The sequence below is a fragment of the Labeo rohita genome, chromosome 8 (assembly GCF_022985175.1).
Source record: "Labeo rohita strain BAU-BD-2019 chromosome 8, IGBB_LRoh.1.0, whole genome shotgun sequence".
In the NCBI taxonomy this organism is placed as follows: domain Eukaryota; kingdom Metazoa; phylum Chordata; class Actinopteri; order Cypriniformes; family Cyprinidae; genus Labeo; species Labeo rohita.
The window spans coordinates 1112939-1325357 of NC_066876.1; the positions used below are offsets into that span (position 1 = coordinate 1112939).

Consider the following 212419-nt stretch of genomic DNA (forward strand, 5'->3'; position numbering starts at 1 on the left):
CCTGTAACACAAGAAAACACAGAAACAGCAGACCAGCATAGACAATTTTAGACTTCTGTTGATCATATAGTGGTTTTAAGTCTGGTGATCGCATAGCGGTTTTAAGTCTGGTTGATCGTATAGTGGTTTCGTATAGTATTTGGGCCCTGAGGCCTGTTGCACTTTGGTTCTTTCCTGGGCTCCTCACTGGTCAGTGTGTGTCTTAGTCTGTCCCTGTAATTGGTTTGCAAACTTTATTGCGCAACATCTTCATCCTTCAATGACACATCAGTCATAGCAAATACCATTAACTCATAAAGGATGGGTGAGTGACTGGAGTGTGTTGTAGTATAGCTTTGAAGGCTGTGAGTGTACTTAACTGGCGTTCTCTCAATGGAAGGGAGTGACAGTCACCTTCCTGTAGTTTTATTTACAAAGAATATTTCATCTTGTACAGTACTGGGGAAATTAAGCACTCACAGCCCTAACAGTTAACACCTGAGCAAGGTGCTCCAACAGTTCGGCGAAGTGGGGAGGGGCTGCTTCAGAGTGGTAAGTAGACTGATTAACAGCTGAGTAAAGCTGTTCACTTCTCCTAATGTCTTTTTGCTTTTCCTACACTCTTTCATCCAGTGTCCAGGTTTACTACAGTAATGACAACTGCCCTCCCTCTTAGGACATTTACGTTTCTGTTGGTTCTTTGTGTTGACCTGAAAGGATGCTGCCGCAATCTTTACTCTGGCTTTACCATCAGAGTCTCTTTCCCATGAAGCGAAACAGTCTAGGTTACTTCTGAGAGTTCTGTTAGACCAAGCTAAATCTAGGAATGGTAATGCTTTTCTGTACTCCGCTACAAGGCCATCTGACCAGATGCGGACTAAGGGTCCCTTGTCATCTAGCACACTTTCAGGATCATCAACTATTCCACTGTAAGTTACAGCTGTCTGACAAAACCTTTCAGTGTATTCACTCAGTCTCGTCTTTACTTTGCACACAGCTAGTGATTCTGGACCAGTCTAGTTTGGGTCTAGATGATATTCTTTAGAGTTTTTTTACTGGCATGTTGTAGTTCAGAAGTAACAGCAGACTCAAAACAGTTGAATTTAGATTCAGTTAGAATTTGTGACATCAGCTATGTGACTTCTGATAACGACATGTCATAGAGGCGCATTTTACTGATCAATGCTCCTCTAAATTCAGAAAAACTTGTGCGTGCTGAGGGTAAGCTCTGGTATAGTATCTCTATATCTTTAGGTCCTAGCGCTTTGGCAACAGTTTGTACTTGGACAACAGAAGAGTTTGGAGGAACACTTTCAATTCCCTCAATGCCCTGACATCTTCTCCTAGCACCACATACATTTACTGAATCTGTAGGCACATCAGTTACAGATTGGATTGTTTCAAAAAAAGTTTGTAAGTCAGGATAATTGTTATCAGGCTGTTTTGATGCGGTTCAATTTCCTAGTCAGAGAGGAACACTAGCACAGAGTTCTTTGTTCTGTTCCTCTAGCTCTGAGTTACGCTGAGACTGTTGTGTAACTATGGAACAGCGGTTCCCAATCCCCAAGGAATCCATGAAAATGAAACCAAGACACACTAAGACTGAGGTCAAGCCAAAGTGAAGAAGGAGCCCATCTGAGCTGAAGAAGATTCAAATGCATTGCGTATGCTACTGGTCTCAAACAGGGAAGGATGAGACACAGTAAACTGTAAGAAATGATGAACCAAAAACAGATTACAATCTGTAGCGTTCTGGCACTTTCTTTAATGACTTTGAGCTTTGGCCAGAACGTAAATTGATCATCACTTTAGTGTAGTGCACCACCTACAGGCATCTTAAAGAACACACCTAAATTCATGTAACACAAGAACACATTTTCAGAGTCTCTTAAAGAATACAACTGAAGAAGAGGAAACAAATAAAATAAAAAAATATATGTTTTGGGGTGCCCATTATCATAATAGTTTTATCTTTCACTTTTATTTTCAGTCTGTAACACTCTCCTATACTTTTTTTTGATGACTCCTGGCATCAATACTAAGCCAGTCTATCCTCTCTCAGTCATCTAACAAGTCCAGATAGATACTGGTTGCCACCAAGGAACTGCATTAACTACTGGGTAAGTCATTGGAGCTCTCGGAATTATGTAAGTCTGGACCGCATTTAAATGACTTTGACTGTAAGTTGGTTGACCTAGAATGTCGTAAGTCAGTATTTCATTTGGCTTTGCTTGTCTGTTGGATCTTCTTACGGTTTCTTGTTCCTCTTTATCAACACTCTCACACTGTTCATTTTGCTTTACAAGTAATGCTTGGCTTGACGGCAGCAATTCTTCTGGACACTGGCCGACAATATCCTCTTCCAAAACCTGCTCCTCACCTTCTCTTCTGCCTTCCTGTATTGTAACACGTTCTGACAATGGTGTTGCAGAAGGATAGTGTTACGGAGGCTGGACGAGAAATGAATGGTCGAGATGAGTACCCTTGTAGCGTGACGGAAAACTCAAACGCGGAAGTGCACGAGTGAGCAGGTAAATCACGCAGTTGGTCTGAGAACGCTCCGATAAGGAGTAAAGATTTCCACCAAGAAATCCGCGTTCTCACACGCACACAGACAGGTAAATAAGCGGTCCGAAGAGCAGAGAGTTTACTCACGTGAGTTGAAGCGATGAAGGGACCTTACGTGGAGTCGAGCATGAACTCAGTGTCTGGTGCTAAACAACACCTGCTTCCTGCTTAAATACCTGCATGAAGTTACTTCCGGGTCCTCGTGACCTCACGTGATCTGGTACGTGTGACAGTACCCCCCCCTCCAGGACCGGCACCAGACGGTCCCGGGGTGGAGGATACCCGATGACGGTAGTCCTGGATGAGAGTGGGATCCAGGATGAACCGCCCGGGAACCCAAGAACGCTCCTACAGACCGTTGCCCTCCCAATCGACAAGGTATTGGGTGCCACGGCCACGGGTTCGCGAGTCAAGGATCCGCCGGACGGTGTACGCAGGACCACCGTCGATGATCCGGACCGGAGGAGGGGCAGTGACCTGGGGAGACAGAGGGGAGAAGAAGACATGTTTAAGTTGGGATTGGTGGAATACAGGATGGATCCGGAGGGAAGCAGGCAGCTGGAGCCGGAAGGTGACAGGGTTTAGCCGGTGGGTGATCTTGTAGGGTCCGATGAAGCGTGCAGTGAGCTTTTTGGAGTCTGTCTTCAAATTGATGTTGCGGGTGGAACCGCAGGCACCGGCGGACCAACTGTTGGGCGGACGGGACGTCAACCTCCGGTTCTTGATGTTCGAACACCGGAGGTTGGTACCCGTAGCATACCTCGAAAGGGCTTAGGTTGGTGGCCGAAGATGTATGTAAGTTATTCGATAGTTCAGCCCAAACGAGGTAGCGAGCCCAAGAGCGCTGATGTTCACCCGCAAAGAATCGAAGGAAGCGCTCCAGTTGTTGGTTGGCCCGCTCCGTCTGGCCGTTAGTCTGAGGGTGGAAACCGGATGATAGACTGGAGGTGGTGCCGACCAGACGGCAGAAGGCCTGCCAGAACTTGACCGTGAACTGGGGCCCTCTGTCCGAGACGATGTCCTTGGGAAACCCATGCAAGCGGACTACGTGCTCGATTATAAGCTCCGCGGTGGTCTTAGCAGAGGGGAGTCCGGTGAGAGCCACCAGGTGCACAGCCTTCGAGAAGCGATCCACAATGGTCAGGATGGTGTTCTTGCCTTGAGATTCAGGGAGTCCAGTGACGAAATCGCCCGAGATGTGACTCCAGGGGCGTTTGGGGATGGGGAGGGGCTGCAGCTCGCCGGTGGATGGTGAGTTGGTGGTTTTGGAGCGAGCGCAGATGGTACATGCCTGGACGTACTCCTGTACGTCTCTCCTCAACGTCCTCCACCAAAACGCCCTGTCGATGAAGGAGGTGGTCCTCTGGACCCCCTGATGTCCTGCCAAAGTGGAATCGTGGCCCCACTGGAGAACTTCTCTGCGTAGATGGTCGGGCACAAAGAGTCGTCCAGTGGGTGTTTCCGGTGGAGGGGGTTCCTGACTGTGACTCTGGCGGACTCTCTCCTCTAACCCCCACTGGAGAGGAGCCATGATGATGTGAGGAGGCAGGACAGGCGCGGGCTCCGAGGTGGTGGCATCACGTTGGTGTTGGCGGGAGATGGCGTCCGCTTTAGCATTCTTCGAACCGGGCCGGTAGGAGAGGTGGAAGTTAAAGTGTTCGAAGAATAATGCCCACCGCGCCTGCCTGGGGTTAAGCTGTTTGGTCTGGTGGATGACGGTGAGGTTCTGGTGATCGGTCCAGACGGTGAATGGGTCGCTGCCGCCCTGGAGCCAGTGACGCCACTCTTCCAGAGCCCACTTGATGGCCAACAGTTCACGGTCCCCTACCCCGTAACGCTGCTGAGTGGGATTGAATTTTCTCGAGAAAAAACTACAGGGGTGTAGTTTCTCGTCTGGACCGCGTTGTGAGAGGACCGCTCCTACGCCCACATCGGAAGCGTCCACTTCGACAACGAAAGGTTTAGCCGGGTTGGGATGGATGAGGTGAACAGGAGGCATAGTTTCTTGAAGGCTTGGATGGCTTCTGGGGTGAGTTGGAAATCTCCAAGAGAAGGTTTGGTGAGAGTAGTCAGAGGAGCTGCAGTTGCGCTGAAGCCCTGGATAAATCGCCGGTAGAAATTGGCGAACCCCAGAAAAAGTTGCAGCTGTTTGAGCGACGTAGGTAGGGGCCACGAGCGCACAGCCTCCAGCTTCTGGGGATCCATGGCCACACCCTGAGAAGATATTACGAAACCAAGGAATGTGGTGGTGTGCTGGTGAAAGGCACATTTCTCCAACTTGCAGTACAACTGGTGGGCCAGCAACCTCCGGAGCACTGCTCGGACATGCTGGGTGTGTTCCTCGAGCGTCTTCGAGTATACGAGGATATCGTCCAAATAAGCATAGCACCACCTACCCAGCATGTCCCGGAGAACGTCGTTGATGAACTGTTGAAATACGGAAGGACTGTTGCACAGACCAAACGGCATAACCAGGGTCTCGTAGTGACCAGTGGGGGTTATGAAGGCCGTCTTCCACTCATCACCCTCCCTGATGCGGAGGGTGATGAGTGGAAGTTGTATGCGCTCCGTAAGTCCAGCTTCGTGAAGAAGCGGGCACCAGAGAGGGCGTCCAGGGCGGTGTTGGTAAGAGGGAGTGGATGACGGTTCTTGATTGTGATCTGGTTGAGTCCCCAGTAGTCAACACATGGACGGAGACCCCCGTCCTTCTTCTTCACGAAGAAGAAGCCCGCGGCTGCCGGGGAGCTGGAAGGAGGGATAGTGCCGGCCCGGAGTCCTTCAGCCACGTACTCCTCCATCGCCTGGTGTTCAGTGGCCGACAGGGAGTACAGATGGCCGTGGGGAGGTACCGCGCCCGGCACGAGATCAATAGCAAGATCGTAGGGGCGGTGAGGTGGTAGGCGAGCGGCACGTCTCTTACTAAAGACCTCGGCCAGATCACGGTACGGAACGGGGATCTCCTCCAGCTTGACATCGGGGACCTCGGACTCCCCTGAACACGTCCCAGCCTTCGCCTGGAGACAGAGCTCCTGACAGGTCGCCCCCCAGTGGACAATTCTGTTGGTGGTCCAGGAGATGAAGGGATCGTGCATAATGAGCCATGGGTGCCCCAGGATGATCGGCGGTGACGTGATCTTGGTGATGAAGAAATGGATCTTTTCAGAGTGATTGTCGATTAGGAGATGAAGCTCTTTGGTGCATTGAGTGACGGGACTGAAGTTGAGAGGGCGACCGTCGATGGCTGTGATGTTTAAAGGCTGGGATAACACCTCAGTCTCAATCCCCAATTGGGCAGCATAAGCCTGATCGATAAAATTCCCAGCCACACCTGAGTCAACAAATGCGGTGGTCACAATCCGTCGGTGGCCCATGAGGATTGACACCTGAAGGAGCAGCCGGGAATCAGCGGGATAGGATTTGATGGTAGCGGAACCAGATGAAGACCTCCCCCTCTTCACCTGGTCTGGCCGTTTCCCAGACGCAAAGGGCAGATTGCACAGTGGTGATCTGGGGAGGCGCAATAGGCACATAGACCTTCGCGGTAGCGTCTAGCCCTTTCCGCTGCCGTCAGAGAGGTGCGCCCTATCTGCATGGGTTCCCCGGCTCCTGATGAGTGGGCCTCTGGAGCGGCCGGTGGAGGAGGAGATGGCGCAGCGACAGCATGGGTGAAGGGTTGATCCAGATGGCAGTGACGGAGGGTGGAGCCTGTGGAGAGATGAGAAAAACGTTTAGATGTGTGACCCATGCGTTGATCCACCCGGAGGGAGAGCTGGATCATGCCCTCCAGGGTGGCCGGCAGCTCACGCACAGCCAGTTCGTCTTTCAGACAGGTGGACAGTCCTTCGTAGAAGGCTGTGCGGAGCGCCGCGTCACTCCACTGTGTTTGAACGGCGAGTGTGCGGAAATCCATTGTGTACTTGCTGACGCTGCGCTCGCCCTGCCTCAGGTGGTATAGACGGGAATCCACCTCCACCTGGCTCTCAGGGTGTTGGAAGGCGGCCCTGAGCTGGGTGGTGAACTCGGGATATGAGTGCGCAGCGATCCCGTCAGCTTTCAGGACCGCCGCAGCCCACTCAGCTGCCTGCCCGGTGAGAAGGGAGATGAGGAGAGCGATCCTGCTGCGGTCGGAGGAATAACGTGCTGGCTGGAACTCAAACAACAGTGAAAGGTTAGTGAGAAATACATCACACCGGGTTCCGGACCCATCCCATTTGTCCGGAAGTGCGATCTTAGGTTGAAGGGTGGGACGGACTGGTTCTGCGGGGGTAATCTGTGCAGCAGCCAGGTCATCATAGTCCGATTGCAGGGCGGTGAGGTCGGACTGGAGAACCCCGCACTCCGCCCGAAGACCCGCGGTTTCGCCGTGAAGCGCGTTGACCTCCGCCTGAAGCCCCACCAACTCCTGCCTCAGACTAATGATTTCCCCAGACTGGTGCTGGATCACACCCCACAGTGGCTCCAGATCCGCCGGGACCATTTCGGGACCAGACATTCTGTCACGGAGGCTGGACGAGAAATGAATGGTCGAGATGAGTCCCCTTGTAGCGTGACAGAAAACTCAAACGCGGAAGTGCATGAGTGAGCAGGTAAATCACGCAGTTGGTCTGAGAACGCTCCGATAAGGAGTAAAGATTTCCACCAAGAAATCCGCGTTCTCACACACACACAGACAGGTAAATAAGCGGTCCGAAGAGCAGAGAGTTTACTCACGTGAGTTGAAGCGATGAAGGGACCTGACGTGGAGTCGAGCATGAACTCAATGTCTGGTGCTAAACAACACCTGCTTCCTGCGTGAAGTTACTTCCGGGTCCTCGTGACCTCACGTGATCTGGTACGCGTGACAGATAGAACTCTCTTGCGATTGGCCTTAATTGAGATCTCTTTTCAGTCTGGGACTTTTGTGATAGGTTAACATTGCCTTGATTGTCTATAGTCACTGGTAAATAGGGATAGTACCATTTTTCCTCCTCCTGATCCACACTCAGCTCTGTTTCTGTCCTCTTTTTTTCTTGTCTTTTCCTTACAGGTACCTTTGGAGTGTGATCTTCAATGGGTAAGTCATTAACTGGTAGTAAAAGGTTTCTGTGTAATACTCGAATTGCCTTTTTACCAATTTCAGGCTGAATTCGATACACAGGCCCCGTCTTGGATTCTCTCCACCAATCTGTGCACTGTTTTTTCCCAGTATGGACGGAGCTTCCCTGGACCCCCTCTCTCAGACAGATTCCGTACTAGGACCCGACCTGGAGAGGTACTCCTTTCACCTTTCTGTCATAGTGTTTTTTTCCTTTCGCAGATGATTTTTGGCTATTTTCAGATGCAATTTTATAAGCTTCTTGCATTCTGCATGCCCATTTCTGCACAAACGTCACATGGCTTTCTGTCTCTTTTTCCGGTTTTAGGTTGAACATCAGGTCAATTGGCAACCTGGGAGGTCTTCCATACAGCAGAAAGAACGGTGAGTATCCAGTAGCTTCATGTCTGGTGCAGTTATACACATGAACCAGATGTGGAAGGTGTTCTTTCCAGTCAGCCTTTTTCTCTTTCTCCAGAATACGAAGCATCTGCAACAAGGTACGGTCTAGTCTTTCAACGGGGTTACCCCGTGGGTGGGAAGGGGTAGTCCATGAATGAGAGATCCCAGCCAGTTGTTGCAGTGTCTGGTGATTTTCAAATTCCCGTCCTTGATCGTGGTGTAATCTCTCTGGATATCCGAAGCGTGGTATAAAATCCTGAAAAATCTTCTCTGCTGCCATTTTCCCTGATTTATTCTTGGTTGGGTATGCTTGTGCAAAGCATGTGAAATGATCCACAAGAACAAGTATGTATTCATACCCGCCTTTGCTTTGCTCTAAGTGTAAATAATCGATGGAGACCAACTCAAAGGGTGAACTTGTGGTAATCGAACCCATAGGTGCTCTCTCAGGAACATTTGGACGCTTCTGTTTGATACAGTTGAACTTTCTGATCACATATTCTTCAATTTCATTCTGCATAAAGGGCCAATAAAATCTATCATGTGCTAAATGGATGACCTTGTCAGTGCCAATGTGACCCATGTTGTCGTGGAGGTTCTTCAAGACCATCGGCTTCAGCTTTTCAGGTAGGACCAGCTGTTTTCGATTGCCAGAGTGTCGGTACAGAATTCCTTCCTCCACTATTAACTTGTTCCATTCTTGTACCAGACGCCTGGTTCCTCTGGTCACGGTTTTCTTTTCTTTGTTGTTTGGGGTCCAGTTATTTTCCTTAAGCTTGATCACCTCCTTAATACACTCATTGTCCTGTTGCAAAGCTCTGACATCCTCCTGAGCCTTTAGAGATACCATCTACCCTTCCAGCATTTCCTTCTCGACATCACATGCAGAGCGAAAAGTCAGTGAGGCCACCCACAGTACCTCTTCTTCAACAACAGCCTTGCTCCCTTGCCACTTCGCTGACACCACCTCGAATGGCACAGCTTCAGTGTAATCACTCAGGTGGTCTGTGAGGTTAAAAGGATATCGTGAAAGTGTATCTGCATCTGAGTTCTGTTTTCCTGGTCTGTACTTAACATCAAAGTGGAAATCGGACAACTCACCGACCCAGCGATGATGTATAGCGTTTAATCTGGCAGTACTCAAAACATAAGTTAATGGATTGTTGTCCGTGTACAGCGTAAATTTCGGGGCATAATACAAGTAATCTCTGAATTTGTCACAGATCGCCCACTTGAGAGCTAGAAACTCAAGTTTACCAGAATTTAAATGGTAATTGCGCTCTGCTGGGGTCAATGTTCTTGAGCCAAATCCAATAACACGAAGTTTACCTGCTTGTCGCTGGTAAAGTACAGCACCTAAGCCCTCATTAGATGCATCGGTGTGTAACACGAACGGTAGGTCAAAATCAGGGTATGCCAGGATTGGAGGACTGGTAAGCATCTCAATGAATTTTGACAGAACAGCCCGATGTTCAGTTGTCCACTGAATAGGAGTTCTCGATGGCATTTGTGCTTTGGTCCCCTTTCGTGTCTTCTGTCTACCTTGGCTGGTCTTTGCTGCTTTCAGAACAGTCTCTTCCTTGGGGTTCTGCAGGAGCTCGTACAGTGGCTTCACTAACCTTGAGAAATCCTGGATGAAGGATCTGTAGTAACTTAAGAACCCTAAGAGAGTTCTAACTTCCCCCACTGTTTTTGGTTTCTTGTTTTTTTTTAGCTGCAGTACAGCCTCGAGGTCCTTTGGGTCAATCTCAATGCCTTGTCCAGACACCATCCTCCCTAGGTATCTGATCTGCCTTTTGAAAAGTTCACATTTCTTCGGTCGGAGTTTGATGCCATACTCCCGCATTCTACAAAGCACTTGTCTAAAGTCATCGACATGCTCGTGAAAGGTTTTTGAGTAGCAGAGCACATCATCAAGGTATGGAGAACAACATTTGTCCCTAATATCCTCTAGAACACCTTCCATGCACCTTTGGAAGGCTGCTGGAGCGTTTGTCAACCCAAATGGGATACACTTCCACTCATAGAGCCCCCAGGGGGTGCTAAAAGCAGTCATGTGTCTACAGTCCTCATCCACAAATCCTTGATGATAAGCACTACCCTGGTCAAGAATTGAGAACCATGTGAATCCTCCAAGGCTGTCCAGCAAATCTTGTATTCTTGGTAGTGGATGTCCATCGGGAATAGTCTTCCGATTCAACTCTCTAAAGTCGACACATAGCCGTAAAGCTACTGTCCTTCTTCTGGACGCAGACAACTGGTGATGAGAATGCTGAGGAGGATTTCTTTATCCAGCCACGGTCAAGGAGATTTTGGACATACTCTTTAACTTCCTTGTACAGGGGCTTAGGGATTGAATTGTACCATTTCTGAACTGGAGTATCATCTTTCAGATTTATCTTCAATTTCAGATTTGGGATACACCCTATATCTCCATCATCGTGAGCGAAAACATCGGATTCGTCATATAGCAGTTGTCTCACTATCTCCTGCTCTTGTTCTGAAAGGTGTTCTAAATCAGCAGGTGGGTGCCACTTTACTGTTTTGTTGGCAGGTAACTGACTTGTATCATCTACCTGGCTCAAGTGATTTACACGAACGACTGGCTGTTTTCTCTTCCAGCAGGAGTGAGGGGTAGGATTTCAGATACTGAAGTGATGGTACCCAAAACTGTCCTTGCAGGGAGGTAAATGTCATGTCGAGTGAATTCATAATAGGAATCTTTACAATTTTACAGACACCTTTTGGCACATCTACCACAGTAGGAAATATTTCGAGACCATCTTGGACTGGACATTCTGGGAGAGGTTCAAATGGCATGACTCCTCCTTCAGGCCAACCTCTAACTCTGCACTTGACTTCGCAAAGTTCACCTATTTTAATCTTGAGTCCTTTCTTCCCTACTTTTACCACACGACTGTCCGATATTTCCTCAGGATCTGTTAATTGAACGACTACATTGACAATTTTGTTAGCTATACTCTGTCTTACATTCATAGCTTCACTCAGCAGAATGGTCAGAATTTCAGTGCTGTTTGGCTGGTTACTGTTTACTCCGATTAATTCTTCAATGACATTAAATCCAAGAAGTGGACTGTCATTACAGCAGGTGCTTACCAGCATTGGTACATGAATGGCAAGGTCTTCATGTCTATGACTTTTAAGTTGAAGAAGTACTTCAATCCATCCAACAAATGGAATGACAGAGCCATTGGCAGCAGTAATGTGAAGCTGAGTGTTGGAAAGTAAGTCTTCTGTAGGCTTAATGGGCACATTCGGGAGGAACTTTTCTACCCATGTCAATCCTACCATGCTTACTTGAGCCCCCATGTCCAACAGCATTTCAGTAAGAACACCATTTAACCAACAGGACAGCATACATTTTCTGCCAATCAGTTGTGCTGCTCGCTGTTTTGATGACTGACGCTTTGTCCAACTTGAATTTGCTGTATTGTGAGTGGGCGGACAGTTTACCTTAACATGGGACGGACCATTTGAAGTGGTCACTGGTTGTCCCGCACCAGTGACCGTCTCCCGTTTCCCACCTTTGTTTCCTTCTTTAGGCAACCAACTGCTCTGTGTCCTGCCTGGCCGCAGCGGAAGCAATGGCAGCAGTCCTGATTTCCTAGCTGGATGCAGTCCTCACATCTGCGCTTGCTTTCAGGTTTGTCTGGAACTTTAACACTTGTTAATGGTACAGCAGTTTGGCTTTGAACAGTAGCAATAGGACTCAGCATCTTTTCAAGATTTTTAGTGAAAGCAGAGACCTGAGCTGTCAGTTCCATTAAAGCAGTACGATTTGCTCTAACTTCTCCTTCAACTCTCCTTTGAAATGTCTCATAGCCTGTTTCACTGTCCTGTTGTGATTGGGTAGAATTAACAGTCAAGAGCTTGTTTATGTACCGTGTTTAGACGCTTCTGTCTCTCTGTTTCTTCATTCGCTGATTTAGTGACCTGCTCTAAGATAAAGTCATCAGTCACTGTTAAGTCAGAGATGTAAGGTTTAATGTCCAGTCTGATATTACAGTTTTTCTCATTAAGCCCCTGATACAGTATGGAGAAAAACACCCTGCATCAGTCTTTTGTCATAGTTAAACTCTGATCCACCATGTTGTGAAGTGGACAGAACTTTCTGTTTTAACCCCAGTAGTCTATAGACAAATTGTTGTGGGGTTTCTTTGTCTTTCTGCTTAGCAGTGCTAAGCTCCTGAAACAGTTCAGTACTGCTTCGTTCTCTCATATGTGACTTCAAGAACCGTTTCAGTTCTGCAACTGTGAGATCATCTTTGTTAGTCAACATGTCTTTAAAGTTACCTGGTTTGATCATTCTTAACACTGTGCGTATGATTTCAGATTCAGAGAATTTTTCTTTCACACCCTCATCAATTTGTTTACATACACTGCTGTAACTCATGTCTGAACCAGAATCTGAAATTACACCACCATGCATTTTGAATTCTCGACGGGGCAATAATGCAGCAACATCACTCAGTCTGACCAACCCAGAAGCTTGTTCTGCTACTGATGACCCACCATTAACCTCTTTGTCATTGATTGCAGTGTCCATGTCCAGTTGACTTCCTGTGCTGGATTTAAGTTCATCAATCTTGTCTCTGATGGTAAGCAAACAAGACATACCTTCATCTTCAAGCTTTTTCAGCTGATCACTTTTCAGGTAGTCCACGATGAATTCAAAGCGTTCAGGTTCATTGGTACCAGTCACTTCCGGAATGGCTTTGTCTCCTTCATCTTTCAGTGACGAAGTGAGTCTATACAGCTGTTCTTCACTGAGCAGATGAAGCTGTCTTTGGATGTCCCATAGCAAAGCACAAAGAGGAGCGGAAGACGCCATCTCACCAGGACCCCTGAAGACTTGCACTCACAAGGTGGACAAAACTAATAGCATTCCTCGTAGCTCAATCCAGAAGGTCACACGGGTTCCGCTCGTCATCAGTCGCGACACTGATACCAAGATCCTGATCCCAGACGAGCCCCCAAAATGTTACCGTCTCAAACAGGGAAGGATGAGACACAGTAAACTGTAAGAAATGATGAACCAAACACAGATTACAGTCTGTAGCAGCCTGGCGCTTTCTTTAATGACTTTGACCTTTGGCCAGAACGTAAATTGATCATCACTTTAGTGTAGTGCACCACCTACAGGCATCTTAAAGAACACACCTAAATTCATGTAACACAAGAACATATTTTCAGAGTCTCTTAAAGAATACAACTGAAGAAGAGGAAACAAATAAAATAAAAAAATATATATGTTTTGGGGTGCCCATTATCATAATAGTTTTATCTTTCACTTTTATTTTCAGTCTGTAACACGTAGACTTTTGACACATGACAGTTTGTGATAACTGATATGTACTGAATTGAAGATAACACATCAAGCATGCGTGTCAAAAGTATATTTTCACAAACTGCCTGTATGTTATCAAAGTTCTAAGAAGTTTCAAGCAAAAGCCCACAAGGACACACCATCAACACCTCAATCCCAAGAAAGTTGATTTTATTCCACCACCCAGGCTCAGATCTTGTTTGCCATCTAGACACCCTCCAAGCATCACTGAAAGACCCACGGAAAAAAATATGTCCTCCTCTTAATCTCAACTGATCAGCTATTCCAGTTGTTCCTGGACTTGGTTTTTCGTAAATCCACCTTTGACATTCTCCCCCATGGGATTTGGGAATGGAAGCTACTGTTAATAGGAAACTTTTTATTTTTGTTTTTGTTTTTTTTTGTTTGTTTTGTTGTTTCCCCCTACAGATAGACAAAATTTTATCTGAATTTATTTGGAATAAAAAAAATCCTATATTACAGAAATATAGAAAGACATTCTTCAGCAACACGGTTCCCATGACGAGCTAACCACCTCCCGTTATGACAGTGTTTGGGGTCGTTGCTCATGAATTGCACATAAGTAGATCAGGTTTTATATAATTTTCATATTTCGCAACTCTTTATGCTAGATGTCTTGTTTTAATTAAATGAAAAGACAAAATCCTCTAGCTTTAAACACTACAGTAATGATCTAGGTACATATTTTCTACTCTACAAATTCTATACTATCTGCTACATTAATAATTCCATAGGTTCACTATTTATTTCACCAACAGGGGCATCTCGGCATCTGAGGAAAAATGGACAGTAATGGACAGCCCACTGTATCCTATGTTCCTGTGTTTGTCCATGATCAGATCACACTAATGCTGAAGAGCCAGAGAAAGTCAGATATATCAAAATGTCTTTGTATTTATACAGAAAAAGTGAGAGTGTATGAGTGGGAGATTTGGGTTAAATCTGTAGTTGGCAGTTTTTTAGTAAGATGAGAAGAGCAGAACGTACACTAATCCTGAATGTCATCTGAATGTCATCTTACAATTGGGGTCTTATACTCAAGCCTGATAAAACTACATGCACATATCCTGACTGTCTCCACATTGGCTCCATTATGGAGAGCTGGAAGGCCAGAAAAGCTTCTGGGAATGATCAAGATTTGCTTAATCCTGCAGACTGACCCACTCCATTACACATTCCCATGAGCCCTGGAAACACAAAATGGCACCATTAACACAACTCGATGAAACTCAACTCAGCATAAATGAGTACACCCCCTCTGAACAAATACAAATGTTTGTTTGTTTGTTCATTCATTCATTCATTCTAGTAGTTCATATGTCCTCCATAACTTTAAGTATTCTGCTCTGACTGTTCTTGGCATTGAGTACACAAGTTCATGACAAATTATCACATCTATGCTGTTTAACTCTTGGAGGAAGATCTCCTTACATGTCCTGATCTTTAATGGGGAGTGTTTCCCAACTTGTTTCTGTAAAATTCGGCACAGGTACTCAAGAGTATTTATATTATAAGTCTATATATTGTAAATATGGGCCTTGGAAAAGGATAAATGAATTTATTGTGCTTTAACTACGATAGGTAGTCACAGTGTGGACAACAACCATGCATGTTGCATCCTACTGTGTGAGATGAAAAAGTCACTTTTTTCATAGCTTTTGTTAGCTCTAAGTTGCTTGGTATTACGTCTGCTCTCTTTCTGAAAAAAAAAGAAAAAATCCTTCATCATGAAATGAAAGCTTCAAGTGAAGGTTTGATTATTTCAGCAACATTGTCATATGTCAGTTGTTTTTGATATTCTGTTATTTTTCCTATTTTCCTATTTCCTATTTATTTTTGATTTATTATTATTATTTTTTTTTCTGTGCAAGAAATAACTCTCGAGACGATTCTTTCCCAAGCGGTACAATTGTTGTCAGCACTGTGTTTGATTCAGTGGGCTATGTGACACTTTAAATTGTCAAGAAAGTACTTGTCAAGAAATTACTCTTTAAATATTTGGGTTCAGAATACTCACCTGTTAGTAGCTTAGTCATATTTTGTAGCTTTTAAGAAGGTATACTCATTTTTTGCAATGCAAAAATTGTATCACTTTGAAAAAAAAATCTTATTTTACGGAATGATTTTAACATGCCTCTTTGGTAATTGATGAACTCAATTTGCTGGAACATTTTGTCCCCAAAGAACTCTAATGTGTCTTTTAAGTATTAATAAGAATAATTAAGTAAGAATAATTGCTGAATTTGTTAAGTTTCACATGGGGTGTACTCATTAATGCTTCTTGAGTTCTGTAACTGTAACTGTAACACGAGAACTAAATTAAATGCATCTCAATTCAACTGAAAGCAAAGAAACACAGAATGGAAATTCAGTTCACAACACAATGTTGTATTTAGAAATCTCCCATAGAATTGGAATTACTCTCATATTAAATATATATTAAATTCATAACTACACCCTTAATACACACATGTACACAGCTTTTGTTCTTGCTACCTGTTTGTATGTGTGCTCTGGAATCAGAGTGAGGTGAAGTAATGCCTAACTTTGCATGTCTAAAAAAAAGGAAGCTCTGAAAAAGAAAGAAATAAAAGCCCCTCTAATCCACTCACACACAGAGAGAGAGAGAGAGAAAAAGAGGTGTTCACTTCCTCCTCTATTGACTAAAATGCACAGGTCACAACATGAAGTGAAGGGCATTTTCTAACAGAAGGTAAGGGAGGCAGTGCCTCATGAAAGATAATCAGCAGTGAAAATTAACAACAGTACAAAGACAAAATTAAACGACTGTAATGAAATTTGTGATCAAATAGCGATCATTAACTTTATCGACAGTAAACAGTGGATAAAGTTTTAGAGATAGACATGTTGCTCCTCTAAGCTTACTTTGTTCTGACTAAGATCCTTAGATGTTGAGTGAATGTAAGGGTGGAACCGTAAGTTGGAGGCAAGGCATTGTCATAACACATAGCACTTTTTTTTTCTTGTAGAAAGTGTAAAGGTGTCACAGGATATGGTTTAAACATCAAATGAAAAAAAAAAAAAAAAAAAAAAAACTTAATTTACAGTGGGGAGAAAAAGAGAGGGGACTACACTGCTGCAAAGTGAAAAAACAATAATGGATTTATTTTATAAGCAATTAGAACCTGAAAAATAACAAGGTCTCTCTCTCTCTCTCATTTCCAAACATTCATTTTGCCATTAATTGTAATAATCTAGTGAGATTTTTGTTTGCACAGGCAGTCTGACAACATCCAGTGCTCCACACAGACATCTGATTTCACCATCATCCAGTCTGTCTCTGGAATGACATGAAGAAACAGAAAAACTGAAACAAAGTAAATCCAGAAGAACTGTTTCAATATCTCCAAGATGTTTCAAATAACCTACCTGCAAAGCTACCTGAAAAACTCTGCACAAGTGCACATAGGGCAAAAGCTACTTTAAATGCAAAGGATGGTCACATCAAATGCAGATTTATTTTAGTTAATAGAAGTTCATTGATAATCTATTTATGACGTTGTTTTTGACAGCGTCCTCATTTTATGTGCCTAACTGTCTAAAAATTTTAACAGTACTGTAGCTTTGTAGGTGTAGGTCTCTTAAAGCAACTTGGAGATGTTGCCACAGTTCTTCTGGATTTAGCCTGTCTCCGTTTTTTCTGTTTCTTAAAACAGACTGGATTGAATGATGGAGAGATCAGATCTCTGTTTGCACAAGGAGTCTGACAACAGCCTGTGCTCCATACAAAAATTTCACTGGATTATTATAATTAATGGCAAAATGAATGTTTAGAAATGTAAACTGATATTTCCTACTGACACACTACAGCAAAAGACCGACTTTAACTGACTTTAAACCATTTTTTAGCTGATGAAAATACTAGTGGCCTAAGACTTTTGCACAGTACTGTATGTATGAAGAGTTCAGATGCAAAACCAGCTAAAAGCCATCTCGGTCAAAAATGAGATAATGATACTGAGTGAATGCTCTCGACACATATTATACGTCCATCAAATACTTTAACTTCAAACTCGCTAAATTCCAGCCTCAGCCCAAACAGAAGTACAAGTACTTACATAGAAACCTATACAAGTGGCCAGAAAGACAACAGTTTGGATCACTGTAGATAACGGCTCTAAAATTAGACATTTTGGAGTAAATGTCACTAATAGCTGAATGCAATATTAGGGATGTTTAGTACAGCTGTATCTTCACATTCAAGACAAAAGAGTATTTTCGAGCTTGTAAGATTTATACAGTGTTTGTTTGTTTGTTTTGTTTTTACAAATGGTTGCTTTTAGACTATTGTTACTGGCAACACTTTTCACAGTGTGATCTTGCAAGACAGTAAACACACTACCACAAACAAATATAGCAATAAATACTTTATTTCACACAGGGGTACTACAAGAGACACGTTGATTGAAGCCATAAAAGGGCCGCACATGTCTAGTCATTATACTGTACCTTAGATATATGTTTGTTTTTTGTTTTTTTTTTTGTTTTTTTTAATACCTTACCTCAGTGTTTCCCAACCCTGTTCCTAGAGACACAGCAACAGTACACATTCTCCCTTATCTGATCCATCTATTTTTGGTCATGAAATCCTTACTAACAGGCTAAAGAGTTGAATTATATTTGTTTAATTAGGAACAGCTGGGAAACACCTTACCATTTAACAAATCATATAGCTGCCCAGACCTTTGCATTCAACTTTAAATAAAGGGGTTAAAAATGTACTCACCCTCAGGCCATCTAAGATGCAGATGAGCTTGTTTGGATCCACTTTCTATTTAGTGCCTTTAACTACTATGTACTGACATTTAAAATAATCATTTAAAACAATGCACGCATTGTGTACATTCATGTATTTACATTGCACTTCTATTTAAAATACCTCTAATTACATACAGTTACCGTAATATTTGTAGTTACATGTAGAATTACACTGTTGACCTCACCCCTACACCTTAACCCACCCTTAAAACTAATCTAAACCTAATTCTCCCACCTGTACGGCTTACCCGTATTAAGTTGTTAATAGCAGCAAATGTGACTTGCAATATAACATGAACACAATAGGTACATTGTAGCAAACGATGCATCAGTTTGTGCGTTTTGTTTCTTCACCGGAACAGATTTAGAGAAAGAAGTAAGTGAGTGCAAACTGCTGATAAATCATCACAGTAATCTACCAGTTATCCATACAACTCCAGCCCATCAATAAACATTCTAAAATAAAATAAATAAACCAATCACTTGTGAATTATTGTTATGTTTTTATCAGCTGTTTAGACTCTCATTCTGACGGCACCCATTCACTGCAGAGGATCCATTGGTGAGCAAGTGATGGAATGACACATTTCTACAAATCTGTTCTGATGAAGAAACAAACTCATATACAGCTTGGAGAGCCTGAGGGTGAGCACATTTTCAGACAAATTTCATGTTTAGGCAAGCTACTGCTTTAAACACATAGGCTTACGAAAAGCAAAGACAATTAAACTTCAAAACGCTTAACAGTACATTAAACTGGGGGTCCGTGCAAGGCACTGCATAATTTGCATTCAATGTGTGTCAAAGAAACACAGTGCCATCAAAGCCTTTAGTCAAACCCTGCTTTTCACGAGCAGAGAATGGTGCAGCAGTGTGCTCAGTGTTCCTCAGTCCAGTGTGGAGAGTTCACCGCAATAACCGCACATACAGCACTTGCCTAGCTGACGAAGATGATGGCAGCTCTGGAGGCAGCCCTCTCCTTCCCCTGTTGATTTGGATGCCCCATTGTGTTCAGGTACACCCCTTCTTTCCAAATTCTCTAAGGCATCGATAAACTCAGCTAGCACTTAAGGAGGTCTCCACTTGGTCACTCCCTGTTAAGCATGGGTCCAGTGTTTCTGCTCCGTCCTACACCTGGGATACCCCAGGTTCTAAACGTAAATAGAAAAAGGTTTATTGTAAGTTTATTGCAATACACAACATTTTAGTCAAGTGCATTGAAGAGACAAGGGGCTTGGCTCCTCTTGTGAGGGAAACTACTTTCTTTCAGCACAGATTTACTAAACACGGCAACTAAGAGTGAGACCACAATCCCATAAAGCGCAGATGGGAGTGGAAAGTTCTGCGGGTGATCTACTAACAATGTGCAAATGAAAGACAGATGTAGCCAGATCATTTCCATAATGACTAACGCAATCTACTGTACCAAAATGATAATCATGTGCTATTAATCTACTAACAACACAGGCGCAAAATGGGTTAAAAGGATAGTTCACTTAAACATGAACATTTTATTATCATTTACTCGCCCTGATGTCATTTCAAACCTGTATGACTGTTTGACTTTCAGCTGTTTACCACAAAAGAAGATGTTTTGAAGAATGTTGGTAACCAAAAAGTGGCTATGAGCTATTGACTTACAGTAAGACTGCAATAGACATCAACTGTTTGGTTACCCACATTCTTCAAAACATCTTTTGGGTTCAGTAGAAAAAAGAACCTTATACAGGTTTGGAACTACTTGCGGGTGAGTAAATTATGATAGCCTTTTCATTTTAGAGTCTATCCCTTTAAGAGATATTTTCAAAGGTGTTACATTTCCACAAGGAACAAAACTTTGATACAATAATTAAAGCTGATTAGTTTGAACTTTACATGCCAACATTTACTTTTTACCAAATATTACTTTCTCACCAATTTTGTGATGCCTTGTAAAAAATATTAGCACCAGCTTTATTTGTATATTACTTTTCTTAAGGAATAACAGATGGTATAATCAGCGTATTCATGCTATGGGATTCATGAAAATGGGATTCATTAAAATTCATTAAAAATCATTGGAAAGAAGGAGTTTTTTGTTTGTTTGTTTTTCTTAACAATTGTCTCTTTACTTCACTTATCAAGTTACTCTGTTACAGATTAGTTTGGGAACATACTTATTTCCCAAAATACATTAACTTATAACAAAAAAAGTGGCAGATGATAAGAACATTTATTAGAATGTGCATTTATTTTATACTAAGTATAGTTCAAGTCTACACAGTAAAATCCCCAGTGTTGAATCAACACTGCTCAGAGTGTATTTGGTCCCACTCCAAATGGTGTTAAAGTAACACTGACGCAGAGTTAAAGTTAATGAGACAAGTAAGTCATTAATTAAGTGCTGATTGAGTATTAGTGATGAACACCTGCTGTTAAGCAGAATCACTGAAGAAAAAAAACACTAGAACTATAAGTGACTTTAGCCAGAGCCTTAGATGAAATCAACTGAATAGAAGAAAACATTAAATCTGATTTTTTTTTCCACAAACAGCATCACCAACTTCACTTATTATTAACCAGTCTGAACATATTCTGTCAGATGTCTGCAGAAGATCTTATTGAGAATTAACAGAGGTTCAAATGTTGATGTTTTACTGGTCAAAAAATGATACCACCTTCATGGGGGTTAGTGTTTGCTGTAATTGGACTCTTTATTCTTTTAAAACTTATTAGTTTCCGAACAGTTGCAACAATGTTTCACTGGAAGTACTTGCACATTGCTGAATCAATTGCTTGATATACGCTTTCTGTTTATAAAGCTGACTGAGAGTCATTTACATCATTTGAAAGCAAAGCCAAACAAAACAAGTTTTAAACATATGGCCCCTTAATACTAAAATAATTATGAGTTTTACCTCAAGCTTTTAGACATTAACATTTATTCTATGATCCACAACAGTGGTGACAATAAATATTCATACTGCAGAGCATGATGGGAGTTTTGTACTATGGTGTTACCCAGCATGCATTGCAGTGTGAAGCATTTTGATGATTGTCACCATTTTTGAGATTACTAACATTTGTGATTCTTGATGTCTCTGGGTGTCTGTTTAATACAGTGAGCAATAAAATATATAAGTGCACAGATTTGAAAATGTTCATGAAAATTGATTAAATGCTAAATATTTAAAGTGTGCTTAAAGTATACTTGTAATAGTTCCACTTTAGCACAATCAAATATATTTAAATATATTTTAAGCACTACATTCATACAATTAAAATGCATTAAACACAGGATTAGTTGTTCCAAATTAGCAGACTTTAAATATACAAGTTTAGTATACTAAAAGTACAACTGCAAGGTATTTTTATTAAGTAAATAATATGTAAATGTATTTGTAGTATACTTAGCATGATATAAATGTATTTTAAATACATTTTAGTATATTTCCCCACTAGGGGATGCATATTATTATGTCAAACACATTATTTTATATGTTACAAATTAAACTTTTATAATGCTTTTATAATCCATCTCTAATGTTTGCTTCTAGTAGGACATGGACAAACCACTTATCCTTTGTCCATGGTGCAGACATATGGCAGTCAGAGTGCTTGTCTGTGTGTGGGAGACTGTGTGCTGTGTCAACCCTGAGAACACCACCATCATAGACTGATATTAGACAGACAGCCCAGATATTTGCTTTATTTATAGCAGTTCATTGGAATATATGGAGTTGTAAGTAATTTCAGACAATCAGAGGAAAAACTAGTCTAGATAAAGCATCACTTACCTTTCAGTGCAAGACCAGTTTCTGTTTTGTCATGCCCATATGCCATCCTCATCATCCTAAAACAAACACACATCACATCACTATAAAATGACAAAGTTCCCCACTCAAGTTATTGAATGATTTCTTTATGGACCCCACTTTGTGCACAAGAGTATTGCCAGAAACAGCCACAACAAAGCGCAGAATTCTACAAAGTTCTTTAAAATGACATTCCACGGCATGGAGTTAAGAGCTGTTTTCACTGGAATTGTTGGAATGAACATGTTTGTTAGAAGGGATTGAACACATACGTTTTGTCATATAGTACACATGATTTACAGTGACCTGCTCTGGTGGGGGGGAGACCAGTTCACGCTGCTGTCCATGATGTGAATGATGGGAATACTGTGGATGAACGTATCCATCTTCATTGTGTTCTGCCATGTGCTTCATCCTACTGTGTGCCTGATGGACAATGTACATATATTAAGTCCGTTATCTGTATAGCATTTCAGCTCTCACATAATTAAACACTACTGAACCATATGTCTGAAAGCCAGACAGAGCGGCATGCTAAACACTCAGTATAAAAGTTTAATGATCATATAATAGGAATATAATGAGAATAAAGAGTTTATATGAACAAAAGTTTATTGTGCTTTGGATACAGTAGTTAGCTCCAGTGTGGACAACAACCATGCATTTCACTTCTGCATGTTGCTGTTGCTGTTGCTGTTGTGTTTATTTTGTTGTGTTTTATTGCAAGAATACCTCCCTGCCTCACACACCTGTTCCTACTGTGGGGGCAGATTCCACTTCACTTGGAGTAACTTTGGCAATCATTCTGTCATGTAATTGCAACAAGATAAAAATTAATCAAACTACATGAGAACTTTCATTTAAAAATTAATAAATCAATAAAAACTGTAAAACTGCAAAACAGTGTTGAGTTCCGGTCCTGTTAGAGGACTGCTTTGAGGTGTGCCTACCAGCACCTGCTTTTCTCTCGTTTGGTAACAAACCTCTACAGCACAGTACAGTCTACAGTACTGAATCCTGCACTTGGGTCTAATAAGCAAAAGAGTCCCACAAATAAACAGACGATAAAATATAATTTGGTACTGTGGTGCTTCCTAAACCCAGAATGAAATATTTCAAACATTCTGTTAGACTCTAAAAATTTTAGACAGGTTAACAACAACCTGAGTGAAAAGTGTGTTAGAATAATATCAGCACATAGTTGGTTTTAATTGCTTACGTTTATGAAAAGAGGATAGGGGAAGTGGCTCACGTTCACAAATCATAATTTGAGTGGCCAATAAGCTGTCCAATATCACTTATTTTTAACTCAGAAAACATTCACACACTATAGCTGGAGCATCAAATTGAACAGCAACACAGGGATTTACTGCATTTACTGCTGTGTGAGGAGTTTATAGTGACAAAAAGAATTCTAGGTCTAAGGCAGTTTATAGCTATGATGTCCAAAAAGTATTCCACAAGGAACAATCCTTTTTTCAGCAACAGGGGGATCTTCTTGTCATCAAGCTGGTACTTGAGAAGTAGTGCTACTGGATCACTGGTTCACTTGATTTTTTTATATTTCTGTCAACTTTCACTTTTACTTGAAATGTATACATTTACACTGATACATCTCCCCAAAGCATATTCTTTATTTACTAAAAACATAAAGTCGGAAGAACACAGATTGCAGGAAAGCAGGTTTGATGAATTAGTGGTCTGGTGCTTGCCAGTTAGGCTCCTAAAAAACACCTTTGCTCATGTGCAAACAAGTGCTCACACAGCTGCAGATGATTTCATTTTCCACTCAAGTCGAGGCTGGGGTGTGCGATATACAGTATATCGTCTGCAATAATATGGTAAATGTTGCTTTAATGATGTGCGATCTGACATTATCGAGTATATACAAAAACACACTATATGATTTAGTCTAGTAAAATGCATTTAGAATCATCAAAATTCAAGCCATTTTAAATTGTATGCAGCAAAAATTTCTGTATGTCTTTTATATTTATATAATTTATTATAGTTAATCTATATCACATGAAGAGTGCATTTTTTTCTCGGTTTTTTTTTCTATATTACATGAAGAGTGCTGTTTGATTTAGTGACTCATTCATTAACACAGTCAAATGCTTCATTCCTGAATGAATCTGTTTAATTTCACATTTTAAAGGGGTCATCAGATGCCCATTGTCCTCAAGTTGATATGATTCTTAATGACTTAATGAAAAGTCTATAATACACTTTGCTTAAAAATTCTCAATTGTAGTGTAAAACAACACCCTTTTTACCAAAATCAGCTCTGCAAAAATCATTCCATTCTGATGGATTGTTCCTTTAAATGGTAATGAGCTCTGCTCGCCTCGCCCCTCTCTTCTCTCTATGGTGACGAGCCTGTTTACTTTAGCCGCATTAGCACGTTATTAAGAAAGGTTATTGCAGAGATTTCATTAAAAAAACTTATACTCATTTATGCTGTAGGTGAAGCTGGATCACGAATCATTTGCACGAACATAGACAGATATATGTAGATCGGGTGGCGCATTCCCTTCACAAACAAATGTAATCTACTGCATCTTCAGCGGCTCAGACCACTATGTTCCTTATTACATCCAGCAACACAACACCTCAATCACTCAATCTGAGATTTTCTTGTCTAACCTACATCTCTGCTCCGGCATCGAAACAATGGGATTTAGGGCGGGTCTGAGGTAAGGCGCTCATGTCCATCAACTGTAATGGGAGCCACACCGACAGGCATCTGAGAATGGCTCGATTTGAAAAAGGGGATATTGTTTTTACAAATTAATTAAAAACCACTGCATTAGGGAAGCCCCATTTCCCCTCAGGAGGTCCAGGAAGCTATTACATCAATGCAAAATGGGAAATCCCCAGGCCCTGATGGGTTTACAACTGAATTATAAAGCATATTCTAATTTACTAGTCCCATTCTTAGTGAGGATGTATAATGATTCCTTTCAAAAAGGTAAACTGTCTGCGACTTTGTACTCTGCTTCCATATCCTTGCTTTTGAAAAAGGACAAGGACCCCACATCCTGCAGTAACTATTGACCAATTCCTCTGCTAAACGTAGATTGTAAGATTTTAGCCAAAGTTCTTTCTCTTCGCCTTCAAAATGTAATGCCATCTATAATTTCTTTAGATCAAACTGGCTTTACATCGAGAAGACATTCTTTTTTGTAATACTAGAAGATTACTTAACATCATTTTCTCTCCTTCATCCACTACCCCTGAAGTTGTAATTTCATTGGATGCAGAGAAAGCGTTTGATAGGGTGGAGTGGGAATACCTGTTCTTTGCATTAGGTAAATTTGGATTTGACCCTAATTTCATTTCTTGGATTTGACTTCTTTATGCTTTCCCATCTGCCTCAGTGCATACCAGTGGTGTTCGTTCGGTACCCTTTTTGCTCCAACGGGGGACACATCAAGGGTGTCCACTTTCACCCTTGTTATTTAATGTAGCTACTGAACCTTTAGCCATCTGGCTTCGTATTGTCCAAAGCCGGGTCCATAAACTTTCTCTTTACACGGATGATTTGTTATTGTATGTCTCTGACCATTTAGATTCTCTCCCTCCTATACTACATATTCTGGACCAGTTTGGACGCCTTTCAGGGTATAAGTAAAATTTTCAAAAAAGTGAGTTATTTTCCATAAATCAAATGGCTAATTCTCTTCATTCCCCTTTAAGTTAGCTTTGGATGGGTTTAAATATCTGGGCATATTTATAACCAATTCATTTAAAGAATTTTATACCAATTTGGACAAATGTAAATTAGATTTTGCTCCTTGGCGCTCCCTCTCCTTATCTTTAATAGGTCAAGTGAAACTGATTAAAATGATTATCTTGCCAAAATTCTTGTACCTTTTTCAGCATATCACAGTCTGTATTAATAAATCCTTCTTTACTAATTTAGACCAGCAACTGAATGGGTTCCTTTGGAGTAATAAGTCAGCTCGTATCAGAAAATCAGTTCTCCAGCTTCCCAAATCTGAAGGGGGCTTAGCACTTCCAAACTTTCGATATTACTTCTGGGCTTGTAATATTACTAAATTACTCTATTGGGTCAGCCTTAGGTGTTGTGCCACTAGCCCACCCTGGTTACACATAGAGATATCTTCTTCTCATTCCTTAATTCCCAAAATCTGTTCTCAGCTTCCTCCTGAGCTTCAAAAAAGTTCGAGCAATCCAGTAGTTATTAACACGATTAAGATTTGGCTTCAATTCAGGAAACAATTTGGTTTACACAAAGCCTCGATTTACATGCCAATTTTAAATAATCACTTATTTTCCCCATCCCTTTCAGACCATGTCTTCAATATTTGGGCAAGTAAGGGTCTCTGTACTTTGAATTTAATTGATAAGGAAGAGAAAGAAGAGAAAATTTTTTTTTCATACAGGGTGTTCAATCTTCCTAATAGTCATCTTTTTCGTTTTTTTTTTCAAGTAAGGCACTTTATTAAAAAGTTATTTTCCCATTTTCACAATCGACCCCCTGAATCAGAATTTGACTCAGTTCTCACCCTTGACCCTGTTCAAGAACGGCTGATATCGGCCATCTATTGTAAAATAATCACCCTAACTCCATCTCCAGTTGATTTTCTTAAGTAAACCTGGGAGCAGGATTTGGGCATTGACATATCTGAAGAACAGTGGAAGAACATTCTTGGTTTAATTCATTCTTTGTCTATCTGTGCTAGGCATACTTTAATACAATGTAAAATGCTTCATAGAACTCACTTCACTAACACTAAACTGGCTAAAATATTTCCTAACAGAAGTGATGAGTGCAACAGATGCAAACAATCTCCAGCTGATCATCTTCATATGTTGTGGTCTTGCCCGAGTCTGATGGACTATTGGTCAGACATTTTTAGCACACTTTCACAGGCCCTCAACACCACCATTGCCCCTAATGCATTGACTGTTTTGTCTGGCCTTCTCCTAGCTTCAGTTGTGTCACCCACAGTGCGTCATGGCCTTTACCACTTTGTTAGCTAGGTGTGCCATCCTCCTTAAATGGAAACATGCCTCTCCCCCTCGCAATACCTCGTGGATACACAAGGTATTGCAGTGCATCCACCTTGGGAAAATCAAATACTCTTCCAAAGGATCATTGAGATCATTTTGTAAAATATGGAGCCCTGTACTGGGCACTATTGGGAATGTAAATGTAACATCTGGATCTTCTCTTTAGAGACTTAGTAGGGGACCATTTGACTAGACCTTAATTTTATTTATTTATGTATGTATTTATTTGATTTGTGTGTGGCCTTTGGGAAGGGTTGCGGGTGGGGTTTTGTTGCTGTTGATTTGTCTTGTTTCTCGTTTTTTCTCATCAGACATCCTGTTTCATTTTGTAACTGAGGAAATACACTTTATATGTCTGCAAAACTTAATAAAACCACTGCATGTATTTTTATCATTATAGGGTAGATGTGTACATACACTGCCAACACACATTAATGTTCAAACGACATGTAAAAGTGAACTTCCGATGACCTCTTTAACTACTTGTTCATGTTTTAAATCATTTCACATATCAATATTCAACATTTTACATTTAAAACAAAGCATTATTTATGCATTTGTATCTGCAGGTTAAAGGCATCCATGTCCCCTCTGAGCTACATTAAATTGTGTAAATACATTTAAAAGCCACTTCAGATGCAGATTCCAGAACTGTTTTCGGATGAACTGCCTCATGTTTAGAAAGAGTTTAAACTGAACACAATTTTGCTTCTCAAAGTATGTATAAACATTATTATTTGCTCCTTTTCCATTTTGCATTTACTTGTACTTTTACTTCCAATACTTAAGTATGTTTAATATATATAAAAAATACTTTTCATACTTAAGGACAACAAATATCACATACTTTAAAACTTTTACTGAAGTAATATTCTAAATGGTGACTTTAACTTCTACCAAACTAATTTTCTGGTAAGATATCTGTACTTTTACTTAAGTGTGGCTTTCAGGTACTTCATCCACCACTGTCTGTGAGGCATGCTTCTGACGCATCACCGCTCTACCAACAACTCCTGAACTCCCTTTACTCCTCCCTTCCATTCATCCAGGTATCAACCAGAGCTCCTCACTTATCTGTACAAATCTGTACCATGTCCAAATCTCTCAGGCACCTCTCAGTTGCTTTCTCCAAGACTCAGCACCCAAAAGGACAACTTATTGGAAAACAGCCAGGAAAGCCAGGACAACATATTTCAGCCACTGGAAACACCTGAGCCACAGCCTCACTCACCAGACACATTATCCCTCTCTCCAGCATCTCCACTTCTAAGCTTATCAGGGAAAATGCAGGAACTGGTATATGCTGGGACCAAACTCTCTCACTTTTTTGCTGCAAGCCCCCAGTGATCAACTAAAAAACGGCGAGCCCCACAACCAACGAAGCCGGTGGGCCCAGTTCGCTCCCCTCCTCCTGCAAGAGCTCTGCGGGGGCCCAAACCCTCCACCATATGCTGTAGGTGAACCAAAAACAACTGATAGCAGCTCTCGTTGATATGTGTCAGGTCCCTGCTATGATAGCTGCAACATTTACAAATGTTTACAGAACAAGCGGGAACCCAGTGTGCCTGTAGCTTTCCCTATTTCTGTTTTATCACATGATAGAAAGTTTAAGGCCTTCTCAAGCCGTACAGCTGACCCATCTAATCTGCTGCTTGTTATGCGTCAAAAAAAGATTTGCTGTGGGGACAAAAAGTTAGCAGTTTAAACATTCGCTCACTAAAAAATAAATCATCCACAGGTGTGTATGTGTACATGGCTGTGAGACAAAATAGTTTAGCTTAACTGTATTTTTTAACATATAACTTTTGCCTTTAGGTATTAAAAACACCTCTTAGAGAGAGCAGGGGGTTAAATTAACATCTTCATTCAAGCTGCTTTGTTCTTCCTCATTTTTTCCCAAGTGTGAACAATCATAAATCCCTTAGTTGCTTGCTTCGCCACATAGTAGTACAGATCTTCACATACATGAAATGGAACATTTCCTCTCCATATTCATTCACAGAACAGTATACACTTAATGCCTGCTGTTTGTGACAACAATGTATATAAGTATACCCATTAAGGTCTTCCGCTGTAGGGCCAGAGTCCTGCTGAGTTTAGCTCTGACTATACACCCCTGAACAAGCTCTGATCCCAACAGCCTATCACATCTTTGGATCAGAATAGTACCATTTTGCTAATCCCTCCTGTTCAGGAAGGATTAAAAGTACTTGTCTCTAAAATCTGTCTGTAAAACTCTGAAGAAAAAGAAAGACAAGAAGCTTGAAATCAAAGAAACTGAACTAAAAAAAAAGAAGTTTTAAAATAAGTTAAGTTTAGCCCCCGCAAACAAATTTCCATATCTTTCGCATGTTACAGACTATAAGGACCTTCTTGGTGCTTCAGTATTTGACCATTCCCGAGCAATTCATCTGAAGTGAAGTGAAGTGAAATTAAGTGTGGCCAAGTATGGTGTCCCATACTCAAAATATGTGCTCTGCGTTTAACCAATCCAAGTGTACACACTAAGTGGTGAAAACGCACACTGTGAACACACACCCGGAGCAACAGACAGCCATTTTTGTTGCAACACAGCACATCAAAGCAGCAGAAGATGTTGCTGGCATTGGACTCATCACTTGATTAAGCCAAATGTAAACATTTGTATTCACTTGCATTTATCAATGTTACACACTTTATTTCTGTTACGTTTTTTATTGTGTTTTGGTGCTGGTTTCATTTTCAGTTACTTGCCTCTCTTTGGTTTCAGTGTTGCCTTTGTCCTGTGTTCCCATTCCTTATTTGTTGCTATGGTGATGCATTGTGTTAGTGTTAGGTCACACTTGTTGTTTTGGTTTGTTAGCATGTGTATTTAAGTCCTGTCTGGTGTTGTTTGTGCATGCACACTGTTACGTTGGCCTTCTTTGGTTTGGATTATTCTACTTATGATGGATTATTTTATTTTAATTGGTTTAATAAAGTTATTGTGCTATTCATAAGATAATCTCATCCTTGTCTTCTTTGTGGGCTTGTATCTGTGACAACTTCCTGAAACACTGTGGTATTCACTTCAGAGTTTTATTACTTGTTACTTGTCTATTTTTTATTTCAAAATTTCATTTTATTACACTTGTGTCTTCCTTGTGTTGATAATACAATGACCCTCCTTAATTGTTATTTTGGTAACACTTATATAATAGTATAGGGAACAATTCTTACTATTAACTAGTTACTTATTAGCATGCCTATTATTAACATATTGGCTGTTTATTTGTACTTCTAAAGCACCTATTCTGCATGACCATATTCTACATCTCTAATCCTACCCAATACCTGAACTTAACAACTACTGTACTAACTATTAATAAGCAGCAAATTGAGAGTTTATTGAGGCAAATGCTGTATTTAATGGTTTATTAATAGCAACAACTGGACCTTAAAATAAAGTGTGACCATTATTTTATTGATGAAGTGAAATATTTAGCTGGTACCCCAAGGTAAAAGGGGGAGGGGTCATTTGGCACTTTCACAACGTATGACCAAACTCACAACATTAATTTGGTGCCAGCTGTGAGAACCACTACATATACATGCTTGAATTGACATACTTGAAATAATATTTTTAGGCAAATCATAAGGAACCCATCAAAGTCTCTCTTAAAAATAATCTCTTAATTGTTTTTTAGTTTTTTTTTTAGTTTTTAGTTTAAGTTTTTAGCTTTTTTTGTCTGATTTCAGCTGATGGAAACATATAATCAATAATAACATTTAATGGTTCTTTTAAAAGAAATTCTATTGATCAATATAATTAAACATTTCCAATTAGCAATAGTTTTATCTCATTCATCTCATTCATCCTGGTGTTCTTGAGGCAGTAATGCTTGTATGTGTCTGTAAATGTGTGTTTTTGCCTATTTCTGGTTGTTGTGTAATATTGACAGAGACTATTCTTTAACCCTGCATGTGTGTACAATAGTGACAGTACAATTGTTACACAATTATACAATAATTATATGTGTCCACAACAGCTCTCGTCTGTGCATCTTTTTCTCACTGAAGAACTATTGACTCATGGGGAGTGTTAAACAGATAATGGCTACTTCCCTGAAATTCCTTCCCTCATTCCCAACTGTTTACAAGTCATCTGTTTGGCCTAGAGACAACATTCCTCAAAAGCTTGCTCAGTCTTGGTTTCTAATAGCTTAGCATAATGTTAGTTACTGTTAATGTTGGTTACGGGCACTGTTTATTACTAAAGCTTTATTAAACCTGAGTACAACGTACTTGAATACAATGAGTCAATGCAATACTGGAATGTAACTCTCTCAATTCCAGATGGAAAGTGCTGTCAAACACTGTGTCCTAACCATGCACAGTTTCTAGCCTAACCAACCATGAAAGTAACAATTCAATGACGTGTGTCCTGCACAAATTGCAAAGTCATTTGACCAAAACTGTACTCAACATCAAACATAGACAAGGAAAGAGTGATTGAGAAACAGATTGTGGAATTATGGAAATACAAGGTACATGCCGTGTTATTAGTTTTATGCTTTCATCTATGCATTATGTTGTGAGTGTAAGTAAGCACTGATATACACACTGATTGGCTTTACATTGAAAGCATACAACCACATGGAGAAAAACATTAACTGACCTGCTGTTTTTGGTGATTGATAAACCTCTCTTTCTCTCTCCTTAGGGTCATCACATCCTCCGGTGTCGACATGTTTCTCATGGGAGAAAGTTCTAGTAGATTGATGCAGCCATCTTTTTCACTGACAGCAGCCAGCAGAGCCTGTTGTCTGGTGGGAAGGTAAGAGAAGGGGGGTGGTTACGACCTACGGTAAGTCATTAGTAAATCATTACTTAAACAGAAGCAGACACAAAAACAGAATACAGTAAACACACATGCACACATAATGAGGGCACAGCAGGAGGACATACTTAGCCGTTTCGGTGATAACTCACAATCTCCTGCTCTTTTCCTGTGATCAGAAGAATTTAGGCCATATGGGGCACAATTTTGCCCAAAAGGTCAGACAGGGATTCTTAACAAACTGCTGCCTAATTATTAGACTACTCAAAAAAAAAAAAAAAAAAACTCTCTCTTACACAAACTATATTTTGACACATCCGCAACCACCATAAAAACCATGAAGCCATTTTGTCTGTGATTATGCAAGGAGTAAACGTGTCCATACTTGTTTCTGGAGCGCCACTGTCCTGCAGAGTTTAGCTCTAATGGTAATTGAGGACAGGTCTTCAGACTCACTAGAAACTTCCAGAAACTTGTGTTAAAGCCGAATGGATCTCTGCAGGATGTTGGCCCTCCAGGAGCATGATTGGATACCCCTAGTGTAATACATTGTTTCCTTCACGTTTTCTGCCTTTCCGCCTTAATTTTGTAAGATACTGTTAATATTAGTTTCTTACTTATTACGTATATTTGTTCACATGGTATAGTTTTGCCAAATCTGCCTATTATAGTGCATTTTAAGGGGCTTGTTTTGGAAGCACTATTTACTACCCAACGCACAATAACTGCAATAACTTATTAGACCAGGTTGCTTTTTAAAATATCTGGACTCTAATAATAAGGAAACATGTCCAGAAGAGATTGGAAGGAAAGCGGCACATGTATGCAGACTGAACAGCAGCTACTGTCAATTTCAATTGGTCTGGAGTTATTTAAACACAATACACACCCTAACTGTGTTGTTATTTTACTCTAGCCCGGTACAGACTGAGACATGTCAGCATTGCTTAGCTTTTCATACTCGCCATACACGCTTGTTTCTTTAGTATAATAAAAATGTTACCTGCAATTTGAGAGACCACATATCACATCAAAGGAATTTATTGTCAGCTGGTTCCACTGTATGGATCAATGGCTTATTGTTTGGAGCATTCCAAGAACATACTAATAAAAAAGGTTGTTTTTTTTTTTTGCATCCATAAACTATCTCAAAGCATTTAACTGTCATGAATCTTTTCCCTGTCATTCCTCTCACTTGCCACCAGAAGTCTCCATCTCCTTTTCCTACCGGACTCCATTTTCCATCATCAAATATCTAGGAACTAATTACAGACTCACATGTTTCCCATCAGGTGGATTATTTAAGTTGCACCCTCACATACACACATTGCAAAGTATTGTTTGTCTGTAGCTACAGTTCTAAGCCTTCTCTTGTCTCTGTGGTTTCCTTGTTTTGCGATGCATTGCCTGTGTCTTGACCTTCGACTGTTTTCCTTGTATCTCAGATCATTTGCCACCTGCACTGACCATTTGCTGTTTTTGGAATACTTTTTTGCCTTGCCCTTATTGATGCAGTTCCTGTGCAGTACCCTTCCTGTGTTTATCTATGCTGTTGTCTAATAAAGCCTCCAGATGGATCTCCAACTCTGTTGTCATGCTCCATGCTACAGAATACTTTGCTACACTTAGATCCAGCAGCTTTTATGGAGCTGTCCATACCAGTTATGGATCCAGTTGACCAACTACTACTTATTCGACATGGAGACTTATTTATTGGAGAGTAAGTTCACCACTTTTGTGAGTTGTTTTATCTAGTACCCTTTGATGAAATTGCTTTAAAAGACATTTTTCGTTTTGGATTAAATGAGTGCGAAATCTTGGTTACCTGGAGGGGAGTTTAAATGCACTTTGAGAGAATTTACGGACTATGCTTATTTGCTATGCGGTTCTACTTTCACTGTGGAAGAAGCAGAGGACTGTGTTAAAAGCAGAGCTTGGCCCATCTCAGATTACTATTTTGTTTATCTTAACTCCAATATTCTCAGCACTTCCAATTCCAGTGGCTGCCACACCAGAGCCTCTTCCCATCATGGCCATTATTCGAGAGTTTTGTCACGACATGGCCACCATTCCAGAATCTCGTAACTTCAGCCCAGAGCTACTTCCCAAGATGGCCACCAGCTCACAGTCTCTTCACAAGATAGTCACCAGTCTAGAGCCTCTTCACAAGATGGCCACCACACCAGAGCCTGATCTAGAGCTGTTCCAGTCTATGAGTCTGATCCAAAGCCTGTTCCAGTCTGTAAGTCCACTCCAGCTCCTCCCGAGGTGGTGGCTTACGCTGCAAACCTCCCAAGTCAGCGGCATCCACTTCAGCTCCTTTCAGAGCAGTGGCAATCACTTCTGAACTCTGTTTGTTCTTTAATGACCAAGGATGTTGTCTCTGAACTCTCTGCCTGTCCTGTCACAGTCAAGGAGGCCGTCTCTGAGCTCTTTGCCTGTCCTGTCATGGCCAAGGAGGCCATTCCTGAACTCCTATCACGCCCAACGATGCCTTCTTTGGACTGTCTGCCTGGGATCTTTAGTCCCATCTGCTTAGCTGTGGTGGTCATCTGCTTTGCCATGGGGATCTTTAGTTCCATCAGCTCGGCTGTGGTGGTCAGCTGCTCTGCCGTGGGAATCTTGAGTCCCATCTGCTCTGCTGTGGTGGTCATCAGCTCCACCGTAGGGATCTTTAGTCCCATCAGCTTTGCTGTGGTGGTCTTCTGCTCCATCATAGAGGTCTTCAGTCCCATCTGCTCTGCTGTGGTGCTCTTCAGCTCGGCCTGCTCTGCCCTAGTGGTCTTCAGTTCTGCCTCGGTGGTCTTCTGCTCTACCGGCTCTGTCTCCAGGTCCTTCATTTCCACATGGACCTGGCCCTCCATCCACTCCTCCCGTTCCGCCTCTGCTACAGCACCCTCCTGGACTGTGTTTCTGGAGCATCTGGAAGCCTCTCCTTTGAGGGGGTTCTGTAATTAATCCAGACCCTGTCATTCCTCCCACTTGCCACCAGAAGGTACCCACCACCTAGGAACTAATTACAAACTCACCTGTTTCCCATGAGGAGGATTAAGTCGCACCCTCACATTAAGTATTGTTTGTCTGTAGCTACAATTCTAAGTCTTCTCTTTTCTTAGTAGTTTTTCTTGTTTTGCCTTGCATTGCCTGTGTCTCGACGTTGGACTGTTTTCCTCGTATCTCTTATCATTTGCCGCCTGCCTCAACCATTTCCTGTTTTTGTATATTTTTGTATATAATATTCTTTTGTCTTGCCCTTATTGATGTTGTTTGCTGGTGTTTTTTTAGATGCTCTTGTCTAATAAAGCCTGCAGATGGATCTCCAACTCTGTTGTCATGCTCATTGTTACATTAACCCTCAGGGCCTCTTCATTTTAGGGTCACAATTGGTACCTTTGTGATCAAAAGTGACCAAATCCTTAAAACTTTTTCCCTAACCCTTTAACATAACCCTTTTAATTCTTGGGAAACAGTAAAAGCCCATTTACACCAAGAACAACAACAATAATAATAATAATAATAATTCATAATTCATAATTCCTTACATTTATATAGCGATTTCTGGGCACTCAAAGCACTTTACATAGAAGGGGGTGTTGTATATTTTATGGCATTGCCTTTATTTCACTACAGCTCCCAGAATGCACTGTAATGTTGCTTTCGGAAATGTTCCGGTTAGAGAGACTGTATATGAAAAACTGAGTAAAGAGTCTGTTCCGTTAAAATCACTGTGTGTGTCATCGTATCGTTTATACAGCGTGCATTCTCCTGAAGATATAATAAAGTGGTGACTAGGATTCAGACACTCCCACGTGCGTTATGAAAATGCGGATTGACGGTGATACGAAAAAAGATAGAAGCTGACTGAAGTGACTGAATTAATTGTTAATGACTGAACACTGAACAAAATGGCATCAGTTTTCATTTGATGAAAGCAGTGAGCAGTGGAGTTCTTATATAGAACAGTACTTTGTGGCAGCAAATACTATTGCTCAAGAGAAAGTTGTACCCACCTTTTTAAGTGTGATGGGTCCAAAGACATTCACTCTACTGCGTAATCTCTTACAACCAGAGAAACCGGGAGAGAAAATGTATGAGCAAATAGTAAGCACTCTCAAAGCACATTTTTCTCCAAAGCATTAGTAAATGCAGAGTGATATCGGTTTCACCGACGAAATCAGCTAGAAGGAGAAACTGTGACAATGTTTGTGGCAGTGCTAAAAAAAATAGCTGAACATTGCGAATTTGGTGATACACTGAATGACACACTTCAGGACAGATTAGTATGTGGACTTCGCTGTGAGGGCATACAGAAAGACTGCTAACTGAGAGCAACCTGACACTACAAATAGCAATTAAGCTGAGTGTGTCTATGGAATTGGCTGCTAAGGAAGCTCAGAAACTGAGCTCAAATAGTAAAGTGTATAAAATGGAGACTGAAAAACAAACTGAAAATAAAGGCCCATGTTTCCATTGTGGCAAGACTGGCCACTCGGCTGTCACATGCTGGTATAAGGACATGGAGTGCCACAGCTGTAAGAAAAAGGACACATAGAGCGTGCATGTAAAAATAAAATAGGAAAAAGAAAAATGCAACAGAAAACACTATTCAGAAGGAAACAAAAGAAACAAGTATTCGCAGTTGACCAAGAAAACAAAAGGGGTACAGACACATCTGATGATGAATTTCCTTTGCATGTGCTCACTGTCGCAGGGGGAACCAAAGCATACAAAGTCACTGCGCTGCTAGGACAGCCAGTGAAGATGGAGATTGACACTGGTGTTGCGGTGTCACTCGTGTCAGATGTGGTATACAGCGAAATACTGAATCACCTGCCACTCAAACCAACTGATGTGACCCTTAAAACTTACACTGGTGAATCAGTGACCATGAAAGGCCTCATCCAGGTAACAGTTGAACTAAACAAACAAATGAAAAAGCTGCCATTGTATGTGGTTCTGGGTGATTATCCCTCACTGATGGGACGTTCCTGCCTGGAGCAACTGTAAGGGGACTGGCAAGCCACACACATGATGACATCTAAAACACTGGATTTAGAGGGTGTCCTTCGAAAACACAGTGAAGTTTTTTAAAAGGAGTTAGGCAGCATGGAAGGGTTTCAATGTGAAATTGACTGTTGAGCCGGAATGCCAGCCGAAATATTTAAAGGCACGACCCCTGCCATATGCACTTATGCGCTTAATTATTATGAGCGCTTTATTCCAAACATTGCTACCCTGCTGAAACCTCAGCACAAATTGTTGTGTCATTAAAACAGTTGGAGGTGGACCACTGAATGTCAGGAGACATTCAAAAGAGCGAAAGAAACTCTGTTAATGTCAAAAGCCCTCACTCATTTTGACCCTGCCCTTCTGATTTAGCTGGTCTGCGATGCTTCCCCATATGGTGTGGGAGCTGTTTTGTCCCACATCATGCTGAATAGTCAAGAGAAGCCAATCGCATATACTTTGAGGAGTCTGAGCAAAGCCAAAAACAAACTATGCTCAGATTGAACACAAAGCATTGAGCATTGTGATTGGAGTGCGCAAGTTTTACCAGTATATTTTCGGAAGGAAGTTCATGCTGCTGACTGATCATCACCCGCTTAACTGCGATTTTTGGCCCTTACCATGGCATCCCTCTTTTGCTGCTAGTAGGATGCAGAGATGGGTTTTGCTATTATCGGCTCACACCAATGACATCAAGTACGGGAGGTCAGAATTGCATGGAAATGCGGACGGACTGTCCAGGCTGCCTCTCGCTGACCAAGTAAAAGAGGCAAAAGTGGCTGACATTTTCTACTTCAGTCAAGTGGAAAGGGCTCCAGTAACAGCTGCGCAAGTGCACAAGGGCACGCGAAATGACCTTGTCTTGTCCAAGGTCATGGTGAGAATGATGACTTATTGCTCAAACCATACACCACTCACCGTCATGAACTTTCAGTGCAGTCAGGTTGTTTGTTGTGGGGAAGGAGAGTGATCATTCCACCAGCTCTGTGCAAACCAGTGCTGAAACAGTTGCATGCGGGACACTGTGGAATGGTCCGCATGAAAGACATTGCCAGGAGTTATTTCTGGTGGCCAGGAGTGAACGGGCAAATTGAAGAAAAGGTAAGAACATGTACACCATGTCAAAGCATACGCAATGTACCACAACTGGCACTGCTGCACCCATGGGAGAAACTGTGGCACCACATTTATGCTTCTTTGCAGGCCCAGTTGAAAACAAAATGCTGTTGGTTGTCATTGATGCACACAGTAAGTGGCCTGAATTGGCTATCATTAAATCTATCTCAGCTGACAAGACATTTGAGAAGTTGGGAGAAATTTTCAGTAGATTTGGACCACCAGTGCAGTTTGTCTCAGACAATGGACCCCAATTTATATCACATGAGATGGCCACATTTCTACTAGCAAATGGGGTGCAACATATCAAGTCATCACCCTACCATCGTGCAACAAATGGGCTAGCAGAAAGGTTCATTCAGACCATAAAACGTCCCAGGTTACGTATGTAACCATGGTTCCCCGAGGGAACGAGACGCTGCGTCAAACGCTTGGGGAACGCCTCCAGCGTGAGCACGCTCTGAATCACATGTGTAATCAGTCCAATAGAGAAGCGAGACGTCATAGGCGGGTGACGTCACGGACCAGGAAGCTTAAAAGCACGTGCGCCGGAGCCGGCATTCAGCTTAAATAAGAAGCGAAGTGCTAGCAGGGATGCAGGAAGTAGGGCCTGAGACGCAGCGTCTCGTTCCCTCGGGGAACCATGGTTACATACGTAACCTGGGACGTTCCCCTTCAGGAACTCGAGCTGCGTCAAACGCTTGGGGAACGCTATACCCACGCCGCCCTAGTTACAAGTCCCTGCCTAGTGTGTGTGCTAGGACAGGAGAACAGAGGAGCCAGGAGTGACTCGCAGGTCTAGATCATAAAATCTGACAAAGGTAAGGGGCGAGGACCATCCCGCAGCGTTGCAGATGTCCTGCATAGGGACACCAGAAATAAAGGCTTTAGAGGCAGAAATGCCTCGAGTAGAGTGGGCCTTAACCCCCAATGGAGAGGGAAGGCCCGAAGACTCATAAGAAAGAGTGATGGCATCCACGATCCAGCGGCTAAGGGTTTGCTTAGAAGCAGGGAGGCCCCTTTTAGGGGGGCCGAAACAGACGAACAATTGTTCTGAATTTCTCCACAGGGCAGATCTGTGAACGTATGTGTCCAGTGCTCGAACTGGACACATACAGTTAAGCTTTTGCTGGTCCGAATCCCGAAAAGGGGGGACAAAAGGCCTGAAGCACAACGGGCCGTGGTGGTCAGAGGGAACCTTCGGTACGTACCCTGGTCTAGGGTACAGAAAAACTTTGCCATGCCAGGGGCAAAGTCCAAATGTGAAGGGGCCACAGAAAGGGCCTGAAGATCTCCTACTCTCTTTAGCGAAGATAAAGCTAAAAGAAGAACTGTCTTAATTGACAATAAATGGTCAGAGGACTCTTCGATAGGCTCAAAGGGGGGCCCACAAAGAGCCTCTAGCACCACGGCGAGGTCCCAAGTAGGGACCCGAGGTTGTACAGGAGGCCTCAGCCTCAGCGCACCGCGGAGGAAACGTACGACAAGGGGATCCTTGCCCACTGAAGTGCCACCGAGAGGGGCGTGGTAGGCCGCAATAGCCGCCACGTAAACCTTTAGGGTGGAGTGGGCTAATCCTGTGGAGAACCGATCCTGCAAAAATTCCAGCACTGTACCGACTGGGCAGTTAACTGGGTCTTGCTGGTGGTCTCCACACCATGAAGTGAAAAGTTTCCACTTCAGGGCGTACAATTTCCTCGTGGAGGGAGCTCTGGATTGGAGGATGGTCTCAACAACCTCAGTTGAGAGACCGGAAGCTATGAGGCGTGCCCCCTCAGGGGCCACACCCATAACTTCCACAACTCCGGGCGAGGGTGGAAGATGGTGCCTCCCGCTTGCGAGAGGAGATCCCTCCTGACGGGAATCTCCCATGGAGAGCCGTCGAGGAGGGAAATTAGGTCCGAGAACCATGCTCGGGCCGGCCAGTACGGGGCTACTAATAGAAGACGGACCCCGTCCCGGCGCACCCTCTCCAGAACTCCTGGGAGCAGAGCGATCGGGGAAAAGCGTACAGACGAAGCCTCGGCCACGTCTGTACCATGGCATCCAGCCCCAGTGGAGCTGGATGAGACAGAGAGAACCAGTGGGGACATTGCGCATTCTGCTGAGTCGCGAAGAGGTCCACCTGAGCCTGGCCAAAAACTCTCCAAATCTGCTTCACTACCTCGGGGTGAAGCATCCATTCCCCGGGCCTCGGCCCCTGCCTCGACAGGATGTCTGCTCCCGTATTGAGATGCCCAGGAATGTAAACTGCTTTCAGTGAGAGGAGTTTGTCCTGGGACCACACAAGGATCTGGTGCGCCAGCTTGTACAAGGGGCGCGAACGCAGACCTCCCTGGTGGTTGATATAATAGACCACCGCTATGTTGTCGGTGCGCACCAACACATGGCGGCCTATTAGGTCTGGGAGAAAGTGTTTCAGAGCTCGAAACACGGCCAGCATCTCCAGGCAGTTGATGTGCCAGGAGAGATGCCGACCGCTCCACAGACCGCGGGCTGGGTGGCCACTCATGACATCCGTCGCTAGCGTTACGCGGCGACCAGGAGCTCCTAACACCGGGCCCTGAGACAGGAACCAAGGTTTCTTCCACATATCTAAAGCACGTAGGGCTCGCCGCGTGACTTTGATCATGCGGAACGGGTTTCCCCTCGGGAGAACCCCTTGGTCCTGAGCCACCACTGTAGGGGTCTCATGTACAGCAGGCCAAAAGGTATCACGTTGGACGCAGCTGCCATCAGACCCAGCAGTCGCTGGAACTGCTTTACAGTGAGTGACCGGCCTTCTTTCACTCTCTTGACTGTCGTGAGGATCGACTCGATCCGAGCAGGTGACAAACGTGCCTGCATCGTGGTCGAATCCCACACCACGCCCAGATAAGTGGTCCTCTGTAATGGAGACAGCACACTTTTCTTGGCGTTCAGTCTCAACCCCAGCTCTTTCATATGGGCGAGAACAACATCTCGATGTTGAACCGCCATGTGCTCTGATTGAGCCATAATCAACCAATCGTCGATGTAATTGAGTATGCGGATGCCCCGGAGTCGCAGCGGAGCCAGAGCAGCATCCACACACTTCGTAAAAGTGCGGGGGGAGAGTGCTAGGCCGAACGGAAGAACCCGATATTGGTATGCTTCGCCCCTGAAAGCAAACCTTAGGAACTTCCTGTGTTGAGGAAGGATGGAGACATGAAAATAAGCGTCTTTCAGATCTATTGTCACAAACCAGTCCTCGGACCTGATTTGTGACACAACTTGACTGACTGTCAACATTTTGAACTTCAGCCGCATGACTGAGCGGTTCAAATGTCTTAGATCTAAAATAGGACGCAGACCCCCATCCTTCTTCGGAACGATGAAGTATCGGCTGTAGAACCCGGATTCTCTGTCCTGAGGAGGAACCACCTCGATGGCCTCCTTCCTGAGGAGAGATACTACTTCTTGTTCCATTACCAGACCCTGCTCGGGGCCCACCACAGTAGGGAAGACCCCGTTGAAAGGAGGAGGCGGAGCACCGAACTGAATGCGATAACCCCGCTCTACAGTATGCAGGACCCATGCAGATACATTTGGCAGTAGTTTCCACGCTGCCAGATAATCTACTAAGGGAACCAGCCTCTCGAGACTGGTCTCTGGATGTTTCTGAACTGCTAGATCGGTGCCCTGTAGCGGCGCACCGGCAGGAACTAACCGAACTAACTGTTCTAGAGACCCCCGCAGGGGTGGCGAGCCCCCAGCTCCGCTACGTTGCCGGGCGGAAGAGACTGGGGGAGCTCGTCGGAGACATTGGTCTCCTGAGGGCACTGAGGAGAGACGGACACCGTGGAATGCGGTGCTACCCGCCTCTCCCCAGCAGGGGCTGCCCTCAGCGGTCCTGCACGAATGTCAGGACCGCTTCGCCGAGGACCTCTTCGCCTGAAGCACAACCCTCAGGTCGGGCTTCGGCTTAGAAGTCCCCGGCTTAGAGCGTCGCTGATCTCGGTCCCGCTGCGGAGGAGCACGAGAGGCGACGCTCTGCTTCTGACTCGCCCTGTGCGAGGAGCTGGCACTCGGCTGGGGCTGCTCCCGCCCAGCAACCCCAAGAGCTAGAACGCGACGAGGGAGGAACCGCTGAAACGCCTCCGCTTGTTTACGGGCCTCCTGGTATCTGTCGACGACGGAATTGACGGCGTCGCCGAACAGGCCAGAAGGCGCAAGCGGGGCGTCTAGAAGGAAGACCCTGTCCTTCTCCTTCATGTCAGACAGGGTCAACCATAGATGTCTCTCCGCCGCCACCATAGCTGCCATGGACCTGCCGATGGCACGGGCGGTCTCTTTGGTGGCGCGGAGAGACAAGTCAGCGGCTCTCCTTAGCTCAGAGATGTTATCCTTGCTAATTTCGTCGCACTCATCTAGCTCTTTTAGCAGATCAGCCTGGTATGCCTGCAACACCGCCATGGTGTGCAGACAAGAACCAGCCTGACCTGCTGCCGAGTACCCCTTACCCACTAGCACTGATGTTGTACGCAACGGCTTAGTGGGTAAGACCGGAGCCTTTAGAGACGAAGACGCCTCGGGAGACAGATAGCTTGCAAGCGTCTGTTCTACCCGAGGGATCGCTCTATAACCGCGCTCTGTTGTCCCCGCCACACTCCCATAGTAATCAGAGGCGGGGACAAAGAGACGGGCCGAGAATGGTTTAACCCACGATCTCGACACCTCGGTGTGGAGATCGGGGAAAAACGGCAGGCTCCGGTGTGAAGGAGGCGGCCGATTACGCAGGAAGCGTTCATCTAACTTACTTCGCTGCGGTTCGGCTTGTTTCTCGGCGGGCCAATCGATATTTAATTTAGCTACCGCACGAGTAACCACCTCCAAAAGCTCCTCGTATTGGGGCGAGTGTGGGGCCACCGCAACGCTTTCATGTTCAACCTCCTCAGAGGAAGAAATGAGAAGCGTTGAGGCTGTTCCCTGGGTGGAAGGAACCGCAGAACGGGCTTCCGATCCCTGAGAACGGGCCCCGGATCTACTAGGTGAGGAGGGAGATAGGGGTTCACCCGTCTCCATTCCCTCTAGTAGATCCAGCTGCGAACCCCACGAGTGCAGCTGCCGCTCCGCCTCGGCGGAAGCGGGGCCAGACCCGCGAGGAACGCTGGTGAAGGCTCCCTCCGCAAAGAGAGCCTTCCGGGAGCGGAGAGCACGCAGGGGAAGCCGCTCCAAATGCGGGCAGTCGGCCCCCTCGAGAGCCGACTCTGCGTGATCCGCTCCCAAGCAAACCACGCACAAGCTGTGTGTATCCCCGCTCGAAATAAAACGCGAGCAGGGAGGAACACACGGCTTGTAACTTGGATTGCTCTTATGTTTTATTTTCCTACACACTTTGGACATCGTGTCTCAAATAAAAGTGGTACACTGGCACCAAAAACAGACACGTGAAAACACACACCATACACAGAGCGCTTCACTGAATAAATGAAGCTGAATGCCGGCTCCGGCGCACGTGCTTTTAAGCTTCCTGGTCCGTGACGTCACCCGCCTATGACGTCTCGCTTCTCTATTGGACTGATTACACATGTGATTCAGAGCGTGCTCACGCTGGAGGCGTTCCCCAAGCGTTTGACGCAGCTCGAGTTCCTGAAGGGGAACATGCTTTGAAAGCTTTGATTGGACAAGGCACATTTCATCAATGCCTTCATATAACTTCTTGCTGTGCTATCGCAGTACTCCGCATGCAACTACCAAAGTGTCAACAGCTTATTTGTTGTTCAATCGAGAGCTCAGAACAAGTTTTGAGCTACTTAAACCAGCAACACTCAAAGAAACTGTCCTACAACAACAAAAGAATCAGGTACAGCGACGGACACTCTGAGCCAAAGACAGAACCTTCTCGACAGGCTCATCAGTGCTGGCCCGAAACTATGGCAGCGGTCCGAAATGGGTTCCAGCTACTGTGGAGTCCCAGACGGGTCCCGTGTCCTACAAGGTTAAAACTGCTGGAAACCTTCTATGGAGGAGACATACTGATCAACTGCTGAGTGGAGCCAGTACATTCACTAACCTTCCTGAAGGTACAGATGTCACTGATCAAGAAGATTTAAGCTCACCAGCTTCTGTGACCATCACCACCGAGCCTACAAAAAAAAACAAATTCCCCATCTCCTAAGGAACTGTCATCACCTGTTGTTTCGTCAGATAATGAGAACCTAGGAGGTCGCCGATATCCAGTAAGGGAGTGGCGTCCACCTCAGCATTTCTTGGAGGCTTAAAAAAAAAAAAAATCTGTTGACAGAATGTTAAAGTGAACTGAATTCATACCTTCATTCTGCATGTGCTAGTCAACTGTTAATTTGTGTTAACCTTATAAATAAGAGGGGAGGAAATGTTGTATTTTTTGTGGTGTTGCTTTATTTCACTACAACTCCCAGAATGCACTGTAATGTTGCTTCCGGAAGTGTTCCGGTTAGACTGTATATAAAAAACTGAGTAAAGAGGCTGTTCTGTCAAAATCACTGTGTGTGTCATCGTATCCTTCATACAGCGTTTATTCTCCCGAAGATGTAATAGGGGGAATCTCCTCAACCACCACCAGTGCGCAGCATCCACCTAGATCATGCGACGGCAGCCATATTGCAACAGAATGCCCACCACACACCAGCTTATTGGTGGAGAGGAGACAGAGTGATGAAGTCAATCAGAATTAGAATCAGCTCTCCAGGACTAGATCTGCCTGTCCCTGTTTAAAATAATCTGCTATGGTCAATCTAGAATTACAGTATTACAATTACAGTCAGAATCCGCTGAATTGTTTGATCAGAACCTGATATGTTAAAGCAGTAGTTCACCAAAGCACATTCCAACAAGTTAAGAATAAAAGTGCATTTTGTAGATACACAGTTTATGTTGCTGCAGTAAGAGCAAACACAGAGGATCACTTAAGTGAAGTGAAGTGAGCATGCCAGAGAAAATATATGTGCATATGTATGTATATATGTATGTACATACACAAAATGTGCAGTACAGCCATTACCCAGGACCAGGATTGAAAAAAACGGGTGTAGTGTGCAGTGTACAATGCTTGTGAACCAATAAACATAATAAATGCCATGTGAGACTAATTCCTGCATTCCTGCTTTCCCATGTCATTTTGTAAAATGCCAGAAAAACAGATTACAGATTACACAGATAAAGAGAGAGAGTGTGTGTCTAGCCATTATGCTAAAAGTAAATAACTGTGCATGAAGCTGTGTGTGTGTATATCTGGTTTTCCATATATTATGGGGACCAAACGTCCCCACAAGGATAGTAATACCAGTATATTTTGACCTTGTAGGAACTTCTGTGTGTGTGTACTTGTTCTTGCTACATTGTGGGGACCAAATGTCCCCACAAGGATAGTAAAACCTGAAATTTTTGGCCTGCGGTCCCCACAATGTAAAAAAATGCTTAAAAATAGTAAATGATGTTTATCTGAAAATGTAACGATGCAAACATGTTTTCTGTAAGGGGAAGGTTTAGGTTTAGGGTTAGGGTTGGGTTAGGGGATAGACAATATCGTTTGGTCAGTATAAAAACTATAGAAGTCTATGGAAAGTCCCCACAACTCACAAAAACAAACGTGTGTGTGTGTGAGAGAGAGAGTGTGTTTGTCTCAATAAGGAAACAATCTTGAAAAACTAAAAATGCAGAATGTTTGTCACTAATTTATCACTAATAATGTCACTATTAACTGTTGCCATAATAAAGTCCTAATTTGATAAGATAGTTGTTAATATAAATAGATAGATTAAATTTGTATAAATGCTTTAATCTCCTCTAGACGTTCTTGTTGTTTTGTGTATAATAGCTTGATAGTATAAATGTGTGTACTGTAACAACGTGTTTGGGTGGCAAGCGTGCCAAACTCTGACATGCCTCTGCACGATTGTAATGTTTGTGATGCTACAGTTTGTCATTTAAGTACACAAGGGTTTATAAACATGTTTGATGTGTGGTTTTCTGACACCTCAGCTGTGCCCATGACTGCACAGAAGTCATGTCTCTCCGTGAGAATGAACAATCAGAGTGAGTCCCCTCCCTGTATCTAATATACACATGACACACACACACAACCATTGTCTCTTCACACGTCTAACTCAACCGTGGTAAGCCCAAAATGCCACTCATTCAGAAACACACGCCCCAGCACCTATACACTCAGTACAGACACACACAATATGACGTAGAAAGTGTTACGAGAGACAAAAACACCTGCACGCAAGCCTTTGATGTGCACAGATCTGCACTTTGAGGCTTGTAAATTAATTACTCCTGTATGTAGAAGAAATGTTGAACAAATGATTTTACACATTTCTAACATATATTTACCAAAATTAAAGTGTTGTCTTTTGATATTGTCACATATCCAGATATAGGCACTCAACTAAACTACTGAAAAAGCATTTTCCCATGAGTTTCCTGTACATTTCCATAAAAGTACATATTCCTCCATCTTATAATTTCTGTCTGCCCACGCAGTTTATTCCACCTCAGGCAAAATGTGAAAAGGTAAGTGGCAAGTCAGTCTGCATTTACACTCCAAGACTTAATGTTACTCCCATTATAATAAGAAAAAAAAGGATTTGTGAATGTGCAGAACTCAGTGAGCTCACACAGAATAAAAAACTCAATGGATTCTGACTAACTTATGGTGCCATCATGTCACTTGGAGCTGTTCACATCCTCAGACTTGGAATAATGTGTGTCTATGGAAATAATGCCAGAATTAATGTGTTTGAGTAATCAACAGACAAAACGCTAGTTACATAGTTAACTGTGGTTTTATTAATTCTGAACAACTGCCAGAGGCTGTGCTTAATTTAATAATACAACTCTCTAGTCCATTCAAAGTGACAAATAGCACTGGCAGTCATCCGGAATTTACAGGACCACAATAACCTACATAACTAGCATTCTGTTTCATTCCTTCTGACTGCCAAAAGGCAGTGCTTAAGCACTAGCTGATGACTTCTACCAACATAGACGTGAGGAATGGGGAAAAAAAAAGTAAAAACTGCTCCTGAAAACCTTTTAAACTTATAGCACAATGCCAGAATCATCTGGCAACTAACATAACCATAACTCACTAAAAGACAATGCATGTTACTTGATAACTTGCTTAGTATAAACAGTGGTCAGGAGAAAAGCAGTTTTCAAAGACACTCAAATTCTGAGTTTACAAGTTGTAATTATGAGATGTGCAAGGGCGTGGACATATTTACAGATTTACAGAAGGTAACAGAAGGTAAGAATTCACAGAATATTTACAGAAGGTAAGAATTCACTTTTACACACTTTGATTGGCCACAAGGTGTTCACAAAAATACCCACGGCAGTTTTTGAAATCAGCTGTCTATCAAATTTATTTCTACCATTTAGAAGAAAGAAAAAATTAAAGTTTGCGTTCATACTCACTTTAACTGCAGGATCTCTGTTAGCTGTTTACTGTGATCAGCTCGTATCCTGCTCAGCTCATTGTCACGTTCAGACAGATTATTCTGCACAGACGACAACCGTTGTCTTGTGGCGTCTAACTCTTTTCTGGTTTTTTCTAGAGCTGCCGTCAAATCGTCCAACTAGGAGAGTAAAATTATATAAACAAAAGATTGTTTATCATGCAGTATCCATGGATATCCTTTCTATCTTCCATTTTGTCTTTAAAAGGGTCATCGGATGCCCAAGTTGATATGATTCTTTAGGGTCTTAATGAAAAGTCTATAATATACTTTGGTTAAAAATTCTCAATGGTAGTGTAAAACAACACCCTTTTTACCTTGCCAAAATCAGCTCTTCAAAATTATTTGTGTTCTGGTCGAGGCTGCTTTAAATGTTAATGAGCTCTGATCGCCCCACCCCTCTCTTCTCTCTGTAGAGTGACAAGCCTGTTTACTTTAGCCCTTTTAGCCGCACTTCTCCTGTAAGTGAAGCTGGATCACAAATGATTAGCGCGAACATAGACGGATAAATGTAGATCTGGAGGTGCATTCCCTTCACAAACAAACGTAATCCACTGCATCTTCAGCGGCTCAGATGTCAGGAGTAAATGACGAACACTATGTTCATTATTACATCCAGCAACACAACACCTCAATCACTCAATCTGAGATATTCTTGTCTAATTTGCATCCCTACTCCGGCATTGAAACAATGGAGGTTACTGGACTGTTACAGCTGATTTAAGGCGGGTCTGAGGTAAGACGCTCATGTCAGTCAACTATTGTGGGAGCAGTGTGATGCCACACCAACAGGCATCTGAGAATGGCTCGATTTGGAAAAGGGGATACTATTTTTACAGATTAATTAAAAACCACTGCATGGATTTTTTTTATTATTATAGGGTAGATGTGTACATACACTGCCAACACTCATTAATGTTCAAACAACATGAAAAAGTGAACTTTGCATCCGATGACCCCTTTAAATCCTAAATCATAATTACAAACACAGTCTGATTAAACTAATAACACACAAACAACTGTACTTTTTAAAAGTTTATTCAAGACATTAAATGATCAGTGTAGGCTGTAAAATCTATTCATTTAATATAAAAAGTAAACTATCGTGCTACAACTTCTCCAAAACTTTATTAGATGGGACTGGAAGTGCCCCTAAAATAAAGGCACACAAAACTTAGTCACTGACAAGAAAGACTGGTCAGTGTGAACAATGCTTTGATACAAAAAGAAATTCACAAACTTGGAAAATGCCTGTCCTACCTGTCTTGAAGTATTGGGAATCAATTCTCCAGCTTGGCCTGGATTCACAGACTGCTTTTGGTTCTGCTCCTTACCTTTCCTATAACACAGATATTTGAATGATTGCATTGAAAGGTGTTCTCCATCACATTACAAGTGCTCTTTGGCAGAGTGCTTAAGTGAGCAATTAGAATGTTGTGTAGGTCTGACTATTCATGTGTGTCACTGCAACTACAAGTACATTTGGGGGGTCAGGTGTCTACTTTTCCAGATAAAGGTGCAGCTGATTATGCATAGATCAACTGTGTAATCAATCTTGTATTCATATTTTAGCCACAAAATTTTTAAGATATTTTCAGAAATTACCTTTATGAATATGAATAATATTGGTGCCTTTTGCATTAGTATATTGACAACAGAGTTTTCTCACTGAAAGCCATGGGCAACAATGGGTGATATCAGTAAACAGAAACAGATGCTTTTGTAGTCTGTACAGTAACATGCAATGCTGTTGGACAAGTGACAAAAGTGAATGCTTTGTGAGTGAGAATGGCTTGGAAGCGCTGTTTGTATTCACTCTGTTTGCTCTGTTTTGTTGCTTTGGTGTGTGTGTGTGTGTGTGTGTGTGTATATATATATATATATATAGTGGGCATATACTTCTCCAGCTCAACGATTTTTTTGTCCTGCTCCAGACGTTCAGACTGCACCTCCCGCAAAAGAGCCAGCAATCTCTGGATTTCAGCATTAGACTTCTCCACTTCCTCTTTATGACAGACAGCTTCTGTTTGGAGAACCTGCAGTCGCTCTGACAGCTCAGGGTTCCAGCGAGCAACATGTTCAGCCTCACACGCCTTCACTCAAGCCAAAAAAAAAACAAAAAACACAAGGTTGATACTTATATCATGGTAAATATATACATGTGTACTAAAAACCACCATATTCAGGAACTGTAAACTGTTAAACATTGTGCTTATGCCTGACACTACAGGCTGTGGTCTTACACTGGTTTAAATCAAATAGATTCCTTAATGGCACTTAAAGTGAGTTTTCACAAGAAGATTAAAATGTCCCATCCCATCCCAAGAAAGGAGAAGAAATATTCTGAACAATGTCAGAGGGTCAGTAAAGCATGATGTTTCGATCAAGCCAAAGCCAATATGAGAAATGAGAGGCTGGTAAAAATTCAAGATAATTTTTTAAACCGGTAATGTAATTCTCATATTAATTGTCCTTCTCAGGATGACAATGAATCTGCTTATAGAGAAGAGTTGAATATGTGGCTTTGAAAATTTGATTCCAATTAGATTTTTACAGATGCATTTCAGTCTGGATGCTCAAATCACATTTTAAATTCACAACAATAATCAAGTCACCATAATTTTTATAGCGCTTTTTACAGTAAATATTGTGTCAATGTCAATGTCAATGTCAAAAGCAGCTAATGTCAATAATCCAAGAGTACAATAGTAAACACTCAGTTTTCAGTTAAAGTCAGTTCATCATTGATTCAATTCCAGCTCAGTTCAATTCAAATAGTATCTGTGCAATCAAATTGATGATAATGTTAAAACCAGTGATAAAAACGGCAGAAGACACCGCTACTGCATGGGCCGCGTCTTGACGCACTTCTTCGGAGAGGGAAATGGTGAACCGCTACCTTTGCTAAATCAGTTTTGAAAGTCTCATCACATACAGGCATCGTACTTTCCAAAAGCAACCCAAGCACATAAGTTGGTTATGTCTGGACACACAAATCTGATCTGATCACTTGCAATTAATAATGCAGACAGTCTGCCTGAAAAGATCTGATTTGAGTAAAAAAAAAACATTTGGCCGCAGTCTGGTTTTTTAACCCCGATTTACGGCTGCTGACAGTTCTCTTTCAAACAATCACTCGGTATCTCACTATGGGGAACACTTCAGATATGATAAACTGTGGAAGCACCAATTACACCCCATCTGTCCGAAGGGCAGACCAATCACAGCCCATTAGCAGGCCCACCCCCTCCCTATATATATCACTGTGATCCCAGAAACTGTATTCTTGATCTCTTCCCCATGGAGACTTTCACACTGTCACAGAATGCCGACCAAGATTTTGGAAAGAAGGCTTCAGGTGGCTGCATCTTCTGTGATCTCTCTGGCGAAGAACTTACACTGCTTTTCGACCAACAGCTGTTAGCGGAAGGCAGCGTGGTGAAGAGAGAAGGGTGAAGAGAGATGATGCGGAGGTGTTAGCTCGCCTTCTCAGTGATGAACTGGATGATGAGGAAGATAACACTATCCTGTCTGAAGCCCAAACGTATATGCCCATGAACATGCAGTGGCAACTTAGTGTCAACTGTGGTGGACTGCGACTTAGTTGAGTTTTGCAAGTGTATGGCAGCTAAGCTTAACATTACTTTGCCAGTAAATCCAGATCCCTTCTCGCCTTCACCTGGTGCAACAACTGCTTGCCACTTTGCCAGCATGTGTAGCAGAGAAGAAATGATCCTGATCTCTCATCATGTGCACATCTGTGGCCATTCAATTTCTCTTACCATTGCAGGTGAGAGGTCGCTCTGGCTCTTTCAGTGGGAGAAACAGAGAGCACCAGTTTTCTGTGATTTTCTGTTCCCCCACCTGCAAAAAAAGAGGATGTGGTGTTTGGACAAAAAGTTGATTCCAAATTGTGTGGCCAGTTCTGCTTCCCCTCAACACACAATGTTCAGTGCACCACAAGTTCAAGTGCCAAAACCTTAGTCACCAGAAGGATGTGGTCTGATAAGTTCTAGCAGATGTTCTCAAAGGCTAGCACATGTTCTCAAAGGAGACACAAATGTCTCAGGATATCTGCTTATCTGAACAACAATCTGATATGCACTCCTTCACGAAGTGTGTGATGCAGGACACACAGATGCTAACACATCTCATCTCATGAATCTGGGATTCAGAATCAACTATGCCCAGAGCCGCTGATTCCATCTCAGGAGACAAGAGTACAGTAGGGCCGCTGTAGGTAAAGTGTCCCCTAGATTTCTTTCTCAAGGTGGAACACCTTCAGGTGTGGATGCGCTAGCACGTGCGTGGCCAAACGTGTTGCTTTACGCATTCCCAACACTAGTCTTATTTTACCCATCCTAGACAGTGTAGGAGAAAACAGGATACCCTATATTACCTTCTGGTAGCCTTTTGTTGGCCATGGAGGCTGTGGCTAGCAGAGATTGTTCAGCTCCTTCAGGAAGAGCCATACCCATGGCACAGGGACCTGCTGTCACAAGTGGATATTTTACCCCCACCCAAGAGTGGGTCACTATGGGTCTGGCCCGTGAAGGGTCGAATTTCAATGTCCTAAGGCTTCCGCAGAACATTTTAAACACTATCAGAGTGCTAGAGTCATATCGATGTGCTCATAATATGATCTCGAATGGTGTGTGTTTGAGGACTAGTGCACTCATAAGGGACTTATTCATTTTCAGTGGTCGCTGAGTGAACAGAACTGTTTTTTGCAGAGCATAATGGACAACAGGACATTCTATGACCACAGCAGCGCATTCGCCGAACGCAGAGGGTTGATTCCCGGTGTGCTTCCCGGCTAGGTATAGCTACCTCTTGGGCATTTTTTATGGGGAGTTCAGAGGGAGATACAGAGTGAGGTATCTCACCAAGCCTCCCTACTCACATTACATGGAGGAAGAGCATGCTTAGAATGCTGTTTCAGGAATCACATCTACATATATAGAGGGAGATAGTGGGTACCTGAGAATGAGCTGCCATTCAGACAGACATGATGTAATCGGTGCTTCCACAGTCAATGACGTGAAAATCACCAATAAATACCCACAATCATGTAGTGTGTGTTATCAAAGAAGCAGTCTGAAGGTGCTGATGAGTCACTGATGCCTAAGTCGTACCTGAGTGCTGCAATGTGAAATGTGTTTTGACTGAAAATTATTGCCATTGATGCCATTAAACCAATGAGAGAACATGATACAGAGAAAGGGTAAGTTCAGGGGGTGATAAAGTCATAGATCTACAAAACATCAGCACGCAAGGCCTTTGCAAGCAACCATCTCTCCTTCACATTGTTCTATTATATTTCTAACAGGAAAAAATCCAGTCTTAAGCAAGAACTCCAGTCTCATGCGTGATCTCACGTTATTTTTATGTATCAGTTCTTGCATGTGTTTGGATGTGAAATGTAGTTTGTAGACCAGACAGAGTTGTCAGCAGTTCTCCCTGTTGAAAAGTGTGGTGTGCACACAACAGCAACTAAATCAAGGGCGTTTCCTCTGAGGCAAGGGAGGCAGTGTCTCCTCAAAAAATTGGATGAGAAAATTATCGATATTACAAAAATAAAACAATGCAAATCTTTACTAAATATGACATTAAAAGTGTTAAAGTCACTCGTTTTTATAAAGTAACACTGTTCAACAATCTCAGTCCATTAACTTTTAAGAGAGACCCCACAGCATGCCGTGACTTTTCTGGGGGGGTAATTGAAAATGAATGGGGGCAAGTCAAATGAAAAGAGGAAATGTAACAAGTAACAAGGAATTGTAACAAGAAATTCTTTCAGAATAAGGAGCACAGTTACTCATCCAAGTGCTTGTAATTTCAAGACTGGACTACTGTAATGCCCTACTGGCAGGCCCTCCAAACAGCGCAGCTTAGCTTCTACATATAAACCAGAAAACAGCAGCACGTCTAGTCTTCAATCAGTGAAAGAGAACCCATCTCACACCCTCCTGATCACACTCCACTGTCTCCCAGTTGTGGCCAGAATCAAATGTAATTTTTTTTAATGTTGGCTTTCAGGACCACCACTGGAACAGCTCCTCCCTACCTCAGTTCACTGCTACAAACTTATGCTCCGGTCACTGAATAAGTGACGCTCTGTTGTTCCTTCACAACGAGAAAAAATATCTAACAGCATAGTATCATATACATATCATAGCATATACAGTAAATAAATCAATAAATCCAAAAATTTGTAAAAACAAAATGAAGGCACAGCGGGTGGAAACGTGCAGATTAAGGGGTGGTAATATTATAATAACATCCCCTTACCATGTCACCGGGGGGAGCGAAATCTGATGCGCTTGCTTTTTCATATGCTTGCAGAATAGGCTTACCAAAAACTGGGTTACTGGGTTGTCCTTCTCACATTTTCTGGCTTGGTAGATGCACCGGGGACCAGAGTATGTGAGCGGAGTGGAGCGACAACAATTTCCCCTCCGCGCTCCGTGCATTTTATAACCGCTCCGCGCATTTTATAACCGCTCCGCTCCAGCTCCGCTCCGGGTTCACCGTTTCCCGCTCCCGCTCCACTCCTCGCTCACTGATACCAGAAACACCGCTCCGCCTTCGCTCCGCGTCTAAACTATATCAGTATGTTTGAAATACCACAGTTCTGTTCATAACGTATATTAAAAGAAGAAAATAACAGAAATAAAACGAAAGTGTAGTTTTAAAGTGGCTTATTGGAACACTAGTGCGCAAACTTTTTTCCTCATGCCAAGCTAACATTGTTGTCAGTCAGCATTAAAAGGTATAATTGCTGCTTTTTGCAGTGCAAATGTTTGTGATAAAAAAAAAAAATAATAATAATAATAACAATACGTTTCGTCAGTTATTTTACGTACAGATCGCTGCATTTCTTATAGATTTCTTCTCATTCGAAATCGGATATTATTGACAGAGCAATTGCGTGAATAAGTGTTGTACTTGTTTAAAACACGCTTTCACTTGAAAATATTAAATATCTTGAAAGAACAAACTAATTCATTGAAAACTATAACTTTATGCTCGTCCATTGACGTCATCCTAGTTTTCACATTCTTTCTGATTTGAGTTATCCATCTCTATCAAGCTAGCTAAATAGGCTATGTTTAACACATGAATTCTTGCTATATATTCAGTTATATTTTGGGTCGTTGTCATGAATTGTACTCGTGATGGAGCGGTAGTGGAGCGCTCTTGGAGCGAGTAAAAACCACAACGCTCCGACTTTTAAAATTTCCGCTCCTCACTCTATTAAAAATCACACCGCTCCACTCCGCGCTCTGCTCCCACTCCACTCCGCTCACATACTCTGCCGGGGACCCGATTATAGCACTTAAACATGGAAAAAGTCAGATTTTCGTGATATGTCACAGTAATTCAAGTTCTTTTAGGGGTTATAAGGAAAAATGCCACAAAACTCGTCAGCGCATTTGTTGACCACAGAGGGTTAAAATAATGCACTTATAAATTTCTTCTCTGCATTTCTCCTCTTATCTAGCTTGGTTTCTAATCTTGTTAGCGTTGTGTATTACAACTGTTGTTGACTCTTTGACAAGTTGCTTTGTTCCTCTTTTGTACGTTGCTTTGGATAAAAGCGTCTGCTAATTATATAAATGTATTACTACATTGTAAGACTTACCTAGTAATTTTTTTACCTAGTGATTTTTTTTAAACATGATCTTACTCATAACTGTGACAGAACAATAAATGCCAGTACAGTAAATATGCAAAGGCCTGTGGGCTATAGCAGATTATTTTCATTGGATTTTGTTAATCAGTGCTTCAAGCATACTGATACTGTTATTAAAGCTGTAAAGTCTCAGGATTGTTTACGACTGCTTCTCTTGGGAAACTGCCACTACACGTGGCACCATGTCAAAAAACAAGAAGGTATAATTTTCCTTGATCGATGTCTGTATGCTCAAAAGAACATAAAAGAAAACATTCTCATAAACTTTGATTGCCTAACAGATTGTCCCTGCATGATGAACAATAAGGACAGATTGTGCAAAGGGAGGATGAGGACATCTATAAAGTATATTTACTGTCTATCCCTCTTTCACTCTCTGTCTTTCAAAGACTATTGGAATTGAGTATTACTGAAGCAATGCTAAGAATTACTCAAGGTAATATTAAGCGCACAAAGGAACTTTGTCTATTAGAACCCAGTGCACCAAAGCATTTATGTAACTCAGGCCCAAACGGAAATGTATATGATTTCGTATATATATTACTTGAGATTACTTTTTGCAAGCTCTTTCTTTCATGAATGGTTGCAGCAATGTTCCAGTTGTGAATTAAGTTTTCTAATTTAAGTCTGAATAAAAATCAATAAATAATTATCCTAATAAATAACTATTTGCAGCAAATAAATAAATAAATATTACAGTACAGTACAGGCCATATCCTTTTAAACAGCAATTTAAACTGAATTTTATTATGAGGAGAGTCTGATGAGATCTTTGAATCTTCTTACATTGTTTCTTACCTGACAGTCACAGTCTCACTGATGGGCCATTAGGGGAGGGTCTTTTGTCTCTCAGGTGTGAATCACTAAATATTCAATGGCCATTGTCACTCCCTCGCATATTCCCTTTCGATCACAAAACACGTCTTAGAAACTGTAAATAAGTATATTGTTTTTTTGATGTGATGTTTTTTGAGATGTTCACATCATTTTGTAGAAAAAACTCTACCACAGAGCTAGCCTACCACATCCATTTCTCAAAAGTCTTGTGAACAAATGTTCTGTATGTGTTTCTTGATCTTATTTCAGTGACTTAAAAAAAATTGATTTTCACTAACCACGCATAAACGTTGTTTTCTCAAAAACACAAACATGTACATTCATGTTGCTTACATATTATTGTAGCCCAGTTTGTGCTGATTACAATGTAATTAGACTTCAGCCATTAATATGTTTTTAAGATACTGAAAAAAGCACCAATGTCAATGGCAAACCTTCTCTGGGGCCCCAAAACACCCTCAGACCCCAGAGGGTTACATTATAATAATTCAGACTGTATGCCCCTGGTTTTACCTTTGTCACAGTCCACCTGAATTCTGTGTTTCTCAGGACTTTTACATTGAAGTATTTTTTTGTTCCTGTTGGTATACTGTATGTGTTCACATTTACTGTGTTTAGTTCATCCTCCTCTTAGTTTGCAAAGTTATTTTGTTTCCATGGTTTCTGTTTATTTGCTTGTTTTCTCTTTGTATTTATAGCCTTGGTTGCCTGTTTTATTTAGTGTGATTTACATTTACAATTTACCTCACTTGCACATTATTTAGTGTGATTTACAGAGCTTTTGCATTTACAGTTTCCACTGGATTCTTTTAGCTGCTGAATTTATGATAAACATGCTGTGGTTGACATTTCGAGAGCTGCTGAGAAATGAGCCTGCTGTGAAGTTTTGGAACCTGAGAAAGTTTAGGTGTCCTATGACATTTCTACTCACATACCTCTTTCTCTGAGAGACGCTCTTGTAGGCTGGCAAGCTGGCTTTTCAGTTCCTTATTTTCATTCTTATACATTTCTGCCTCTTCTATCTGTTGCAGAGAAAGCATTGGTTAGTCATTTTTATACAGTATATATTGTTTTGTTTTGTTCTTTGATCCACTTTTGGTTAAGAACAAAGAAGGCAGCAGTTAAGAATGGTGCTCCATTCCTCCAAGTTTGTGGTGGTTTGAAATGTGGAATTGTTTAAATTACAGCTACATTTACACTACAATGATGTACTGAAAACCGTAACATTTTGCCTTTGCGTTTTTGAAAGGAGTACAGATGACAACATTGTCAAAACAATGCCCATTCACACGGATGCTGTATTATGCCTATAGTCTGAACATGAAACACGTTTGCATGGAGAAGATAACCGTATCATTTTCAGGTCCCCAAAATGCTTTTGTCTTGTAAATAACAAAACGCATTAAAAGCTTTCTGTTATAAGTTGAAAACTGTGTTAAGTAAACAGCCCCTCAGTCTAAATGATTGTTTTTTGAGTAGCCATTTCTGCAGTTCTATAGTCAGTAAATAATCTGGGCTTTGTGGAGTCAACTTTTAAATAAATATACTTCAAAATAATGTTCATACTGTATGTTACGTCAGCAAGGTTTATATTTCTTTATTTCTTTATTTATGAATGAATGAATGGATGGATGGATGGCTATTACTGGAAATAAAACTGAAATGTTTCCACATTACTTTGTTGGAAATAAGACAATATAATAATTATGATAATAATAACAAAAAGAAATAAAACTAAACTAACTAAACTAGATTATATTTACACTAAGTGAAAATAGCAGTATTTTTAGTGATATGCTGTTTACAGTAAGTGCAAATAGCTACAGATTCTATTTACACTATGTTAAAATAGCATTTTTTTTGCTTATTGCAAATAGTGGCAATTATTTGCACCTCAGTATTGTAGTACATTATAATAACATATTGAGTGTAAATTACTATTTTAGTACAAATTATTAAATGGATTCCACCTTACTGGGACAATAAAAGCCTTCCCTACACCTATACCCTAACCCTACCCGATACTTTATTTTCAACTTTTTGATTTTATTTCCTTCATTTTTGTTGAAAATAAATAATGCCTTTCCGATGTGATATAAGATATGAAAAGGGAGGAAAAGAAGTTTGGCAAAAGGTGGTTTGAAACTTGGGTCGATTGCGTCACAAAGATTACACCATCTATGACATTCGAGCTGATGTTTGACAATCGTTCTTTGTAGTGTTGACTACTACTACTTTTTTAATTAATTAATTTATTTATTTATTTAATTTAAGTATTTGTTTGTTTGTTTGTTTGTTTTCTTTTTTCTTTCTTTCTTTCTTTATTTATTTGGAAATAGCACTGCCAGCTACCATTTATCTCGTGGAATGGGTCCAATCCTGTCCAATCCTGCTCCTGCAAATTTAGCTTCAACCCTAATTAAACACACCTGAACTAATAAAAGTCTTTCAGATCACTAGAACCTTACAGGTAGGTGTGTCTGCCTTATGGTGTCTGATGTTTCATGATGTTACAACTGACAGTAAATTAATGAGCACACCGATGTTCTTTCTTGTGCTCTCACATATGTTCAGCACCTTCTCAGAGAGAGCCTCTTCCAGTGTAATGAGAGCTGTGTCCGTGTTGCTGGAGTCGGCTTGCAGGGACGTCATTCTGTCCCCCAAACTGTCCAGCTGTTTGTCTTTGTCTTTTAACTGTTCCTGCAGGTTCTCAACCTGAGAGACACAGGGAGAAATAATCACTGTTAAGAACTCAGCACCTGTGCTGAGTAAATTTGTGGCTAAATATATGAAATCAATATGCACAGTACCATTCAATGCCAAATAAGGAAAAAAAAAAAAACTAACTAATAATAATAATGCATTTTCAGAAGTACATCACTGTAAGTACAGCTTTAGCACAGAGTTTGTATGTTTTCTGCAACTTACAATTGATCATCTTCCTTAATGATGTTAACCCACTATTTAATAGAGCATGCAACCCTCTGAAATCCAACACAGGTGACAATATTTCGTTTTTTTTTTTATTTTTTATTCACCCGTTTTATCCTGCTGCAATAAAACAAATCTTTCTCATTTTGAACATACTGCAGTGAAAGACAAACCACATTCATGTTCCCTTACTCTACCCTGGCCTCCATTTCAATCATTAACCCATAATATATTACCAAAAAGCTACAAAAACCATTTGGAAGAGCAGGATTAACTCCCTGTAATAGTGTGACGTCATCCCAGAATTCAGGTTCCCCCAAATGGTTAGCAGCCTCTAGTGGCCAATGGCCCTAACATATCCTGCATTTCCTGAAAGGTTCAAAACCGCCAGCTCACATCACTCTTACCAACATACCCTAAACCTGATTACTCATAATTCATTCCAAAAACACAGTTCAGTCAGGAGTAAGTTTAGTATGCTCACAGAGATGACATGAAGACATTCTCAACAGAGCACCAAATCCAGGAGTCACCATGGAAATGGACACTAAGAAGAAGCAAGACATTAATGCTTTTGTTTAATTTAATTTTTGACTAATACAGTAATATGCAATTTCGAAGACAAAGAGTAGGAGGTGAAAGAGGAAGAGGAGGAGAAGAAGGAGGAGGACAACCACAACAACATGGTAGAGAAATAGGAAGGGCAAGGGCAAGAAAACAAGCAGTCTTATATATTTTAGTTGATGCGTGCCAGGATTTTACCCCCGCTGCCTGTCCAGGGCCAATTTAGTCTGTGATGTTGAGGAGGTTCTTTGGCCCGTCCCAGACCAAAGACAGGATGCTGGGGCAGAATAATTGTTTTTGTTGTTGTTTGCTGTTTTGTGCTGTACTCTACAGTACAATAAATTAAGGATTAAAACACTTGCAAATGCATACATTTGTTGTGTTCATCATGTGCATTTTTTTCCCCAAGCAACACTTATTACCAGTTTTCGTATTACTGTTTTGAATTGATCTCATCAGTGTGTAAAACTGTTGTAGTGCGTGTGTTTTTGAGGGTTTGTGTGTCATGTCTGAGAGCAAAGTTTGTTTTTTTCAGTGAGATTGAGTTGTTTTGAGTGGAGAGCTTCATTTTGACTTGAATATAGTAAGTTCGGGGAATTGAGTTAGAAGTTACGGATTTGTGTTTAGAGTTTTGCAAAAGCAAGGCATAATTTCAAGAAATGTGTTTAAGCAATTGAGAAAAACTGTAATATTTATTTGTTTGTTTGTTTGGCTGTTTTGCTTCCACATTTGTTGTAAGTTGAGATGTCATACATATTTTTTATTATAAAACTTTCTGAATGCTTACTGAAAAAAATATTTTGTTGGTTCAACAAGAAATTGTAATTCATGTGGTAACATCTAAAATAACTGGTTTTGTTGAAATGAAATAAATGATTACTGATTATATCTGAATTATATCTGAATTCAACCATCCTGAAAAAAAACAAGTTTTATTAAAGCATAACAGTCAGTAGATGTAACCTGATTTCTCCATTTAGGTAAAATTGTCACCATTGTTGAGATTCATGTGCTGATTCTTGATCTTTGTGTGAGTCAAAAAGACACAGCGCAAAACACTTCCCATATGATAAAAGACCAAAATTGCAATATCTGATTGTCATGACATCATGAGACTAACAGCAAACATTCCCAGACATCAGACTCCTGATATGACCTGTGATTCTGACTATTACATGATGACTAGATCAATGAGTAACCAAGATCTGATCAGAGTTTCTCTCACAACTGTTGCAATAACAAATGTTCCTTAGAAATACATAGTTGCAGCAATCAGAGAAAAACTGAGGTTAAGTATTGAAGAATCAAGAGCCCAGTTAAATCAAACGCTTATCTCTACAATGGCGACTTCAAACTTTATTTTCAACATCAACATCTAAACCTCAATTCTCAATAAGAAGTTTAGTATGAAAGAAAAAAAGTCAGACTGGATTGTAATAAGTGTGAGAGAGAGAGATGTTGGTGATTTTTTAACTATTTTTTTTTACAGTGGTCTGAAGAGTAGCGCTGTCCATTGTGATTTTCACTTTGCTGCAACTTAAAATATATAATCATTTCAAATCATAATTTCTCATTGAACCAACATTCAGTAATTATCATGGAGCAGGTGTGCATGTTTTGAATGTGTTTGTTCTTGTCACTGTGATGGATTTAAGTTGAAATAACATTCTCTCATTTTATGTTACATAATCTTGATTGAACTAGGCTATAACAATAAAATTAGAATGATAGGTAGTATCAGATCAAAGCAACAACTGCACAGGTTCACGTTTTACAGTGCAGATCCATGATGTGTAAAAGTAAAATAAACCACTTTATATTACAATAGTGCTTTATAATTTCATATATATATATATATATATATATATATATATATATATATATATATATAACGATATAATATTGTGCAAAAGTTTTGGCAGATATGGTTTGTCAGATAGTGTCAGATAAGGTTTGCATGCAAGTTACACTTTAGCAGTGTCATGCAGGAGGAGCATGTAAAGAGCAAGAATATGCATTTGACCGTAAGATACTAATAGAAGACAACGAGTCAAATCAAGTAGTGAAAAACAAATACATCTCATGTACAAAAAGAGCCTATAACGTGTGTGTGTGTGTGTGTGTGTGTATATATGCATTGCTCTTATTAAGAAAAATGTATTTCACCTAAAGATATTTATAGTCAAAGAGCTTGATCATGTTTGAGAAACAATATATTAATGTAGAAACTGCAATTTATGTTCAAAATGATCAGGGATGCTAATGGAATTTGCTCGTGAAGATTGAGTGACTAAACAATTCTATGAATGAGATGTGCAAATTACGCCTGTGCTACTGATCATTATTGCTGCTTGCAGAGTTAAAAACAGTCATCAGTGCCAAGCATGAGCAATATAGTGTGAGAATGTGTTATGGATAAAGTGTTATATACATTTTTTAACCCACTAGATGCCACATAAACTACTGACAACATTTCTCCCATATTCCAAATAAACATATTGTCATTTAGAGCATTTATTTGCAGAAAATGGCAAGATGCAATGTTTTCAGACTCTGGGTTGAGACTGATGTTTTAGCTTGGGAGTTGGGAGAACAGAAATCAGTATTTGGTGGAATAACTCTGACTTTCAATCACAGCTTTCATGCATCTTGACATGCTCTCCACCAGTCTTTCACATTGCTGTTGGATGACTTCATGCCACTCTTGGTGCAAAAATTCAAGCAACTTGGCTTTTTTTTGATGGCTTGTGACCATCCATCTTCCTCAGCACATTTACATGCTCTTTACATAAATGGTATTGACCTTTTTTTTTTTTTTTTGATCTCCTTCTTAGTTGCGGGGTAATCTCATGTGTGCTATTTGTGCAGCAGCAGCGCATCTTTCATGTTCACAACAGCATGCCTGTAAATGTACTGGCAGTAGTAAGTCTCGGTACTTCCTATTGCAACAGCAGCAGCGTAGCAGATCTATTCCACCAAAACCAATTACTTTAGCGCTGCCATATTCATTACCATGATGAACTATTTTGTGAGTTGTCTTTTTAGATTACTATAAGGGAAGAGCATTGGAATTTCACTTCCCTTGCACTTCCCTTCACATCCTTGCAGCTCTTTGTCTAATGTATTCAGATCAAACATTCTTGAAGTTCTGTCTTATATGTGTCAACTCCCAGCTAAGGTCTGATGCAAATTTACATGTGAATTTGGTAGTAATTGAGAGCGTCTGTGGGACTGGGAGTGCATAGTTGCATTTGCGTGTGTTTAAACACAAGCCTTTTTCTGCGGGGCTCTAAACTGAGAGCATTTTTGTTCTAAATTGAGATTGTTTGGCTCCAATTATGTATGCAGATTTACCACTGAAACAGCCGAAGGAGTCAAGATTATGACCGGTCTAAGCTGCCCCAATTTGTACCACATCCTCTTGAAATCACATTCAGAAATGTGCGTTATTGAAATCGCTCTACAAATGAAAGGCAGTGAAAGCAATTTATAGCAACAAAACAACTGGGAATTTCTGGCAACCAGAGTGACAAAGATTATTGGCTATCAACTTTATGTAAATGAGAAGCAACATGTTGTCATCATTTACATAACATTAATGCATTTGTCAGATCATTGTATCCAAATGTACAGTGCATGCATTGTATGTCCATTCCTTGGGAATCCATGATCTTGGTGTTGTAAATGTCATGCACTAGTTAAGCTATACAGTAACCCTTTTAAATTTGAGAGGCTTGAAACCTATTTTAAATAAACATAATTGTTTTTACCAAGTTCAGGATTGATACTAGGTACTAGACTTGATTTAGAAAGTTGTATGAAAGAGACTAACTAAACTACTTTTCTGGTCAAGAGCAAGCAGTAGGCGGCCCACTCATGTAAGTCAACCTACATCCTCTGACTAAGGTCAGAATGGCGAATTTGTGATTGTGAAATCTGTGACACCGGCCGTCTTGAGACTCTGTATGACATCAGGTCCGTAATGAGCAGATAACTGAAAGTATGGGATATACAAAATAATGAAATATCTAAATTAATACATAACCAATATTTGTGATTAGTCTAAATTTAATGATCACTTGAAACCTTAAACAGATTAAACACAAAGCTATAATCAAATTTATATTGAATCCTCATAATTTAGATCAACTTTACAGAAGAGCAGATAAACACCTACACGCAGTATACCTTCAGCCATGCTGTTGGATTCCACCTTTGGGCTAATGGGTAATCCTTACAATATCAATTTACATAATGAATTAATGAATTTGTCTCCTAAACTGGCAATGGACAGAGAACAAGCAGAGAATATACCTTTTTTACAGTGAGCGTGTTGTATATCCGGCTCCGATTTGTAGCGTAAAGGAATTTCCACCTGCATTTAGAATAATCCTCTGTGGTGTGGAAATATTAGTTTATTTTACAACTTCAATTTAATGTAATTGTTGAGGACTGAGGATTGAATCATAAAGTGCATGCATGAAGTATGTAAGCATAATTGTTTAATGAAATACCTTTTATTTAATCATCTAAAACAGTCTTTGGTTGTAATTATTATTTTAAACTTTGGATAATTGAAAAGCTCTTTAATGTGATATGCTGTTTGCATTGTTTTCTTGCAGTAATAAAATAAGGTGCTCAGACTCTGAACTATCGCCCATACACATATAGTATGGCTTGCAGGCTCCCTTTTAAGTCACAAAATATACATCAGATTAGCATGAAACCATCTTCCTTGGTTTCACAATAATGCTAACAATAAAAATGTTACACCAGAAAACACACATCAAAATTACAGAATAACTTGCTACTCAGCAGTTCCCTGTGAGCCAACGATGACTTCAGCACTGGAACATTTTGCACTCATAAATTTATTAACTAAATTAAACTTGAATGCTCATCTGTGTTCCCTCGAATGTCCAATCCCTGGCATGCAAAATATTGGATGGGTAATAAACCTAGCAATAAAGCAATTCTTGTGTCTTCCATATGATAAATTTAGAGCATTGACAGTGTTACCAATAATAACTGCAGCACAGTGTAGATGTGATCTTTCATGACAGTTGAATCTATAAAGATCCTGTGTCTGGATTGCTGTTCCCCTCCTGACCAGAGCCTTGAGCTCTCAATGCCATGCTCGCTCCAGGCCTGCAGGTAGCACTTACACCCTGAGCTCTGTGCTCTGCTCTCCTGCAGATGGCGTCAATGCCCCAAACCCTGCTAAATGCCCTGTTCATTAGCCTCGATTCCATTCTCCTGTTTGTTCCCTCCTCCCTTTGTGTTCAGTCTTTGGGCAGTGACCAGCTCTTCAGTGAAGTCTGTACCTTATTGTGTGCGTCTGTGTCTATGTATATGTTTGTGTTTAATTTCTGTTCTCTGTTTTGTGGAAACTCAGCTTTCTTAGTTTAGTTGTAGTTTTAAATACAACCTGCTCCACTGTAAAAATAATTAATAATAATCAATAAATAATAAAATAAAATAAAATAAAATAAAAAAGCAAAGAGCAGTTGATTTGATGATAAAAGTTAGATAACCATGCACATCGCTTTAAAGAGGTCACTCTATCTATGTCAAACAAGTGCTGTGGCAAGTCACTCACTCGCAGAAGCACAAACCTTTGTGTCAGGTTTTTATGCTGTAAAGCTAAATATAACACTAAAACTGTGTGTATTAAAACTGTAACTTGTCTGACTGATGTGAGATTCACCAATTAGAGAGGTCCTCGAGCCACCTATGATGATAGCTCTCAGGATAAACTTTTAGCATGTTAATGAATATGGCATGTTTTATGTTTGGTCTGACTGGTGTATGAAACATACTGCCAAGGCGCACAGACATACCACAATGAATAATAATGAATAAATGCAACACTGGTAATGCATCTGTTTTGGACCAAAACAACAGGTTGAACCAAAAACATGCCTTACTTTGTTAAATAACTCTCACTCACCACCCACTCCAAACTCGTTGCTCAAATCTAGCCCTGGACCCATCGCAAAGACCTGCCCCCCTTAGTTACTGTTGCTATGTCTGACACTCTTGGGTGCTCTCACAGCACGCATCATGTTCTAACGCAGTGAAAAACATATCGCAGAGCAAAGAGAACACTGACAATGTGCTGACAGACAAGACAGAGCAGGTTACCTCTGGTATGAAACAAAGCCTCATCTTTCAAATGTTGGCATTTTTTAAATTCAAACAATAAATACCATTTTGTGGCTCTTTAATGTGTCGTTACAGATCGCTGTAGCACCTCAGTTCAAGCAGCATGTAAACCAATCATCTCTTCCTTTGTACTACTTATAGCATTATAGCACAAAATAAACATGAATATACATCAGAAGGTGTCTTGTTTCTAGTCGTGGCCTAATAGTTAAAGAGTTGGACTTCTGAGTCTTAGGTCTGGCAGGGATTGTAGGTTGGGGGAGTGAATAACCAGCACTCTCTCCACCCTCCATACCACGACTGCGGTGAGACCCTTGAGCAAGGCACCAACCCCCCAATTGCTCGGGCACTGCAGCAATATGGCTACCCACTGCTCTGAGTGTGTGTGTGTGTGTGTGTGTGTGTGTGTGTGTGTGTGTGTGTGTGTGTGTGTGTGTGTGTGTGTGTGTGTGTGTGTGTGTGCGCACTTGGATGGGAGAAATGCAGAGCACAAATTCCACGTGTTGGTCACCTTGGCCACAAGTCACCTTCTTTCCTTTCCTTATACACATCAATACACACCATGTTTCAAATTCAAGTCCACCGATATGAATCTACTCTCCTGTAGATTCATTTCAAATTTATCTGGTGTACCTTTTTCTGCAGGATGTTGATCTTCTTCTCCTTGACCTCCAACATGTCCTTCAGATCACATATCTCACTATTAAGTGTTCCCTTCTCTTCTATGAGATCCTGGGTCTGTTTGATCTTCTTGTTTAGGAATGACTCTCTCTCCTCCAGACGTAGACGCAGAGCATCCACCTGACAACAAACAGTACTTTAGAGGAAATTTAAACCTAACAATGATAATCTTTAAAGTGAAATATTATGTTTCAAGATTATTTATTTATTTATTTATAATTCTTTTTTTCCCCCAGCAGACTTGGGACCACTCAAAGAATTTTTCTGACACAGCTGTCAGAACTGTGTGTCTTTCAAGGCATGATCTTTTATTTTAGGTCATCATTTCTTTACGACTGAAGAAAGAAAGACATGAACATCTTGGATGACAAGGGGGTGAGTACATTATACGTGAATCATTGTTTTGAAAGTGGACTTCTCCTTTAAACAAATGTTCATCGAATGCCGAAAAACGCTAGTTTAATGACTTTTCCTGTCAGAGTTATGATTCAAAAGGGTCTCAGAAATTCCTGCACACCTGTTTAACAGGTAAATTATTTAGTAATATAGTGTTGTTGATAACTATTTCTGACTACATCATTTAGGATGTTTATTGCTAATTTTGAAAAGACACATAGTTCCAATATATAGTCAGGGGATGCAGGTTACAGCATTTCAGGCTATTAAAAATGCAGTGAGAATGTGAGAACTAAGGGTTAGGTTACTCTACATCTGAGAGGTACACCATTCAGTTATAAACTGTGTCTTTGCGCATAGCTGCTTCACTGTGATGTGAACAACAAACACAGCAAAAATGGCTTATTTCACATTATGGCACTTTGCCCTCAACCCCACTTTCAGACTCAATGTTCTTTCTTATTCAATTATAGAATTATAGAATTTTTCACTAATTTATCTGATGTAAACGCAGAAAATCACACTCCATTTTTCCATTGGTGCATTGAGTGGTGCATGTGAGCTGTAATGATGATATTCAGCTAAAATGCAAGCTGAAGGTTTTGATATCAAAATAACAAGAACATCACAGTCAAATGCTGCTATTTATGGATGTGAAAAGTGTGACAGATGAATGTACACTTATGTTTTATGGAAATACTTGCCTCTGTCTGAAGGATATTAGCTCTGTGTTCTTTTGCTATGAGAGATTCCTTCAGGACGTCTATGTGCTGTTTGCTGTCTGAGTTTTGATTGCTGAGTGTGTCAAGCTTAGTTTGCAGTGCCATTGACTCTGACTCTTTTTTTACTACTTCCTGTTTCAGCAGATCAATCTGAGACAGAGACAGATAAACAGTTAACAATGATTAACATGTTAAGACAATGAGGAAAAAAAACATAATATATAACATGGAAAACATTTAAAACAAAACAAAAAAACTAATATACTAGAGAGATGAAACCGTGACATGTTGCCTTCTTGTCTCATCCTTCATATCAGCAAATAATATTACAGTATGTGGAATCTGTTAGTTTAGATTTGTTTCTGAAAGTAATATAAACAACAGCGTTTCATGATCAGATTTTTTAACAATAAATTCATTTAACAGTGATCATATTATTCAGTGATTAGATTTATTGTATTTTGTTATTAACTAGCAAATGCATTCAGTTCCAAGCTATCAACAAATATAAGTACAAGCTAATAAGTTACTGTATATCATAAACGGCAAGTCAAGTCACATTTATACAATAGAGTTCGTTTCAGAGGAGTAGCGGGACCAGTTTTCTTCTGACATAAATGAACAACCATAATGTGATACAGTTGAGATAAATCATGCCAGCAATAGGTGGAAAGAGGAGGTCGGTCCAGAAAGTTGAAAAATGAAAGTTTAGCCAACAGTAGACGACTTGCTTGCTGAACAATTGTAGGTAGCAACTTAATAGCCAGAAAACTTTTAAGCCAGAAACCTTTCAGTTGATTGATGATCAACTGACTTTCTCAGACCACATTGCTAAAACTGCCTGGTCCTGCAGATGAGCTTTATTCAACATCAAGAAGATCAGGCCCTTTCTTTTGGAACATGCTTCACAACTCCTTCTTGTTCTGTCCAGGCTGGACTATTGCAATGCTCATTTGGCAGGTCTTCCAGCCAGTTCTATCAAACCTTTACAATTAATCCAGAACGTGGCTGCACGATTAATTTTTAATGAGCTGAAAAGAACGCATGTCACACCTCTCTTCATCAGTTTGCACTGGCTACCAATAGCTGCTCGCATAAAATTCAAGGCATTAATGTTTGCCTACAAAACCACCACTGGCTCTGCACCCCCTTTACCTAAATTCATTACTTCAGACTTATGTGCCCTCTAGAAGCTTGTGTTCTGCAAGTGAACGGTGCATTATTGTACCATCCCAAAGAGACACAAAATCACTTTTATGGACTTTCACATTAAATGTACCGTCTGGTGGAATGACCTGGCCAACTCAATCCGAGCAGTCCTTAGCCATCTTCAAAAATCGGCTACAAACACATCTCTTCCATCTTTATTTGACTCTCTCACTCTAGCACTCTCTATTCTAATTCGATTCTCTTAAAAAAAAAAACTCTATTCATTTACTTACTGCTTGTTTTCTATAAAATAATAATAATAATAATAATAATAATAATAAAAATTAACACTTGCTTCTCTGTTCTTTTTGTAAGGCCTAACACTAGCTTGCTTTTTAATTTTCTATTCTATCTGTTTTCTTTTTATTTATTATATAATAAAAAAAAAACTTGGCTATGTGTACTGCGTTAGGCTAACTGACACTTGTCATAGCACTTACATGTTATTACTCTTTTGTTGATTTTTGTTGCTTCCATTGTCCTCTTTTGTAAGCATCTGCTAAATGTCTAAATGTAAATATGTGTTAGGCAATCCCGCTCAAGTTCTGGTTTTTGCCAAATGCTGGCACTGTCCTCATTGATACTGCAGTGCACAGTGCCCCCATCAGCTTTTGTGTTTTTCCCAGTTCCAGAAAGTCCACTGCATAAGTAAGTATAAAGAATCATAGAAATAATCTTAATTTGCACTGTCTAACTGCATTGTCTGGAACCAGCAAAAGAGGATGGAGCAACCTTAAAGCTGTATGTTGCTGTGATTCCAAAATGTTGCAGAAGCAGTTTGTGGTTAGTAGTTTCTGCTGGTACAAAACTGTGACATTCTATTTCTTAACTGTAATTTTAACCACACCCATTTGCCTGAACAGATGTTCAACATCTGCATTTGAGTGTGGCAAACAGCAAGTGTAGCTTTTCAGAGGAAAATAGTTTATACAGAAGAGCTGTTGTTGTTTTTTAGTGCAAAGCTATGTATTTTCAGTTGAGCCTCACCTAAAAATTTGTTTCTCCACTGAGAAACAATTTTGTCATTTGCTTGTAAATGGTACCTCAGTGTCTTTGTTAATTTCAGTGCTGCTTTTATTGTGCTTTAGCATTTCTTGTATACTTCAGGACATCTATTTTTGCCATAGGGTTGACAAAGTTTTTAAGGGGTCTGTTTCATCTCCCTCAAATGACTTTCCTGCAACTTGTATGTTTAAATTGACTCCAAGAAATTCAGGTTTAGACATAGTCAGAATTGTACATGTCATGGAGCACATATAACAGTGCTCACTGGCCTTGGTCAGCTCAAAGTGGAGTTGTTGTTCTTCACACTGACCCAGTACGAGTTACCACAGTCTCAATTGATAATCAATGTTTGACACAAACTGTGGTGATCTGCAGAGGTTTCTGACCACAAGTAATCCTGGCATACACTGCTTTCTACTACACACCAAAAACAGATAATAATGACAAAATGAAAATCAAAAAAAGTAACTGGTCAGAGAGTACTTACATAAATGTATTTAGCAGACGCTTTTATCCAATGTGCTTAGGGTAGTTGTTAGGGCAGCCTAATGTTTAGAGAGTCAGAACTGTAACTCAAAGTTCTTGGGTTTGATTCTCAGTTCCGGGCAAGGATTGTAGGTGGGTGAAATGAATGAACAGCACTCTTTTCCACCTTCAGTATCCACAACTGAGGTGCAAGGCACTGAAACCCTGAATGCTTTATGGGTGCCGCAGCAAAACTAACTTGGATAGGGCAATTGCAGAGCACTATGGACTATACCATACGTGGCCTACATGTCACCTCACTTTTATTTTTGGTGTTGCTACTGCGATGCTCTACTGTTTGAGCCACAGGAATCATTTGTGTATGCATTTTTGCACTTTACTATGTGATTTGACTTGTTTGTAGAATTGAATCTGAATGAATCTGAAGCAGTATCTGAAATCCTTCATTTACTGTTCTATACATTACTGCACTAATATAGTCCACTGAATAAGTGAATAAAAACAAGTGAGTGAATTCAGAAACTGAGTGCATCTTTTAGTGAAACACGGTCATTAATTCAATGTGACGCTTGCAAAGGAGTGGGTATTCTCTAGCAGCAAGTCATACATTGGTTGTGCACTCATTATTAAGGTGCATTAAGGGAGTGAATGAGTGAACAAGTCCACTTGATTATCTCCAGTGTGGTTTAGTCACTACAAGCGGCTGTCCCCTCAAATAGTGCCATATATAAGGGTATGGGGGTAATTTCAGACATAGCCCATCTTTGTACTACATATGACAAAGGACATTTTAGGACCTGTTTAGTGATCACCTCAGTTTGCTCAGCTCCAAAGCTGCTTGTTGTACAATACAGGCTGACAAAACACTACTAGTACTAATCATCCACCCATCCCTCCATCGGTCTTTCTGTGCAGAGAGTCCATTCTTACCTTGTTTTTCATGAACTTTGAGTGGTTCTTATAGACTTCCATCTGTTTGAAGTCTTCACCCCGGCCATCTGTGTGCAAAAAGCCATTTGTCTTCATCGTTTGGATCTCGTCCTCCAGGTCTCGAATATTCCGTTCCAGTGATGCAATTTTGGTGTCCTGTGTGATGTTAAGAAGGTTAAAAAGATCTTTTAAACAAACAGATGATTGTTAACTTAATATATTTGGTAACACTTTAGAATCGGGAGCACTTACTCACTATTAACTACGACTTTTCCCTCAATAAATTCCTAATTTGCTGCTTATTAATAGTTAGTAAGGTAATTGTTAAGTTTAGTTATTGGGTAGGATTAGGGATATAGAATGTAGTATAAGGCATTAATATGTGCTTAATTAGTACTAATAAGTGGCTAATATTCTAGTAATATGCATGCTAACACACAACTATTTAAGAAACCGTCTGTAAGGCCTTAAATCTTTCACCTTGAAGACTTTATCTATTATCATCATCATCACACAAAGCCATCACTGAAAGTTTGTCTTGACAAACTTTGTAGTTCTGCATACTACTGCAAATTAAATTTTTAGTTTGTGGATAGGAATTTTAAAGGTAGATAAAAAGAAACTGAGATAAAAAAGATAAAAAGAAACTGCACTTCAAATGTAAAATTCTAAAATTAAAAACTTTTCAGATGTACAAAAGCGAGGCCAAATGTCAAGCTTATGGGTTCCACAGCACGTAGTAGATGTTATCTGTATATATGATGGTTTTGACCAATCACAAAGCTATTACAATTCCTTGGCACAGTATAGGTCACAAGATTAAATAAGGTTACATTCTTTTTCAATTTCTTTTTGAAGCTTTTTGTCCCACCTTAAAATAAAAAAAAAATCAGTGTTTGGAATCTATTTTATAAAACGTCATGTCTATAAAAGCCTGTTCACACCAGCACAATATTGTTTATTTTCCTTTTTGGCATGAAAATTTGGTCTTATTTCTACATGTGATTAGTCTATTCAAACCAACTAAAAAAAAAAAAAGCCAGACAGGCTGATTGAAAATGCAAATTAGGTGGTACACAAACAGAAACTTTCTGTTTCTGGCAACCTCAGACACTATTCACTATACAAGTTGTAGTTTTATGCTACAACCAGGTGCATGACCAAAAGCACAAATCATATAGGTTGTCTGGCTAAGGAGATTAGAATGTGGGTTTACAACACATCATTTATGCTGTCTTTTTTTACATATTTTTTTTTTTGTTGTTGTTGTTATTGTTGTATTACAAATAAAAAAAAACAATAACAAAGCAAAAAAATTTCACATTAACAACAGCATAAGAATGTTTGTGGTGGTTCGAGCAGACACATTAACATTGCGTCATTAAAATGTTTATCACACAGAATTTTACATTTACAAATTTACAGTATTACATTAAAATACAATTTCACTAAGATACAATATAATCTTGTTAGGGTTGCCCAAACACTTTAAACCCGGATAAGTTGAATTTACTTAAAAAAATTGAGGAAACTGGTTGCCCTAAAAAAATTAAGTAATGTAAAGTTTATTTAACTTAAAATGTTTTGTAATATGAATTACAAAGGTCAGTTCATTTAACTTAAAATGTTTTGTAACAATTTCATTTGCAATTATTGTAACTATTATATTTAAGTTAAATATACCAATTTTTCTAACTTAAATCGACACTGTAAAAAAAATTAAACGCAAAAAAACAGTGAAATGCATGGCAGCACAGGGTGCCAAACATTTACCATTAATGGAAATAATGGTTAAAGACCATTGTATAAGCATATGTGGTTGTTGTCTGAGTTTTGTGGGTTACCATTGTGCTGAAGAGTAGAGCGTAAGCTTTAGTCCTGGAGAAGACAGTCAAATGTTGGTGTTTTGTTATATGTCATTTTGTAGTGATAGTTACGATAGTTTTTTCATGTGTTCCATTGCTTGTTAGTGGTAACTGCAAAAAAACTTTCATGATGATAATCTGGATAATAAATGTACAATAACAATTTTAAAAAAGAAAAAAAAAGAAACATTTGAGAAAATTTTGCATGTTTGACTTTAATTTTGCAGTTTTTGTTTGGAAGCTGCTTCTGCCAGTCACTGACTGTTTTTTAAAAAAACGGTCTTTAACCATTATTTCCATTAATGGTAAATGTTTGGCACCCTGTGCTGCCATGCATTTCACTGTTTTTTTGCGTTTAATTTTTTTACAGTGTAGATTTAAGTTAGAAAAATTGGTATATTTAACTTAAATATAATAGTTACAATAATTGCAAATGAAATTGTTACAAAACATTTTAAGTTAAATGAACTGACCTTTGTAATTCATATTACAAAACATTTTAAGTTAAATAAACTGACCTTTGTAATTCATATTACAAAACATTTTAAGTTAAATAAACTTTACATTACTTAATTTTTTTAAGGGCAACCAGTTTCCTCAATTTTTTAAAGTAGATTCAACTTATCCGGGTTTAGAGTGAAGTTAATGTATGATTAATTGCACATGTATAACACCTGCTCATTAGTCAGTGGTGAATGGTGAAATTGCATTACTAATTATTCATTTTATTTCGTTCTCTTGGAACTGAATGCATTAACTAAAAAACAAAATGTGTGATTAATCACAGTCACACATTTTGATTTACAACCCCAGACACACAGAGCCATTGGAACTGTCATGTGATGTCCTCATAGAATGGTGCCATGAACTTATTACAGGGACAATCCTCTTGCAGTACCCTGGTATTAAAGAAATCTTCCGGTTTCAATGTAACTTAAGCTCCATCCACAAAATGCTGTTGTTTACAACAGTTTATCATCACTTTATGAAAATCCTTAAAAATGCTTTACTAGAGGTACAATAGGATAAGTGTATGAAAGGGATTAAAAGAAATGTGCAGCTCATATTTTTTCTAAGCACTTAAGTTAATTCTTCAGTAAACAGGATGAGTGTTATTGAACTGTTCGGTTGTCTAAATCGTTTTTATCAGAAGGACTATTTTTCAAGGTGAGTGAACTTCTGTTTATGCGTTCATGATTTAAATCCTGTGACTAGCCAGTGCCTTTCTAGTATTCTAGCATGTATTGTGTTAAATTTACTGTTCTCACATCACTTGCCTTGTCCCAGTTTCTTCTATGTTTTGTTTTGTTTTGTTTTTTGTTTTTACAGCTGGTCAACCATTCCACAGGAAAAATGGCCCTGTCATCCCTATAGCAGTCCAAACTAGATCTCTTATTACATAATGTTCTGAACAAGAAATGTAAATGACAATCATTTTGAAAAGATGAAAATGTTTTATACACAAATGCATAGCAGATGTGTATAAATGTATGACGTATGATTCTATACAGGGTTATGTGTGTACTGTACCTTCCATATGAAATCAGGCTCATAACACAAAGCTGGTGATGTTCTCTGAAACACATGATATAATGTATATATCAGCACATTTTAATTTCATGAGAATGCATATAAAAGACATCAAATTACATCCACATGGATAATCACAAAAAGATGCTGCTTACCCACACACACAAATACAGTAAAAACCTCAGCATTTACAATAAGAGCAGAATGTTAGCAAGCAGTTCAGCTGCAGGAATAATGAACCAAGTGATTTACAGATCAGTGTCATGACTGATGCATGTTATCCGTATGTACACACACACACAGAGAGAGAGAGAGAGAGAGAGAGCTCTTCCTCCTGAAGGGCTTTGTGTGTCTAGACAGTGCCTAATGGAGCCTCCCATTAGATGACACTAGTATCCTGTTCAAAATTCCAAAAAATGTAAGACCATAGTGGAGCAAACTGTGCAATATAGGGGATTTTCCAGTTATCATTGCAGTCCAGATGACTGGATGCGATCTGTTTGTGTGCTCACAGAGTGAGTCTCAATCAGCTTTCTGGTTCCCTAGGTTGTGAATCAGTATATCTTCTACACAAATTCAGATTCTTGTAAAGACCCTGCCTCAGTGCAAACTGGGACAATGATGACCTTGTATAAAATGTTATCTTTCTGACATTATTTTTAATGGTATTTATTTAACAATACATTATAAAGAATACATTTTGCAAGTCCCTGCAACATTTCAGCTATAAATTAATTCTAAACGTTAGCTGGATTATATTCACTCCCTGTCTAGCATTGTGTGTTTATGCTAATATATATAATTAAATAACAATTGTTCTTTTCAAAACTTCTGTAGTATGTTATAATGTGCAGTTGGCTTGTGTGATTTATGTTCCACGCTTCAGAAAAGGTGATGTGTTTCATCAATACTCCCTGGTTTTTGTGGTACTTCATGGGATTTTTTAGGAAGCATTCAGTTCATTTGAAAGATTTTGTGATTGAGCCCATCCTTAAAGGGACCATGAACTGCCTTTTTCTGTAAAGGGGTAAAGTTTTTTTTTGTTTGTTTGTTTGTTTTTTTCTCCCACAATTTAGAAATAAATGGTTGTTTCCACCCTTTGACCTTCTGGTTTGAACACTTGTTTTCAAGGGGTGTGTCTTATTTTAGGGTTCATTGGAAAGGCCCACTGCTATGAGTGAGTGCTATGATTGAGTATTATAGTGTACATGTGGAAATATTGTTGAAATATGTTTATGTTGCTGAAATTAACTTAATCATGGAGGATTACGAAGGTTGATTTTAACAGTGTTTTGTTTTTGTTTTTTTGTTTTTATTTTTTTTTTCTGGGCTGAACTGAATTGATTGGGGTTATTCTGATAAGAACTACTGGCAGGTTTTTTGCCTTCCCCATCACAGCATTTTTGGTGTCCCCTAGTGGTCACTACTAGACTCTGTCTGCAGACAACTGACATTCCTTTACTCAATCCATTTTTGTCTTGTGAGCTTTCTGTTGGATTGAATTTCATTGTGTATGAACTCCTGGCAAGTTTCCTGGATTGGATCAGCACGTTCTTTACTAATTAAAGAGACTCTTTTAAGATATATTGCTTAGAAAGAAGCGTAAACAAAAATGCATTACAATCAACTCAAATGTGACCTTTTAGAGTTAATATTAAGATTTTAATTCCTTTAAATAAAATCCATCATTTTTTCACAACTGCTTTTATTGTGTGGCTATTGCCATTTCAAAACTACCCACTTAAAAAAAAAAAGAAAAGCTGGACCTTGTTCCATGGGGTATCCGGGTATTTTGCATGCTATTAACTAAATGGCAATCTATACACATTACATCCTTGTATGATCTGACATAAGTTTGTATTTTTCAGAATCAGTGTTAAAGATCTCACCTTCACGCTGATGACGGTGTTCAGCACTTTAGTCTGGGTGGCATCTGTTAGCTGGTTTCTCCTGTGTAACTCCTGTGGAGGAACTCGATAGAAACAGGGATGTCGACTCATCATTCTCGCATGCCAGCGCAGTGCCTCTGTGTCTTCCTATCGCTTTCTTACACTGTCCAGAAGATGACGTCCTCTTATGCTCATTTTAACCAGCTGCTCTTTCTAGAACAGTATTTAATTCCTTTTTGTGATGTTTTGACAGCTAAGCTACGTGTAAACGTCTGTTCTTCCCTTCCCTCTTCCTAGGTTTTCTTCTACATGTTTTAGTTGTGCTACAGGTCTCTGTCTCTATCTATTATTCATTTCATTTTCTATTGCTTTTTAACTGTATGGCTTTCTTCGTCTAAAATGTGATCTCTCTCATAATGACACAGCAGGCTGGTAAACACGCCCTCAGGCAGCCATTGTCAATAATTCATGTGAGGTGTTTTCCCCGCAGCAAGAAGATCTGTCAGCAAACCCTTACCTACAGACCTGTATTCTTTGCTTTGGTCTGTGAGACATCACAGATAAGCGCAAAAGACGCAATGAATAAGACTGATTTTGCAGCCAAAATGTCAACAGGATCTGCAGCACAGTAGGCTGTGCTCCAGTCGTTCTTTTTTTGCACCATTTCTCTTTGCACACAGTCAGTCCACTCCACTCAGTCAAGTTGCTCAACATATAAATCAGCTATTATATGAAGAAAATCATACAATCATTCTAGAGACAGGCTTCAGGACAAAAACATTTTTATTTTTTTATTTTTTTATTTTTGCCATTGGATGATGTAGTCCAAGCATCTAGCAGCATATGACCTGATACCAGTCAATTTCTGAGCCCCTTGCTGTGACGTGACACAAAGTGCATGGTGTTGAAAAGCTTCAGGTAATTACCTCTTTTACAAACAGTTGAGGAATTATGAGGCTTCTGTGCTTCGTAAAGTGTAGCCATTACTAATATCAAGCACACAAAGAACAGTGATTAAATAGTGTTTTATATTTGAACAGTACCCTCATTAGCTGCTAAGTCCCCCTAAGATTGGACTCCGAGAATCGTCGCCCCATCACGTAAATATATTTACCAAATATAGACAGTCATGTGAAAAAGTTAGGACACCCTATTGAACTTCATGGATTTCTGTTTCAGGTCCTTGGCAGGTCTTAAAATTTGGAAAATAAATCCTCAGATAAATATCACATGACATATCACACAGTGTCATTATTTATTTAACAAAAATAAAGCCAAGAGGGAAAGGCCATGTGTGACAAAGTTAGGACACCCTATAATTCAACTGCCTGTAGATCCACAGGCAGATTTTAGCAGCAATAACTTGAAGCATTCATTTTGGTATGAGGTGTTTGTGCTGATATGCTCTTTAGGTTTTCACTGTGCATTATGGCCAAACATCTCCACTTCGGTCTCGTCTGTTCAAAGGACATTCATCTAGAAGACTTGTGTTTTGTTCAGATGCAACTTTGCAGACCTAAACTGTGTTGCAATGTTGTTGTTTTTTTTTTTTTGGTTTTTTTTTTTAAGATAGAAGAGGCTTTCTTCTGCCAAGCCTTCCAAACATGCTGTTTTTGTCCCATATTTTTCTAATGGTATTAGAAAAAATGATAAAGTTCATAACTTTATCATTTAAGATGTTAACTGAGGCCTGTAGAGTCTGAGGTGTACTTCTTGAGCTTTACATGGTCTGATCATGGGGTGAATTGTCTGGGAAGTCCACTCCTGGAAGGAGAGGTATCTGTTTTAAATGTCTTCCCCTTGTGAATAAACGTCAAATTGTCTGGAAATGGCCGTATTACTCTTCTCAGATTGATGGCACCAACAGTTGTTTCTCTAAGATGATTCCTGATGTCTTACCTCCTTGGCATTGTGTTAACACACACCTGCTCAGACTTGCTGATGATCAGTTAATCAAAGGTATTTGACTGTTATTTACCCTCTTAATTCCAGTGTGAACAGTAAGGGTGTCCTAACTTTGTCACACATGGCTTTTCCATTTTGGCTTAATTTTTGTGCAGTAAATAATGGCACTGTGCAGTTTGTCATGTGTTGTTGTTCATCTGAGGTTATATTTTCTAAATGTCCTAACTTTTTCACATGACTGTATATACCACATTTTTTAAAGATTTAGTGATTTATTATTTATTATAGAAAAGAATGTACAAAAAAAAACAACAAAAAACAGCCGTTTATGTGACAATTGTTTTAAACTGACTTAAATTAAAAGTTATATTTTAATGTTATATAATTGTTAATAAATAACAACAATAGGCCTATTACTGTAAAGCTCATTTTATTTTTAAAAAATCCATTGAACAGAGGTATCAGTATCGGTATCAATACGAAAGATACTTGCTCTAATTACTTATAACATTGATACTCATCACTTAAACAATAACAAATGTTTTTTTTTTTTTTTTTTTTTTTTTAAACATTAAATACTGTTTTTTGGTTGTTATTTCTACATTGTTTTAGAGATTCAGTGTGACAAAGTATGGTAGATTACAAACGTTAAGTGTGATTAATTACAGTAAATTACAGAACTCTGTGCCATAAACACTTCAATGAATAGGTTACATGCTGCTTAAAACAGTGTCTGTATGTACAAGAAAGTAAGTAAAAGAAATTTCAAGACAAGACTATATAATTAAAATACCAATACAATGGGGTGTTCAGTTTTATTTTGTTATCAGTTTTATTTTGATAAACATGATACAATATAAGTCAGAAAAAAATGTTTAGTATTTTTAAGAAATTGCATTTTTTCTGTCTCAAGTCAGACAAAATTTCTAGCAGACCTGTTCTGTGCAGCGCCACATAAAGTCACACCTGTTACCTTGCTAAAGGAAATGCTTAATCATGTGGGATGTTAAAGTATTCCAGCAATCACAATACATTTTTTTTTTTTACAAATTTTCAGTCTTGTGACTTCTCTGCTGACATTTTTGGTAACCACTACATAATAACCTTTACATTTTTCAATTAATAAAAGTCAAGATTTATCATTAAGGGTAGTTTATACTCTATGTAATATTACTGAAAAGTTAAAAGTATTTTTCTGTCCACTATAGCGGATAACACAATGCCATTTCAGGCCAGTTTAGCCCCTGGCAACAACCACTACTCAGGACACACTAGTAGGAAACAACAAGATATGTTTAACTTCGATTTACAGTGGTGTCCATTAAGATTAACAGAGCTTGTTCCTTTGTGACTTTACTGTCTTTAGAGAACAACAAGTTGCTTTGATGTGTGATCTGTACAGTGAAATACAATAGATATAATAAATAAAGGTCCAAATAATTTACACAAAAAGATTTTAAATCATTTCCATTCATGTAAAGGAATAATACGCTCCGCAACCACATATTACAAATATTACAAAATATTACTGACATCTGAACAAACTGTGAATCCTCCTTAACAAAGGCACATCGTCAAATATTGCTGCTGATTTACAGTACTGAAAATCTTAAACAAATTAAACAATAATAAACCTTGACAATGTGTATATTAGCATTAATGTCAAACTTGAAATATAGATGTAGTTTGATTCAAGAAAGGAACTATATTAAACTATTATTACAACAACAAAATTCTAATTCATCTATTACTATTTATTTTTTAGAGGCTTTCTTGTAACTGAGTTGCTAAGCTCTAGAAACTGCAGTGCTATTTTTTGACGTAATTGCATGAATCTGAAAGCGTACAAATGCTTAAAATTCTGAAGAATGTGTGCTATGTGGTCCAACAGGTGCATTAGTTCCTCATACAAAAACTGTACATTTACTGCCAATTGTCATTTCCCCGATTTTCCCTTTTTCTACAACGGATGTTTAGATGTTCATAGTTGGTATGTACACAAATTGACAGTCCATATTTTTTTTGTCTTTTAGCTGTGTTTCTACCTTCTAGCATATCATTGTCAATCACTGAGTTTGCCAGAGAGCATTAAGATTTCTGTATTTCAACATCTTTGAATATTTTCAATACTTCCAATGGCCCATACTAAGATCATACATTCTCACTAACAAACAAAAACCTGAAACAGCATAAAATGTAACATTCTCATTACACTTCAGCCTCCTTAGAAGAAACTCTCTGTGACATTCTTGTTGTAGGCTTTAACATTATCAGAGACAAGAGCAACACGTAAGTTGTTCCAGAAGAGTGGCTGCACTCGTGGGTTATTGGGCCAGGACAGAACAGATTTTTTGCAGATCCGTTTTCTCATCTGAAGGTATTTGAATTTGGGGAAGAGAACGTCCAGCAAAACAAGAACTGTAACATCCACTTTCTCATCTAAAAGGCGCTGCTGAACGAGGAGGAAAGCCTGTCGGATGACCCCACTTTCATGAGAACAGCCACTAGGGCTAGTCAGTACAAACACAGTCTTTCTGCTGTTGTAAACAGCCTTGTGGAGATTCTCTATGCACGATACTCCAGGCAACCAGTCGCGTTCCTCTAGACAAAGTCGAAAGCGCCATCTCCCTCTGTTCTCCAGTCTCACAACCATCTCCTTGTAGATCCAATCCCTGACTGCCTTGTTACTCGTATCAAAGACCACAAACGCATCATACTGGTTGTCTGTCATGTTGCCGCCATCGGCTGGAGTGTGTCCCTTGTGTCCAGTCCATAAAATCTGTATGCAGTACCACAGGTCCCAACCATACAGATGCTTCAAAAGGGGAATGCTGGTTGCTGCCAAAGTCAACAATAAAGTACAGAGGAACGCAACGCTCCCAAATATCTCCTGGCATGAGTGAAGGTCTATCGAGAGGACGTTCACACCAGCCAGTGACTCTGGATAAGCACAGTGAACCTCTGTGGTGAGATGTGGGATATCCAAATCGGTTTCTCTGAGAAATCTGGCGAATCCAGAGATAACACAACTACAAGTAAAAGGATTGGCATGCAGCACGAGTTTGCAGGAGGACTTATTTTTATTCTGCCCAGCAGGACAGAAAGTGTAACCTTTATGGAACGCCAAGGGAAGAGACTGCACATCAAGGATCTTCAGCTGGTTGTGGTTAAGCATTAGGTTTTTAAGGTTTATTGCCTGACTAAGGAAAGCCTTTGGGATTGCAACTAGTCGATTGTGACTTAGGTCCAGGCTTACGAGACGGAGCTCAAAATGCATGCTAGGTAGGAACGAAAGCATGTTTGAACTAAGGTTCAGGTGGCAGAGCTGTTTGAGAACTGAGATGTTGCCCCAAGGGAAATAGGTCAGCATGTTGGAGTCCACTCGGAGCACCTGGAGGCTCGGAGGCAAGTTTACGATTACCTCTGGGGGAAATGATCTGAGCTGATTTTCAGAAACGTCTAATTGCGTAAGGTTTGTAAGACCCTGAAAGAAATGTAGGTATTGGTCACGCCTAGAGTCCCACATTATGTCCAAACGATTTCCAGAGAAATCAAGATACTTCAGAGAGGTACTTGTAAGAATGTTAGAGATTCTGAGACCAATGTGATTGTTTGCTAGACTCAGTACTGTAAGTGATGTTAAGTGTGAAAGGAATGTGAAGCTATGTCCCATACCCTTCATTACAAAGTGGAATTCGTTGTTGCTGAGGTCGAGAGCTTTCAGCGTGCCACTTATCTCCTGGAAGGCCTTGTCAGAGTACAGGTCAATGCGATTGTGAGCCATATTAAGGTAGGTTAATTTGCTTAGATGTGTAAACTGCCGGCCATTTAAAGTTTGACTTATATAGTTGTAGGACAGATCTATGCATACCACTTTTTCCATGCCTCTAAAAGTACTTGCATTCAGCCATGGGATGCTGTTCTGAGAGAGGTCAAAAAGCAGGTTTTTCGAGCAGATCTGCTTTTTGAAATGCCAAATAGAATAATAAAAAGGACAGTAATCTTCTTCAGAGGCCTGCATAGTGCTCAGCCCTGAGCTCAGTAGGGGGACTTTTTGAGCTTGCAAGTTGAGCTGTCCATCATCACGTTTTCCAAGGGTTTGGTAGCTGCGTGGTATGGCTTCAGAATTGCAGGTTGAAAAGCATGAACTAAAAGCAAGCATGTTTTGGGAAAGGCCCACCCTCCTTAATGTTCTCAGCTGGCTTATAGCATCAATGCTAACAGAGCAGATGAAGTTCATGCGTAGCTCCAGGGACTCGAGTCTTGGCAGTTTGACCAGAGGTGCAAGGCTGTGGTTTGACAGTACTTTGAAGAATAATCCACTTATGTACAACTCTCGCAGAGCCACCATCTTCTCAATGGACGGTGACAGAATCAATTCAGGAAAGGATTTCTGGGGTTCATAGTTATAAAGAAGACTGAGGGACACAACATTCTGGAGTTCTTCATAAAAGGTGCCGTTCTGGATGGCGTAGGCTAAAAAGTTGTCGGACAGATCTAACTCTTGGAGCTTGCGGAGTCGTGCGAAGAGATGCTGAGGAAGCATATGCAGTGAATTGCCTCGCAGACTTAGACTAATTAGAGAGTCCCTCTGATCCAAAAATGCATCCTGGTGCAGATTCAGAGATTGGTTGTTTGGGCATGGGAAACAGGGCTCGGAAGCATGGTCACACCTTTGGCAATTCCACCCTAGGTTAAGGTGTCGCAGATGTTTCATGTTCAAAAAGGACTCCTTATTGATATGCGTGATCTTGTTCTCCCCCAAGTCTAGACTTTCTAGCGAAAGTGGAAGGTGTGGGGGAACAGTGGTCACGTTGTTGTAACTAAGCGTAAGATTCAAAAGCTCAGGGAGATCTTGAAACACATTTGCGTCAATAAAGTAAGACTGATAACATGGGTTGGCGTAGAAGCAATTCTTGCTTAGTAGTAGTTGTTTTAGTAGTGGTGTACCTAGAGGTGTGACAATATTAAAGATATTATTAAATTCCAGTCCCAGAACCTCAAGCTGCTTTGGAAGAGGAGGTATGGTTTTCAGGCTGTTCCCTGCTAACTGGAGGGAAGTCAGGTTTTTAAGTCCACTAAATGCATCAGGGTCAATTTTCAGGCTGCAAGAAGGCCATCTCTGTTCCTTAAGACGATCCGGTAAGCAGTTCCACATCAAGCTGAGATGCCTGAGATTGGGTAATCCAGAAAATGCAGCACCTTTGATGTGGTGAATGTGGTTTTCATTTAAGTTGAGTGATATAACCGAGAGGGATATGAATTTAGGGATGTTGGCAAGACGTCTGTGCCGACAGTCCACATTTATGTGTCCGTCCTTGGTAGTGTGAATTTCACATGGATAGAACTCAGCATGTAAAGTTGCAAAAAGATGAAACTGATTCAATATGAGAACCAGATACACCATTTGTCCAAACATGGCCTAGAGACAAAATAACAAGAACTTTAGGATAACAAACAAATAAATAGCTATGCAAGTTAAATGGCATTTACTTTACTTTAATATGCTATATTCACTAACCTTTGAGAACTAAAGGGTACAGTACATGGGCTGGAGAGTTAGTCAAAAGTATATAACATCATAAAATCATGTACACGTTTAAGCATTATATTGCACAGTCTGCAAATAACCTCAATATTTTAATATTTATTTTATTACACAGGATTTCGTAGTATTGAATATGTCATGCTGTAAATAATTTGCTACATTCCCCCATCATTTCAAACATATTTAAAACACAGAATATCACTTACCAAAGATTTCCAGTCCACAATGCTATGTATCTTTCACATTCACAAAGGAAAGCAATGAAACTAAATCAAATGCCAGGTCTAGGTATTTATATTAACAATGTGCACTATTTCATGGAAGTGAAAGAAAAGTCTGCAGTAACTGAAAGTCAATCACCCACACACACAGAGATGGGGAACAGATGTTCAGAATTGGTTGGATGTGATAAAACGTACTAATAGCTATTCTTGGTTAAAGAATAGTTACTGAGAAAAATGGATGAAATGAAAGACTGAGTTGAGTGGATAACACTGGGCTCTCAGGGCTATAGCCCGAACTATATTTTTTCTCTCTGAATTGGACGCACTGAATTGGATTTGTTTGTTTGTTGGCTTCCCCTTTTATTGTATGATCACAGCATTTCAGTTGTAGAGACAGGATTCTGCTAGTAATCACTGTGTGATACTGATATTGATGGAACAGACGTCAATACCACATTTTAGAACTAAAAAATGTGGTTACACTTTATTTTGATAGTCCACTTTAGACATTCTACTAACCATAAGTAACTTTGCAACTACATGTCAACTAATTCTCATTCATTTGCAACTACATTTCTGCTAACTCTCAGAGCAGACTGTTAGGTTTAGTAGAATACGTTTATAAGAGTGTTAGAAGATATTAAGCAGACAGTCTACTAATACTCTAATGACTAGTTGACATGCAGTTGCAAAGTTACTTACTGTTAGTAGATTGTCTAAAGTGGACTATCAAAATAAAGTGTTACCAAAAATGTAATGTTGAATTATATGGTCTTAACCTCCAGCCCTGCTGGTTTCCTGTCACAAGTTTGAAATCAGCTTGAAAGAAAGTTACTTGCTTAAGCCTTACAGAAAGTCACATTTTATTGAAAAGAATGCAGTAAGTCATTTAGTACATATCCCAGAATGTAACCATATTACAAAAAGCAGAGGACCATCAGAAAATGAAGTAGCTACACTGAACGTGTAGCACGATAAACATTTTGGCACAAATATAATTTGCCAGTAACTGAAATCAAAACCATTACTGACAACAGTGAGAAGTCTTTTCAGATGCCATTTAGAGTAAATTCCATTTCAGTAAATAATACATTAACTTCTTCATATATCACACACTAGGCCTTTGAACCACTTCAAGTGCTTTTCATATCAGTATATCACAGAGACACAGCTTTGGGCTCAGTTTCCCTTTGTGATCAGAAGGGAAAGCACCAAGCTAATGCCTCCGTATGACAATGACAAAGCTGATGAAAGAAACGCTAAAATCGCTTTAATAAAGTGTAATAAAAGCTAGTTATGATTTATGTAGAGGAAGTGATACTACAGAGAAAGATGTTGGATAATCCAGAGAGCAGCATTCATGAACCCATCCGATTCTGCGTCAACTTTGGACAAAGAGTGATTATTGCCTGGGTACCACAACAATCTGTGGACACACAAATACACTAATGAACCAATGACCAAGAGAAGAGAAATGTTTCACAGAAGAAACCACATCTATACAGTGGCAGTGTCATTGTACTTACCTTGTTGGTACCTTCAATGCCTTTAGGGCTCTGTAGTATTCAATACCCTGCTTACTGGGGACACGCTTGTCATCTTCCCCCACTGTCAGAAGTACTGGAGTTTTAACCTGAGGAACAAACACAACCATGCATGTTATAAGCTGAGCACTTATGACAGTAAAAATAAAGGCATAAACAAATAAATAATGCATCAGAACAGCATCTACTTACCTTGCTGACATGTTTTATGGGTGACTTGTTTAACATCTGCTCGAGAATAGCAGGTTCAAGATGAATGTCTGTGTTATATTCAAATCCAGCTTCCACCATACACCTGAACACAAACACACCCAAAATCATCAGCCATCACAAACATCTACAGGCGAAGTTCTATATTTAGAATTTTAAAAAGCATTTTTTGCATAATATTACATTTTTAGGGCGTACCCTCAAAAAAAATGTATTGCAAAATATTTATATATATTTATATTTAAATTATGTATTTATACAGTGTTATAGTATTAATCATCACTTTGATTTGTGATGTGAAATATCACCACTTCAACAGAAACATGGTTGAAACTATTTATCTGTGAAACTGTCTTCAAAATTTGGAATTCAGTAATTCAGTAATTCAGTATTGTATCCACTAGATGTGAAGGTTAATGTCACATTACCAGTCGGGAATGTCTGTGCTGCCGACCATGGAGGCCAGATTTGTGACAGGATTTCTTGCCACACAGGCTTTGTAAAACTCAGGATATTGTCCAATCAGATGACAAACCAGGAATCCACCATGAGAGCCTCCAATCACAGCGATCTTCTGCTGGTCAAAGTGACTATGCTTCAAAACACTGTCTACTGCGAACTGTTCAGAGGTAAACAAACAGCACATTTAGAATTAGGTATACTGCATTGAAAGTATAAATCACAAAACATACGCCACAAATTCCAGAAGAGCCTTTTCAGATCTTTGCAAATATGAAAAATCCCACAACCAATATAAATGTACTTCCAAACATCACAAGTAGTATCTTAGCATGTATTTGTAAATATTTAAAAGGCTCTGAAAGATTTTAGGTATTTGGATACACTGATGATGAGAAAGTAACAGCTCAGTAAGTAGTAGTGCTTACCTGCACATCTTTAACATCCTGTGTACCAATGTTTCCTGGTAAGGAGTAGATGTTATCCTGGCCAAAACCAAGTGACCCTCTGTAGTTCACTACAACAGGAAAGACACATGATAAACCTGATATACAGACTGGGGTGGGGTGGGGGTTGTTCCCTAATCACTATGATCACTTCTGATTAATTCAAGTGATTCTGACCCTAACATTAGCCTAGTACTTGGTCTTAAATGGGTAGTTCGTCCCAAAATGAATGTTCAGTCATTTACTCAGCCACGTCATTCGAAACCGATAAAACTTACTTTTTTCCACCAAGTAACATGAGTGTTGTATGCACTTTGGCTTTTGACAACAAAAGCACTATAAAGTATCACATATGAGGACCATATGACTTAAAGCAACATAATCCTTTAAAATAACACACAAACTGGGCACTACTACTACTCCTTCTCTCACTAACTCGCCAATATGAGCTAGAGAGCGGAAATCATTGTCACGGAAAAATGACTTCAATTTCATTAGGTTTAATACACATTTCATATTTAAAATAGAGTAAAATAAATCTTAAGGACCATTTGCACCAAGGACAATAACTCTATTAGGTTCTAACTGAAACCTTTCATATCTAACAATTTTCAGAACCAAAGCTCCAAAACTAGTCCTACACCCAAAACATCTAAAGATTAAATATCAGCATTGGAGTGTGTGTGTGTCTGTGCGTTTTTCCCCCACACAAAATATATATTATTATAAATTTCAAGTGAAATGTTTTGTCATAGAGAGACTATATAAAATCTAAACAATGTGTCTGATGGACAGATTGAGGTGTGTTGAGTAAAGCTGTAACTGTTTCTCACCAAGCAGGACGCCGAAGCCCATCTTACACAGAACTGCTGTGGACAAGAGCCACTCTGACACCAGCACCGAATGAGGGCCGCCTGACAGACACACAGAGTGAAAACAGAGATCAGCAAAACAAGATGCTGACCTCGTAAGTATTTGTTTTATAATTTTTTTTACATTGTAATTAAGGATACTAAAGAACAGACCGTGTGGCATGACAATGAGAGGTAGTTTGCTTCCTGATGTCACTTCCTTTGGTGTCAATAGAATAGCACTGAAGTCCAAACCAGCTAATGAAGAACAAAAAGTTATTTTTTTTCATGCAAAATGACAGATGTTCTCATTTTATAACATACAGATACACTGTAAAGTGCAAAATGAGAACAAACACAACGGTTCCAGGACCCTGAGTTTGACCACATGTACAGCACTTCAGTAGTGCTGATATTTAGTCCAACATCACTAAGGAGGTTTTGTTGGGACAACTGTTCAGCTTTATTTGGAAGCAATTTCATATGGCATAAGAAAAGTAACTTGCAACACAGTTTCCGAAATGCAATAACACAGTCCTGTTGGACTACATATCAGCACATACAGGCACTGTCACTCAGATCTTACGGTATTTGCTGTTGTTCTCCTCAGGTGGTGGGCTGAAGTTTAAAATCTGCCAGCTGATATCCGCCTGAGGCGGAGTCTCCTCCAGCGTGACCCATGCCATCTTGCTTTCAGAACCCTTTGCTGGCAGAAAACCAACGCGCTGCAGAACAGATCATTAAATTAGAATTCCTTTATTATTACCTGACAACCAAAACATGCAGGGAATAACTAATGTTGCTTAAAAAAAAAAAAAAAAGCATTGTTACCAATAAAATTGTACAATTTTAACAGCAGTACGAGAAATACTGACACAATGGGGAACACAAGACTGACTGACATTTATTTATTTTTACTTTTTATTTATTTATTTATTTATTTATTTATTTCAAATGCTCACATGCATAAACACTGGAATACTCTACGTGGTTTTTGCCCCAGTTTTTCCGTGATTTACAGTCTGGAGAAGTCAACGACATGTTCAACAGCAAATCTGCTGTGGTATCGAAACAGGTACAGAGAATGTGTGTGAGAATACCAGGTCTGGAGGGCAGTTTGGTGAAGAGCAGCTGACCACCATAAGATCTCTATGGATATTCAGCAAACTCCAGCTTCCCTCCTCTGATTCTACAGCAGCACAAAGTACAGACAGATTACAGACATATAGTACAGTGCAGTACACTAGTGTATTATATGAGACGATGAAGAGAGCGCGCTCTACATACGGGAGGTGAGAGACGTGACTTCGCCAGTTGAAGTATCAACAATCAACAAATCCTGTAATATAAGAGTGACAGAAAATGATTAACTGTTCAAGAAATCAAGAACATATTTACAAAAGCAAAGTCAGTTCAGATACAGATCTAGAAACACACACTCACATCCCAAAATAGGTACAATGAACAGATATAGAAACAGAAGGGGAATTCCCTATTAGATGACTACTGCATGACTACTGGGGATTTTATTTTCATACTGCAGACTGAACTGTAATGTTTAAGGTCTTTTTGGGCCGGATAAGTAATATTATATAGCAATTGGCGTAGGCTACCACACTGCTTTTCAGGCACATGAACTAACACAAAATATATTTCTGTACGTAATTATGCAGTTAAATATTATTAGAATTACGGATAAAGAAACTTTAAAATGCATCTTGCTCAGAGGGACCCTACAACTTTATGTCCATTCATTATTTGCAGTGCACATGCCACCAAATAATTGCAATAAAGTTTGTGATTTGTTGCTATTAAAAAAAACTATGTTTTAGCTTTCAAATTCTGTCAGATTTATCACAAAATAGAAGCTATAAATTTAGTTTTGACACTATTTAATGTGGTGTTCACTGTTGCACTTCAGTTCAAGCTGCACGTGAACGGATCATCTTGTCTTCTATGCTACTAGGTACTAGTATAGCAAAACATAAACATGAATGAACATCAGATGCTGAAAGAAACAGAACAACTTACTGAAATGAATCATGTTACATGTAATCACTCAATCAGTGTTTCAACCGCAGAAAGGCATCGGTAAAACTTGTGAACAATGTCACATAACATCACATTTACCTCAGAAGAGTCATTCATTGTACATAAAGTACAATGAAACTTTCATATATTCTAAATTCATTTCATGTAAAGTAAAACATTTCAAAAGTTTTTTGTTTTAATTTTGATGATTATAGCTTATAGCTCATGAAAGTCAAAAATCCAGTATCTCAAAATATTACTATTACTACTACACTATTGAACCTTCAGCTCATCTTTATATGGTTGGATCAACTGTTTCTCATCTTTCTCTTGAAAATATCCCATATATTCCATATGGGGTTCAGGTCAGGCATGTTGGCTGGCCAGTAATATCATGGTCAGCAAACCACTTGAAAGTGGTTTTGCACTGTGGGCAGGTGCTAAAGTCCTGCTGGAAAAGGAAATCGGCATCTCCATAAAACTTGTCAGCAGATGGAAAGGAAAGGACGTGACGTGTGGCCATGTATGGTGACCCATTTAACCCATCCAAGTGCACACACACAGTAGTGAACACACACACACACACGCCGTGAGCACACACCCGGAGCAGAGGGCAGCCATATTGCTTTTGGGGATTCGGTGCCTTGCTCCTCAGTCGTGGTATTGAGGTATTGAGAGTGGAGAAAGCGCTGGTTATTCACTCCCCCCACCTTCAATCCCTGCCAAACCTGGGACTTGAACCCGCAACCTTTCAGTTACAAGCTTGACTCCCTAACCTTTAGACCACGGCTGCCTCTAAAGTAAAGTGCTTCTGGTAGACGGCTGAATTGACTTTGGACTTGATAAAACACAGTGGACCAACACCAGCAGACGTCACAACACCCCAAATCATCACTGACTTCAGAAACGTCACACTGGACTTCAAGCAGCTTGGATTCTTTGCCTCTCCAGTCTTCCTCCAGACTCTGGGATCATGATTTCAACATGAAATGCAAAATTTACTTTTATCTGAAAAGAGGACTTTGGACCACTGAGCAACAGTCCAGTTCATTTTCTTCTTAGTCCAGGTAAGATGCTTCTGACGTTGCTTCTGTTTCAGAAGTGGCTTGGCAGCCCTTTTCCTGAAGACGTCTGAGCGTGGTGACTCTTGATGCACTGATTCCAGCTTTATTGTACTCCTTGTGAATCTCTCCCAAGTGTTAAATTGGCTTTGCTTGCAGTCATCACTGTTGCTTTTCCTACCCAATTTCTTCCTTCCAGTCAACTTTGCATTTAATATTCTTTAAAACAGCACTCTGTAAACAGCCACCCCATTCAGTAATGACCTTAGTGACCTTAGTAATGGTGTCAGTGATTGTCTCCTGGACCACTGCCATGTCATCAGTCTTCCCCATTAGTGCGGTTTCAAAGAACAAGAGATGCCCGGAATTTATACTGTAGGGAAGGACATTTAATGAAACTCAAATGTAAATACTCTAATATTTTGAGATACTGGATTTTTGGTTTTCATAAGCTGTACACTCTAATCATCAGAATTAAAACAAAAAAAAAACTTTTGAAATGTTGAAAATTAACTTTTTCACAATATTCAAATTTTTTGAGATGCACCTGTATGTAGAGAATTTGTGAAAAGTGCAGAGTGATACAATTACAAACAGTAAAACGGCTGTTGGACTCTTAATATTGTACTCTTATTAGCCAATCAGATTCGAGGACTAGAAAGAACTGTTGTAAAAAAGTATACATCACATGTTCTCAATTCTGCCCAGCTGTGTGTCAATGGAAACCATGATTATAAATGCAGCTCTAGTATGAGAGAGGTGTTTCAGTACCTTACGGCATCTCTGGGGACAGGAAATAAGCACGCGCTGACTATCAGCTGACCAGCAGCGGGGAGAAAGCATTGAGCTGTAGATCCCAGTAAAACCATCTGACACACACAGACACACACACACACACACACACACATTTGATGAACATAGAAATAAATGAAACAGGTCAGAGATATGTATCTGAATTACACTTTTATAATTTCTTTACTATCCAATAAATAAATAAAAAAATAGCATGACTTTATGCACATACCTTCTCTGGGTCTCTGCACCACATCAACCACAACACTTGTCTGCTTGGTGTACCAGTCATACTGCAACCAAACCACAACAATACACAGATTAGGGATGGCTCGATACCATAATTCTGGCTTCGGTACAGTACCAGAATGTAATACCTCGGTATCGACACTAAATCGATAACATAGGTGACAAATAACCAGCCTCAAAAGGTAAGTGAATTGAAATAAAATGATTGTACTAAATAATAATAAAATAATAATAATATTAATAAAATAAGATTTTATTTTTATATCAAACTGTAACAAAAACCTACAGGCAAATGTTGCTTTATTTTAAAGTGTTATTCTAACAGTCAAAGTAATATTCAAAATCAGATTTCAGACTCAGATAGCCAAAGAAATAGCATTAATTACAAATCTCACTCTCTCGTTGTTTCCTTCATATCTTTGATACTAAAATTAATATAGCAGCTATTACAGCTCTGCATAATCTGGGCCTAAATTCATTGTATTCTAAACAATTATTTGTCAATCAATTGTTGAAGCTATTAAGGTGTGTTGGCCCAAAAATCCTTTAAAAACCTGGGCCAAGTTTAACCCAGTAACCAGGCATCACACCTGGCAAAGGGGGATGTCTGACTTTGACATGTATGCATTGCCATTATTATGTAATCAAAATGAAAATTATTATTGCTGCTCTTCAATGATAATGTCAACTTACTTTAATGTATTTGCACCAAAAAATGATAAGGATTCATGCTGATATCGTCCAAAACCACACTTAGCCAGGGGTGTTTTCAAACTTTTGGAGGGCAGTGTATTACATGACCAAAACTTCACTGATTCTATGGTGTCACACACGCACGTCTGAGCTTTCGTTGTTACTGTATCACATCTTATGTATGTGCATTGATCAGTTGTGAATAAAATTAAAAATTAAATCTGAATTTATGAATGATGAATAATCCATTTACTTGTCGATCTCTTAATTCTCCAAAAAGATCAGAATGAGCAAGCGACAAATCGCAAAATTTCATGTGTTGCCTCCTGTGGCACCCAATTAATTATAGCAACGCTTGCATACAGGTGCAGTAAGATCAGTTAGTTCACCTTTATCATCTGTTTTGTATGCAAAGTAATGGCATATTTCACTTCTGCTGTTCTCTTTATTTATTCATTTTGGACGCATTGATAGAGGTTCATCTGTTTAATACATCATGTTCTGTTGTCACATTTACCGGCTGTGCAACAATTTGGGAAGCACTGCCACCTACAGGTGCACTTCACAACAGCAGCGTATGAAATACCGAATTAAGCAAAATTATGATAACGTACCGTTTGAAATATAATCAATACGCTATTTTTCCAGTACTGGTATACCACGCATCCCTAACACAAATTTAAGTTACTTACATTTGATTACTTTGATTAGTGTCAAATCACTTAGACTATAAATACTAACTGCACCTCCAACTAAAGTTGCTTTTGAAATGGCCAATTTGTGCACTCATTGACTATTTCTAATATAGTGAGGGGGTAATGAGACCAAAATCATAATAAGGTCTGTTTAAATAATGAATGGTGAGAAAATATGTTTTAAACATGAAACATTCTGGTTATTAAAATATTAAGTAAATGAAATCTAAACTTGCCACCTATAAGAATTGGCCACACAAAAAATACATACCATGCAAAGACGGCTGCACTGCAGGTGTGGACCGAAGATGCCACACTCCAGATAAACAATACGGCAGTGGTCAGGACTTAGCCGAGGAGAGCAGACAGCACTGGAGTTAGATGATAACTGTTCTGAGGTGAGAGCATAGATAAAATTCAAGTGAAAGAAAAAAAAACAAAAAACAAACACATTTATGAAAACAAAAAACATTTGCTTTTAAGAGGTTCTGATAGAATCATGTAATTCTAAAATTCTGAGCTTAACAAGACGCTGCACCATTTGCTGGCACCTGGAGTGACAATCTCTGAAACCCATAGAGAATCATAGTAACTCACTGACAGCTGGTGTTTAAGCTCTGTCCCTAAGGTGTGAGTCTCAACATGCAAATAACTGGAGCACAGCACCATTTCATCCAGGTTTTCTAATGAATTGCATAAATAAACATCTACTGGCAACAAGAAAATAATACAGTAGTAAAACTAAAATCCATTCAGCTTTGCACATATATCCTGGGAAGCAAAATTTGAAATATCCATGCTACAGAGCCTAGCAAACCATATGAAAGTGACTACAATGAAAACGAACACTGAAAAGGACTCACAGGCCATAATAAAACTATGTGCCACAAAGGCACAGTGTATTTCTCTTTTGTCACATAAAAAAATTACACAGCAGCATTTTCTATTAGGGGTGTATGAAATTATTGATACACGTGTGTATCGATAATACTGTATCGATTCTCAAAAACGGAATATTTAAAGAAAAAAAAAAATCATACAAGATTCATGACAGTTGCTTTGTTTTGAGCTTATATCCTGACCGCTAGATTGCAGTTTTCTTATCTCTGAACTTAAACGGTGACAGGAAATACTAGCATAAGGGCACGCCGCTAATGTTAGCATTAATGGAGGATGAAAGAATAGTTCCTGCTCCCGCCTCAGTGTAAAGTGTGCCGTCATTTCGGCTTTTGAGGTATAGTTTGCTCCACGACGCAGCAAGCAGCGGAAACGCTGCCACCTGCTGCTTTCTCTCGTGGTGGGGCTGTTTTGTGCAGTTGAGGCGGTGCTCGGCAATTCCACGCGTAATTACATAATTACAAACTAAAAATCTTTCAAAATCCAAAACTTGGATTTGTTCTCAGAACAGAAAGGTTCTTAGAGTGTCTAATATCTGTATTTATATTATTGGTTTACAATTCTTTTGTTTTCTTTATGAATCCTGTAAGCACTATATTTTTTATTGATATTAAGCAGATGTATCTCTTAAGTTCAGATCAAAATGATCTGACATGGTTACAACTGTAAATTTAAATTGTAAAGCAGGGTCTTAAAATATATATGTTTTTTTTTTTTATAAAAGCTTACATTTCATCAATTTAATAACTAAAGAATCTTGCAAGCACTTTATTTTCCCCCTTTACTCGTACTGCACAAAAAGTGATTCAATAACACTGAATGGTTTGCATATGTTGGTGTGTTCTTAATTACAGTTTTCCTAAAATGATGTCCTATTCATAAAATAAGAAATATCCCAATACATCGCCTTTTTTACAATATCGCAACGTATCGCAACATATCGTATCGTAACCCCTTTATCGTGATGCGTATTGTATCGCCAGATTCTTGGTAATACACAGCCCTATTTTCTATACAGAATGTCTTTGAGATGGAAAAATGCATAAAAACACACATCTTACCACATTTACCACTAGCCAGATCCACATAAAACAGAGATGACCTGCAGAAATGGCATTGCTGTTAGCATGCAGACAATCATTCCAGTCTTAAAACAGAAAAATTTGATTTGGTTTGAAGTTGTTTTTTTTTTCCATCAGACAGATATTTCCCATTACTTACCTTCTGTTGGCACAGTATTTGAGCCCCAGTCTGAATGGCTCGTGCCACCAACCCACAAACACAAGCCCTGTGTCACTGGGTGACCAGAATGCCTGTGGACAAGAGTTGGGGTTTGTGTTATTCATCTTGCATTGATATTTTTAATAGGAACTTTAAGCTTACAATAAAGGGTCCGTTTTCATTTTTATCCGCTTTTATCTGTCCTTTTCAGAGAAAAAATGAATGCTCATCCTGTATTTAGAATAATGTGCTTCATTTTAACCTCAGCTCTGGGACTCATGGGTCAATTCCAAGCATTCGTAACTGTTAGATTAGACATATTGTGAGTCTATACCAGTGCTGCTTTAAATTAGATTAATTATTAAATGAAACTCAGAGAGGGATTTACCATGATTTACCAAACTCAAATACTGCACTGTAAAATGTTCTAAAAAGTAAAAAAGTGGACTATCCTATCCTTCTTATATTGGCAGCAGGTGGTGGACAAGCAGGTGGCAGACTTAACTTGGACACAGTTTACGGTTTATACGCATCCTGCTGAACACGAGTGCTGCTGCTTCAGTGTGACTATGATTTTGTTGTCCTTTTAGCCTTAATATCAACGTTTACAGATGTTTACAGGTGAAATCAATATAAAATGTCAAAATAACCACAATATCATTTTCACCAAAATGATACTGTGCCACCTTATTTAAAACAAATGTTCCAAACACAAACACAGAGAGCATACCTGTCCTGGGGAGATGTTAGTGGGTATTCCTTCCAGCACAGTGATGTTACTGCCTTCGATGTCCAGCACACAGAGCACTGGGCTGCTTTTATTCACAAGTGCTTCGCCCCAGTCTTCATAATACTCAAACTGCTGCCCCTGTCACAGACACAAAAACACACACAGTCATTCCCAACACAAATCGAACTGAAATTATTACCCAAACTAAAGTGAAAACAAACATGTACCAGGACTGTTTCCTCCTTCTTGTCTGTCTTGATGGTCTCCTCTTCATCAGCGAGCAAACCCGTCTCAGGCCCCTACAGTTTAATGGAACATGAGGTCAGATGAAGAACACGTTCATAGAATAAATCATTAGCATGTGTGTTTTGTGTAATAATCTGCGTTTGTGACCTGAAAATATGACTCAGTCTTGGGTCGTTTCTTCTCGGCAACATATAGGAGGTGAGTCTCTGAATGAGACCAGACCAAACAGCCAAACTGATCTGAGAACAGAGAACACACAAGCTCTGATTATCAAGACGATCAGACTCTGTCTGCTTCTGATCCTGGTCACTATGTGACATTTCACAGACTGTCTCTTGTCTTCCTCCGATATGCAAGTCTATATATTATTGAAGGCCACATTCACACAGCAGCAGAATAAGACTGTCAGACTGTTTCTCAATTTCAAGATTGCAAAGAATGCACTTGCGCTCTCGTGGAGTCTTGCCAGGCTTCCTTGAAAGAACAAACTCGGAAGGACGCGTCTTTATGAGATCTGAGATGTGCTGTGTTCTTGCTGCTTAACTGACAGTCCCAGAAGATTATAAGAAGCGAGACAGCGGTACGCAATGCACAATAAAATCACAAACAAATGCCATAACGTTTAAAAAACATTTATTTCATTTTATTATAGACAATATTTTCCTATTATTTCATAGCTTTTTACCATATGTATTTGTGAAAATGATTAGGCTATGTATAATGTTACATATTCTTTCTAATATACCACTAAAAAGTACAACAGGCTTTCTCACTTCATTAAAATAATGCAAAACAAAACAAGAAATGTTTACTTTTACAAGCCGTCACGTATTTGCGAGCTTGCGGCGGTAATCTCTCAAGCGAAAATGAGAAGTCTGAAGCTTAGAGGCTCTGTACGTCATCCACCTGCAGCGTCTTCTGGGATTTCTAACGGTTTGATTCTCTCAAGTCTGCATTCGATGCATCCTCGATTTCAAGAACACATCCGGGCACTTTCACGTGTCCTCTGCACTTGTGTTCTTGAGCACTGGAATTGAACTTCGGCGGATAATGATGACTTAGTGTGAGAAAACGAGGACACTGAATACAGTTACATTACCACACAAGAGTATGATTCTAGAACAAGTTATGCAAAAGTATCAGCTTTCAAGTTGCTTAACCTGTTGGTGGCACTGTAGGCACATTCAGCAAAATTATGGAGCCAAACATTGGCCTTTTTTAATGAAACTGGCAGACAAAGCATGGTCCAGATAAAGCCTCACTTCCTGTTTAGAGTCTACATTGATGTTTATGTCAGTTGTATGGAAAAATCAAAAATCTCCAGTCATTTTTTATGTGGATGGGTTCAGCAGTGTATTGTGCCAATTTTTGTAAGAATTTTGTAAGATAAAATAATCAGAAATTTATTTGAAAATTTATTTGAAAAACTGAAACAAGTGACAAGGAAAAAAAAGTATTACAGCTGCCACAGACGTATAAAACAGTATAAAACAGCCTTTTATGTTACCTGCCATCAACTAACAACAGCAAAGAAGCTAGAGGCAATCAGCTATTTAAAAATTCATGTTTTGTTTCTCATTGTTCGACTTTCCACATAATGTATCAAACTCCACATGTCCTTATCGGTAATTGTAATCGTGTGGCTCCACATGAATAAATTAGAGTAGTGCATGAGAAAGCCTGTCAAATTCGAATGTTCAAAATGGACTGAGATGTATTGATGTTACGTTTAACAAAAACACTGAAGCAGAGCATATCAGAGCATAACACATTTCCGCTTAAGTGTGTAATCTATGACATCCAAAGCTTTATTCGGCTGAGAACCATATGACTGATCAGCACTGTTCAGCTGCAGAATAACATGTGAAGTAAGCAGCTGTAATGGGACAAAGCCATGTGGTACAGTAGGTGCTATTGATTCTTTGACCACCATATGGCCACAACACAGACAGTGCTGTTAAAGCTTTGAGTATTGAAGCCTTTTGTGATACAGTTCAGAGGAAAGCCTTTCTGTACACTGCTGTGCTGCACTTTTGAGATTGCGCCACTATTTGCTGCCCTCCTGCTGTACAATGTGACCCTTTACAGTAGTTAGTCTAGAACCCTGATATGCTATTTTTGGTGTGAGCAGGGTGTGAATGTTTTCCTCTTACCATCTTCATACACTTTGCCATGTTTGTTGAGAGTCGTCAGATTAAGACACTTCAGTTTCCTGTTCTTGTGCCAGATCTAGACAGAGAGAAAGAGAGCAAACTGCTAAAAGACAATCACTGGAAAGTTCTTTCTTTTCAGATCCTGTAGAGCAGTGCTTCTCAAACCTGCCTTGGAGAACCCCCACCACTGCACATTTTGGATGTCTCATCTAACACAACAGCTACTTAGAGATTGAAAGACTTGAACTGAGTGTGACTGATGAGGGAAACATATAAAATGTGTGGTGATTGGGAGTCCTCAGGACAGGTTTGAGAAGCACTGCTGTACAGCTGGGGTGTCCAATCCTGCTCCTGGAGGGCTACTGTACTGCAGTGTTTTGGTCCTTCCTGCCTCTACAGACTCTCCTGGACATTTCTAGTTAGTAATCCTGAAGACCTTGATGATCTTGATTCGGGTGGGTTTGTTTTAAGTTGGACTCTGAACTCTGCAGGATAGTGGCCCTACAGGAGCATGACTGGAGACCCCTAATGTAGAGTCAAACTGAAGAAGAAGAACACTTGTGATCGGACTGTTAATCTGAGGTGCAACACAGATAATTTAATAAGGTCCACTCGAGGTCCAACATCTACACTAATCCCAACACATGTAAAAACTTGTCTTTACTCTACATTTTGGCCTTTTATCCACACTGAGACAGCGTTTTTGTTCTGTGAAAACAGAGCTTTTTAGAGAGGCTATCCCAAGTGGAAAAAAAAAAAAAAAAAACATTGTTTTTGTTTTGAAATGTGGAATGTGAAATCGCAGATATTTGAAAAGGGCGATGCAATTTTAATCTATATCTGTTAAAGGAGAAGTCCACTTCCAAAACAAAGATTCACATATAATGTACTCACCTCATTGTCATCCAAGATGTTCATGTCTTTCTTTCTTCAGTCGTAAAGAAATTATGTTTTTTGAGGAAAACATTTCAGCATTTTTCTCCATCTGATGGAATGATATGGTGCACCCATTTCCAACTTCCAAAATGCAGTTTAAATACGGCTTCAAACGATCCCAAATGCAGTTTGTTCTCCCTCAAATTCAAAGTTATACTATATCGCTGTTTTACCTTTTTTGTTAAGGGGGTTGGATCTTCTGCATGTTTATTTTGCATAGACTGGGTTGGTACTTCTGCAGCGATGTAGGATGATTTTGAGATGATGAGTTTTTCGACATACCCTAACTGTCTTGAGTCAGAATACACAGAGTTCAATGAAAGCAAGGCAAGATGAGCGTTTGAGAATAAAAATTGTTTAAATTGTATTTTGTTTATGAAAATAACCAATCGTTTCGCTAGAAAAGACCCTTCTCCCAACCGCATTTGTGATCGTTTGAAGCCCCACTTAAACTGCATTTTGGAAGTTCAAAATCGGAGCACCATATCAGTCCATTATATGGAGAAAAATGCTGAAATGTTTTCCTCAAAAAACATTATTTCTTTACGACCGAAGACAGAAAGACATGAACATCTTGGATGACAATGGGGTGAGTACATTATATGTGAATCTTTGTTTTGGAAGTGGACTTCTCCTTTAAGTGCAGTTAAATTTCAGAGTGCTGCTGTAGATATATTGCTTTGTACAATCTATTACATTCCTGCTAAGATGACTGTTGTCCTGTGGCAAAAAATGGGGGCAATTACATATTAGACCGTACCGATTGAGTCCGACCAGGATGCACTAATAGGTAAGCAGATATTTTGGTAAATGCTAAAATTACTGTGCCAGAGGAACAGTTTGAGAACTTTATTACTTCTGGTCTGTATCATCTCAGTGAGGTTTTATTACATTTTAAGCATGCACAGTAATATGTTTTTGTGGTTTTCCAATGTTTCAGTGTGGCCGAGAAACTTTTTGAAAACACTAGTGTGGACAGAGAGTGTTTTGAAATGAAAACACCTTTTTTCAAATGTATCTGGATTACTGTAAACATCTGTGGAGACTTGAGTTTGTCATAGGTAAATTACAGCCAACACAAGCTCAACATGAAAAGTCACAACAAGGAATCTAAATACTTATGTACAGGTGGGAAATGGACCTTTTTTTTTTTTACACACTAAGCATGGTAACCATTAAATACCCGATTCTGGTCAGCCAGCTGAGAGTGGCTTGCACTACACAACTTTTAAAATCTGGGGCTATATGTACATAGCAGCTCAGAAAACCATTTTAGTCTTAATGTGTCAAAATGTTAAGAATGACATCATTTGACTCCTATTCCTACACTTGTGTGATTCATGAAGTGTTGATTTAACCTCAGCTCCTTAACTAGAGGAGAGGTATCCTAATTGACTTAACAGTTGCAGGACGGTGTGCATAGAGAACCACACACTATTCACAAGAAAAAAAAATGTGTTGGAATTATGACATTGGAATTTGGACTGATGCACATACCCTGCATTTTAATGATACAACCAAAATATATCATAAGTCGTGTGAATATTTCTTATTCACAAAACTAATAAACATCAGGCAGCAACAAACAAACAGTGTCAAAAGAGTTATTTTTGCAGTTTTATGCATACGATCCAGAACACATTCTAAAATACTACGCATCGCATATTTATTCAGTTGTATAGCTATTTGCCCAGCTGGCATTACACACTACCAAAGTGTCAGGTAAAGTCTAAAAGTTTAGTCATATTGTAGGTAAATAAATTATTTGTGTAAACAATCCGACCTCAAGGAACTGCTTGTCTTCTCCTTTAATGGTGCTCTCTCTCAGCACAGCCTTCATGTCACCAGACGGAGAATCCACACTGAGCAGCCTAAACACACAGAGCCACAGGACAGTCAGTGTGATGTATCAGGGCTTGCACTTTGTTACTTCTTTCTTAAAATGAAAGTACCTTGCTTTGCGTTTCGCAAAAGAAAAGTCATCATACAGGTTTAGAATGACATGATGGTAAGTAAATGCCGACAGAACTGCTAAGTTTGGGTGAAGTATGCCTGTAAATAGCTTTCCTTGATCACATATGAGTAAAAAGTATACATACTCTCCTTTGATTTCTGTGCAGTTTCCTGAGGGTCCAGAGTAGACCACCGATTCGTCATCATGAAACACGATGTACTGACGACAAAACTTCACATTTTCATTCCTCTCCAAATCCCGCTGAGTCCACTCTGAAAGACAAAGTCTTGTGTTAGAGATTATTTATAACATTTGTTTGAAACAAAAAAAACTCTGTCTTACAAGTCTATAGCTTTATAGTTTTCACTACTCGATGTGAACTATAAGGCTAAGCTATTACAAACATTAGCATTATGAATTTTTGTAAAGTTGCTTTAAAACAATATGTATTCAAAACATGTTCTATGCTGGTATTTTAATATCAGTATGCTCCACACAACATGTTTGCAAGACAAACAAAGCTTTATAAAATACATCAGGCAACAAATAAACCACTTTAAAATGGCTGAAGAGATGGAAAAGAAAATGACTGTGCAGCATAAAACCTACAAAGGTTGGTTGCATGTAACATAAATAACACTTCAACTAAGTCCAAACAAGACGTCTGTTTGATTTGTGTATCACTGGTGCATAAGGGCATCACAAAATGGAAACAAGCATTAAACTCAATCATATATGTGACCCTGGACCACAAAACCAGTCTTACGTCGCTGGGGTATATTTGTAGCAATAGCCAAAAATAAAAAAATATTTTTATTTTATGCCAGAAATCAAGGAAATTAAGTAAAGATCATGTTCCATGAAAATGTTTTGTAAATTTCCTACTTTAAATATATAAAAAATGTAATTTTTGATTAGTGATATGCATTGCTAAGAACTTCATTTGGACTACTTTAAAGGTGATTTTCTCAGTATTTACATTTTTTTGCACCCTCAGATTCAATATAGTCAAATAGTTGTATCTCGGCCAAATATTGTCCTATCCTAACAAACCATACATCAATTATTTTTCAGCTTTCACATGGTGTATTAATCTCAATTTTGAAAAATTTACCCTTATGACTGATTTTGTGGTCCGGGGTCACATATCTGCACCACTCACTGGGTCACTTCAGTCTGTCCACTTCAAATTTAGCTAAAGTAGTAAGATGTGGAAAGTGGAGTAAATTGTGTATCTCAAAATACGGATTATTATTTATTTTTTGCATTATGTATTAAACCAAAAACCCTTGAGTGTAAACACATGTCCTGTGTCTCCTGAAGAATTTTTGTATGTTCACAACGTAACCATGGATAACATGTTTACCTTCAACTCAAAGAATATTCGTCTTAAACTTAGTGTAATAATCGATTCATCTTGCACTGTAAGAAAACGGGCCTTCTCTTAACTGCAATAACTGAAAGCGAAGACCCATGTAGGTGTTTAAATGATGGTGGACTGTTTAAATCTGCGCGTTCGAAACCATATATGACATATGACTCTCTGTGTTTTTCTACAGTTCGTTTGGCGTTTCACGGTGTATAACCTGTATATATGTTGCAGTATTGTCCGCCGTATCGTGACGTGATCACTGGTCCCACATCAGCGCGACACAACGCCGGGAATCGACACTGATCCCGGTACAACTGAGCGATCTCCGCCGGCTCCCGGAGCACCTTAAACACAACATGTGGACACGACATAATAACATGCATTAGACATACAACCAGACACGAGAACACGCACTGAATATAGAAATTACAGCCAGAACATGTACATGTTTAAACTGTCATCTGCTCTCAGCATGTGACGCGGAAGTTGTCAGACTAACACTGCACTGGTTTTCCGCTTTTGAGAATGAACAGTCTGCGTTCTGCTGCAGTGTAAAACCTGAAATAGATATGAAAGGATTTTGTTCTAAATTATATTTCAGTCATTTGACTGTACCTTTGAGCCCATGACAGCGCAGTGTGAAACGAGTCTGCGAACTGGAATCCTAAGATTAAACATGGAGCTGAGGGGGCGGAGCACAAGCCAACTGTAGTTCCCTCTCATTGGTCAGATGCGATGACGTGTGAGTTATTTACATCACATTAGGCACTCCTGCTGCGTTCGCGCTCTATCGTAATTACCGTAATTTCTAGATGACATCATGACAACCTGTGACGTTCTACTCGGAGTTGTTCACGTCCTCAGACTCGGAATTATGCTTTTCTATGGCAACACTATCAACGCCTAAACAGACCCTACGTTGGTCCGGTGGTACAACTTCACAAGTTGTAATTACGAGTTCTACGAGGACGTGAACGCTTTTTACAAGATGGAATCTCGTAATTACGGGAATTCCGATATGACGTGAACGCACCTATAGACCATTTCGCTAGATGTAAACAACACTGGTCCAGGAGCACTTCCTGTTTTTTTTTTTTTTTTTTTTTTTTTTTTTTTTATTTAACATATACAAATACACCTTAAAGGTGCTAATGTAACATTTTCATCCAGTCAAATGTTATGTTGGTTGTATTTTTTTGTGATGTTTGTGTAAAGTTAAAAAAAAAGAAACAGGAAGTGTATCGGGACCAGCATGTTTACATCTGACGAAATGGTCTATAACATAAACAAAAGGTGCGTTCACGCCATATTACCAGATTCCATTTTGAGGACGTCTGAGGACGTGAACAGCTCCGAGTAGAACGTCACATGTTGTCATCTCGAAATTACGGTAATATGGCGATATGGCGTGAATTGAAGCATGTAAATCACAGAAATGTGATAGTAAAGAGCAGGGGTCACCGAACTTGATCCTGGAGGGCAGAGTTTAGCTCCAACTTGCCTTAACACACCTGTCTCGAAGTTTCAAGTACACCTAGTAAGACCTTGATTAGCTGGTTCAGGTGTGTTTGATTAGGGTTGGAGCTAAACTCTGCAGGACACCGGCCCTCCATGACAGAGTGTGGTGACCCCTGGTAAAGAGGGAAGAAGGAAGTGTCCAGGTGTGTCCCACTTTGTGCAGGCCAACCGATTGGCGCCTGACTTAATGCAATGCATGCATGTAGGTGAGCTGTCTATGATTTCCAGTGTCAGTCTGCACAGTCTTAAGAAGGGGTACCAGAAGATGAGGTCCAAATTCAAATGACTTTCACATGGCCTGTCTATCAGAGCCTCATCTTCTGACACTCCCTCCTAAGACTGTGAGTCATGATGTCTGGTACTGTCATTTTTCTCAAGTGTGCAGGGGGTGGATTCAATCCTGATCTGACATAAAAGCACATTTGACAAAAATTAATTACCACAACTGTTAAAACAACTAAAATAAATAAAAAAAAACACACATGAAGTGACGTGAAGGCCAAGTATGTTAACCCATACTCAGAATTTGTTCTCTGCATTTTAACCAAATTACTTTTGTTTTGTAGTCTTTGTTTTAACCCAGCAGCACACCCAGAATAGTGTGGAGCACTGGGCAGTCATTTTCATTATATGGTAAACATATATACAACTGTATTTTTCTGGGTTACAGTTTAAAGTTATCAAAATGATCATTTGGGATATTTGCAACTACCATGTGACTAATTAGAAAATGCATTTGTGATATCTGTAATATATTTTGATAAACAAATGCTTATTATAGTGCCATCTCAGGTAGATAGTTAGATAGTTAAAAAAAAATAATAATAATAATTAAAAGGTATATAGCTTCATAGTCACTTTAAATGCATTTACCAAATTTCATAATGATCAACCATCCATTATTTCACGGTTGGACAAAATGTGCCACACCCAAACATTTCATTAGCTTATATCTTAAAATGCTTTGAAATTTGGTACCACCCCCACCAAATGTAAATATCTGGGTTGAAGCAGCTTGGAAATGTGGATATAGTCAACAAAATCACTAAAATGATGACTTATTTTATTAACATTACAATGTATTTCATTCAAAGTATTGACAATACTTGCATTTGACCATACCTGCATTTCTCAGAGTCGCAGGGTTTTTTTTGGGGTTTTTTTTTGTGGCACTTAGGTTAGCAGATAAAAAAAATTCTGTTATCCATGTATCTGTCATAGTAGTGAAAAGGACAAGTTTGATTCAGGTGTTTTTTTAAAATCCTCTTTTATTTTTTCCTGATTGTATTGAAGAGTCATTATTACTTTCATCACACAACATGACGTTACATCAAGCCTACTACAGGTATACACTGAAACAAACACAAAGTTTACAATGGATATATGGATATGCTCTCACAACAGTGAATGTAACATTAATTTTGTTTTTCGAACACCTTCAAATTGTTGTCTGTTGTTTTCTTTTTTTTTTCTAAAGTACATTTGTCGATTTAAATTTCCCCGCCCACAAATTATATGGAAGCCATATTCTCTTTTTAAAGAGTCTTTTATCTGCATTAACAATCACAACAAGTATAGACCATGGACCAAAAATGTGTCTCAATACATTATTATTATAATTTTTTTTTTTTTTTTTTTACATTTCCAAACAGTCCACATGAGCCAACCACATACACGGTGTGATTTATTTGAATATTGATGTGTTTATTTGGTTTCTGTTTATGTCGTGATGCTCTTTTTTAGGATTGATTTACACAAAACAACAGGTCATTTTACACCTTGCTCTGAATGTTTTGTGTGCAGAAGTATAGTACAATTTACATGTTTTACAGATATATTCATGTCCTTTTAACTGTGAAAATGGTTGCCAGTGCAACTGAGCAGCAAAGGAGGGGGGGGGGGGGGCTGCTTAAGGCCCATGCACTTATCAGGTTAGTTTAAAAACAAATTTAGCTGATTGTTTCCTTTTTTGACAGAGTGACAGCAGTCATTTTTCCTCTGTCAGGTAATTCTTTCTTTGTGCCACATACGTACTCCTACAAGAGCAACTGTTTTCTAACCCAGTAAAAAGGATCACAATGCATGAATGAGTGAATAAATAAATAGCATAGATAATGGCAGGTGATCTGGTTTTCCCTGACATACATCACAGTCAAAAGCCCTAATGAATCACAAACCTAGGGTGTTAGAATGAATGGCTTTCTTAGTATTGTAATTAAGCCCTTATAGCGATGCATATATCTCCCCTTGGTGCGTTAACTCTATGCTTTCCTGAGGTGAAAAGGGTCAAACGCACACGCACACACACACACATAAAAAAAAAAAATCAAGACAGAATGATAGCTAGTATAGTTCATATTGCAGGCAGTACAAACAGACTCCTTGATTTGCTTTCCGTAGGGTATTTTAGGTGATTTATAGGTGCTATACATTGCTACATTGCTGTATAACTGCGCATTATACACTCTTATATGCCATCCCATATACCTTCTAATCCATTTACATGATATAGTTCTATTTATTTAATTTACTTTTTAATAAAATATGATTCATTCAATTTTGGTATAGTTATTTAAAACTATTATTTGAAAAAATAAATATATCCGAATATACATAAACCAATATCATTTCTGACATAACTTAATAGCTGTGTTGTTGGGTTCGCTTAATTTTTTTTCTAAACTTAAGGCAGATACATTTCAGTGTGTTTATGCCATGAAGGGTTCAAACTGGTTTTCCCAAAGTCTCCAAACTGTATGATAACTCAAAGTTACCCATGGCTTCTTCTTAGGGTAACCACAGAGGAGTGTAATTTTAGACCAGATAAATAGGCAGCCCTTCAAACACTGCTAAAACAAAAGTGTTTTGTTTAATATTCTCCTTATACATATATATATATATATTTTTTTTTTTTTTTTCATGATGTCTGCTTTATTTTTGTCATTTATTTGTCATATGCTTTATTTTAGTAATTTTTCTATTAATAAGTTTTGCACCAATAGGCAACTAAGCATCATGAAGGATGGTGACCCCCATCATATGCCGTTCATCTAGCAGCAACCATCCATGGATAGTGAGAAATGATTGACGTTTATGTTAATCGCTATGGCTAATTGGCTCCATTTTGAAACAGTGCCACAAAATGGGAAACATGCCACAAATATGGGGAAAAAAATTCCATTCAGATAGAGTATTTACATTACAGTTTCTCTTATACAAACAAATCGGCCCCCAAGTAACTTTTTTGAAACTACTATCTAGTTATTCTTGGATTTAGTTGTTTTATTTTGTTTCAATACTCTGACAACCATTTTTCTCAGCTGAGAAAATCATTGCATAGAAGGTCTGAAATTAAAGTCCTCTGACCAAACATTTCTTTTCCTGTTGTTGATCAGATTTTTTTTTTTTTTTTTTTTTTTGAATGATAACAAATGTAGATGCATACATACACACATCCAAAATCATTCACACATACCATTAGAACATATAGCAATATCAAGATTTTTTTTTTTTTCAGAACATGCAATCTCTACTCGCTTAAAAGTTCCAACATTCCACTAAGCAGATCCCTTATTTCTCCCACTAGCTTTGTGTTTTTCTTAATTATTATAATTATTTAATAAAAAAATCTTTTAAAACAAATCATGGCTTTGACACCTAATGTGTTATTAATAAGAGACTGGGCATCACTTTTTAATGACCTAATAGACAGTGATCCTGAACCTTACAGATATATTACAGGTTTACAGACAGATATCACTCTTCTGACCACTACTGTAAAAACATCTAACAATTGTGCTCTTTACTGACTGACGACCATCCACTATTGCTTTTGATCTATTTTTAAACCATCACACATAAGTTCAACCAAAATATACATATTTAAAAAAAAAGAAAGAAAGAAAGAAAGAAAGAAAAGGTTGTAAACAAGTGACAGAGTAACAATGGATTTAAAATAGTAATAAACAAACAACAGAACTCAATACAATAATTCAAAAAAATAAAAAAAAAACACTTGAATTAAAAAATATAAATAAACTTCAGTTTATAATTTTTTCTATATACAAACAATGTGGAAAAAAAATAGATATTGTGAATAGAAAAATATGTTAAACGCTCTACAAACATAGCAAGGCGACAATAGAACAACAAAATAAAAAGATAATGCACAAGATTCCAACTCGCCAATACCGTACAATGGTTGTTAAAACACCCCATCTGCAGCCTGAGGACAATTTCTTGAAACTTTGGAAAGGACAATGAATAAAAAAGACCTGATTGGTCAGAACCTGACATTGTTTTCCAAGTGATTTCTTATGTGATGATCTGAGTCTTATGTTTGGGCTTGTTCTAGAATTTCTTTCGTCCTCTTCTTCATATTCTCTCTGCTCGAGTATTAATGCACAAATCCTCATTGTCAATCTCTCATTGATATCGTGAACAGTGTAAGGTCTTGGATTACATGCATTCCTAGTCCACTTTACACTTTAATAGCACATAGCAAGAGAAAGAAGAAAAAAGACAAAAAACAAACAAACAGGATTTTTTTTCTTTTCTTTTTTCATTCTGGAATGTTGAGTTAAAGGACTTAGCATAGAGATGTGTGTTATAGTTACCATGTTCATGATTTTCCTTTTTTTTTTTTTCTTTTTCTTTTAAGGAAAAACCTATGAAGTTTTTCTAAGTTTCCTAACATTGCTATTTCTTCCATTCCTGAGAGGGGAGTGAAAAATATTTCTCAAGCGTCAAGAGAAACACGGAATCACACTTCTCTGCAAGTCATTCGCTGTGCTGTTCTAATGAGAACACATCAACTTGTTTTCAGAGTAACGCACACACAGATTGCAAGATTTACCGTAGGCATTACCAAGTTACACCGAGTGACCTGTTTAGTTTGTTGATATTGTGTGACTGGAGTCATCGCTCTCTGCCGCCTTCAATGTCCTGTGTTCTGTAGGCCAGGAGGAAGAAGTTGTATGGAGCTGTCATGCTCAAAGTTGGCTGTTAATATCTTTGGCCATGCTGTTCGGTTAGAACACAGATACAGAATTCTCAAACAATCTGTGGAGAACAATATGGCATACAAAAAAGGCATTACAATCCAATGAAAGACATTTTTTTTCAAGGTGAAGTGTGTAATATCTGTTCCATTGGTATAAACAAATGGAATGACAAAACAATATCTATTTTCAAACAGGTTCCCCTAACATTCCCCCTTTCTACCATCTGACCAGTGAACATACTTTTAAGGGGGTCAAACTATGGATGACCTACTTATAGTTAAATCTGCGTATTACACTGGAATTAGTGCTGGGAAAAAACGACAGTACACGCTTCACCTTTAAATGTTATATTACAGACAGTCTATAGGTGGCTTCTATATTCTTTACACGGATCATGTTCTGTAGTGGAGTGTCAACAAGACGGAGAAGTTAATGTTACTGTCAGTGATTTCACTGCTCTATCTCTGTCAAACACAGAGCAAAAGTGTTTTGAAAACAAAAGCAACAGTTCCCCTGTCAAATAAAAAAAAATGCAAAACAAAAATAACATAGTAAGTTTAACTCATTAGAAACTGGCCAGAGGCAAGAAATCCCATCATAAATGATCACCGCCCTTCTGAGTTTACAGTAAAAGAAAAAAAAAAACATAAAATTGTTGCAGATCAATATGAAGAACAGGATGGGGCTCCACTAATAGCTGTTTCTCGGTGTAAATAAACACAGCAGATGTTCACAAATTTCAAAGCTTAGTATTAAAGGGGTCCTATTATGCTTTTTCACCTTCTGAATTTTAGTCAGTGTGTGGTGTTTATGTTTGGGCATAAAAAAAGTCCACTCCAAAGGGAGATATTTAGTTTTTAAAAGATCCCTTTTCAAGAACTATAATGAACGGCTCTTTTGGACTTCAGCGTTTGTTTCCCGGATGTTACAATGCGGCCCATTAAAATATCATTAAAATAAATCCCACCTATGGAAATTCCAATAGTTGGGGGGTGGGCAGGATGAGGTGGTGGATTAGCCTAAACTTTGGCGATGCAGTGCGAAGAGCCACTTCTGGGATGCTTTAACAAGCCGCAGTGTGGCACAAGCATTGAATAGAGTGGCCACGATCATCTCCGATAGCCGCGATGGAGCCGCGCTGTAGACGTGTGCAGTTTGTGGTAAGAGATTTATTCATCATACAGTGTAGATAGCTTCACTTACAACGCAAGTGTTTTTTTTAAATGTATAAACTTACACTAGACTAGGCTAGGCTAAACAGTGATGATGTTCTTTGCTTGTTTTCAGTAGCTGCTTTTTGAATAACTAAGGAAATGTAAGCATTATAATTAGTAACTTACAATGGGCTGCTTTTAGCCTTATGTTAAAGCTGGTGTAAATAATTAAATAAATTAGCACGATAATATCATGTATTGGCGATCTCGCAGGCTGACGATAGGACCCCACAGTACTGTAGCGTATTATTTACTCACCCTCCGTGCATCCTAGGTGTATATAACTTCCTTCTTTCAGATGAATGCAGTTGGAGTTATATTACAAATTATCGTGGCACTCCTAAGCATTAGAATGGCATAGACAGGTGTTTTTCTTCATCAGTCCAAAACAAGTCCAATAAAGTGCATGCATTCATAATAAAAAGTGCCTCGCACATCTCCAGAGGGGTCAATAAAGGCCTCCTGTAGCGAATCGATGCGTTTTTGTAAGAAAAATATCCATATTTAAAACGTAAGAATCACTTTAATCTAGCTTGCGCTAACAGTTGTACACAGAACTGCTTTGTCAAGGGGTGTGGCAGTACTGAAACACCGTCTAAGCTGTTCGCCAATCACAACACACTGGGACAGCTAACCAATCACAACACATTTAGTTTTTTGGAAGGTGGGCCTTCATCAAACCCGGAACTAATCGAGCCATTTGTGCCAGGCTGGGGAGAAATGTATTGTAATAATGTAAATTTTCTGAAAAGTAATGCGTTTTTCGAACCACCAAGCATGAGACCATGTTCTAGTACACCCCCAAAACAAAATCAAGACTTTGTAAAAGAGGTGTGTCTACCTGCCTCCAGTGAAGAACTGGAAGCCTAATTTCTAGTGTTTTCTGACTTATTAGTTACAAATGAGCAGGGTTACCATTGTGCCCTTGGATGACACGTTACATGTCACATCCCCACTCTCAGCATTTTCAGTCCTCAACTCTATGGATATTCAGCGTCAGCCTATTCACGGGAAGTCAGAAATAGCTATCTCCACATGAATAAAGCATGTATTTTAAAGTGGATGGAGAGCGTAAAAAAAGTATAAGTGAAAAAGTTGCTTGACTCAGTCTTGCTGCCAGTCCTTGGATTAAGACTGTCATTTTTATATTTCAAAATTTCAAATTGTAAAGTTACTTACTATCTGGTTTCAGAGCAAACAGTGTTGTCTCCTTTGAATTATGACCCAGACCTTGAGTTGGTGAAGTTCTGTGATTCCAGTCCTGGTTGCTGGTTGGCTTAATAAAAAAAAAAAAAACACACACACACACAAGCAACAAAAATTCAGCTCTATAAATGTTGTAAGATTGTTTGTACAAAATGTTAGAAAAAGTTGCAATATCACCAACTATCAACACCAATAATGAATACTACATACATAGTTATGGGGAAGTTAGTTTTCATAATATCAAATGATGTCACAAATGTTTTTGTTTCACCTTTCATAGGTTCACTTCACCCCTAAGTCAGCAGCTGATGTGATGATTGGCTGAAGCCCATATACAATCACACCAATTTATTGGCAGATAGCCTTGTGATTTCTCGCTCTTTCTTCCTCCTGATTGTGTACTTAATATGTCTCAGTGGAGTTTACATGTGAGGATTTGTGTCCAAGTTCTGAAGCTCATAAAGCGATCCACTGCTACATCTGACTTTGAGGAGTTCAGGCTGACCTTTGCCCTTCTCTAGCTTATACTGAACTTTTGGATGTAATTTCTCATGTTGTAGACAGGCTTAAACTGGATTGGGATGAGTTCGTCCCACCAGGGGCTCAATCCAAGTTGGATGAGCGGATTTTTAGCAGGCCGTAGTGCCCATTTGCTCTGCAGGCTGCTGCCACAATTATAGGATCTCCACTGTGAGATTTCAAGGTCCTGGAACCAGGCTTTCTCTGCACGGATTACTATTATGACTGCCTCTGTTTTCACTTCTAAGATGGCTGAGCAGGGGTTTTCAGAGGTGTTGGCAACGGAAGAGACATTAGTGGCTTATCTCTCACCACTGTCAGTCCTCTAATGGAAACTGAGGCCTAATATACCATTCAAACCCTGTAGGACTATGTCTGCTTTGATTCGTTTTGTAATACTAAGCACACAGTTCACGCCACTGGTCTTTCTATGGTGGGTTTGGTAGTGACCGAATGCTATCTCTGGCTAAGGATAAAACCATCCTGCTAGATGCTTTGATATTTGGAATCTGGAATATCTGGAGGCTTTGACAGGACCTCCTTTTGAGCCTGTAGAATCAACCTTGGATGAGGTTTTGACTCTCAAGATGGTTCTCTTGTAAGCTTTGTCAGTAAGCCCTTTATGTTAGGATTTAGCTCCCAGTCTAGATAATGGTCAAAACCTGCTAACACTCCCAAGGTGTTTTCTTTTTTCGCTATGCTGGCAGGCTGTTGTTTTACAATCTTTCACTCCCACTACCTATGAGTTGCAGGAGAAAGAGAGGTTGCATAGACTTTGTCTTTGAGGTTTTGAGCTTTGAAGATTTACATTGACTGTACAAGCCAATGGCATAAATCTGACCAGTTGTTTGTCTGCTTCAGTAGCCGTAGCAAAGGTTTTGCTTCATTAAGTGTACATGCGCACTCTACTAGGAGTGTTGCTTCTTTACAAACTCTGGCCAAGGAACTATCTTTGGAAGATATCTGTGTATGACAGACTGGGTCTCTCTGCTTTATTGATGTTCCCATAGCAACTGCTGACGCAGCATTGAAGGGAACCTGTGAATGTTGTATTTGTAAGTACGTAACATTGATAGAATGAATCTGTACATAATAACGTGAGCACATCCAATTAAAGCTGCAAGGATATTGGTGAGTGTCAGAAGAGCAACTACACCCACCTTTAATTGACTGAAAACTTCTTGGAGATGGCTGTCAAATCACAGAAAAAAAGGAAAGTAAAAGAAAAACTAGCACCCGGGCTCACCGCCGATCGGAGGCGAATGGTGGGCACTATGCTTTTCACATAGTAAATTTAGGAGGAATCTGTCAAAGTCATTAAGATGTGCCAAACTTCCTGCTGCCAGCTGGTGGCGCTATGTCTATAACTGAATATTGGAATGTAGATGTGTTCAGGCCAGCACTTTTGTCAAACATATGAAGTTTGGTGCAGATTGAACATAGTATGCTTGAGCTAGTGTAAGACATGACATATCCTGCTGCCAACAGGTGGCGCTATGATTATATCTGAATATTGGTCTTTAGATGTCTTCAGGCCAGTACTCTTACCAAACATGTGAAGTTTGGGGCAGATCAGACATTGCATGTTTAAGTTAGTGTAAAACAAGCCATTTCCTGTTGCCAGCAGGTGGCGCTATGATTATAATGGAATATTGGCCTTCAGATGTGTTCAGGCCAGGACTCTTATCAAACATGTGAAGTTTGGGGCAGATCGGACATTGTATGGCTGAGTTATAACAACTTCTATTCCCATGGCGAAACATCAAACTTTGTCAGGCCGCCACAGACACGCCCTTCAACGAAAACTCAAGATCTTCACAATTTAACATCGCAAAGGCCTTTAGATTAGACTGACCAAATATAATGTTGATTTCATGAAATCTGTAGGAGGAGTTTCTCACAGCGTAAAACATGTCACTTCCTGTTGCCAGCAGGTGGCGCTATGACTAAAACTGAATATGATCATGGGCATGTGTTCAGGACCAGACTCTTATCAAACATGTGAAGTTTGGGGCAGATCAGACATTGTATGGCTGAGTTATAACAACTTCCTTTTTCATGGCGAATCATCGAAATTTGACAGGCCGCCACGGACACGCCCTCCAACCAAAACTCTAGATCTTCGCAATTTAACATCACAAAGGGCTTTAGATTAGACTGACCAAATTTGGTGTTGATCCGAATAAATCTCTAGGAGGAGTTCGTTTTAATACGACGCCTGGAAATGGCAAAAATGACACAAAAATTGCTGAGAAAATTAAAAATAACCGACTTCCTGTTGGGTTTCAGGATTTTGCCTCAGAGACTTTTTTTGTAGGTATTGGTGTGTTACATATGTGTACCGATTTTCGTACATGTACGTGACACGTAGCGGGAGGGGCACTTCATTGAAAGTGAATAGGTGGCGCTATTGAGCCATTTTGCCACACCCACTTCTGAAACCTATATCAGATGTAAATTTTCGCCAGGCCCTCTGATGCGATGTTTTGCAAAGTTTCATGACTTTTCGGGCATGTTTAGGCCCTCAAAAATGCGATTCATTTTGGAGAAGAAGAAGAAGAAGAAGAAGAAGAATTAAAGCTGCAAGCAGCGATGAAAGGGCCCTCGCACCCGGGCTCACCGCCGATCGGTGGCGAATGGTGGGCACTATGCTTTTCACATAGTAAATTTAGGAGGAATATGTCAAAGTCATTTATATGTGCCAAACTTCCTGCTGCCAGCTGGTGGCGCTATGCCTATAACTGAATATTGGCATGTAGATGTGTTCAGGCCAGCACTTTTGTCAAACATATGAAGTTTGGTGCAGATTGAACATGGTATGCTTGAGTTAGTGTAAGACATGACATATCCTGCTGCCAACAGGTGGCGCTATGATTATAACTGAATATTGGCCTTTAGGTGTCTTCAGGTCAGGACTCTTACCAAACATGTGAAGTTTGGTGCAAATTGGACATTGCATGTTTAAGTTAGTGTAAAACAAGACATTTCCTGTTGCCAGCAGGTGGCGCTATGATGATGATGAAATATTGGCCTTCAGATGTGTTCAGGCCAGGACTTTTATCGAACATGTGAAGTTTGGGGCAGATCGGACATTGTATGGCTGAGTTATAACAGCTTCTATTCCCATGGCGAAACATCGAACTTTGTCAGGCCGCCACGGACACACCCTTCAACGAAAACTCAAGATCTTCACAATTTATCATGGCAAAGGCCTTTAGATTAGACTGACCGAATATAATGTTGATCTGAATAAATCTGTAGGAGGAGTTTCTTACAGAGTAAAACATGTCACTTCCTGTTGCCAGCAGGTGGCGCTATGATTAAAACTGAAATATGAGCATGGGCATGTGTTCAGGACCAGACTCTTATCAAACATGTGAAGTTTGGGGCAGATCAGACATTGTATGGCTGAGTTATAACAACTTCCTTTTTCATGGCGAATCATCGAAATTTGACAGGCCGCCACGGACACGCCCTCCAACGAAAACTCTAGATCTTCGCAATTTAACGTCACAAAGGGCTTTAGATTAGACTGACCAAATTTGGTGTTGATCCGAATAAATCTCTAGGAGGAGTTCGTTTTAATACGACGCCTGGAAATGGCAAAAATGACACAAAATTTGCTGAGAAAATGAAAAATAACTGACTTCCTGTTGGGTTTTGGGTTTTGCTCCAAGAGACTTTTTTGTGGGTATTGGTGTGTTACATGTGTGTACCAACTTTCATACATGTACTTGAAACGTAGCGGGAGGGGCACTTCATTGAAAGTGAATAGGTGGCGCTGTCGAGCCATTTTGCCACACCCACTTCTGAAACCTATATCAGACGTAAATTTTCGCCAGGTCTGATGCGTGTGCAAAGTTTCATGACTTTTCGGGCATGTTTAGGCCCTCAAAAATGCGATTCATTTTGGAGAAGAAGAAGAATAAAAATAAATATAGCTGCAAGCAGCGATGACGGGCCCTCGCCGCCAGCGCATCCGCAACCCTGGTGCCATCAGAAAAACGGTGCCCAGCGGGCACATGCATTAACAGTATCCCTGTACCAGTTTGGATTGAAGGGTTACAGCAATGAAAGGGTTAAAAGCAAAATGCTTTTAAGTCATTCTGATACACTGAGAATGAGATGAAAAGTTAAAAAGATTCCTTATCCTATGAGGTCATCTTGTGTTCATCCTTGGTATTACAGTCTTCATCTGCCAGTTTACAAGTGTGATATTTCAAATGTTTTTGCAGTCTCTGAAAACATGATAAACATATTTCCTAAGAATGACTTGTTTTTCATATGTAAAAAGTTGTGAAGAGTTAGGATAATGCACTTTAAATGCACTCTGTCTCTCTCTCTCTCTCTCTCTCTCTCTCTCTCACACACACACACACACACACACAGCAACTACCCCCAGTCACACTTACACACACACACACACACACAGACTTAAGCCCATCCCCCGACACAGAGTTAGAGTGAGAGAGTTAGAGTGAGAGCAGATGTTTAATAGTTTTTTAATTTTCTATTTTTTGTAGATTATTTTATATCGATGGAACTAAGCATTTATTTCTCAGAATGACTAGTTCTATGTATGTAAAAATTTTTGAAGTGTTTGGATGCTGCATTTTAAAATTACGGTTATGTTTTTTTACTGCTACTTTAATAAATCACCATAAATCAACCATTCAAGATATCCCAAATCCGCTCACAATTTAACATCTTCAGTATGTTGGCATCATGTTGACAAAGTTTGGTGTAAACTACTTATTTTTTGCTTGGAGGAGTATGAATTTATTTATAGCCTGATTTTTCCAAAAATCCACATTCAAATCAAAATAGCAGACTTCCTGTTGGTCGCAGCTAATGGATGTAAATTAGAAAGTTGTCCGGCTTGATGAGAACAATATACATACCGAGTTTGGTGTCTGTAGCTCAAACTAACCCCCCACTTTTGACAAAAGGTGGCGCTATAGAGCGCCTCCTCCACGCCCATTTATGAGCTTTTGCCAGTGTCTAACTATCATTAATACTGATGTGTGTGTTGAGTTTCATGAAAATCTAAGCTTATTAAGTGCCCCAAAAACACAGGAAACAAATGTTAAAGTTTGACACGTTGCCATGACAACAGCATTTAATGTATCAACGACCCCTTTACAGATTCTCATCGGCCGTGTTTTGACATTATTCTGATGAAGTTTGAAGCAAATCGGGTAAAATTAACCATGTGATATCAAAGCATTTTTAAAAGAGACACACTTCCTGTTGCCAGTTGGTGGCGCTATAACTTTGACTCCTAATAGTCACATCTATCTGATCGGCATCATACAACAAACAAACCACTGAAGTTCATCAGAATCAGACAATGTGTGCAATAGTTATTAGCCATTTCCTGTTTCTCATTTCTCGCCATAATTTCAACGCCTCGCCACGGCCAAACCGTTCGAGATATCAAAAATCCCCTCACAATTTTTCATCCCCAATGTCTTGAGATCAGGTTGACCGAGTTTGGTGGCAATTGGGTAAAAAACCTAGGACTAGTATATCAAATTCCAGAGCATGCGTTTTTGACAAAACCCAGAATAACCAACTTCCTGTTGGGATTAGCTAATGACATAGAGTGCAAAAGTTGTTCAACTTGATGAGTTCTATATGTGTACCGAGTTTTATATGTGTAAGTGCAAGTATGTGTGCTACATGACCCTTCAAATTCCAGGGGGCGCTGTAGAGTCCCCTTGCCACGCCCGTATACCAGTCTCTGCCCGGCCCTAATGGCCGCAGATTCCAAGGTGTGTGCCAATTTTCAAGAGTTTTTGAGCATGTTAAGGGCCCCAAACCCCCCCCAAAACCTTGACAAATAATAAGAAGAAGAAGAAGAAGAAGAAGAATAACAAAAAATCCTAAGGAAAACAATAGGGCCTTCGCCCTTTTAGGGCTCGGGCCCTAATAAACGGAGCAATTCCAAGAGGGTCCTCGCACCACCGGTGCTCGGGCCCTAATAAACAGAGCAATTCCCAATAGGGTCCTCACACCATCGGTGCTCGGGCCCTAATAATTAAGTTGACCCAGTTAACCCATGTGATATTTAAACAAGTCTATTAATAGTAACTGACCAGAAATACTACTTATACTTTGAAAACTTCCCACTTACCTTCTCCTAATTTGCCAGCTTGCTCTGCAGCTCCTCCAGGCAAAATTTTAGACAGCACACTTTCTCCCTCTACACCCGGCTGACCTGCAGCTGCACTGCCAATTCCACCAGGCCTTGGAGCTGCTTTGGAGCCTAGAGAATTATGGAGAAGAGATTTAGGTTTAAAAATGAAAACACTGTAAACAGACACATATATCCCTCCTCAACTAGGTATAGATAGCTTGGAAATTTCTGGATAGTAATCCAAAAAAAATATTGATCAGGTGGTGGCCACATACTAATGCTAAAGACAGAGAACAGAGCATTTTACACAAAACACAGCCAAAAAAAAGGGGTACTTGATGGGAGGCCTTTTTTCTGCAGCTCTTTATATTCTTGAACAGTGCTGTTATAACGAACCACAATGATTGCCTCGTTCCTGAATGCTCAGTGTAACTTTAACAAAGCACTCCCTACAGAGAGGTAACTGCCAACTTAAGAAACTTCTGTTGGTCAGCACTGCAAGTTCAGAGTTCACCAAACTTGAACCGAACTAGAAATATGTGCAGAGGAATTTCTCTGCAATTTTTGCAAATGTTATATTAGCTCTTTATTGCTCTTACTAAATATCAAGAGTTTCAGGTATAAATAGCTTTAGACGTATTTCTAATAGATATTATTTTCTTCTAAGTATATAATGTCATTATATGGCTGTCTTGCTGGTACTTACATAACAAAACTCTGATCGCTAAGTTTTTTTAATAATTCATATGGCATAGGAGCTTTTCATTGCAAAGGTCTATATTATCTATCAGAGGCATTGGCACAATTTTATTTCTGGCCAGGCCTGAGAAGTAGTGAGTGGGCACTGTCACTTTTCTAGCCTACATGTCCTTATAGCCAAAAACAAGTAGACTTAATATTTTGGCCATTTCAATCTTTTGTTCTCTTTTTTAAAAAATTAATTCATAGTAAAACACACACAAATTACAGTAAAAACTACCACTGTATATGTTTTTTTCTGGCCTGAGAAACATTTTCCCTGCAAATACTTCAGCGGTTATTGTTTGTGTCCTGTATCTCCATCGAAGGAACCAGTGATCCAAATAATTCGTGATTTAAGTCAGTTCTCTATTTTTACAGAGTTGTGCATAATAATCAATCACACACAATTCTGTTAAGTTTAAGAATGCAATGGCCAATCAGAGGTGTTCATGAGTCATCGCTGAAACGCCAGAGTTTTGTTCAGTGCGCACACTCGCAGGTATGCCAACATGTCTAGTGCATTTACATGACATAAAATTATTTCACAATTTAGATGAGTGATTAAAAATTACCTGACCTTAATATATTGTTGTCAGTCAAAATTAAGTCTATAATTCTGAAAAAAAAAAAAAAACATACCCTCCTTTCGGTAACACTTTATTTTAGGGTGACCTTGTTACATGTTACATGTACTTACTATTATAATAACAATTAATTATGCATAATTATATACAAGTAACCCCTAAGGCAAACCCTAATCCTAACCCTAACCGTATAGTAAGTACATGTAGTTAATTAATATTACTCAGTACTTAAATGATGCTGGTTCTGGTGCAATTGGACCAGCTGGATGGCAAAAACAGTGCTAGCAGTACCTCAAGTGTCAAATAAAGCCAAGCTGCTTAAATTTTCTGTGCCAGGAGTGGCATAAAGTCACCCAACAGCAATGTAAAAGACTGATGGAGACCATACCAAGATACATGAAAGCTGTGATTAAAAATAATGAAAATCATTATTCCACCAAATATTTTTGTGGAATTACTGTGCACTCTGGTTCAAGACAGTTAGGGTAGGGTGAAAAACTCCCATCTCATTTTCTCCTCCAACTTCAAAATCATCCAACATGGGACTGTATTGAACCGGAGTATTCATGTGCATTGCAGAGCAAGACAAGGCAAGCATTTGGGGTTAAAAAGTATGTACATTTTTATTTTTTTCAGAAAATGACCAATCGTTTTGCTAGATAAGACCCTTCTTCCTTGACTGGGATCGTTTAGAGCCCTTTGAAGCTGCATTGAAACTGCATTTGTATCCTTCAATCCGTTGAGCACCACTGATGTCCACCATATGGAAAATCCTGGAATGTTTTCCTCAGAAAAACTTGATTTCTTTTGCAGCTGAAGAAAGGAAGACATGAACATCTTGGATGACATGGGAGTGAGTACATTAACAGGAAATTTTAATTTTGGAAGCGGAGTAATCCTTTAATTTCTGAACTCTTCCCAAGTTAAAACATTAATATTGTGTTTCTCAAAAATGAATGTGAATTTGTTTTCTCTGCACATTTGTGTCTGAAAACACTGCATTTTTTTATTATTTTGACCAGTTGTCATTTTTTGCAAATAAATGCTTTAAAATGACAATATGTTTTTTTGGCATTAGGGAGGAATGTTGCCAGTAGTTTATACAATAAAACAAAAATGTTAATGTTTTACCTAAATACATCCCTATAAATAGTAAAACTAGAGAAACTGCTTATTTTTCAGTGGTCTCTATTTTTTCCACAGCTGTATATAAATCCTGTAGCAGATGTAGATAGGTGGAACTGGAGCAACTGGGAGGTTCCAGAGGAGCTCTGATAGTGTGCTGCAGGACCAGCTTATAGCAAACACTAAACCAGACTATTTAAATGAGCAAGCAAGCAAGCTCACTGGCTGCAACATCAGAAGGGGCCAGTAAGCTTATGCATTTAGTAAATAATATGATTGCTAGTATGACTGCAAGTTATGAAAAATCACCATATTGTATATCCCTGGTATTTAGTGAGAGCCATTAATGAGCGGCACAGCTAACATTTGGTACAATTACCACAAACTAAAGCTTCCTTTAATGCATGTTTCTCACCCATTTGCAAAAGTTAGATATTTTTCCAATTCCAATTTTCAATTCCAACAAAAAAATATACATGATTTGTTAGATTTCACAAGCAAAAAATCTTACTGTGCTTTGATTGTGCTTTGAGTAAATCTAGGCCATGCTGAAGTCATTAAATTACCTATTCCGGTAAGTGGAGGCTGGGCTGTTTTGGCAGGTTGGCTGGGGACTGCTTTTGCTCCAATAGCAGTGGCAGGAGTGGGCTCTGGTTTAGTCTATTGGAGACAAGAGGAACATGGTCATAAATCACACCTTTTCATATCTTTTTTTGTTTTTGTTTTTTTCATTTAAGTTAGAGTTTAGTTAAACTGATATTGTGTGCTTATGTTTCATTGTTAAAAGAAGAATATATATATATATTCTGTCATTAATTACTCAGCCTCATGTTGTTCCAAACCTTGTAAGACCTTTGTTCATCTTTGGAACATAAATTAAAATATTTTTGATGAAATCCGAGAGCTTTCTTCTCTTCCTTGTCAGTCTTTGACATGCATTCACAACAGTACCATGCATGCATGTGGTGCTGCTGACGCAGGAGCCGGCGTTCTGAAATAGAAGCTGGATGCGTTGTGCCTTGTTTGCAAGCAGAGGAATGCACAAACATGCATCATAGTACTCATGGTGTACGCTCGTCCAAGACTGGCACGGCAGAGAAGAAATTGTTGAATAAAGTCGTTATTTCATTTTCTTTGGACACAAAAAGTGTTCTTGTAGCTTCATAAAATTAAGGTTGAACCACTGATGCCACATGGACTATTTTATCGATATCCTTACTACTTTTCTGGGCCTTGAAAGTGGTATTAACATTGCTGTCTATGCAGGGTCAGAAAGCTCTCAGATTCTTATCAAAAATATCTTAATTTGGTGAGCATGAGGGTGAGTAATTAATGACAGAATTTTTATTTTTGGGTGAACTATCCCTTTAAGATCAGTAACATCCAGAATAGGGAAACCATTGAATCTAATTTGGCTTTTCAATTAAATCACTTTACATCTTAAAATATTTACTTACTACAGCTGGGGATGTCTGTGCTGCTGCTAAGGTGGGCTGTCGAGGTATTGGACCAGTCTGGCCAGGTTTAGCCTGCAGTTGCTGGGCTTGTACTAACTGTGGTTGTGGTGTGCCTGTGGCAGATGTCTGAGAGCTTGGCCTGGCAGCTGATGTCTGTGCCTGCTGCTGAAGCTGTGTTCGCTGACCTTGCTGCCCATCAACAGGTGGTTGAGAGACAGCTTGCCTGCTTGAACTTGAAGGTCCACCTGGTCCCTTCTGTCCAGGACCAAGAGAGCCTGGCTGTCTGGATGATGAGGGGTGGTCCTGTTGCTTCCTGCTGGAGGACCCTTGATGGTGGGAGGACTGTTTTCCAGAGCGGGAGCTATGGTGGTGGCCTGAGGTGTCACGGGAATAATCTGAGGAGTGGTAGCCCTGAGAACGAGATTCTCCCCTCCTGCCTGAAGATGACAAGGAGCGGGAGTCATGTCGCATGGATGGATCCTTCGAGGAACGTGATGATCGAGAGGAACGAGGCTCATCCGAGTGGCGTGAGGAGTGCCTGCCGGAACTTCCGCTGCTGTGATGGCGGTGCTCTCTAGAGGAAATGTGGCGGGTGTGACCGTAATCATCTTGAGGCCAAAGATCTTCTGTTGGCTCATCATAATCATGGTATGTGTGCTTGACATGGCCTCGCCTCCCAGAATGACCACTGCTGCCATAGTGACGTGAACCACGAACATCACGCGGCTTCTCAAACCAGTCTGTCTCCTCTTGACCAAGATGGTATGCTTTGGAAACCAAAAGCAGATCACAATCAATCTCCATGTCTGATGGCGAAAGAGGATTGCACACTGAGACCATGCAAAAGAAAAAGAAGAACAAAAAAGCCAAACTTAAAGAAAAAGCATGCAATGTATTTAAACTCAATATTCAGCACATAAAAATGACCTCAAATAAGAGATTTTTTGGAAGGCAAAACTATTCAATATCATACAGTCAGTACACACACAAATGAAGCACCTTGGGAAAAAAAAAAAAAAAAAACAGAAATGGGTATAAAATAAAGAGACCACACAACAACTCATGCAGTTTTTGGAACTGAGCACAACACTGAGAGTCAGATTTATTGAAAGCTGCATGTTGCCTGAAGACAAAACATGGGCATGCACTTGGTTTTCATTTCTTTTACTTCAGCTATTCACTCTGTTTCTCTGGGTGGGTGGGGGATGTTTAAAGTGGGCAGTAACGCTGGCATTCAGCTCCCAATTACCTTCGCTGTCAGAAACAGCACAATGCATATCGTCAATTATATACATATCGTCTGGTTTGTAGACATGGGTCCGGGGCAGGTCTCGAATATGGTCCTGCACATCAGGTAGAGAGTGACTTGAACCATATGAATTTGATGGATAGCCGAAAGCCCTCCCAACACCCATGAGCTTCGTCATGAGGTGGGAGTTCTCCTTTTCTGAATACTGAGAATGCAAAGCAGGGCGCACACTGTGGCCATAGTTGCTGCGGTACGACCTGTCTACACGGTCCCGTTCATATGACCTGCTTCTGTAGCCCCTCTCGCAGGGAGAGATTTTGTCCATGCCATAACCAGCTGAACGGGACCTGCCATAGCCATAGAGACGTTCATCATTATAGTAGCCCCGTTGTGGACTGTAAGTACTCCGTAGCCCATAGATGCCATCCTGAAGTTTATGGTAATGGGAACCTGAGCCATAACCACTGGTTGTAGAGGTGCTCATGGTGTAAGAGGCCAGATCAGCCTCCACATCATGAGCTTCCTCAATTGGGGAAAACTTGGACATCTTCTGTTCAGTGCCTTGTTTACGATGTTTGCTCCTCCTGGAGGACATGACGGCTGAAGGGCACAGGTTCTTTGAGGAGTGCCTCTGGGCTGCCCATGTAGATGTCGAGTGACTGCAGTCATCATAGTAATATGATGATCCCCCACCCATGCTACTGCTTCCCACTACCCGGCCATGCGTATGTGCCCCTTGTGCTTGGTAGCTGCAGGTGCTCTTACCCCTGCCATGATGCTGGTCGTACAGATCTGCATCACGTTCATCCTCTGGTCTGCCAAAGGAGCTCCCCCCTCGACTGTGAAGTCCGTCACTCCCATATCGTCCATGACCCTCATTGCGATGCGAGTCTGAACTAGTGCCCATGCCTTCCTTGGTCAGTTCACATATGTCATCAATCATGACATAGTTCCTTGGGACATTCTGCTCGAGGCTGGATGATCCATACAGGCCTTCACTGGTGTACATAGAGGGGCTCTCCATTGAGTGTATATGGTCAGATAGTGTTGTCTGCCCATATGTATTTGTGACAACATTATTATATTGCCCATAGGAACTAGCTGTAGTTACTGTGTATCCATAAGTATTTGCAATAGTTGTTGTGTACGGCCCATAACTACTGGATGAGATTGTTGTGTATGGCCCATAACCAGAGGTTGCAGAGGTTGTTAAAGAACCACCATATGTATTTGATACAGATGAGGAGTAGGGGCCATAAGTGCTTGCCATAGTTGTACTGTATTGGCCATAAGATGGCCCCAAACAAGACTGGCTGTAAGTGATATCTTGGGCAGTGGTTGTTACTACAACTGTAGGATTGCTTATAACCTCATAATTTGTGGGCAGCTTGTGTTCAAGGTCAGCAAGCGATGTCTGTCGTGGCTTTTGGTGAAAAGTAAGCGTGTCTGTCTGTGGCTGATAAGTGCTTGCTTGACTGACCGGATAGGGGGGTGCCTGGCTTGGGTATGGTGTACTGTGGGTTGGATAAGGGATTGGACCAGTAGGTGGTAGGGTAGGCTGAAACCCTGGTTGGCTTGGCTGTGCTGGAGGTGGCACTGAAGTGTCTGCTGGATATGGAGGCTGGTTCTGTGGGAAGACTTGGGAAGGAAATGTCCCTTGGACCTGATAAGATAGGGTTGGATAAGTCTGCAAGGGGGTGGGTTGGGGGAGAGCTTGAGCTTGGGTCACTGACGGATAGGGAGGTTGGTGGAAACCTGTGCTCTGCAGTGATGAGGCCTGTGGGGTAGGTGCTGTTTGGAGACTTTGAGGGTACTGGTACGACATGAAAGATGATGTGGGGGGAAACTGGGCAGCAGTGTTCAGCTCACAAGTAAACTGGCTGAGTGGTGCCGTGCTAGGTCTTGTCATTAGCCCGTTGCTCTCAAAGGATGTGGCCGCAGCAGTCAGGCGAAGATTGTTGAGCTCAGAGTCTGACATATAGTCTCGTGAATCACCCATGCAGCGCAGGTATGCTAGCTCCCTCCTGTCTCTCTCCTTTGCCAATGTTTCTTTTCGTTGAGTGATGCCCAACTCCAAGTATCTAAGCTTGGCATCAATTTCCTTTTCCTCCTCCTCCAACTCAGCCTGCTGCTTACGTAACTTTGTAGATTCCTGTTCAACAGCCTTCAGCTCATGGGTCAAGTCCTTAAGTAGACTGGCCTTTGCAGCTAAACGAGAACCCCCTTTCAGAGATGGCAGAGAGGGCATAAGCATGTGGGATAGGTTAGGGGTGACCATAGGCAGTTGAGTCTCCTCTGGTGGGGGGCTGGGCAAGGTCCTCTTCACCTTCCTTAGGAGGGAGCTCTGCTGCAGGGCTGCCAACTGCAGAGACACAGGGTCCGGGAAGAGTGAAAGAGCCAGGACCATGAAATACAGAGGACAACACAATGTTATATATTAGAGTTCCACACAAAATTACTAGCATTGCTCAAACTACAGTTTTATTGTGATCAAAAAAAATGTAAGGGCATGCATTTATAATTTTTTTTTTTTTTATCTAAATCAATATGATTCTGACCAAGCATATTATCTTGCCTCGATGGCCATATATACGGCAATTCAATACATTGTATTGCTGCTGTAACAATTTCTCTCAAAACAAGAGGAAACCGTCTGTGGCATAAGCAGACAAAAAAGTTATTTATTCCTCACAAGACATGTGAAAATATATTTTTTAATGTACTTTCAGAATACTGGACAACATCAAAACAATCAACAACACAAACTGAATTGAAACAATACCAGAAAAGTAGAGTCCAAGGGATATACAAACTGGCCATTTCTTAGCATCTCAGGCTTGCAGACATAGACAGAATACTTCATTGCACATTGCAACCTCATAGCCAAGGAAGATAACTTCAATAATTCATTTGTCTGTATATGCAGTATATAAACTGTGGAGTCATACTATTCTTACAAATTAATATTGTCACTTGTAGCAAGCTGGTCCAAGTTTGGTCAAAATCAAAGAGATACTGAATTACCCATACCTGACTCTGAAGGGCTTGCTGTTGATAAAGCGAAATCCTAGCCTTGGTATTTTCATCCGTAGTTGGGCTGAGAGGCTTAGGGTCTGACATAGATCTCTGAATATTCTTCATTGGACGGGGAAGGGCCTGATGTCTCTGTGACGGCTCAGCAATACAGGACTTCTGCTGCGGGGTAACATGTGCTTTATTCAGCCTCTCACTAGAAGAGAATGATGTTTCTATGATGCGTTGTGGAGAAGAAAGAGGAGAAACAGGAGAATACAGCACCTGTGGAGATTTAGGTTGTTGCCGGATCAAGCTGGACAAAGATTCATTATGCAGGTGATGCTGCTGGTAGCCAAACTCCAAAGGATCAGGTCTCCGCCTCCCAAACTTCACAGCACTCTGTTGACCTGGAGAGAGTGGATCTGCTGAACCAACTAACTGGACACTGGTGGGACTGACAGTGGTAGCAATGCTAATCTGTGGAATAACTATGCTTTGAGACTGAGTCTCAGGGTCAGTTTGACAAGCTAAGCTTTGACCCTTCTGTGTTCTCTCAGGGCCAGAAATATAGTGGACAATTTCAACCTTGTTTGGGTCTGGCATGGTGACATGTATGCTTGGAGATACTCTAACCAGCTGCTCTGTCTCTGTTTGGCAAGAACAGTCTCGAATTGTCTGGATGCCAATGCTGGAAGATGCTGTCTTAGCAGCTGAAGTGGGAAAAGGAGATGCCTCGGATTTATGGTCTACACCAGATTCACCAGAATGTCTTGAGTAACGGGAACGTCTACGTCTAACTGGCTGCTCCCACTCTGCCTTGTCTTCATCATCATCTGTCTGAACACTGCAGTCCACACTGCGCCTAGTGCGTCGCCTTCTTGATACCATGTACCTCTCCTCTCCATCTTCATCATCAGTTTGCACACTGCAGTCTACAAGCCTTTGGGGCAAGGGGAACATTGTCACTTCTCCGTCATTTCCATCTTGCAGTCGAGGCATTGATCTTTGTTTACGCATAGACCTGATTTCTGTCTGATCTTCACTGCTTCTCAAGCATATCTCTGATGTAGAATTTGGTAGCGGTCTTAAGAAAACCTGAACATCACTATACAACATATCAGAGGCCAATTCCTGTGGCTGAATAATTCTGCCAGATTGATCACTGAGGATTTGAGTATTTGCACTGACTGCAGCTATAGCTGTGGCAGTCTTTTGTCTCTTTTGTTCTTCAAGCTGCTGCTGTAACTGGTGTTGCAAAGATTGTATCTGGTCAAGTTGCTGTTTTTGTTGAGCTAGTTGCTCTCTCTGTAGAACCAACTGGCTTTCTCTCTCAGCTTGTTGCTGCTGCAAAACTTGTTGCTTTATAGTCTGCAATTCCTGAATTTCTCGCTGCACTAGCATCTGTTCTTTTTCTCTGTGCCTCTGCAACTCTGCACGCTCCCGCTCAAGCTCTTCCTGGAGCCTTAGCTGTCGCAATTTTTCCAGTTCTACTCTTTCTCTCTCAAGTTGCAAAAACTGTTCCTGCTGTTGATGCAGTCTTTCCTCTGTTTCTTTTTCTAGGTTTGGAGCAATACTTCTGATAGCAGCAGCAGTGGTTCTATCTCCTTGAGATGATGGGGGTGGATGTGTTTTGAGAGCAATAGGATGACCCTGCATTGGAGAATAGGACTGAGCTGATGATTTTGACTGTGGTAGTTGGTGTTGTATAAGAGGCTGGGCAGTGGACTTGGCCTGAAGATGGGGCTGAGATAGATTCATTGGTTGCAGCTGGATATCAGGTTGGCTCATTGCCATGGCCATTGGTGTTGAAATAGCCAGTGATGTCATAGGACCAGCAGGTACAGAAGAAGGCTGCATCAGTTGTGTAACTGTTCCAGCTACTGTTAGGCTTACTGGCGACTTACCAAGGTACAGTGGGGTATCTTGGACTGTTGTGATAGCTGAAGAATCAGACACTTTTGTAGATGTTGTAACCGGGACAGGATTAGGTGTAGAACATTGGAAAGGTGCCTGCCCAGTCCTTGGAGCTAATGGGAATCTGGTTAGGCTTGCCAGAGGTACTGGTGTCATATTTGGTGTAGGATAAGGTCTATATACCCCTCTTAATAAAGGGCGTAGCACAGAAGCAGGCTGGGTAGTAATTGGAACTGTTGATGCAATTGGCGTGTTTATAGTTGAATAGATCATGCCATCAGCCGATCTAATAGCTGATGGATACATAGCTCGAAGACTGGCTTGTCTTGCATTGATTAGATCAGTTAGTGCTTGACTGTGGGAAAGAGGCTTTCCATCTGGACTGTATTTGAAACCAGGTCTGTGACTCTGGGCCAAGTTAATCCTACTAGGTGGACAACTACTTCTCCCGGTGCCCAGCTGTAATATGTCAGGGTTACTACTATATCTGTCTATGGAGTTGAGGGCTGCACACATGCGACTTATCTCCCTGGCAGTTGTAGCACTGTACTGGGCAAGATTAGATTCTGCAAAATCACCTGAGAAATATCCATAATCTGAGCTGATATTGGTCAGGGAGCTGTACCTTCTAATTGGTAGATCTGCAACATCACCCTGACGAAGATCTGTGTAGGAGCCATACTGAAGCCCCATTCCAAGGTACCCTGCATCATAGCCATCCTTTACGGTGTCTGTGAATAATTCCCCAGAGGCATGAAAATGTGGATCAAGCTTTGAATATGATGACAACCCTGCCTCTGCAAGGTTAGTCTCAGACATTGATGGTTGTAGTCGTCCAGGGAAAGGCAATGTGTATGATTTAATTGTGTAATCTTGGTATGTCTGACCATCTTGCCTTAAACCATGTTGCTGATAGAGCTGTGAAGAAGGTGCTCCTGATGATGGCTTAGAAGTCTCATCTGTGACTGGTTTCTGGGAGAATGGACCACCCACACAGCTGCCACCAAAGGGAAGGTTATAGACCATATCACAACAAGTTACTTGATTTTCTGATTTTATTTGACCTGATAAATTCACTGGATCCTGGCCTTCCTCTGATTTGATTAGTTGTGTTATAGTAGCTCCTTGTGCAGCACCATCTATCTGGACCATCATCACTTGAGGCTTGACATTTGTTAGATTCATGATATCTGTGTCTGCCTGCTTTCCCATTAACTCAAGTGGGCCTCCTGCACTATAAACCTCAGGTGCCATACCCGGAGAGATGACATTAACCTCTGTGGCAGTGCTTTTTTGAGTGACAAGCATATCCTTTTTGAGCAGAGGTAGTTGGCTAGACAAGTTTAACTTTGCAAAAGAGGCAGCTTGTTGTTGTTGAAGTTGATGATGTTGCTGAAGCTGCTGCTCAAGAAGTTGTTGTTGCTGTTGAAGCTTCTGCTGCTGTTTGAGTAACTGCTGCTGTTGGATACTTAGGTCTTCCAGCTTAGCATCAATCTTTGGTATGGATGGATCAATTGGCGGTGGCTTATTTGGTGCCAGGCAAACTACTGTTCCCATATCTTTGCCCAAATCAAACCTATTTTCAAGAGGGTCACAATACAGCACAGGGTGCTTAGGCTGGGACATGAACATAGATGCAGCTACAGTAACACTGACAGTTGTTGCTGTTGATGTCACAACATGCAGCTGCTCCTGTGTATTCAGGTTCATTATTAAGGGCTGAATAGTTGTGGATTGGCGAATGGGGCTTCCTTCAACAGACCCAGAATATTTTCGAGATTCTGTGGCTAAGGAAGTCAAATCCATTCCTTGGTCTGTCATAATAATTGGTGTTGGCTTTATTCCAGTTCGTAGATCTACTACACTTGCACTCTGTAACCTTTGTCCTTGCTCGATTCTTGAAGTACCAGGAACTGTCGAAATCCGACAAAGTGATATGTTTTCCATCGACAGTGATCCACGTGTATACATGCTAGCAGTGGTGACCATGCTAGTTCCAACATTAATTTTTTCAGCCCTATAGTCCTTGTAGAAACCATGTTGGGGTGATAATTGATGTGGTGGAGTATCAGGAGGGCTGACAGGAGGTGAGTAGGCATCAAATGTTGACTGACGGCTAAATCTTGTTGGTGAAGACAAAGGAGATGTTGCTGTGTTAACTGTAACTGGCTTTGGTGGACTAGTGGGCTCAAGCTCTTCAGCTCTAACCATAAAATAGGTATCTTGAGAAGACTGCTGTCTAAATAGGCACGGTGAAACAACCCCATGTGAAGTCTGAGTGCCCTGTGCCATAACTGAAGAGGTGTGAGAAGCATTCCCAGAGGAAGCTAACACTGAAGGGCTAACTGTCTGAGTTGAAAGCTCAGCTGTTCTCCTAGACAGAGATCTTGTTGGACTATGATGAGGAGGTGAAGTGGGAGAAAGAGGTGGACTCCTTTCATGGTAAGTATAACACCTAATTGAACTTGGGCCAGATTCAGTTATAGTTTCTGAAGATGTTGATGTATCCCTCATTTGGACTCCTTTGCTGATTGCTATTTTCCTTGCAGCACTTTCTCTTTGGTTGTAAGCCTGAGTGATGGCAGCTATTTTATGAGACACATTTGAAACACCAGCGGTGGTTGTGGTGGTTTGCCGACCGTATAAGTTGGGTTGTGTGGTAGACACAGTTTGACTGGCACTAGTTTGAGAGACAGTGACAGTGTCCCTGGCATACACTCCATAAGCAGCAATAGTTGTGGCAGCAACTGCTGGTGTTATACCATTTTTACCAGTCTGATTTCTAAGTCTATCTTTGGGCCCGTCTTTTGAAAAATGTTGGGTTACTCTGACATCAGGTATCCGCCCTCCTGTCCCAGTTTCAGAAAATGATACTGGTGCTGAGAGCTGGGTGGGGCTTGTACCAGGAGTCAGTAAAGCGTTGCTTTGTTCCAGCAACTTAGCAAAGGCTGAGCCTGTATCTAGTAACTGCTTTTCTGAATAGGACACATCCATCTCCATTTGGTCATCAAGCTGTTTTGAAATGTTTTGTGAGGTCTGGCGGATCTCTTCATAGATATCAACTGTCTCCTCATTCTCATAGTTTATGTCATCTTGATCAGGATAATCATATTCATCCTCAATATCTTGTCTGTTTCTAATGTCTGACTCTTGATAGGTTGTTGTGCTGTACTGTTGTAAAATTAGACCTGAGCCTGATTGCTGCTGTGTCTGCTGCTTTTGTTGTTTCTGCAACATCTCTGCTTTCCTCATCATTTCTTCATATACTTCTTCTGCACTTTTTAGTTGTTTGCCACTAGAGGAAGTTGTTATCGCAGCTGTAGATGATGTAGTTTGTGGTTTTTCAGTAGGAGAATAAAGTGACATAAAGGTTGGTAGGTTGTACTCACTACCAGATTTGTACAGCTTTGACGAAATTTCATAGCCCTCAGCATCTGAGTCAGCTGACGGGGAGTATTCTGAGCAAGAGGACCGGTGAAGTTCCTCCATCTCGGCTGCCTGTCTTAGCTCCTCTGTTGGAGAAGCATCCTCAATGGGGGATAGATTGCTGGGGGGAGTCTTGGATCGCTCTCTGCGTCTTTGTGCTCTTAGCTCTTCTTTGTCACGTTTTGTTTTCCGGACAGTGCTTCGTATTCTCTGCTGCTCCACTTCTCTCATCTTTTCCTGCTCCCTTAGAAGTTCTTCTTCTTCCCTCAATTCATCTTCTTCTGAGGAATCCTCAATGGTAGGTAGAAGAGGGCCATGGGAGCGATGTCTGGCTTTCCTCTGCTGCTTCGCCTCCTCCAGCCGCTGCCTGCGACTAGGACTACTGTCACTGTCATCTTCCATGGAAGATATGGAAGTAGGGGATATCCCTGAAGTGTAGCTAGAGGTGGTTGGTGGGAGAGTGGAGGAATATTCCCCCCTTGACCGTTCCTCTGGAGAACCAGTGAGGCTTTCCATCTCCAGCTCAGGCTCTCGATCAAGACTCAGGTCATTGTCATTGTTTAATTCCATGTCTCGACTATAACTGTTGGTGTTGTTCAATTCTATGGTCTTGAATCTGCGTAAGCCTCCTTGTGAGGCCATGAGGTCCTCTTCAGCTGATCCTTTGTACACATCACTAGTTGTTTTACTATCCTCCTCAAAGCTACTAGAGTGATAAGTGAGACGGCGCTTTTCTTTTCCTGAGTCACTGATGTGCTTTTGAGTCTTTTTCAGCTTTTTGTAGCCATAGCCTTCATCCTCATCTTCTTCTTCCATTTCCTCTTCTTCATCCTCATCCTCATTCTCCTCATCAGCACTCATCTCCATAATCTGCCTTCTCATAAACTCCTCATCTGTAATCTCTTCAGATTCTAAATTTCTTTTTTTATGACCACTGTTATCCCCTAAAGCAGAAATTGCTCTTAGCTCTTCTTCAGTTGGATCTTCCTCCTCTTCCATAATGCCTTCAAAGTCCTCGTCTGAGTCATATTCCTCCGGACTAATCGATATTGAGCGAGACTGATGTCTCCTGATGTCACCATGTTGCTGTTTTCCACGCTTCTTGTCCTGTGCTCTTTCCCCTTCAGATGAAAACTTAGACTCTAAAAGGGGTCGCATGGAGCTCTCCAGCTTAATCAGCTCAGATGGACTTGGTGGTGTATGGTGCCCAGTCAGACCCCTCTCGCTCAGTTTTAGCTCTTCCTCCTGGATAAGGCCAGTAATTTCACTATGTGAACTGGAGATCCCATCAGAGGAATACCCAGTATCACTCAAACTCTGTGGACTTCGTGATAGATCATGATTGCTGTTTGTCTTGCTGGTTTCCTAGGACAACAAAACACACATAAAAACAAAAGATACACTTAGATATACAAATGCTGGTGTGCAACATAAAATTGATCACAAACAGCTGACTAAATTTTCGAAACAACATACTTCATCAGTTAGTACACTGAGCTGTCTCTTTGTTAATGTAAAAACATTAGCATGGTTTATTGAAAATCTGACAATACTATGCACCAACCATTAAAAAGATAAGCATATTCATTTTGTCCAAACAGCTTGTGAAAGCTATTTAAATTTTTTAAATGTTTTCGATTAACAATTCATCAAAAACATATCTTGCACTTCTTAAATTATAATTTGCGAAAGGATGGGTAAATTACTATGACCCAGTGGCTTACCTCATAATATTTGGTAATACTCTGTAATTCTTTCTTTTCATCTTTAGAAGGTGTCTGGATTGACTCTGTTGTTCCTCTCTTTTGAGTTGGCTTATTGTCTCTATTGTCAGGGTCAGGCCCTTTATCTAGTTTGGGTGCGGTTTCCTTCCTCTCTTCTTCACCAGTAAATGCAGTAGTGGTAGACACGGGAGGTGTTGTAGATATAGCAGGCTGTGTTTTTATATCGCTTGCTGCTCTGGCTATGGGGGACGAGAAACCACTCTGTTGAGAAACAGGAGGTTTCTGCTGTGATGACATTGTCTGAAGGCCTTGCTGCTGCTTGCTTGAAAGCTGTTGATGCCGAGGTGAACCCGTTGGTTGACGGCTGGGTGATGAAGGTAGAACCGGAAGAGGGTCAAGCCCACCAGACATCAGTCTCTGAGTCTGACAGTTCAGACAGAGCCATTCTTTCTTCTGCAAAACAACAGGGAAGTTTAAGTTCAACACTTGGAATATATATATATCACTTGTCTTTTTCCCCTTTCTATTTATCCAAATGAATTAGTGTTATTGCTGTTTAAAATATATTGTTTGTTGTTTTCACCATAAACTTTGCACATACTCTGAACATTAACAAATTTAGCACTGCACCAGCCTGAGCTACACCAAAATAAGTACAAATTTCACTGTGACCAAAGATAGTAAAATCAGCTTGGATGTGACCTCTCTCACTCCATGCACACACAGGAGCAGTTGTAGCTTAAATGAGTTAATGCCTCCTTCAATACAAGTCAGATTTTTCTTTTTTAATAGTCAGAATCTATTGTATGTAATGAATTAAAAAAAAAAGATGCTTATTATAATACAGAATATAATAATATCATTTGTAATGTCATTTTTGTTCCCCATACCTCCGGCTTCACAGACTAGAATCAGGGTGCCCACTCTGACAAAGTTAACTGACACACACAATGAAATGACATGCCATGTAAATGAGTGTAAATGATGGGTAAACCTGATTGCACAAATCAGCATTCCGAATGCCAACCTGGGCAGCTGCCTGTGCCACCTATGCCTAAATCCAGCACTACATACACAACTACATACTGTTAAGGGTTGACTTCCACATAATTCCACTTGCTCATATGGACACATTAGACAAACAGCTCATAAGCCTGCAGCCCTTTAGAACTTGCTTCAAAACAACAGCCATGCATAAGACACAACACTGATGTCTGGGCCTCTCTCTGTGAACAAAGTTCATTTATGCACATCACCTGTGATTCCCACCACACACATTACTGCCAGCAAGAAAACATTGTTTTCTGCCCATTTTTAATAAAAAAAAAAAATGTATGTATGATATTTTTCTGAAAGGAATTTGTTTGGTATTTACAAAAAAAGAAATTAAAAAAAAGAAATTCAAAACGTTTTGTCCTCGTCAAAATGAAAAAAAAGGATTTAAGTTGGAGAAAGAGAGAAAAGGTGGGAGAAGAAACAAAAATAAGGAATAGCATATATCCATTACATACAGTATATGAGTAAGATCTGTGCAGCTCCTTACCTCCACCAGATGTGGTGTGGGATTGAAACCACAAAGATTGCACACCTCTGTGTGACACTGGGTGCAAGACCTGTAGTTTGGTGGTTCTGTTGTTCCGACATTGAACGCAGTCTTGCATAGGGGGCAGGTAACGTCTGGTTTCTGACTGACTGGCTGAGGTGGAGGCTGCTTTAGTGGTGACTGCTGCTGCTGCGGTGTTGTTTGATGGTGTGTCGGTGACTGCTGTTGTTTCGGCCCTTTTTGAAGGTGCACTGGTGACTGCTGCTGCACAGGTTGTTTCTGGAGAGGGGACCCAGGACCTTTGGGGAATGTAACTCCGCCTGGGCCTGTTTTGGCTGTGCCAGGTGGCCCTGCTGTAGTTTTAGCACTAGCTCCAGCGTTAGCATCACTAAAGATCACTCTTGTCCCCTGGACACTCTGGTTACGGGCAGGTGAGGGCTGCGGTGAAGATCCAGGAAGAGGATCGACAGAAATAAGGGTGCTTGCCTGATTTAGAAGAGATGCCCCAAAACCAAACAGCTTAGTTAAACCATCTTGAGGCGCCTCGTGGGATGGTGGGTGATGAGCTGGGGAGTTTCCAGCACTTCGGGTCTTATCGGGTTGACCTCCAAACCGTACTGGAGTGCCGCGCCCCAGATCAGACTGTGATTGTGCCTTTGCTAAGCCAGGTAAAGGCACTGCGCCTGGATGAGGAATCCGCCCTGTTTGAGGCACCCTTTCTGGACTTTTTGGTCCCAATACCTGCCTCTGGGTATCCTTGGACCCTGGCTGGGAACCTGATTGTGAATTTCCTGCTTGTGGTTGTTCTTTTTGTGTCTGGAGACCAGTTTGTGGTCCAGTCTGAAGTCCAGTTGGACTAGGTCCAGTAGGACCCATTTGTCTCTGGATCCCAGCGAAAGCTTGAGTTTGAGTTTGAGGCTGAGGCTGAATTTTCGTCTGTGTCTGCATTTGGGTTCGTAGCTGAGGTGTGGGCTGAGCCGGGGGTTGTGTCTTGGGTACGGTGTCAGCCTTAGGTTGATGAGAAGGAGAATGTATCTGCTGCTGACTCTTGGAACGCGGTGTAGTCATGTCCATTCCCAAAGCCCGCTGCATCTGGCAGTTTAAACAGAGCCACTCCTTGACCTGTTGAAGAAACACATATTAGTGCGTGACTCAGTGACAGATTGAAACTCAATTTTAAATGCTTGGAATCACTTGTTTTTCCTTTCCTTTTTGAAAAAAAAATACAAAGATACTTTAATTAAGCAAGGATACATTACATGTCTAAGAATTACAGTAAAGACATGATGTCACAATTTACTGTTTCTATTTCAAATAAATACTGCATTTTCACTACCTTCTTGCTGTGCAGACCTTATGCATTATAGCAGTGAATTTAGTAGGATATTCAGGTGAAGTTTCATCTCATGCTTTCTGCTGCATCTCCCACAGGTATGATTGACTTGCGGGGCACTTCTCACAGACTTATGATGATCAAACAGCTCAACACCTCAAACTTAGATTTATCCATCTATATCATCCCAGAGGAAAGAAAAATCAAAAATGAGATCTCTTTAATATCTTAAATATTTCTCCTAGACAGAAATGAGTTTACTTTAACATCAAATGGAGATTAAAGCTTTAGAAGAGATCTCAACAACACCACACACTATGCTCAGATTTTTCTCCTTAGCTAGAGACTCTGGATCGCTCACATTTCTCTCCTCTAAAGTTTAGAAGAGATCTCAATAATATCACATTCTGTGCTCAGATTTTTTTCTCTTTAGCTAGAGATGCTTGATTTTTCACATTTGTCTGCTTTAAGCTTTAGAAGAGAAATCATGAACATCACACACTTTGCTCAGACTTTTATCCTAAACAAAAGGCTCTGACTGGTCTCACATTTGTCTCCTTTAAAGCTTTAGAAGAGTGTGTGATTTTGTTGAGATCAGTTTTAAACATTTAAAAGAGACAAATGTGACAGATCCAGAGTCTTTGTTTAGTAGAGAAAAACGTGAGCACAGTATGTGATGTGATTGAGATCTTGTTTGAAACAAAAAAAACTCTGAGCATAATGTATGAAGATTGGTTTCCTAACAATTAAAGGTAAAAAAAAAACACTCTTAGCAATAAAACATTTTTTAAATAGTGTCTTGAAAGAGCAAGACATTAAAGAGATCTTCCATGTTTCTCACAGTCCATTCTCATTTTAGATTCCTTTCTCTCTGAATTTTTTTCATGTCTCAATCGTGTCTACTTATGAGAAATGTATGAGAATCACAACTAAGTCTCCTGAGCTTAGAAAGAACAACCTCTGAGCAATAAAATATTCCTATAATGAAGTCTCGAAAGAGATTTCAGCTAGACAGTAAAGCGATATTCTGTTTTTCTTTCACCACATTCTCAGTTTTGATTCATTGTCTCTCAAACATTTCTCATGTTTCATTTGTGTCTACTTTTATTTCTCCTAAGGAATTTTAGGAGAAACATCTTAAATGCTGTTGATGACTAAAATGAGAGACATATGAGAATCACAGCTAAGTCTCCTGAGCTTAAGAAGACCAAACTCTGAGCAATACATTTTTCCTCTGGGATTTACCATCTAATATTTAAGTTCTTTTGCACTTTATATTTGTTTAAGTGTTTAAGTGTCAAATGTAAAAGTACTGATCTACAAGGACTTCTTCTATATACTATATCTGAGAAATCTGTGAATATGATTAAAAGATGAATATGAGACAAAACTACAGAATGTCACATTTTATTGTTTGGTGTTTCAACACATACATGTTTTACCCGCTAAAAAGATCAGCACTTTTAGAGTTCATCCCAGTATCTGATGTGACCATAAGTATTGGAACAGTTGCCCCTCAGGTCTTTCTGAGTGATCAGCTGTGTCCTGTTGCATTATTTGTTCAGATATTAAAAACAGGAAATGTGTCGTATCAGTTATATCTATTGCTTCTGCATTCTGAGTCTTGCATTTGATGACGAGACACAAACCAGGATAAAGAAGAGGGAGCTGACTCTGAGAGAAAAGCAAGAAATTTTGATGCTAAAAGAAAAGAGGAAGTCAATTAGAGCTATAGAAAAAACAAAGGGCATGGAGAAATCAAGAGTTTGGAGACCACCAGCAGCCAACAACGACCTGATCAGCTGAGAAAAAGAACAGGAGGTGATGACAGGCACATCACAAAAGCTGTGAAAATGAACCCTAAAATACATGTCTGTAAACAACCTCCAGAAAGCTGGGCTGATGCTCTGATAATCTACTGTCCACAGGAGACTTTGACATAGAATTACTGAAGCTACACAGCAAGATACAAACCTCTGACCAGCACCAACAATAGAAAGGCAAGATTAGAGTTTGCAAAAGCCAGTAGAGTTTTGGAACAGAGTTTTACGGACAGATGAGACAAAGATGAACCTTTATCTAAAAGGAACCGCAAATGATCCTGAGCATACAACCTCATCTGTAAAGCACGGTGGAGGTGGTGTCATGGCATGGGCATGCATGGCTGTCTTTGGAGCAGGCTCTCTCAATTTTCATGATGACGTAATGTATGATGGCAGCAGCAGAATGAATTTGGAAGGGTACAAAACCATCTTGGCTACCAGTATGTTCAAGAAAATGCCACCAGACTCATCAGAAAGTACTTCATATTGGATCAGGATAATAACCCAAAACACCCTGCCAGTTCAGTCAAAGAGTTTATCAGGGCAAAAAAAAATTAAAGTCCTAGAATACCCAAATCAATCTCCAGATTTAAATCCGATTGAACATAAATGTCATCAGATGAAGAGGAGACTGCATTAAAGGCTGGGAAAAGCATTTCGAAGCATAAGACCAAGAGTCTGGTGAAGTCTATGGGTCACAGACTCACTGCTCTGATTGGACGCAAGGGATCTGCAGCAAAATAATAGCTTTTAGTTTTTTACATCTGCATTAAGCTCAACTGTGCCTATACTTATGCTCACATCAAATAGTGGGATAAACTCTAAAAGTGCTGTTCTTTTTATTTGGTAAAACATGTATGTGTTGAAACAGCTAATAATAAAATGTGACATTCTGTAGTTCTGACTCATACTCATCTTTTAATCCTATTAGCAAATGTCTTGACTCCACAGCAAACAAAGCAATTTTGCATTTACTATTCCAATACTTATGGAGGACACTGTATATATATATATATATATATATATATGCAAAAGTGCAAAAATGGGTTATACAACATATGCACTGTAGCTTTAATCACTGAATTAGTTGTTAATGCTCATTATCTGGATTGGTCAAATTCATAAATAAATCATTCATTGATATTTATCAACCAGTACGCTAAAAACAATAAGTTTAAAGGAATAAATTGGTAACAGATAAGACATTGCTACTGGAATCCGATGAATTTGCCTTCTTGTTGTCTGGACTGTCACCTTTTATCTTTTGTTTGGTTAGATCCAATTTAATTTCTACTTTCAAGACAGTAACACATGGAATAGCCTTCCTTTATAAAAGGACAATAGTGATTTCTGGAGAAATGCCAAACTAAAATATTATTAGAAGATAATCTTCACAAACTAAAACATAATCAATAATTTAAAAATACAGTATGTAGTAGGAATCCCATTTCTTCAAAATTCTTACCCCTATAAGGTGTGGGTTGGGGTTGAAGCCGCACTGGTTGCACACTGTAGTGTGGCACTGTGTACACTTGTTGAAGTTTGGTGTCCCATCAGCATTTGTCAGCTCTGTAGTATTGCAAACTGGACAAAGCTTACTGCTAGGCATTGGTGCAATTTGGGGTACTGAGTATGGTGAAGTTGGTGCACTGGCTCTATCAGGAGACACTGACGGTGAGCGGCCTGTTCGAACACTGCTGCTGCTGCTGAAGTCCACTTGGAGGTTGCGTCTGGAGGCATGTTGCCCAGGGCTTTGGGTGGGTCCCATGCCCCCTGATGAAGCTTGAATTTGAGATTGATGTGTAGAAGAAGTCTGGGAATGTCTAGGTCCATCGTGGACTGGCTTTTTGTAAAGGTTTCCACTTGCTTGAATGCCACCCATGCCAAAGTCACCACCTGATCCTCGATCACTACCAGTTCCATAGCCGAGTTTTGGGCTTGATGGTGGGCCGCCCCCTCCAGCCAGCCTAAATAAAGCAAAAGCAAAAAAGTGCAGGAGTGAATGAGAACATCTGATTATTCTTTTGCACTACCTTTACCTTTGTGACTAGCCTCTTAACATGTCAACCATTCAAGCGTGAGGCATAGCATTAAAAAGCTTAGTTCAGTTATCAGTATATACATTACATTTATACTGAATCATTTAAAGGAACACTCCACTGTTTTTGAAAATAGGCTCACTTTCCATCTCCCCTAGAGTTAAACATTGAGTTTTACCGTTTTCGAATCCATTCAGCCGATCTCCAGGTCTGGTGGTAGCACTTTTAGCATGGATCATTGAATCTAATTAGACTGTTAGCATCTCACTCAAAAATGACCAAAGACTTTCGATATTTTTCCTATTTAAAACTTGACTCTTCTGTACATCGTGTACAAAGACGGACGAAAAATGAAAAGTTATGATTTTCTATCCTAAGCTATGCTAAAAGTGCTACCGCCAGAACCGGAAATCATCTGAATGGATTCGAAAATGGTAAAACTCAACTGTTTAACTCTAGGGGAGTTGAACAATGAGCCTATTTTCAGAAAAAGTGGAGTGTTCCTTTAACAGACACTTTTATCCAGTCCAGCATACAAATAAGGGACACCTCAAGCAATATACCACAGAGGTACCAACATTATTCTCAGTACAACAACACAGGAAAAAAGCAGTATTTTAAAAGCCAGAGCAGAACTTGACCTCAGGATAATATTGAAGAATATTTTGCGATTTTTTAGCTAGCATACTTGATCATTTAATTTGCTAATAAGACCTGAGATCCCAAGAGAAAAAAAACTAAAAGTCCTAAATATCAAAAAGAAGAAATTAACTCAAATAGATAAATATTAAGAAATTGTAATAGCACACAAAAAATAGAATCAAATTATTACATTATAACCCTATTGCTAACAAAACACACACAATTTGTATAATTGGAAACACATTTTACATGAATACACATAAGCCACTTTTCCACTGTCAGGCCAGTGCAAGCCAGTGCTTTCAGCTGGCCAGGCGGGGCTAATAGCCTCAGACCTGTAGCACTGAGCACAAAATCATGCTGTGTTTCCACCGTCGGGCCAGAGGCTCCGCAGCACTTCACTAAAACCCGCCCTTTACATGCCTCTTTGAAACTACGTCACTCAATCCAGTCATTTCAACAACAAAGACAAGTTAGTATCAGAAAACTATTTAAAAAAAAAATCACTGGAAGTGGCGAAATCACAAAACCAACATGATAAAAGCAGTCATTTGTTTACATTTTTGTTGTTTACTTCAAGATTTAAATCCCAAAGCATCAATGTTTTACCAGTTTTACAATAATAAGTGATACATTAATCATAATTAATTAATTGGTCAGGATTGAAAATTGGCCACACAGAAATAAAGTGGTATTTATCGTTATTTCACAAAAGAAAGACAGACAGACATATTCAGTAGCATCTAATTCTGTTTATTTGTAGTCACAGTATACATATCACATTTAGAAAGAATGATCACTTCTATAATTATTTTCCATCAAAAATATGACACGAGTAGTGGAGAGAGCTCCCGAACAAAAAACATGATTATGGTATTTTATGACGTATGAAAATCATACAGGAAGGTATAAAGTGACAAGCCTTACTGACAGATAAAATATGTTACTGCCCAACAATGAAGCTGGATGGAACTAGTGTGGACAAAGGAGCCTAGAGGCTTTACAAAACTAGTGGAGATGAAGCCAAGAAGTTGGGTGGAACCAGAGTGGATGAAGGAGCTTAGAGGCTGGACAGAACCAGCAGAGATAAAGGAGCTAGGAGGCTTGGTTGGATAAGTGGAAATGAAGGAATTTGGATCAGGACCAGCACAGCCGAAAGAGTTTGGATGCTGAAAGGGACCAGCGGAGACTCCATTCCAGGACACTGAACTGAATAAGTAGACTTTCCTGGATTAAAGGGCTTCTGGCTCTAGGGCAGGCGTGGGCTCTAGCTCTTGGTCTGTGGTGGGTGTGGGCTTAGTCTCTGTGTCGGTGGCAGTCAAGTGGCAATTCAAGTCCTTCTCCTCTTCCACAGTGAATAAGGAACCACTTGTAAATAGCACCATTTCAACAAAGTCTATAATCTTCCCCAAATGACCATAAACTGATTTGCTGTTTTTAGTGTTTATTTAGTCCAACATAGAAAGAAAATCAGGGAACAGTTAGGTTAGTGCAAAGTCTAAAAAGTGTGGTTCTTGAGTTAGTGATCATGCTGGGAAACTAGGAGACGGACAGCTACTAGATCCATTGTTGTCTGTCAGTTGTTCTGTCACAATGGGTAGTGATGTAAATGCCTGATAACGAGACTTTCAAAGCTTGTGCAGAGAATGTCACTTTCTTCCCATCAGAGCTCCGTATCGCGGCTTGTATTGTTTTAGTCAAGTGACGTCGTCGGTGACATTTGAAGCCACATTTTAGTGCAGTGCCCCTATTATGCCTTTTTACAATATGTAATATAAGTCTCAGGTCTCCCCAGAATGTGTCTGTGAAGTTTCAGCTGAAAATACCTCACAGATCATTTATTATGCCTATTTTGAGTGGAAGCAGAAACACACTGTTTTGATGCATGTCTCTTTAAATGCAAATGAGCTGCTGCTCCCTGCTCCCTTTTCCAGAATAGGGCAGTTTTTACACCTCATGCCTCAATACTCTAAAAAAAACATCTGTTTTGTTTTGGTTATCATGTCTATTGCACTGGAATCATGCATTTTAAACCATATTAGTTTAAACTTCTGATATAGAAGCACCCACACAGAAAGTGGCTGTCACACAGCATGTGAGTACTAAACTAAGTTCTGAACTTACACTGCTGAAAATTTGCCAACTGGTAAGGTTGCTATCATGGAGGAATGGGGAATTAGACATGAAATAACATGTCCAGTTACAGATGATGCAGCCAATATAGTGACCCGTGCCACAGAGCTCAACGTAAACACCCCATCTGTATCGCATGAAACCTGCTGGAACAACACCTTTCAGATATTTTAGCAACTTTATGAGCTGAGAGAGTCAGTGGGTGCAGCTTTGGCATCACTTCAAACTGATACTTCTCCACTTACATCCAGTGGCAGTTCTAGACCACAGTAACTGTGGGAACAGACAGGGGACACCTGTGTTTTTTGGGGGCACACTTTAATATTTATCTTAACATACTTTATGGATTATTTCAGGTCACTATTCACTCTTAAAAATAAATGTGTTTCACGATGCCATAGCAGAACCTTTTTTGTTAAAATGGTTCCATAAAGAACCTTTACCATCTGAAGAACCTTTCTGTTTCACAAAAGGTTCTTTGTGGTGAAAGAAGGTTCTTCAGATTATAAAAAGGTAAGAAAGAGATGATTCTTTAAAGAACCTTTGACTGAATGGTTCTTTGTGGAACCAAAAATGGATCTATGGCATCGCTGTGAAGAACCCTTTAAAGCACCTTTATTTTTAAGAGTGTAATGCTAAAAGTAGCCTAATGTTAGTGTAATATATTAACTACGCACATCATGAACATAGTAAAGATCTGAATTTAAAGGGATAGTTCACCCAAAACTATGCCTAGAAATCCCCAGAAAGTATCTGTGTACTTTTTTCACTGAAATGAATATCTCCAGACTGGAACCCTTGTTATCATGACAGTCAGAATGACAGTTGACAGACTAAAGCAATAACTTCTTGTTGCTACAAGCACAACAGATATATTTACCTCAGAAAAGAATGTACATGGATTATATTTCATGTCGTATTTCGGTTAATCGTGATTCTTCACAACTTATGTGCTTTTCCTGGGCGAGTTGGAGTAAACCACAGCGCTAATAGAGTCTCATGAATGCACAGTTGTGCACAGAGACCAACGGCCAAGCCAGGATGAAAGAACACTATATACTTCAAGGGGTACGATTATGCTTTTTCACTTTTTGAACTTTAGTCAGTGTGTGGTGTGTATCTTTGGGCATAAAAAGATATACAAAGTTACAAATCTCAAAGTCCACTCCAAAAGGAGATATTTCCTTTTACAAAATCCTTTTTCAAGAACTACAACGAACGGCTCCTTTGGATAATGTTAGGCTGCTTTTAGCCTTATGCTGGAGCTGGTTTCGGGCAATGAAACTAAGTATGTAAATAACATACATTAGCACGATAATATCATGTATTCTGGCGATCTCACAGGCTGATGATAGGACCCAACACTACTGTAGAGTACTATTTACTCATCCTCCATGCATCCTAGGTGTATATGACTTCCTTCTTTCAGATTAATGCAATTGGAGTTATATTAAAATTTATCCTGGCACTCCCTCCGGGGTGAATAAAGGCCTCCTGTATCGAATCTATGCTTTTTTTCTAAGAAAAATACCCATTTTTAAAACATAAGAATCACTTTAACCTAGCTTGCGCTAACAGTTGTACATGGAACTTGCTTCTTCGACAAGGGCTGTGGCAGTACTGAAACACTGTCTAAATTGTTTGCCAATCACAATGCAGTGGGACAGCTAACCAGTCTCCCAGAACCCAGAACTAAGCGGGATTGGCAAAGGACCTCGAGACAGGAATCGAACTCAGGTCGCCAAGAGTGCAGCTGCGCTATACGTCAACACACTAACCACAAGGCTACTGGTGCCAACTATGAGGCGATTTGTTAATTGCATTTAATATATTATACTTTCAATAAAAGATTTACAATGGGTTTGTAAAAGCTTTTATGTTTTTATGCATGCTTTGGACAGGTATTTGTTGCATTTACATCATTCTGACCAGCAGGCATCATCATGATGGGAAGTTCGGATCATTTTACCGACTCGGACCTTTAGTCTCGTTCAGCAAAATGAACGAATCTTTTTTTTAGAGTCATTTCGTTCATTTTAGCAAAATATAATTAAAATGTTACGTGTTACTTCCCTAACACACCTACTGCTTACACAAACGTTAATCACACTACAAACTGTCAGCATGCTTCCCCTTGTAGTTTGTCTCCATGCCTCTAGAGGTCCCCTGTGTTCCCCTCTACCTTATTTCTTCCTTGTGTGGCCTTGTCAGCCTTATTCAGGTCACCTGTGCCTCATTTGCCCCAGTGTATTTAAGTTGTGTATTTTCCCCTGGTTCCTCACTGCCTTGCCTCGCAAACGCCTCCTGAGCTACCTAAAGTAAGAAATTCTAGGCTATTTACCTTAGTGGTTATTGTTCCCTGGTTTTGTTTTCTCCCCCTGTGGAGTTTTTATTTTCCCTTGTAATTTTTCCTTTGTGGTTCTGTTGTTAATACCTCAGCCTGAAAAGAACTTTTGTTGGATTATTCTTGCCAAGATTTTTTTTTTTAATAAATTGACTTTTTTTGGAATACTGTCTCAAGTGTTTCGATTGGGTCCAGCATTAACACTCCTGTGGCTCAAGGGTAGAACTCTCAACCACTGCACCAGAGACCTGAGTTCTAGCCTGGCTCGTGACACAAAAAAGCCAAAACTATAATGCTATAAGAAACAGAAGTGATTAATTCATTGTTTACCTGGGTCTTTAGTCTATGATTAGCTCACCTCACCTCTTATCTGACAAGTTTTTGTGTTTGAGTCGTTCGTTCATCACGTGACAGCCCCATAAGATGAACGAACAACTCGAAAAACCCAAAGACTCGAAACAGGTGAACTAATTCCAGTACAGAACCTAACAGGATGTTGCGCATGCACGAATGAATCACTCCCCAAGACGACTCGTTCTTCACGAGTCACATTAAAGATTCGTTCAAAATGAAAGAATCTTTCAAGCACGACCCTTTACTAATTCATAGCATCGTGGATGCGCATCCCAGAGCCTTTGCTACACAAGCTTTTGTGCTCAAAAAGTATACAAATTTGTATTTTTCAGAAAAAAAATGACCAATCATTTAGAGCTCTTTGAAGCTGCATTTAAACTACATTTCGGAAGTTCAAAGTTGGGGCACCAATGAAGTCCATTATATGGAGAAAATTCCTGAAATGTTTTCCTCAAAAACCATAATTTCTTTGCGACTGAAGACAGAAAGACATGAACATCTTGGATGACAAGGGGGTGAGTGAATTATTTGTAAATTGTTGTTCTAGAAGTGGAGTTCTCCTTTAATGTATCAAGCCTTTGTACACCATGTAGCACATTCTTTCCCATGCACCATATTTGCATTGACCACCAGCCTTGAGAAATGGACCACTTTTCAATTAATCTGGGATGCATTTCCTAAAAGCATTGCTACCCAACTATAGTCCCAAGTCCCTTTGAACCCCCTTGGTAATGATAAAACTTGCAACCATAGCTGCTCTTGGGAAGCCTGCTGGAAAGCTTCTGTGTGGGATGCCACACAGGTCAGGCAAGCAAACAATGTTGATTTAAGAAGATAAACCAAGATGCAGGAGAAAACACAACAGGTTTACATTTTTGTGAAGACAGTAGCTGACAAAGTCTAAAACACACCCTATATACACCCTGAATTAAAAAAGACAGGTGATCTTAACCAGTAAACTATAGAAACAAATCAGGGAATATAAGTTACCATGGGAACCGAGGAAACGGGAACTAATCACATGAACCATGAACACAGAATCCATAGATCAATTAAATTTCACAATAAGAGTCTTTAAACCAAAAAACTTAAACAAGCGGTGACAGCAGCGCACAAATACAAATGACTCTACTGGAGAAATTATTGTAATGAAATTAACCAGTTTAAACTGTAAAATAAAATAAAAAAATGTAAAAATCACAATAACAGACTGTTTTTGCTGTGTTTTAGATCAAATAAATGCAGCCATTTTGAACAGAAGAGCACTTTAAAATCATTAAACATTAAAAAATCTTACTGACTTCAAATTTTCTGAACAGCAGTGTATGTACAAGGTATGATCATCACTAAAATTGAACAGTGAAAAATGTACTTCTGACCCTTTACATCAGGGGTGCTCAACCCTGGTCCTGGAGATCGACTTTCCTGCAGAGTTCAGCTCCAACCCTGACAAAACACTCCTGAACCAGTTAATCAGGATCTGAAGGAGCACTTGATAATTACAGACAGGTGTGTTTGATTAGGGTTGGAACTAAACTCTGCAGGAAAGTCGATCTCCAGGAACAGGGTTGGGCACCCCTGCTTTACATGTTTTTTAATATGTCTCCCTTTGAACTAGAGAAGTTTAATAATGGATTTTGACAATGGTGGCTGTTTCTAATCAACTGTTTTCTTAAGAAAACTTTTATCATCAAATGGCATGAACTACTCATTGTTGCTTTGGAAGATTCATTTTAAAAGTCAGTGCCCTCTTGAGGAAGACATTACATCACACACTGTCATCATTTAGAGGCCCATCCCCATACATTGAAAATCAGCTTGTTCATATCTGAGAATCAACGCCATGTAGCACAGTCTCAAAAGCATCGACAAATAGAAAAAAAAGCATTCATACAGACATTAAGGTAGTAAAATTTTGTGCATGGAATTACAGCTACAAGTACAGTACAGTATTTGTGGATTATATTGTGAGCAAAGACAATAATGTTAGAAAAGGCAGGAAATCATCAACATTTCACAGCATTTATAATTCTTAATCCAAAATTGTCTCAAATTATTTCATATCCATAAACACAGACTACAACTTAACATAAAATCTCTTGTGATTTGTGGAATTAATTGATAAGACCTTTTTTTTGCAAATCAGTTTGACAGATTCAAAAGAACTCAATTAATCAAGTGATTTTTTTTTCCAAATCAGATATCATTATCATATGGAGCCTCCCTAGGTTGAAGTACGAACTGTGTCTGTGTTACACTGTGTGTAATCTGTACTCTCAGTTTATAAACTGCATCATTGATTTGTAAACTTTTCCCTCATTGTAACAATTCATGGCTACAGATTATTAAATTGATTCCTTCAATCAAACAATCAAGATCCGCACAAGACTGTACATCAAGCTAATACTTCTTCTAAAAAACGCACTGGAGAGGGTCCGAATGTCTTCAGGAGAAGTGAATATACAACATGAAGTTATATCCACTAATGGTGCACGCATTGGAGATAAAGCGAAATCAAAATCAAAATCCTTTTCAGTTATTTGTATTCTTGCCATAAATGTGCAGCTTGTAAATACATACGGAGAAAACAGTCATCTTTTAGGAGTTGTGTGACAGATCATGAGTACCGCATTAGACAGTTTACCACTTGTTCATCCACTAATGTAATTTATTTGTTGACTTGTGGGTGTAACAAACAGTATGTGGGAAAAACAAGTAGATCGGTCAGAATGCATATTATTGAACATATGAGCTCCATTAGGAGAAAGGATACAAAGTATCCGGTAGCTCGTCACTTTAACGAAGCGTCACTTTAACGAAGTGTCACATTCTATAGCAGACTTAGATTTTACGGTAATAGAGCATATACCACAGTCTCGAAGGGGTGGTGACTTGGAACGCTGTCTTTTACAAAAAGAGTGCAAATGGATTTTTGATTTGAGATCTTTATATCCTCTTGGTATGAATGAAGAATTGATTTTGAATTGTTTCTTGTAAAAATTATATAAATATTTGTATATGGATTACATGTAAGTGTACGATTGGATGGATTTATATATATCTTGTATTTTTGGATATTGAGATTTTTTTGTATATGGAGGTATTAAGGATTTTTACTATTACTATATGTATAAGAAAATACTTTTATGATATTGGATGTACATGTTTTGTGCCTGCATGTATATTATGATGTCCATGGTAATACTGATTTAATGTGGTGCAGGTGTGCGCCAATTCATGGGGCACTGAGGAAAAGCTTTGTCTCGAAAACGTTTTGCACCTTTGCACATTTATTGCACTTTTTGCACGTATTTTTATGACCTCTGATGCAGCATTTAATAAAGAATTTTTGAAGAAGTATTAGCTTGATGTACAGTCCTGTGTGGATCTTGATTGTTTAAATGCTCGATGTTTTTTTGGATCTACGCACCACACCAACTTGTGATTCGGATTTTGGACATTTGCCGCTGCTCCTTTTTTGTGACTTTGTAGTTAAATTGATTCCTTCAACAGATTCCCTCATTTAGCACTTTCAGATAATTATAATAATAAAAAATTTAAAAACAAATTCATGATAAAATATTATACTGATATTAATCAATCCTAAACCCACTGTGAAAAGCCAATTCTAGACTGATTCAGTAGCTGTCAGGCTTGTGCACAATTCAGAATTTCAGAATTGGCCGCCATTCAATTCATGAGTTGGAATTTGAATTGAATTGACTCCGCCCCACAGGAAGTTGAATTTGAATTGGAGTTGGAATGACAGGAAGTGGAATTAAATTCATGGCAATTCAAAGACATTCCACACAGTCATACAACAGAACGAATGTGTTGAATCTCACATACAATTACATTAATTTTGTAATTTACTAGCATAATTTCATTACACATAACTAGTCACTCCTCAACCCTGCATACATTTTGTTCCAACATATCAAACAAATGTCCACTTCAAATTGTTTGGCAACCATTTTAAATACTTGGTTAAAGCAAAGCATTCTGGGATATGGAGTCACGTTCCATTGTGTTCCACAAAATTTTTTTAACTAAGTAGTGTGTTAGTTACAGTTAACTACTGGTTGGCCAAAGGATATATATAGCAAAATGGAGAGAGTAGCAACTTAAAAAAAGTCTTAAAAATATTTCATCAGAGAAGTCAAAAACACATAATAGAATTGACATGATAGCATCATGTAGTTGCTGCAGATTTGTTGGCTTCACATCCATGATGCGAAATTCTACTGCACCCCAAAGGAGCTTTATTGGATTGAGACTGTGGAGGTCATGTGAGCAAAGTCAACTCATTATCATTTTCAAGAAACCAGTTTGAGTTGCTTTGATCTATGTGACATGTTATCCTGCTGGAAGTAGGATTCTGTTCATCCCTTCATGACCACAGTTGCTCAGTTGGTAATAAGGGGTCCAAATTGCACCAAGAAAATCTCGTACCACCACCAGCCTGAATAATTGATAGCAGAAAGGCAATGCAGGATGCATCCATGCTTTTGTGTTGTTTACACCAAATTCTGACCCTACCATCCGAATGTTGCTGCAGAAATCATGACTCATTAGACCAGGCAACCTTTTTCCAATCTTCTCTTGTACAGGGAGGTGCATCCCAAAAGCAACTATGGTTGAAAGTTCCGTCATTACCAATAGAGTTCAGTGGATCTTATGACCACAGTTAGCTAATGAGGCTTTCGGGAAACGCACCCCTGGTTTGGTGAGCCTGCGTGAATTGTTGCCTGTTCTTATCTAACAGAAGCGGCACCAGGTGTGGTCTTTTGCTGCTGCATCTGCTTCAAGGCTCGACAAGAAGTGCATTCAGAGATGCTCTTCTGAAAATTTTGGTTGTAAAGAGTGCTTTTTTGAGTTACTGTTGCCTTTCTATCAGCTCAAACCAGTCTGGCCATTCTCATCCAACCTCTGGCACTAACAAGCCATTTTCACCCACAGAACTGTTTGCTGGATATTTTTTTTAAATATCTGTAAAATATTTTTATAAACCCTAGAGATGGTTGTGCGTGAAAATCCCATTACATCAGCAGTTTCTGTCTGGCACCAAGAACCATGTCATGTTCGAAGTCACTTAAATCACCGTTCTTCCCCATTCTGCACTAAGTTGCTCCTTGTGATTGGCTGATTAGATTTCTGAGTTAACAAGTAGTTGAACAGGTTTACCTAATGAAGTGGTCAGTGTGTGTCTGTATGTATATAGAGTTACATTATTGTATATTGAGCTGTTTGAAGTGTACATACGTGCTGTGTCTCGCTTAAAAGGTTGCGCCCTGCAGAGGTTTAAATTGTCAGCATATGTCATTTAGAAAAGTAACCATTACAATGCAAAGTAAGACAGAAATCACAGTAATTACACTGCATGAGAAATAACAGTCAATTTTATAATAGTTATTTTTCTCAAATGAGACAATCTCAGTGTACACTGCCAACAAATGCAACCTCCAAAGTACTTCTTGAGTCACCCTTGAATGTAAAAAGTCTTTGCTGAGCAAACAGCTTCTAACGCAAGATGGACCAGACACATAATGCCAGACACATCCTTAAAGGAACACTCCACTTTTTTTGAAAATAGGGTCATTGTCCAACTCCCCTAGAGTTAAACAGTTGAGTTTTACCGTTTTCAAATCCATTCAGCTGATCTCCGTTTCTAGCGGTAGCACTTTTAGCATAGCTAAGCACAGATCATTAAATCTGCATAGCATCTCGCTCAAAAATGACCATATATTGTGCAATGATATTACACAGCGCCTGAAAGTGACCTGCACTAAGTTTGTGTAGATGCAGAGTTGCAGCCGGGAGAGCTGACATCTGCATAATATCATTGCGCCTGCTGCACCCATGGTACGGCAGCAAAGTTCCTTGATTATTACGGCGGAATGAGAGTATAGTTCCTAGCCATATCAGCCTAGAAAATCGCAACTTTTTTTTTATTTTTCGTCCGTCTTTGTACACAATGTAACTACAGAAGAGTCAAGTTTTAAATAGGAAAAATATCAAAAATCTTTGGTCATTTTTGAGCGAGACGCTAATGGTCTAATCAGATTCAATGATCTATGCTAAGCTATGCTAAAAGTGCTACCGCTAGAAACGGAGATCGGCTGAACGGATTCAAAAATGGTAAAACTCAACTGTTTAACTCTAGGGGAGTTGGACAATGAGCCTATTTTCAAAAACAGTGAAGTGTTCCTTTAAAGGGACATTCAGTAGTTCTTTAGTTTGATGTTGTTGTTTTTTTGTACTTTAGTACTCATACCATATTTAGCCTTAGACACAATAATTAATTTCCTTTCCTGACCAGCAAAAAAATAAGTAACTTTAAAAAAAAAAAAAGTAATTTTCTCTGTCATTAAATCTCTCCACCTTGTATGTGCTGTACTGGTGTTTACTCTTGTTTTTATGTCTTTGTGCTTCTTTGTCTTTTGGGTTCAGTCCTTTTTTTCAGTGGCATCACTAGGTTTTCTGGGCCTTGTATACAGAAAAGTAGCAAGTGTGTTTCGTTGTCTAATTCCCAGGTTTCACATCACCAAACAACACTACAATACAGGCGTCAATGAGCGTGAGGATTATTTCCAACGAGTCTTGTCATGGCAAAATACAATGAGGAGAGATTTGTACCAAACATAATCAGAAACAGTTTTTATCTCATGTGAATTTATACTATTCAGATGATTCTTCACAAAAACACGTATCTCTTCATTTGCAAAACTTCTTAAATTAGCCCTAACCTATACTCAATACACCTTTAACAACAGGGTAATTAAAGACACTTACTATAAAGAGTCCTTTGATATTTACTTGCAAAATTACTTACAGTCAACTGAATATCTAAAGGAGACCAACAAAATAAAGTCTGACAAACCTGCTCATTTAAGATGGCATAACACTTTAAATGCACGTATAGTTTTGGACACCTTGTTTTTTAGAGGCACTTTTTTGCTGTTTTATTTTTACAGTTGAAAATCTGCTTTTTGTAAAAACTTTTACAAGGTTACAAGTATATGACTCATAATGAACAAGTTATTTGGGGAGCTTATCCCTAGAAGTTTCCTTATTGTTTACTGTATATTCACACAGTCCACAAATTGAAATAATACCTAATGGGTTGAGAAAGACAGAGCAGCAGAGCTACAGATTTCTCCTCTACAGTTTGGTGCATGTTTTGACCAACAAAGGGCACTGCTTACTATACCAGCATCAACTCATGTTAACATTCATCTTCATCTTCATCGTCCTCTACTAATTACTTGCCATTTCTGCAATTATAAAAAAGACCACAGGAGCACATCATTGTGTCATCCTGATTAGTTTCAAAGTAAGGCACATAATAACATGAATGTTTCTAACCTTATATATAAATTACATTTCACTTTGTGCTTCGCTGCTTTTCATTGCTTTCCATGCATGTGAACAGAAAATGCACAGATGGGGCTTCACACAGAGCAGTCCACCTGTCTTTAATCTTTCTTGTGTGTTTGGTCATGTCTAGCTGTTTTTGCTAGCATTTAACTTATTTGTCCTCAGTTAAAAGGCTGCAAGGTCAGGGCCCGTATTAATGAAAATACTCAGTACAAAGAGTTCATCGTAGTGACAATTCTCTTAGAAAAGTAGGTGTTTCCCCTTAAATTTAAAGAGAAGATCCTAGTAAAAATAAAGTTATTCACGAAGCATCTTAACCCTTAAAAGAGCTCTTAAGGTTTAAAAGTGTTAGGAGTAGGGAGAAGGACTTTTAAGAGAGAGAGAGAGAGAGATTAGGGCAAAATAGGAAAAATTAGGCCTGTAATTTCAGAATGAAGGCTTATAATAGATCCTATTTAAAAGCATTGGACAATCACAGTCTGTACTATATATATAAGGTAATAAAGTTTTTGCCTTTTCCTCACTCAGTTGCTCTTGGATTGGCCCTGAATCACTCTTAAGCAAAGATTTTTAAGCTATATTAGGAGCTCTCTGAATGGATTCTTAGAAGCTTTAAAGGAACACTTCACTTTTTTGAAAAAAAAAAAAAAAAGGCTCATTGTCCAACTCCCCTAGAGTTAAACAGTTGAGTTTTACTGTTTTTGAATCCATTCAGCCGATCTCCGGGTCTGGCTGTAGCACTTTTAGCATAGCTTAGAATAGATCACGGAATCTGATTAGACCGTTAGCATCTCTCTCAAAAATGACCATATATAATGACAATATTTTTCCTATTTAAAACTTACCATGGGTGCAGCAGGCGCAATGATTTTACGCAGCGCCTGAAAGTGACCGGCACTAAGTTCGTGTAGATGCAGAGTTGACGGCTGCGTAATATCATTGCGCCTGCTGCACACATGGTATGACAGCAAAGTTCCTTGATTATTTTGCCGGAATGAGAGTATAGTTCCTAGCCATATCGACCTAGAAAATCACAACTTTTCATTTCTCATCCGTCTTTGTACATGATGTAACCACAGAAGAGTCAAGTTTTAAACAGGAAAAATTTCAAAACTCTTTGGTCATTTTTGAGCGAGATGCTAACGGTCTAATCAGATTCAATGATCTATGCTAAGCTGTGCTAAAATTGCTGAATGGCTGAATGGATTCGAAAACGGTAAAACTCAACTGTTTAAATCTAGGGGGAGTTGGAAAAAGAGCCTATTTTCAAAAAAAGTGGAGTGTTCCTTTTAGAATAAGGGCCCAGGTTTTAAATTATAGATAATAAATGTCTACCAGATCAGGTATAGGTGGAGCTGGGGAAGGTGGAGGGTTTTTGAAAGCGGGTTCTCTTTAATGTTACTGGTCTTAATGTGAAGTGTTACATTAAAAGGATTTTGATCTGCTGATAACATTTAGTTATGCTTTCAAATTATATCCCAGTTGAATGTATCTTGTTTAAACAATAACAACATTTAAAGGGGTCATGAAATGCGTTTTTTAATTATTATTTTAGAACATTTCCCTGAGGTGCACTTATAATCTTAGTATGTTGTTTTTTTTGTTTTGGTTTTTTTTTTTTGGTTGTTTGTTTGTTTTATTTATTTGGTCAAAATGGTCACAATTTTGATATACATTATATTTTCTACTCTGAAATTAGCCTCTGATTTAAACACCCTTTTTTGAAACGGTATGTCTGCTGTGAAACTTCAATGCAAATGTCCACTGCATTGCTATGACTGGCTTACATTATTACATATTAAATTAGCATTACATGTGGAACTCTTCTGAAAAAAAAAAGTTTTTACTATAACAGCTGCCAAAATGAACTAATCGCAAAAAGTGCTGATTAATTTATTATTAAGAATTATTTATGAATGACTAATTAAGCATAATTGTTTGTGATATTTGCCCACCATGTGCGTTTTATTTAGTGAAAGCAGTCTCAAAGAACAAACGGGCAGTGGTCACAATACCAATACAAACAGTACTGTCAGAGGCAAAACAGTAATCGTGGTCATAGCCAGGCAGAGGATCAGGGAAGGCAGCAAACAAACAGTAGTCCAGTCTACAACAAATTCGTAATATTCTTACTGTAGGCTATGCACTATAACACAGCTCCAAGTTCCCTCACAGAAGGCCTGCTCTGATCAAGACAGGTCACAAAACACACAACAGCAAATTGCATTTCACAACCAAAGCTGATGTAATGCTTCTAAAAAGTGACACTAATGCAGGGGTGCTTAACCCTGGTCCTGGAGATCGACCTTCCTGCAGAGTTCAGCTCTCACCCTGACCAAACACACCTGAACCAGCTAATGGACCTTTATCTCACTTCCTATATCCAGTAACCAAAGCAGTGTATCCCCACTCCCGGTCCCATGGCAACGCAATGAAAACTAATGGGAGAATCCTCTCTTTCCTTTCTTTCGCCGGTGTTACTGCAGTGTACCTGGCTGCTATTATTCCAAACAACGACATACTGCCTGAGTTTTTCTGACACAACACAGATGAGATGCGTGGGATGAATTAAGGTCCTTATATTAACATATTATGCTATAAATTTAACACTTTAATAAATTTAACCTGCTGCAGTCAATTTCGTCTTCCCATTAACAATGTTTTTCTCATCATATTTTATACCTGTTTACATTAAAATAGATTTGACAGATAAACACCCCTACTAAATTAACCATGAATTTACTATAATAAATATGTAGTAACTATTATATTTTATTTTTCCGCGGACTGATTTCCATTTGTATTCCCACAGTTTTACAACACATGCCATGGTTAATTTTTCTAAGAGCGGTATTAAAATAGATGAACGAATGTGCAGGCGTTGCCTTAAAGAAATAACAATGTTAAACATTTTAGCTAATTAATCTTAAACAGTATAACGCGTTGACAGCGTGAGTATTAATTAAGAATTTTGTCATAAATATGTGAATCACATAGTGAAATGACTGTGAATGAAACAGAATGAAGACTAAAATTTAATACAAATGAATAAATATGTCGATTCTGATCATCAGGTTTCACAAACACCGCAGCACTGACGCAGTGTGGTGAAATCACGCAAGTTTACGAGCCATGGGTTTCTCAGATCAGTACATTGGATTAAACCTACAAGTTCCATTGAGTTTGGAAAATTCTGTGCACAGTAATCATCAGAATATCTTTTCGCCTGTCTCTGAAAATGTCCGGATTTTGAAATCATCCATGTTCATTTTAACAGGCTTTTATTCAACTAGGTGATTACAGCATATTGAAAAATATACATAACCGGAAGAATCGGTACACTGCTTCGACAAGCGCTTCTGGTGTTCAATTCCAGTGCGATAAAGGTCCATTAGGATCTGAAGGAGCGCTTGATAATTACAGACAGGTGTGTTTGATTAGGGTTGGAACCAGAGATGGCAAAAGTACACACATCCTTCACTCAAGTAGAAGTACAGATACTATAACTACTATTTGATCAAATACTCTGATAAAGTCAAGTTAAAGTAAAGAAGTATGAGGTCTGACATGTATTTAAGTAAAAAGTACCCATTACTACTACCTATTTTAGTGTCACGCTGGTAACTGAACCTCACATCATATTGACACATTAATACAAAATAACTTGCATTTAAAATTTTGTTAGCTAATGAATGTATCAAGGCTGAACAACCACCATGTAGAACAGGGCCGGACTTGGACAAAAAATTCAGGCCAGGAAATCTCACACTCATCCAGGCCATCCTATTCACTGACAACAAATTCTCAATACACAGAAAATCCTATTTTTTGTATGGCCATCGCATTTAAAAAAAGGTTTAAAACCTTAGGTTGGGGCCGTGCAAAATGATTAAAAGTTCTCTCCTGAACTGTACCTTCATTTCAATTTTCCTTTTTAGTCTCTTCATTTTCCATGATATCTATCAGAAAAATAAATAGTGAAGTAAAGTACTGATACCAGAAAAATCTACTTAAGTACAGTAACGAAGTATTTGTACTTAGTTACCTCCTATCTCTGGTTGGAACTAAACTCTGCCAGGAACTAAACTCAATCTCCAGGAACAGGGTTGAGCACCCCTGTGCTAAAGGGTCCTGCTCAAGTATGTGACGAGTTAGGAGTGAGAACGTGTTGCCAAATCAGAGCAAAAATGACAAGCTCTTGGCTCATCACTGTCTGAATATTTCTGAAGAAATTACATGTCCACCTCATCCACATCAGAAATCTATTATACTGCAGCAGTAGATGCAGGTGCGTTTTTGCAAAAGTGACCAACAAGAATTCATGTGTTTATCATGTTTTTATGGAATGGTGACTTTGGTGTGAAAAATGACTGCTGCATGATATTGGTCACTTGCTGAGGATGGCCTTAAGTTTTAAGCATGTACCTATACTGAAAGAAGCTTGTTTATGTTGAACGTCATCAACATATTGAGATTCTCAGCTTTGTCCACAGATGCCATCCAGGCCAATGGTTTACCTCATCTCAACTTGACAGGAGTTTCTTCAGATTAGTGTCACTGAATTTAGTTACAACCTAAAGTCCCAAGGGCCATTCGGTGGGAAGCCAGCTGACAGCCTCAGAGGGACGTAAACAGAATTTCCGTGGTAGGGAGTGAGATGAAACGTCATTGATGAATATTCAATTGTCTTTGATCACATCAACAGAGCCTTTGGCTAATATACTGTAATCAACTTCTGTCTCTGCCAAAAGTAGCCAGTCTGTCTAGCTGAGCTCCTGAGTAAGGATGTTATTGTCCAGGCACAATTCAGTTAGAATTAAAACGCAGCAGAGCTTTAGAAAGCTATGCCTTCAGTTGTATTGTTCAAGAAACAGAGAATACATTAGAAGAAAATATTCATAGAAATATTCATAGAAATATGAATTATTTCTCTAGCTTGTCTACTACTCTAGCCTACTCTTAAAACTTGGAATTGTCTACTGTTAAGTTGTTTGGATGTTCCTGATATCTAAGTTGCTTTGGATAAAAGTGTCTGCTAAATGACTAAATGCAAATGTCTGCTGGGTCCAGCCATTAGCCTTGCCCAAACACCAGCCTGCTTATTACGCTTCACTTTCCTTTCATGCAGCTTGAGCTGCCATCTCTGTCACATGGTGGAACACCAGTCACCAGTATCTGTAGAACAACATCATTTTCTTACCAGCAACTCTAAGGTAAGTCTATTCTCGTGTAAGCTGTAGAGTATTGCAAAGCTGTATAATGGGCGTTGAAACCTAACTTAGGTATCTTAACTGAGCTTAGAGAAACAGGAAAAAACAATCAACAAAACAAAAAAACATGAAAAAAAAAAAAAAAACAATCCTGCGCACATAAAATGGAGTCTTCTGCCTTCTAAGTGCTAAACCCTTACTGTACAGTAGGCTATGCACTATAACACAGCTCCAAGTTGAAGAAGGGTCTGGCTGCAGACATGCACTTGCATTTTCAGACTTGCACTCTCAGACTTCTGCACTTCCGCAAGTTACTTGCAGTATATTTTATTTTTCATTTTATTTTATTTATTGTTTTTTTTTTTATTGAATCTCTCAACATTTTACAACAGTAGCCAGGTGGTGAAGACAAGAAAAAGGAGAAGTCATCTGTAGGAGAGATAAAGACCCGCAAATCCGTGGCCACAGAACAGCAGAATATGAATGCAATGCACAAAGTGTCTCGTTAAGCGTTTTCCTCCCGTAGAAAAACATTAACACTTAATATGGCTTAATGTATTAAGATACAATAAGTGGCATTAAAAAATCGAATGTGATATATAATTTATTAATTTAATGTACTTCAAAGCAAGCATATGGCCATGAACACAATGCGCAAACTGTCACTTTTATACCTATACTTGCCCAACAAACACTTAATGTGGCAAAAAGGACTAAGATGATAAAGACCAAATTCAGTATAAACCTTATTGTTGACAAACTATATACAAGCAGATATGAACGTGCAATAAGAGATCCATTAAGTGATATTAAAAGGACCAACTCTGTATAGGCAAGCAGATGTGCCCAGAAAGCAATGCGTCAAATAGATGTTTCCCTCCCGAAGAAAATCAATGTAAATAAAACACATAATGTAGCATAACGGACAAAGACAATGATATAAAAGGGCAGTAGAGATTATTCTATATGGGAAACTGCGAATAAACCCAGCGTTGCACTTATTCTGGGCTCACCTGCTTGTCTGTTGTTGTTGTTGTAATAATGAAGAGGAGCATTAGTTTAGTCTTTATAATCTTAGTCCGTTATACCACATTATGCCATGTTTTGCGGAGGAAAACACTATATACATGTACATTACATTAATAAACTGTATATCGAATTTGATTTATTAGGCCATATTAACGAGAGACTTTGCGCATTACGGTCATATTCTGCTGTTGTGTGTCCATGGATTTGGTGTCTTGTTTTATCTCCTACAGATGACTTGTAGTACCCCGTACGTTATGCTATTAAGTTAGTTTTAACAAATTAATCATTTAACCATGACAGCGTCTTGTCTTCATTGGCGACACACACGATTTGTGTGGACTGCAGGAGATGTAGCAGGTAGTAGAGAGTGCAAGTGACGATTGTGAGTGACATTGTAATTTAGTTTCTTTTTTCTTGTCTTCACCACCTGGCTACTGTTGTAAAATGTTGAGAGATTCCATTTAAAAAATAATAAATAAATAAAATAAAAAAGACTGCAAATGACGTTACTTGCGGAAGTGCAGGTGTCAGAGAGTGCAAGTCTGAAAATCCAAGTGCATGTCTGCAGCCAGACTCTATTGACAGGTTCCTCTATAGAAGACATGCTCTGATCAAGACACTTATCACAATAAATTTCAATCCAAATCTTAGCACATCATGTTTGAATGCATGTGAAGGATCTTGAGGGGTTTTTTGGACACAATGATGTTCTTCTATCACTGATTATGAATATTCCATGTTATGTATGATATACAGCCTATAGCATATAGAGAGAGAGAGATTGGAAATCACCATTTTACACAGTACATGTAACTGTTGCCAATCTCATTCATGAGAATCATGACGATTTATCATGCATGACTGCTAGAGATGCCCACTGCAAAAAACAAAGAGTCTACAAGAAAGTATCCCACCACATAATATGAAAAACAGAGACATTTATCGAAGAAGATACAAGAAAAATTGTACACAGGACAATGAAGCCTCAGTCCTATTCAAAGGCAAGTTGGGACCTCACTCAGTTCCCCCAGTATCTCTTCCATTGCAAAAACCCATCATATTTTACTGAATCTTATCAACAGTATGGAATCTCCTCCCTTTAAAAGGTGTTTTTAGTTTTGGGAAAGCCAGAAGCAGCATGGCTGTAAGGGGGCTAAGTCACCTGTTTGGTTTGATGTTTCACCAAAAAACTCTGCATGAGACAAGCTGCAGGATGAGTGCATTGTCGTAATGAAGCTGCCAATCAGCATAGCTGTGGCTTTTCATATTACATTGCTGGATACTTTCCGGATGCAGCCTCAGCATGTCGTTGACCAATCAGAGATGCTTTTTTCACTACCGATCAAATGATGTTTCTATTTTATATGGTTATATTATAACATGGACTATGCTCTGTCCTGTGACCTGAATTAAGTGCAGCTATGCTCTGATTTTAAGAATAACAGAGTGTAAAAACTACAAAATCACAATAAAAGCAAACTGCTCACAAACCTTAAAGGTGCACTAAGCAATTTTTGAAAAACGCTTTTGACCACAGTGTCAAACCGAGTCCCAAAACACCCAAAAGGGTTATGTCGTTTCTTTTTGATTGGTGAGTAATGTTGATTTTGCATTGTTTCACACAACTTATCTGTGTTGGCTTTGGTTTGCATATGCTTGTGTGTCATCTTCACTTATTTCTGCAATCATTGCCAGGGTTGTGTACATACATGTGGAGCAGAGATATCAAAATAGGGACAAGGTCCTGTTGGGCTATGGGCGTGTTTGTTTTGGTGCCTTTAAATAGCAAAATCATTTGGCAAAAATTAGTACACCTTTAAATTCAGGTCATTTAAGACCGCATACAATATGGCAGAAGCTATTATTGCATTTAATATAAATTACACGAATAGCGACAGATCCTCAAAGGTGCAGAAAGGAAGCTATGGTTTTGAGAGTGGTGACAAAATGAGTGGTCCATATGCCAGTCTATCTGATCAATAAGATTTTAATTACACATTTCTAAAATAATTGTTAGAATCTTTATGACCTATTTTCTTCATTTATCCATCTTTTTCCTGAACGCGGAAGTCTCGTCCGCCTCATAACGGAAAGATGCTTTACATCTCCGCTCTCTGGTGTTTCTAGTCAAATTAACACAGCTGAACCCTACGCACATTTTCATATTTAGTTATATTCAAAAAGTTTCAGTTGAATTAATTCAGTCAATCTTTTTACCCTATTTAAACATGAATTTCTATGGAGACCGGAACACGAGAGCACCCAAATGGAAGTTAGAATCCATCATGGGGCGCTCATCGGTTACTCTGGAAAAAGGTGGATATATACAAAAAGTTGACATGCAATGGGAACAGGGAGAAGAATGGGATCCAGAAAAAGCAGATTCGAACTTGTCACATCAAACACTAAATCAGGCGTTTTTACACTCCATACCACCAGGAAATGGTGGGCAAAGTTAGTGTAATTACCCTCTGCCAACAAGGTGGGCTGTTTGAACTTAGTGTGAATAGACACTCTCATACAATACAGTAAATGCCTCAGATGTTTTCACTCACTAGCACAAGCAGACCACAGTGTTTGTTACCATGGCAACTGCTTGCATTTCTCCAATCCAAACCGATTCCAATGTGTCTCGAAAAACATCTATACACACCATGTACTATTTAAAAAATAAAAAATGGAAAAGAAAAAAAATGCCTTTTAAACACAGGCTCATATACAGCCTTAAATTGTATAAGCTGCACTGAAAGGGTCAGACACACATACACATTACAGTATTACTGCATGACATTCTGACGAACCTGTCAGTATCTAACATACTGTACTTAGGCAACTCTTTGACAGTTAATTCAATTAGAATTTTTCCCATTTATTTAGAAAAAAAAATAGCCTGTTTTACAGATTAGAACAGATTCGAAAGCACTAGCGACACACTTCTCAGTTGTATTTACATAAGAAAAGTCTGCTTTTTGGTAAAGTCAGTTTTGTTTTGTTTTTTCTTTTCATTCCATTGTGAGCTATGTCAGTATTTCATACTCTATTTTCAGGGCTGATGAGATATTCAAATCCCCTCCAAACCTTTGCCACTGCCTGTCCACCATTTTCAGATGCTGTCTCCAAAATCACCCGCTATTTCCTACACTCATCCACTTAAAGTAAGTAAAAAAAGAGTGAGCGAATTTGGACACTGCGTGCACCGGACGGGGGGCCGCTTTTGCATACTTCATGCTTTCTGTTTATTAATAAAACAAAAAGGCTGACAGTGAGGTTGAGCAAAAATGATCTGCATTGAAATCTATCATAGAAAAATGGCTTGTAAAACTGCAAATAATTAGTTCATTAATAAATTAAAGGGGAACTTACATCTGTGTGATTCAGCTGTGGATGCCATCTTCTGACAAGACACAGAAATGAACATCGGTTTTACACTCAGCATTGTGGTGCATTATGGGATTGAATGAGTGCGCCTAGTAATGTCAGTTGGTTTCGAAAACCACTATAAAATCTCTGTTCAAGTGCAAATGAGTGCCGCACTATGGGTACATAGTTTGGCACAGCCAGTGTACCTTCTACGGCGTTCACTGGGTCTCCATCAAATTTGGCTCAGGCCATTCTGGCTGTAATATATCTGAAACTTTATTTGCAAATTGGATGGCACTACATCAGCAAGATTTTGACTCTACATCTCTGCAACCCACTGGGGTACTGACATGAAACTTCATGTGCCATTGTAACCATCCCTGACAACGACACCATATTCATTTGGTGAAAGCATATATCAAATGTTGAAAGCAAATGTATTACATTATAAATAATTAAAATGTAATTAAAATGCCTAATGGAATAATGTTTTTATTTCTTTGTCCCGTAATTGCTGTTTACATTTTATAAAAGATTACATTTTCGCATAAGTGAAAGCTTTGGACTAGTTTCACGGGCCATCATTGAAGCCGAATGGCGGCAAAACTGGAGCGAGCAGAATGAATCAAGCAGGCGCGGTGTTTGTGCGAGTGTGTTTTTAAGGGATCGCTCCAGTGCAAAGGAAATCAACACTTTTCCCACTATCCTCGACGGAATAAAAACACAGATGTGCTGTGCAGAGAGTGATGGCTGAATCTGAAAACACAAATATCCCATCCTATTCTTAGCCTCTTACGCCAGAGATCAGATATAGACTCGGATGTAAATATGAGTCACTCCACCGTCGAGCTCCTGATGAACGGATGAATGAGCTGCTGTGCGTGTATTGCAGTGCTATCAATTCTTCATGTAAAAGCACTTACAGTTGTAGCTACTCTCACCCTCCATCACATACCGACAGCCATTTGCAGAAAGGAAGCAATATTCGCTGTCCGTAATATCTGAATGAGGATTCTTAGAGAAATCGACTCATGAGCAGATACACTTCAGCAGCCAACAGTAACGTAAAGAATCTCAAGAAATGAAACCATGTGTTTAAAGTCATTTAAGTACGTAAGTGATGATAGATGGCTGCGTAATTCGTCGCTATATATTCAGCAGGCTTCTATAGCATACGTGCCAAATCTCATAAGGAGCGAATGGCTTATAATTTCGCGAACAACCAACATCACATATGACGCTGTGCTTGTAATTCTTGGTGGAGAACATATTCAAACGCGTGACAGTAGGCGCGTGTGAGCACAATTCTCATTCACACGAACGTGTACAATTCTCTCTCTCTCTCTCGCTCTCTCTCTCTCAGCATCCTTTTGGTTTCTCAGTTTGTCATCTTGAGGCTCAGGTGTGTCGATCTCTCTGATCTGACGACGTCAGCACAACAGAAACCCTGTCTTTAATACCCCACCGCAGTGCACGGCACACTTATGTTCGTGAACAGAGATCGTAGCCTAGAAACAAGCATCACAGCATCACACCGCGATGCCGAGCATCCTCCGTTCCGCTCGCAATCAATCACACGGCTTCTCGCTGTCAAATCGTAGATCTTATTCGAGGAGGAAAACAAATGCAAGCATGCAGACGAGATGGTCTTTTAGCGCATGTTGTAAAAGAAACTGTCAGAAAAATGACCCTCGGTCTTACCTATTCATCCCCGCCCTGGGTTCGAGGGATGCTCCAGCCCCGGCCGCTGCGCCATTTACGGGCTTCATGAGCTGTCCAGAGTTCGGCGGTGCTGAAACCGACATCCCCACCATAGTGGCCCCTTCACCGCCCTCCAGGCTCGCCTCGTTACCCATGGTTGGATCTAGCGAGCAGGCCGATTATGTTTTTAGACTTATAATAAACTGAACGCAATTATATAAAGATCCGCTCAGCGCCGATCTTCCTCCGCCATCATCACTCTCTCTCCTGCGCATTCAGTGCGCTCGAGCTCTGGTGGGAGGGGACACGGATTCAGCAACTACAGGACGCGCACATTCACGCCTCTAATGTATCTAACCCATATATTTATTTATATATGCGCAACATTTACTTCCAGCTCTCGCTTGTGGTGACACGGGATAAATACCATAAAGAGAAATTCGCGCTCATGTTGTGTCACAGAGTCACATTGGTCGTGTTCTGTTTGAAAACTAGAGCAGAAAATCTCACATCTCCTATTAGGCTTTACATGGGGTGTATTACCGCTGGCAATCCACGCAGAAACCTTTTAGTCTTCCTTCTTCAGCGCAGTCACTGTGGTTTACTTATGTACTCTGGAGAATAAACATTGATGGCTCACAGGAGGTTTTTTTTCCTCTTTTTTTTTTCTGTATAAAGCATTAGCTTTCAAACCCTGCACGTCAGTTACCATGTGAAGAGTGGGAACCGACTGAATCCCAGGGTGCTTTAAGCACCATGATGGTGTTGACTGGCACAGCACTTACGTCTAGCCGAGTGCGATAACTCATTTTGTTCACCATTCATAGCACAAACGCACTTTGGAGTGTAAGTGCAGCACATGGAAAGCTTACAGATTACAGTTAATATAACACAATACAGAGGTTGATATTTAAAGGAACTGCTCTAAAATGGCTTCATAGATTGGCAGTATTTACCCTTAACTGGCCACAAAAGGACATCCCATCTAAACATAGATGAAAACAAATCAATCATTGAATTAATTAATTTAATTCAAATAAAAATGTTATGTATCAGGTAAGCATTTTTGTTTAGCTCAAGAATCTTGACTGATTTGAATGTGTAAAGTAATGTCTGTTAATTTTGCACAGAAGAAAGTCTGATTTTGTAAAGCAAGTGGGGAATCCTTTAACTGGACCAAATGTCCCCACAAGGATAGTAATACCAGTAAATTTTGACCTTGTGGGGACATTTTTTAGGTCCCCATGAGGAAACAGGCTTATAAATAATGCAGAATGAGTTTTATTCAGAAAGTACAAGTGTGCACAGTCTCCTGTGAGGGCTAGGTTTAGGTGTAGGGCGATAGAAAATATAGTGTGTACAGTATAAAAACCATTACGCCTATGGAATGAACCCATAAAACATGGAAACACAACTGTGTGTGTGTGTGTGTGTGTGTGTGTGTGTGACTACCTACATCTAACCATCATCATGCTACAGTGAGTTTGTCTTGTTGGTACCAGGTTTTTTTCCCAAGATCTTGTTCTTGCTCTTCATTTAAGGTCTCTATCTTGATTGTGAAATACGACCTGGACATTATTTTATGAGTTGAATCCCATCAGTGGCAGCTCATCAGCCACAGCCTACCCAAGATTTATGACGTGGAAAATAGAAAAAAAGGACGGTTCAATATTAATTCATTTCATTTCTAAGAATGTATATTTTTTGTTTGCAATTTCATTATTGTTACACCATAAAATAAAAATTACTCAAGTCAGAACCACTGCTGTTCTTCCTATCTATGTATCTGCATTTCACGTTTAGTTGTTAGAGTGTTGAGAAAAATATACCACAGAGGAGGCTAACCTCCCCCTAGTATATTTATGTGAAAATAGTTGGAATTGCTCCAGCTGAGATCTAGCAGCTACCTCAATTATAAGCTATATAAATATTGAATATTTGATTTCCATTAAATTTACTAAACTGTTATTTAAGCAGCAGCTTCAAATTAAAAATAAAAGAAGACCTAAGTTAGACATGATACAGCAATCATCACTATGCAGATCATGCTTTTTTACCATGTTTTTAATTAATAGGTGAATGAAAAAAAAAATGAAAATGAAAATATAATTTTACATCAGCAAAAAGTTCATGGTAGGAGATCATGAGACCACTACAAATTAGCACACGTCCTCTATTTAAAACCTACCAGCCGCCATTGCATCCTATTACCTTTTGGCGTCACACACGAGCACATACTTACACCCAAAGGTAATAGAAAGTCGTACACACAACAACATTGTAAATAAAACATATGACAAAATGTACAAATTGTAAATGTGCGCTGGCTAAATAAAAGATGCCTATAATTGTAAGATATGAATCACTGACATTTCTAGGTCAACATTGCTCACAGAATTAGGTCACAGTTAAGGAAGAATGCTTTCCTCTTTAATGCAGGAGTTCTTTCAGACACCACAGTCTAGTCCAGCCATCAGTGTATAATATATATTTTATTCTATTCAGTTTTGTATTTGAATTATTTAATTTTCAGGAATGATATAATATTATATATATATATATATATATATATATATATATATTGTTTTTGTTTTTTTGTTTGTCTGTTTGTATGAGCTCTTGTATTCTGGTTTTAAATTCTGTTTTCTTAGAAGGAAAGCCCTTACATTTCAGTACAAAAGTAAGCTGTTTTCTGTAAATGAGTGAGACTGCTGCTTGATATAACTACAAGAATAATACAGTGCAGTAAACACTAACAGTTGAACTATTTTTCACTGCAAACCTGTGTTTATGATAGCATACTGAACAGCATAATGAACTTTTTTGTTGCAAAGCTAAAATAACTGTAAGCGCATGACACCAGAACAATAAAAATAAGTAGGAAAGATGATAAAAATAAAACATGTAATCATTTTGCACCTGTTTGTTTCAGGTTTGAATCAGGTCTGCTCTGCTGAAGTAGAATTCTGATTTTATGTAAAGCTGCTTTGAAACAATATGCACTGTGAAGTGTATCGTGCGCAATAAATTTGACATGACTTGATGCCTTCATGTGCCTTCCGTCATATATTTCAAAATGGGATTTGTTGGCAAAATTAAAGAGATGAGGACTCAATACTTTTTGCCAAAACTTAAAAAAAAAGGCCTTTGTGGAACACTAAATGCTGACAAAAACTGTACAGTTGAATATTAGATGCAAGAAATTTAACTGATGAGTAGTCAATAAAATATATAACCTAGGGTATGATTTTACCCCAAAATTCAACATACATGACATAAAATGGCAAGTGCAAATCCACGTTTGAGTGCCGGATTCCAGTTCCAGTTTCTGTGAATTGCACCAGTCCATTTGCTTCTATTTTCTGTAGCTTTCAGCAGTGTGTAAAAAGATAGCACTGATTTCTTGTTTTACCTACAGTATTTGTACGGTCAGTCACACTACAGATCTTGTCAATGTCTTTCTTATAGGAAAATGCCTTTTGCTTGGCTAATCACAGGTTTGAGTACAGCAGCACAGGATTGCAATGCACTTGATTGGACCAACCATTCTGTGTAAATGGAACGACATCAACCATGTACCTACTCCATATGCAAGTAGGGCATGTAACTCAATAAAAGGGCCTCATGACAGAATACAGGGCTCACAGAGTGTCGGGCCAAAATCTTGGCTGTCTTATGTGTTCTTATTCTACGGAATAAGTGAAGTAAAATTCAAGATGCTAAAGAGGAATTCTCAGCAAAAGGCATGTTGTTAGCATAAGCTGTTGTCAACAAACTGCTTTGACATATTTGATGACGGTACACAGACAGAAAAGAGGCAGAGCAGGGAACGGTGTGGAGGGCCGTCGTGAACCCACCTGAAGGGGCCCTGTCCTCAGCATGTGGTATTATGTAAGGCAGCGCTGCTTCTGTTTCCTGGTTTGCGAGTGCATCATTTAGCGGAGCCAATGAGAGAGCACAAATGCAGATCATGCACACCCAGGCGTGCTCAAGGACACACGCTGGATGCGAGGAGCAAAGCAAACAGACAGTCAGTGAAAGAGGTTCAGCTGAGAAGCTCAACAGAGAAGTCTATCCGGATCATGAGTTCTGGTGGCAGTTCAGGTGTAGCCGTCCAGCGGACGAACGGTATCGAAGACAAAAAGAAAAGGAGGAGCAAAATAGAAAAACGGACATCTTTACCCAGCGGTCTGCCATGTTATTGCTAAATGAATCCTTAACAGGTATGTGACACCAACAAATCCTCAAAACAGCAAAGAGCCTTCAAATGTAATCAAAGTAACCCTCTGAACAGAGAAAAATGCAACAGAAACAAACTACAGGTTAAAAACATGACGGAAAATTCTAGTTAAATATGTTAGATAGTTTATTTTGAACAAAGAGGTGTTGTGTAACTTGAGGAGGTCCAGACATCAGATGGATCTTAAAGGGTCTTTGATAGGTCTCCTTATTCTGATGAATGATTTCTGTGCTTTGATGAAAATGTTACTTGAGTCACTATCTACCATTATAAAATCCAAATTATGATTTCAACAGTTAAGTGTTTCAACGTGTTTTGGCCATTAAAATGCTTTTTGCCATTTTTCTGATGCAAATAGAGTTGGTTACACAATCGTATGGAAGCGGTACAAGAGCATTTGGGCTGCTTTAATCTGATGTTTGTGACCCAGTGGCCTAGTAAACAGTGTTTTTCCCACAGTAACTGAACTTGTGATACACAGATGTAGAGGGAATCCACACAGGCAGAGAAGAGCTAACCAAATGAAATTGTAAATAAGTGTATAAACATAAAGTTCTGCTTGATTTTCTTAGTTGTCATTCCTGTGTGAAGGGGAGAGTGTAAAATATACTGGTACGGATAGCCAATAATACATGTACATAATAGTAATTATTTCAGAGCAAAGATAATCTGTAATCTAGTCAATCACGTAATCTAGTCAGGCATATTTGCATTGTGGGAGTTGGTTTTCAGGATTTTGCACCTTGAGCAAAGGTGTTATGCAATTACCATTTAAAAAAAGAAAGAAAAAAACTTTTGCAATCAAGCAGTAGAATTGCACAGACATATTTAACAAATGTGTTTGGGATGGTTGTGTTATCATTATGCATAACGCTGAGGGATGCATTCTGGAATATTGTTTATTTCTGCAGTCTGAGATTTTTATTTGGATTTTAGAAATTGCAGTTGTATGTAAAAATGCGTAAATTGTGATTTAAGTGCAGTAAGAGTCTCAAGTTCATAGGCCAATGTATTCCCTAAGGTGCCTTTTAGCATGGGAATGTAAGTTATAGGGTCATGCTGTGTCAATTCACCCAAAGGTCCCAGGCTTAAATTTTTGATTTTGTCAATATTTTTTCTGAAGAAGGATACACATGTATTGTGCATTGTTTTTTGGCAGGGTTCCCCTGGTCAAATTAACATTCCAGGGGCTAAATATTACGTTATTGTGGTCGCTTCAACCCGCGAACATGAAAACAACCCACGGTAACAGTGTTAAAGTAGCCCAATTCCGCAGGAAAACCACAGACTTGGCAACACTGATATGCATGTCCACTGATGCAGCAGCTTGTTTTACGAACTGCATATATTGGCTTGTATTGTTCTTTCCCTTTAGCTCCTGATTTGTTTAGGGGGAATTTAATGTGTGCTATTTGTGTGGCGGCACAGTCTGGTGATATGTTCTACATATCACATTATCATTACATGGCACAAGTTGATTTGTTTGTTTCATCTGCAGCAGTGAGCTTGCTTCTTCACATTTAAATAGTTTAGGTTTTGTGTTTGCTGTAAGTAAGTCTTGTTGCACTCTATCAGAAACCCTCTTCCTCCATAAAATATGTAAATGGTGATCAAAATGCACTAATTTGCCATCCTTTGTTTTTGTGTTCGTATTGTGGTAGGCATCCTCCTCCATGGCCGGGGGAAAAACCCTAGCAACTCCAGTACCCACAATGCTCTTCTCCACAGACACCAACTGCAGTCTGCAGTCAGCTTTCCTATCAACTACCTCTGAAAAGTAGTTGTTTTTGTGCATTGACATTCCCACTGTGATTCCCAGGATTAACAGTTCGACAAGGTCAGAAGGCCAAAATTAGGGTGGGTGAGAGGAACCATGTCATCAGAGAAACCAAAGGTAATTTTATTTCTCATCTGTGCCCTCTCTTTTACTGTTATACACCTACCTCCAAGTGTATGTGTTTTTTATTCTGATTTCCAAGAACATACAGCCCCGTGATGGCCCAATCTTTGCTGTTTGTACTGAACATTCAGCTTTGAATTTCCTGCAGATCTGTTAATTAGCAGTGCAAATATTATTGTGTGGAGTTTTTATGTCTACAAATCCAGCTTTTTTCTCTCTTCCAGTGGTGTCACAACTGTTTGACAAAATTTCTCAGTAAGAACACCACTGACTAAGTTCCAGAGGTTGGAGCCCTTGCTGGTGTGAGCTGGCCACTTCAGACAATCCAGAGATGGAAAATAAGCTCTCAAAATGCCATTCTCAAGTTCTACCCCCAACGTCAGCGTACTTCCATCATTCCCCTCAACATACCAGCAACCCATATAAATGTATCAATCTTCCCATCTGTTGAGAACCATCAGATTCAGCGTCCATCAGCTTCCTGTTTCACTTCTCATTCGTTCAGATGGTTGTGTGAGTAACGTTCAGAATTTGCTATAAAGGGGAGCTAAGCACATACTGAGTATGAAGATCAATAAGATCAGCCATTCTTAAAGGAAAAGGAGTATCATAAGTTAACTGCTGTCCTGATTTTGCCAATTGTGTATCCTTTGACTCACACAAATTTCAACTCCATTCCAACCAGGTACAACACAGACAACACACATATGAATGTGTTCCCTTTCATAGGTTCACTTCAATGCTGCGTCAGTATCTGTTGTCAAGAAACACCCATGTGTGATACGACTGAAACCCATAGACACATCAATTCATTGGCTGATCTTCCTCAAGGGGTATCGTGTCACTACCCCTATGCTAGGAAGCACCTATGCCATCACCCCTCAGATATTTTTTTTCTTCAAGAAGTGATTTCATCACTAAACTTAAAAGCCTATTTCAGGTCTTTATCCAAGGAGATACACTTAATGAAGCAGCACATAATTCATTTTTATTCCTCATATCTCAGGTTGTGGTTGCAGACTCTGCAAGCTCTCTCCACAATGGATTGTCAGGTGGCTATACTGCCTTAACAAGGCTCAAAGCATGATGTGGCTGAACAGAGCTCTGTACCATAATGCCTGGTGCCTCTCTCTGTCCAGTTGGCAGCATGGAAACGTCTGTCAGATGTGTCATCTAAGGTCATCCAAACCATAAAAAGGTGTATAGCAGGGGTCACCAGACCTCTAATCAAACACACCTGAACCAGCTAATCAAGGTCTTATTAGGTATACTTGAAACTTCCAGGCAGGTGTGTTGAGGAAAGTTGGAGGTAAACTCAGTAAACTCTTTAAGAAAGGAGCCTCCTCCTGGAAACAAGGGCCTCCTTCCCAGGAGAAGAGCAGGTTCTATAGCTATTATTTTCTGGTGTCAAAAAGGATGGGGTCTGTGCTCCATTTTTGACTGAACTGTACTGGGGCATTAGTGGCCAAATGGTTATGGCTCATGCACCTTTAATAGCAAGACTTGATTTGAGACCCTTAGCATCTTGCCACATTTATGAAGTGCATAGATGTTGCTCTGGCTGCTTTGTGACTCCAGGACATATGTGCAGTAAATTACTACAATTGTCTGATTTTAGTTCAGTTTGAGGAGCCAGAATGTAAGCATTTTTCTTGATCATCTTCAAAGACTGAAATGAATTCCTGGAGCTCTACTGTTGAGGCAGCAGACTGTTTCTAGTGGTACAGATTCACACCCTATGCAGGCATGGTTGTCTATCATTCTGCACATGTCTGTTTAGCAATCCTGAAGACACTGATTAGCTTGTTCAGGTGTGTTTGATAAGGGTTGAAGCTAAACTGGAGGAACTGGAGGAACAGCAGGACAGTGGTTCTCTAGCACCAAACTTGTCTACTCCTGCTTTAAAGTATGGATACTTTGGATAAATTGCCATGTGCACACAGTTGGTACAGTGAGGGAGTTCTTACTGAGTGGGGTAAAGTTACTTGTATCTCATTTTATGCACAGAATGAGATGGTTGAGACCTTTCTGTTCTGTCAGTGTGCCTCCAATGTATCTATGGTCCTAGAAGACTTTGTTTGATCTAAGACTCTGTTTGATCAATTAGTGTCAGCCATTGAGAGGCTTCTGACTTAAAAGTTATTTCTTATATCTCTCAAACACCATGGTGACCCAACAGTAAATTTGCACCAGGATGTTGCTCTTGGTTTGTTAAGGTCTTTCTCTGACCTAAATTAGATTAGGCTATATACTTTTTCACTACTTTCCACTCTCGAGTGATGTTATTACAGTAATTTTCTCCTCCATCTCCTCCATGCAAGAGACTGCAGCAGCTTTGTACTGTGAGGGCTTTGAGGATTTGCAAAGACTGCTTGAGCTAGTGGCATAAATCTGATCAGTTACTTTTTTGCTTTGGTCGCTGCCATACAGCATTATTTGCCATGAAACAGATAATGTTGCATTGGGTGCAATGACTGGTAAGATGTTATCAGATGTAATCACTATGGACTACAAGCAGTGGTCGAATTTTCTGGTAACACACTACCAGAAAACAGCTTACTTCCGCATTGGTAAAATAAGGTGGATAAGGAGTTTGAACCCACTCTACTAGAAGAAATACTAGTTCCCTTCCTCTTAAGCATAGTTCAGACTACACGACTTAAAGGGTCAGCAGATCGCTGTGCTGTTCAGACGTGCTGTCTGTCTTGAAGTCATTGTGGTATATGTATACGTAGCAGTATCCGGCCCCCCAGTGTGTCCAGGTCATCAAATCTGACCCCCTTCAAAAAAAGTTTGGACACCCCTGGCTTAAAGGAACTTCTTTGGAGGACACCTGTGGTCCTCTCTGTACACATTTGTCAAATTTTACAATTTTGGGTATGGATTTGACTCCTGGTTCCCGGTTGTCATTTTTATCCTTTCAGCATTGAAGTGAACCTCTGAAAGAGAATATCTTGCCATATACTTCATTTCAGCTATGCTTTTTTTCATAGAAATCTGGTTGGTGTTTAAAGCTGCTTTTGATTTTCATTCATGACTGATTATTGTACAGTGTTCAGACTTATTAAAGACTGTTATTATATAATTTTATTGTAATAACAGCATTTTTATTAACAATAATAATTTATTGTATTGTTATTAGTGTTATTAAAATGTTTTGCTATCGTCCCATGTTGTTTGTCAGCATTTTGTTTTGTTTCCAATGACATTGTGACCCTGGCTCAAATAAACGTATGATGCATCTTTTTTGTATTTACACTCAATTGTAAATAGATCACCTTGCTGTTCGATTTTGATGCGGGATGTGGTTTTGTAGTCTGTCATTGCTGAGTCCTCAATCATCATACACGCATCAGTGTCAGAAGTTATGGGTGATGTCATTAAGAAATTATGAGAGGGGGCAAATGAAGTACAGGCTCTACAACGATGTCTTCGCCCTCAAATTTTCATTACCGTAATGATATAAATCTAATTTTCATTACAGTAATACAACAGTATTTCAGTTGACTTTGTAATAGGTTTTTGGTTGGTCTTTTTTTCTAGTTAACTGCCTAAAAATCATTAAAACTAATTTCTATTGTCTTACTGCACAGACAGTACTGTGATATAAATAACCCAGGCATATCGATAAACTGATACAGGCTTCTGCGTAGGGAAGGTAACATTTGGTCAAGGTTGTGATAAAGGGGGATCCACAAGCTACTAAATCCAAGGGTTCATTTACTTTAACATTTACCCAAAACAATAAATGATTACTAAATAAAATAAAATTAATAAATAAAAAATAAATAAAAAGTACAATTGTTTGCATGTTAATATTTTAGTCAGACTGTTAAATTAAAATCAAACTACATTTGAGTAAACAATTCAGAAAGGTTCACAAACGTTTTCTTGCCACTGTATCAGCATAAAGTATATATATATAAAAAAATACTCAAGACAATGATTTGTTTACAAACCAAACCACAGGCTGTTGACTGTGTTTTTATACTCCAATGTATTAACATGACAATAAACGACTTTTGAAACTCAACTACTCCGACACAAAACTCCAAAAAAATAATGTAGCTACTTCTGAATATTGTTTTTTTTAATGCCTAATGTTGGTTGAATTATGCATTTTATTGTTTATTTATATCAGTATATTTAAACAAATCCCTGCATAATAATAATAATAATAATATCTACATATTTTACATTAATTATTATAAATTGTTTGCCTGTTTTGAGAATACTCAAACAAAAACAGCTGTGCATCATATGAGCCAGCAGATGGCACTTTTGACGACACTTCAAATCTTTTTCCCATTACAATCAGGTGAAGGCATCAGAGTGTCCCAATGCTTCACAACTTCTTATGAATTGATTTGGGTAAAAAGTCTGCTTGCTATAGTCGCCTATATATTTTTTAAAAAACCCAAACTGCACATTTTGTCTGGAGTTTCTACTGATAAGTTGAATGAGGTGAGATGGAAGACGGACACAAACTACGCAAAGATCTCCAGGACAGATTTAGAAAATAAACAAAAAACAAAAAACAAAAAAACTGGTTACAGAGATCATTTTTACTCGTGCTAAAGAGCGCCACAGGACTATGTCTATTTTTGTTAATACAATAGGTGAGGGGAAACTTCAGCATTTAGACAAAAAAAAGGGACTTTAAAACAAAAGGGAGTGGATTAAATGAAAGACACATAGACAGATAAACCTGTTGGCCTGTGGTAGTTTTAAGTCAAACTGAGAGTGAAAGTAATAACTGCAAAGAAGTATTTTCAGATGCATGGTGAAGAGTTTGATGACAGTGACTGCTTTGTAAATCTGAGGGATGTCACTCAAAATCATTAAAAAATAAAACAACAATTGACTCTGTTTTATTGTAATAACATGTATAGTAAAAATATTTTTAATACATTTTGTACACAATGTTGCCTTAGATCTTTACTTTTGGAAAGGCATGAACAAAAAAATTAAACCACAAAGTAAATGGAGGCTGTACACAGATGCTTAAAAATGTTTAACTTCATGTGAAATGCAGTTTAAGAAGCAAACAGGTGCATCTACAAGTGCAACTGTTAACTTCCTCCTAAAGTGAAGCAAACGCCGCTGCCGATCTGAGCACAGGTCAGAGGTACCACAGGCCTTCAGTCCTTTAAGTGAATTTAGAAATCAACGGAAATTATTGCTCAGTAATTGTGGTGCAACATCTCAATCCAATCAGTCAGCCGACAAAAGGGGCCTTAAAAGCGCTTTCTTGTAAAACGAAACACAGGCAATGGCTAACAAAACTACCGTTCAAAAAGCAAAAATGGATGAACTAAATGTCTAAGCAACTAGATTTTCAGACGTTTAGATTAAATCAAACTCAAGAGATCACCTGAGGAGTGGTGGGCAGGTCAAAGGTCGACAGCACACGTACATCCAGACGTACATGTGTGCGCATGCAAACAGTGTATCCAGTGTCCAGTGGATCAGAGCTACCCACAACTCCTCTAGACAGTGGTCAACCAACACAACAAAACACGCTAACGTATGAATGCAAGACGGGCGCACCTGTGCGAAGTGACGAAAGGACGCCACGCTCTTGAAATCCATCAGTACGAGCTCTTTAAAAATGATCACATATTCAAAGAGGGCAACGCTGTGTAAAGAAACTCACCAAAAACAAACAGAAAAATTACATTCGTTTTATATGAGATGCCCTCGTATAAAACAATGTTTGTTGACAATTTTTTCCACAAGTCCGTAGATGTCATTTTCGGGGCTGCGTGCATACGAACCATCCACACCACGACCCGACGCTCATCAGCTGCTATGACCTTTTTTTTCAGATCACTGAGGTTCAAGACTGGCTGAGCTCTTCCACCGTGCTTCCGTGCAGGATCACTCGTTCAAAGAAAGGATGATGTCATCTTCCAGGTCTGAGTTATCGGAGCTGTCCGCTACAGGGATAAGAGAACATCATTTCAGACAGCGCAGCAAAAAAAAAAAAAAAAAAAAAAAAAAAAAAAAAAAAAAAAAGAGAGAAAATGAATGACAATAATGAAAGAAAAGAGGAAAAAGAACATGCAAGGAATCACACACAAACATGACAGGAAAATGATGTCATAAACATTCAGTCATAGCTAACAGCAAACAGCTGCTGATACTATATAATCTGTCAATGTCAAAGTCTGCTCTCATAATTGATTAGAATCTGTGTCTGTCATCACCTGCTAGAGGCCAAAAGTGAAGAAAGAGTGGATATGATCTCAACAGCACTGTACTCAACTGCTTCTATCAGGCCACTTAAACCGCAAATCAAAATCTAACAAAGGTGCTGTATGTTTGTTTTAGCTTCAACTTTTTAAGCCACTAACAGTAGCTGTCAACACTACTGCTTGACCACTACAAATCAAACAACTTTTTAATCAGTCGGCAATGATACGTTTTTCTGTTTGGATGATAAAAGTGCAGTCACATTAGCAAAATTTAATGCAAATAGGCCCACTGTTCACAGTCACTAGAATTAAAGAACAGCTCATACAGGATTAAAGGAGAAGTCCACTTCCAGAACAACAATTCACAAATAATTTACTCACCCCCTTGTCATCCAAGATGTTCATGTTTTTCTTTCTTCAGTTGTAAAGAAATTATGTTTTTTGAGGAAAACATTTCAGCATTTTTCTCCATATAATGGACTGATATGGTGCCCTGAGTTTGAACTTCCAAAATGTAGTTTAAATGAGGCTTCAAACGATCACAAATGCGGTTGTAAATGATCCCAGCTGAGGAAGAAGGGTCTTATCTAGTGAAACGATCGGTTATTTTCATAAAAATAATACAATTTATATACTATTTAATCTCAAACGCTCCTCTTGTCTTACTCTCCCTGAACTGTTTTTGTTCCAGTTCGAACTTCAAAATCGTCCTATATCGCTGTTTTACCTGTTTTGTTAAGGGTGTTTGATCTTCTTTGCATGTTCACTTTGTAAAGACTGTGTTGGTACTTCTGCAGTGATGTAGGATGATTTTGAAATGATTTTTGAAGTTGAGGGAAAAAAAATACGATTGGAGTTTTTTGACATACCCTAACTGTCTTGAGTCAGAGTACAAAACAAGCGTTTGAGATTAAAAAGTACATAAATTGTATTATTTTTATGAAAACAATCAATCGTTTCACTAGATAAGACCCTTCATCCTTGGCTGGGATCATTTACAACCGCATTTGTGATTGTTTGAAGCCGCATTTAAACTGTATTTTGGAAATTCAAACCATATCAGTCCATTATATGGAAAAAAATGCTGAAATGTTTTCCTCAAAAAAACTATTTATTTACGACTGAAGAAAGAAAGACATGAACATCTTGGATGACAAGGGAATGAGTACATTATCTGTACATTTTTGTTCTGGAAGTGGAGTTCACCTTAATTCAAACCTTTTCTTTTCATTAACCTGGCAAATTCATGTCACCCTCACGTGCAAACTTGGTCTGATCAACACAAATTCCCAGTGGAATAGCTGAAATGTGTGTGAAAACACCATCAGTGTGCAAAGTGGGACTTTTAGTTTTAAGTTCATCTTTATCTCGCATTTCTACATTTCAAGCTTCCTTTCTCCCTCTCCCCATCTATTAGTTCCCCGTCTGTCTTTCCCCGCCACTGATGGAACTTTCATTTGTATACAGTAGGGGGCGCTACTACACACATTCATATTTACATCGTAATTCACCTGTACCATTTATATTATCAGTAATAGCAGGTATTCAATTTGAAAAACGTGACTTGCAGGGAACTCCACTTCTCCCACTCCATTATTCTAAACATTTCTTATTAACAAGTCAATGTTAGTGTTTTCATAAACTCTGTCCTGGAGGGCCGGTGTTTAGCTCCAACTTGCCTCAACACACCTGCCAGGAAGTTTCTAGCATGCCTAGTAAGTGCTTGATTAGCTGGTTCAGATGAGTTCAATTACGGTAGGCACTAAACTCTGTTTGGAGACATCTGCTATAAAGCATAAAACTTCTCTTCAGTATAATCTGTTATTTGTTTATTTAACATGAGCTTACATGTTTGTGATATAAAAATGAAACGTTTGTGTGGGTTTTCTCCAGTGAGGAGGGAGTAGCATGTCTATGCATGTGTGCATGTTGTTAAACAACTCACTGTTGTCTAGTACAAGCTCCACATCCCGCTCATTGTCATCAGAATCCTCATCATCGTCATCGTCTTCGTCGTCGTCGTCATCGTCATCATCATCATCGTCATCGTCCGCCTCTTCATCCAGCAGGCGAGCCACTTCCTCATCATCCGACGGAGAGAAATCCTGCTCGCCATCCTCCTCCTCCTCCTCTTCCTCTCCGTTATTCTCATTCTCCAGCTCTGCCAGCAGCGGGTCTGTATCAATGTCATCAATATCATCATCGGAGTCATCGTCATCCTCTTCATCCTGATCATCCTCCTCCTGAATGAAACAAATGTAAAATCAATCTCCAGAAAAACTATAAAAGGTGTTGAAGACAGTTAAACTGTCACTAGCTCTGTGTAGCACCTGCTGCTTTGCATAATCTTCTGAACGATTCCAGCATCAGTAAGTAACAGCTGAAACTATTCATGTTTAACAAGATCCTCATTTCAGCCAGATTCTTAATAGACTGAGTGGTACATCACAGTGCATTTCACAAGTAGAAAAGGTTGCAAATTTTAATTTTAAATTGCATCCAAAAAGTGGTGAAGATGTACAGCTTCCGTACAGCTGCTTTATAGCTAAATTGTTTCATAACAAATCAACACTGAACTAAAAATGAGCCGAATATGAAAATAACACTGACGTCAGTAGAGCTGCCTCACAGCTGAAATTGAATGTTTTGTAACTGATTAATTTTGCAACATTTATCACTGTGAAGCTGTTTTGAACCAATCTGCATTGCATCTAAATAATAAAAATAAATAAATACATGCGAGTTGAAAATTTTGGTTTATTTGTTGACAAAATACATTCAACACTGGCACTTCTGTGAAATCCAAACCCTTTTTTTTTTTTTTTTAACCTATATTATTTTTCATGAAGAACAATCATTGATAGCAAAGGTCAATACATTCTCTTATTACATGAATCAGAAAACGAGTACTAGAATTATTGAGGATACACTGAAATGTTCAAAAGCTTCCACAGCTAATAGTTTAAATAGTTTTGAGATCACACAATGAATTAATAATTAATAGTCTCACCTGATCCTCCTCATCCTCTTCCTCCTCAGCAAGTCTCTGGCGACCGACTTCATACAGCCGACACACAGTGTCCATATTTATTGAGTCCTGATTCTGTTACACACATTCATATAGAACAACACACATTGAGTTTTGGTGTTACAGAAGATAAACGCATCACATGGATGTAGAGTTTAATGAAACGTAGAATTGCAGCTTAAATGGAATTCAGTTCTGTAACGATACTTTGAGAATGTTTTTCTTGTTTAGTTTAACAACAATGAACGAGTTTGTCGAGAGTTCAGGTGATACTGACATAACTATATACACATAAATAAACTAAATAAATAAATGCACAGCATACCTCAATGACAGCCAGATAGCAGTCTTTAGTATCGGTGCACAGGTCAAAAATGTTCCTCTTCACATCAATGGTGGCTAAAAAAAGCAAACAGACCATCATTAAGATCTTCACCAGTTTATAAAATTCTTTATAAGAACATCATTACAACAACATTTTAGGTCATTTTCAAAGTAATGTCTATGGACATCATGTGACACGCTACTAATTACACCATTTTTAAATTTGTGCAGACTTTCAGATACTAAACATTAGAATCTTTACAAAGGCTAAATAGAAAAAAATGAAGATTGAGTTAGTCATACCAATGGGTTTATAATCAGTGGCATCAAAGGTCCTAAAGGATGATCCGAATGGACTCTTCATCTGCTGCTCCATCATGTCATCCTCATCGTCAGCCTGCAACATGGCTACAACAGACACCAGAACATCAGAAAAATGCCACGATATCTAATACCTCAACAGGCAACAGACATTTTCATCCAAAGAAAGAGAGTATGCAATTTCCAAAATAAAACACAGATTTGACTGAAGAGTAGCGAATGAAAAGTCAGCCCGTCAGCATCATCACACAACACCTGGCAGGATTTTGATCAGCTTATGGAGCATAGACTGTAAACCCTGTTGGTGCTGCCATTGGTGAGCTACATGCTTAGAAAACAGTGAATTTGATTTTAAGACGCTTGGCACTTCTCATCCGGCGTGCAACGACTCTAAGCAATCGGCAAAAATTGGCCGTGGTAGAACATGACCAACAACTGATGCTCTGGTTGAGCTAAAGACACCTTATGCAAACGTGCAGAAAAACAGCACTGAAACACTCCACCAATCTGGGTTGTCACAAAGTGGCCAGACACATGAAAAACTGCTTAAATTTGCAAAAAATAATCTAAATGACTCAGACTGCGAGGAACAAGATTCTTTAGTCTGATTAAAGGGAAAATTAACCGTTTAACCAACAAGCGTCATCTCCGCAGAAAACCAGGCACCACTCATCACCAACCCAAGGGTGAAGAGTTGTGATGCATTATATTGTGGGGTGATATATTTTGTATTTTTTCGCCGTAACCAGGGCACTGGTCACCATACATAGAAGGAAAGCCGAACACAGCAAACTGCAAAAATATTCTTAATGAAAATCTGGTCCAGAAAACACAAGACCTCAGACTAGGGTGAAGGTTCACCATCCAACAGGACAATCACTCTAAGAATGCAGCCAAGACAATGCAAGAGAGACTTAGGGATGACTCAATGTCTTTGAGTGGGCCAAACAGAGCCCAGACTTTAACAAAAACAAACTTCTCTATCTTGCCTTTCAACCTGACAAATCCAAGATTGTAAAAAGAAGCTCAAACAGAATCGAGGCTATAATCACTGCCAAAGATGCTTTAACCAAGTGCTGAATTAACACTTTTGTCAATGTGACATTTCAGGGGTTTTTTTCCCTTTAGAAATTTGCAAAGTTCACAAAATTCACAAATCTGTTTTTTGCTTGGTCTTGGTGTAGATTAATGTAATTAATCTAAAGCACAACAGCATAAACAAAATAAGAGAATAAAGGAAGTGATCTGAACACTTCATGAATGCAATTTTCGTGTGTCTTACCTCCATAAATGACAGTTCCATTGTTGTTGAAAACAATCCTACACTGATCTAGAGCTGGGACTGTGTGAAGAAGATGAAACGTCCTCAGATCCCACTGGAGCTTGAGTTAAAGCAAACAGCTTAAGAAAGAATGCAGCAATAAGAGGTTTACCCTTTAAGCATCTCAGTAACACTACTTCTCCAAATCAACAGCAGCCTTCTTTTTCTATATTAATCAGCATTAAATAATAAACTGTTGTTAAGTAAGTGTAATAACTACATAATTAACTAAAACCTCATTTAGAGAAGAATCAGAAAACAAACTACATCTTCATAAAACACAGCCAGCGGTTCACTGAGCAGAAAAGTATACAATCTCTGTGTTGATGATGACCTCTAAACCATTGGGATGAAAAACGCCACTGATGTTCATGTTGAACTTGTCAAACTTATGGATGGCCTGAGCGGTGCGGACATCCCACATGACACCGTCATTCAGGACCAGGTCATCCGTGGGGTTAAACGTGGCACAGTTGCGCTTGTAGTTGTTGGCTAGGTCAGGGTTATTGAGGGTCAGGAGTTTCTGTCCAGACTGTATGTCATATATCTGCAAAAATACATGACAAAACTATACGTTTTTTATGATCACAAATTACATACAGTTGTGGTCATAAAGCTACATACACAATGTAGAATCTGCAAAACGTTAATTACAACAACAACAACAACAACAACAACAACAACAAATCATACAAATTGCATTTACACCATTTAAAATGTTTATATTCTGTTATATTCTAAAACAGAGGGTCAGAGTGTTAAAAACCTGGGGCTGGATTCAAGAAACATTCTTAAGAAATCTCTTCTTAACTGCCATTTTCTTCTTATTTTCTTCTAACTTAAGAAAAAAAAGTTAAGAATATTTTGTATTCCCAAAAATTGTTCTTACGAATATTCTTATCTTATGAATTCACATTCTAAAAAAAAAAAAAAGAATCTTCTTAAAAATCTTAAAGTTAGGATAGCCCCAGACATGTCTTAAATCCCAAATAGTGAGATTTAATGAATTCATTGGGTTTTTTCTAATCAATTTTTATATTTAAGCATTACAACACTATTAGATACATATAATACATACGAGGACTATTAATAGGGAGGTGCACGAGTTTTCTTAAGTGACAGCAATGACTGATAATGTAAACAATCATGATTAGGCTATGTAGGATGCTACTTTTTGCTGACTGCAAAACTCAGTAGCAACTCTACAAAAATGAGTGAGGTAGGGGGTTTTAATTGAACGTTTTTAATTTTAGCCAATAAATACGACAATCAATTTAGCAGTATTCAATGCATATGAACGCGCGCAGGACGTTTACTGTAGCAGCGCAGACACACATACCGGAAGCGTTCATTCGGATGATGGCGCAAAAACGAATGAAACAGATCACTGCAGCTTGAGACAGGGAGGCTCTTCTCCAAAAAGCAGCACATTAAAAACGTGAAGCCGAGCGGCAGTTAAGCTGGTCACAACGAAAATAGTCATAGTCATAGTTGTTATTATTATTAGGGTAGCCTAATTTGCAAGAAGCACAAAAAGACGATCCTTGAAGTGAGAGTTTATTAGTTGTCGTTTTCAGCCATGTATTCACTAAGATAAAGACTGTCATTTTCTTCTTAAGAAAAAAAATTAAGATGTTCATAAGAACATTCTTACGAACTTCATGGAGTTTATCTTAAAAAATTTCTTAACTTATTTCTTAAGATGTTTGTGAATCCGGCATCTGAACTAGTGTTCAAGTAAAGGCAAAAAGGAGACTTGCATGTGCGATGTGCTCTTTTGTTCCTATGACTCTATCCTGAGAAAGTTTGCTGAACTCCACATAATGATCATCCAGGAATGAATGCCTAGAAATAAGTAAGTTGATCAATTTAAAAATACATATATATGAAAAATAATAATTTCGCAATTTTAACAATTAGCGAACTGCTCGTGGACATGCTGACTCACTTCATGATGAATACGGACTTCATACCCCACAGTGCGGATAAGGGATAACTCCAGGAAGCTGATGTCAACAACAGGGAACCATCCTGACACACAGACAATATATCAGCATCTACCATAAAAGCAATTACACAGCAATTACAACTGCAAACTTTGGCACTAATGGCTGATGTGGGTCAGAGCAGCTATCAGTCTGGCTTTTATGCAGAATTACATGGTTACAAAGAGGAAAAACACCACTATCAGATGTGCATGAATCACTGCAACTGCCAAAGCACTCAATGTATCAAGCTCTGCCTTATTGTACCATAGCAACCACATATCGTTATTTGCTGCACTTACAGGCCTACTATAAAACCACAAAACTCACATGCAACATCAGGCGGAATCTATCATAACTAATGTCATAACTAAAATCATGTATTAGGGCCCTGGGCTGAGAGAGCTCCAGAAAGCCATATCTACAGGGCTCAAGGTGCACGTATCAGGGTGTGTGTTTACTCTAGAGGGCTCCAGGTGTGTGATGGCTGAGCTGTGACAGCTGTAACTGGCTTCCTCTTGCCCGCTGAACACATTGTAGAGTTTGAGCTGCCCAGTACACGTGCCCAACATCAGGAAACGCTCTCGTGCTGAGAACGCACAACACATGAAGCCACTCTCATCCTCTTCAGCCTCTCTGAACACAGAAATCGGCCGAAACCTGGACACATAACCACAAACAGCATTTGATTAGCGAGACGAACATCACAATTGGGAAAAAGAACTTAATACCTCATTAACAACATTAACAAACACAAATAGAACAGTTCTGGACTTCTGAAGTCCCATTTAATGACTGACTCATATTTTCATACCTGGTCCAACGTATCAAAAGCATCACAAATCTGTGTAACTGTACCTGCTGAAGATGAGATGCCTGTCAAAACAGCCTCCATCAACCCCACCATATTTGGGGTAGACGACTCTGCGTGTGTGGCGAGGTGTAAAATTGGTGGGTGCCTGGCGTCTCTGCTTGGGCTCTGGGCATTGATGTGGTGTGAAGAGGCTGAAGGGAGGACACGTCGTCACTGGGTTCTTGCAGCGGGCGTGCTGCTCTCGTAAATACTCTGTAATGATACTGGAAACGAGAACACGATACATTTATGTACAATACATTAACACATGGTATTGAATGTGGAGATTCTTCAGAAGGATATGGACAACAGCAAGTGCCAAAAAAGCCAGAAACCACGCATGGTCATGGTCAACCATGCACTTCAGATAATGGTCTTCATTCATGAAACACGAGCAGAACAAAGTTGTTCTGACACAAATTTTTGAATTTATGAAAAGGTTTGCATTTGGTACGAAAGAAATCTCCACCTTCTTCCTACCACATGTAAATGGTGTGAATGATCGGAATTCAATAACATACAATTGTTTGACTATCAAATATGATGTTTACGCAGTGTTTGTGAATTCAGAGTAGAGATTTCGGGAAGGTCTGTTTTATGTTCAAGTCTGGATTTACTCATACATTTACCAGGGCTCTACAGTGCGACTATTTCAGTTGCATTTGCGACTGAAAACTACTGCATGCGACCATAAAAAAATATTTAGGAGTAGCAGTGTGATTGACATGATCAGCATACTTGTGTTTGCGCTCAGGGGAGTGTCAAAGGTCAAGTAATGTGTTGCAGACATGTCTCACGAATCCTTTCATAAGTGTAGAGAGAGTGTAAATAAGAGATTGATTGTGGAGTGTAGAGAGCCTCGCTGATTGTTTTAATTATATAATTAAAAAAAAATTATATTTTACTTTTTTTTTTTAAATGTTGACATAAAAGATGACATACTTAAAATGCCATTACATAGGTGAAAACAAAATTCCCCTGTAAATCACTTTGAGTCAAATATCACCTTAAGTGCTCCAAAAAACAAAAGTTAGCACAGATCCCCGTTTACGCAAGTTTTATGAAAGAGGCCCAAGGCTTCCGGTGTTCAGCAATAGCAGTGCCTATCCGTTTACCATATTTGATGTGCTCTCCTAAATTAAATCATGTTCACGTAAAGTGATCTGGTTTCTTCAGAAGACCTGGATAAAAATGTGATCATATTGGTTGCTTTTACAATGCTTTTATGAACTTTCTGTTGCATGAACATTTCGGTTGCATAGGCAAGGAGGTATGAAAATTATACAATATTATTAAGAATATCTTCATTTGTGTTTCAAAGAAAATAACTGATGACAATTTTCATTTTTTGGAAAACGCTAAGCAGTTTGTCTTTTTCTTAACTATGATGCATTCAATTAATCATTTAAAGACTATACATGCATTTAATAAAACCTTTTGTTTAAAACTACCAGTATCTCTTCAAGACAGGCAGTCATGTGTTGCATTAACTCAGAGTAATTTTTGCAACAACTTTTTCGGCCCTTCTTTTTACAGCAAGTAGCAAATGTTCAAAAAGCTATGGAATGCTTTCACACTATAATGCAGGCATAAATCTATGAAAATGTTTGTTATATGAAAAATCTATTTGTTTTCTTTTTTATTCGGCTAACTAAGACTTCTCATAGCACTTGCATATTATTGCTCTTATTGATTTGATAACTTCTTTTGACCTCATTTGTAAGTCACTTTGGATAAAAGCACCTGCTAAATGACAATGTAAAATGGGTATGAAATGACAGTCGGAAAGAAGGGTAGCCCACCTGTCTAGGGTAGGTGGAGAGGGCAGATGTCTGTCCAGCTGCTTTTTCATGGCTGGACTCTGGCTGAAAGCACCATGATCTGATTTCTGCCTCAACACTTTTGGCCTCTTCCCTCCTGCAGCAGCACACGGTGACGGCCGCTCGCGTGAGAACACGATACGTCCAATGAGCGGAGAGCCGTTACTATGGTGAGAAACTGGAGGTGGCGGCGGGGGTGGAGCCTGTGAGGTGGAGGGGCGAGGCTGGGCATGGTGATGAGGAAGAGCGTGGGGGGTGTGGCCACCAAGACGGGCCGCGACTCCATTAGTTAGCCGAGGAGTCCGTGGGATGCCTGCGGCAGGAGAAGGAGGCGTCGCAACAGAAACGGGAGTGAACGGGGGTACGCTAGCGTGTGCCAGAGCGTGCAGCCCCATGGGCAGCTCGGCTTCTTTCGTCAGCGCTGTTGCCGTGTCCGTAAGGCCTTTAGACAAAAGATGATTCCGAATAAGCAACAGAAGTTCCTTCTCGGGAAACGAAATGCGTGACTGTGCCACGACACTAGCCCGCTGCAGCCGCGCCAGGGAAACATCTGTGCCGATTAGAAGAGGCTTTCCAGACACTCGCTCTATAAGTTCTGCTGCATACTTGCAGAAGCGCACGTGCTCGCTACGCTTGTCCTGAAGCACAGGCTCTTTCATCAGCTGCTGGATCTGTCCACTGCTGAAGAGCGGGAGCTTGCTGATGATTTGTCGCACCGCTGCACTACGCGCTAACCCAACTAAGGCTTTACACGCTAGAGCGCGAATCTGATCGGCATCCGTGATGGGCATCTTGATGGTAAGCAGGGACAGCAGGACTTTAATACCATTGTTCGACTGAACCACGTTCCACATCTTGGCCAGGACGCTCTCGCTGGCGCGGTGGGTCTGCGGCAGACGGCGACGCGGGGTGCCCGAGATGAACTTGCCAATGCTAGAGACGCGTTTGTCTGGAGCGCAGACGCAGTTTATGATCACCTGCAGGGCTGACTTCTGGATTTCTGCATCATTTACAAACACTTCACCCTCTGCGACCACCAGCACTATGCTCATACCTGCAGGGCACAAACGCACACTTTTCTAGTGTATCTGCACAGTTTTGAAAATAAAATGTAATACTTCAAGACCTTTTTTTTAATTAAACAAACTGGAGCATACATTCAAATGCAATTCAGTGTAATTTCAAGGGTAAAGTACTCGAAACATGTTTTATTCATTATATACATATGTACCAAAAATGTTTTATGTACCAGTATATAAGACATAAGAATTAGAGGTCAACTGATATTGGATTTAGTTCATACGATGCATTTAAAAAAGGCAATAAACAGATTATGGTGCAATGATTGTATTAAATTCTTAGTCTTTCCTTAATGTTACGGTACAGCACAGACAGATGCTATAAATTGTTGCACTGAATTACAGTTTGTGTAATCAAAATACTGAGAGATTTTATGCATAATGTGGGACTTTTAATTAGAATAAGCCTCAACTACTACACTTTACTGTTCATTAAAAAGTAGGGGGGGAAATTAAAGATGCACACTTACAGCCATCTAGAACATATTACAGTATTATTCATCCTATTTCTTATATACAATCAATAAGGATGTGTGGTATTTACTGGTCGTGAACTGCTCTAAAACTATGAGAACTGTGTAGAACACACAACCAACCGTGCCACATTTTGTCTTTTGACGTGCAGTGCTCACATTTATTTATGACAATCACAGTTTGGTCTTGTACATTGAAGCCTATGAATGTATTTTTAGTGCCAAACAACTGAGCGTCTGTGACGGCAGAATTTGTAGTTGTAGAGAATAGCCAAACGTGTAATAGTAAATTTGAAGTCACACACAAAAGTTGCAAACTTGTCATTTTTTTTTCTCTCCCACAAACACCACAAGTCACACCTTCTTGCAGGTACACAAATCCTATTCTATGAATTACAAATGAAGAAACTCATACGCTCGCATGTTTTGCTACTATTGCTGCAGTGAATATGGTGCAAAACACATTCACACACCTGCATTAAAAATGTGAAGTCACGGACAAATTTTGTACATCCGCAAATCAGTATGCGAATTCTTGTAATGAGATTTGCACACTGTTCTCTTACATATATATATATTTTTTTCTTGGATGCTTTTTCTAGCACAGACACAAGTGCATTACGACAACGGCGCAAATCTGCTGCTACGAGTCTCAAATGCTGTTTTCACTCTTGCAAGTGACAAGTTTCACACACTCGATTTTGCACCACATATCTGTTTGAAATATGGAGCAACAGTGATTTGTGCATCTGTAGAGGCAACGACGGGCACTCTTCAGAGATCAGAGAAGTTTGGCCAATCAAAAAAAGCTACACTGTATTCGGTTTTTGTTATTCTTTATAGTTCTTCGGTTTTGTTATGACCAAATTTGTAGATCTTATCACCTGCAACATTGGGGGTGTATTTTGGAGCCATCGTGACGGTGATTACATCAGCTGTTAAGTTAATTTCTAACGTCAGTTATCAGGGAAGTATAATAATTCTGCACTGCCTTTTTATGTCAGATGTTACATAACAGCGAAGAGGTTGTAGTCTATTGGTCATGTCCTCTGCAACAGAGGTGTTTTGGAGTCTTTTCTTGTGACTGCATTACACTGCATTACACTGCATTAATTAGATCGATCGGAACCGGAAACACTTCCCATAACACCTGATGTACTTGTTGCATCGTAAGAAGAATGGCAGCTACGCTAATATTAGTCTGTTTCATTTTTATACCAAGGTCACTGTAGGCACCAGATCCAGTCTGAATTCAGATCAGATGATGGATCAGCACCTAGAGACGACCTCTACAGCCCTGAATGTCAGCGTAGACCACGTCAACTAGATGAGCCGCAGAGACAGATCCCCAGTGAAGACCTCGTCACATAGATGGCCAACGGCACAAAACCACAGGAACCAGACGAGTCCTCTGCACAATCAGACTTTCTTGCAGCCTAGAATTAAATTGCTGGTTTTGTCTGGCCAGAGAAGAACACATAATTTTGACACTACATCCCTGTTTAATACTGTAAAGCTGCTTTGACACAATTATTCCAAGAATCATCTCTGGTGGCACCAAATGGCATTGAGATTCACAGATCTGATCTGTCTGGAAAGTGGGTGCAAAGAAAAAGCATTGGCCTGAATCCCCTCATGGTGTTTCTCATCAGAGAGCTTGTCAACTTTGCCAAAATTACTGAAATGTAACAACAACACAAACTAATTTTTACTGCATTTTATTTCTGTAAAGCCTGTTTTGCCATGCTACAGATACAAAGTCCCCAGGTGACTTTGGTGATGCCCACTTTCAGCTAGTGCATGCTAGAGAGGAAAATGTTCAACAATTAAAAAAAAATATTATAAAGACAAATGCTAATGAGTTAATGTGATTCCATGTGGGCTGGGGTTGGTAAAAAAAAAAAAAAAAAAAAAAAAAGTTATACGATATTGTACCACAATTATATTGTTTTACAAAAAATGCAAATATACTAAACAGTCCTAATACTGACAATGCAAATTAAAATATAGTGCATACATCCAGCTACTGTAAAACTTACAGCAATCTCTTTATAGTGTAGTTTAGGTGCCTGTCAGTTAGGACCCAAATAAACAGGGGGAAAAATAAAACAATAATAAAAACGTCTGTGATCTGCAACCATCTTCCAGAGATGACAGCAGCAAATAAAAGTACATTTTCTTTCTTTTTCTTTTCCTGAAATCACTTACTGTTATACTTTACATTTGTTAATAATTTAAATATATTAACAGATATATTTAACCATCTTGTATATGACACTCTCATAGCAATTTATATTATTAAAGGATTAATCAATGTTTTATAAAGCCTCTTTGTGAGTTGAAGCAGGGATGGGCAAACTTAGTGCTGGCGGGCCACTGTCCTGCAGTGTTTAGCTTTAACCCTAATCAAACACACCTCAACCAGCTAGTTTAAACTTTAGGATTACTAGAAGGCTACAGGCAGGTGAGTTTTATCAGGGTTAGAGCTAAACTCTTAATATTTAAACTATAAACAAATGAACGGTGAGGTGATTTTAGAAAAATAAAGAAAATGTACCTTTACCGGTTGCCGCTGTCTGCTGAGGATGCTCACGCAACTTGTTTTTTTTTTTTTCTTCCCTGCTGATAGGTGCCCAAACTAGCTTTTCTGATTGGCCAAACTTCTCTGATCTACATATGCACAAATCACTTCTGCTCCATATTTCAAACGGATATGTGGTGCAAAAGGGAGAGTGCGTGAAACTTGTCATTTGCAATTGAAAAACAGCGTCTTTTTCTTTATGCACTTGTGTTTGTGCTAGATATAGCATTCAAGAAAAAAAATATATATATATATACACATGTAAGAAAACATTCTATACGTGTGCAAATCTCATTACAAGAATTTGCATATTGATTTGCGGATGTTCAAAATTCGTCCGTGACTTCACATTTTTAATGCAGGTGTGTAAATGTGTTTTGCACCATATTCACTGCAGCAATAGTAGCAAAACATGCAAGTGTACGAGTTTCCTGATTTGTAATTCATAGAATAGGATTTGTGTACCTACAATGAAGGATTTAAGAAGGTTGTGGCTTGTGTTGTGTTTGTGGGAGAGGGGAGAAAAAAAAAAAAAAAAAAAAAAAAAAAAAAAAAAAAACGTTTACAACTTTTGTCTGTGACTTCAAATTTACTAATTACACACGTGTGGCTATTCTCTACAACTACAAACTCTGCCATCACAGATGCTCAGCTGTTTTGCACCAAAAATACCTTCATAGAATCCTTCCTAAGTGCCCTGCTCTATAGTAGGCTTTCATAGCTATGATTCAAAGTGGTGTGAACCCCTTTCAAACTGACAAGTGTAAAACACTGCTTCAGTTAAGAAAAAGATTTACATAGGTAATGACCAGGAGTTAAGCACAGTGTGAAAAGTTATTGCGAAATTAAACTATTAAACTAGACATGTTATTATTCTGGGATATTATAAACAAGTTAATGGTTAAACTAACTTCTACTATATATTTTATAACAAGTGCATGAAGATGGGTTTGTTTAAATAGAAACAATATTGTCCATGTGTTTTTCCAAGCATATTAAATCACACGAACAGCAAATTCTCACCAACAGTGGAGATGGTCGAGCCATTCTCATCTAGCACAGCAACGTTCTCCGACAACAGCAGCTGGGTTTTAGGAATGACTGTCAAAATGCTCAAGATGTCCAAAGCATACCTTACTGTGTCAGCCCTGAAACACACATTTACAAGAAAAAATGTACACTTAGTAATGTTTTAAAAAAGGTTCACATGAAATGTGAAATACTTCAGCACAGAATAAATCTGACTCAGAGTGGAACAGGTTTTACTACTCCTGAAATCATTTTAAAGACTAGGGTTGTACAGCATACTGGTGCTACAGCAGTACTGCACAACCCAGCTCTGCTCATTTTGTCTCGGTAACCCCACTGTTATTGACACTTTTGCTCATGGGATAATTTTGTTACAGTTCTGTGAGGAGTGTATATTTCTACTATGACAGACAACGGAAGACCTTTGCTTTTATGTTATGCTGCATCTACACCAACTGGTGTCAGCGTAAAACTGCCCCTATTATGCTGTTTCAAAGGTTTCTAACTTTGTCTGGAACAGTTTGTTGAAGGATCTGATCTCTCTAACACCCTCCTTTTCCAAAGTAACTTTGCAGGACTCCATTTATTTGTCATTGTGTGCTGCTCACACATCATTCAATTATCTGGCGTTCCTCACCTCCCATAGTATGTTCTCCAGTCACAGGCGATAGAGATAAGTTGCAAAAGGAGCTGCACACAGGACAGTTTGTGGAAGACCTCTGCAGGCTCCCAGTACAAACGAGCCGGTCCGAACTCAATCAGAAACTCCACCATTTCCACCACTTGCTCATGGGTGTAGGAGCAAGCCTACAAACATTTCAACAGGGAAAAAGAACACCACTAGTTAGGATCTGGCGCTGTAAAATATTGCAGTGGTAGTGTGCTGAACCGACGTACCTTGTAATAAGGCTGCGGGTGTATTGGCGCTCCTCCCTCTGTACGCTGTAGCGACTGTTTGACCTGCTCGACTTTAATGCCCAGGTGAGCCTCAAAATACCTGCGTAGCGCCATGCAGGTATGTTTTGCAGTCTGTCTGCTTGAGAAAATCTCATCGTCGCTTAAGAGCGCACCCTGGTCCTCTGGGTTCAAAATCTCCAGAGTGCTAATCTATACAACACAAACACCGTGTGAGAAGGACAGCATGTACCAAATGCTGCCAAAACATACAAACTACAACAGATTTCAGGCAAACACTGCATCCAATCAGCATGTCAGTCTGATGAAGACTGGTGTTGAGACTATCTAGATATTTATCATCTATTACTCTTGTATGTGTAAATAGACCCAAACCTTTAACAACACATTACTTTGGCAAAATCATAAAACATAACTACAAAAGAGTGTTCGAATAACATGGTGGTGAATAACGGACCATTAAACTTCTTAAAACGTACTTTTAAAAAAGTACATATTTTTTACCATTTTAAACCAGCCTATTGTGGTCTAGTCTTAGCTAATCTCCCAGTCTGACCAAGGTCAACTCCAGTAGTCAACATTTGAAGTGGATCAAAACCTTTCATCAAAGTTGTCCTAAAACCAAAACAATACCCGTTCTTGTCTTAGGACAACTTTGATGAACTTTTTTGATCCAACTTTAAATGTTGACTACTGCAGTTTCCCAGGCCGCCCAGCTGAAAAGTGCCCAAAAACCTCTAAAACCATCAAATTAGACCAATCTGACAGTGGAAAGAAGCTCAGTGGCCAGCTGTGTTTAAGCTGTGCCTTCTGTTATTGCTTTAAGCAGGTCACATTTGTTATGTGCATAAATACGAACTTGGCAGCTCAGGACCCACCTCCTGCCATATCATCATCATCCCCAGTTTATCAATGACCAGCAGGGACTTTTTACAGTCTGACCTTCTTTTGACTACACCCATTTCTCTAAGGGATACTCCACCCAAAAATTAAAGTTCTGTCATCATTCACCCATCCTCATGTGCTTTACAAACCTGTATGCAGAAAAACTAAAATTTTCTCAAAATATCTTGTTATATTCCATCAAATAAAGTAACAGTTCTTGGTAGGGCTGGGCTGTATATCGAGTTTGCACAATATATTGATATATTTTTCATAAACGTTATAGAATGAGGGACTACGTTTCTATCGATACACAGTGATTTGATACGAGCGCATCTGAAAAAAAGTGGAGGACACAGAGTGAGCTGTTGCAGGGAAAGTGCATCATCTAATATGTCTGAAACATGAGATGTATTTTATTAAGGGCTGTAAAAAAACAAATAGTAAAATCTAGTAAACGTCTACTTTAAAGCAGTTAAACAGATGCTCTGACAGACATTCAGACATGTGCTGCTGACAGATAGACTATTTGCACTGTTTAATGTGCCTGAGATGTGCTTACATGTAACTTTCATTTCACAGGTATACTTTACATCTGTAAATGTTAGAAATTCAGGGAAATATTTCCATTCTGCTGTCAGGAGTGGATGAGCATTCTTCATGCGAGTCTCTGCTAAACATCTCAGACTTCAGAGAACAAGCAGAACAGATGGAGCGCAACAGAATAAGAGCACAATAATTCTGATTATACATTTTGTGACAATTTGTAGTTGGACACTAAATGTGCCATGTGTTGAATTTTAAACCTACAAGCCTATTTTATGGTTACTGCAAAATAGCCTAACACAATTAGTCAGTGCTTTTTTTTTTTCATTTTTAGTTTAGCGAATCTAACTTCTGCTCTAAAAGCATTATTTTTGTTTTTAGAATGTAACATTACAATGCTATATGCTATAATGTAATGTTTTTGCACATACTATGTAGCATGGTTGCATTCACTTTATTTGTTTTCATTGCATTTAATATGCATTGTTTCGTTGGACGACATTGGGCAGGACGTAATTTTTTTTTTTTTTTTTTATATATAAACAGAAAAAAATCTGTCAGAAAATGCGGAGATATATAATGTATATCACAACTCAGCCAAAAAAAATGTTTTCACCCAAACCTATTTTTTGGTGACATGAGGGCAAGTTTTTGAGTGGAGTATCTCAAACCTTTGTTGTTTTGTCCTAATTCAAGCCTCTGTGAAGCATGATCATGATGCATACCAGGTTGACGAGCCGCCGCAGTCCATCTTGTTTGTCGAAGAGGTCGAGCACAGCTCTGAAGGAGAAACAGATGGAGAAGAACATGGTGGCGTGGCAGCAGCCGGAGGCATGCGAACACTCCAGCAGCCACAGCGTGTAGCTCACCACCTCCGACAGCAGCGAGTGCGGCAGCATACACACCTGACAAAGTCAGAGGAATCAGATAAAGACAACAGTGAGAGATAAAAGAAGTTTGACTGTGATCACCGTATCATGACAGCATCATACCCTCTCCATAGCATCCTGGTTGTATGCGAGGTAATAGAGGCACAAAGAGACGCCAGTGGCAGCCATGGAGGGTCGTGGGATCTCCAGTAACTTTGGCACTCCGCCATGCGCAACAAACTCGGCAGCAAACTTCTTATGGAGGAGGAGAGACGCAAGATACTGAAAGCCAGAGAGAAAACAGAAAGAATGGGTAAATGGGCATGTGAACGATACCCAAGAACAGAACAAAACTCCGAAGCTCTTGATCTAATTTATATACACGCCAAAAGTTGAGTAGAACAAAAAAAAATTAATTAATTAAAAATAAATAAATAAATAATTAACATATTTGTCCTCAAAACTCATTTTAAGCATATATCTTGAGACCAAAACGATCATAAAATACATGTGATATCTTTCAGGTACCTTCAGGGCTTCAAATGTGAGTTGAACATCGTTTGTCTGTTTCAGGTCCATGTAGTGCATCAGCAGCTCACGAGCACCAAGCTGCATGAAAACAGCCAACAACTGCACACACAAACACACAAATTAAACTCATTAAGGCCAGTTCTGCTACTGATTACTTTTTGGTTCATATGTCTTTTTGCTGTAAAATCTAAAATGTACTTATTTTTAATAAATTAAAAACAAAAATAACTCAAGATAAACACTTACTGGACTGAAGCAACTTAGACTGGCTTAATTATTTAGACTTATTTTTTACTTTTCTTTTTTTTTTAATTATGGCAAAATGTGAGTATCCATTAGGCTTTTGAGTATTTGTTTTTATGTTTATCTCAGAGGGTGTGAAAGGCCTACTTTGTGCCTCTATTGTGTACTGATTTTAATTGTTTATAATAAAAATGTACACACATGGATGACAGTCTACTTTTGCCAGTAGAAAGAGCTCATCAAGAGCTGTCATTTGAGACTTGTTTCACTGGGGCAGTACCCTTTCAGCAGGTACCAATATGTACATTTTAGGTAACGTGTCCCTTAAAGGTACTAAAATGCACCTTTCGAAAAAGGTGCTACCTCAGTGACAGCTTTTGTACCTTTTTTTCTGAGAATGTTTAAGTGCTTTGCATTGCATGTTTTGACAACTAATATTTATATGCATTTTAATGTAAGAATCTATTATACTGTTAAGATCTGATTTACATTACAATCTATTAGTTTCATCTTACTTTTAGCTTATCATTATTTCATGGCTTCACAGGGTTAGGATCACGCATGCTCACTTGTTTCAGTGAGGGACTCATAAAGAGGACCGTATGTGCAGTTAATTTAGTTATATAATTTACTTCAAAGCTGCCGTTTGTCATTGTGTAGCATTTGTGCAGCCAACACTAACACCGCTGTATCTATCATAGGGCTCTAGCAGCGAATGAACCAATGATCTTGGCTGGGCCAGGCTACAGGAAATTACCTCCTGGTATTCTCCCAGTGGGGTGAGATACTGTAGGATAAGGCGCTGCTCTATTCCAGGTGTGAGCGGGTACAGGTGGTAGTTATTTCCTATCACCCACGGGCTCATCTCAGACCAGCTGCTGTTAGACAGCTCACTGAAGCTCCGCTCCGGCTCTGGCATTGAGAAGTTCAGCTTTTGTTTTACTTTGCCACCATTCTCTTTCTTCCTCCAGTTCCTCATGCCTTCCACTGGGCTGTCTGTTTCGTCCAGCTCTAAAGGGACCGCTGCAGCGGGCTTCATTAGACCCTTCATGCCTGCGTTACATCTCCCCACGCTCCTCGCAGCAGAAATTGGCTGCAGCTCAGCCTCAGAGTCGTTTTTTCTCGTGTCGTGTTTCTCCGTGTGAGCATGAGGAACGTTAGGAACGAACTCTCCGTCCACGGCCTCCTCGTCCAGGGGCAGCAGTGGAGCTAGACACTTGCTTGGACGCTTACTGTCCTTCCTGTTCTCTGCCTCCTTTTCCTGAAGCTCCCTCAGTCTCTGCAGCATTAAAGGAACCTTCGACACAAACACTGATTTTTAGGCTTCCATTCAATCAAATGGACACAAAGTATCATTAAAACCATCAGTTAAAACTGTTTCTTAGTCAAGACCCTAGAACATTTTCATTGCATAAACAACATGTTTATATTTACCCCATAAATCATTAACTGTAGGGTATATGGTTTCATTATCACCTGTTTCTATTTCACACATCACAGGATGGCTTATTACAACCTAGTCATTGTGAAACAAGTTCACTGCTACAGGACTCACTAGTACAGAGTTTTCCTCGCGATAGTTGGCAGCGATGTCCTGGTTCTCCATGGCTCCTGCCAGCAGGCCTGTGGCGTAAATTCGGAGGGGCTGCTCAGCCTCCTGAGCCCATTTAAACAATCGCTCCACAATCCCTTCCTGTCATGGACACAAATTCACATTTACAACCTGCATGCAGATGTCAGCTACACAACCAATAATATGATTCTGAAGAGATAAATACAAAGGCTCGAAGTACCTTCTCTTGAAAGACGACGGCCGTCTCGAGACCAGGCATGATGTTCAACAGCAGTCTGCACGCCGCGGTGTTCAGCGCCACCTCACGGCTACTCATCACGTACGAGTTCACAAGCTATTAAAGCACAAAAGTAAACCAAACACTCAAGATCAAAAAAACAAACAGGGCTGCTTGGCTTACCTACAGGGGTGTAAAGCTATATTGAATCAAGATACATTTGTCGAATTGGACTATATGATCACAAATATCAGGGACAGGCAACGTCGGTCCAGAAGTGTCGCTGACATGCAGAGTTTTGCTCCAACCCGATAAAAATAAAAAACCCTCACCCTCCTGTAGCCTTAGTTATACTGAAGACACCAATTAGCTTGTTCAGGTGTATTTGATTAGGGTTGGAGCTAAAACCAACAACGCCCATTCTGACTTACATAACGTGACAATAACGGTGTAGTTATTAAAGAGTGATCAAGAACTAAAAAGACAAACTAAATTGTCTTTCGTGACTTATTAAGCATGGAACCATCACATACACACAAGTATACCTGTCTCGATGAGTATTCATGTAAACACTGCAGCGTTTCTAAACGATTTGGGGAAAAAAAAAAAAAGGGATCTATAGACATATTGGGCCTCATTTATGAAACAAATGTATGACAGAAAATTGGGCGTACGGTCGTTTCTACACAAAACGATCAAATTTCAGAAAATTTTATAACAACAGCATTTTGTTCATTTACATTATATTCCTGGATGACAAACGAACCCTTTTCTTTTTTTTTTATTGTTTTAGGGCATTCGATTTATATGTGCAAATAGCAGCGTAAACAGACCATGAGGATTCACACATCGTCGCATCACACACCTGCTGCAGTCAACCAAACATGCAAGTTACACTGCTCAATTTAAAAGGTACACTGTAAAATCAGCATGCAGCACCAAAATAAACATTTTTGCGCTTATGAATGAGGATGATTTACGTGGATGTTGGAAAGCAAGAAGTACTAAGACTTGTTTACATTATGGATAAGAGTTTAGCAACAAAATGGTACATGGCAAAACATGGAAACATTTGGATGCCAATGAGAGAGGCTTGTGAGCCCAATGCCATTCGCTTTACTCATTTCTTCATTTTACCTCAATGTATTCTGTATTCACTGTAGCCTAACTTTTTTTTCTTTATAGTTTAATATAAAATTTTATAGCTACTCATTTTTCATTCTTGTTCTGTAATACCGTTAAATTTAAAGGTTTGTGGTTGATTAAGGAGACATAAGCAGACTATAATGTTTTTAATGTTTTGTTATATTTATTGATATTTAATGTACTTACTGTATGAATTAATGTTACTGCTTGCAAACATAGCCTAAGGTTAAAGTGTGTTTTTAAGATCAATTTCTCTTTTTGGCCGGGTTTAATTTCTCCATGTCGTAAGCTCTAGGGGCAAGGCTTCTAAACCGGGGTGTTTTTAGGGGCGTAATAATTAAATGACGATCGTTTTCAGCCACCACATTTATCAACATACAATCATTTGTAAGACGGGACTGGTGGTATACGAATGGCTTCATCAATCACACATGAACTCTGTCGTGAGTTTCTACATTAGATTGATAAATGAGGCCCAGTGTATCTGAGATTCGGTATTAAAATGACAGCAGCCTAATATACCTGCTGCTGTCTGTGTCAACTATAATCAAAGAACCAAAAAAAACAACAAAAAAAACAATCACTCACTTCTCTTGACTGAATGACTTTTGTAGCTTTAACAAGAAATATCGTATAAATATTTAAAATGTTTAGAATACTTAAAATATTTATAAATACTGTACATTTAATAGATACGGCAAAGGCTACATACAGTTTTATTTCTACATGTATTTGTTTTTAAGATTAGACCTACTTAGCTTAAGGCACAGTTTTTGTAATGAAAAGAGAGCACATGCTCATGGTTGCCAGGTTGGGAAGATTAAGCAAACTGCTTCTAGACTATCCTTTAAAGGATAAAATTTGCGACAGGAGCCGGACTCAAAGCAGTCCTTCACATACACACAAAATACAAACATCTTTAGTGAGAGACACTTTATATCACTGCCACAATGTATACCAGTCTAGATATATCTTAAACTAAATATAATTAGATTATAACAGTTATGTTTGGCCTTTTGTTTACATATTAATTAATGTATCTGTATTTTCCAAACAGTCTATCTTAACTTAGAACACAACCAACTCTTTACACGTATACTCAAAGACTGGCATTTGGACATTGATGATTATAATCATTTTAATGACAATACTCATGTAAAATTGATAAAATAATTAACCAGTGAGCCGGTACCCACTAATAAAGTGTATTCAATTCAATCTATGATGTAACTGTGGATTCAGTCACAAGTCAAAACATCACATGATCATGCATCCGCCTTACCGCATTCATAAAATCGTCATTCTTGAACAAGATTTTCAACAGGTGTCCCAACATGCACTCTGGGTCTGCCCGTCCTTTAGAGCAAAACAAGAAAAAGCCAAAGTTATTTACAGTTATTATTTTTATATCCAGGATATAACACGGCAGTAAAATAATGAGGTGTCAAGTGAAAGAGCAGTAGACATTATTACCTGGATGGCGGTCATCAAACGGGTCAGGATCAGCCTTATGGTACTCCTCCGTCTCCCTTTCAACAAGCTCCGAAATTCTTCAGACATTAAAACAAGTATTAACACATCATTGATGTGACAACATTAGCACTTGAGAGACATTTATAAATAAATGTATTTTTAGTTCTTAATGGATTCTTATGCATGACCCACCATTCTATAAATGGCAGTCAAATTAAAGGTGTAACTTAAATAAAAAAGAAAGGTCACAGGGTTTTTCCCCCATGCCACTGCCCTGTGCAGCATGTTTTAAACACAAAAACAAGTTCTGTGTGAAGGACCCCTAAATTTCTGCTTAAATATTACTCTGTTGGCGAAAAAGGTAATGAAGACTTTACTGTTTAGTACTTGACCATACTAAAACTGACACAAAGGAAGTGCACATTACAATACATGTAACGCCTGATCACACAGTGATTCATCACAACGCCATGATTGGATTGCGAGTAAAACGGCATTAAATAGGCATGTCTATTATTCTTAAACAATGCTCACTGACACCCTGGTGTTATTTTACACGTGTGCAGCTCATAATATCAGTGTTTTCAGAGAGTGTAAGAGCAGATTGGTTTGCAGTGAGTATCCAAAATTCAGACACTAGTTTTTTGAGAACAATCTTATGTGGTCCCATGCTCCTAGACACTGTACTATTTTTTAATTATGCTACCAAAAATATACATTTTGATTCAAACAATAGCTTTGGAGATGCAACACCTAAGATGTAAGTTCAAAAAATGTATGGCTTTTTGTCTTACATTTATATCACAGTTCAGCAATATCATACAAGCAGCAGTGGTGTTTTTACCCTAAATATCTGCATGATTGCAAATATGATATTGATTTGGTACAATAGTTCAATAAACAGGAAGTTTAAACTTTTAGACAGTATTTTTAATACTGTATGTTTTGCTCAACTTCGCAAAAACGTAAAAATTAATCCATTGTTTTAAACGAATCAAGCGAGTCAATGATTTCGTGACTCATTCATAAAGTTTGAACAAAATCAAAAAACAAAATTGATATGCGATTATTTTGATTAATTCATCAGCACGGAATCGTGTAATTAATTAAATTAAACAACTGAATCCCTTGACAGCCCTAATTATCTATTTGTGCAAACTGTAAATAATGCAACAGCAGAATCATACATTGAGCTGTAATTAAGGTATGGTGACAACAGTAACTATTGATGTGAGGTCAGGTGACATTGTAATGGTTGACGGACGGTTGTTTACAGTAACTGCTGGTGTTGATGCAGGGTCAGGTGATAATGTGTTAAAGTGGGGTCAGTGCAGCATTTCTCACTTTGTAAGTATGTTGAGCAGTTCACTTGTGCTGCCCTGTTGTTCTCTCTCCCACTGCTCCAGCAGAGCGCTCAGCTCCGCTTTAGAGTCCACGCTGCCATCGCCGGCAGACGCCATCAGCCCTGCGCACACAAACACACACAAGCAAACATGCTGAAGACCACCTCAGTGCTTCTTTACAGAACAACACCTGACGTACACTGTGGCTCAATGTGCAGTTTTAGGGGCTGCACAACATGTCATGATGTACATCCTCACAAGAGTATAACTTCAGACAACATTATTAATGAAGTGAGAAGTGGAGGAAGTCTTTCTTAGTTTAAGGAAGCCACTAATATTTTTGTGATGAACCTGAAGAAATCAATGGATATATTAATAAGTTACTTATTAGTACATAGTTTTGTGTGTCTGAAGTTGACGAAGAGAAAAGTACTGTAGTTCAAGTTAACAAGAATCAAAGATTCACCAGAAACACCTGCATGAATGGGGAAAATACTCAATAATCATGTAGTATGTCAGTATATCGAATGTTTACACAGCGATTACGCGCAGCAATTTCACAGTACATTTACGTATACATCACCACGCGCTTCTTATACTCACATTTAATGAGACATATATTAAAATGACACATGAACTCATCAAACCACGCATGTAAACAGTGCTTCTAATGTCATGTGCGACAAAGTATGGCAGTGAATACGCGACGACTCACCTTTAGCGCCACACAAACACACTGCCGCAAAATCACTAACAGCTCTAAATGACAATACGAGCAACAGAGACGCGTCACGGGCTGTTATAACCACATGAATACTGTCGCTTAAGAGCTCATGTCACTCGTGCCTGTCTTTAGCAATGTGCTGCAACTTTATGATGGCGATCTCTAAAGACGTCATAACCCGGCGACGACAGGAACTCGTCAATGACGTCAGACGCAACGTTTGGCCCTGCTCAATAAGGAAGGCGGTCGGGGCCAAAAGTGTTTAAACTGAGAGGGTGAAAATTGACCGTGACAGCACGCATTTTTTGTCAGTTGTGAAAACGTTTGTTTTGTGTGTGTAGACGCGCATATTCTGGCCGTGTTAAGGCGCCAGGTGTCGCCGCGTTTTTTTAGGACGTGTAAAGTCGAACAGTTTGACCGTGTTAAAACGTGTAATATTTTTAAAACAGATTTACCTCTAGATTTACAGAAATATAACCCCTTACTTTATTGCAGCATTACTCTAATAATATCTATACTGTGCTATTTTTACAACGTGAATTAGGAATTTTCTACCTGAGAAAGGACTTTGAACTAAACATCTAAAAGGAACATGACAAATCATGACATAAGTCTGGCATCACACACAATGTACCGATGCATTATCCCTTATGAACAAATGTAAAGTCTCATGTTTACATACGTCCATGCCATTAGACATCTTTCATGAATAAATGTGACCTTGGACCGCAAAACCAGTCATAAGGGTCATTTTTTTGAAATTGAGATTTATAAATCATCTGAAAGCTGAATAAATAAGCTTTCCATCAATGTATGGTTTGTTATGATCGGACAATATTTGGCCGAGATACAACTATTTGAAAATCTGGAATCTGAGTGTGCAAAAAAATCAAAATATTGAGAAAATCACCTTTAACATTGTCCAAATGAAATTCATAGCAATGCATATTACTCATCAAAAATTAAGTTTTTATATATTTACAGTAGGAATTTTACAAAATATCTTAACAGAACATGATCTTTACTTAATATCCTAATGACTTTTGGCATAAAAGAAAAATCAATAATTTTGACCCATACAATTTATTTTTGCCTATTGCTACAAACATACCCCAGCGACTTAAGACTGGTTTTGTGGTCCAGGGTCACAAATATGATATCTGATGATATTGTATACATGTACTGTTGCCTTTCATTTTTCTTTTTAGAGACTTTTGGCCCCTTTGCCTTCCATACTCCAAAAAGAGGGGGGGGGGAGTCAACAGACTAACTTTGTTTTTAGTATAAGACAAAATTGCGGTGAAAAGGAATTGGAGATTCAACAGAGATTTGACAGAGTATTTGGAGCCAACAAAAGGCACATTTATAAAATGTAGCATTAAAGACGTTGTTTTGTTACTACATACAGTAATCTTTATAACGTATATGATAGCTGCAAAAATGTTCATTACTGATTTATGGTGGTTAATAGTACTGTTGTTGGAATTTGAACACTTCCAAAAGGTTTGTGGAGTTGCAGCCAATTTCTTTTAGCCACAAAGTTATTTTGCTTGTGTATTAATTCTCTTAAATTAAGTCATTTCATCCCACAGATCTATACACGATAATAAAATATCTGAATTATTATTATTAATATTTTTTAAAGATTTAACTTTTGTGCTTTTCTTCAATTTGGGTATGTGAATCTGTGTTTTATTCACTTTGTTCTTATGTAGTTGATTTTTTTTATTTTATTTTATTTGATCATATTCAAGATATGAATGTTTCCCTAATCATGTATGTACTTTTCAGAAATTAAATAAATAGATAAATAAATTAAAAGCCTAAATATTATATTATTATGTTAATACCCCTGTGAAATTGTTGTACGCATTATTATCAACTGGTGTTTTATTTTATTTAGTTATTTATTCTTCCTCTATTTTAATTCTGTTCATGTTATTTTGCAATAAAAAACATTTCATATACCATTTTCATATGTTTTCATGAAAATGTAGTCTATTAAATGTAATCTACAAGGAATTTAACTTTGCTATTATTAAATATGAAAGGTCTGTATCAGGACCGTAACCACCATAGACAATGAGGGGGACAATATCTGTCTGTCTGACTAAATCCTCCACCATGACCTTCTTGTAGAACAGGGGTACTCAATTTCAGAGGCCAAGGGGGCCACATTTAAACCACGTAAAATGCGAAGGGCCACAAATTATGGTTGTAGTTAGAAGGGATACAGCTGGGGCCGAAAACTAACAATAAATTAAATCTTCTACTTCTTACATTGTTTTATTAATGTCAGTGTGCACCTACCCCAACCCTAAACCGGCCCCTTACAATAATGCAAGAACAATAAATGTTGTTGTACATTGAACATTACGTTATATTAATGTGTACATGCCCATCTGTATCTGTACACCATGTAGCCTTAACCACAAATTACAATTGCATCATAAGACTTTAAGACAATATTTGCAGTCTTACTGCTTTAGAAATGCAGTTTATTTCGTATCTAAGTCTTGCCATTCCTTGTAAAATAATATTGAACATGACAATAAAACGTTTACAAAATGTGGAACAAAAAAGTGCACATACACAAACAGAGTATTAAACAAGCTAAAAATGTTCAAACTGAAAACATTCTTAAGCAAATATAGTGCATAAATGTCTTTAAAGAGAAGTATTATTTTTTCCTATTCATGCTTTTTATACCTGGATGGGAGACCTCCTGGGAAAACTTGGTTGCTGTTGGAAGTGGTGTTAGTGAGGCCAGCAGGGGGTGCTCACCCTGTGGTCTATGTGGGTCCTAATGCCCCAATATAGTGACGGGGACACTATACTGTAAAAAGCACTGTCTGTCGGATGAGATGTTAAACCCAGGTCCTGACTCTCTGTGGTCATTAAAAAATCCCATGGTACTTCTCGTAAAGAGTAGGGGTGTATCCCCGGTGCCCTGGCCAAATTCCCTCCTCTGGTCTTTGTCAGTCATGGCCTCCTAATAATCCCCATTCACTGAATGGGCTCTATCACTCTGTCCTCTCCACCTGTAGCTGGTGTGTGGTGAGCGCTCTGGCGCCGTTGTCCTGTGGCTGCCGTCGCATCATCCAAGTGGATGCTGCACACTGGTGGTGGGTGAGGAGAGATCGCCCCATATGATTATAAAAGCACTTTGGGTGTATGGCAATACACAATGAAAGCGCTCATTTATTCATTTAACAGGACAGAGTGTGTATTATTGGGCGCTAAACACATGTAATGTCTGTTTCATTCGTACTGGACGCCAGAGGGCGCCCTCGCGTAGAAATGCTACATATGCATTACAGAAGTAATAAAAATCAAGACGTTTCAGGAAATCCCTAATTTGGGCGAAGACATGCAGCTATAGCTGTAACTGAATGAAAGATCTACTGACGGATCGAACATGAAGACAATAAACACACGACTCGACAATATATGGTTTATCTGTGTTTTTCAAGCCATTTCTGGTATTTTCAGAATGATAAAGTTGTATTTATAATTTCTGAGCTGCCGCCGGACTTGTGAAATAGAGACCGATGCAGGCCCATGGAGCATTGGATGATCTTCCACAAATGATCTTCCTTTTCTGAAAGTATATAATTTTCTTGATGTGGTGAGTTACACTTCAGACAGACGATGATGATAATGTAATGCCAGGAAAGTGCCACGAAATTCATAGTGAGTGATGTGAGGTGTGATCTAACGACTGCTTAAGTAACACGTGAGCCGAATTTGATAGCACATGGGCTAAAGCTAACCTCGCCTGTAAAGACTCTAATGAGAAAAAAACGCTAATGAGTTAACCAAGTATAATAAACTATGATATTTAAGTGTTCAATAAGTGTTGATGTGTTGAGTTAATGTGTTGTTGGACGTGCATACATGTGATTTACTGATGAAAGTGTATAAATTAAAGATTATTTATTGTTCTGCCTTGAGTTTCTACAAGGATCTTCTGTGACGAGTTTCCCTGATTCATGCAGGACTCATGAGATGCTGTGTGTATGGCGAGTCACCCATGGACCCGTTTTGTATGCTGAACATTGATTTTGAGCAATCAAACAGGTAGGATAACTCTTTATTTATTTTCCTTATTTTTTTTTGCTTTTGAACAAATGTGACTCAGACTCATTTAGATCTACTTCTAATTCTCTACTTCTAATACTTCTACTAATAATTCTCAAGGAAAGACAATGGCTGTTTCTCAATTCCAAGAATGCAAAGAACGGTCCTGTGTTCTTGTGGAGACCAGTTCTGCCAGGCTACTTTTGCAAGTAAGAACCATGTATTCACACAACCAAACACAACCACATATATATGAAAAGAGCCATAAATGTCCATGATGTCAACAATCCATGATGTCAGCAATGTTTTCCACTGTAAAGCTTCTTCATGGACTTAGCTGTTCTGTTGCTCTTGTAGTAATGGTAAGTATTCCCTTACTACCCATCGTTTCCAAAAGTACTGTACCTACAGCATGGAACCATTGAATCTGGGTGGGACAGGACCTATGATATCAGACCCACCCACTTTTACCGTCTCTAATTTTGTGAATATGTCTGCGCACTTTTTAGAGCGCCATCAGTCAAATCCATTCCACGTGACGAATGTGCTAATAGATTAAGCTCTATGCTCACATGTATAAACAGGTAGCATCTGGGGTGGAGGAGTGGACGGAGCAGGCGCGGGCGCATCAGGCGCAGTCATCAAACATATTTCAAAGGAAGCAGGCGCCACGGTCCTGACAGCATCTGTGTCTTTACTGTGTGTTTAGGGAATATTTGTATGGGGAGGGGGGAGACTGCTCCACAAAGATGCACTTTCATCATATATTCCATAGCCTCCTGTGTCACATCACCACCAGGAAACGACAAAATTCACAGAAACCTTTACCTGGTAAAACATGGTTTGTATATCAGCTATTACAGCAACAGGCTCCTGTTGGTAAGAGTTGGTAAGGTAGGGACTCTGCAGTAGCTGACAATTCAGAGAAGTTCCTTTATACACTGCACCACAATCAAACAATCAAAAGTTTTTTTTTTCTTAGGATGATATACGCCGTGGTGTTGTATGTACCAGACCTTACCATCTCCTCTTTTCAGCTAATGAGGGGGTACTACCTCTGAATATCCTTTGTCAATAACATCAGACAGGAAAGTTGTGTACTCTTGCCGATATTCACGATTATTTCTTTTAAACGTACTTTGCAGACTCAGGATGCACTGTTCAATAACACTGTGGTTATTTGGCATGATGACATCAGAAGACTTAAAAGAAAAGTCTCTGAATTAGTGACTTTCTTTAAACTTGATTAAGTTTTCTATTAATTCCATGAACCATTGACTATGTTTAGACATGGTAACATCATTGTGTGACAGTTTCTTATTGAAATCATGATTACATTGAGCAATCAGCAGATGCTACAGCTGGGCAACTGAGATCCTATTGGCAGTGACTAGAGGACAGTCAGTCTTTCCCTTGTCACTATTGCCACCTCTTAGTGGCCTATTCACGAGCCCACCCAATAGGGTCTTGACAGAATAGGGCTGTTAATGATTTCCCGTGGTTTCATTAGATTTGTTGCATTAATACTGATCAGCAGTTGATGCCGGTGGCCTTGTGGGCAGTGCGCTGACGTGTGGTGCGGTTGTGCCTCCAGTGTCGGCTCCCACCTTGTGGAACTTTCCCGATCCCACCCCCCTCTCTTTCCCACTCGCTTCCTGTCTCACCACGACTGTCCTAAATAAAATGGAAAAATGCCCCCCAAAAAAATAAAAAATAAAAATACTGATCAGCAGCTCAAACTCTACATTGATCCTGGGAATTTGGAATCTTTCAAGATATGGGTAACCCATCAAGTCATCTTTAACAAGAATGTTGTTCTTATTCACTGGCATTGAGCTTTGAGTATACAACTCTGGTAAGTCCACAAAGGTTTGCCCATCTAAGCTTGAAATTTGAAGCAGTATGGAGCCTCTTGTTCCTGTAAGATTCAGTTTCCTCATCAGATGTTCAGTACAAAAACTTGCTGAACTTCCAGGAAGTGTTGACAGTCTTGCTATATGATTTTGCCTTGACCTGTACCTCAACGATAGACAACACACAATTCTCATTCCCGGCCCCAGTCTGACCACAAGCCTGCAGAGTAGCAAGAGCATTTTTTTTTTACCGGTAATGGTGATGGTTTGGCTTTGGGTTTTATGTGAAGCTAAGTGGGATGCCTTTGATGACAGACTTCACAGCTGAGCAGATTTCTGCTTTCTTTACATGTCCAGTCTTTAAGCACCCAAAACAAGATCCATTTTCCTTTATGATGCTCCCCTTCAATTTCACTACCAAAATGCTCTTTGAGCAGACTTTTGGCTCAATCACATCCCTAATCCTTGATTGCGACAACAATGTGACTAACTCTCTTGGCCGTCCTCTTGTATAGTGCTCAAGATAGTAAAGGCGTTCTTGCTTGTCACTAGTTTTCTTTTCAATCGCTTGTTCAAAAGCGTTGACAAAATAGTCATACTGCAATAGATCACCATCAAATTCCAATAAAATCCAAGGTGGAAGAGAAACCAAATCCTGTGGTTTTAGTAGTTGAGCAGTAATGTTATTTTCCTGCTTATAACATCATGCAAGGTAGGACCCTGAGTATGAACATGAGTGGAAACTGGGAGAGGTAACACTTGTGCATGGGTGTTTTCATCAGAACTTAAATTTGCTGCCTTGCTGATAAAAGTTTACAGTGCCTTGAAGCTAGTGCTTGAATTTGCGTGCTTAATCTGGACATACACTTACGTTGAGAAATTGCACTTTGTTGTTGTGAAGGCATCTTTGGATTTGTTTGACGCACATGATCTTACATGTTTCCTATAATATGCACTCATAGGATCCTCTTCATCACTCATTCCTTCAGCATGTCCTTCACTAGATTCCAGCGCAGACAGTTTTGCAGTATAAGCAGCTAATTTTGCCTTCATTTGTCAACTTTTCCTTTTCTCTCTGCAGTTTCCCCTATTGTCTTTGAAGATCTTCCCTTTTGGCTTTAAGAGCATGCAATTTCGTTAAGGCTGCTGCAAATTGCAAAAGAGCTGCCCTTTCAGCTTTAGCTTGAAGGCTTGCAGAAGCAGTGCTTAAAGTCTTTGAAGAACCAGAAGAGGAATAGGTTTTTTGTGATCTTTTTTGAGGCATTGGATACAGTCATCAGGATCTATATTTGGGTCTGTTAAAGACATTCCATCATCATCTCCTTCATTATATGATTCTCCAGCATCTGATAACCATTGTTTGACATTAGTAATGAACTGATTGTGTAATTTTTGCAGACAAGCCACTTTTTTTGCTGTTCACATTCAGTCTTAAACATTGGCATTTCCAGCAATGAATTATGAGTTTCAGTGGTTTCAAAACTCTTAAAATACTTCTGCACATCAGAAACCGTTTCTTTGGTTACCTTTCTAGAAAGAAGATCACTGACTTTTTGTTTAACTTTATTTGTTTGAGTGAACTTTGAACAAATTTTCATTCCTGAGTGAAATGCCCTTTTCAGTCATTTTCCTTGCTCTTTTCTCTGTTTCAACACCACTATTTCTTTCAACATCAGCCATGGAATTACTTTCAAACACATCAGCATCATCCTTCGCAATCTGGAATTCATTAGTCTTTGCCGTCATTGCGCACACAAGCGCTTTCACTTTAAAAGGCATATTTTAAGCAAGCCACAAAGCAAAAACTACACTACAAACAGAGCGTGATCCACTTCAACACAGTGAAATGCAGCAAGCCAAAGCATTATTTTGGGTAGAGCATTCCAACATAGGCCGCGATTCAGACTTCTTCCTGGATCAATGGATCAGTCTCATAATATGATGTATATTGCTCAAAGAAAGAGAGGTTCACTCACCTGCGGTTAATGGAGCTTTGGAAATTTCTCTGCATTATTAAGTTTAAAGCTTACACACTCTGTTTGGTTCAAGACGCCAGGACGCTGCAACACATCAGGTAAGTAATTCACATCCAATAGCGGTCACTCACTCTGCCGTATGCGCAAAACTTTTTCCATTCACAGAATTCCTCTGTCCATTCCAGTGCACAAGGAAATTTTCTGTACATCTGTCTAAACCATCCACCACCCCTTCACATAGAAGTATGTAACAATCTGTCTGCCTGTCTAAACCCTCAACCTCCACTATTATTAGTAACATTATCTGTCCATCTATATGTCTGTCTGTCTGTCTAGACCAGAGTGCCCAAACTCTGTCCTGGAGGGCCGATGTCTTGCAGAGTTTAGGTCTGACTTGCCTCTAGTATGCCTAGTAAGACCTTGATGAGCTGGTTCAGGTGTGTCTAATTGGGGTTGAAGCTACACTCTGCAGGACACCCTGCTTGTCCTGTTTCGTGTCAAAACTTTGGAATAATCTACCTAACACTGTTCGGGAGACAGACACACTCTATCAGTTTAAATCTAGATTAAAGACCCTTCTCTTTAACCCGGTTTACACACAACACACTATCACATTTCTAATATTTAAATCCGTTAAAGGGTTATTAGGCTATGCTCACACTTGGCGTCTTTTTTCAAACTGCCAGCGTCTGTTTTATATTATAATCCTATGGAGTGAACCGTGTTTTCAAAAAAGTCATGAGCGTTTTTTTTGAACGCCACCGCCGGCATCTTTTTCTGCAGCTCAGAGCGTCTTTGCAAGTTGAAAAAAGTTCAACTTTTCTGAAAGAAACGCCCTACGTCAAGCGCCTTTTTGACAGCTGACCAATGACAAGCAAGTAGTCAGAACTGACGTTTCCAGAACAACAAGAACAACAAGAAAAAATGGAGACGGTCACGTCGTTTTTTGAAGTTGACATGAACGCCGTTGCGCTTTTTCTTGTCAAAAAAGACGCCAAGTGTGAACATAGCCTTAGGCTGTATTAATTTGGTCAACTGGAACCCGGGAACACTTCCCACCTGATGTACTTGTTACATCATAAGAAGAATGGCATCTACGCTAATATTAGTCTGTTTCATTCTTATTCCGAGGTCACCATCACCCAGATCCAGTCTGTATCCAGATCAGATGGTGGATCAGCACCTAGAGACGACCTCTACAGCCCTGAATGTCAGCAGAGACCATGTCAACTAGATGAGCTCCAGAGACAGATCCCCAGTGAAGACCTCTTCACCTAGATGGCCATTAGCACAAGTCTGCGGGAGCCAGATGAGTCCTCTGTGAAATCTGAATTTTCTGCAGCCTAGAATTAAATTGCTGGTTTCGTCTGGTCAGAGGAGAACTGGCCCCCCAACTGAGTCTGGTTTCTCCCAAGGTTTTTTTTCTCCATTTCTGTCACAGATGGAGTTTTGGTTCCTTGCCGCTGTCGCCTCTGGCTTGCTTAGTTGGGGACACTTAATTTCCAGCGATAACGTCTGTCTGTCTAAACCCTCTGTCACCCCCTTTGGTAAAAGAACATAACACTGTCTGTCTGTCTGGACATAAAACTATTAGTAACATTATCTGTTTGTGTGTCTGCCTGTCTATCTGTCTATCTACCTGTCTATCTATTAGTTAAATTACCTGTTTGTCTTTGTCTCCGCTTGTGTGTGTGTGTGTGTGTGTGTGTGTGTGTCTGTCTGTCTGTCTGTCTGTCTAACCACCCCCTTCTCATAGAATTGTGGTAACTCTATTAATATCTCTGCCTATCTTTCTACCACCCCCTACTTTTCATAACATTATATATCTATCTATCTTTCTTTCTGTCGTACTATCTCTTTATCGTACTGTTTTTCTGTCTAAACCCTCTTCCACTTCCTTCTTGTAGAAGGATGTAACAATATCTATTTTTCTGTGCGTTTATCTATCTATCTGTCTGTGTTTTTCTGTCTGTCTGTCTAAACCCTCCACCCCTTTCGCGCAGGATATAATATTATTTGTAACATTATCTATGTATCTTTATCGTATCTCTTGATCATACTGTTTTTCTGTCTTAACCCTCTACCACTTCCTTCTTGTAGAAGGATGTAACAATATCTGTTTGTCTGTTTATCTGTCATCTATCTATCTGTCTGTTTTTCTCTCTAGCTACCACCCTTCCCATTGAAGGATGTAACCCTATCTATCTATCTATCCATCTATCCATCTGTCTCTCTATCTATCCATCTGTCTAACCATCCCCTTGTTGATGTAACTCTAGAACTCTATTCTATTGATGTAACTCTATTCATGCCCTTACTTTTCATAACATTGTCTGTCTGTCTGTCTGTCTGTCTGTCTGTCTAAATTCTCCACCCCCACTTCACATGGGAGACGTGATACTACTGTTCATTTCTGTCTCTGTTTTTCTGTCTGTTCATCTATTTATTTGTCTGTCTGTCTGTGTCTGTTTCTGTCTGTTCATCTATCTATCTGTCTGTCTGTTTATCTGTCTATTTGTCTGTTTATCTATCTGTTCATCTGTCTATCTGTCTGTTCATCTATCTATCTATCTATCTAGCTGTCTGTCTATCTCTCTGTCTATCTGTCTGTTTGTCTATCTATTTGTCTGTTTATTTGTCTATCATGTATCTGTCTGTCT

The 212419-nt window shown here is 39.5% G+C and overlaps 5 protein-coding genes and 2 long non-coding RNA genes across 11 annotated transcripts; 1 reads left to right on the forward strand and 6 right to left on the reverse strand.

The window, feature by feature from the left end:
• Nucleotides 1–17873: 17873 nt before the first annotated feature.
• On the reverse strand, nucleotides 17874–76412 carry LOC127169853 (ERC protein 2). The gene is made up of 14 exons (XM_051117512.1): nucleotides 76299–76412; nucleotides 74410–74454; nucleotides 71015–71170; nucleotides 67367–67534; nucleotides 66219–66386; nucleotides 58503–58640; nucleotides 56861–56947; nucleotides 49292–49485; nucleotides 48653–48731; nucleotides 47352–47512; nucleotides 31641–31788; nucleotides 22271–22390; nucleotides 21947–22002; nucleotides 17874–19321 (listed from the first exon to the last, which is right to left on the reverse strand). Exons 1-13 carry the CDS (start codon nucleotides 76410–76412, stop codon nucleotides 21976–21978), a joined length of 1605 nt encoding a protein of 534 aa, XP_050973469.1. The 3' UTR covers nucleotides 17874–19321; nucleotides 21947–21975.
• A 2712-nt stretch (nucleotides 76413–79124) lies between these two features.
• On the reverse strand, nucleotides 79125–83998 carry tlr9 (toll-like receptor 9). Its single transcript, XM_051117757.1, has 2 exons — nucleotides 83958–83998; nucleotides 79125–83625 (listed from the first exon to the last, which is right to left on the reverse strand). The coding sequence occupies exon 2, from the start codon at nucleotides 83620–83622 to the stop codon at nucleotides 80428–80430; it is 3195 nt and encodes a 1064-aa protein (XP_050973714.1). The 5' UTR covers nucleotides 83623–83625; nucleotides 83958–83998; the 3' UTR covers nucleotides 79125–80427.
• Nucleotides 83999–84814: 816 nt separating this feature from the next.
• apeh (acylaminoacyl-peptide hydrolase) lies at nucleotides 84815–103240 on the reverse strand. Its single transcript, XM_051117770.1, has 23 exons — nucleotides 103131–103240; nucleotides 102730–102859; nucleotides 101289–101415; nucleotides 100973–101060; nucleotides 98254–98329; nucleotides 96248–96339; nucleotides 96082–96153; nucleotides 95855–95992; nucleotides 95125–95216; nucleotides 94965–95005; nucleotides 93278–93399; nucleotides 91602–91662; nucleotides 91349–91446; nucleotides 88773–88824; nucleotides 88586–88674; nucleotides 88072–88210; nucleotides 87660–87743; nucleotides 87468–87548; nucleotides 86617–86705; nucleotides 86158–86348; nucleotides 85712–85814; nucleotides 85502–85608; nucleotides 84815–85401 (listed from the first exon to the last, which is right to left on the reverse strand). The coding sequence occupies exons 1-23, from the start codon at nucleotides 103236–103238 to the stop codon at nucleotides 85296–85298; spliced, it is 2286 nt and encodes a 761-aa protein (XP_050973727.1). The 5' UTR covers nucleotides 103239–103240; the 3' UTR covers nucleotides 84815–85295.
• A 3695-nt stretch (nucleotides 103241–106935) lies between these two features.
• On the reverse strand, nucleotides 106936–113078 carry LOC127170046 (uncharacterized). The gene is made up of 2 exons (XR_007828306.1): nucleotides 111430–113078; nucleotides 106936–109094 (listed from the first exon to the last, which is right to left on the reverse strand). It is a non-coding gene; the product is annotated as an uncharacterized LOC127170046 (long non-coding RNA).
• Nucleotides 113079–117793: 4715 nt separating this feature from the next.
• Nucleotides 117794–164504, reverse strand: bsna (bassoon presynaptic cytomatrix protein a). 5 transcript variants are annotated; one of them, XM_051117735.1, is made up of 10 exons: nucleotides 164238–164504; nucleotides 139514–140015; nucleotides 134893–136014; nucleotides 133350–133802; nucleotides 126568–132990; nucleotides 126301–126462; nucleotides 123271–125632; nucleotides 122022–122788; nucleotides 121131–121224; nucleotides 117794–118243 (listed from the first exon to the last, which is right to left on the reverse strand). In XM_051117735.1, the coding sequence occupies exons 1-10, from the start codon at nucleotides 164390–164392 to the stop codon at nucleotides 118086–118088; spliced, it is 12198 nt and encodes a 4065-aa protein (XP_050973692.1). In that variant the 5' UTR covers nucleotides 164393–164504; the 3' UTR covers nucleotides 117794–118085. The 5 variants fall into 5 exon arrangements, with proteins under 5 accessions (XP_050973692.1, XP_050973691.1, XP_050973694.1 ...); XM_051117734.1 differs by having other exon boundaries at nucleotides 126301–126465; XM_051117737.1 differs by having other exon boundaries at nucleotides 124036–125632; nucleotides 126301–132990.
• Nucleotides 164505–168220: 3716 nt separating this feature from the next.
• On the forward strand, nucleotides 168221–173545 carry LOC127170045 (uncharacterized). The gene is made up of 3 exons (XR_007828305.1): nucleotides 168221–168460; nucleotides 170139–170371; nucleotides 170602–173545. It is a non-coding gene; the product is annotated as an uncharacterized LOC127170045 (long non-coding RNA).
• Nucleotides 173546–175226: 1681 nt separating this feature from the next.
• LOC127170014 (DDB1- and CUL4-associated factor 1) lies at nucleotides 175227–202015 on the reverse strand. Its single transcript, XM_051117752.1, has 25 exons — nucleotides 201842–202015; nucleotides 201128–201248; nucleotides 199784–199860; nucleotides 199593–199666; nucleotides 197168–197281; nucleotides 196930–197067; nucleotides 196132–196671; nucleotides 195129–195230; nucleotides 194724–194882; nucleotides 194457–194636; nucleotides 192286–192495; nucleotides 192026–192195; nucleotides 191383–191507; nucleotides 186209–187280; nucleotides 184412–184630; nucleotides 184015–184213; nucleotides 183517–183599; nucleotides 183329–183413; nucleotides 181882–182115; nucleotides 181530–181623; nucleotides 180230–180334; nucleotides 179928–180001; nucleotides 179585–179677; nucleotides 178520–178817; nucleotides 175227–176316 (listed from the first exon to the last, which is right to left on the reverse strand). The coding sequence occupies exons 2-25, from the start codon at nucleotides 201241–201243 to the stop codon at nucleotides 176258–176260; spliced, it is 4620 nt and encodes a 1539-aa protein (XP_050973709.1). The 5' UTR covers nucleotides 201244–201248; nucleotides 201842–202015; the 3' UTR covers nucleotides 175227–176257.
• Nucleotides 202016–212419: the final 10404 nt, after the last annotated feature.

What these genes read in the sequence shown, in the direction of transcription:
- LOC127169853 (XM_051117512.1), bottom strand. Translation starts at nt 76,412, where the DNA reads ATGATGAGTCGACATCCCTGTTTCTATCGAGTTCCTCCACAGGAGTTA. An exon ending in CTAATATCCTTCAGACAGAG is followed by an intron (nt 66,387 to 67,366) that starts GCAAGTATTTCC and finishes GTTTGTTGTCAG; the next exon opens with GTGGATGCTCTGCGTCTACG. An exon ending in ACAGAGATCCTGCAGTTAAA is followed by an intron (nt 31,789 to 47,351) that starts GTGAGTATGAAC and finishes CCTTCCCACCAG; the next exon opens with ACAACAGGCTCTGCTGGCTG.
- LOC127170014 (XM_051117752.1), bottom strand. Translation starts at nt 201,243, where the DNA reads ATGGCGTCTGCCGGCGATGGCAGCGTGGACTCTAAAGCGGAGCTGAGC. An exon ending in ACCAGGATGCTATGGAGAGG is followed by an intron (nt 194,637 to 194,723) that starts GTATGATGCTGT and finishes TGACTTTGTCAG; the next exon opens with GTGTGTATGCTGCCGCACTC. An exon ending in TGGAGAACATACTATGGGAG is followed by an intron (nt 191,508 to 192,025) that starts GTGAGGAACGCC and finishes TGTGTGTTTCAG; the next exon opens with GGCTGACACAGTAAGGTATG.
- bsna (XM_051117733.1), bottom strand. Translation starts at nt 164,392, where the DNA reads ATGGGTAACGAGGCGAGCCTGGAGGGCGGTGAAGGGGCCACTATGGTG. An exon ending in CCAACCCACACCTTATAGGG is followed by an intron (nt 136,015 to 139,513) that starts GTAAGAATTTTG and finishes TTTCTTCAACAG; the next exon opens with GTCAAGGAGTGGCTCTGTTT. An exon ending in GTATTACCAAATATTATGAG is followed by an intron (nt 132,991 to 133,349) that starts GTAAGCCACTGG and finishes TTGTTGTCCTAG; the next exon opens with GAAACCAGCAAGACAAACAG.
- tlr9 (XM_051117757.1), bottom strand. Translation starts at nt 83,622, where the DNA reads ATGTTTGGACAAATGGTGTATCTGGTTCTCATATTGAATCAGTTTCAT.
- apeh (XM_051117770.1), bottom strand. Translation starts at nt 103,238, where the DNA reads ATGAGAGGGAACTACAGTTGGCTTGTGCTCCGCCCCCTCAGCTCCATG. An exon ending in AAATACTGTGCCAACAGAAG is followed by an intron (nt 95,006 to 95,124) that starts GTAAGTAATGGG and finishes CCATTTCTGCAG; the next exon opens with GTCATCTCTGTTTTATGTGG. An exon ending in CCATAAAACATGTCAGCAAG is followed by an intron (nt 85,609 to 85,711) that starts GTAAGTAGATGC and finishes TTTGTTCCTCAG; the next exon opens with GTTAAAACTCCAGTACTTCT.